The sequence below is a fragment of the Coregonus lavaretus genome (genome assembly GCF_964263955.1).
Source record: "Coregonus lavaretus genome assembly, chromosome: 4".
Taxonomy (NCBI): Eukaryota; Metazoa; Chordata; class Actinopteri; order Salmoniformes; family Salmonidae; genus Coregonus; species Coregonus lavaretus.
Genome location: NC_139991.1, coordinates 32,919,615 through 33,183,526, shown reverse-complemented (window position 1 = coordinate 33,183,526; position 263,912 = coordinate 32,919,615). Strand labels below are relative to the sequence as shown.

General features: G+C 43.1%; 2 protein-coding genes and 1 pseudogene across 11 annotated transcripts; all 3 read right to left on the bottom strand.

Annotated features, from left to right (window-relative positions):
- Positions 1–61,164: 61,164 nt before the first annotated feature.
- Positions 61,165–63,867, bottom strand: LOC311127889 (ribosome biogenesis protein BRX1 homolog; the record flags this gene model as incomplete). The annotated part of the gene is made up of 9 exons (XM_084159787.1): positions 61,165–61,770; positions 62,054–62,182; positions 62,386–62,487; positions 62,602–62,652; positions 62,785–62,858; positions 63,012–63,061; positions 63,177–63,291; positions 63,402–63,513; positions 63,724–63,867. 9 exons carry the CDS (start codon positions 63,865–63,867, stop codon positions 61,528–61,530), a joined length of 1,020 nt encoding a protein of 339 aa, XP_084015913.1. The 3' UTR covers positions 61,165–61,527.
- Positions 63,868–74,640: 10,773 nt separating this feature from the next.
- LOC311127309 (cell cycle checkpoint protein RAD1-like) lies at positions 74,641–103,522 on the bottom strand (annotated as a pseudogene). The gene is made up of 7 exons: positions 103,328–103,522; positions 103,155–103,203; positions 101,729–101,785; positions 101,281–101,498; positions 100,920–100,943; positions 93,223–93,321; positions 74,641–74,818 (listed from the first exon to the last, which is right to left on the bottom strand). The product of its transcript is annotated as a cell cycle checkpoint protein RAD1-like (transcript).
- A 30,497-nt stretch (positions 103,523–134,019) lies between these two features.
- Positions 134,020–263,142, bottom strand: LOC311128500 (semaphorin-4D-like). Of its 9 annotated transcripts, XM_084160678.1 has the most exons (21): positions 178,711–178,781; positions 177,997–178,471; positions 177,807–177,885; positions 161,990–162,126; positions 154,679–154,824; positions 154,534–154,596; positions 154,314–154,412; positions 151,569–151,662; positions 151,285–151,401; positions 150,932–151,083; positions 150,521–150,696; positions 146,876–147,032; positions 146,391–146,613; positions 145,761–145,876; positions 143,946–144,118; positions 143,692–143,738; positions 142,956–143,339; positions 140,191–140,394; positions 137,480–137,698; positions 136,919–137,010; positions 134,020–134,975 (listed from the first exon to the last, which is right to left on the bottom strand). In XM_084160678.1, the coding sequence occupies exons 2-21, from the start codon at positions 178,133–178,135 to the stop codon at positions 134,946–134,948; spliced, it is 2,847 nt and encodes a 948-aa protein (XP_084016804.1). In that variant the 5' UTR covers positions 178,136–178,471; positions 178,711–178,781; the 3' UTR covers positions 134,020–134,945. The 9 variants fall into 9 exon arrangements, with proteins under 9 accessions (XP_084016804.1, XP_084016811.1, XP_084016803.1 ...); XM_084160685.1 differs by lacking the exons at positions 177,807–177,885; positions 177,997–178,471; positions 178,711–178,781 and adding exons at positions 211,118–211,231; positions 263,042–263,142; XM_084160677.1 differs by lacking the exons at positions 134,020–134,975; positions 136,919–137,010; positions 137,480–137,698; positions 140,191–140,394 and having other exon boundaries at positions 140,985–143,339.
- Positions 263,143–263,912: the final 770 nt, after the last annotated feature.

The following is a 263,912-nucleotide window of genomic DNA, read 5'->3' as shown; positions in this document are numbered from 1 at the left end:
ATGTACATGATTAGCAGTGATGATGATAATGCATTTAATTCTAATCATAATGGTGTAAATTAAATTGTATTCTAACTATTACTTATTTCATCTCTGTTCTCTCTATGTAATGCAAATTGCAACTCTACTGATTTCCAAAGGTACTACTGCACATTATTTCCTCAACTGACTTGCGATGTATAATTTTATGTATACAGACATTATGCGGGTTTATTAAAAATGATTCTTGTTGAACAAACACTGGGGAAACCTCTAAACGAATTGAAATGTGTTATTCTGACTTTTATAAATGTGTTTATCTGCAGTCTCAGAGATACTGTACCAGATCTCAGCTGCTGATTAAGTTTCTGTTATATAAAACTATAGTTGTATAAAACTATAAGTACCATTTTGTATTCAAAGAAAATAATGACAAAGAAAAAAAGCACTACAGAAAGAAAGAAAAATCTGGATAGTGGGATGTTTTCATAGAGAGTTTATTTTGGTAAATGTACATACAGAACCTATATTGATTATTTGTTCAATCGATTATATTGATTTGCTTAATCGATTATATTGATGTGTTCAATCAGTGAATAAAAATGCTGCTCATTAAATATGAAATATAAATAAGTAAACCTCTCTTATTCTAGATTATTGCTATGAATATTAAAGTTTAATTGCTAATTTCTATTTTTATCATGATAGTCTTCCACATTTCTTGTGAATTGTAAATATTGCAAAGTGGTCAGACAGCTAGAGATGACTATTCCACTTTGTTAATGATTATTTTATTGGACTCTAGTTATTCCTGTAGACTTCCCCATACCACAAATGTTGCCAAAGTAGTGATTTATACCTACAACAGATATACTGGTTTATATACGGGGATGTAGCTCAGTTGGTAGAGCATGGCGTTTGCAACGCCAGGGTTGTGGGTTCAATAAAAAATAATGTATGCACTAACTGTAAGTCGCTCTGGATAAGAGCGTCTGCTAAATGACTAAAATGTAAATGTAAATGTAATATACTATATATACGATTTATAACTGCAGATAGTGGTTTATATACTGTAATGCTCTCATCTTGTGATACACAAGTATTTTCTGGTTACTTCTGTGTATCTGAAATGGGTTCAGTGCATCAATGTAGATATTTAGTAAATATAAACATAAATAGGTTATTACACAAACTGCCTTATTTCATGTGAGATACAAGTCACAAAACGTACAGTTTCTCTCTCAGACCTTTTGTATGGATAGGCCAAAGATTTTAAGACGAGATAGAACAGAAATTGAAGGGTTTGAAACTGTCTGTGGTTTTATGTGTTGATTTTGTTTACTTACTCCTTTGATAGTTTAAGTAATAATAAATGAATAAAATGTAATGATAATTATCACAGAGTGAGTGATAAGAGGAGGGAATGTGATGGAAAATGTTTGTGCTTTTATAATAACCAATTTCTGTGTTCATGCAAGTCACTGATTGAACGTGCCTGGGAGGAATCCTCACTATCAGTATCTGCAATTTGGCAGTATGCCCAGAACCTTGTTTTAAGAACGAAAGGAATATCTCAGTTTCAAGGTCTCAGCTTGGAGAGAAGAAGCCTTATGAGGTATTGGTCAGTCACATGCATGAACCAAACGTTAATGATGAATTAATTATGAATAATGAATAAGCTAAATCATGCAAATATAACTTGTCTGTGTAAGCAGTATATAAGAGAACTAACGGGACTGCCCGGGTGGAGCTCACTTTAGACTGGTACTTTAGGCATCTAATTTTGACTGTGACCTCTCCAGCTTGCTGTTAATAAACAATGATTAATTTAAGATTGACTTCAGGTGTCCCTGGTGGTAATTTCCATGACAGTGAAAGAAATAGTAACAGTCATTACATAATCATAACATTGCAATGACATAATTGTAAGTAGGGTCTAAATGTAGCCTATTTGTAAGACAATTACATTTCATACAGTTTGATGTTGTAGAAAGCCACGGAATACAATAGAATACAATAGAATATAATAGTATTGTCTTGGGAGCAGAGGGACATGGGAGGATAGCACCGCAGATTGCACCACCAAGGCATGATTGCACCACAAAAACATTTTCGATCTCGGTGTCAGTGACAGTTCCCAATAATTACAGGACGGCGTCTTACCTGCTGTAATAGATAGCATGCATAAGGTTTTCTCCCGATTCAATGGGTTGGAATAAAGATCAAGCTTGGCCAAATTCTATCGTAAGTTCCTTTGATGAAGCCGACTTGTAAACTGTTGTCTGGATGACATAGAATGCAGGCCTATTTTTCTCCTGTTTTTGCTTTTGCAATCCTGTTTGTTTGGTTTTGTAGTTGGCAATATGTTGTTTACTACTGTCAAATAGGTTTGTTTGTAATTTTGTGGACATTATAGAGCTTCACACTCTTGAACTTGCAGAAGAGTAGCACACTTGTTGACAGCCGTGCTCACTGAGTGCAACAATTCCGTTGACTGCTTGGACAACGTCATAATACCCATAAAACCTAGCGGTCAAATACTGAAATGGTTCCAATCATTCATTTTCCCCATAGGGAATAAGAACCATTTCAAACAAGGTATGTGTTTCATGTAGGCTTTCCCTGGCATGGCGTTTTGATAACTGTGTAAATCTCTCTCGGACAAGGTGTCATTTATCAATATATTCGGCTCTATTTACTCTCAGATTCGAACATGCTAATTATCATAAAAGTAGACACCATGCAAGACTACAAAACCCTGCAAGCTCCTGCACGTCATCTCTAGCTTACACCTTTGCTGTCAGGTAGCTAGCTACTAGCTACATTGATCCAAAAATGAAAGAGATATTGAACATTTTCATTTACTGACTGTTCCATATTTTATTTAACTAATATTTGTTGGATTATTTATGCATTTGGACTTGTACATAATGCTGTCCTAGTAGCAGTCAGATATTTGCAATGTGCCATGAATAGTAGGCTATTTTTTTTGCAAGGAAGCTAGCTAGCTACCTACCTAGATGATATTAGCAACATACCCTTTGTCATGAATTCCTCCGAGGCTGCCTCCTCTCCTTGTTCGGGCAGGCTTCGGCGTTCGTCGTCACCGGCCTTCAGGCCACTGCCGCTCCTCATCTCATCATTCCATTTGATTTGTCTTGTTTATTACACAAACCTGGTTCATATCCCTTCATCAGTACCTGTGTTCCCTCTGCACCCTTGTCTTTGTGTGTGATTGTTTATTGTGGAGAGTAGTGAAGCTCGGTGGAGCTCCTTCTATTTTGTATCGCCGCGATATTTCCCAGTGTGCCTTGTATTTTCCAGTGCGCCTGTTTTGCGCACTGGAGTGTTTTGACGTGTTACTGCGTAACTTTGTGGTTGCGGAATAAAGCCTGTTATTCTGTGATTTACCCTCCTGCGCCTGACTCCTTCAACATCACCTCATCACACCCTTATTTTACCAGATCCTCTTTTCCTTCAGCCGGTGGAGGTCTATATTTAATCCCTTATCATTTCTGCCAACTACATGAACGAGGTGAAATCTATTTCAATTCATGGTGTCAGAATGCAATGCTATATATTAAAGCAATTCAGAAGTAACTTGTTGACATGTTCTGTTGCAGATTTAAAGACAGATTAACTCATTGCAGAATGTATCCATAATCATGACTGAATAAGCATATTTATTTGACAAGAATGTACCTAGTCACCCATCAATCACGTCAAACACCTGAACTCCAAGAATTACAGTTTTAAAGAAATCTAAATAGTAAACAATGCTTATATATGCCTTTTATACATACAGTGCCTTCAGAAAGTATTCATACCCCTTGACTTATTCAACATTTTGTTTTGTTACTGTCACACCCTGGCTCTGGGACTCTATATGTTGAGCCAGGGTGTGTTCATTCTATGTGGTTTATTTCTATGTTGGGGGTTCTAGTTTGTCGTTTTCTATGTTTGCCTTAGTGACTCCCAATCAGAGGCAACGAGTGTCAGCTGTTGGCTGGTTGTCTCTGATTGGGAGCCATATTTAACTGTCTGTTTTTCACTTTGTGTTTGTGGGTTTTTGTTCCGTGTTCGGTCATTGTCACCGTGGACTTCACGAGTCGTTTATTGTTTCGTGCTTTAACTAATTAAAGTCATGTTTGTTCATCACGCTGCGCATTGGTCTACTTCTCTCCCTGACGATCGTGACAGAAAAACCCACCATACTAGGACCAAGCAGCGTGTCCAGGAGCAGGCAGACTGGACATGGGAGGATCGCCGGCCATGGAGTGAGACTGACGAGAGGCAACCCCAAAAAATTTTTAGGGGGGGGCACACGGCATGGACGACGGGGCTGACGGAGGCAAAAGAGGGGCGGATTCTGGAGGCCACCAGGTTACGGATACACCGTCCTGTGCGGATGCCTCACACAGAGTGTGTGAGGGTAGGCATTCAGCCAGGACGGGTTGTGGCCGCTCTTCACTCCAGGGCTCCTATCCGTCTCCAGCCCGGTTCGGCCTGTCCCTGCTCCACGCACCAAGCCTACGGTGTGTGTCGCCAGCCCAGTCCGGCCAGTCCCTGCTCCACGCACCAAGCCTACGGTGTGCGTCGCCAGCCCGGTCCGGCCTGTCCCTGCTCCACGCACCAAGCCTACGGTGTGCGTCGCCAGCCCAGTCCGGCCAGTCCCTGCTCCACGCACCAAGCCTACGGTGTGCGTCGACAGCCCAGCCCGGCCTGTCCCTGCTCCACGCACCAAGCCTACGGGGTGCGTCGCCAGCCCGGCCCGGCCTGTCCCTGCTCCACGCACCAAGTCTAAGATGCGCGTCGCCAGCCCGGCACGGCCTGTTCCTGCCACTCGCACCAAGTCTACGGTGCGCGTCGCCAGCCCGGCCCGGCCTGTTCCTGCCACTCGCACCAAGTCTACGGTGCGCGTCGCCAGCCCGGCCCGGCCTGTTCCTGCCACTCGCACCAAGTATACGGTGCGCGTCGCCAGCCCGGCCCGGCCTGTCCCTGCCACTCGCACCAAGTATACGGTGCGCGTCGCCAGCCCGGCCCGGCCTGTTCCTGCCACTCGCACCAAGCCAGGGGTGCGAGTCGTCAGCCTGGTCCAGCCCGTTCCTGCTACTCGCACCAAGCCAGGGGTGCGAGTCGTCAGTCCGGTGAGGCCCGTTCCTGCTACTCGCACCAAGCCAGGGGTGCGAGTCGTCAGTCCGGTGAGGCCCGTTCCGGCTCCACGCACCAAGCCAGGGGTGCGAGTCGTCAGTCCGGTGAGGCCCGTTCCGGCTCCACGCACCAAGCCAGGGGTGCGAGTCGTCAGTCCGGTGAGGCCCGTTCCGGCTCCACGCACCAAGCCAGGGGTGCGAGTCGTCAGTCCGGTGAGGCCCGTTCCGGCTCCACGCACCAAGCCAGGGGTGCGAGTCGTCAGTCCGGTGAAGCCCGTTCCGGCTCCACGCACCAGGCTAGGGGTGCGCATCGTCAGCCCGGTCCGGCCCGTTGCTGCTCCACGCACCAAGCCAGGGGTGCGCATCGTCAGCCCGGTCCGGTCAGTTCCTGCCTCATGCACTAAGCCAGGGGTGCGCGTCGTCAGTCCGGCACAACCCGTGCCTGGGTCATCGGTGCCAAATCAGGTACCGCTCAACTGCTCCACAACGGAGCTGAAGCTAGCCGCTCCTGCTACGTCCAGGTCAGCTCCAGCCAGCGGGGCCAGACCGGACCAGGGGCGCTATGGGGGGTTTATTGGAGGGTGGTGGGCAAGGCCGGAGCCAGAACCGCCGCCGAGGAGGTATGCCCACCCAGCCCTCCCCTGTTTTGCTCTTATTGAGGCGCGGTCGCAGTCCGCGCCTTTAGGGGGGGGTACTGTCACACCCTGGCTCTGGGACTCTATATGTTGAGCCAGGGTGTGTTCATTCTATGTGGTTTATTTCTATGTTGGGGGTTCTAGTTTGTCGTTTTCTATGTTTGCCTTAGTGACTCCCAATCAGAGGCAACGAGTGTCAGCTGTTGGCTGGTAGTCTCTGATTGGGAGCCATATTTAACTGTGTGTTTTTCACTTTGTGTTTGTGGGTTTTTGTTCCGTGTTCGGTCATTGTCACCGTGGACTTCACGAGTCGTTTATTGTTTCGTGCTTTAACTAATTAAAGTCATGTTTGTTCATCACGCTGCGCATTGGTCTACTTCTCTCCCTGACGATCGTGACAGTTACAGCCTGAATTCAAAACGGATTACATTGATTTTTTTAATCACCCATCTACACACAATACCCCATAATGACAAAGTGAAAATATGTTTTTAGAAATTTTTACAAATGTATTTACAATGAAATACAAAAATATTTTCATTTACATCATGTATTCACACTGCTGAGTCAATACTTTGTAGAAGGATCTTTGGCGGTGTTGCAGCTTTGAGTCGTCTTGGGTATGTCTGTATCAGCTTTGCATATCTGGATTAGGGGATTTTCTCTCGTTATTCCTTGCAGATTTTCTCTCTGTTATGTTAGATTGGGAGCGGTGCTGAACAGCAACCTTTAAGTCTTTCCACAGATTTTCAATGCGCTTCAGGTCTGGGCTTTGGCTGAGCCACTCAACGACTTTCATATTCTTTTTCTGAAGCTTCCTTTCCCCCAGCAGTTTCAAAAATAGCTGGCTAGTGAATGGCATTTTTATCAACTTTATCAATCAGATGAATAGCTAGCAAATATATTTATTCACCTATGTGTCCCTTGTAGCAGCTAGCTGACCCATGTTTTGGAGTCATGTCTCCACACGGAAAAGCAAGTAATCTGGAGATGAGTCGTTTGTTAGCAGCGGCCAGCACTGCCAGAACCACCTATGTGAAGCTAGCCACAATAAAGATTAGCCACAACAGTTTTTGCAGTTTGCCTTCAAAATAAAGGTCCTGCATTGAAACTGATACAAATGGTGGGATCATGCCATATTTGGACTAGATGATGCTTAACAACTTTGGAATGTTGTTATATAAATTAAACAAAAGACAATTAGTTAATTTGACAATAAAGAACAATGAAATCGCACTGTGGATGTATTAGACTTCATAATTGCATTGGGGGCATACTTATATTTTACTGTACAGCTTTACCTATGGATGACACCCACAGAACACAACTGTGAAAAGTTTACACACACATTAGCGTCGAAGCTCTTATTGCAGGACTTTGTGGGAAATCCAGCCAGATCACCCATGATACAAGTCAGTATTCGACATCCATCCATGTCTGAGGATGTAGGGAGATTACGTGTAAACCGGCCACTAGGGGCAACAATGAGTGCTGTTACCTTCAAGTAGGTTTTGGTTTTGCTAGGGCGTGGATAGGGATGGTGGATGCATCTACATCTGAGTCCAAAGGTTGAAAGTTCAAATCCAGAAATATAAAGTTATTTTGTTTTAAGTATATCCCAATCCTTAACCCTTACCTTAACCATTCAGAGTTAGTGTCTAACCTTAAGAATTTGGAGTTAATGCCTAAACCAAACCTCAAACATGAAATTTGACGTTTGGAACAACTTCTAAATTTGATGTTTGAGAAACATGGATAAACGTCTAACTGTGACGTGAGACTGTGAGAGCTGGTAGGGGAAATCACCTCACTATTCAGCCTATTGAATAGTGAGGTGATGGCTTCTTGCCATCCAGGACCTCTATACCAGGCGGTGTCAGAGGAAGGCCCTCAAAATTGTCAAAGACTCCAGCCACCCTAGTCATAGACTGTTCTCTCTGCTACCGCACGGCAAGCGGTACCGGAGTGCCAAGTCTAGGTCCAAAAGACTTCTCAACAGCTTCTACCCCCAAGCCATAAGACTCCTGAACAGCTAATCATGGCTACCCGGACTATTTGCACTGCCACCCCACCCCATCCTTTTTACGCTGCTGCTACTCTGTTAATTATTTATGCATAGTCACTTTAACTCTACCCACATGTACATATTACCTCAACTACCTCAACTAGCCGGTGCCCCCGCACATTGACTCTGCAACGGTACCCCCCTGTATATATAGCCTCCCTACTGTTACCTTATTTTACTTCTGCTCTTTTTTTTCCTCAACACTTTTTTTGTTGCTGTTTTATGTTTACTTTTTTTGTTAAAAATAAATGCACTGTTGGTTAAGGGCTGTAAGTAAGCATTTCACTGTAATGTCTGCACCTGTTGTATTCGGCGCATGTGACCAATACAATTTGATTTGATTTGATTTGATTTGATATTGTGCATATTGAACATTCATATTGCAATGTACATGAATGAAATGGGGTATCAGCCTACTTAGTGACACCCAGAGAACACATTGGCTGTACATTGCAATATAAATGTCCAACACGCACAATAGACTGACTGGGGAGGTGATTTCCCACAGTTAATGTCCTGCTAATATTCTTCACAGTTGTGAACATTTCATGGACCCAAGATCCATAGGCAAGGCTGTACAATTCATGCAGTATGCCCCCAATGCAATTCTGAAGTCTAATACATCCACAGTGTGATTTCAACTTATTTGAATGTTTTATTGTCTTTTGTTGAATTTATATAACAACATTCCAAACTTGTTAAGCATTATCTAGTCCAAATATGGCATGATTCCACCATTTGAATCGGTTTGCATCAGTTTAAATGTAGGACTTTTATTTTGAAGGCGAACTGCAAATTCTACTATTGCGGCATAGAGTGTTGTTAATTGTTATTGTGGCTAGCTTCACATAGGAGGTGCAAAAGCAGGCAAAAGCAATCGAGCAAAGCGCCGTGACATTGTTAGAGACCACCCACAGACGTTTGATTGACAACCCCATCATTATCATATTGGAGGAAGAAATACAGAAATTAATTATTGAATAAATATATAAATGAATAAAATGAATTAAAGTTAGAATAATTATATAATACATAGATAAATAATTTAAAAGATACAGATATGTAGAGAAAATGTATTAATTTTTGTCAGTATTTTTGTGTTTCCTTGCTAATTTATTTAATTATGTGTGGATTTATTTATTTATTTATCTATTTATGTATGAATTAATGTATTTATTCATTTAATTATAATTACGGCAGGTTTGGTCCTCCATAAGAAGAAGGATGTGAAATCTGATAGCGCTTGAAGCTGGGATGTCCCTCCTACCATTTAATTCGCTCTTCTGACTGTCCATCAATTCCTGGCTGAACCCTATGTCGCAGCCACTAACAACCAATGCCTGGAATCCTTACATGGTATGCAGATGCAATTTTAGCATGTAAATCTTGGAGGGGCAAAAAATGTATACATTGGGGGATGCATGCCAGCAAAGCCACTACACTACACTACACAACACAACACTAAACAATACATTAATTGCACTATAACGGTGACAAACGGTGCCCACAAACTGTTAGGGCCTACAGTGAGGGAAAAAAGTATTTGATCCCCTGCTGATTTTGTAAGTTTGCCCACTGACAAAGAAATGATCAGTCTATAATTTTAATGGTAGGTTTATTTGAACAGTGAGAGACAGAATAACAACAACAAAATCCAGAAAAACTCATGTTAAAAATATTATAAATTGATTTGCATTTTAGTAAGGGAAATAAGTATTTGACCCCTCTGCAAAACATGACTTAGTACTTGGTGGCAAAACCCTTGTTGGCAATCACAGAGGTCAGACGTTTCTTGTAGTTGGCCACCAGGTTTGCACACGTCTCAGGAGGGATTTTGTCTCACTCCTCTTTGCAGATCTTCTCCAAGTCATTAAGGTATCGAGGCTGATGTTTGGCAACTCGAACCTTCAGCTCCCTCCACAGATTTTCTATGGGATTAATGTCTGGAGACTGGCTAGGCCACTCCAGGACCTTAATGTGCTTCTTCTTGAGCCATTCCTTTGTTGCCTCGGCCGTGTGCTTTTTGTCATTGTCATGCTGGAATGCCCATCCACGACCCATTTTCAATGCCCTGGCTGAGGGAAGGAGGTTCTCACCCAAGATTTGACGGTACATGGCCCCGTCCATCGTCCCTTTGATGCGGTGAAGTTGTCCTGTCCCCTTAGCAGAAAAACACCCCCAAAGCATAATGTTTCCACCTCCATGTTTGACGGTGGGGATGGTGTTCTTGGGGTCATAGGCAGCATTCCTCCTCCTCCAAACACGGCGAGTTGAGTTGATGCCAAAGAGCACGATTTTGGTCTCATCTGACCACAACACTTTCACCCAGTTCTCCTCTGAATCATTCAGATGTTCAATGGCAAACTTCAGACGGGCCTGTATATGTGCTTTCTTGAGCAGGGGGACCTTGCGGGCGCTGCAGGATTTCAGTCCTTCACGGCGTAGTGTGTTACCAATTGTTTTCTTGGTGACTATGGTCCCAGCTGCCTTGAGATCATTGACAAGATCCTCCCATGTAGTTCTGTGCTGATTCCTCACCGTTCTCATGATCATTGCAACTCCACGAGGTGAGATCTTGCATGGAGCCCCAGGCCAAGGGAGATTGACAGTTATTTTGTGTTTCTTCCATTTGCGAATAATCGCACCAACTGTTGTCACCTTCTCACCAAGCTGCTTGGCGATGGTCTTGTAGCCCATTCCAGCCTTGTGTAGGTCTACAATCTTGTCCCTGACATCCTTGGAGATCTCTTTGGTCTTGGCCATGGTGGAGAGTTTGGAATCTGATTGATTGATTGCTTCTGTGGACAGGTGTCTTTTATACAGGTAACAAACTGAGATTAGGAGCACTCCCTTTAAGAGTGTGCTCCTAATCTCATGTCGTTACCTGTATAAAAGACACCTGGGAGCCAGAAATATTTCTTAATGAGAGGGGGTCAAATACTTATTTCCCTCATTAAAATGCAAATCAATTTATATATTTTTTTATATGCGTTTATCTGGATTTTCTTTGATGTTATTCTGTCTCTCACTGTTCAAATAAACCTACCATTAAAAATATAGACTGATAGTTTCTTTGTCAGTGGGCAAACGTACAAAATCAGCAGGGGATCAAATACTTTTTTCCCTCACTGTACATAAAGCTGTCCCAACAGCAGAGTCCCAACACCTTACCACTGCTACACCTGTCTATCAGCAGAGCCCTGTCTGGCAGCGAAACAGTTCATTCAGCCTCATTTACTGCCTTAAAAAAATACCATAGCTCTAGCTGATATGGCTGACATGCTTAAACAAATGTGCTTTCTACAGACAATTGAGATATACAAACTATGGCATTAGGGGATGAACAGCAGATAAGAGGCAATCCATTCGATTAAGACATTAATGAGCGAGCTAGGACGGACGTAGTCAATTTTTATTTATTTATTTATTTAACCTTTATTTAACCAGGTAAGCCAGTTGAGAACAAGTTCTCATTTACAACTGCGACCTGGCCAAGATAAAGCAAAGCAGTGCGATAAAAACAACAACACAGAGTTACATATGGGGTAAAACAAAACATAAATATATACAGTGTGTGCAAATGTAGCAAGTTATGGAGGTAAGGCAATAAATAGGCCATAGTGCAAAATAATTACAATTAGTATTAACACTGGAATGATAGATGTGCAAGAGATGATATGCAAATAGAGATACTGGGGTGCAAATGAGCAAAATAAATAACAATATGGGGATGAGATAGTTGGGTGGGCTAATTTCAGAACGGCTGTGTACAGGTGCAGTGATCGGTAAGGTGCTCTGACAACTGATGCTTAAAGTTTGTGAGGGAGATAAGCGTCTCCAGCTTCAGAGATTTTTGCAGTTCGTTCCAGTCATTGGCAGCAGAGAACTGGAAGGAATGGCGGCCAAAGGAGGTGTTGGCTTTGGGGATGACCAGTGAGATATACCTGCTGGAGCGCATACTACGGGTGGGTGTTGCTATGGTGACCAATGAGCTAAGATAAGGCGGAGATTTGCCTAGCAGTGATTTATAGATGGCCTGGAGCCAGTGGGTTTGGCGACGAATATGTAGTGAGCACCAGCCAACAAGAGTGTACAGGTCACAGTGGTGGGTAGTATATGGGGCTTTGGTGACAAAACGGATGACACTGTGATAGACTACATCCAATTTGCTGAGCAGAGTGTTGGAGGCTATTTTGTAAATTACATCGCCGAAGTCAAGGATCGGTAGGATAGTCAGTTTTACGAGGGCATGTTTGGCAGCATGCTTAATGTGAGTCTGGAAGGAGAGTTTACAGTCTAACCAGACACCTAGGTATTTGTAGTTGTTCACATACTCTAGGTCAGACCCGTCGAGAGTAGTGATTCTAGTCTGGTGGGCGGGTGCCAGCAGTGTTCAATTGAAGAGCATGCATTTAGTTTTACTAGTGTTTAAGAGCAGTTGGAGGCTACGGAAGGAGTGTTGTATGGCATTGAAGCTCGTTTGGAGGTTTGTTATTGAGAGTCATTTGAGAAACCAAGGCTATTTAGTCTGCCAATAAGAATGCGGTGGTTGACAGAGTCGAAAGCCTTGGCCAGGTCGATGACGATGGCTGCACAATACTGTCTATTATCGATCGCGGTTATAATATCGTTTAGGACCTTGAGCGTGGCTGAGGTGCACCCATGACCAGCTCGGAAACCGGATTGCATAGCGGAGAAGGTACGGTGGGATTCGAAATGGTCGGTGATCTGTTTGTTAACTTGGCTTTCAAAAACTTTCGAAAGGCAGGGCAGGATGGATATAGGTCTGTAACAGTTTGGATCTAGAGTGTCACCCCCTTTAAAGAGGGGGATGACCGCGGCAGCATTCCCATCTCTGGGGATCTCAGACGTTACGAAAGACAGGTTGAACAGGCTAGTAATAGGGGTTGCGACAATTTCGGCGGCTATTTTTAGAAAGAAAGGGTCCAGATTGTATATAACTATTTGTTCAGCACTTTTGAAATGTACAGCAACAAAATTCAGAGCATGGGCCGTTCTTTCAGTGCTCTGCCTGTACACCAAGTCAGAACCGTAGGATAAATAAAAAGGGCATATAAGCAGACAATGAAAGCTCTTACAATATTCGATGATTTCTCTAAAACAGGTTATAGGCTACATGTGCACTACCAAGTCAGAACAGTAGGCGAAATTAAGAGGGGAAAAGGGACCAAATTATTAGGGTGAGGAACATGGGCTACAAACAGCTTATTACACAACATACACTTAGCATTACTTTCTTAGCTACAGAATTTGTATTTGTATTTATTATGGATCACCATTCTTACTGGGGTCCAGCAAAATTAAGGCAGATCATACAATTTTTTAAACATTACAATACATTCACAGATTTCACAACACACTGTGTGCCCTCAGGCCCCTACTCTACCACTACCACATATCTACAGTACAAAATCCAGGTGTACGTGTATGTATTAACTGTAAGTCGCTCTGGATAAGAGCGTCTGCTAAATGACTAAAATGTAAATGTAAAAAATGTATAGTGCGTATGTCATCGTGTGTATGTATGCATGTGTCTGTGCCTATGTTTGTGTTGCTTCACAGTCCCCGCTGTTCCATAAGGTTTTTAAAAATCTAATTTTACTACTTGCATCAGTTACTTGATGTGGAATAGAGTTCCATGTAGTCATGGCTCTATGTAGTACTGTGTGCCTCCTATAGTCTGTTCTGGACTTGGGGACTGTGAAGAATGGCATGTCTTGTGGGGTATGTATGGGTGTCCGAGCTGTGCGCCAGTAGTTCAAACAGACAGCTCGGTTCATTCAACATGTCAATACCGCTCATAAAAAGTAGCGATGAAGTCAATCTCTCCTCCACTTTGAGCCAGGAGAGATTGACATGCATATTATTAATATTAGCTCTCTGTGTACATCCAAGGGCCAGCCGTGCTGCCCTGTTCTGAGCCAATTGCACATTTCCTAAGTCCTTTTTTGTGGCAGCTGACCACACGACTGAACAGTAGTCGAGGTGTGAAAAAACTAGGGCCTGTAGGATCTGCCTTGTTGATAGTGCTGTTAAGAAGGTAGAGCAGCGCTTACTTATGGACATACTTCTCCCCATTTTAGCTACTGTTGTATCAATATGTTTTGACCATGACAGTTTACAATCCAGGGTTACTCCAAGCAGTTTAGTCACCTCAACTTGCTCAATTTCCACATTATTTATTACAAGATTTAGTTGAGGTTTAGGGTTTAGTGAATGATTTGTCCCAAATACAATGCTTTTAGTTTTAGAAATATTTAGGACTATCTTATTCCTTGCCACCCACTCTGAAACTAAGTACAACTCTTTGCTAAGTGTTTCAGTCATTTCAGTCGCTGTGGTAGCTGACATGTATAGTGTTGAGTCATCCGCATACATAGACACTCTGGCTTTACTCAAAGCCAGTGGCATGTCATTAGTAAAGATTGAAAAAAAGTAATGGGCCTAGACAGCTGCCCTGGGGAATTCCTGATTCTACCTGGATTATGTTGGAGAGGCTTCCCCCCCCCCAAACAAATTTTGAATAAAAAAACAATACAAACATTTGCTAGAAATGTGGGGCTTAGAACAGGTGCCCTGAATGACGGGTCGCCACTGATCGTATGGCAGCAGGAGAGAATGGTTTGGTCACTGTAGCACATTCAGAGATCGATTTATAGCCAATAATCCAAAATAATCCATAGATTTTAAACAAAAAACACTTTGTTTGTCATAGACGGACAAGATTAATATGAGATGAAAGGCGATTTTAACCTTTCTTGCAGTATGCAGCATTACTAGTCATTGTTTATGGCCCTCTCATGATAAATAGTTACTTTAGGGGATTATGTAGATTACATTTCCAATTGCATTTAGTTACGTTTAAGAGGTTAAAGGTCACCATGGAGATGAAGACGGATGCATTCTTTAAGAGTTGTTTCAGAGACCTTGCCATCACTTATCCTGAAAATGTTACTAGTGAGTCAGAAAAATGTCCCAAATGTAACATAAATATTTATAATAATGGCACTGTGATGGTTCAAGGTTCAGAGGCCAGTCTGGATCAATTTGTCCACTACTTCGACCAAATAAAACCTCTCCACTTTCACTACCTACAACAGCCTCCACTCCCTCTGTGCCCCATTATGTAGACCTCAGTGTCCCTCTACCTCCCTCGCATGTAGTAGACACACTGCTGAGCATGCCTCTTTAACACCTGATACCTGCAGTACCATAGCATCTTATAGAGGAAGAGATCAGCCTGGTGTGTCAGCGTAGGGATGAGATCCGGGAGCTGCAGTGTGCAATGAAAAACATTGAGGAGGACAACCAGGCTCTCAGGATGGAGGTGTGCAGACTTAGAGAGGACCTGTCCAGCACAGTCAACACCAGCCACATGCAGGACCTTTGTAGATGGACCTACATAATAATATGCCATTTAGCAGACGCTTTTATCCAAAGCGACTTACAGTCATGCGTGCATACATTTTTGTGTATGGGTGGTCCCGGGGATCAAACCCACCACCTTGGCGTTACAAGCGCCGTGCTCTACCAGCTGAGCTACAGAGGACCACTACATAAACTAAGGAAGGAATTTCTCAGCCACCACCATCCACTTTACAAAGATTCCCAGAAAAACCCTGGACAAAGCCAACATTTGAATCAGAACCCTACAACCAACCCAACCAACCAATGCACCAACACAGTTTACCCCCTCCATACCCATCTCACAGCCTGTAATTACTCCCATCACTCCTGCCATCCTCCACAGACTTGACGAGAAACCATACATTATATTAATGATGGACTCCAATGAATAAACTTTTCCAAAATGAAAAGGTCGCAAAGTTATCGTGCCCCACGACAGAGAGAGCTATGGAGCTCTTGACTGTGGCCCAGCTTGGCTCCCCCAGCCATATCATCATTCACAGGGACCAATTTCCTGCAAGCCCAACAGGAGAGGGTGGCCACATCACTAAGGGGAGTGATAGAGAGGGCCTCCACCACCTTTCCCCTTGCGAAGATTGTAAGATCTTCCCTGTTCCAGACGAAAGATTTCCACCCTGCTGCCATCCAGAGGGTAAATTGCCAGCCTCTCTCGGGACTGTGTGCTATGGCCCAACGTACACTTGGCCCACCATCCCACCCTCAGCCTGGACTGTCTTTACGACAATGTACACCTGTACAAAGAGACAGTCCCCACCTTCGCCAGGATGTTAAAGGATGTTGCTCTGGGTGGCCAGTCCACCTCACCCCACAGGAGAAGCAGACCAGTCACCAACTTCCTGAGACAAATCAGACGCTCCTTTAGACCTGCATTCGAGACTGGAGAACAGTCAGCAACACTGCCCCCCACACCACCCTCCATTACTTCTCTCCCAGGAACTGCATGCAGATACACTGAGCTATGCCCAAGCCAGAGGCCCCACGCAGAGTTTGGAGCATTGCCGGCCACACTGCCCTCCACACCACCCTTTTCAATTCCCCCTACAACCTCCCCCCCAAGCTACCAGACCAGGCCCACCTTAGCACAGCTCTACTAGACCAGGTCTGCATCAGCACAGCTCTACCAGACCCGGCCCATCACAGCATAGCTCAAGTAGACCCGACCCATTACAGCACAGCTCTACTAGACCCGGCCAGCCTCAGCACAGCTCTACTAGACCCGGCCAGCCTCAGCACAGCTCTACCAGACCTGGTCCATCACAGCGCAGCTCAGCTCTGCACTAACACTGACCACTACCCTAGGGTCTGTCAAAACACTGTTGAGGTTAGTGCACCATATGATGCTTCCCACACCATGTATCATTGACATTATCATCCCTCATATGCTGAGAGTTTGGAGCTTCGCCAGGCACACTGCCCTCCACACCACCCTCCTCAATTCCCCCCACAACCTTCCTCCCAAGCTAGTTTTGGTTACCCTCCCTACCCTCATCCCCAAGACAGGCCTGGGACACTCTTGCCCGTCCTGGCAGCCCCAACCCGGCAACAGGAGCCACACCAAGGCTTCCTGTGTACACCCAAAATGGAGCATTGGCAGCCACTCCAGTTCCCTGCAGCAACTCCAATCCTTAGGAGGGAGCTTCATCCGGGTGGACTGAGCTCTGACAACACTGATCACCCAGTTCCCGCCACAGCATCCAGCGACTTGAGGGAGGTCTGTCGAATGCTCAGTCTGCTCTGCTCTCATGTGGGACCTTGGCAAATTCTCAGCTCACTCGACAAATAGCTGCAGATGACCCTATGCCTGTTAGCTCTTATGGGAATGAGCTGCATCCCTAGTTATAAATGATGTGCTTAACTGTATGGATAAAAGGCAACATTGTGCTGCCTTCTTCATTGACCTGTCAAAGGCTTTTGATACTGCTGATCACTTCTTGCTAATTCAGAGGCTTTCTTCAACTGACCTAGACCAGGCTGCATATAACTGGTTTACACATTTCTTGACAGATAGAACTCTGTGTATCTACTGATGGTGTTAAATCAGGTTTCCTGGATATTATGAAAGGTTTCCCGCAGAACAGCCTCAATTCATCGGGGCATGGACTTTACAAGGTGTCGAAAGCGTTCCACCTGGATGCTGGCCCATATTGACTCCAATGCTTCCCACAGAAGTCCTTTGGGTGGTGGACGATTCTTGATACACACGGTAAACTGTTGAGCGTGAAAACCCAGCAGCGTTGCAGTTCTTGACCAAACCGGGCACCAGGCACCTACTACCATACCCCATTCACAGACACTTACATTTTTTATCTTGCACATTCACCCTCTGAATGGCACACATACACAATCCATGTCTCAATTGTCTCAAGGCTTAAAAATCCTTCTTTAACCTGTCTCCTCCCTTCATCTACACTGATTGAAGTGGATTTAACAAGTGACATCAATAAGGAATCATAGCTTTCACCTGGATTCACCTGGTCAGTCTATGTCATGGAACGAGCAGGTATCCTTAATGTTCTGTATACTAGTGTAGCCTTGTCTGTAAGAAATTGTAATCTGCACTTGAATGCCGATGATACAGTTTGTATGCTATTGCCCCCACGGTTGTCCAGGCTCTATCTGAACTACAGTCTTCCTTCATTGTATTACAGAAAAACGTCATTGACCTGAAATTAGTATTGAATGCAGGTAAAACTAAGTATATGTTGTTCTCTAACTCTGATGATTTAGGCATATGTATTTTGGATGTCCATATCGATGGCGTCCCTGCTGACAAATATCTGGGCATCAGGAAAGCTGTCTTCTAAAAAGCAGATTGATAGGGTTTCCCGAGTGGCGCAGCGATCTAAGGCACTGCACTCTAGCGACTCCTTGTGGCGGGCCGGGTGCTTGCAGGTTGACTTCAGTTGTCAGTTAAAACAGTGTTTCCTCTGACACATTGGTGCTTCCAGGTTAAGCGGGCGGTTGTTAAGGAGCGCGGTTTGGCGGGTCATGTTTCGGAGGACGCATGACTTCACCTTCGCCTCTCTTGAGCCAGTTGGGGAGTTGCAGCGATGAGACAAGATCAAAATTGGGAAGAAACATTGATGAGTTAGTTAAGAAACTTCTTCTATAGAAATAGGTCATGCTTCTCACTAAATAGCTGATTATTCAGTGGTGTCACGCCCTGGCTCTGGGGACTCTTATATGTTGAGCCAGGGTGTGGATTGTCTATGTTGTATTTTCTACGTTTTGTTCTAGTTCTTGTAGATCTATGTTGGCCAGGGTTGTTCCCAATCAGAGGCAGCTGATTCTCGTTGTCTCTGATTGGGAACCATACTTAGGCAGCCTGTTGGCACTAGTTATTTGTGGGATCTTGTTCTGTATAGGTTTGTGTTGGTGAACCTTTAGACTTCACGTATCGTTTTGTTGTTTTGTTATTGTGTAAGTACTCATTAAAAGATGTACGCCTATCACGCTGCGCCTTGGTCCGGTTCCTATAACGATTGTGACAGAAGATCCCACCAAAGGAAGACCAAGCAGCGTGTCCAGGAACAGACAGCCTGGACTTGGGAGGAGATCCTGGACGGGAAGGGATCCTGGACTTGGGACGAGATTCAGGCCGGAATGGATCGCCGTCCCTGGGAGGAGACTGTGGAGGCGCGCTACAGAGAGGAGCAGTGGCAACGCAGAGGGTACCGGCCGAGGAGGAAGCCCGAGAGACAGCCCCAAGGGATTTTTTTGGGGGGGGCTAAAGGGGTGGTTGGCGGAGCCTAGAGGTAGAGCAGAGCCAACTCCCCGTACTCAGGCTAGGAAGCGTGAGTCTGGGCAGGCTCCGTGTTATGCGGAGCCACGTACTGTGCCGCGAGTGTTCCGGCACAGTCCTGTACGTCCTGTGCTAGCACCGGCCCGTTCCTGTTCCACCGGTGCCTGGTCCGGCACCGGTCAGCTGCTCCACACCGGAGCCAAAGCAATCCGCTCCACCGATGTCCAGTCCAGCTCCAGCCAGCGGGGTCAGACCAGACCAGGGGCGCTACGGGGGGGGTAGAGAGAGAGTGGTGGTCACGCCCGGAGCCGGATCCGCCTCCGAGGCGGAATGCCCACCCGGCCCCTACCCTCTTGTGTTTGGTTGGCGCGGTCGCAGTCCGCGCCTTTGGGGGGGGGGGGGGGGTACTGTCACGCCCTGGCTCTGGGGACTCTTATATGTTGAGCCAGGGTGTGGATTGTCTATGTTGTATTTTCTATGTTTTGTTCTAGTTTGTGTAGATCTATGTTGGCCAGGGTGGTTCCCAATCAGAGGCAGCTGATTCTCGTTGTCTCTGATTGGGAACCATACTTAGGCAGCCTGTTGGCACTAGTTATTTGTGGGATCTTGTTCTGTATAGGTTTGTGTTGGTGAACCTTTAGACTTCACGTATCGTTTTGTTATTGTGTAAGTACTCATTAAAAGATGTACGCCCATCACGCTGCGCCTTGGTCCGGTTCCTATAACGATCGTGACAAGTCGACGTTCCTATCAGTCCTAGACTATGGTGACATCATCTATATGAATGCAGCTGCCACTTCATTAAATCTGTTAGATGCAGTTTATCATAGTGTACTGCACTTTATTACGGGCGACAATTTTTGTACTCATGACTGCATTCTCTACCAGAAAGTTGGTTGGCCCTCTTTGATGTCACGTAGGTTGATACATTGCTATGTTTTCATTTATAAAGCCCTTTTGCAAAAAGTCCCACTGTACCTAACATCATTGCTAAACTTTAGACATACGAGTTACCATACCCGGTCTCAGCGATGGCTAACTCTGGAAATTCCTTTGGTCTCTACTGAGTTACGTAAATCAGCTTTTAGTTTTCTTGCACCTTATTTGTGGAACAATCTTCAAAATGTTCTTAAATTTGATGTTTTGGTGCCTTTAGGGCAATTCAGAAAGCTGATTGAGGACCTTATTACTGATGAACGTGCTTGTTTTTTATTACCTTGTTTTTCTTTCTTTCTGCTTGCATTTTGTATTTATATTTTGATGTGTGCATTTTCTGTGATTTCTGTAATTCAGGGCTCATCTGTAAAAGAGACATTGGTCTCAGTATGACTCCCTGATAAAGGTTAGATAAATATATATATATATATATTTTTTTATCACTTATTGTATCGCCTCATCATTGTATTTAAATGAAGTTCCAAAGATTGTCTGTGAACATTTCTAAGCTGTTGCTGTTGTTGTGTCTCTGTAGCAAGGTGACAGTGGCAGTAGAGAAGCAGCCCTGTAAGCTGTGGCACACAACTAACATCTCTGCATGAGTACACTGAGAAACTAGCTGCCATGCTGCCAGACCCAATCAAGGTACCACTCAAGATACTGGGCTGGGTTGGGGTCAAATCATTTCATTTGAGTCAATTCAGGAAGTAAACTGATATTCAAATTTTCCCCATCAACAAGGGCAATTTGAATTAGAATTTCAGTTTGGTTCCTGAATTGAGACTGTGATAGCGTGAGTGGTGTTTCAGCTTACCTCAGGTTACGAAGGTTCTGTAGGTTCGTAGGTTCCGATTACAAAATGGCCAATCCCATGAGCATGAATTGTATGGATTCCTATGGAGAAAAGGGTCTTACAATGTGAATATGCTGTCTTACCTGGTCTCTCCTGCTAGATCGTCTGCCTGACAAACAGTGTCTCTGAGGCTAATGACCTGGCTATGCTTATGGCTAGACTACACACAGGAAACGTTGATATCATCACACTGAGGTAATGAAACCTTGGTATTGTATGTCAAGTCTATTTACTACTGCATGTTTAACTGTGATGAGTACTAATAGGCCTACTGTATGTTATTGTCTCTTTATCTGACCTGTGTAAGGGAGTGATATTACACTTACATGTATTGCACATGCATGTGCGCATCTAGACGAGTGTGTAGTAATAGTATGTTTTACTCTAGTGTTACCTCACAGGAGAGGTTTGACCTGCTTCTCACTGCAGTGTAACATTCCGCTGGCTCAGGAGAACAAAGAGAACATTCAGAGAACGCATTTCTTCATGCGTTGAAGTGGATATTGATGTAGAAAATTGTCCTTATACTTATTAAAAAATCAAAGTACTTCCAGAGTTTTTGTAGAATTAAGATATACTTTATTACACAAGCAATAGAGCCGAGCTGGTCTGCAGAGCAACTAACTTTCCAACACTCAGCTCTCAGTTTATATACAGTTCTATTCCTGCTCATTTTACATACTTTTTAGCTTAATCCCTCCCTGTTTGGTTACTCCACCACTGTTTCCAGTTTTCACCTCTTGACCGCTCAGCCCGCGAAATCAGACTTCTCTTCCTTCTATGTATTCAGTTTCCGGAAACAATAGTGGCGGGACCAAGCCCTGTCATGTAAGAATAACAGAGCCATTTACTGGCTCTGTTCTGACCCTCTAATTGATTCTTAAACATATCAATCGATACTTAAACATGGCTTAAACATGGCAGGTCCATTTTCTGAGCCAAAATCAATTCTCGAACATATACAGTTCCCACACATAGCAGGCAGTTCCCACACATAGCAGGCAGTTCTCACACATAGCAGGCCCATTCTCAGGTCCATTTCCTGGCTCTGTTCTAGGCCTCTTCCTTCTGTACCACTTAGTCTTAACACTTGTTATGTTGTGATTAACTATGTTTAACTTATAGTCTGAAAAGATTGAACTATGTTTAACATATAGTTTAACTTATAGTCTACTGAAAAATCCCCATTAATATTAAATGTTTAGTTGATCATAAACTAAACTGTGGAATAAACTCTGATTGCCTGTTGCAGGGGGTCCTACCATGGTGGAAGTCCACAGACTATGGGCCTCACCTCCAACGCAGCCTATAAGTACCCAATTGCCTCTTGGTTAGCTTGCCAAAGAGCTCAGAGACAGGATTGTGCAGAGGCACAGATCTGGGGAAGGGTACCAAAAAATGTCTGCAGCATTGAAGGTCCCCAAGAACACAGTGGCCTCCATCATTCTTAAATGGAAGAAGTTTGGAACCACCAAGACTCTTCCTTGAGCTGGCCATCCGCCCAAACTGAGCAATCGTGGGAGAAGGGCCTTGGTCAGGGAGGTGACCAAGAACCCAATGGTCACTCTGACAGAGCTCCAGAGTTCCTCTGTGGAGACGGAAAAATCTCGGTAGCACTCCACCAATCAGGCCTTTGTGGTAGAGTGGCCACACAGAAGCCACTCCTCAGTAAAAGGCACATGACAGCCCGCTTGGAGTTTGCCAAAAAGCACCTAAAGGACTCTCAGACCATGAGAAACAAGATTTTCTGGTCTGATGAAACCAAGATTGAAATATTTCACTTGAATGCCAAGCGTCACGTCTGGAGGAAACCTGGCACCATCCCTACGGTGAAGCATCATGCTGTGGGGATGTTTTACAGCGGCAGGGACATTGAGACTAGTCAGGATCAAGGGAAAGATGAACGGAGCAAAGTACAGAGAGATCCTTGATGAAAACCTGCTCCAGAGTGCTCAGGACCTCAGACTGGGGCGATGGTTCACCTTCCAACAGGACAACGACCCTAAGCACACAGCCAAGACAACGCAGGAGAGGCTTCGGGACAAGTCTCTGAATGTCCTTGAGTGGCCCTGCCAGAGCCTGGACTTGAACCCGATTTAACATCTCTGGAGAGACCTGAAAATAGCTGTGCAGCGACGCTCCCCATCCAACCTGACAGAGCTTGAGAGGATCTGCAGAGAAAAATGGGAGAAACTCCCCAAATACAGGTGTGCCAAGCTTGCAGCGTCATACCCATGAAGACTTGAGGCTGTAATCACTGCCAAATGTGCTTCAACAAAGTACTGAGTAAAGGGTCTGAATACTTATGTAAATGTGATATTTCAGTTTTATTTTCTTTATAAATTTGCTAAAATTTCAAATAACCAGTTTTTGCTTTGTCATTATGGGGTATTGTGTGTAGATTGATGAGGGGAAAAAACGATTTAATCAATTTTAGAATAAGGCTGTAAGGTAACAAAATGTGGAAAAAGTCAAGGGGTCTGAATATTTTCTGAATGGACCAGCATACAGTACAATGCAACAGCTCCAGTCTCATCTCTTACATTGGTTCTATCCACATAAAATAAACCCTATCAATCTGGATTTTAACAGATCTGAGATTTATAGTATGTGACACTATGCTGTGCATGAGACCATTAACTGACACTTTATCTAGCCTAATTTGGCTCGTTCTCTCCTCTCTTCACAGACCATCTGTCCTGATGTTTTCGCTGGACCTTGGGGAGGAAGCCACTGCAGAGACTCCCCCATACAGACCGTCAGGGACTGTAGCTGCCTCTAAGGGACAGTACAAAAAATCCCTGAGCACAGTGAGGACAGGGGACATGACCTCCAGACTCGGGCCTCAGCTTAGCTATGGGTAGGGTGAGAAGGGATTTATATCCCTAATGAGCATTTTACATGGGCAATAGACTAGTTGGCTGACAACATCACAAAAATGATGCACGTGCATCGATGAGGCAGAAGGCCGTGTGGTGTTATTATTCTGAACGGTCAGATAATTAGCAACAATGACAAGAAGCTACTGTGAACCATCAGATCCTCCTCTCCACCCTCTCCGAGTTGGGCATCTCCGGCGCGGCTCACTCTTGGATTGCGTCGTACCTGACAGGTCGCTCCTACCAAGTGGCGTGGCGAGAATCTGTCTCCGCACCACGTGCTCTCACCACTGGTGTCCCCCAGGGCTCAGTTCTAGGCCCTTCTCCTATTCTCGCTATACACCAAGTCACTTGGCTCTGTCATATCCTCACATGGCCTCTCCTATCATTGCTACGCAGACGACACACAACTAATCTTCTCCTTTCCCCCTTATGATAACCAGGTGGTGAATCGCATCTCTGCATGTCTGGCAGACATATCAGTGTGGATGATGGATCACCACCTCAAGCTGAACCTCGGCAAGACGGAGCTGCTCTTCCTCCCGGGGAAGGACTGCCCGTTCCATGATCTCGCCATCACGGTTGACAACTCCGTTGTGTCCTCCTCCCAGAGTGCAAAGAGCCTTGGCGTGACCCTGGACAACACCCTGTCGTTCTCCGCTAACATCAAGGCGGTGACCCGATCCTGTAGGTTCATGCTCTACAACGTTCGGAGAGTACGACCCTGCCTTACGCAGGAAGCGGCACAGGTCCTAATCCAGGCACTTGTCATCTCCCGTCTGGATTACTGCAACTCGCTGTTGGCTGGGCTCCCTGCCTATGCCATTAAACCCCTACAACTCATCCAGAATGCCGCAGCCTGTCTGGTGTTCAACCTTCCCAAGTTCTCTCACGTCACCCCGCTCCTCCGCACACTCCACTGGCTTCCAGTTGAAGCTTGCATCTGCTACAAGACCATGGTGCTTGCCTACGGAGCTGTGAGGGGAACAGCACCTCCGTACCTTCAGGCTCTGATCAGTCCTTACACCCAAACGAGGGCATTGCGTTCATCCACCTCTGGCCTGCTGGCTCCCCTACCTCTGCGGAAGCACAGTTCCCGCTCAGCCCAGTCAAAACTGTTCGCTGCTCTGGCACCCCAATGGTGGAACAAGCTCCCTCACGACGCCAGGACAGCGGAGTCACTCACCACCTTCCGGAGACACTTGAAACCCCACCTCTTTAAGGAATACCTGGGATAGGATAAAGTAATCCTTCTACCCCCCCTTACCCCACCCCCCCCCCCCAAAAAAAAAAAAAGTTGTTTTTTTATTTTTTATTGTAAAGTGGTTATCCCACTGGCTATAAGGTGAATGCACCAATTTGTAAGTCGCTCTGGATAAGAGCGTCTGCTAAATGACGTAAATGTAAATGTAATGTGGGGAATCGTAGGTGGCCCGTTTCAGCTCGTTGTTATTGATACCATGTCTTGTTTTGAGGTGTTTTGACTTCGCTACCTAGCTAACCAACAACTGTAACAATCTATTTGAGAGACAACAAGTGCTCATTGTGCAAATGTATTTATGTTTTCATAAAATATTTGGCGAAGAAATATAGTTTACGTGTCAACAATCTAAGCCAACCCAGTCTGTTTGCCCCATAATTGCACAAGTGTTGATTTGGTTGCTAAACAACCAACCCGTCTATAGGGCATTGTAACACTGCTTGAGATTTTGTTCTGGGTGCCAATATTAGTCATTACATAGCATGTTTATAATGCTCCTATAAATGTAGATATAATAATAATATGCCATTTAGCAGACGCTTTTATCCAAAGCGAATTACAGTCATGGGTGGTCCCGGGGATCGAACCCACTACCCTGGCGTTACAAGCGCAATGCTCTACCAATTGAGCTACAGATGACCACGATATGAGTAGTTACTACTGCCCATATCTTGCATTGTAATGCGTTATGCTACCGTGATATTCTACCTTGAAAGCCATATGTATTTTCACACATTGACTGTTAATGCTGTTTTGTGCTAAATCCTATTTTGTCTGTATCTGTGCTTTCGTGTAAACTAGGCAGGTAGAGAGATAATTTTACAGTAATTTCCTATCATACTGTCATTCAATCAAAACATGTATCCGGAAACCGGTTGTTCATGAGTAACACTCCAACAATGTGTTATCTAGCTCAGTGTCACGACTTCCTCCAAAGCTGCCTCCTCTCCTTGTTCGGGCAGGCTTTGGCGTTCGTCGTCACCGGCCTTCTAGCCACTGCCGCTCCATATCTCATCATTCCATTTGTTTTGTCTTGTCTATTACACACACCTGGTTCATATCCCCTCATTAGTACATGTATAAGTGTTCCCTCTGCCCCCCTTGTCCCTGTGGGTGATTGTTTAATGTGAGGAGAGAGTAGCTCGGTTGAGCTACTTGTATTTTGTTTTGCCGGGGTATATTTTCCCCGTGTGCCTGTTTTGTTCCAGTGCGCCTGTTTTGCGCACTAGACTGTTTGACGCTATCCAGCGTAACTCTGTACTACGGAATAAACTCTGTATTCTGTGATTTACCGTCTTGCGCCTGACTCCTTCAAATCACCTATCACAGAATCACCCACCCGGTATGGAGTCAGCGGGAGAGGAGCGCATGCCTGGAGTCGTGGTACGGGTCCACGAGCATTCGACGATGCTAGCCAGCTTGGGAGAAGCGATGGATCGGGTTCTCCAGGTCGTCCAACGCCTGGAGAGGAGAGAACCCGATCTGTCGAGACCAGCTGGGCGACCGGATCCAGCCACCCACACCCCAGCACCCAGAGGGATCCATATATCCCGACCACGGGATTTCGACGGGACAGCTGCTCTCTGCCAGGGATTCCTCCTCCAACTAGAGCTCTATTATTCCAGCATCAGCCCGGCCCCATCGGAGCGGGAGAAGGTGTCCGCCCTCGTCTGCTGCCTCTCGGCAAAGCCCTGGAGTGGGCCAACGCGGTCTGGAATGAAGGAGGAGCTGCGTTGGACAACTACGGGGAGTCTTCGATCATCCGCCCGAGGGTCAAGAGGCGGGCGAGCGGGTGGTCCACCTGAGGCAGGGGATGAGGACTGCGCAGGACTTCGCTCTGGAGTTACGGACTCTAGCAGCTGGGTCCGGGTGGAACGAGTTGGCCCTCATCGACCACTTCCGGTGCCATCTGCTGGAGGATGTCCGAAGGGAGCTAGCCTGCCGGGACACCATGTTGTCTTTCACGCAACTGGTGGACATGGCCATCTGCTTGGACAACCTGCTGGCAGCCAGAGGACATCCTGGAGGGGGTCTGCCCGTTCCAACCCCGCTCGACTCGGATCACGAGCTGATGGAGCTGGGTGGAGCGGCGATCCGAGAGAGCAGAGGACGACAGCACCAGTATCACTCTGGTGGCACGAAGGGACATTACACCGCATGTTGTCGTCAGCGTTCTTTTGGGTCTGGAGGCGGCAGGCAGGGCACTCTCACGTCACCACAGGTATCGAACACCCACACTCGTTCAGAGCCCTCTGCTGCGCACTGTACCCTACCCATCAACTTTCCTGATCACATTGTAGTTCTCCAATGTAAGGCGCTAGTAGAATCAGGCGCAGCTGGGAACTTTATGGACAGGGCATTCTCACACAGTCTAGGCATTTCATTGGTTCCCCTATCTATTCGACTCCCCATCAGAGCACTTGACAGTCGACCATTAGGGTCCGGCCTTGTTAGGGAAGTTACAGCACCAGTCACCATGGTTACCCATCAGCCTCATTGCAACAAGTCACTTTTTTTATTATTGAGTCTCCTGCTTTCCCTGTGGTATTAGGTATTCCTTGGTTAGCACTCCACAACCCCACCTTCTCTTGGCCGCAGAGGTTTCTCACGGGGTGGTCGCGAGAGTGTCAGGGTAGGTGTCTCGGTGTTTCCGTTGGTGCAACCACGGTGGAAAGTCCAGACAGTACCTCCACCGTGCACATTCCCCCCGAATACCTCGATTAGGCGCATGCGTTTTCCAAAATGCAGGCGACCAAGTTACCACCTCATCGGGCTGGGGATTGCGCGATAAACCTCCTAGATACTGTGCCTCCCAGGAGTCATGTGTATCCCCTGTCACAGGCTGAAACGGAGGCTATGGAAACATACGTCACCGAGTCCCTGCGCCAGGGGTTAATACGTCCCTCCACTTCACCCGCCTCCTCTAGTTTCTTTTTTGTGAAGAAGAAAGACGGCGGTCTGCGCCCTTGCATTGATTATCGATCACTGAACAAGGAGATGATACGATTTAGTTATCCTCTCCCCCTCATTCCTTCAGTGATCGAGTCAATGCATGGGGCGCGCTTCTTCACCAAATTAGATCTCCGGAGCGCGTACAACCTGGTGCGTGTCCGAGAGGGGGATGAGTGAAAGACAGCATTCAGCACAACCACGGGGCATTATGAATACCTGGTGATGCCCTATGGTTTGATGAATGCTCTATCCGTCTTCCAGTCCTTTGTGAACAAGGTGTTTCGGGACATGCTTGGTCGCGGTGTAGTGGTCTACATCGATGACATTCTGGTGTATTCCACTACGCGCGCCGAGCATGTGTCCCTGGTTTACAAAGTGCTGGCCCGACTGTTGGAAAATGACCTTTATGCCAAGGCAGAAAAGTGTCTGTTTTTCCAGCAGTCCATCTCCTTCCTCAGATACCGCATTACCACCTCAGGTGTGGAGATGGAGGGCGATTGCATTTCAGCCGTGCGTAATTGGCCAACTCCAACCATGGTTAAGGAGGTGCAGCGCTTTATTAGCTTTGCCAACTACTATTGGAGGTTTATCCGGGGCTTTGGCAAGGTCGCAGCTCCCATTACATCTCTGTTGAAGGGTGGGCCGTCCCGGCTCTGCTGGTCTGCTGAGGCTGACAGGGTCTTCAGTAACCTGAGGGGTCTGTTCACCTCAGCCCAGGTAATGGCCCACCCCGATCCATCACTATCATTCGTAGTGGAGGTGGATGCGTCCGAGGTAGGGATAGGCGCTGTCCTCTCAACGCTCGGGCATGCCACCCAAGCGCCGCCCCTGTGCCTTCTTCTCCAAGAAGCTCAGCCCAGCGGAGCAGAACTACAACGTTGGTGATCGGGGGCTGTTAGCTGTTGTCCGAGCCCTGACCGTGTGGAGGCACTGGCTCGAAGGGGCAAAACACCCTTTCCTCGTCTGGATGGACCACCGTAACCTGGAGTACATCCGGCCAGCGAGGAGGCTGAATCCTCGCCAGGCCAGGTGGGCCCTATTCTTCATCCGGTTTGATTTCACTCTATCATACATCCCGGGTATAAAGAACGTGAAGGCAGACACACTGTCACAGCTGTACTCCTGACCTCCTGCATTGTTGCGCCGGTAGTATGGGCGATGGACGCGGATATAGAGCATGCGTTACGCAGAGATCCATCTCCACCTCAGTGTCCAGCTGGGCTGCAGTATGTACCTGCTCTTGTCCGTGACCGTCTGATCTACTGGGCACACACGTCACCCTCCTCTGGTCACCCAGGTATCGGTCGTACAGTGCGCTGCCTGACCGGAAAGTACTGGTGGCCTACCTTGGCTAAGGACGTGAGGGTGTATGTCTCCTCCTGCCTGGTGTGCGCCCAGAGTAAGGCACCTAGGCACCTCCCAGCGGGTAAGTTACAGCCTTTACCAGTTCCACAACGACCATGGTCTCACCTTGGTATTGATTTCCCTACTGATCTCCCCCTCTCTCAAAGTAACACCACCATTCTGGCCGTTGTGGACCGCTTTTCCAAGGCCTGCAGACTGCGGAAGCCCTGTTTACACACGTCTTCTGGCACTACGGGGTACCAGAGGATTTAGTGTCTGACCGGGGTCCCCAGTTCACATCCAAGGTCTGGAAGGCGTTCATGGAACGTCTGGCGGTCTCGGTCCGCCTGACCTCTGGTTTCCACCCCGAGTCTAATGGGCAGGTGGAATGGGTAAATCAGGATGTGGGTAGGATCCTGCGGTCCTACTGCCAGGACAGGCCGGGGGAGTGGTCGGTGTTCTTGCCATGGGCCGAATATGCCCAGAACACTCTCCGTCACTGCTCCACTAACCTAAAACCATTCAAATGTGTTTTAGGTTACCAACCGGTTCTGGACCGTGGCACCAGAGCCAGACCGAGGCTCCTGCGGTGGATGACTGGTTTCGACACGCGGAGGAGACGTGGGATGCTGCTCACGTCCACCTCCAACGCACCGTGCGTCGTCAGAAGGCCAACGCTGACCGCCACCACAGTGAGTCCCCGGTCTTCGTACCGGGTGATCGGGTCTGGCTGTCGACCCGGAATCTGCCCCTCCGCCTGCCCTGCCGGAAGCTGAGCCTGCGGTTTGTGGGGCCGTTCAAAGTCCTGAGGAGGATCAACAAGGTTACCTATAGGTTATTACTCCCCCATGATTTTCGTATTAACCCCTCGTTTCATGTGTCTCTCCTCAGGCCGGTGGTGGCTGGTCCGCTCCAGGAGTCTGAGGTGCGGGAGGTCCCTCCGCCTCCTCTGGACATCGAGGGGGCCCCGGCGTACTCCGTCCGTTCCATCCTGGAATCGAGGCGTCGGGTGGGGGGCCTTCAGTACCTCGTGGAGTGGGAGGGGTACGGTCCGGAGGAACGGTGCTGGGTCCCGGTGAGTGATATCCCCAATCCTTCCCTGTTGCGGGATTTACACCGTCGCCATCCGGCTCACCCTGCTCCGAGTCCTCCTGGCCGTCCCCGAGGCCGGTGTCGGCGTGCTGCCCGTCAAGGGGGGGTGTACTGTCACGACTTCCTCCGAAGCTGCCTCCTCTCCTTGTTCGGGCAGGCTTCAGCGTGTGTCATCACCGGCCTTCTAGCCACTGCCGCTCCATATCTCATCATTCCATTTGTTTTGTCTTGTCTATTACACACATCTGGTTCATATCCCCTCATTAGTACATGTATAAGTGTTCCCTCTGCCCCCCTTGTCCTTGTGGGTGATTGTTTAATGTGAGGAGAGAGTATCTCGGTTGAGCTACTTGTATTTTGTTTTGCCGGGGTATATTTTCCCCGTGTGACTGTTTTGTTCCAGTGCGCCTGTTTTGCGCACTGGACTGTTTGACGCTATATAGCGTAACTCTGTATTCCGGAATAAACTCTGTATTCTGTGATTTACCCTCCTGCGCCTGACTCCTTCAAATCACCCATCACAAGAGAGAGGTTGTTATCCTGGCACCACACGGCCAGGTCTCTGACCTCCTCCCTATAGGTTGTCTCATCGTTGTCGGTGATCAGGCCTACCACTGTTGTGTCGTCTGCAAAAATTTGCGGGAACTGGAACACGCTGTCATACAAGTCGATCCAGAGCATTAAAAAACATGATTAATGGGTGAGTATGCAGGCCATGGAAGAACTGGGACATTTTCAGCTTCCAGGAATTGTGTACAGATCTTTGCGACATGGGGCCATGCATTATTATGCTGAAACATGAGGTGATGGCGGGGGATGAATGGCACGACAATGGGCCTCAGGATCTTGTCACGGTATCTCTGTGCATTCAAATTTCCATCGATAAAATGCAATTGTGTTCGTTGTCCGTAGCTTATGCCTACCCATACCATAACCCCACTGCCACCATGGGGCACTCTGTTCACAATGTTGACATCAGCCAGTGGTGTAAAGTATTTAAGTAAAAATACTTCAGTTGTTTCTTTAGGTATCTGTACTTTACTTTATTATTAATATTTTTGACAACTTTTAGTTTTACTTCACTAAATTCCTAAAGAAAATTATGTACTTTTTACTTCGTACATTTTCCCTGACACCCAAAAGTACTCGTTACATTTTGAATGCTTAGCAGGACAGGAAAATGGTCCAACATTTACATTTACATCATTTAGCAGACGCTCTTATCCAGAGCGACTTACAAATTGGTCCCAGGTCATCCCTACTACCTGATCTGGCGGCTTCACTAAACACAAGTGCTTCGTTTGTAAATTATGTCTGAGTGTTGGAGTGTGCCCCTGGCTATCCATAAATTTAAAAAACAAGAAAGTGGTGCCGTCTGGTTTGCTTAATATAAGGAATTTGAAATAATTTACACTGTTACTTTTGATACTTAAGTACATTTGATCAATTACATTTACTTTTGATACTTAAGTACAGTTGAAGTCGGAAGTTTACATACACTTAGGTTGGCGTCATTAAAACTTGTTTTTCAACCATTCCACAAATTTCTTGTTAACAAACTATAGTTTTGGCAAGTTGGTTAGGACACCTACTTTGTGCATGACACAAGTAATTTTTTCAACAATTGTTTGCAGACAGATTATTTCACTTTTAATTCGCTGTATCACAATTCCAGTGGGTCAGAAGTTGACATACACTAAGTTTACAGTGCCTTTAAACAGCTTGGAAAATTCCAGAAAATGATGTCATGGCTTCAGAAGCTTCTGATAGGCTAATTGACATCATTTGAGTCAATTGGAGGTGTACCTGTGGATATATTTCAAGGCCTACCTTCAAACTCAGTGCCTCTTTGCTTGACATCATGGGAAACTCAAAATAAATCAGGCAAGACCTCAGAAAAGAAATTGTAGACCTCCACAAGTCTGGTTAATCATTTGGAGCAATTTCCAAACGCCTGAAGGTACCTCGTTCATCTGTACAAACAATACTACGCAAGCATAAACACCATGGGTCTGCTCTTGGCAGCAGATTGAAGGAGTGATAGTCCCGGCCACTCTGCGAAGTTTGGGACATTCACTGCTGTTGAACAGAGAATCAACAAGATCCTGAACATAGAAATTGTTCAGGTAAGACATTTATATTGTCTACTGTTATACTGTAAAATCGTTCAACAATTTGTATTGATGTGTCATCTGATTTGCTTAATTGCATTGGACGTGCATTTCTTTTTTTGTTTGTATCTTAGAGCAATGAGGTGAAGAGTGCCACGTGATGTGAGCTGTAGGGGTTGAAGAGGACTAAGCAGTTCATTGACAATGCTAAGTTGGTGGTTGGAACCCTTATCACTGACCGAAACAGACAGATCGCTAAATGGATCTGGGAGAGCATGCCAGATACAAAGCATTGCTTCGATATTTGGCATTTGGCAAAATGTAAATAATACTAAACTTTTTTGTGTCATATAACTGGGTATGATTATTCTACTAATCTATGTGTACATTTCTATTGCCTGTTTTATACTGTGATTAGCTCTATGCAAAAAATTGACATGCTGGCTCACAAGAGACGGTGTGCTGATGTTGGGCTGTGGCGGAACTCCATTTTCAACCATCTCTACTGGTCATGTGCAATGACTCCTAAAGAAAGCAGGGAAATTATTGTGCCAAAATGGAAAGTTACACTGTACCACATACAGAAGCAACACACCAACCTACCGATGCCACTCATGCCTTCGTGTCCTCATACACCACTGCAAGCAGAGGAACGGACAAAGGAGTGACTGGAACCAACTAAGTGTCCATATCCTACAAGTAGTACATCACCTTTATAATAAGTAGAGTAGAGGCATTTACACATGGGGAACATTTTAGGAGCCTAGGGTCAGGGAAAAATGTGGCCTTTTTATAAATGCATTTCATGCAATTCTACATAATTTTACATGACTGGAGACTTTGGCAGAATCTTTTTTAATACCTCACAAATTATTGAAATGACATGCTACTTTGACACTGAATCTGAGATCAATAAAAACAACCTTGAATCCATCAATAGCATAGGCCTAGGTGTGTGAAGGCTACAATATGAGTAGGAAATTATAGTCCTAAACATGCTTTCCAGTTTCACTGACTCACCCAATGATGCGCAGCTCACTCGCCAATGATGGTCGATGTGTTCGTGCAAAAAGCCTATACCTGTTTTCAGCAGGAGCCATTTGGTTTCCAACCTGTTTTCCCCCGATTGTATTTGAAATATTTTGAAAGGCCTGTTTTGTCTACATGCTGTTCACTGACAGATTTGCCGTGCATTCCGGACTGTAGGCTATGTGTTGTTATTGGGCAACACACAATGCACAGCTAGGCTATAAAAAAAAAAGCTATTGATCCTCCGTGGCTAAATTATCGCCATTTTCATGGTGTAGCAGGTAATTCTTCATTATTTCATTTCTTTCTGAAAAGACAGCAGTTATTTTCTAACTTTGGCAAATGTATTTCAATTTATCAGGGGTACCGCAGCTCCTCCAGAACCCTTTGCGCGGCTATGATTCTATAAAGAAATTGTCACGTCTCCTCCCGTTGCTCCCTTCCGGCACTCTGATTCGCCGGTCTACTGAGCCACCGGTCTGAGCACACCACCTCGGCAACACCGGAATGGAAACCCAACGCACCCTAATCACCTAAAGCGCACCTGCACCTCATCATCTCATCACCACCCCTATTTAGCCCTGGACTGTTCCTTATGATGTTGTGTGTGATTGTTTAGCTTTGTGTCGTGTCCTCTATCTTTGTTATTTCTCTTTGTCATTGTTTAAGTAAACCTTGACCTTGTTAATTCCTGCGTCTGCTTCCTGCCTCTTCGTATACCCAGTACTCATCACAGAATCACACACCAAACGAAAATGGATGCAGCAGGAGTTTCCCAGTGCCTCGACCAGCACCAGCAGCAGCTTGCCCAGTTGAAAGCCGCCATGCAGGAAGTGTTGCAAACTCTGCATATACTGCCCAGCGCTCCGATTCCACCTCAGGGAGCGGCGAGTGCCCCCAATCCACCTGTTCCCGGGCTATCACCCACTTCTGCGGGAACCCTCGCCCTACTGGAGCGCTATGACGGTAAAATTACTAAATGTAGTGGCTTCCTGCTACAGGTTTCACTTTATCTGGTGCATCAGCCTGGGGCATATCCATCTGACCAAGCCAGGATAGCGCTGGTGATTTCGCTACTTAAAGGAAAGGCGCTCGATTGGGCCACGGCAGTCTGGGAAAGAGAGGAGGCAGTGGTACTACCCTACCCCACCTTCCTCACTCGGTTCAGGGCGTTGTTTGATCATCCCACGGAGGGAAAGGACGGGGGTGAGCAACTCCTCCACCTACAACAGAGGGGCCCGCAGCCGAGTACGCTCTGAGCTTTCGCACAGTGGCGGCGGCGTCTTCCGGCTGGAATGAGCGTGCTCTGCGCACGGCCTTCAGAAGAGGCTTACGGGAGGACAACAAGACGGAACTCGCATGTCAGGACGACGAGATGGACCTTGATACCCTCATCACCATGTCCATCCATCTTGACGACATGTTGAGAGATAAACGGCGTTCCCAACACCTCCCGTAGCCTCGACGCTCACCCCATCTGAGCTATGGAAGCCGCCCTGCTTCCGAGTCCTCACCCATGGAGGTAGGCAGCACCCACTACACCACCACGGACCACAGATCTCCTGGTGGCTCCCTATCTAGGTGGTATGACTCCCGTCGCTGCTCCGTGAGTGTTACGTCAGCTCCTATCACAAAACCATTGTTTTTAGTTCCCATAACGGTGTCTGGTTATTCCTTCTCTTCCATTTCTACTGCTATGATAGATTCCGGATCAGCGGGGAACCTTATATATATAGGGAGCTGGTCTCCGAATGGAGTTTGCCCACCGTGCCACTGCCATCTCCGCTACACGTTTGGATCACTGGACAATAAACCCCTTGGATCAGGCACCATTACGCACGTCACTCTCCCCATCACCATCACCATTCCCACACTACCAGAGCACCACGAGGAGCTGTCATTCCACATCATCACATCACCCCTTCACCGGCTCGTATTGGGATTGCCCTCGCTCAGACTTCAAAACCCCACCATCAATTGGAGCACCAAGAAGATCACAGCCTGGTCTACCTCATGCCGGAAGACCTGCCTGCCGGTGGTTTATTGTTCCACATCAGTGGAGAGTCCGGAGTCCGCCCTCCAGCCCAACATTCCAACTGAATACGCAGATCTCTCCGATGTTTTCTCTTCAGTAAAGGCTACGTGTCTCCCTACTCACAGGCCCTGGGACTGCGCCATTGACCTGCTGGAGGGACAACACCCCCTGAAGAGTCGCATTTACCCCCTTTCCATGGCGGAGACTGAGGCCCTGAAACAGGGGTTCATCAGATGCTCTACATTTCCTGACCTCCGCCAGCTTCTTCTTCTGAGACAATGCATTGACTAAAGGGTGCTGAACACATTCACCACCAAGTACCGGTACCCCCTCCCTCTGGTTCCGTCGGCCATCGAGCAGCTATGAGGGGCCCGGTACTTTACCAAGTTGGACCTGAGGAGTGCCTACAACCTGATCCGATTCCGGGAAGGAGACAAGTGGAAGACGGCATTCAACACAACCTCAGGCCACTATGAATACTGCTTCATGCCCTACGGCCTCGCCAGCGCACCTTCTGTGTTCCAGTCCTTCGTCAATGATGTGTTCCGAGACATGCTGAGTAGACAGGTGGTGGTGTACATCGATGATATCCTGATCTACTTGGCTACGTTCAAGGAGCACGTCAGGAACATCCAAGCTGTCCTACTCCACCTCCGGGAACACAGCCTGTTGGTGAAGGGGGAGAAATGCGAATTCCACCAACAGGCCATCTCCTTCCTGGGATACTGGATCAGTCCTCAGGGGGTGTTCATGGAAGGAGTGAAGACAGACGCCGTCAGGTCATGGCCAGTTCCCACCAACATCAAGGGCCTACAGAGCTTCCTGGGCTTTGCTAATTTCTACCGGCGTTTCATCAGGTCCTTCATAGACGCCACGCTCACCTCTCTCCTTAAGGGTGGGCCACAGAAGCTGGCCTGGAACCCTGAGGCTGACGCTGCCTTCAAGAGGCTGAAGGAGAGGTTCACCACAGCGCCCATCCTAAAACACCCAGATCCATCACGTCCTTTCATCCTGGAGGTGGACGCATTGGAGGAGGGCGTGGGTGCGGTCCTCTCCCAGCAGCACGGTAAGCCAGAGAAAATGTATCCCTGTGCCTTTTTCTCTAAAAAGCTTACACCCGCAGAGAGGAACTATGGAGTTGGAGACAGGGAGCTGTTGGCGGTGGTCCTCGCTCTGGAGGAATGGAGACACTGGCTTGAGGGCGCAGTCCATCCATTCCGGATTCTTACTGACCACCGGAATTTGGAGCACATACGGGCAGCGACACCAACTAACTTTCGTCAAGCCAGGTGGGCCCAATTTCTCACTCGCTTCCAATTCATGCTGTCCTACCGAAAAGATCCCAGAAAGTGAAGGCCGATGCACTCTCCAGGATGCACCATACCGGAGAAAGGAAGGATCTGGGGAGTCCTATCCTGCCCTTGTCTCTCATCGTTGCACCTGTCGTTTGGGATGTGGATGAAGACATCCGCCTGGCGGCTCAGGAGGACCCAGCGCCTGCCAACGCCCCTCCGGGGCACGTGTATGTACCCACCAGTGTCCGTGACCTCCTGCTGATCTGGGCGCACACTACCCTTACGGCAGGGCACTCTGGTATTACGCACACCCTGCATTCTCTAGCCCCCAAATACTGGTGGCCCACCTTGGCTTCTGATGTATCCCGCTATGCTAACTCCTGTTCCGTATGTGCCCAAAACGAAGACACCTCTGAATGCCCCGGCAGGCAAACTAGTTCCTCTCCCAGTGCCTCAGCGACCTTGGTCACACCTGTCCATAGACTTTGTCACCGACCTTCCACGTTCTGACGGCTTCACCACAGTCATGGTGGTTGTAGATTGGTTTTCCAAATCATGCCGTTTTTTGCCACTAACTGGTCTTCCTTCTGCTCTCCAGGTCGCTGAGGTCCTGTTCCAACAGGTCTTCCGGCATTATGGACTTCCGGAGGACATCGTCTTGGACCGTGGCCCCCAATTCACCTCCCGAGTGTGGAAGGCTTTCCTGGAGAAGATAGGGGCCACGGCCAGCCTCACTTCCGGGTATAGGCCTCAGTCGAATGGGCAGGTGGAGTGCATGAACCAGGAGCTGGGGAGGTTTCTTCGTTGCCACTGTCAAGACCGGCAGGGTGAGTGGGCGAGGTTTCTTCCCTGGGCAGAATATGCCCAGAACTCCCTTGTTCACTCCACGTGGCTCACTCCCTTCCAGTGTGTCCTGGGGTACCAGCCGGCCCTGGCCCTTTGGACACCCAGCCAGACCGACGCACCCGCTGTCGACGAGTGGTTCCACAGGCCGGTGGTTCCTGGTCCTCTGGCGGATGCCATCTCCCAGGGTACGCCTCCTCCACCCCTGGACATTGACGGGAGTCTGGCGTATGCGGTGAGGGACCTGCTGGACTCCAGGTTGCTTGGGGGATGGCTCCATTACCTGGTGGACTGGGAGGGGTATGGTCCTGAGGAGAGGAGCTGTGTTTCGGCTGTGGACGTTCTGGACCCCAACCTAATTCGGGACTTCCACCGTCGCCGCCCTGACCGGCCCGCTCCTTGTCCTCTGGGTCATCTGCCTGGCCGGCGATGTCCAGCGGCTGGAGCCGCGCATCCGGAGCCGCGCATCCGGGGGGGGTACTGTCACGTCTCCTCCCATTGCTCCCCTCCTGCGCTCTGATTCGCGGGTCTACTGAGCCAATGGTCTGAGCGCACCACCTCGGCAACACCAGAATGGAAACCCAACACACCATAATCACCTAAAGCGCACTAGCACGTCATCATCTCATCACCACCCCTATTTAGCCCTGGACTGTTCCTTATGATGTTGTGTGTGATTGTTTAGCTTCATGTCGTGTACTCTATCTTTGTTATTTCTCTTTGTCATTGTTTAAGTAAACCTTGACCTTGTTAATTCCTGCGTCTGCGTCCTGCCTCTTCGTATACCCAGTACTCGTCACAGAAATAAACTATGAAGTGCAATGCTGGAGAGATGAGCGTTGCAGGATCATGTCTATCGGAGCAGAGAGAGGGAGAGAGATGATAGAAAGTGAATCTCATTCTAGTTCTGTGAGAGGTACAGGCGCGCTACTCACACAGCCATGGCCACGCATTGGTCTCATACAGTTGTGGTCAAAAGTTTTGAGAATGACACAAGTATTGGTCTTCACAAAGTTCGCTGCTTCAGTGTTATGAGATATTTTTGCCAGATGTTATTATGGTATACTGAAGTATAATTACAAGCATTCCATAAGTGTCAAAGGCTTTTATTGACAATTATATTAAGTTTATGCAAAGAGTCAATATTTGCAGTGTTGACCCTTCTTTTTCAAGACCTCTGCAGTCCGCCCTGGCATGCTGTCAATTAACTTCTGGACCACATCCTGACTGATGGCAGCCCATTCTTGCACAATCAATGCTTGGAGTTTGTCAGAATTTGTGGGATTTTGTTTGTCCACCCGCCTCTTGAGGATCGACCACAAGTTCTCAATGGGATTAAGGTCTGGGGAGTTTCCTGGCCATGGACCCAAAATGTTGATGTTTTGTTCCCCGAGCCACTTAGTTATCACTTTTGCCTTATGGCAAGGTGCTCCATCATGCTGGAAAAGGCATTGGTCGTCACTAAACTGTTCTTGGATGGTTGGTAGAAGTTGCTCTCGGAGGATGTGTTGGTACCATTCTTTATTCATGGCTGTGTTCTTAGGCAAAATTGTGAGTGAGCCCACTCCCTTGGCTGAGAAGCAACCTCACACATGAATGGTCTCAGGATGCTTTACTGTTGGCATGACACAGGACTAATGGTAGCGCTCACCTTGTCTTCTCCGGACAAGGTGTTTTCCGGATGCCCCAAACAATCGGAAAGGGGATTCATCAGAGAAAATGACTTTACCCCAGTCCTCAGCAGTCCAATCCCTGTACCTTTTGCAGAATATCAGTCTGTCCCTGATGTTTTTCCTGGAGAGAAGTGGCTTCTTTGCTGCCCTTCTTGACACCAGGCCATCCTCCAAAAGTCTTCGTCTCACTGTGCGTGCAGATGCACTCACACCTGCCTGCTGCCATTCCTGAGCAAGCTCTGCACTGGTGGTGCCCCGATCCCGCAGCTGAATCAGCTTTAGGAGACGGTCCTGGCGCTTGCTGGACTTTCTTGAGTGCCCTGACGCCTTCTTCACAACAATTGAACCTCTCTCCTTGAAGTTCTTGATGATCCGATAAATGGTTGATTTAGGTGCAATCTTACTAGCAGCAATATCCTTGCCTGTGAAGCCTTTTTTTGTGCAAAGAAAAGATGATGGCACATGTTTCCTTGCAGGTAACCATGGTTAACAGAGGAAGAACAATGATTTCAAGCACCACCCTCCTTTTAAAGCTTCCAGTCTTTTATTCTAACTCATTCAGCATGACAGAGTGATCTCCAGCCTTGTCCTCGTCAACACTATCAACTGTGTTAACGAGATAATTACTGATATGATGGCAGCTGGTCCTTTTGTGGCAGGAATGAAATGCAGTGGAAATGTTTTTTGGGGATTAATTGCAATTCATCTGATCACTCTTCATGGTATTCTGGAGTATATGCAAATTGCGATCATCAAAACTGAGGCAGCAGACTTTGTGAAAATTAGTATTTGTGTCATTCTCAAAACGTTTGACTACCAGTTGAAGTTGGAAGTTTACATAGACTTAGGTTGGAGTCATTAAAACTCGTTTTTTCAACCGCTCCACAAATTTCTTGTTAACAAACTATAGTTTAGTAGGACATCTACTTTGTGCATGATACAAGTAATTTTTCCAACAATTGTTTACAGACAGATTATTTCACTTATAATTCACTGTATCACAATTCCAGTGGGTCAGACGTTTACATACACTAAGTTGACTATGCCTTTAAACAGCTTGGAAAATTCCAGAGAATGATGTCATGGCTTTAGAAGCTTCTGATAGGCTAATTGACATCATTTGAGTCAATTGGAGGTGTACATGTATATGTATTTCAAGGCCTACCTTCAAACTCAGTGCCTCTTTGCTTGACATCATGGGAAAATCAAAATAAATCAGCCAAGACCTCAGAAAGAAAATGGTAGACCTCCACAAGTCTGGTACATCCTTGGGAGCAATTTCCAAACGCCTGAAGGTACCACGTTCATCTGTACAAACAATAGTACGCAAGTATAAATACCATGAGACCACGCAGCCGTCATACCGCTCAGGAAGGAGACGCGTTCTGTCTCCTAGAGATGAATGTACTTTGGTGCGGAAAGTTAAAATCAATCCCAGAACAACAGCAAAGGACCTTGTGAATATGCTGGAGGAAACAGGGGACAAAGATCGTATTTTTTGCAGAAATGTCCTCTGGTCTGATGAAACAAAAATAGAACTGTTTGACCATAATGACCATCGTTATGTTTGGAGGAAAAAGGGGGTGGCTTGCAAGCCGAAGAATACCATCCCAACCGTCAAGCACAAGGGTGGCAGCATCATGCTGTGGGGGTGCTTTGCTGCAGGAGGGGCTGGTGCACTTCACAAAATAGATGGCATCATGAGGAAGGACAATTATGTGGATATATTGAAGCTCAAGACATCAGTCAGGAAGTTAGCTTGGTCGCAGATGGGTCTTCCAAATGGACAACGACCCCAAGCATACTTCCAAAGTTGTGGCAAAATGGCTTAAGGACAACAAAGTCAAGGTATTGGAGTGGCCATCACAAAGCCCGGACCTCAATCCTATAGAAAACCTGTGGGCAGAACTGAAAAAGCGTGTGCGAGCAATTAATGAAGAGGCAACTGGAATGAACTTTGATCGCTTTTATTCGAATTTTTACGTTGCAAAAAGTGAGAATTCTTTTTCATGCCACGAGAGGTACCGGATCCGGCCAAATAGGTCCCGGAACGAAACATTCCAAAGCGGAGAGGTGCCGGATCCTGCTCAAATTAAGCACTGACATCTCGCAACTATCCATTGACTACCAGACATCAGGGCTAGAGGCGATCCACTCTCTGATGCTGCACTTCCTGCCGAAGCACACCGCCTTCTCCTACAAGGGAATGCATGCAAGTTTGGTAAAGCCATTTGAAAATAAAAAACATTTTCTAAGTACTGAAATTGCCATTATTACAGTTAAGTGTATCAAAGCCCTTTCTGTTGTTTGTCTCATTTGTCACCAACCCATCAAATATATCCTGTGCTTCTTTTTTTATCCTTTTTACATTTAGATCTTGCATTACAATGAGAACAGTGGACATCCGCAGGTAGTGAGAAAAGACGACCTGCTCAGGTACTCCTTCTCCTTCCCAAAGGCCAAGAAGTGTGGATACAAAATTAGACCAGTGAAGACCAAACCTACCTACGGTGAAATGTATTTATATTCTATCAAGTCAAATTATGTAAATGTTTCTCTTTTTTATTAGTCTGCCAATGTTGTTGAAATACCTGTTTATTATTTGTGATGTTACAGACTACGCTGCCAAAATAGTGAAAGCTGTGGTTTGTCCCCCTCTGGAGGAGGAGTCAGACCCCAGGATCTGGAATCACCTCCACCACTCTGTAGCCCAGGGGTAGGCAACCCTGTTCCTGGAGTGCCGCAGGTACTGCAGGATTTTGTTCCAACTAGTCACCACACCTGACCAACTGAGCTAATTGATCAGTTCAGTGATTGCCTAATTTCAACACACCTGGTCTTCCTGGTTGGTTAAATCTAAAACATGAAGTGGCTGCGGCACTCCAGGACCAGGGTTGCCTATCCCTGCTGTAGCCAGTTTCAATGTACCATGAAGGACCAGGCAGTGAGGGAGTATATATTGTAAGGTGTCATTTTTTAAATATGCGGGTGGCTTTCCTCGTGCCTCAGCTTCTCCGGCCTGCTCTGGAACGGCTTGAGACAGTACTCATGTAGTAAGTATTGTTGTTATCTCATTGGTAATATACTGTGTCATAATATGATTCAGTCGAAATGTTACAATTCGTGAGAACTTGAGTAACTTCCTAATTTATTTTTCTGTCTCCCTCCCTCTTTCTCTAGGAACTTGAATACCACCTCAGTCCAAAATCAGCCTTGTAATGTTATGCTGCCATCAACACCTGCATCCACACCAGTCTTCCCATGCAGTAAGTATTGTTATCATATTGGTAATATGTGGTGTCATAATGATTCAAAGCATAAATGTTTTACAATACGTGAGAACTTCAGTAACATCCTAATTTATAATGATTTATTTCTCCCTCCCTCCCTCCCTCCTCAGTCCAACATCAGTATTCTTATGTCAAACTGCCATCAACAAACTGCCATGTCCTCCTGAGTGGCGCAGTGGTCTAAGGCACTGCATCGCAGTGTTAGCTATGGTTCGATCCTGGTTCGAATCCAGGCTCTGTCGTAGCCGGCCGCGACCGGGAGACTCATGGGGCGGCGCACAATTGGTCCAGGGTAGGGGAGGGAATGGCCGGCAGGGATGTAGAGCATGGCTTTTGCAACGCCAGGGTTGTGGGTTCGATTCCCACGGGGGGCCAGTATGAAAAAAATAAAATAATAATAATAATAATCATGTATGCACTCACTAACTGTAAGTCGCTCTGGATAAGAGCGTCGGCTAAATGACTAAAATGTAAATGTAAACACACCTGCATCCAGTGCTAAGCTGATTTATGTCTGTCTGCTAGGGTAGAGCTGTAACTGTCATTAGGGTTTTGTTACAGAGTTGTTCCCTTGTACCCTCAATAATTCTGGACCTGACTGTATTTGTGTCCATGTGACTCTGTCTGTGCAGTGTTGACACTATCTTGAAAGAGGATGTTTATGCAATTGTAATGAATGCTTTTTGATTATTCTATTGAAATACATTTTAATTCTATAATTACAGGCTCTTGTAATGGCAAATGACAAATACATTGGGCATCTAAAAGAGGTCTTTGCCACCAGTATTCCAAGTCGCATTGCTGCTTTCTTTGCAGAACCTATTATGGTACAGTTTGTTATATGTTACAACAAGGAGGAATAAGCACATAGTTCAACAATACAATAACCCTCTTGTTATTGCAATGTGTGAATAAAAATACTTACAGTAAGAGAAGTGTTGCAGATTGTTATGGGGAACAAATCACAAGTTGAAGCCAACTCTTAAAGTCTTATTAATTATATGTATAGCTACGTAGGCTATATATTTGCTATTGTTTTAGCTCCATATTATCTGTCAAGTACAGACAATTAACAATTGCTGGATTTTAATTTTTACACTATACAGTGGGGAGAACAAGTATTTGATACACTGCCGATTTTGCAGGTTTTCCTACTTACAAAGCATGTAGAGGTCTGTAATTTTGATCATAGGTACACTTCAACTGTGAGAGACGGAATCTAAAACAAAAATCCAGAAAATCACATTGTATGATTTTCAAGTAATTAATTTGCATTTTATTGCATGACATAAGTATTTGATACATCAGAAAAGCATAACTTAATATTTGGTACAGAAACCTTTGTTTGCAATTACAGAGATCATACGTTTCCTGTAGGTCTTGAGCAGGTTTGCACACACTGCAGCAGGGATTTTGGCCCACTCCTCCATACAGACCTTCTCCAGATCCTTCAGCTTTCGGGGCTGTCGCTGGGCAATACGGACATTCAGCTCCCTCCAAAGATTTTCTATTGGGTTCAGGTCTGGAGACTGGCTAGGCCACTCCAGGACCTTGAGATGCTTCTTACGGAGCCACTCCTTAGTTGCCCTGGCTGTGCGTTTCGGGTCGTTGTCATGCTGGAAGACACAGCCACGACCCATCTTCAATGCTCTTACTGAGGGAAGGAGGTTGTTGGCCAAGATCTCGCGATGCATGGCCCCATCCATCCGCCCCTCAATACGGTGCAGTCGTCCTGTCCCCTTTGCAGAAAAGCATCCCCAAAGAATGATGTTTCCACCTCCATGCTTCACGGTTGGGATGGTGTTCTTGGGGTTGTACTCATCCTTCTTCTTCCTCCAAACAAGGCGAGTGGAGTTTAGACCAAAAAGCTCTATTTTTCTCTCATCAGACCACATGACCTTCTCCCATTCCTCCTCTGGATCATCCAGATGGTCATTGGCAAACTTCAGACGGGCCTGGACATGCGCTGGCTTGAGCAGGGGGACCTTGCGTGCGCTGCAGGATTTTAATCCATGACGGCGTAGTGTGTTACTAATGGTTTTCTTTGAGACTGTGGTCCCAGTTCTCTTCAGGTCATTGACCAGGTCCTGCCGTGTAGTTCTGGGCTGATCCCTCACCTTCCTCATGATCATTGATGCCCCACAAGGTGAGATCTTGCATGGAGCCCCAGACCGAGGGTGATTGACCGTCATCTTGAACTTTTTCCATTTTCTAATAATTGCGCCAACAGTTGTTGCCTTCTCACCAAGCTGCTTGCCTATTGTCCTGTAGCCCATTCCAGCCTTGTGCAGGTCTACAATTTTATTCCTGATGTCCTTACACAACTCTCTGGTCTTGGCCATTGTGGAGAGGTTGGAGTCTGTTTGATTGAGTGTGTGGACAGGTGTCTTTTATACAGGTAACAAGTTCAAACAGGTGCAGTTAATAAAGGTAATGAGTGGAGAACAGGAGGGATTCTTAAAGAAAAACTAACAGTCTGTGAGAGCCGGAATTCTTATTGGTTGGTAGGTGATCAAATACTTATGTCATGCAATAAAATGCAAATTAATTATTTAAAAATCATACAATGTGATTTTCTGGATTTTTGTTTTAGGTTCCTTCTCTCACAGTTGAAGTGTACCTATGATAACAATTACAGTCCTCTACATGCTTTGTAAGTAGGAAAACCTGCAAAATCTGCAGTGTATCAAATACTTGTTCTCCCCACTGTATATACACAAGTATGTGGACTCCCCTTCAAATTAGTGGAGTCGGCTATTTCAGCCACACCCGTTGCTGACAGGTGTATAAAATCGAGTACACAGCCATGCAATCTCCATAGACAAACATTGGTAGTAGAATGGACTTACTGAAGAGTTCAGTGACTTTCAACATGGCACAGTCATAGGATGCCACCTTTCCAACAACTCAGTTCCTCAAATGTCTGCCCTGCTAGAGCTGCCCCGGTCAACTGTAAGTGCTATTTTTGTAAAGTGGAAACGTCTAGAAGCAACAACGGCTCAGCCGCGAAGTGATTATCGCGGACCAGGCCCAAATCACCGACATTCGAAGGAGGAGGAGATGGCACTATAGAGGCCGGCGTGCGGGATACCTGACGAGACTACGTTGGAGAGTGGATAAATCGTCTCTACCCTCCATTCTATTAGCGAACTTGCAATCAATGGAGAATAAACTGGAAGAGTTCGAGACACTCCTGTCAACATGATCTGAAGAACTGTAATATCCTATGTTTCTCCGAGTCGTGGCTGAACAAGGACATGATAAATATAAATCTAGCTGTTTTTTCTATATATCGGGAGGACAGAACGGCTGCGTCGGGGAAGCTCAGAGGAGGGTGTGTGTCTCTTCATTAACAACTGGTGCGCAATCTCTAAAATTAAGGAAGTCTTGAGGTTTTAATCGCCTGAGTTAGAATACCTCATGATAAGCTGTAGACCACACTAAGAGAGTTCATCTATATTTTTCGTAGCTGTCTATTTACCACCACAAACCGATGCTGGCACGGAGACCGCACTCAACGAGCTGTATAGGGCCATAAGTAAACAAGAAAAATGCTCACCCTGAGGCGGCGCTCCTACTGGACGGTGACTTTAATGCAGAAAAACTTAAATCTGTTTTCTACCAGCATGTCAAAAATCTACCAGCATGTAAAACAACTCTAGATCACCTTTACTCCACACACAGAGACGCATACAAAACAGTCCCTCGCCCTCCATTTGGCCAATCTGACCATAACTCTATCCTCCTGATTCCTGCATACAAGCAAAAACTCAAACAGGGAGTACCAGTGATCCGCTCAATATGGAGGTGGTCCGATGAAGCGGATGCTAAACTACAGGACTGTTTCGCTGCCACAGACTGGAATAGGGACTGTACGTACATATCCCAACCAGAAGCCATTGATTACAGGCAACATCTGCACTAAGCTAAAGGCTAGAGCTTCCGCTTTCAAGTTGCAGGACACTAATCCAGACGCTTATAAGAAATCCCGCTATGCCCTCCGACAAACCATAAAACAGGCAAAGCATCAATACAGGACCAAGATTGAATCCTACTACACCGGCTCTGACGCTCGTCGGATGTGGCAGGGCTTGCAAACTATCACGGATTACAAAGGGAAACCCAGCTGCGAGCGTTCCAGTGACGCAAGCCTACCAGACGGGCTAAATACCTTCTATGCACGCTTCGAGGCTAGTAACACTGAACTATGCATGAGAGTACCAGCTGTTCCGGACGACTGTGATCACGCTCTCCGTAGCCGATGTGACAGGTTAACATTCACAAGACCGCAGGGCCAGATGGATTACCAGGACACGTAATCAGAGCATTCGCTGACCAGCTGGCAAGTGTCTTCACTGAGAGTTTCAACTTTTCTCTGACCCAGTCTGTAATACCTACATGTTTCAAGCAGACCACCAAAGTCCCTTTGCCCAAGAATGCCAAGGTAACCTGTCTAAATGACTATCGCCCGTAGTACTTGCATCTGTAGCCATGAAATGCATTGAAAGGCTGGTCATCACCCACATAAACACCATCCCTGGACTGACTCTTATTCGCATACCACCCCAACAGATCCACAGATGATGCAATCTCTATTGCACTCCACACTGCCCTTTTCCACCTGGACAAAAGGAACACCTATGGGAGAATGCTGTTCATTGACTACAGCTCAGCGTTCAACACCATTGTACCTTCCAAGCTCATCACTAAGCGAAGGACCCTGGGAAGGTCCCTCTGGAACTGGATCCTGTACTTCCTGACGGGCTGCCCCCAGGTGGTGAGGGTAGGCAACAACACATCCGCCACGCTGATCCTCAACACGGGGGCCCCTCCTGTACTCCCTGTTAACCCACATGACTCCAAGAAGTCATTAAGTTTGCAGACGCACGATGGTGGTAGGCCTGATCACCGACGACGAGACAGCCTACAGGGAGGAGGTCAGAGACCTGGCAGTGTGGTGCCAGGACAACAACCTCTCCCTCAACATCAGCAAGACAAAGGAGCTGATTGTGGACAACAGGAAATGGAGGTACGAGCACGCCCCCATCCACATCGACAGGGCTGTTGTGGAGCAGGTCGAGAGCTTCAAGTTCCACTGTGTCCACATAAATAAAGGACTATTATGGCCCACACGCATCAACACAGTCGTGAAGAGGGCACGACGAAGCCTCTTCCCCCTCAGTAGGCTGAAAAGATTCAGCATGGGCCGTCAGATCCATCAAAAGTTCTACAGCTGCACCATTGAGAGCATCTTGACTGGCTGCATCATACCTTGGTATGGCAACTGTTGGCATCCAACCGCAAGGTGCTACAGAGGGTAGTAAGTACGGCCCAGTACATCACTGGGGCCGAGCTCCCTGCCATCCAGGACCTCTATACCAGGCGGTGTCAGAGGAAGGCCCTAAAAATTGTCAAAGGCTCCAGCCACCCAAGTCATAGACTGTTCTCTCTGGTACCGCACGGCAAGCTGTACCAATGCACCAAGTCTGAAACCAACAGGAACATGAATAACTTCTACCCCCAAGCTAGAAGACCGCTAAATAGTTAGTTAAATAGTTAATCAATAGCTACCTGGAATATCTGCATTGACCCTTTTTGCACTAACTCTTTTGAGTCATCACATACGCTGCTGTTACTGTTTACTATCTATCCCTTTGCCTAGTCACTGTATCCATACCTACACTGCTCAAAAAAATAAAGGGAACACTAAAATAACACATCCTAGATCTGAATGAATGAAATAATCTTATTAAATACTTTTTTCTTTACATAGTTGAATGTGCTGACAACAAAATCACACAAAAATTATCAATGGAAATCAAATGTATCAACCCATGGAGGTCTGGATTTGAAGTCACCCTCAAAACTAAAGTGGAAAACCACACTACAGGCTGATCCAACTTTGATGTAATGTCCTTAAAAAAAGTCAAAATGAGGCTCAGTAGTGTGTGTGGCCTCCACGTGCCTGTATGACCTCCCTACAATGCCTGGGCATGCTCCTGATGAGGTGGCGGATGGTCTCCTGAGGGATCTCCTCCCAGACCTGGACTAAAGCATCCGCCAACTCCTGGACAGTCTGTGGTGCAACGTGGCGTTGGTGGATGGAGTGAGATATGATGTTCCAAATGTGCTCAATTGGATTCAGGTCTGGGAAACGGGCGGGCCAGTCCATAGCATCAATGCCTTCCTCTTGCAGGAACTGCTGACACACTCCAGCCACATGAGGTCTAGCATTGTCTTGCATTAGGAGGAACCCAGGGCCAACCGCACCAGCATATGGTCTCACAAGGGGTCTGAGGATCTCATCTCGGTACCTAATGGCAGTCAGGCTACCTCTGGCGAGCACATGGAGGGCTGTGCGGCCCCCAAAAGAAATGCCACCCCACACCATGACTGACCCACCGCCAAACCGGTCATGCTGGAGGATGTTGCAGGCAGCAGAACGTTGTCCACGGCATCTCCAGACTCTGTCACGTCTGTCACGTGCTCAGTGTGAACCTGCTTTCATCTGTGAAGAGCACAGGGCGCCAGTGGCGAATTTGCCAATCTTGGTGTTCTCTGGCAAATGCCAAACGTCCTGCACGGTGTTGGGCTGTAAGCACAACCCCCACCTGTGGACGTCAGGCCCTCATACCACCCTCATTGAGTCTGTTTCTGACCGTTTGAGCAGACACATGCACATTTGTGGCCTGCTGGAGGTCATTTTGCAGGGCTCTGGCAGTGCTCCTCCTGCTCCTCCTTGCACAAAGGCAGAGGTAGCAGTCCTGCTGCTGGTTGTTGCCCTCCTGCGGCCTCCTCCACGTCTCCTGATGTACTGGCCTGTCTCCTGGTAGCGCCTCCATGCTCTGGACACTACGCTGACAGACAAAGCAAACCTTCTTGCCACAGCTCGCATTGATGTGCCATCCTGGATGAGCTGCACTACCTGAGCCACTTGTGTGGGTTGTAGACTCCGTCTCATGCTACCACTAGAGTGAAAGCACCGCCAGCATTCAAAAGTGACCAAAACATCAGCCAGGAAGCATAGGAACTGAGAAGTGGTCTGTGGTCACCACCTGCAAAACCAGTCCTTTATTGGGGGTGTCTTGCTAATTGCCTATAATTTCCACCTGTTGTCTATTCCATTTGCACAACAGCATGTGAAATGTATTGTCAATCAGTGTTGCTTCCTAAGTGGACAGTTTGATTTCACAGAAGTGTGATTGACTTGGAGTTACATTGTGTTGTTTAAGTGTTCCCTTTATTTTTTTGAGCAGTGTATATGTACATATCTACCTCAATTACCTCGACTCAGTACTGGTACCCTGTGTATATAGCTAAGTTATCGTTACTCATTGTGTATTTATTCCTTTTGTTATTATTTTTCTACCATTTCTCTTTTTTTCTGCATTGTTGAAAAGGGCCCATAAGTAAACATTTCACTGTTAGTCTACACCTGTTGTTTACGAAGCATGTGACAATGTTCTTCTGGCAGGTTCTCCCATCTCAGCCAAGGAACTCTGTAGTTCTGTCAGTGGTCATTGGCCTTCTTGCCCGGTTGCTCAGTTTGGTCGGATGGCCAGCTCTAGGCAGAGTCTGGATAGTTCCATATTTTTTATATTTCCCAAAGATTACCCATTTTGCATACCTCAACCTACCATGAGACATCCATGCACACCCATGTGTGCTTGTGTATGTCTGTGGTATGTGTCTACACACGTGTGCTTGTGAGAGGGAGAATGCTGTAGCATACCTCACTCTCCATTGACTTTTATTGGATTTGCTTATACTGTGTAATACACTCTAGGTGTGTGTGTGTGTGTGTGTATTTGTTTAGATATTGTTTTTAATATACAGTGCCTTCAGAAATGGTAAGTCAGAAATGACTTATTCCACATTTTGTTGTGTAACAGCCTGAAATCAAAATGAATTAAATATTTTAAAAAATCTTTACCCATCTCCACACAATACCGCATACTGACAAAGTGAAAACATGTTTTTGTTAATGTTTGCAAATGTATGGAAAATTAAATACAGAAATATCTCATTTACATAAACATTCACACCCCTGAATCAATGCATGTTAGAATCACCTTTGGCAGCGATTCCAGCCGAGTCTTTCTGGGTAAGTCTCTAAGAGCTTTGCACACCTGGATTGTACAATATTTGCACATTATTATTATTTTTTAAATATTCAACCTCTGTCAAGTTGGTTGTTGATCATTGCTAGAAAGCCATTTTCAGGTCTTGCCATAGATTTTCAAGTAGATTTAAGTCAAAACTGTAACTATGTCACTCAGGAACATTCAATGTCGTCTTGGTAAGCAACTCAAGTGTATATTTGGCCTTGTGTTTTAGGTTATTGTCCTGCTGAAAGGTGAATTTGTCTCCCACTGTACAGTGAGGGAAAAAAGTATTTGATCCCCTCTCAATCAGAAAGATTTCTGGCTCCCAGGTGTCTTTTATACAGGTAACGAGCTGAGATTAGGAGCACACTCTTAAAGGGAGTGCTCCAAATCTCAGTTTGTTACCTGTATAAAAGACACCTGTCCACAGAAGCAATCAAACAATCAGATTCCAAACTCTCCACCATGGCCAAGACCAAAGAGCTCTCCAAGGATGTCAGGGACAAGATTGTAGACCTACACAAGGCTGGAATGGGCTACAAGACCATCGCCAAGCAGCTTGGTGAGAAGGTGACAACAGTTGGTGCGATTATTCGCAAATGGAAGAAACACAAAATAACTGTCAATCTCCCTTGGCCTGGGGCTCCATGCAAGATCTCACCTCGTGGAGTTGCAATGATCATGAGAACGGTGAGGAATCAGCCTAGAACTACACGGGAGGATCTTGTCAATGATCTCAAGGCAGCTGGGACCATAGTCACCAAGAAAACAATTGGTAACACACTACGCCGTGAAGGACTGAAATCCTGCAGTGCCCGCAAGGTCCCCCTGCTCAAGAAAGCACATATAAAGGCCCGTCTGAAGTTTGCCAATGAACATCTGAATGATTCAGAGGAGAACTGGGTGAAAGTGTTGTGGTCAGATAAGACCAAAATCGAGCTCTTTGGAATCAACTCAACTCGCCGCGTTTGGAGGAGGAGGAATGCAGCTTATGACCCCAAGAACACCATCCCCACCGTCAAACATGGAGGTGGAAACATTATGCTTTGGGGGTGTTTTTCTGCTAAGGGGACAGGACAACTTCACTGCATCAAAGGGACGATGGACGGGCCATGTACCGTCAAATCTTGGGTGAGAACCTCCTTCCCTCAGCCAGGGCATTGAAAATGGGTCGTGGATGGGTATTCCAGCATGACAATGACCCAAAACACACGGCCAAGGCAACAAAGGAGTGGCTCAAGAAGAAGCATATTAAGGTCCTGGAGTGGCCTAGCCAGCCTCCAGACCTTAATCCCATAGAAAATCTGTGGAGGGAGCTGAAGGTTCGAGTTGCCAAACGTCAGCCTCGATACCTTAATGACTTGGAGAAGATCTGCAAAGAGGAGTGGGACAAAATCCCTCCTGAGATGTGTGCAAACCTGGTGGCCAACTACAAGAAATGTCTGACCTCTGTGATTGCCAACAAGGGATTTGCCACCAAGTGCTAAGTCATGTTTTGCAGAGGGGTCAAATACTTATTTCCCTCATTAAAATGCAAATAAATTTATAACATTTTTGACATGCGTTTTTCTGGATTTCTTTGTTGTGATTCTGTCTCTCACTGTTCAAATAAACCTACCATTAAAATTATAGACTGATCATGTCTTTGTCAGTGGGCAAACGTACGAAATCAGCAGGGGATCAAATACTTTTTTCCCTCACTGTATGTTGCAAAGCAGACTGAACCAGGTTTTCCTCTAGGATTTTGCATGTGCTTAGCTCTATTCCGTTTATATTTATCCTAAAACAACTCCCGAGTCCTTTCCGATGACAAGCACACCCATAACATGATGCAGCAACCACCATGCTTGAAAATATGAAGAATGGTACTCAGTGATGTGTTGTATTTGCCACAATCATAACGCTTTGTATTCAGGACATAAAGTTCATTTCTTTGGCACCTTTTTTGCAGTTTTACTTTAGTGCTTTATTGCAAACAGGATGCATGTTTTGGAATATTTTTATTCTGTACAGGCTTCCTATTAACTCTGTAATTTAGGTTAGCATTGTGGATTAACTACAATGTTGTTGATCCATCCTCAGTTTTCTCCTATCACAGCCATTAAACTCGTAACTGTTTTAAAGTCACCATTGGGCAACTGAGTTAGGAAGGACACCTGTATCTTTGTAGTGACTGGGTGTATTGATATACATTGTTTGCTTTTTTTCATTTTTACCCATCTACCAATTGGTGCCCTTCTTCGCGAAGCATTGGAAATCCTCCCTGGTCTTTATGGTTGAATCTTTGTTTGAAATTCACTGCTCGAATAAGGGCCTTTACAGATCATTGTATGTTTGGGGTACAGAGATGAGGTAGTCATTCAAAGATCATGTTAAACACTATTATTGCACACAGAGTGAGTCCATGCAACATATTATGTGACTTGTTAAGCCAATACTTTCTCCTTTAGTTATTTAAGCTTGCCATAACAAAGGGGTTGAATAATTATTTACTCAATACATTTCGAAAAACCCAATTCCGCTTTGACATTATGAGGTATTGAGTGTAGGCTAGTGACAAAAAAATCTCAATTTTATCAATTTTAAATTCAGGCTGTAACACAACAAAATGTGGAAAAAGTCAAGGGGTGTGAATACTTTCTGATTGGAACATATTCTGCAAAAGAGAGACAACACTATAAAATGACTCACTCTCCAATCTCCACTGAATTTGCTTATACTGCATATTAGAGATGCAATAATCCAAATGTAGCATGCGTTGGTCAGAACCGCCCGTGCTCATTTTATAACTCTAGTCTTTTGTGACAAGTGATGTGTCCTCTCCTTCAGTGTCAAACTAAGCATGTAACTGTGTTGACAGACTGTAACCACGTTTCCATCCAGCTTTTATGCGCATAGTCATACTGTATAAAAAATAACAATAATGACAGCTGTGATGGAAACAGGAAGTTTCGGTACAATTTTATAAATGCCGACAGATTATTTGTTCGTTCGACATGGTGGAATCTTTTTGTGTCTGTTAAATGTATAATGCGAGAAATGGTGGTGGAAACGCCTTTATGCGCAAATATTGATATGTTAACCATCATATCTAAGTCAGGTGATGATATGGTGTGTGGTCTCCCCATTAAGAGTCACAGTTTATTAGGCTACAAATTAATAAATTATGAACTTCACAGGGTGGTGAAAGTGCACAGTGATCTTGATGTGCCTTTCCAATAAATACAGAGGGTCTTATTCTGGTGACATGATGATCGACGCTTCACTGCCATTTGACAAATAAAAAGATTCTTGCTCTTATCCATAATAATGTCATCATGTAGATTAGCCTACCCGCACAGTATCTGCGAGCTGTTGGCTAGAGTGCATGTGCCAAGACCAGAGTAGGCACATTTGCTATTTAACGCAACAGTAGAATATTCGCATTGAAAATCTGTCGCAAAATTGAATGGAAACATAGCTTGTGATCAACAACTCAATTTACATGCTGAACAACCCCAGGCAATATCAGTAGCCTTGTCAAACTGTGCGCTGCTTCGCTAGCTGAACAACGCGCTTCAACATTTAAATGTTTGTAAAATAGCTTGCGCAATATTAGCCTTAAGTAGTTGAGTGACAAGCAATTTAATTTGCTAGATTATTGTTATCAAATGCGCTGTTGAAAATTGTGTTTTACTGGAATAAAGTAGCCTAAACTACTAAATGTAGGACCCGAGTACATGTCTGATATGTTTGAAGAATATAAACCGAGCAGGGCTCTTAGATCCATGAACACAGGTCAGCTAGTAGAGCCCAGAGCCCAAACTAAACATGGAGAAGCTGCATTTAGCACTTATGCTGTACACAACTGGAATAAACTACCAGAAGATCTTAGATGTGCCCCAAACGTATCCATTTTGAAATCCAGGTTAAAAACACTTCTCTTTTCACGTGCCTACGACTGAGCACTTAAACTTAACCACACGGTTTAGCCTTATAGCTTCCTATGTTTTTATCCCATTTTTAATTTTGTATCTTTATATGTTTTTTATTTTATTGTATTTTTATTATTATGATGTTTTCATTATTTTTGATAAACATCTTTGTAAAGCACATTGAATTGCTTCGATGTATGAATTGTGCTATATACAGTGGGGAAAAAAAGTATTTAGTCAGCCACCAATTGTGCAAGTTCTCCCACTTAAAAAGATGAGAGAGGCCTGTAATTTTCATCATAGGTACACGTCAACTATTATAGACAAAATGAGAAAAAAAAATCCAGAAAATCACATTGTAGGATTTTTAATGAATTTATTTGCAAATGATGGTGGAAAATAAGTATTTGGTCACCTACAAACAAGCAAGATTTCTGGCTCTCACAGACCTGTAACTTCTTCTTTAAGAGGCTCCTCTGTCCTCCACTCGTTACCTGTATTAATGGCACCTGTTTGAACTTGTTATCAGTATAAAAGACACCTGTCCACAACCTCAAACAGTCACACTCCAAACTCCACTATGGCCAAGACCAAAGAGCTGTCAAAGGACACCAGAAACAAAATTGTAGACCTGCACCAGGCTGGGAAGACTGAATCTGCAATAGGTAAGCAGCTTGGTTTGAAGAAATCAACTGTGGGAGCAATTATTAGGAAATGGAAGACATACAAGACCACTGATAATCTCCCTCGATCTGGGGCTCCACGCAAGATCTCAACCCGTGGGGTCAAAATGATCAAAAGAACAGTGAGCAAAAATCCCAGAACCACACGGGGGGACCTAGTGAATGACCTGCAGAGAGCTGGGACCAAAGTAACAAAGCCTACCATCAGTAACACACTACGCCGCCAGTGACTCAAATCCTGCAGTGCCAGACGTGTCCCCCTGCTTAAGCCAGTACATGTCCAGGCCCGTCTGAAGTTTGCTAGAGTGCATTTGGATGATCCAGAAGAGGATTGGGAGAATGTCATATGGTCAGATGAAACCAAAATATAACTTTTTGGTAAAAACTCAACTCGTCGTGTTTGGAGGACAAAGAATGCTGAGTTGCATCCAAAGAACACCATACCTACTGTGAAGCATGGGGGTGGAAACATCATGCTTTGGGGCTGTTTTTCTGCAAAGGGACCAGGACGACTGATCCGTGTAAAGGAAAGAATGAATGGGGCCATGTATCATGAGATTTTGAGTGAAAACCTCCTTCCATCAGCAAGGGCATTGAAGATGAAACGTGGCTGGGTCTTTCAGCATGACAATGATCCCAAACACACCGCCCGGGCAACGAAGGAGTGGCTTCGTAAGAAGCATTTCAAGGTCCTGGAGTGGCCTAGCCAGTCTCCAGATCTCAACCCCATAGAAAATCTTTGGAGGGAGTTGAAAGTCCGTGTTGCCCAGCGACAGCCCCAAAACCTCACTGCTCTAGAGGAGAACTGCATGGATGGATGGGCCAAAATACCAGCAACAGTGTGTGAAAACCTTGTGAAGACTTACAGAAAACGTTTGACCTGTGTCATTGCCAACAAATGGTATATAACAAAGTATTGAGAAACTTTTGTTGTTGACCAAATACTTATTTTCCACCATAATTTGCAAATAAATTCATAAAAAATCCTACAATGTGATTTTCTGGAATATTTTTTCTCATTTTGTCTGTCATAGTTGATGTGTACCTATGATGAAAATTACAGGCCTCTCTCATCTTTTTAAGTGGGAGAACTTGCACAATTGGTGACTGACTAAATACTTTTTTCCCCCACTGTAAATAAACTTGCTTGCTAAACTACTGCCGGAGACACGACTCATCTGGCTATACTGACCGGGGCTTACTGCCAAGATCCTTTTAACGCCCTTTTAACACGGAAATTCGGATAGCCAAGCTTGTGTCGCCCTCATGTTGATGCTAGCAACTAGCAAGCAGGCTAGGTAGTGCTAGGAGCTTCGATTGGTTAATAACTACGCGATGTCGCAGAGTATTTGCATAAAGTTCAGCTTTCCCCAATTTTGGTCCCGCCCTATTCACGCTCCCTCACCCATGCTCGTGTTGTCCAACGGTCCCCCTATGGAGCGAGATAGCTGCCAAAAGGTTGAACATAGGAATCGTTAGGATCATAAGAAAATCCATTCATAAATTGTGAGGATCATAAGAAAAGCCGTGTGAAATATGAAACATAAATGTTAAACTAGATCTGTAAACATACAAACCCTATGTTACAACTATGAATGAACATTTACATGTTCAATTCTTACTTTACGTCTCCATTTACTCCGTTACAGATCTTTTTTTATACGTACATTTTTTTGGCAGTAATGTGGCATCTGCAAAGGGCATGAACCGAATGTAGCTAGTCGAAGTTAGCTAGTCAATCAAGCAACTCTATCCCAGAAGATAGAGTTGCTTTGCAGCTTCCGGTTTCATTTCCAAAAGTCTAGAGCTTGTTTTGGAACTGCATTCAATAACGATATTATAACAGTAGAGGGCGTAGTATAGGCTTGGGCCTTCAGCAAATGACTTGTGTGAGCATGATAAAGACACAGAATAGCCTTGTCTAGTATAACCGCCCAAGCTGCAAAATAGAAAGTATATGATTTGGGCTAGGACTATTCCGCTATCTAAATATGCCATGCTGTTGTGTTATTTAATGGCCATATAATTACATAATTTATTTTTATAGGGCTACTGTGGTGATCATGTAACCTAATGAATCACACTTTTTCCAGTATTTGGGAGCACGGACAGTAGGCCTTATATTAGACATTTTGACTGTTGTATTAGTAAAATCTACTCTGTATGTAGGCTTGTTATAGCCATTTGCGTTGCACAACCCCATCACGCAGAGGCTATATCCATATCAATAAATGAGACAAAACAAAATATTGATTAAGTCTTGGCTATAACCTGTCTTGAGCGAAATAGCCAATGGGTCCCAAATGGTTAAGACTATCTATAGCCTATTCTTATTGCCAGATCTGTTTTCCCTATCAGCCACTGCACGTGCTTCAACTATTTTGTAATTTTTTTTATTTAGAGGCTATATTTATAGACCTGTGAGCTAGGGTCTCTTTTTAAGGAGATCCGTATAATAAAAACAGTTATAAAACACAAATAGAGTTCTAAAATGATTCCACAAGACACCAGTACCCAAAATGATAGCCTAAATTGCAATGCCTACAAGTTGAAGGCCTATTTTTTATTTGGATAGGCCTAAATTAAACATTGGATTATTAAATTGATAGGCTAAAGAACTTTGGAGAATTTTGAATACACACATTGATTTCAATAAACAAATGGATGACTGTTCTATTCTCTTTGATTTAGTTCCTATTGCAACTCAGACAAATGACAATGGATGGCATACTGACTGACTGAACGGAATGAAGGATTAATTAAATGTTCAAATATGTTGGAATGACAAGTTGCACACATTATGCATGCTCTGCACTTTATTTGGCTAGTAGGCAAATAGCCTACAATAGGGTATAATTACTCTATGGCTGCATGTCTCCTGTAGTACATCTTCTGAGGCTGAGGGGTGCTTTTCCAAAGGCGCATGGTGTTGTGGTGCCGCATGGAAATCACAAGCTCTTCAACTGGGCAGCAGTGTCGTGATGGAGGGAATAGCCTATACGGAGACTTCCTAAGATCACTGCAACAGAGTTATTGTAAAGTGTGGGAATAAGTTTATGCCAGACTTAGCCTATGTTTAACCTCTCCCTTGTTCATTTCAAAATGCATAGGTTCATGAACCGATTCATATAAATCATGTCAAATTATTTTAAATTCATATTAACCCCTCCTACAGAATATGCTTTGTCAAGATTTTGAGTGATTAAATAAATATCAAAATATTCCAGTGGTCATACATAATTCATAGATACATTACATTTACATTTATGTCATTTAGAAGATGCTCTTATCCAGAGCGACTTACAGTTAGTGAGTGCATACATTTTCATACTGGCCCCCCGTGGGAATCAAACCCACAACCCTGGCGTTGCAAACACTCTACCAACTGAGCTACACAGGACCAGATACACCAAACATCTATTATTATTCTATGTTTTATTATTCCTGGTAGATACTACTGGTTATGATTGCAGACAGAGCCCAGAGAATGGGATGTTGCAATATTGAATTAGTCATATTTTGATACGGTGCGTGTATGGGGATGTCCACGTCACCCAGAGATATGCCCATGCTGTAGAGATACACCTAGTGGACTGAAACTTCACTGTTGTATGCATTATACAGCTAGTGCTATCTAGATTTGCGCTGGCAAACAAATCCATTGCATTAGCTACCTAAATGTGAAGTAAACTCAACTGAGGAGTAAAAGAGAATACCTCTTTCCGGTTTCCCTAACTTACTCGCGTAGCACTCCTCACAGGCCGTTCGGTGTACGTTTTTTTGGGGTTGTTGAGATTAAACTGCCAAAACTCTGAAAGGTATTATTGTACGTCAGAATTGCAACACAATATTTGTTCAAGCCCAAAATGTTAGTCCATAATCGTGACATGGTGTTTGTATGTTAACAGATTAGATTTTACATTTACTTTTCACGCATGGCTTTTCTTACAATCCTAACGATAAGTACGTTCAACCTTTTGGCAGGTGTCTCACTCCATATCCCCCGCCCACTTCGATTCCCTTCATTGAAATTGTAGTTGTTGACACAAACCGGTGCACCTGGCACCTACTACCATTCCCCATTCAAATGCACTTAAATACTTTGTCTTGCCCATTCACCCTCTGAATGGCACACATACACAATCCATGTGCCGTGTAGCTCAGTTGGTAGAGCATGGCGTTTGCAACGCCAGGGTTGTGGGTTTGATTCCCACGGGGGGCCAGTATGAAAATGTATGCACTAACTGTAAGTTGCTCTGGATAAGAGCGTCTGCTAAATGACTAAAATGCAATGTCTCAAGGCTTAAAAATCCTTCTTTAATCCTTCATCTACACTGATTGAAGTGGATTCAACAAGTGACATCAATAAGGGATCATGGCTTTCACCTGGTCAGCCTTATGGAAAGAGCAGGTGTTCTTCATGTTTTGTATAAGCAGTGTATATGGTCATTTTTAGATATACAGGGTAAAGTTGATAATTTCAAAACACGTAAAATACCCTGAGACTTCAAATCAAATTGAATTAGTCACATGCTTCGTAACAATGCAGAGAAGGAAAATAGAGATAATAGAAAAGTAAAATAAAAGTAACATATACACAATGAGTAACGATGACTTGGCTATATACATGGGGTACCAGTACTGAGTCGATGTGCAGGGGTACATATAACTGAATAAAGTGGCAGTAGCAGCAGTATAAGTGATAAGTGCAAAAACTGTAAATGCAGATAGTTAAAAAGTTAACCAAAGAGCTACCTGAACTAACTATTTAGCAGTCTTATGGTTTGGGATAGAAGCTGTTCGGGGTCCTGTTGGTTCCAGAATTAGTGCATCGGTACCTCTTGCCATGCGGTAGTAGTGAGCAGTCGAAGATTGGGTGGCTTGAGTCTTTGACCATTTTTCGGGGCCTTCCTCTGACGCCGCCTGTTATAGAGGTCCTGAATGGCAGGGAGCTCTGCCCCAGTGATGTACTGGGCCGCACGCACTACCCTCTGTACTGCCTTGTGTACTGTACTGCCTTGAGGCCATACCAAGCTGTAACGCAGCCAGTCAAGATGCTCTCAATGATGCGGCTGTATAACTTTTTATTAACGTCTACTGTACCTGGATGCCATCTCAAGGCTAGTTTCCGATAGGCCTTAAAATCAGTTGCGTCCCTTTTGACACAACACCTCGTAATTCTGAGTTCAAGCTGGTTCTGCTAGCTGAAATCCAGACTACTTGCCCTGTTGCTAATGTTGTTAGCTAAATTAGCTGGCTAGCTAAAAGGCTAAGCTAACAGTTCTCCACAAGTCCTCAAAACCAGAAAATCTGATTACAACCGTAACCTAATTTTAAGAATTAATATGGGCAGATTTAATAAAATTAATAGATTGTCCTCAGCTTGAACACCACCGCACATCGTGGACTCGTGTTATAACCACCGCACAATTATAGGTTAAAATTGCTGCCGATGCCTACACGCTCTAATATGACGTAATTTATTCTGGATTTATATGTACTTGCAATCCGGGTTCCTTGGGACGTCCCAACTCTGACATTACCAGGTTGAGGCTCAAAATATAAAAAGCCCACGGTTTAGGGTATGGACGTCCCAACGATTCCGAATAGAACTAAGCAAAGAAATGCTGTCGCTTAAATTCTGTTAATTGTGAATATCAATTAGGTGCCATCAACTTGTCCAGATAATTCTCAACATTTTAAATCCCATTTTGCTGTCGCCGGTACAACAATCTTGCTTGTTCATTGCTGAAGTTGTAAACAATACTAAGTCAAGACTAATTTAATACCAAGGTCCAATTAGGGTTTTTTCTTAACCGTGAGGAAAGGGTAGCTGGCGCATGTTATATAAATCACAAAGCTGTTTTATTTTTTGGCAGCTGAAACATTATAAAAAATTGAACCACATTGACATATTCCGAGACAGTCCTTCGAAGGTTGCTGGGGTAAACGGTCAATTAAACTCTGGGCAATCCTCCCACTTCACGGCCACAAACAAATTGTAAGGCTCTTTCCCAAATGGTCTTTACTCGCCTCCCTCTCAAAACATATTGGAGAAGAGCTAAGGTCTCTCCCCTTGGAACTCCAATGCGTTTTGAGAAATAAGCAACAAGAGAGGACAAGGAAAAGAGGATTTGAGGAAAGAAGAAATGAGAAAGCGCCTATGTAATCACTTCTCAGATGCGTTCTTCCAGAAGACCAAACAGTCTAGTCTAACGCTTCTGATTTCTCTGTCGTTTGAAAGCTTTGTGTTTGTTCTTCTTCACTACTTTCGCTGCGGGGGCCTCTAGCTCTATGTGGACTGGTCTCTCCTCGGCTGGCGTGGCGAACACGTCGTCCGTCACGTCCCTAGTCACCACCTCCTTGTTCTCCGTCCTCTTCAGTTTCTGGAGCTCCTTGACCATCTGTTTCTCTCTCAGCTTGGAGGCCGTGGCCATGCGGATCAGACGTCGATGCTGTGGGGAGGAGACAAATTATAAACCAGCACACAGTATATTGTTGCTCCCCAGTGCTTTATACATGCACCATGATAATATATAACATTGCGACATTGGGGGGGAATCAGAATTGGGTTGCCTTTGTAAACTCAGCCAAAATGTATCAACACAAAATGATCCGTTTCTTATTTTGTAATTGGACTATGGGTTCATTATGTCAGACCGCAATGATCTACTCAACTCCTGGTTTCACCAATCCAAATCTTATCGAGTTCCACTGGGGGTAAATTGAAAATATTACCGTGTTTGGAGACTCAAAGTGTGGGTTCTCGAAGAGTGTGGGGCCACCAAAGCTCCCCTGGAATATTTTGATGAGGTTCAAGACAAAGCGAGGTCCAATTTCTACCATTGACGCATCTTCCTCAATGATCTGTGGGACACAGAAATTAGTCGAAATGTATGATAAGTAACTTTGCATGTAGCCATTCAAGAACAGTAGCTACCTTTAAAACAATCAGATTATGTGTTTTATAAAAGTGCATTTAAAAATTATCTGAATATTCTCTTCCCAATGGAGTCACTCATGTTGGCCACATATGATCAAGATGGAGGGAACAAGCAAGTGAAACTCACCTGATAGTTTCTGAACCATATCCTGTTGTCTGTTACAGTGAACGTGAAGACGTGGTCCACAAAGGGTTGGCTTCTGGGGTGGTATTGAGGAGTTGAAAATGTCTACAAAAACAACAACGGAAGTGTCACTTCTGAACTGATCACATCACACGAGAAGCAAAACAAATAATTTCCCCTTTGAACAAATAATTACGCAGTAATGATAACGAAGCTAACCTGGATAAAGAGCTCCTTCAGCAGTGCATAATGGGGCTCCTTGTCAAATTGCTGTTGGAAAGAAAAGAAGCATGAACATAAAACTAAATTCATGAAATCGTGATGTGAGGCCCATATGAAGTAAGTTTCAAGTGGTTTGTAACACTAGAACATTTTGCCCATGACTGAATCTTCAGTACTCACAGGATCAAATGACAGCAGCGGTCTGGATCCTTTCAGGCAGTTCCCTGTCATTTTGAGTTCGGCGAGTGTGTGGACTACATAAAACAAAGGGGTAAAAAATTATTGCTTCGATTAAGAGCTTCATAGTAGCATTTCATTATTTTTCTGCCACTAGCTGTGGTGTCACAGTTGGTTGATGAGACAAATACCAATAATAAATATTGTCATGTCAAGGTGATGACACCCACCATTCTGAACCAAGAACTTTGCAGATGGTCCATGGGGAACATTTGCAACCCTAAAAGAAAATACAGACTCAATTCAAATCGTAAGGTTTTAAGAGACATGTCACTTTACAAAGAGATGGTTTAAAATGTTAGTGACACCTTTACTGATGTAAACCTAATGCTCACCACATGTAGAGGTCCTGCTTCTTCTTTGCTTCAAAGAATATGCATTTGTTGCAGTTCTTGATTTCACACACCTCGTTTATGACAAAGAGTTTGTCCTTTCTGTCCATTTTTGTGTCTGCAAGAGTAAAATCGTTTTTCCAGGGTTATAGCTAATAACTACATGAATTGAACAATATCACCAAACCACTCAAATAAGAAAACACAAATATGTAAATGGTAACAAACCTGCTTTAGTGTGTGGCATCATCGTCCTCAGGTCCTGCATCAAGTGTCGTGTTCTGAAGTTGATGCCTCTCGAAGAGAACACAAGAACTCGTTCTTTGTTTCTCCACTTGCCCTGGAAGACAAATCAATTTAATCAAAACATTGTTTCATAGCTGATAACTACTGTCCACTACAGTACATGTTGTTGGGTCGCTGTTTATATTACAACATAACTAGCTAGACAAATCAGCAACTTTTTCTAGACGGCAGTTAGCTAGCTACCAGTTAGCGTAGCCAGGCTTGCAGTGTTTTGCTAGCTATTTCATGTTTGACATGCACTTACCATTGACACGGGTGCTGGGACGCTGATTTCATTGTTTTGTTCAGTCTCTGTAATTTGAGGTTTCATTCCATTTTGTACAAATTTAACTTTCTTTGCTTTCACACCCGGCCCCTGTCCTCCACGTTTTCTCTTAAGCACCGACATTTTTGAGATTTGTGACGCGCAGGCGCACGACAGTGAACTAGGAAAAACGTGGGAGAAAAGCAAAATGGAAAACAGGCGCCATCTAGTGTAGCGGAGTTGTATTGAGAGAGCATTAGGGGCCTTCAGAAATAATTCACACCCCTTGACTTTTTCCAAATGTTGTTGTGTTACAGCCTGAATTTAAAATTGATTAATTTAGATTTTGTGTCACTGGCCTACACACAATACCCCATAATGTTGCAGATGATTGTTGACACATCAACCAGGATTAAGGGACAGGGTAATTTGTAACTTGTTTTGGTAACTTGTTTTGGTAATATTGGCTGTATTGGAGGGGGAGTGGTTTCACCTCTTTTTGGAGTGTTTAGAACCAGATTCTCAGGCTGAAGACTTGGCTCGACCATTGCTGCATGGAACGTGAGAGGTGGGTCAGTCACGAAAGAAGATGGCGTACACGGAAAAAAAGAAGAAAGCGGAACATATTATGAATAAATATGGAGGGGGGATTGCACACGCCTTCTAGAAGATCTGGTGAAGGAGAAGATGGCGGATAAGGAAAAAATGAGAAAAGTGGAAGATGTTTTGAGGGAATATTAAATGGAAGATCGCACAGAACTTTTGGAAGAGCTAGAGAAGGAAAGTGAACGTGACGAGAGTGAGGGTGAATTAATTGTGGTGGCAGGTTCAGTGATGACCGCCAAGAAGGAGCTGAGTGTAGAGGGAAGTGGTGTGTCTGTGACGCCCGCCGTTTGGTGCCATGCAGATCCAGTGTAGAATGTGGGGAAAAGTAGAAGACATTGTCTGTCCTGCTGAGTTTTGAGGTAGAGTCTTTGCCCGACAAGGTCAAGTTAGGAAATGTAAGTTATCCCATGAGAGCTTTTGTTCCGGAAATACTACGGTGGTTTATGGGCATGTTGCAGTAGTGTGCAGGAGGGAGATTTCAAGATGTGAGAAGTGTGCAGGAAGGCATGAGACGAAGGAATGGGTAGTATCGGTGGAGAAAGTTGTCTGTGTTAGCTGTGGGGGTGCCCATGGGGCTGGAGATCGGAGGTGTCTGGTGAGAGAAAGGTAGGTTGAGGTTGCCAGGGTTAGAGTAGTACAGAGTGTCTTATGCCGAAGCAGTGAAGAGAGTGGTAGAGGAGGATGGGTAGTTGAGTGGTAGTGTTCTATCCTCTCAGACCGTTGGTCTGGAGTAGGATTAGATAGGGTTAAATAGTGGAATGGGGTGGTGAGTTTTTTAAGGAGGGCTAATAGCTGGCAGGGCAATTTACATTTTCCCAATTTTGTATTACCATATCAAGAATTGAATGTAGGTAGGCCATGCATGGCCTCACACACCAGTACAGTAAAGATTTGGCATGGGTCCTCAGATCCTCAAAAAATTCTACAGCTGCACCATCGAGAGCATCCTGACTGGTTGCATCACCGCCTGGTATGGCAACTGCTTGGCCTCCGACCGCAAGGCACTACAGAGGGTAGTGCGTACGGCCCAGTACATCACTGGGGCCAAGCTTCCTGCCATCCAGGACCTCTATACCAGGCGGTGTCAGAGGAAGGCCCTCAAAATTGTCAAAGACTCCAGCCACCCTAGTCATAGACTATTCTCTCTGCTACCGCACGGCAAGCGGTACCGGAGTGCCAAGTCTAGGTCCAAAAGACTTCTCAACAGCTTCAACCCCCAAGCCATAAGACTCCTGAACAGCTAATCATTGCTACCCGGACTATTTGCACTGCCCCCCTCCCCCCCACCCCATCCTTTTTACGCTGCTGCTACTCTGTTAATTATTTATGCATAGTCACTTTAACTCTACCCACATGTACATATTACCTCAACTACCTCAACTAGCCGGTGCCCCCGCACATTGACTCTGCAACGGTACCCCCCTGTATATATAGCCTCCCGACTGTCACTTTATTTTACTTCTGCTCTTTTTTCTCTCAACACTTTTTTTGGTGTTGTTTTATTTTTACTTTTTTTGTAAAAAATAAATGCACTGTTGGTTAAGGGCTGTAAGTAAGCATTTCACTGTAATGTCTGCACCTGTTGTATTCGGCGCATGTGACCAATACAATTTGATTTGATTTGATTTGAGTAGGTGGCGGTGTATGCACCTAAAACTTGGATGCAATCCGCCAACCAAATCCTGAAGAAGAAGAAGAAGAAGAAGAAGAAGACGAGGACTTGGAGCACAATTAGCAGGAGAGCAATGGCGGAAGCCCTTCTTGATTCTATTGGCGCAAGTGAAGATAAAGGAAATGAGTGGAATACTGTAACATCTAAGAATTGAGCTAAAGTTCTAAATCAAGATAAGCCTCGGTATGATAATGCCTCATTCCTTGTTGAAGTGCGATTCATGAGCAAGGATGTTTTTTTGGGAAACCCGTTTGCGGTCACAAAGATGGTGAAGGATGCATTGGGAGAAGTGGAGTCAGTCAGAGTGACCAGGATGTTGATTTCATGTGTGTCAAAAGAAAAAGGGATGTACGCATGAAGTGGAATGCTAGGATTATCAGAGTAGGGCACCGATAAAAGGTGTGATATCTGGCATCTCAATGGATATTGAGGCATCATGGTTTAAGATGAACATGCCAGGAATAGTTGATTCCCGTCGCTTAACTCACACTCTAAATGGAAAGAAGGAGGATTTGTGACTTGTTTTGGTAATCAGTGTCTGTATGGGAGGGAGAGTGGTTTCTCATCTCCTAGGCAATCAGCAATTAGTACAGGGAGGCGTGCTCATGGCACAACGCCTCTCCCCTATTTGACCTAGATATTTTGTGTTTATGTATTGATATGTAGGCTATGTGTGCCATTTTTAAATTGATGTAGTTCTGTCCTTGAGCTGTTCTTGACTATTAATGTTCTGTAATATGTCATGTTTTGTGTGGACCCCAGGAAGAGTACCTGCTGCTTTCGCAACAGCTAATGGGGATTACCAAATACCTCTGCTTGGCAATTAGCAATTAGTGTTAGTACTTCAGTCTCCCCTGGTTTCTCAGCAGCAGCTGTAAGCGTCGATCATGTTGGCAAAACTAAGACCGCCGCCTAAACGAAGACGGTTCTGCCGAGTTGTTCTGCGCAGTTCTTCGAGGAAGGAAAGAGAGGAAGGCTCCACACCACTCTCTCACTTGAGTATCTTACCTACTTATTTTCTGATTATCTAATTTTGCTCTTTTTTGGCTTTGGCAACTATGTGTATTTTCTATAGCTGTTCGCTCCTCTCCCTGTAGGCTTTAGATGCTCCCCACCCCTTGACTGCAACCCTTCTAATTTAGTGTACCCTGCACGCACAACCCATGTGGAATTCCGGGTCTCTGGCAGCATTTGGAACTGCCGATCTGCGGTCAAGAACGTTCATCTCAGTCTACAGTATGCTGCCCTTTAGCCCTGACGGAAACATGGATCACCCCAGCTGCTCTCTTTTCATCGGACTACGTTTTCTCTCATAGTCCAAGAGCATCTGGTCGACAGGGTGGTGGCACAGGGCTATTCATTTCTCCTAACTGGAGATTTTCTCTTTTCTCCCTCTCTCACCTGTCTATCTCCTCATTTGAATTCCATGCTGTCACTGTCACTTGTCCACTCAAGCTTAACATTGTTGTCATCTACCACCCACCAGGTGCTCTTGGAGAGTTCCTCAGTGAGCTTGATACCTTGATAAGCTCATTTCCTGACGATAGCTCACCACTCTTCGTACTTTGCGATTTCAACCTCCCAACATTGGTCTTCGATTCATTTCTTTCCAACTCTCTTTCCCCTCCTTGCATCTTTTGACCTCACCCTTTCCCAATCCCCTCCAACTCACAAGGCAGGCAATATGCTTGACCTCCTCTTTACAAGAGGCTGTTTGCCTACTAATCTCGCTGCAACCCCCCTCCAGGTCTCTGATCACGACTTTGTTTCCTTTTCTGTCTCCCTTTCCTCCAACCCTAGCCACTTAGCCCCTACCCAGATGGTCATGCGCCATCGCAATCCTCTCTCACTACTCTCTCCTCTTCTATAATCTCTCCCTTCTGCTAAAACCTTTTCTATCCTGTCTCCTGATTCTGCCTCTTTCACCCTACTCTCCTCCCTGTTCGCATCCTATGACTTGCACTGTCCCCTTTCCTCCCGGCCGGCTCTCCCCTCCTGCTCCGTGGCTGAGTGACTCATTGCGAGCTTACAGAACAGGGCTGCGGGCAGCTGAGCAAAAATGGAGGAAAACTGAACTTCCGGAGGACCTATCATCCTTTCACTCCCTCCTTTCTATCTTCTCTTCCTCTGTATCCACTGCTAAAGCCACTTTCTATCACTCTACATTTCAAGCTTCCGCCTCTAACCCTAGGAATCTATTTTCCCCCTGCTTAATCCTCCACCCTCTCCTCCTCCCTCTCTGCGAATGACTTTGTCAACCACTTTCGCTCCTCATTCACAGCCTATTGAGTCCACTGGTCCCACTCACACAGAACTACCCTACGCCTTGACGTCTTTCTCCCCTCTCTACAGAATAAATCATGCGACTAGTGAGGTCTGGCCGCCCGACAACCTGCCCGCTCGACCCCATCTCCTCCGCCCTTCTCCAGACCATCTCTGAAGACCTTCTCACTTCCCTCATCAACTCATCCCTGAACACTGGTTGCGTCCCGTCTGACTTCAAAATGTCCCGAGTGGCTCACCTCCTCAAGAAACCAACACTCGACTCATCTGATGTCAAAAACGATAGACCTGTATCCCTTCTTTATTTTCTTTACAAAACACTTGAGCATGCTGTCTCTGATCAACTCTATCTTTATCTCTCTCAGAACAATCTTCTTGACCCTAACCAGTCAGCCTTCAAGATGGGTCACTCAACCGAGACTGCTCTTCTCTGTGTCACGGAGGCTCTCCGCACTGCCAAAGATGACTCTCTCTCCTCTGTTCTCATCCTCCTAGATCTATCCACTGCTTTCGACATCGTGAACCATCAGATCCTCCTCTCCACCCTCTCAGGGCTGGGCGTCTCAGCCTCTGCACACTCTTGGATTGCACCCTACCTGGCAGGCCGCTCCTACCATGTGATGTGGAGAGGATCTGTGTCTGCACCACGTACTTTCACTATTCTCACGAGCTCTGGTGTCCCCCAGGGCTCATTTCTAGGCCCTCTCCTCTTCTCTCTATCCACAAAGTCACTCGGCTCTGTCAGCTGTTCTCTCCTATCATTGCTATTCGGAAGACACTCAACTACTTTTCTCCTTCCCCCCTTCTGACACCCAGGTGGTGACACGCATCTCTGTGTGCTTGGCAGATATCTCAGCTTGGATGTCGGCCCAGCACCTCAAACTCAACAAGACGGAGCTGCTCTTCCTCCCGGAGAAGGCCTGCCCGCTCCATGACCTCTCCATCACGGTTGACAACTCCAGTGTCGGCCTCCCAGAGTGCAAAGAACCAGGACTGGTGCCAACATTTGATCTCCATAGGGGGGCAAGTTATTTTTTTTCATGGGACCTCCTATGTGGATACAGAAATTAATTGTTCAATAAATTGTATTCGTGAAGTGCCTTCGTTACAACTATGAAACAAAGTATTGGTGTTGGAACCCGATACAAGCTTCTTTTTATAACAACAAAATAATAATAAATATACCAAACACCAAGATGCACAGTCAAATGACAAAAACGTCAATAGCCTAAACATCATTACAAGCGCCAAGTGTGCTTGATAATAGTGAAACTCATCATAAAAGCAATAATGGCATTGTAAATATAAGTGTTGATATGACAGCAGTCTAAAAGTCAATTATCAGTTGGTGCATGTCACAAAGCCTAAACAACGAAAGCTGTTGTGCGTTGCTGATTTTATTTCTTGCTTGAGCGGTAGGGCCTGCTCCCTCAGTGATGACATTTTGTGCTGTTAATAGCCCATAGAATTCTCACCGGCTTATTCTATTCTAAACAGTGCCGTCCTCTCTCCTGTCGCACCGTTTCATTTGGTGGTGGCCTGGGCACCTGCTCAGTGCAAAGTTATGGCTTTTTGCGCTTAGGCCTCGGAGGTTTAGGTTCATGTTGAGGCTCAGAATCAGAAGGATACTCATCAGAGATGTCATCATAATTCATTTCTTCCCCACCATCGGAGTCGTTTTCATGCAGAGTTTGTAGCAACACTAACGAGTGCATCCATTAGACTTGTTCTTCTTGCCATTGTAAATTATTCACACTCTCACTGTGTACTCCAAGTACACCAGAGTAGACTGAGTACATAACATTTTGAGATTATAATTAGGATCGATCAATACAATAGAATGGCCCGCCCTGTTCTTCATTCACAGTTGGCGATTACATAATTATGCATCGTTCGCTTCCCCTCGCTCTCAACTCAACCATTCTCCCCCATCATACTTCATTTATTTCATCTCCTATTATTATATCGCACAGTAGTCCAAAATAGCATCCGATCTACTGAAACAGCACCTTTCTGTTTTACAATATGTAGCCCTATGTATCTGATGTGGTCTGGCAAAAAAAAGAATGTCAACATACAGTGGGGAGAACAAGTATTTGATACACTGCCGATTTTGCAGGTTTTCCTACTTACAAAGCATGTAGAGGTCTGTCATTTTTATCATATGTGCACTTCAACTGTGAGAGACGGAATCTAAAATCCAGAAAATCACATTGTATGATTTTTATGTAATTAATTTGCATTTTATTGCATGACATAAGTATTTGATCACCTACCAACCAGTAAGAATTCCGGTTCTCACAGACCTGTTAGTTTTTCTTTAAGAAGCCTTCCTGTTCTCCGCTCACTACCTGTATTAACTGCACCTGTTTGAACTCGTTACCTGTATAAAAGACACCTGTCCACACACTCAATCAAACAGACTCCAACCTCTCAACAATGGCCAAGACCAGAAAGCTGTGTAAGGACATCAGGGATAAAATTGTAGACCTGCACAAGGCTGGGATGGGCTACAGGACAATAGGCAAGCAGCTTGGTGAGAAGGCAACAACTGTTGGCGCAATTATTTGAAAATGGAAGAAGTTCAAGATGACGGTCAATCACCCTCGGTCTGGGGCTCCATGGAAGATCTCACCTTGTGGGGCATTAATAATCATGTGGAAGGTGAGGGATCAGTCCAGAACTACACGGCAGGACCTGGTCAATGACCTGAAGAGAGCTGGGACCACAGTCTCAAAGAAAACCATTAGTAACACATTACGCCGTCATGGATTAAAATCCTGCAGCGCACGCAAGGTCCCTCTGCTCAAGCCAGTGCATGTCCAGGCCCGTCTGAAGTTTGCCAATGACCATCTGGATGATCCAGAGGAGGAATGGGAGAAGGTCATGTGGTCTGATGAGACAAAAATAGAGCTTTTTGGTCTAAACTCCACTCGCCGTGTTTGGAGGAAGAAGAAGGATGAGTACAACCCCAAGAACACCATCCCAACCGTGAAGCATGGAGGTGGAAACATCATTCTTTGGGGATGCTTTTCTGCAAAGGGGACAAGACGACTGCACCGTATTGAGGGGAGGATGGATGGGGCCATGTATCGCGAGATCTTGGCCAACAACCTCCTTCCCTCAGTAAGAGCATTGAAGATGGGTCGTGGCTGGGTCTTCCACCATGACAACGACCCGAAACACACAGCCAGGGCAACTAAGGAGTGGCTCCGTAAGAAGCATCTCAAAGTCCTAGAGTGGCCTAGCCAGTCTCCAGACCTGAACCCAATAGAACATCTTTGGAGGGAGCTGAAAGTCCGTATTGTCCAGCGACAGCCCCGAAACCTGAAGGATCTGGAGAAGGTCTGTATGGAGGAGTGGGCCAAAATCTCTGCTGCAGTGTGTGCAAACCTGGTCAAGACCTACAGGAAACGTATGATCTCTGTAATTGCAAACAAAGGTTTCTGTACCAAATATTAAGTAATGCTTTTCTGGTGTATCAAATACTTATGTCATGCAATAAAATGCAAATTAATTACTTAAAAATCATACAATGTGATTTTCTGGATTTTTGTTTTAGATTCCGTCTCTCACAGTTGAAGTGTACCTATGATAAAAATGACAGACCTCTACATGCTTTGTAAGTAGGAAAACCTGCAAAATCGGCAGTGTATCAAATACTTGTTCTCCCCACTGTATGTCCAGACAGCATCAGATACATCGACTACACATACTGAGACACAGAGGTGCTGTTTCGCTTGCTTGGATCGTTCTGTCGGCATGCATCTCGGTCAAATAAATTATCAATATTTAAATATTTTATTTTGAAGGGCAAGAAGGTACGGTATGGCCCATAACTCCAGCCTGATCCTGGACATCAAAGCAGTGACTCGCTCCTGCAGGTTCATGCTCTACAACATCCGTAGAGTGCGACCCTACCTCACACAGGAAGTGGTGCAGGTCCTAATCCAGGCATTTATCATCTCCCGTCTGGACTACTGTTACTCGCTGTTGGCTGAGGTCCCCACTTGTGCCATCAAACCCCTGCAACTTATCCAGAACGCTGCAGCCTGCCTGGTTTTCAACCTTCCCAAGTTCTCCCATGTCACCCCGCTCCTCCGCATACTCCACTGACTTCCAGTCGAAGCTCGCATCCACTACAAGACCATGATGCTTGGCATCCACTACAAGACCATGATGCCCCCCCCCCCCCCCCCAAACCCGAGTACTCCGTTCTGCCACATCTGGTCTCTTGGCCCTCCCACCCCTACGGGAGGGTAGCTCCCGCTCAGCCTAGTCCAACCTCTTGTCTGTCCTGGCACCCCAATGGTGGAACCAGCTTCCCCCTGAAGCTAGGATAGCAGAGTCTATGCCCATCTTCCGAAGGCACCTGAAACCCTACCTCTCCAAAGAGTATCTTAAATAATCCCCCTCCTCACCAAAAAAAGACACTTGCACTTGAAAGAACGACCCCCCCCCCCCTTCTAGCTCTGACTTTGCTGATAACTACTTTATTGAGGAAAAGTGTACTTACTATGCCTGTGATACTGTATGTGGCTGTCCCACCTAGCTATCTTAAGATGAATGCACTAAGTCGCTCTGGATAAGAGCATCTGCTAAATGACTAAAATGTAAATGTCAAAGTGGAATTATGTTTGTAGAAATCTTTACAAATTAATTAAATGAAAAGCTGAAATGTCTTGAGTCAATAAGTATTCAACCCCTTTGTTATGGCAAGCCTAAATAAGTTCAGGAATAGAAATGTGCTTAACAAGTTCCATGGACTCACTCTGTGTGCTATAATAGTGTCTAACATGGTTTTTTAATGGCTACCTCATTTCTGTACCCCACACATACAATTATATGTAAGGTCCCTCAGTCGAGCAGTGAATTTCAAACACAGATTCAACCACAAAGACCAGGGTGGTTTTCCAGTGCTTCACAAAGAAGGGCACCTATTGGTAGATGGGTAAAGAAAAAAAGACATTGAATATCCCTTTGAGCATGGTGAAGTTATTAATTACACTTTGGATGGTGTATCAATACACCCAGTCACTACAAAGATACAGGCGTCCTTCCTATCTCAGTTGCCAGAGAGGACGGAAACCGCTCAGGGATTTCACCATGAGCCCAATGGTGACTTTAAAACAGTTACAGAGTTTGTTGGCTGTGATCGGAGAAAACTGAGGATGGATCAGCAACATTGTAGTTACTCGACAATACTAACCTAATTGACAGAGTGAAAAGAAGGAAGCCTGTACAGATTAAAAATATTCTAAAACATGCATCCTGTTTGCAATAAGGCACTAAAGTAATACTGATAAAAATGTGGCAAAGCAATTCACTTTTTGTCCTGAATACAAAATATTATGTTTGGGGCAAATCCAATACAACACATTACTGAGCACCACTCTCCATATTTTCAAGCATAGTGGTGGCTGCATCATGTTATTGGTATGCTTGTAATCGTCAAGGACTGGGGAGTTTTTCAGGATAAAAAAGAAACGGAATGGAGCTAAGCACAGGCAAAATCTTAGAGGAAAACCTTGTTCAGTCTGCTTTCTTCCAGACACTGGGAGATTAATTCATCTTTCAGCAGGGCAATAACCTAAAACACAAGGCCAAATCTATACTGGAGTTGCTTACCTAGAAGGCAGTGAATGTTCCCGAGTCACCAAGTTACAGTTTTTACCTAAATCTACTTGTAAATCTATGGCAAGACCTGCAAAAATTGCAAAAATTGCAAAAAACAAATTTGACAGAGCTTGAAGAATTTTGAAAAGAATAATGGGAAAATATTGCACAATCCAGCTGTGGAAAGCTCTTAGAGACTTACCCAGAAAGACTCACAGCTGTAATCGCTGCCAAAGGTGTTTCTACAAAGTATTGACTAAGGTGTGAATACTTATGTAAGTGAGATATTTCTGTATTTCATTTTTAATACATTTGCTACAATTTCTAAAAACATGTTTTCACTTTGTCATTATGGGGTATTGTGTGAAGATGGGTGAGGAACAAAAATCTATTTTAGCCATTTTGAATTCAGGCTGTAAAACAACAACGTGGAATAAATCAAGGGGTATGAATACTTTCTGAAAGCACTGTAGAAGAGGCCACTACTAACTATTACAGAAAGTCCATTTACAATTTTGAACAAAAATCTAAGAATACTTTCACAAGGTTTTGGGAGAGCACAGAGCAGCATTGATTCAGATAAATTAACATAAACAATCATGTACACAGCCAACACTATTTACAAATAACACAGTCGAGAAATGCAGCCCAAATAACATGGCCAAGTGAGAAAGAAAGTATTTATTGAGTATAATGATAAATATTTGAATCGTTTTTTCAGATTGTACAAGGAATTCCTGCTACTCTTCTTCAACCTCCTCATTCGAACAGCAGTACTATTCCACAAAGCAGATCTGTCCGTCATCGTTCCTGACCAGGTACTGTAGAGACAGGAACCCTCGGCTGTCTGTCCTCACTGAGACCTTACTGGACAGTTCCAGGGCCTTGGTGGAATACTTCAGCAGGGACATCTTGTACCTGGCAGAGGGACAGCTGGAGAGGACAGCAGCAAAGTGACTATCCAGTTAGCATGTACACTACATGACCAAAAGTATGTGGACACCTGTTCGTCGAACATCTCATTCCAAAATGATGGGTATTAATATGGAGTTGGTCTATCCTTTGCTGCTATAACAGCCCCCACTCTTCTGGGAAGGCTTTCCGCTAGATGTCGGAACATTGCTTGACGGTGTAGGCCGTCATTGTAAATAAGAATTTGTTCTTAACTGACTTGCCTAGTTAAATAAAGGTAAAATAAATAAAATAAAATAAATTGCTGCAGGGACTTCCATCCATTCTGCCACAAGAGCACTAGTGAGGTCGGGCACTGATGTTGGGGGCGATTACGCCTGGCTCGCAGTCGGCGTTCCAATTCATCCCAAATGTGGTCGATGGGGTTGAGGTCAGGGTTCTGTGCAGGCCAGTCAAGTTCTGCCACACCGATCAACAAAAAACATTTCTGTATTGACCTCGCTTTGTGCACGGGGGCATTCTCATGCTGAAACAGGAAAGGGCCTTCCCCAAACTGTTGCCGCAAAGTTGGAAGCACAGAATCGTCTAGAATGTCATTTTATGCTGAAGCGTTAACATTTCCCTTCACTGGAACTAAGGGGCCGAGCCCAAACCATGAAAAACAGCCCCAGGCCATTATTCCTCCTCCACCAAACTTTACAGTTGGCACTATGCATTGGGGCAGGTAGCGTTCTCCTGCCATCCGCCAAACCCAGATTCGTCCATCGGACTGCCAGATGGTAAAGCGTGATTCATCATTACGGAGAACGTGTTTCCACTGCTTCAGAGTCCAATGGCGGCGGGATTTATACCACTCCAGCTGAAGCTTGGCATTGCGCATGGTGATCTTAGGCTTGAATGCGGCTACTCGGCCATGGAAACCCATTTCATGAAGCTCCCGACGAACAGTTATTGTGCTGACGTTGCTTCCAGAGGCAGTTTGGAACTCGGTAGTGAGTGTTGCAACCGAGGACAGATGATTTTTACGCGCCACACGTTTCAGCACTCGTTTGTCCCGTTCTGTGAGCTTTTGTATATAGAGTGCATTCGGAAATTATTCAGACCCCTTCACTTTTTCCACATTTTGTTACGTTACAGCCTTATTCTAAAATGGATACAATTGTTTTTTCCCCTCATCAATCTACACACAATACCCCGTAATGACAAAGCAAAAACAGGTTTGCAAATGTATTTCTTTTTAAATACAGAAATATCACATTTACATAAGTATTCAGACCCTTTACTCAGTACTTTGTTGAAGCACCTTTGGCAGAGATTACAGCCTCAAGTCTTCTTGGATATGACACTACAAGCTTGGCACACCTGTATTTGGGGAGTTTCTCCCATTCTTCTCTGCAGATCCTCTCAAGTTCAAGGGGAGTGTCGCTGCACAGCTATTTTCAGGTCTCGAGATGTTCAATTTCACTGGCTAGGCAACTCAAGGACATTCAGAGACTTGTCCCAAAGCCACTCCTGCGTTGTCTTGGCTGTGTGCTTAGGGTCGTTGTCCTCTTGTAAGGTAAACCTTCGCCCCAGTCTGAGGTCCTGGGCGCTCTGGAATAGGTTTTCATCAAGGCTCTCTTTGTACTTTGCTCCGTTCATCTTTCCCTTGATCCTGACTAGTTTCCCAGTCCCTGCTGCTGAAAAACATCCCCACAGCATGATGCTGCCACCACCAAGCTTCACCGTAGGGATGGTGCCAGATTTCCTCCAGACGTGACACTTGGCATTCAGGCCAAAGAGTTAAATCTTGGTTTCATCACACTAGAGAATCTTGTTTCTCATGGTCTGAGAGTCCTTTAGGGGCCTTTTGGCAAACTCCAAGAGGGCTGTCATGTGCCTTTTACTGAGGAGTGGGTTCGTTCTGGCCACTCTACCATACAGGCCTGATTGGTGGAGTGCTGCAGAGATGGTTGTCCTTCTGGAAGGTTATCCCATCTCCACAGAGGAACTTTGGAGCTCTGTCAGAGTGACCATCGGGTTCTTGGTCAACTAAATGACCAAGGCCCTTCTCCCCCGATTGCTCACTTTGGTCAGGCGGCCAGCTCTAGGAAGATTCTTCCCCAGATCTGTGCCTCGACACAATCCTGTCTCGGAGCTCTACGGACAATTCCTTCGACCTCATGGCTTGGTTTTTGCACTGTCAGCTGTGGGACCTAGACAGGTGTGTGCTCAATTTCGTGTCTCATAGCAAAGGGTCTGAATACTTATGTAAATAAGGTATTTCTGTTTTACATCTTTTAAAAATTTGCAAACATTTATAAAAACCTGCTTTCGCTTTGTCATTATGGGGTATTGTGATGAGGACTATTTTTTATTTCATCCATTTTAGAATAAGGCTGTAATGTAACAAAATGTGGAAAAAGTCAAGGTGTCTGAATACTTTCCAAATGCACTGTGTAGTGTACTTCAAAACCATAATTACCCCCAGTGAAAGCTATACCCTCCAAGAGTGGGCAACCAGCAAAAATATACATAATTGAGTAAATGCATCTCATGCCATCTTCAAATGCACATTTCTTGATTACTTTCTTTTGTAAGATTTTATTTTATTTTTCAAACAATATGAACATATACAGACAAAAGACATCAAATAACATTTTATTGGTCACATACACATATTTATCAGATGTTAGTGCGGGTGTAGTGAAATGCTTGTGTTCCTAGCTCCAACAGTACAGTAAGATCTAACAATTCACAACAATACACACCAATCTAAAAGTAAAATAATGGAATTAAGAAATATATAAATATTAGGTCGAGCAATGTCGGAGTGGCATTGACTAAAATACAGTAGAATACATATATGTAGGGGGGGAGGGGAGGGGGGGGGGGGGGTACACACCTTCAATATGTACCCATTGTTCCTCTTTAGTTAATTTTACAATACAGTGGGGGGAAAAAGTATTTAGTCAGACACCAATTGTGCAAGTTCTCCCACTTAAAAAGATGAGAGAGGCCTGCAATTTTCATCATAGGTACACGTCAATTATGACAGACAAAATGAGAAAAAAAAATCCAGAAAATCACATTGTAGGATTTTTAATGAATTTATTTGCCAATTATGGTGGAAAATAAGTATTTGGTCAATAACAAAAGTTTCTCAATACTTTGTTATATACCCTTTGTTGGCAATGACACAGGTCAAACGTTTTCTGTAAGTCTTCACAAGGTTTTCACACACTGTTGCTGGTATTTTGGCCCATTCCTCCATGCAGATCTCCTCTAGAGCAGTGATGTTTTGGGGCTGTCGCTGGGCAACACAGACTTTCAACTCCCTCCAAAGATTTTCTATGGGGTTGAGATCTGGAGACTGGCTAGGCCACTCCAGGACCTTGAAATGCTTCTTACGAAGCCACTCCTTCGTTGCCCGGGCGGTGTGTTTGGGATCATTGTCATGCTGAAAGACCCAGCCACGTTTCATCTTCAATGCCCTTGCTGATGGAAGGAGGTTTTCACTCAAAATCTCACGATACATGGCCCCATTCATTCTTTCCTTTACAAAGATCAGTCGTCCTGGTCCCTTTGCAGAAAAACAGCCCCAAAGCATGATGTTTCCACCCCCATGCTTCACAGTAGGTATGGTGTTCTCTGGATGCAACTCGGCATTCTTTGTCCTCCAAACACGACGAGTTGAGTTTTTACCAAAAAGTTATATTTTGGTTTCATCTGACCATATGACATTCTCCCAATCCTCTTCTGGATCATCCAAATGCACTCTAGCAAACTTCAGATGGGCCTGGACATGTACTGGCTTAAGAAGGGGGACACGTCTGGCACTGCAGGATTTGAGTCCCTGGCGGTGTAGTGTGTTACTGATGGTAGGCTTTGTTACTTTGGTCCCAGCTCTCTGCAGGTCATTCACTAGGTCCCCCCGTGTGGTTCTGGGATTTTTGTTCACCGTTCTTGAGATCATTTTGACCCCACGGGGTGAGATCTTGCGTGGAGCCCCAGATCGAGGGAGATTATCAGTGGTCTTGTATGTCTTCCATTTCCTAATAATTGCTCCCACAGTTGATTTCTTCAAACCAAGCTGCTTACCTATTGCAGATTCAGTCTTCCCAGCCTGGTGCAGGTCTACAATTTTGTTTCTGGTGTCCTTTGACAGCTCTTTGGTCTTGGCCATAGTGGAGTTTGGAGTGTGACTGTTTGAGGTTGTGGACAGGTGTCTTTTATAATGATAATAAGTTCAAACAGGTGCCATTAATACAGGTAATGAGTGGAGGACAGAGGAGCCTCTTAAAGAAGAAGTTACAGGTCTGTGAGAGCCAGAAATCTTGTTTGTTTGTAGATGACCAAATACTTATTTTCCACCATAATTTGCAAATAAATTCATAAAAAATCCTACAATGTGATTTTCTGGATATTTTTTCTCAATTTGTCTGTCATAGTTGACGTGTACTTATGATGAAAATTACAGGCCTCTCTCATCTTTTTAAGTGGGAGAACTTGCACAATTGGTGGCTGACTAAATACTTTTTTTCCCCACTGTATGTTGCAAGTAAAAGCCTTGGGTAAAAAGTAAAAGGCAAGTAAAAGCCTTGGGTGGCGAGGTGATACAATTCCAGGTCTGGAAGGTTAAAACCACCGTCAGACTTAGGGAGATGTAAAACTTTCCTTTATATTCTGAGATGTATTTAACCATATAAAGTCTTATGGCAGAGTATACTTTTTTAAAGAATGTCTTCGGTGGGGTAATTGGTATTACCGAAAATAAATATAGAAACATTGGGAGCCATGCCATTCTAAAGATGTTTATTCTACCTGTAAGATTTATGGGAAGATTCCATTTTAATTAGATCTGTGTAGTGTCTGAACAATTTATGACTTTGCTGACGGTTGCAAATGGTCTTAGAGGATGTTGACTCAGCTTGAGAAAGCATCTGGAGAGTATTTCTATAGGGGCATCCTAAAACAGAGGAAGTCTGTTAGGTGGAGTCCTGGGATTGGTCTGTAGGGGAAAACACCCATATGAGGTTACATAGGATATATATACTATGGTTTGGGACAAAGGAGGGGAGAATAACATATTAGAGATTGGGACCGGTTATTCTCCAGATGTCTGCAGACGTCTGTAAATTGACGCTGAACTCTTTTGATATAATAAACCTTTATAATCAAAGTACAGTGTCCGCGGATTCCTTGTTCTCACAGCATCTCAGCATCGTTTTCTCGACACTACATTAATGGCGACGAGGTATTTGGGTCGTGTTGCGTCTTTTCTCAGCGTTCCATTCAGGGACGCCGAGCTGACTCTCGCTCCAGAGTCCGGCAGATAAGGGTGAGTTTTCTCACCACTTTGGGCACTGGTCAGTTCGTGTGTCTGCGTGTGTGTGCGTTGAATGAATGCACCGTTAAGAACTTGCGTGTTTGCTTTGCTGTTATTTGCTGTGGGATAAGAGTCTGTTCTAAATTTCTAAATTTGTTTGCGTTGAAAGCAACACAAACAGGGGGGAGTGTCTATAGGATTGATAATACTGGACACAGGGATATTTTGCTTGAATAAAATTCAAAAAGAATAGAATGAAGGAAGGAAAGGCCAGGAACTAAGGAAAAATGTATACAAATTATGACATCGCAAATCTATGGCAAGCCCTCAAACGAGGCGATCATTAGGATGGGCCGAAAATCCTGAAATCTCACTGGGTTGGTTTTAGGTCAGTTCAGGGAACTGGAGATTGTGGTAGATACATTCGGTTGCAAGTTACCGCTGGACTTATAGTTGACGAGGTATATGTTCGATGTAACCGCTCATTGAATATCCGCGAACTCGAGGTAGCAGAAATGTAGGAACAAGGAAAAAACGGCGCGATGGTAGTAGCATGCTTTAGAGGTCCGTAGCAATGGACATAAGCCTCTTAAACTGTGTGTGTGTGTGTGTGTGTGTGTGTGTGTGGAAGAGAGTAGGATTTGTGTTCTATGTTTTGTGTTGGTTTGTGAGTTCTGTTAAGTTTTACTGTTTGTCTGTGTTGGGGAAATAACGGAGGGATAGCTGGTCTGTCTACTTTCTGTTGTTTAGCTTGGAGAGAGCTGCTTGGGAGCTCTTCTCACTCTGAAATCGCATTGGTGAATGAACTACGCATGCGTGTGATTTTCTGAGTTTAGAGTTACGTAGAGCAAATATGCCACTCCCCTGCCTGCACTGAGCTGCTGGGAGACGCAGACTCAGAGCAGACAGAGAAGGAGGGGGAGACTTACACACGAATAAAGTGTTCTGTTTGTTAAATCGGCTGTTGTTTAACGATGAAACTATTTGATTGAGATCTATTGAATTGATAAATTAGAGATATGTTGACGGATTAAAAATAAATAAAATAAAATGTTATTGAGCTATTTATACTATTCCTGAAATCGCATTGGTGAATGAACTACGCATGCGTGTGATTTTATGAGTTTAGAGTTACGTAGAGCAAATATGCCACTCCCCTGCCTGCACTGAGCTGCTGGGAGACGCAGACTCAGAGCAGACAGAGAAGGAGGGGGAGACTTACACACGAATAAAGTGTTCTGTTTGTTAAATCGGCTGTTGTTTAACGATGAAACTATTTGATTGAGATCTATTGAATTGATAAATTAGAGATATGTTGACGGATTAAAAATAAATAAAATAAAATGTTATTGAGCTATTTATACTATTCCTGAGTTAAGCTGTTTGCTTATTTTTTAGAAAGAATGTGAACAGAGGAGTATTGCATGGTTGAAATAACCCAGTGAGTGCATAAAATACTAAATTCTTGTCTGTTCTTTGTTCTTCTGTGATATGAGAGACGATGAGGAGGAGACAGAGAGAGAGAGGAGGTGCTGACAAGTGCATAACGCGACAGGGTGTGCTGCAACGGATCAAGTCAAATCAAGGCTAGTACTGTTCTATTCACAAAACTTACCTTCCCATAGAGGATATTTTGGGTGCCTAGCATATGTCATGTTGTGACAATTTGACAGGGACTTGGCAACAGACTGATCAATTGATGTAATTAAGAATTGCATTTTGGAGTTTTTTGTGCATGAGTTGGTTTGATTAGAGTTGTGTGGGAAATCGAGCACTGACATTATTCTGTAAAATTAAGGTAATTGAGTGCTTATTAAGCAATTGGTTTGTGAGTGCTGTAGTGTTGCTGGATTAGAGGTCTTTCTTTTTTGGATTGCTCTGAAGTTGACTACTTTCCTTTACCTTTCCTGATCGGATGTGGTAAGATTGCCACTAATCAATATTTTGGTAAAATAAAATAAAAATGAATAAATTGATGAATAAATTGATTAATTAGTTAAATAAATAAAAATTTGGGGGGGGAGAAAAAAAAAGTGAGGGAAACATAAGCTACATAGTCTAAAATAATAAAATAATTCACAATAAAGGAATATAGATGAGTTGTTACAATGGGGGAAAAAGGACATCAAAACGATGAAAGTAATTACTCCTGTTGATGTAGTAGAAAATAGTAATCCTCTAGTTAATGGTATTGCAAGGTTATCTGGAAAGTGGAATAAACGTTGGCCTGACATTGAACAACCATGGCCAGTGGAAGGGATTCTTAACCCAGACGTCATCAACATAATGAAAGTGCTTGAATAATAGAGAGAGGAAAAGCAGAAACGACCATAAAGATGAATCCAAACTCCAAAAGTAAGAAGAAAGCGATGAAGATTTGGAGATTAAAGGTGCTTTATGTTCGGGAGGATTTTATCCTACAATGACTAGCACAGAAGAAATAGAAAGAGATATAGACCGATGCGTATCATGCCTGGATAAAGCGAATAATTTAGAAGAAGTAAGAGAACTGGAAGAACAACTCAAGAAGCTGAAGATACAGAAGAAAAAACTGCTGAGAAAAGGATCCCAAGAATTGGAGAAGAAGTATACATTGAGCCAAGGAAAGAGAGCACAAGTAAGAAGATGATGCTAGTGATATTTCGAAGACAGAACCTAGAATATAAGCCTTTGAAGAATACCGATATGTCAGATATACTTGAGAAGTTGCCTACTCTTCAAGATGGAGCATATCCTTGGATTTCAAAATTGGAAGAAATTATGGTGGGAACACAGTCTGCCATAGGAGACATTAAGAGACTTTTGCTAATCTCCTTGGGATTCCAGAAATGGAAGACATTTTTTAGAGAGCTGGACTTAATAGATATGTGGGGACTGCGGTGAATTACCCTGAATTGTTGGCTGCAATTAGAAATCGGCTGTGGAGAGCACTGAAAGATATGTTTCCAACAAATGTGCATCCTGACAACATTCTGATTGACCCACTAGGACAACAAGAAAATCAGAGAGCCTATGTGGCAAGAGTTCATCAAGTGTGGAGAAATATTACCGGAAATGATCCAGATGTGAGTCAAATTGAGCAGTCAATTTTGAGAGCTAAACTGCAGATGAGACTGCCCTCACCAGTAAGGAGCAAACTGGCAGAGGTGGTTGGACTTGGAAGCATGACAAAAGGTGTCTATAGAGATCATATAGCCCATCAAGTGGATCTGTAGAGGAAAAAGGAACACAACCTGAAATAACCGGACCAAGAAACTCTCAGAAAACTCAATGAAATACAACTGGGGGAGAATAAGAAGGAGAAGAAACAAGCTTTGGTTATGAAGAATCAGTGTGCACCAAATCAACAATCACTGCCACAGCTTCAACTGGACCAGTTCCAACCGCAATTGTACCAGCCACCAATAGCGGTACCAGTTGTTTCATATCCATAGCCAGTCTCTGGACAGACGCAGAATTGGAGAGGAAGAGGACGAGAAGGCTTAGGATGAGGAGGAAGATTTAAGCCATACTTCCAACAATCTTCAGAAGTGTGTTATGATTGTGGACAGGTTGGTGACTTTGCTGTGAGTGTAATGGGCCAGAAGGAAACACAAGAGGGAATTTCAGAGGAAGATACAGGGGCAAGTCAAGATCATCTGGAGGACAGGTGAACCCTTATAGGGGCCAGGAGCAAGGATTCTAGGGGTGCCCAGAAGATCCGAAAGGGGGGTGTCAGCTGGTAGCACCAGTTAGGGGAAAAAGATCCAACAATTGAGGTGAAAATAAACAACCGACCATTGGAAGTGATGGTGGATAGCGGAACTGCTTTTCTCTGTGTTCAGCCTGAAGAGGTTACACATCTTACTATGTCCAATCAACTAATTAGGACAGGGATTTGAGGGAGTGAAACGGTTGATTACTCTTATGGAATCAATTGAGCTCTGCTATGAAAAATTAGAAAATTACAATACCCATACTTGTATCAGAACATACACCTATTGCATTGTTGGGAAGAGATGCATTGTGTAAGTTGAACTGTAAAATAAGATGTACACCAGACGGCTGTCTGGTAGAAGTGCCAAAGGAAAAGTTTTACCAATTGTTGATGATGACATAGATGGATTAGTCTTTAGTATTCTGGATTGGAAATCTCAGTGAGGATTTTTTGAAGCAGGCTAAGAAATTGAAGAAATTTAAGGGGAAAATATGCCAGATGCGAGGCTTCTGGAATATCCATTTCAACTCAGCTCAAGTATTTCAAGAATGCTGCCAATTGAACTCAGAGGAATGGTTGAGTAATCAACTAAAGAAAGTTCAACTCAGCTTATGTTGCATAATTTTAGGACCACAAGGAGCAGATATGAAGATAAACACAGATGATTATCTGGATAAAGAATTTGAGATTGAGAAGAGTGTGCCACATGTGACCTAGTTGGTTTCTGAAGGCTATGAGTAGAAGCAAATAGAAGAAATGATGACAGAAGCAGAGAAGGCTGTTTTTGTACTGATGAAAGAGAACTTGGGGGATTTGGAGGAGTGAAGATCAGCGATTTCTCAAAATAATGATTTTGGCTCAAGGACAAGGAGAGCCACAAGCTGTACGGATGACACATTAATCTATTTGCAGTGTGAAGATGGATTAAGAATCTATTAAAGAGGAGATGTTGCAAAAAGTTCAAGAATGTTTGTGGTATCAAAGTAGTGCCGATATTGGACTTGTGAAATCAGCCCAATTGAGGTGAAAGTTGAACTTCAACCAGGAGGCAGACCTCCTTGGAAGAATCAGTATCCATTGAAAGATGAAGCATTCCAAGGGATTGAACCATAAATTGAAGGACTTTCAAAAGCAGGTGTTTTGAAGACAATGAAAAATCCTTAGAGTAGCAATCAATTGTTGTTTTTGGAGAAGCCATGAGGGTTTGATAGTAGCGCCTCTAGACCTAATAGGTCTGATGATTTAGGAAGCTATGGGTTAGCTAATGTTGCAAGGGGGGAGGTTAGGAGAAAGATCACAAAGGATTTGGTTTTTGGGAACCATATTTGCTTGAACAGATTGACTATGTCATAGGAAGGTGCACAATCTGTCTGAAAAATAATGTTCGCAGGGGTGTGACTGTTATTCTTGGTTACATTCCTACACCAAGAAGTGCATAAGATGTCAAACTAAGCTAAAAGATGCTCAATCGTTTGCCAAGTTTTTGTGTAAAGAAGTCATAAGCAGGTGGGGACTTCCCGATCAAATATCCTCAAATTAGAGGGAAAGGAATTTGTGGATAAATCAGTGAAATGGTTTTTGAAAAAAATAGTGGGAATGAATTTGTGGATAAATCAGTGTAATGGTTTTTGAAAAAATTGGGGAAAAAGTAAGACTAAAAACGTTATGAAAACTAGGGTTGAAGGAACTCTAGGATAGTCAGCTCAGCTTCAATGTTAGTACGAGAGAGAGAACAGTGGTGAAGGGAAATTTAGAGTTCAGTGGAGAGATAATTATGGAGAAGAAGTGTTGTTATTAGGACCAGAAGTAGAAGCTGTTTCACCTAGTCAAAGGAAGTATATTTTGTATAACGATATGAAGTGGAAGAGGGTTATGAGTGATTGCTCACTTATTTTGAGTAATGTTAGAGGGGAAGATCAGGGAGAATACTATCATGGAGGTACAGGATGAGTTCTTTGATTTTGATTGAAGACAAGAAGATATATCTGATCAATACTGCTCGTTAGGGAAGAGAGAAACAAAATGGAAGGCATATGGATTTGATTATTCTGTTTTGCAAATTAAAGATGGATGGGCAGGTAGGAATCTTTGGTAAAGCAGTTACCTCATTCTGTAAGATCAGTGAGGAATCTTGAGGGTCCATGTCTGTTGAGAATTCCAGCACCAGGAACATGGGGTTGAATCTTAGAGAATGTAGCTCAACCTCTATCAAGTATGTGTAAATCTTATGCTTTATCATGGCTGTTGTATCAGCAACAATCATTAACAGATATAATAATGTCGTTGTTGAAGCATTTGTTTAGGCCTAGGTTTAAGTGTTATTGGTTAAATGAATTACCCTATGTGAATTTGTTAGATAGGAAGGAAAATCAGTTAACAGCGCTTCATGAAGCATTGGAGGTGAAACCCGTGAGGGCTAAAAGCTGTTTTTGTTCAAATAAAACATATGATGGAAAGGGTATGTTTAGGGCAATATCAGATTGTGATGATTATATGATGACTTTGGGTAAGCATGAACATAAGGTTAGTAATGAGAAATATAATGTAACTTTTTATGTTGAAGTTAGTAAGAAGAGAAGGACTTTGATGGTGAAAGATACGTTTTTGCATGGAAATGTGACTATTGGGAATTTTAGAAACATCTGGGGTTTGTGGTGAGAAAGAATAGATTCTTACCCTATGGATGGACAGGATGTTGTTATATGTCGACGTTGAAGCTTCCATATGAGGTTTTTACCATTAAAAGAGGGGAAGCACTGGAAACAGATAAATCTGATTCTAGGTTTGGAAATAGGGTGAAAAGGGTAATGAAGAAATGTCATAGTCTGGAAGCCTACCATTGGAGGATAAGTCTAGGAGAGAAGTGGGGACTTGGACTTTTTCCATGTTATGGTGCAGATCACATAGATAATATTACCTATACTTTGAAGGGTTTTGCAAATGAAACGATAAGAGGGTTTAACCTTTTGTCAAATACTCAAAGGAGTATTGATGGATAGATACCAATTTTGAGTATCCGATCATTTTTCACGTTTTGACATATTATTGTGATATTTAGTATTTTGTGATGAATCAAAGGGGGGAAATGGAATGTGATTCATTTTATATATCATTTTTAATTATTGTTGATATTGATGTTTTAATTTGCATGTGTTGTTTTGCAAAAGATACTGTTTGGTCTTTTCTTTTCTTCCAGAAGCATATGGGGGAATGTGTAGAGGGGATTCAAATACTCAAACATGGACAATAGGAATGGACAATATGAATGGACTGGAGGAAGTGGAACAAGGAAGGTGTGGAAATGTTCAGATTCCATCATCGACGTTGCATTGAAAGTCGACACTGCTGAAGAGATGAAGTGTAGTGGACTACATTCCAGTGTCTGCAATGATATATAGACATATTTGCATGTGTAATACATAATTTGTGTCATATTTTTTCTGTATTAATTTTTGAAGAATGATATTTGCTGTAGTTGGGTACATGTGGGGATCTCAGATGTTTTTGTTTATTTCGTGGATGCTTAGGGATATTGGGTCTAAGCAGGGACAGAGAGAATCCACAGGAGGGTCCGATGGGTCGACCAGCCTGAATGTGGACAAATTTGATTGTATTTTGTTTGCTGGGACTTTCATGTGTATTCAATTGCATCGTAGTTTAAAATGCATTGATAGGTAAGCTTAGTGGGTAAGAGCGTTGTGCCAGTAACCGAAAGGTCGCTGGTTCTAATCCCCGAGCCGACTAGGTGAAAAATCTGTCGATGTGCCCTTAAGCAAGGCACTTAACCCTAATTGCTCATGTAAGTCGCTCTGGATAAGAGCATCTGCTAAATGACTAAAATGTAAATGTAAATGTAATAAAGATGTTTGAATTGATCTGGAGTACTTAGGTGGTTGCCTGGGGCAGAGGGGCCGTGAGAGAATTTTACTGTCTTGATTGATTGATGGATATTTGGAAAGAAAGCTGCCAAACAGGTTTTTCGCTCTCACACTCCATAAAGATTTGTTCATATTTCATAGAAATTTATTTACACTCCATAGAAAAATGTGTTTTTGGTTTATTGTTAAAGTTACTCAATAAGAGAGAAATTGTTATTTGTCATATTCCTATTCTTTTTGTTTTCAAGACTTAATTAGTCTCGAAGGGGGGAAATATGTAGTGTCTGACGGTTGCAAATGGTCTTAGAGGATGTTGACTCAGCTTGAGAAAGCATCTGGAGAGTATTTCTATAGGGGCACCCTAAAACAGAGGAAGTCTGTTAGTCCTGGGATTGGTCTGTAGGGGAAAACACCCATATCAGGTTACATAGGATATATATACAGTGGGGAAAAAAGGTATTTAGTCAGCCACCAATTGTGCAAGTTCTCCCACTTAAAAAGATGAGAGAGGCCTGTAATTTTCATCATAGGTACACGTCAACTATGACAGACAAATTGAGAAAGAAAAATCCAGAAAATCACATTGTAGGATTTTTAATGAATTTATTTGCAAATTATGGTGGAAAATAAGTATTTGGTCACCTACAAACAAGCAAGATTTCTGGCTCTCACAGACCTGTAACTTCTTCTTTAAGAGGCTCCTCTGTCCTCCACTCGTTACCTGTATTAATGGCACCTGTTTGAACTTGTTATCAGTAGTAGTTGACGTGTACGTGTGGTCCTCTGTAGCTCAACTGGTAGAGCATGGCGCTTGTAACGCCAAGGTAGTGGATTCGATCCCCGGGACCACCCATACACAAAAATGTATGCACACATGACTGTAAGTCGCTTTGGATAAAAGCGTCTGCTAAATGGCATATTATTATTATTAGTATAAAAGACACCTGTCCACAACCTCAAACAGTCACACTCCAAACTCCACTATGGCCAAGACCAAAGAGCTGTCAAAGGACACCAGAAACAAAATTGTAGACCTGCACCAGGCTGGGAAGACTGAATATGCAATAGGTAAGCAGCTTGGTTTGAAGAAATCAACTGTGGGAGCAATTATTAGAAAATGGAAGACATACAAGACCACTGATAATCTCCCTCGATGTGGGGCTCCACACAAGATCTCACCCCGTGGGGTCAAAATGATCACAAGAACGGTGAGCAAAAATCCCAGAACCACACGGGAGGACCTAGTGAATGACCTGCAGAGAGCTGGGACCAAAGTAATAAAGCCTACCATCAGTAACACACTACGCCGCCAGGGACTCAAATCCTGCAGTGCCAGACGTGTCCCCTGCTTAAGCCAGTACATGTCCAGGCCCGTCTGAAGTTTGCTAGAGTGCATTTGGATGATCCAGAAGAGGATTGGGAGAATGTCATATGGTCAGATGAAACCAAAATATAACTTTTTGGTAAAAACTTAACTCGTCATGTTTGGAGGACAAAGAATGCTGAGTTGCATCCAAAGAACACCATACCTACTGTGAAGCATGGGGGTGGAAACATCATGCTTTGGGGCTGTTTTTCTGCAAAGGGACCAGGATGACTGATCTGTGTAAAGGAAAGAATGAATGGGGCCATGTATCGTGAGATTTTGAGTGAAAACCTCCTTCCATCAGCAAGGGCATTGAAGATGAAACGTGGCTGGGTCTTTCAGCATGACAATGATCCCAAACACACCGCCCGGGCAACGAAGGAGTGGCTTCGTAAGAAGCATTTCAAGGTCCTGGAGTGGCCTAGCCAGTCTCTAGATCTCAACCCCATAGAAAATCTTTGGAGGGAATTGAAAGTCCTTGTTGCCCAGCGACAGCGCCAAAACATCACTGCTCTAGAGGAGATCTGCATGGAGGAATGGGCCAAAATACCAGCAACAGTGTGTGAAAACCTTGTGAAGACTTACAGAAAACGTTTGACCTGTGTCATTGCCAACAAAGGGTATATAACAAAGTATTGAGAAACTTTTGTTATTGACCAAATACTTATTTTCCACCATAATTTGCAAATAAATTCATTAAAAATCCTACAATGTGATTTTCTGGATTTTCTTTTCTCAATTTGTTTGTCATAGTTGACGTGTACCTATGATGAAAATTACAGGCCTCTCTCATCTTTTTAAGTGGGAGAACTTGCACAATTGGTGGCTGACTAAATACTTTTTTCCCCACTGTACTATGGTTTGGGACAAAGGAGGGGAGAATAACATATTAGATATTGGGACCGGTTATTCTCCAGATGTCTGCAGATGTCTGTAAATTGACGCTGAACTCTTTTGATATAATAAACCTTTATAATCAAAGTACAGTGTCAGCGGATTCCTTGTTCTCACAGCATCTCAGCATCGTTTTCTCGACACTACATCTGCTTTCATGTTGTTGTAATTGTCTTTATATATTTGTTGTTTGTTGTCACTTATTAATAATCTGTCACGCCCTGACCTATAGAACTCTAGTTTGTTGAGTCAGGGTGTGGAAATCTATGTTAGATATTCTATGTTTAAGTTCTAGTTTTCTATTTCTATGTCTGGCCGGGTATGATTCCCAATCAGAGGCATCTGTCGCTCGTTGTCTCTGATTGGGGATCATACTTAGGTAGCCTATTGCCTACTGTGTATTGTGGGATCTTGTTCCTGTTAGGCTGGTATGTGTATAGCCTTTTGGACATGTTACGTTGTGTCTTGTTTTGTTGAAAGTTTATTGAGTAAATAAACATTTACGCTTTTCACGCTGCACCTTGGTCCGACCCATCCTGACAGAATCCTAGGTATTTCATATTTTTTTGTGGTCCACAGATTATTTATAATGTTTTATTATATTCGTTTTTTCCACGTTAATTTTAAAGTATATCCTGAGATTTGAGAGTATTCTGAAAATATTTTTAACAAGGGGGCATTGAGTTTTCAATATTAGTCAGGTATAACAGGAGATCGTCTGCAAAATAATGTAGTTTATATTCCTGTTTACCAATACTGATATCTGTTACGTTTGGGACCTGTCTAATTCTTTCTGCAAGCGGTTCAATTGCCAGTGCAAACAGGAGAGGGGAGAGAGGACATCCCTATCTTGTGCCCCTTTCTGAAAACCTTTTCGGCATCAACAGCCGTTATTTATAAATCTATATCTTGTTTTTTAGCGTATTGTATTATACTGTAACATGTTCTTGTATTTGTTTGTACAGTGAGTGTCAATTTTTAATAAACCCTGTTTTATTTATATGTATCAAGTCTGGTAAGACTTTTGCCATTCTGTTGCTAATGAGTTTTTGTTATTATTTTATTGTCACAATTGATCAAGCTTGCAAGGGATGTAAGGGATAAATGCCAATGTTCTGTACATTACCTTGGAAATAATGGACAACGCAGCGGGATAAGGTGGAGCCGAAAAGGTAATGTACAGAACGGAGGCATTTATCCCGCTTATACCACAGTTGCCAAAGAAAACAATACTAAAGCACACATTTACCGTTAGAAATAATAAAAAACAAATTGTATTTAAATTTTTACAAGAGAATTCATACTTTCTCATCAATCATTCAATCAAATGTATCTATGAAGCCCTTTTTACATCAGCAGATGTTACAAAGTGCTATACAGAAACCCAGGCTAAAACCCCAAACGGCAAGCAATGCATATGCAGAAGCACGGTTGCTTGGAAAAACTCCCTAGAAAGGCAGGAACCTACGAAGAAACCTAGAGAGGAACCAGGCTCTGAGGGGTGGGCAGTCCTCTTCTGGCTGTGCCGGGTGGTGATAATAAGAGTACATGGTCATGTAAGGCCAGATTGTTCTTCAAGATGTTCAAACGTTCATAGATGACCAGCAGGGTCAAATAATAATAAGTGGTTGTAGAGGGTTCAACAGGTCAGCACCTCAGGAGTACATTTTCATAGCCGAGCATGCAGAGGTCGATGCAGTAGAGAGAGAGAGAGTCGAAAAGCGCAGGTCTGGGACAAGGTAACACGTCCAGTGAACAGGTCAGGGTTCCCTAGCCGCAGGCAGAACAGTTAAAACTGGAGCAGCAGCACGACCAGGTGGACTGGGAACAGCTAGGAGTCATCAGGCCAGGTAGTCCTGAGGCATGATCCTAAGGCTCAGGTCCTATGGGAGGGGAGGGAGAGACGGAGAGAGAGAATTAGAGGGAGCATACTTAAATTCACACAGGATACCAGACAAGACAGGGGAATTACACCAGATATAACAGACTGACACCTAGCCTCCCGGCACATGGACTATCGCAGGATCGATACTGAGACAGGGGTGGGTCGGGGGGCACTGTGGCCCCTTTGCTAGAGATGCGACCCAGTCGTTCAATCGATTAGTTCGATGATTATGGACGCGACCCAGTTGTTCATTCTAGATCTTCCATTGCCATGCTCGCTGGCAACATTCTTCTCTCTTGCATTCTAGCTAGCTTTCTGTAACTTTGTAGCGAGTACGGTCTGCATGTGTAGATGCATATAGCGTGATGATTGCAAGGTGTCCCAATATCTTTTCCAACTGTCCCGATATCTTTTCCAACTGTCCTGTTATCTGGTTTTAATGTCCATTCTAGAATGCCCTTCTAGCCTATCAGAAATGAGTATTCAACCATGCTGTGGTATAAGGGTATGTAATCTGCATGGGACTCTCCACATTTTCCTGGTTTTAAAACAACTGAAATAACTGTTACATGGAACTCGGAAGCACTGAATTGAGTGACGTGTGTTGTCATTTGATTTGAGTAAATAGGGTCTCTACTTTGTCCCAGAATGTCAAATCAAATTACATGGGAAAGCCATTCATACCTGGTGCTTTCTCTGCGCGAACGCTTTAACAGTGTCCAATATTTATATATTTTGTGATTATTTTTTGTGCTGATAGTCGCTTCAGGGTTATTGAGTCTAAGAAGGCTGTAGGAGCTACTCACACCCCATGCATCCTATGCGTACACGCATGCGCCTCTGCTACCACAAACCTATTTCTTGATTTCAATAGACGGGTTGGCTGACATCACGGAAATGATGGGGGCATCGATGTGGCTGGAAGCCGTGCTTTGTTATGATTCTGAACGGTCAGATAGCTAGCAACAATGACAAGAAGCTGCCATGTGGGGAATCATAGGTGGCTCGTTTCAGCTAGTTTCATCTTGTTCTTGATAGCATGTTTTGTTTTGAGGTGTTTTCACTGATTTCATGTCAATGCTAATATGGCTAAAATTCACTAGCTAGCTAACCAACAACTGTAATCATGTATTTGAGACAACAATTGCACATTGTGCAAATGTATTTCAATAAATGTTATCAATAAACATTTGGAGACTAAATATAGTTTACATGTTGTCAACAATCTAAGGCAACCCCGTCTGTTTTGTCCCATTGTTGTGGATACGTCGGTTTTGTTGCTAAACAACCAACCCTACTATGATATACAGGAATTTGTAGTGCCACACTGAGTGCATATTCAAATACACTATGATAATACAGTATAAAGAAGATGAATTTACATGTTAGTCTGTTTCTTTGCGCACAGAAAAAGCTCCATCATGTCCAAGTCCTTGGGGTAATCACAATGGGCATTTCCTGAATTCCCAAACGTAGACAACCTAAATATAAAAACAGATCAAGTGAAGAAAGGTTAATGTTGGCATGATACACCCTGGAACCAACCATAGTAGTGAACTTAGTACAACACCCAGCAAACTTGTCAAGAGGTTCCAGCCTCTTGGTTTAATGGCTAAGGTCTTGGACGGACAACTGCAGACGGAGTATAGTCCTGAGTCCTGATCGGGCTAACCCCTGAATTCGCTACAATACAATACAATACCATTTTGAGATTTCCTAATTTAAACACACACACACTTTTTTATATTTTATATTTTTATAACAAGTCCCATGTATGGTTTACTTGGAGACATAAGCTGTGTTCGAATACATTTACATTTACATTTTAGTCATTTAGCAGACGCTCTTATCCAGAGCGACTTACAGGAGCAATTAGGGTTAAGTGCCTTGCTCAAGGGCACATACTCATAGTACAGTTTGATTTCACAGAAGTGTGATTGACTTGGAGTTACATTGTGTTGTTTAAGTGTTCCCTTAATTTTTTTGAGCAGTGTATATACTCAATTTACCATACTATTTGTGACGTAAATTGAGTATATACACTGCTCAAAAAAATTAAGGGAACACTTAAACAACACAATGTAACTCCAAGTCAATCACACTTCTGTGAAATCAAACTGTCCACTTAGGAAGCAACACTGATTGACAATACATTTCACATGCTGTTGTGCAAATGGGTTAGACAACAGGTGGAAATTATAGGCAATTAGCAAGACACCCCCAATAAAGGACTGGTTTTGCAGGTGGTGACCACAGACCACTTCTCAGTTCCTATGCTTCCTGGCTGATGTTTTGGTCACTTTTGAATGCTGGCGGTGCTTTCACTCTAGTGGTAGCATGAGACGGAGTCTACAACCCACACAAGTGGCTCAGGTAGTGCAGCTCATCCAGGATGGCACATCAATGCGAGCTGTGGCAAGAAGGTTTGCTGTGTCTGTCAGCGTAGTGTCCAGAGCATGGAGGCGCTACCAGGAGACAGGCCAGTACATCAGGAGACGTGGAGGAGGCCGTAGGAGGGCAACAACCCAGCAGCAGGACTGCTACCTCCGCCTTTGTGCAAGGGGGAGCAGGAGGAGCACTGCCAGAGCCCTGCAAAATGACCTCCAGCAGGCCACAAATGTGCATGTGTCTGCTCAAACGGTCAGAAACAGACTCCATGAGGGTGGTATGAGGGCCCGACGTCCACAGGTGGGGGTTGTGCTTACAGCCCAACACCGTGCAGGACGTTTGGCATTTGCCAGAGAACACCAAGATTGGCAAATTCGCCACTGGCGCCCTGTGCTCTTCACAGATGAAAGCAGGTTCACACTGAGCACATGTGACAGACGTGACAGAGTCTGGAGATGCCGTGGAGAACGTTCTGCTGCCTGCAACATCCTCCAGCATGACCGGTTTGGCGGTGGGTCAGTCATGGTGTGGGGTGGCATTTCTTTGGGGGGCCGCACAGCCCTCCATGTGCTCGCCAGAGGTAACCTGACTGCCATTAGGTACCGAGATGAGATCCTCAGACCCCTTGTGAGACCATATGCTGGTGCGGTTGGCCCTGGGTTCCTCCTAATGCAAGACAATGCTAGACCTCATGTGGCTGGAGTGTGTCAGCAGTTCCTGCAAGAGGAAGGCATTGATGCTATGGACCGCCCGTTCCCCAGACCTGAATCCAATTGAGCACATCTAGGGAGGTCATACAGGCACGTGGAGGCCACACACACTACTGAGCCTCATTTTGACTTGTTTTAAGGACATTACATCAAAGTTGGATCAGCCTGTAGTGTGGTTTTCCACTTAAATTTTGAGGGTGACTCCAAATCCAGACCTCCATGGGTTGATCAATTTGATTTACATTGATAATTTTTGTGTGATTTTGCTGTCAGCACATTCAACTATGTAAAGAAAAAAGTATTTAATAAGATTATTTCATTCATTCAGATCTAGGATGTGTTATTTTAGTGTTCCCTTTATTTTTTTGAGCAGTGTAGTTTGCTTATTGGTCATAGTATGGATATAGTTAGTATGCCAAAAGTTCCCAGATGTCATACTACATTTGCCAAAATACAAAATATACATGCAGTGGACACTATTTCTTTGCTTTTAGGGCCCATAATGAAATTCTTCAGAAAATGGGCGTGGCTTCACATCGTTTTCAGATTTGAAGAAAATGGCGGACAATATGCAGCTGAAGTCCAACAAGAGTGGATACAAATTCATTGCTTTAACTAATTATGACAAATGTTAAGAAAAGGTTGAGCAATGTAATAAAGTAATGACTTTTCAAATAAGTTACCTTACACGTTATGTTGGCTGACAATTTGTTAGTTACGCTATCCTTACGAACCACATAGCATATCATTACAGCAGTATGTACCAGTATGTTAGCTAGCTACTGTACCTAACGTTAGTTGGCTACTACAGTCGTGGTCAAAAGTTTTGAGAATGACACAAGTATTGGTCTTTACAAAGTTTGCTGCTTCAGTGTTATGAGATATTTTTGTCAGATGTTACTATGGTATACTGAAGTATAATTACAAGCATTCCATAAGTGTCAAAGGCTTTTATTGACAATTACATTAAGTTTATGCAAAGAGTGTTGACTCTTCTTTTTCAAGACCTCTGCAATCCACCCTGGCATGCTGTCAATTAACTTCTGAGCCACATCCTGACTGATGGCAGCCCATTCTTGCATAATCAATGCTTGGAGTTTGTCATAATTTGTGGGTTTTTGTTTGTCCACCCGCCTCTTGAGGATCGACCACAAGTTCTCAATGGGATTAAGGTCTGGGGAGTTTCCTGGCCATGGACCCAAAATTTTGATGTTTTGTTCCACAAGCCACTTAGTTATCACTTTTGCCTTATGGCAAGGTGCTCCATCATGCTGGAAAAGGCATTGGTCGTCACCAAACTGTTCTTGGATGGTTGGGAGAAGTTGCTCTCGGAGGATGTGTTGGTACCATTCTTTATTCATGGCTGTGTTCTTAGGCAAAATTGTGAGTGAGCCCACTCCCTTGGCTGAGAAGCAACCCCACACATGAATGGTCTCAGGATGTTTTACTGTTGGCATGACACAGGACTGATGGTAGCGCTCACCTTGTCTTCTCCGGACAAGGTGTTTTCCGGATGCCCCAAACAATTGGAAAGGGGATTCATCAGAGCAAATGACTTTACCCCAGTCCGCAGCAGTCCAATCCCTGTACATTTTGCAGAATATCAGTCTGTCCCTGATGTTTTTCCTGGAGAGAAGTGTTTTCTTTGCTGCTTTTCTTGACACCAGGACATCCTCAAAGTCTTCACCTCACTGTGCGTGCAGATGCACTCACACTTGCCTGCTGCCATTCCTGAGCAAGCTCTGCACTGGTGGTGCTCCGATCCCGCAGCTGAATCAACTTTAGCAGACGGTCCTGGCGCTTGCTGGAGTTTCTTGGGCGCCCTGACACCTTCTTCACAACAATCATTGTTTGATTTAGGTGCAATCTTACTAGCAGCAATATCCTTGCCTGTGAAGCCCTTTTTATGCAAAGCAATGATGACGGCACGTGTTTCCTTGCAGGTAACCATGGTTAACAGAGGAAGAACAATGATTTCAAGCATCACCCTCCTTTTAAAGCTTCCAGTCTGTTATTCTAACTCAATCAGCATGACAGAGTGATCTCCAGCCTTGTCCTCGTCAACACTCTCACCTGTGTTAATGAGAGAATCACTTACATGATATCAGCTGGTCCTTTTGTGGCAGGGCTGAAATGCAGTGGAAATGTTTTTTGGGGATTAAGTTCATTTTCATGGCAAAGAGGGACTTTGCAATTAATTGCAATTCATCTGATAAATCTTCATGACATTCTGGAGTATATGCAAATTGCCATCATCAAAACTGAGACAGCAGACTTTGTGAAAATTAGTATTTGTGTCTTGTCAAAACTTTTGACCATGACTTTTGACCATCAAACTTGCCAGTATATTAACTATATGCTATCTAACTAACTTTCCAACGTTTATTGACTTGATTATTCCTATCATTCTTAGCTTAGCTAAGTGGTATAGTCGTTGTGCGTTCTCAATGGACATTCGGGTGCTTTCTTAAATTAGTTCTGGCTATCTACTCCGATTTCAGAGCACTCTCTTCAGTGTACCAGAGCGCTCAACACCATTTGAATATGGCCGTTGTCAGTAAACGTCTGCTAAAAAGCGTAATTAAATGTTTGCCAGCAGCACAGTTACAGTCGCCAACGCTCTGGATAACATGAAAACTGCCTAACCAGCTCTGCTAGTGCGAGTAAAATGGTCAGAGTGAGGTGTTCTCTCATTTGTGTCTGGAAGTAGCTAGCAAGCTAGCCAATGTTAGCCAGTTAGCTTGGGTGCTTGACTGCCGTTGTGAGGCCAGAACACTCGGGTAAACCCTACTCCTCAGCCAGAGTGTCCAGTGTGCGCTCTGAATGCTCCGAGAGCAAAACGCTCTGAATTTACTAACGCCGAGAGCGCACTCTGAGCGCACTCTGGCACTCCAGATTGAATTTAAGAACACACCCGAAGTCGTAAGATGTCTAGCTAGTAATTTGTTATGCTAACAAGCTAGCAAGAGCATCAACCTCCGGTAGACAGGTGAAGCTCTAGTATGCTCAACTGAACGGATACCTTTGTTTACAGTATACTAAAATGAACTAATAGTATATAGTATGTAGTATATTCTCATTAATCTTGTTGTCACGCCCTGACCTTGAAAGCCTGTTATTCTTTAGTTAGGTTGGTCAGGGTGTGAATGCTAGAGGTTTTCATGTGAATATCTAGGTATCTATGTGTAGATCTAGATTGTATATATTTCTATGTTGGCCGAGTGTGGTTCCCAATCAGAGGCAGCTGTCGATCGTTGTCTCTGATTGGGGATCATACTTAGGTAGCCATTTTGCCTACCTATGTGGTGGGATCTTGACCCTTGTTTGGCTTGTTTTGTGTGTAGCCATTGTGAGCTTCACGTTACGTTGCTTTTGTTGTTTTGTCATGTGTTAACTTAGTGAATAAACATGTATGCATTCCACGCTGCACCTTGGTCCAATCCTGTATTCAACGAACGTGACAGAAGATCCCACCACCAACGGACCAAGCAGCGTGCCCAGGAGGAGCAAACACCCTGGACACAGGTGGGGAAGATGTGGTCTTGGGAGGAGATATTTGCTGGGAAAGGACCTTGGGCGAAGGTAGAAGCCCAGGTAGGAGAGGATCGACGGTGACTCCAAAATACGAAACGACGAAGGAGACCCGAGAGGCAACCCCAATAAAAAAAATGGGGGGGGGGGGGGCACACGGGGTGGTCGACGAAGCAGCAGGAGGCCGTGAAAGGGCTGACTGTGGAGGAGGAGGCCGCTATTGTAGAGGTCCTCCAAGACCTACGGATCAGCATTATGAGAGAGGCCACCACATTACGGGGGCTGTTAGAGAAGAGGAAGCAGGAGCTCTCACTTCAGAAGGAGGCGCTGCAGGAGGCCCAAAGGGAGAAGGAATTAGTGGATGCACAGAGAGAGGAGCTGGCCAGGCAACAGGAGGAGCTGAGAGAGGAGTTAACCCTCCAGCAGCAGGGAGCTCGGGCCTTAGAGCTGGCGGAGCCAGGTTTAGCAGAGCCAACTCCCCGCACTCGCTTTGAGGAGAGTGTGTCCGTGCAGACATCAGGCTATGTGCCGGCTTTACGCACTGTGCCGCCAATGCGCCTTCATAGACCAGTACGGCCCGTGCCTGCTCCTCGCACCAAACCAGTGGTGCGTGTATCCAGTCCAGTACGGCCCGTACCTGCTCCCCGCACCAAACCAGTAGTGCGTGTCGCCAGCCCGGTACACCCCGTACCTGCTCCTCGCACCAAACCAGTGGTGCGTGTCGCCAGCCTGGTACGCCCCGTACCTGCTCCTCGCACCAAACCAGTGGTGCGTGTCTCCAGCCTGGTAAGGCCTGTACCTGCTCCCCACACCACACCAGTGGTGCGTGTATCCAGTCCAGTACGGTCCGTACCTGCTCCCCGCACCAAACCAGTGGTGCATGTCGCCAGCACGGTACGCCCCATACCTGCTCCTCGCACCAAACCAGTGGTGCGTGTCGCCAGCTCAGTACGCCCCGTACCTTTTCCCTGCACCAAACCAGTGGTGCGTGTATCCAGTCCGGTGCGGCCCATACCTTCTCCCCGAACCAAACCAGTGGTGCGTGTCGCCAGCCCGGTACGCCCCGTACCTGCTCCCTGCACCAAACCAGTGGTGCGTGTCTCCAGCCCGGTACGCCCCGTACCTGCTCCCCGCACCAAACCAGTGGTGCGTGTATCCAGTCCGGTACGGCCCATACCTTTTCCCCACACCACATCAGTGGTGCGTGTCTCCAGCCCGGTACGCCCCATACCTGCTCCCTGCACCAAACTAGTGGTGCGTGTATCCAGTCCGGTACGGCCTGTACCTGCTCCTCGCACCAAACCAGTGGTGCGTGTCTCCAGTCCGGCACAGCCCATGCCTGCTCCTCGCACCAGACCAGTGGTGCGTGTTCCAAGCCCGGTGCGACCCATGCCTGTTCCTCGCACCAGACCAGTGGTGCGTGTCCCCAGCCCGGTACGGCTGGTGCCAGAGCAGTCCGCTCCACCGGTGTCCAGTCCAGCTCCGGTCAGCTGCTCCACTCCAGTGCCAGAGCAGTCCGCTCCACCGGTGCCCAGTCCAGCTCCGGTCAGCTGCTCCACTCCAGTGCCAGAGCAGTCCGCTCCACCGGTGCCCAGTCCAGCTCTGGTCAGCTGCTCCAGTCCAGAGCCAGAGCAGTCCGCTCCACCGGGGTCCAGTTCAGCTCCGGTCAGCGGCTCCACTCCAGAACCAGACGTCAACCCCTCTCCAGGATCGGGGCCTCCCACACCAGGGTCCAGACAGGGCTTGGTGCATCGCGGGGGGACTGAGAGGGGAAGTATCGCGCCGAGGTCCAGACCGGACCAGGGGTGCAACGGGGAGGCAGAAAGGGGGAGGACGTCACGCCCGGAGACGGAGCCGCCACCGAGGCTGAATGCCCACCAGGACCCTCCCCTAATGAGTCAGGTTGGTGCGGCCAGAGTCCGCACATTTGGGGGGAGGGGGGGGGGGGGTTGGGGGTACTGTCACGCCCTGACCTTGAAAGCCTGTTATTCTTTAGTTAGGTTTGTCAGGGTGTGAATGCTAGAGGTTTTCATGTGAATATCTAGGTATCTATGTGTAGATCTAGATTGTATATTTCTATGTTGGCCGGGTGTGGTTCCCAATCAGAGGCAGCTGTCGATCGTTGTCTCTGATTGGGGATCATACTTAGGTAGACATTTTGCCTACTTATGTGGTGGGATCTTGACTCTTGTTTGGCTTGTTTGTGTGTAGCCATTGTGAGCTTCACATTACGTTGCTTTTGTTGTTTTGTCGTGTATTAACTTGGTGAATAAACATGTATGCATTCCACGCTGCACCTTGGTCCAATCCTGTATTCAACGAACGTGACACATGTAGTATACAGTGTGTTAGTATGGGTATTTGAATCCAGCTATGTTGATTTTCAGGACCTCACAACAACAGCAGCAACAACAACACCACCAACAACAACAACAAAACATGTTTTTCACCTGAAGTAGGGCTGACTTGGAGACAATGAGTAAGGTTACATGCACACAATAATGCGATTATTGAGGATAGTCGGATTAATATAATAGTTTGAATAAAATGTTTACATGCTTTGCAAGAAGAACGATTTCCCTAATAATCCTGTTTACATGGACACTTCTGAAATCAGGCTACCTGATTGACTGACTGGTCCATTGTGACAAAGCTCTTAAAAGGAAATGAGAAAAAAAAACGAGAATGGACTTTACCTACATGTGTATTTATCCTACTGTATTTACCAAACAATCTTTTTTTATTATTGCATAATCTGCCTACTGCCATAATCAGTTTAATATTGAATTATTACTGTGCATGTAAACGTACTCAGTGATTTGCAGGACCTCACTGGTCATGTCCAGCTCAGACTCTCTGACTGCAGGAGGACTTTATTGGTCACATTGGTGCTTCAGAACTCAAAGTGGATGGGCTCCTCTGGCTCCTGGGTGTTGATCTTACACTCCGTCACCATGACACCCTCCTCCAGAAACAGGTTCGGGGGTAGCCGTAGCCATCGTAGCACATCCGTAAGGCAGTGGTCACTCCTTCAACACAAAATAGACATGTTAGTTACTTCCAGTAGCTTTTATAGTTTTTTTGTCTGATATTTTAGAAAGCTGTGACTGTGACTCTCTCCTACAATAAAAAGCTGATGATTGTATTATTCTTCAGCTTAAAAGTATGGCGTTTCGGTCGACAAAGTCTTCATCCGATTGGTTTTTAATCACTCAGTAGAAATCTGAAAGGATATCAAGAAGACAGTCTTCTTCATTATCTGGTACCGTGCTTCCCCCAAAGATGGTGAGACAGGTTAGGTTGACCTGGAACCCCACTGAGTCCTCTCCAGTGCTTAATTTGAACTGGATCCTGCAGGAACAGGATCCAGCACCTCTCTGTTTTGGACTGTTTTGTTCCGGAGCCTGTTTGGCAAGATCCGGTAACTCTCATGGCATGAAAAATAATGTTCATTTGAGTTGCCTCTTTGTTAATTCTCCTGCCCCCACAAAAAAACATAATGGGAAAAAGTAGATTTTCAGCCTGGGCCTAATATTCTAAGAGTTGATTCGGGTTGGGCCGGCCCGGGTTTATGGTTTGCGCAACATTGTAACCTACTGTATGTGTGAGACCAACGGGTGTCCGTGGCTGTGTGAGAAGAGTGCCTGTATCTCTCACATAACTAGAATGAGATTCACTTTATATGATCTCTCTCCCTCCCTGCTCTGATATGCATGAGCCTGCAAATCTCATCTCTCCAGTGTTGCACTTCATCATTTATTTCCTTACAGAATCAAAGCCGCACAAAAGGATTCTGAAGGAACTGCAGCACCCCTGATCAATTGAAATATATTTGCCAAAGTTATAGAATTACTGCTGTCTGTTCAGAAATACATTAAATCATTCAGAACAGCCTACTACACCATGAGAAGGCCTATAGTTTAGCCACAGAAGATCAATAGCTTATTATATTTTTAAATAGTCTAGCTGTGGATTGTAGCCCAATAACAAGGAATAGCCTACATTTGTGAATGCGCTGCAAATCTGTCAGTGAACAAACAGCATGCAGACAAAACAGGCCATACGCAATATTTCAAATAAAATCTAGGGAAAACACAGGTTGGAAAGCAAATGGCTACTGCTGAAAATAGAAGACTATGCTGTAGGCTACCAAAATATTTGATCAACTTCCAAATATTGTTTTACAAAGTAAAACAAGAGAGATAGGTTTTTCACCAGTGAGTGAGCTGTGCATCATTGGGAGTGTCAGTGAAACTGGAAAGTATTTTTAGGACTATAATTTCCTCCTCATATTGTAGCCTACAATATGTGTCTCCACACACCTAGGCCTAGGCTGTTGATGAATTCAAGACGAGGTCGTCTTTATTGATCTCAGATTTTCAGTTTGTCAGTGTCAAAGTAGCCTGCCAAAGTCTCCAGTCATGTAAAATGACATAGAATTGCATGAAATGCGTTTATAAAAGGACACATTTTTCCCAGACCCTAGGCTACTAAAAATGTTCCCCATGTGTGCAACTTCTGTAAGTACCTCTACTCTACTGCTCTATGCACTATGCAAATGCAGTGATATGAATGCAGTCAATGCTTTATTATCAAGGTGATTTATTTTCTCATGCGTTCCGGTACCTCAGAACTCCCCCACCCCCTCACATGCTCACTTTTTGTTCTAGTAACTCCTGATTTACAAATTAAGCACTGGTCCTCTCTCATAGTAAAATCCTGGAAGATCTCATCCTGGAAAAGAATTCAACATAAATCAGACATGATAACACACGTCATCCAAAAGTTTATGACTGGTTCTCTGCCTGTGTTTGTGTGGTGTGTGTGTGTGTGTGTGTGTTGATATCCCTGCACTAACCTGAATGAATGCATTGGCTTGCAGACATTTGGAGTCCTCCACTGTTACTTTCAAGCCACTTGGTGTGGCATTGAAGATGGCATGATCTTTGAAGGTGATGGCTTTCAAGATGTTGGACAAATTCCTGACATTATCCAGACTGGCTACAAGGACATAGTTGTCATATCCCGTCTAAGACTGGGTAGACAAGGGCATTTTTTATCTGAAATTTACAAAGTCAACAACAATCAAAGGAGGAAAGCAAACAAGATAGGTAGATTATGAGTGATGTCAACATTAGCTAACGTTAGCTAGCTGGCCATTCTAGCAGTCAGACCAATTCAGCCGGCTAAAGTTTAGATACAGTGCCTTCGGAAAGTATTCAGACTCCTTGACTTTTTCCACATTTTGTTACATTACAGCCTTATTCTAAAAATAATTAAATATGATTTTTTTCTCAGCACAATTTTGCTAATTTATTAAAAATACAAAACTGAAATACCTTATTTACATAAGTATTCAAACCATTTGATATGAAACTTGAAATTGAGCTCAGGTGCTTCCTGTTTCACTTGGTCATCCTTGAGATGTTTCTACAACTTGATTGGAGTCCACCTGTGGTTAATTCAATTGATTGGACATGATTTGGAAAGGCACACACCTGTCTATATAAGATCCCACAGTTGACAGTGCATGTCAGAGCAAAAACCAAGCCATGAGGTTGAAGGAATTGTCTGTAGCGCGACGAGACAGAATTGTGTCGAGGCACAGATCTGGGGAAGGGTACCAAAAAGATTCTGCAGCATTGAAGGTCCCAAATAACACAGTGGCCTCCATCATTCTTAAATTGAAGAAGTTTGGAACTACCAAGACTCTTCCTAGAGCTGTCCGTCCGCCCAAACTGAGCAATCAGGGGAGAAGGGTCTTGGTCAGGGAGGTGACCAAGAACCCGATGGTCACTCTGACAGAGCTCCAGAGTTCCTCTGTGGAGATGGGAGAACCTTCCAGAAGGACAACCATCTCTGCAGCACTCCACCAATCAGGCCTTTATGGTATAGTGGCCAGACGGATGCCACTCCTCAGTAAAGGCACATGACAGCCCGCTTGTAGTTTGTCAAAAGGCTAACTACAAGTAGTAGAAAAATTAATGTAAAATAAAAACCTACTTTAAAAGGTCTAATGCAGTCGTTTTTATCTCAATGAGTACATTTACAAGCACACTAATAATTTGATATTAAACTGGCAGTAGGCCGAGTATGGCATTAGTCATGTAAACACCTTACTCTGCTTATCTTAATCGGCGTTAGGTCATAATTGAAATAAGCATACGCCGATTAAAACACCTGGTTTTCTGTGCAATCTTTCAAATGATTAGGACATGTAAACAGCTTAATCGGCGTTCCAGCAGTGCATTTGATCTTCACATGTGCCAGCACCAGGTAGCGCAAGCCTCCATCTTATGCGCAAGTAAAGTTAGTTGGGAAAAACTTAAAGTTGTTCTAAATAGTTTTCACATACAAACTTTATATGTCCGAACTCAGAATCAAAAAGTCTTTGCAAAAATAACATGGTCCCTGTGGTAAACGTTTATTTTGATTGCCGATTTTATGCATTCATGAAAAGTCCCATCAGTAGCCTGATTTCAGATTTGTCTATGTAAACAAGATTATTAGGGAAATCGTTCTTGCAAAGCATGTAAACTTTTTAAACGAACTATTATTTTAACCTTTTATTGTGTGCATGTAACCATGTTCAGTATCAAATCATTTCTGGGTAACAATTAAGTACCTGACTGTGATTGTTTTCAATTAAAATTGTCAAAAACAACCAAAAATGGCTTCTTAGCAAAGTGCAATTTCTCAAGCAATAATTGTATTAGGACTGTCTGGGACTGATCTAAATGGGGAAAGAAAAACTGACAATTTGCTGTTATTGGCAGAGAGGTTTGGAACTCTCTTTCTCGTTGGTCTATTGACTAATTTACCGCCTGGTGCAAAACGCCATCCCACCAAACAGGCTGACATTTCAGGTGGTCTCTTACACTAAAAGTGCATTATCATAATTTTCACAGTATTATAGTGTGGAAATATATAGAAATCACAGGAAAATCAAGTTTTTGACTGCACTTGGCCTTTAAGCTATTTGACCACAGTAAGGGCGCTAGTCAATCCGTATTGCAGAAGTTTCAGGGTTACAGCATGATTGAAATTTAAAGGCAATGATCCCACATAAGTGGAGACTGCATTCACGGTAAACGCTGCATATGCCATAGCTTTTTGTTCAAACTAATCTGTTTTGTACAGATAATTGTGTACGGTGCAATATGCAGTATGTTCAATACGAAAAAAGTACTGCATTGAAGCTGATTGTCCATTCTGTAAGGGCCACAAAATGACCAGCAACACTCCTTGGGGTGTAAACTCTGTGGATTTGGAGAAGTGGTCCTGAGTAGAATGCCGCCCCCCCCCTTTACTGTGACACAACGTACAGGCAATTATGTAAGGTGCAATATGTACTGTATGTCCAATATGAAAAACATACTGAACATCATGCAATATGAATGGGCTAAATAACAATGGGATTTAAATGTATTTTATAAAGATTATTATAATAATTATTATATGAATATTATTTTGGAAATTGTTCTTACAATTATTATTATTATTATTATTATTATTATTATTATTATTATTATTATTATTATTATTATTATACATTAAAAAAATACATTAAAAACATTTTAATGACCTTAGCGGCCTATAGTCCTACTATATTATTATTAACAGTAGCATTATAAATAATGTTTTGTTATTTGCAAACAAACTGTACTCCTTCCTGCCATTTACCATGCGATTAATTCTACAGTGAGGGAAAAAAGTATTTGATCCCCTGCTGATTTTGTACATTTGCCCACTGACAAAGAAATGATCAGTCTATAATTTTAATGGTAGGTTTATTTGAACAGTGAGAGACAGAATAACAACAACAAAAAATTCAGAAAAACGCATGTCAAAAATGTTATAAATTGATTTGCATTTTAATGAGTGAAATAAGTATTTGACCCCCTCTCAATCAGAAAGATTTCTGGCTCCCAGGTGTCTTTTATACAGGTAACAAGCTGAGATTAGGAGCACACTCTTAAAGGGAGTGCTCCTAATCTCAGCTTGTTACCTGTATAAAAGACACCTGTCCACAGAAGCAATCAATCAATCAGATTCCAAACTCTCCACCATGGCCAAGACCAAAGAGCTCTCCAAGGATTTTCAGGGACAAGATTGTAGACCTACACAAGGCTGGAATGGGCTACAAGACCATCGCCAATCAGCTTGGTGAGAAGGTGACAACAGTTGGTGCGATTATTCGCAAATGGAAGAAACACAAAATAACTGTCAATCTCCCTCTGCCTGGGGCTCCATGCAAGATCTCACCTCGTGGAGTTGCAATGATCATGAAAACGGTGAGGAATCACCCCAGAACTACACGGGAGGATCTTGTCAATGATCTCAAGGCAGCTGGGACCATAGTTACCAAGAAAACAATTGGTAACACACTATGCCGTGAAGGACTGAAATCCTGCAGCGCCCGCAAGGTCCCCATGCTCAAGAAAGCACATATACAGGCCTGTCTGAAGTTTGCCAATGAACATCTGAATGATTCAGAGGAGAACTGGGTGAAAGTGTTGTGGTCAGATGAGACCAAAATCGAGCTCTTTGGCATCAACTCAACTCGCCGTGTTTGGAGGAGGAGGAATGCTGCCTATGACCCCAAGAACACCATCCCCACCGTCAAACATGGAGGTGGAAACATTATGCTTTGGGGGTTTTTTTCTGCTAAGGGGACAGGACAACTTCACCGCATCAAAGGGACGATGGACGGGGCCATGTACCGTCAAATCTTGGGTGAGAACCTCCTTACCTCAGCCAGGGCATTGAAAATGGGTTGTGGATGGGTATTCCAGCATGACAATGACCCAAAACACACGGCCAAGGCAACAAAGGAGTGGCTCAAGAAGAAGCACATTAAGGTCCTGGAGTGGCCTAGCCAGTCTCCAGACCTTAATCCCATAGAAAATCTGTGGAGGGAGCTGAAGGTTCGAGTTGCCAAACGTCAGCCTCGAAACCTTAATGACTTGGAGAAGATCTGAAAAGAGGAGTGGGACAAAATCCCTCCTGAGATGTGTGCAAACCTGGTGGCCAACAACAAGAAACGTCTGACCTAGGTGATTGCCAACAAGGGTTTTGCCACCAAGTACTAAGTCATGTTTTGCAGAGGGGTCAAATACTTATATCCCTCATTAAAATGCAAATCAATTTATAACATTTTTGTCATGCGTTTTTCTGGATTTTTTTGTTGTTATTCTGTCATTCACTGTTCAAATAAACCTACCATTAAAATTATAGACTGATCATGTCTTTGTCAGTGGGCAAACGTACAAAATCAGCAAGGGATCAAACACTTTTTTTCCCTCACTGTATGTGCATTGACCACTCCATGAATCTACTTCAGTAAAGCAATGTCAAATTCTTCTGCTACTCCAGAAGTTACTCCTTTGACAGGTGCCCTACCTTCGTAGATCAAAGCACGACACATCATATCCATCAGTTTGCGTGAGATCCAACACAAGTTTCTTCTGATCAAAAGATACACCAGATATCAAAACAAGTCCACTTCTCGTGATTTTCACAGATTTAACTTTACCTCTTGCTTTCTCCACCTGTTCTGATATTTCAAACGGATCCACTAAATTGGGCATAACTTGTTCACCTAAAAAAATAACATTCCTACTAGATACGATGGGGTATCTGCAGCAGCAGATGTATTTTCCACAACTATTTTGCTCCTTTTTCCATTCTTTTGGACAAAAGTCCATTCATCCTGATTTCCACCGCCATCAGATTCAAGCTCCATCTTCGCTTCCGCCATCATCTGTATGCCCTGTCTCAAAGCCGTTTGCAGTATGAACTAGATGGTAATTTTCTATGAAGAAAAATTATGGGACTTGGTTTAACTCTTTAAAAGTATTTTTGTGGTAGTGGAAGAAGTTTAAAACCTTTTACTTAAGCGAAGCAGTTAAATATAGTCAAAGTTAAATTTAGTAAAATAATTGGTCTGATTACTTTGATAGACTACTCTGTCAACCTTAATACTTTGGATTGTGAGGCAGTAAGATCACACATTTCATCAGAATTAACTACACTCAGACTACTACACTTTTATACACTCTCCTGCCAGAACACCACCGTATATGAAACTGTAATAATAGACTCCAAAAGACAAGGCGTCATTGGTGAAGTTTTAAATAAATAAATCAACTTTATTTTATCACAATGGTTTGGATGACAGCAGGATGTTCTTGTAGTCCTCTATGGGCTGCAGAGGGATCAGTGGGATGAGGGACCCACTGGCAGGAGAGGGGCACCCCTTCCCTCTGAGCACCTCTGCCCCCAGGGGGACACACAAGTCAACTCAAGTCAAGAGTTTAATTTAAATATACTTGAAGTTATAAACAAAGCAATTTTATAGAATTTGCTGGAAATATTCATGACAAGGTTATAATAGTAAACGAAAACCAAAAATGAAAATAAAACTTACATTGGGAATAAACATTTAGTAAACTGAAGTATAATAATTACGAAAAATATTTGAAAAACAAACTATACTGAAACTATTATCTTTGACTGCAAAACATTTATATCATTTTTTTCTTATTTTTTCTTTGGGCAACAACCAAACTTTTTTTTCTAATGGGGTTTTCATGCTTCTGAATCTAGCAGGCAAATGCTGCCAGTAGATGGCAATATTTCAAATAGGCCTAGCTTGTGAATCACCAGAACTAGCTATCCGTAGCTAACAGGGAAGACATCTGAGGGCGAGTGCAGAGCTTGAGTGTGAACCACAAATTACCCAAATGACTGATGATTGCCTCCAGGGTGGCGCAGCGGTCTAAGGCACTGCATTGGCAGTGCTTGAGGCGTCACTACATACCCGAGTTCGATCCCAGGCTGTGTTGCAGCCGGCCGCGACCGGGAGGCACACAATTGGTCCGGGTTTGGCCGGCCGGGATGTCCTTGTCCTATCGCACTCTAGCGACTCCTTGTGGCGGGCAGGGCGCATGCACGCTGACAGTGTTTCCTCCGACACATTGGTGTGGTTGGCCTTTGGGTTAAGCGAGCAGTGTGTCAAGAAGCAGTGCGGCTTGGTAAGGTCATGTTTTGGAGGACGCATGGCTCTCGACCTTCGCCTCTCCCGAGTCCATACGGGAGTTGCAGCTATGGGACAAGACTGTAACTACAAAATAATTCAATGACTGATGATTGGCTGAAATAAATCGATAGTAAGATTGTGAGAGCTGTTTTGTTAGACTTCAGTGCAGCTTTTGATGTCATTGATCATAACCAATTGCTGAAAAAACGTAGGTGTTATGGATTTGCATCCTCTGCTTTATTATGGATTGAGAGGTACTTATCTAATAGAACATAGAGGGAATTTGCCTCTCATGCAAATTCAGTTGAGTGTGGTGTACCGCAGGGCAGCTGGTTATGGTCTTTATTGTTTTCTGTTTTTACAAATGACCTTCCACTGACCTTGAATAAAGTCTGTGTGTATGTACGCTGACGACTCAATCAATCAATCAATCAATCAATTTTATTTTATATAGCCCTTCTTACATCAGCTAATATCTCGAAGTGCTGTACAGAAACCCAGCCTAAAACCCCAAACAGCTAGTAATGCAGGTGTAGAAGCACGGTGGCTAGGAAAAACTCCCTAGAAAGGCGAAAACCTAGGAAGAAACCTAGAGAGGAACCAGGCTATGAGGGGTGGCCAGTCCTCTTCTGGCTGTGCCGGGTGGAGATTATAACAGAACCATGCCAAGATGTTCAAAAATGTTCATAAGTGACAAGCATGGTCAAATAATAATCAGGAATAAATCTCAGTTGGCTTTTCATAGCCGATCATTAAGAGTTTGAAAACAGCAGGTCTGGGACAGGTAGGGGTTCCATAACCGCAGGCAGAACAGTTTAAACTGGAATAGCAGCAAGGCCAGGCGGACTGGGGACAGCAAGGAGTCACCACGGCCGGTAGTCCCGACGTATGGTCCTAGGGCTCAGGTCTCTCAGTTGGCTTTTCATAGCCGATCATTAAGAGTTGAAAACAGCAGGTCTGGGACAGGTAGGGGTTTCGTAGCCGCAGGCAGAACAGTTGAAACTGGAATAGCAGCAAGGCCAGGCGGACTGGGGACAGCAAGGTGTCATCATGCCCGGTAGTCCTGACGTATGGTCCTAGGGCTCAGGTTCTCAGAGAGAAAGAGAGAACGAGAGAATTAGAGAGAGCATACTTAAATTCACACAGGACACTGGATAAGACAGGAGAAGTACTCCAGGTATAACCAACTAACCCCAGCCCCCCGACACATAAACTACTGCAGCATAAATACTGGAGGCTGAGACAGGAGTGGTCCGGAGACACTGTGGCCCCATCCGAAGAAACCCCCGGACAGGGCCAAACAGGAAGGATATAACCCCACCCACTCCGCCAAACAGTATACACATCGGCTGCAACAGTAACATAAATAACTGAGACACTTAACAGTTTTAGAATGGGTAACTAGCAGTAAGCTGCTGCTAAATATCTCAAAAACGAAAAGCATAATTTTAGGGACAAATCACTCACTCAATACTAAACCTCATTTATTGAGCAAGTTGAGGAGACTAAACTGCTTGGTGTAACCCTAGATAGCAAGCTGTCATGGTCAAAACATATAGACTCAATGGTTGCAAAAATGGGAAGAGGTCTGTCCATGATAGGGCGTTGCTCTGCCTTCTTGACATCTCAGTTGACCAGACAGGTCCTACAGGACTACTGGGACTACTACCCAGCTGTGTGGTCATGTGCGGCAAAGAAGGACATAGGTAAATTGTAGTTGGTCCAGAACAAAGCAGCACGTATTGCACTTAGATGTAGGGAAAGTGTCAGTAACATGCATGTCAGTTTCTCCTGTCTCAAAGTTGAGGAGAGATTGACTGCATCACTATTGGTCTTTGTGCAAGGTAATGATGTGTTGAAGGTATCGAACTGTCTGTTCAAGCAGTTGGCAAACAGTTCGGACACTCATCGGTACAACACAAGACCCCAGGTCCAGAACAGAGGCTGGGAAACACACAGTATTAAATAGAGCCATGACTACATGGAACTCTCTGCCACCCCAGGTAACTCAAGCTAGCAATAAAACCAGTTTTAAAAAACAGATAAAAGAACACCTTACTGCACAAAGGGGACTGTGAAGAGACACAGCCATTTTATATATGTTGTATTGTAATTTGCACTGTACTATGTAATAGACCTAGATATTGTGTGTATGCACAATATGCGCAACCATTGAGTCTATATGTGTGATGTTTTAAATGTATGTATTTCAGTCCTTGACTAATAATGTTCTGTACTATGTATTATGTCATGTTTCATGTGGACCCCAGGAAGAGTAGCTGATGCTTTTGCAGTGGCTAATGGGGATCCTAATAAATACTAAATACCAAATACCAAACCATAGGCGTGAACAATGGCGGCAGCAAAAGGTAAAGCCCTGTATGGTATTGTTTTGAGTACATTGCTGGAAAGGACAAAAACAAATGTATTTTAGTGTCAGCAGCGTGTGTGGAACAGAGATAAAAGGGAAAATCCAACCAACGTCATAGTTCATCTGAACAGCGCCCACAAAGAATCATACAACTCATTTCCGGATAAAGACAAGGTGAGACAGCCACAAGCCACGTCAATGTTAGGACATCCAACTTTAGCAGTTTGCATTAAAAGAGCAGAAACATGGCAACTTAATTCAAATGAGTAAAAAAAAAAGAGAAGAAGGCCTCCCGAGTGGCGCAGAGTCTAACATGCTGACTAGACCGGGTACGCGTGTGTCATTGTGCGCCATCACACGCATGAATGGCGTGGGAGAAGATGGCTGCTGTTTTACAGCCCTCTAACCAATTGCACTATTATGTGTGTTTTCTGGCATTATTTGTAATTTATTCTGTACATAATGTTTCTGCCACCGTCTCTTATGACCCAAAAAAACTTCTGGATATCAGGACAGCGATTACTCACCTCGTATTGGACAAAGATTTTTTCTTTAACGAGTCGGACGCAAAGGATATCCTACAGACACTCGACAAGGCCCAAATCCCTGTCATTCGCATGAGAAAGAGACGGATACATCGTGGACATAGGTCGGGGTGCCTTGTAAGGATCCGACGGCGAGTGAGTAAACTGCCTCTTCCATCAATCCTATTAGCCAATGTTCAGTCATTTGAAAATAAATTGGACAACCTAAGATTAAGGTTATCCTACCAACGGGATATTAAAATGTTTTACCAAGTCGTGGCTGAACGACGACATGGACAACATACATCTGGCAGGATATACGCTACATCGGCAGGATAGAACGTCTGACTCCGGTAAGACAAGGGGTGGCGGTCTGTGTATATTTGTAAACAACAGCTGGTGCATAAAATCTAATACTAAGGAAGTCTCGAGGTTTTGCTCGCCTGAGGTGGACTATCTCATGATAAGCTGTAGACCACACTATTTACCAAGAGAGTTTTCATCTATATTTTCCGTACCTGTCTATTTACCACCACAAACCGATGCTGGCCCTAAGATTGCACTCAATGAGCATGGACATTTAGCTAGATAGCTTGCTGTTGCTAGCTAATTTGTCCTGGGATATAAACTTTGGGTTGTTATTTTAGTTGAATGCACTAATTTGTAAGTCGCTCTGGATAAGAGCGTCTGCTAAATTATGTAAATGAAAATGTTACAGTGGGGAAAAAAAGTATTTAGTCAGCCACCAATTGTGCAAGTTCTCCCACTTAAAAAGATGAGAGAGGCCTGTAATTTTCATCATAGGTACACGTCAACTATGACAGACAAAATGAGAAAAAAAAATCCAGAAAATCACATTGTAGGATTTTTAATGAATTTATTTGCAAATTATGGTGGAAAATAAGTATTTGGTCAATAACAAAAGTTACTCAATACTTTGTTATATACCCTTTGTTGGCAATGACACAGGTCAAACGTTTTCTGTAAGTCTTCACAAGGTTTTCACACACTGTTGCTGGTTTGGCCCATTCCTCCATGCAGATCTCCTCTAGAGCAGTGATGTTTTGGGGCTGTCGCTGGGCAACACAGACTTTCAACTCCCTCCAAAGATTTTCTATGGGGATGAGATCTGGAGAATGGCTAGGCCACTCCAGGACCTTGAAATGCTTCTTACGAAGCCACTCCTTCGTTGCCCGGGCGGTGTGTTTGGGATCATTGTCATGTTGAAAGACCCAGCCAAGTTTCATCTTCAATGCCCTTGCTGATGGAAGGAGGTTTTCACTCAAAATCTCACGATACATGGCCCCATTCATTCTTTCCTTTACACGGATCAGTCGTCCTGGTTCCTTTGCAGAAAAACAGCCCCAAAGCATGATGTTTCCACCCCCATGCTTCACAGTAGGTATGGTGTTCTTTGGATGCAACTCAGCATTCTTTGTCCTCCAAACACGACGAGTTGAGTTTTTACCAAAAAGTTCTATTTTGGTTTCATCTGACCATATGACATTCTCCCAATCCTCTTCTGGATCATCCAAATGCACTCTAGCAATCTTCAGACGGGCCTGGACATGTACTGGCTTAAGCAGGGGGACACATCTGTCACTGCAGGATTTGAGTCGCTGGCGGCGTAGTGTGTTACTGATGGTAGGCTTTGTTACTTTGGTCCCAGCTCTCTGCAGGTCATTCACTAGGTCCCCCCGTGTGGTTCTGGGATTTTTGCTCATCGTTCTTGTGATCATTTTGACCCCACGGGGTGAGATCTTGCGTGGAGCCCCAGATCGAGGGAGATTATCAGTGGTCTTGTATGTCTTCCATTTCCTAATAATTGCTCCCACAGTTGATTTCTTCAAACCAAGCTGCTTACCTATTGCAGATTCAGTCTTCCCAGCCTGGTGCAGGTCTACAATTTTGTTTCTGGTGTCCTTTGACAGCTCTTTGGTCTTGGCCATAGTGGAGTTTGGAGTGTGACTGTTTGAGGTTGTGGACAGGTGTCTTTTATACTGATAACAAGTTCAAACAGGTGCCATTAATACAGGTAACGAGTGGAGGACAGAGGAGCCTCTTAAAGAAGAAGTTACAGGTCTGTGAGAGCCAGAAATCTTGCTTGTTTGTAGGTGACCAAATACTTATTTTCCACCATAATTTGCAAATGAATTCATAAAAAATCCTACAATGTGATTTTCTGGATTTTTTTCCCTCAATTTGTCTGTCATAGTTGACGTGTACCTATGATGAAAATTACAGGCCTCTCTCATATTTTTAAGTGGGAGAACTTGCACAATTGGTGGCTGACTAAATACTTTTTTTCCCCACTGTATGTTTTCTGGATCTTTGTAGAATTTTGACCCATTTTGAGTCACACAAAACCATGTGTTCTCTACTCCGACAATTAATCCACAGATAAAAGGGAAACCTAGTTATTTTCTAGTAATCTCTTCTTCTTCTTCTTCTTCTGTGGACTTTATATGGCAGATGGCAACCAACTTTAAGGTGCATTACCAACACCAACTGGACTGGAGTGTGGACCTCAGTTCATCTTTCAATCACCCACATTGGTATATTTTGCTAAAGATCAATGAGGAAATGGGAGAGGCGGGACATGCAGCGCGTCACTCGTCAAAAATAGAACCTTTATTTTAGAACCAAGTTCTATTTTAGCACCTGGCTATGGAGATGCTCTTTGACAGGTGTGAGCAGTTTGGATGAAACTATTGAATAACATGTATGTGTACATTTATTTTGCAACGCTCGTGCACGCAACGCGGGCGGTGTGGTCAGCATGTAAGGCACTCCATCGCAGTGCTGAGGCATCACTACAGCCTGGGGTTCGATCCCAGGCTGTGTCACAGCCGGCCGTGACTGGGAGCCCCATAAGGCGGCACACAATTGGCCCAGCGTCGTCCAGGTTAGGGGAGGATTTGGCCGAGGGGCTTTCCTTGACTCATCGTGCTCTAGCGACTCCTTGTGGCGGGCCGGGCGCCTGCAAGCTGACTTCAGTCGTCAGTTGAACGGTGCTTCCTCTGACACATTGGTGCGGCTGGCTTTCGGGTTAAGCGAGCAGGTGTTAAGAAGCAGCACGGCTTGGCGGGTCATGTTTCGGAGGACGCATGACTCAACCTTCGCCTCTCCCGAGCCCGTTGGGGAGTTGCAGTGATGAGACAAGATCGTAACTACCAATTGGATATCACGAAATTGGGGAGAAAAAGGGGGTAAAATTACAACTAAATTAAAAAATTATAAATTAAAAAAAGAGAAGAAGCACTGGTTAATTTATTCATCCAGTCTGGCAAGTCCATGACACCGTGCAATGAGCCAGCCTTCCGAAAATTTCATCAAACACTTGATCCCAAATTTAAAACTTCTGGTGCTGCTAGAGTAAACGGGTTGACTGCTTTGCAAATGGATACAGCTACCAGGAAATTAAGAAGATTCTGAAAGAGGTATGATAAATATCCTTGTGTGTAGAAAGATGGCACAAGAAAGGACTGACTGCTTAGTTTATGGGCATATCAGCCTGCTTCTATCACCCCTCCTCCAACAAGGCACAGCATGCGTTTCTCAACCTCCATCGATTTAGCATTAACATACCGGAGAGGTAATTGGACGCATGGGACATACCAGAGGAGAAGATCCTACTCGTCGTAACTGATAACGGGACGAACATAGTCAAGGCTATCGAACTATTACAGAACAGGCAAGAGAATACCTGTGACCAACAACAACCAGAGCCGGCCATAGCTTTCAACGGCGTGGCAGAAATGTCTGAATCTGAGTCGGACACCGACGATAATCCTTTTAAATTCAAATCACATTAAGATTGATTTGTAATTTAAACATAACCAATCCTATGACCAGACTCATAACCTTATGTATTACTGCCCCCCAGTGGCAAGAAGTGACATCCCCAAGAAACACAAACTATAGGCCTACAACATATAAATGGCTCCTAGCCTCCCACAGGATACTTTCTGGCACTAAAAACTAAAACTGAAACGAAAGAATATAAAAACGAAATAGAAATAAAAGAAAAACTAGTATATCAAGTCTGAAAACTGACAGAAACTAAACCGAATTTCAAATAGAAATCTAAAAATCTAAATAAAAATAAATAGAAAAATCACAAAACTACACTGAACAAAAATATAAACGCAAAATGTAAAGTGTTAGTCCCATGTTTTATGAGCTGAAATAAAATATCCCCGAAATGTTCCATATGAACAAAAACGTATTTCTCTCAACGTTTGTGCACAAAAAGTGTTTACATCCATGTTAGTGAGCATTTCTCCTTTGCCAAGATAATCCATCCACCTGACAGGTGTAGCATATCAAGAAGCTGATTAAACAGAATGATCATTACACAGGTGCACCTTGTGCTAGGGACAATAAAAGGCCACTTTAAAGTGTGCAGTTTTGTCACACGACACAATGTCACAGATGTCTCAAGTTTTGATGGAGCATGCAATTGGCAGAATGTCAACCAGAGCTGTTGTCAGATAATTGAATGTTAATTTCTCTACCAACGTCGTTTTAGGGAATTTGGCAGTACGTCCTACCGGCCTCAAAATCGCAGACCGCATGTAACCAAGCCAGCCCAGGACCTCCACATCCGGCTTCTTCACCTGCTGGATCGTCTGAGACCAGCCACCCGGTCAGCGGATAAAACTGTGGGTTTGCACAACCAAAGAATTTCTGCACAAACTGTCAGAAACCGACCCAGTGAAGCTCATCGGCGTGCCTGTCGTCCTCACCAGGGTCTTGACCTGACTGCAGTTCGGCGTTGTAACCAACTTCAGTGGGCAAATGCTCACCTTCGATGGCCACTGGCACTCTGGTGAAGTGTGCGCTTTACGGATGAATCCCGGTTTCAACTGTACCGGGCAGGTGGCAGAAAGCGTGTATGGCATTGTGTGGGCGAGCGGTTTGCTGATGTCAACGTTGTGAACAGAGTGCCCCATCGTGGCGTTGGGGTTTTGGTATGGACAGGCATAAGCTACGGACAACGAACACAATTGCATTTTATCAATGACTATTTGAATGCACAGAGATACTGTGACGAGAGCCTGAGGATTGTTGTGCCATTCATCCGCCGCCATCACCTCATGTTTCAGCATTAATAATGCACGGCCCCATGTCACAAGGATCTGTACACAATTCCTGGAAGCTGAACATTTCCGAGTTCTTCCATGGCCTGCATTCTCACCCGACATGTCACCCAATTGAGCATGTATGGGATGCTCTGGATCGACGTGTACTACAGCGTGTTCCAGCTCCCGCCAATATCCAGCAACTTCGCACAGTCATTGAAGAGAAGTAGGACAACATTCCACAGGCCACAATCAACAGCCTGATCAACTCTTTGCGACTGAGATGTGTCGCACTGCATGAGGCAAATGGTGCTCACACCAGATACTGACTGATTTTCTGATCCACGCCCCTACCTTTTCTTTAAGGTATCTGTGACCAACAGATTCATACAGTGCCTTGCAAAAGTATTCATCCTCCTCAGCGTTTTTCCTATTTTGTTGCATTACAACCTGTAATGTAAATTGATTTTTATTTGGATTTCATGTAATGGACATACACAAAATATTCCAAATTGGTGAAGTGAAATGAAAAAAATAACTAAATAAGATCTGGTGCATCCAATTACCTTCAGAAGTCACATAATTAGTTATATAAAGTCCACATGTGTGCAATCTAAGTGTCACATGATCTCAGTATATATACACCTTGTTCTGAAAGGCCTGCAACACCACTAAGCAAGGGACACCACCAAGCAAGCGGCACCATGAAGACCAAGGAGCTCTCCAAACAGGTCAGGAACAAAGTTGTGGAGAAGTACAGATCAGGGTTGGGTTATAAAAAAATATCAGAAACTTTGAACATCCCACGGAGCACCATTAAATCCATTATTAAAAAAATGGAAAGAATATGGCACCACAACAAACCTGCCAAGAGAGGGCCGCCCACCAAAACTCACGGACCAGGCAAGGAGGGCATTAATCAGAGAGGCAACAAAGAGACCAAAGATAACCCTGAAGGAGCTGCAAATCTCCACAGCGGAGATTGTAATATCTGTCAATAGGACCGCTTTAAGCCGTACACTCCACAGAGCTGGGCTCTACTGAAGAGTGGCCAGAAAAAAGCCATTGCTTAAAGAAAAAAATAAGCAATCATGTTTGGTGTTCACCAAAAGACATGTGAGAGACTCGCCAAACATATGGAAGAAGGAACTCTGGTCAGATTAGACTAAAATTGAGCTTTTTGGTCATCTTAAACACCAGTCTCAACATCAACAGTGAAGAGGCGACTCCGGGATGCTGACCTTCTACGCAGAGTTGCAAAGAAGTCCAGTGTGTGTTCTTTTGCCCATCTCAATCTTTTATTTTTATTGGCCAGTCTGAGATATGGCTTTTTCTTTGCAACTCTGCCTAGAAGGTCAGCATCCCAGAGTCGACTCTTCACTGTTGACGTTGAGACTGGTTTTGCGGGTACTATTTAATGAAGCTGCCAGTTTAGGACCTGTGAGGCATCTGTTTCTCAAACAGACAACTCCCACTCCTCTTTCTATTCTGGTTAGAGCCAGTTAGCTCTGTTTTGTGAAGGGAGTAGTATACAGCGTTGTACGAGATCTTCAGTTTCTTGGCAATTTCTCGCATGGAAAAGCCTTCATTTCTCAGAACAAGAATAGACTGACGAGTTTCAGAAGAAAGGTCTTTGTTTCTGGCCATTTTCAGCATGTAATCGAACCCACAATTGCAGATGCTCCAGATACTCAACTAGTCTCAAGAAGGCCAGTTTTATTGCTTCTTTAATCAGCACAACCGTTTTCAGCTGTGCTAACATATTTGCAAAAGGGTTTTCTAATGATCGATTAGCCTTTTAAAATGATAAACTTAGATTAGCAAACACAACGTGCCATTGGAACACAGGACTAACGGTTGCTGATAATTAAACTCTTTACACCTATGTAGATATTCCATTAAAAATCAGCCGTTTCCAGCTACAATAGCCATTTACAACATTAACAATGTCTACACTGTATTTCTGATCAATTTGATGTTATATTAATGGACAAAAAATGTGCTTTTCTTTTGAAAACGGTAGTGTACCTCCTGCGAGTCCTGTCCACCACTATGTGTGTCACTCTACCAAAGATGGTGGATACTCTGTGAAGATAGTCAACTCAGGGTGTTTACCATTTAAATAATTGGTGTACTTAAGAGGGTTGCTCTCCCATAGACACCAATGCAATAGCAGCTGGGTCTGGTCTACTTAGTTATTTTTCATTGACTTCCATTGAAACAGAAAAAATGAAGTGGGGGGCGTACTCTTTGCTGGTCCAGTCAGTGTGCCCCCTCAGCGAAATACAGTTGACAGATCTTTTTATAAACAGTTGATAAAATTTGGCCTTCAAAATAAAGTTTAATAACTAATTTAACATCTCAATAAAAATAAATACCGTAGTATATATACATAGTTGTCTAGGTCTGTCCCACGCTGTCTGCACTGCCCCATGTGCTCCTCTGCGTGTGTGTATCCTTAGCAATGGCTCTGTTTGGACAACCCAATTACGTGACATGAGAGTGCTGTCAGCTGACTTTAGCTAGCCATTTTTCGTCACTCTAAACTCCGACAAAAAGTTAAAATTTTTGATTGGTAGAAGATAATTTTGTTCTGAATCCAGATTTGAATAGCGGAGAAGTAGACCAAGATGTCGTGTCATACCCTCTAACCTTTTGTCTAAAGTGCTGGGAAAGTGATAAATATTTCAGTTGTTTGTAAAAGTTGAGACGAAAAGTAGTTAATGCGTCTATTAAAACCGCTGTATCGTTAGATTGGTAGAATATATTTTGTTCCGATGTCAGATTTGAATAGCAGAGAAGTAGAGGAAGATTTCACACACTCTAACTATTTGTCGAACATTTTGGGAAAAGTGGTCAAAATGTCTGTTGTTTATAAAATGTTAAAGGAAATGTCGCTGACGCGGTTAGTAGAACAGCTGTATCGTTTGATTAGTATAATATATTTTTGCTCTGATTTCAGATTTAAATAGCAGGGAAGTAGACCAAGATGTCATTCCCTCTAACGTTTTGTCTAACTTGTTGGGAAAGTGGTCAAAGTAGCTGATTTGTGTCAAAATAAAGAAAATACTTTGCAGGGCCGGCTACAATGGTCTTCCTATACAAGTGGAAGAAAGGGTGATTTGGGGGTACGGGGGTAGCACGCACAGCAGGAACAACATTATTAGCATGAGCCTGACCAATTTGTGGGCAGATAATAGTAGGCTTTCCCCCCCATAAACATACATACTGTAGTTCCACTTACTGAGGAAGTAGGTTATTGAGTTTATAACGTATTCCCAATGACTGTTAGGGTGGAATGTTCCATTTCTCAACAGTAAGAGCAGGGTAAGTTTATTGTGGACAGAAAGATTATACTTACAATGACTTTCCCCCAACTGGGGACCTGTTCCATTTGCTATATAACACAAATAACCTGGGGGAGAGTAGGCCAGGGTGATGGTTTGCTTGGGCAGAGAGGTGAGATTATTAAAATCAAATCTTCTCATATAAAACACCTTATCCTCCACCCAATCAAGCTCTCGGTCTGTACGGTTACCTGCTTTGATCCACATCAATATTTCATAAGCATTAAGGGTTATAGCTAGCAATGATATAGTCTCAGCACTGTCTGGTAACAATCCGCAAACCCAACAATCTGACACATTCTGTAGTACAGAGACATTACCAGCTAATTGTAAGAAAGTGTTTGACCTGGGAAAAACCCCATAATGTTCATGTCCTGTTTTTCTTCTCTTCAGGTCCGCGGGGTCATCAGAGTCCAGGTTCAGGTCGGCGGGGTCATCAGAGACCAGGTTCAGGTCTGCGGGGTCATCTACTTCTGGGCTTCCCCCTGTGGAAGACGGGCCTCGTTGGAGCGGAGAGGTGGGGGAGAGGTTACTAGCACGTTCACCCGCCTCTGGCTCGAAGTCTGATACCACTCAGAGGATGCCCACAGCCACAATGGCTGCGAGTCCCAGGGTAAGCAGAGATCTTCTTTCAGCTCTGCTACTTGCTTACAGTGGGAGGCGTGGATCCAGGTGTCTTTCCCTAAGCACTTCACCGCCGTTGGGGTGGTGAGGGCGATCTGATGTGGTCCCTTCCACCTGGGTTTTTAAAGGTTCTTTACCTCTGTCGTGCCTCCTGACCATTAACCAATCTCCGGGCTGGAGATCGTGATGGAGATGGTCATCCGGGGGAGTTTGGGCAGCAAAGACCTTTGAGTGAACAGCTCGAATACAGTTAGTCAGAGCTATACAGTACTTTATAGTGTCATCCAACAGATGCAGATCTGGGACTGCAGCTGGTGGTGATGCGGGGGTCCTCATGGGAGGGGCCATCAGTACCTCATGTGGACTGAGGCCAGTTTTCCTGACTGGGGTGGAACACATTGAAAACAAGGCTATGGGTAGCGCATCCACCCAGGTTAGTCCTGTTTGAGCACATATTTTTACCAGTTTATATTTCAGAACGCCAGTATAGCGTTCTACAAGTGCAGAACTTTCTGGGTTAAATGGTACATGCAAATTTCTCTTAAATTGCATCATGTCACACAGTTCTTTCATTATCTTTGAGTTGAAATGTGTCCCCCTATCCCTATCTAAACTTTGTGGTACACCAAATCATGGAACAATATCGTGGAACAGGCATTTAGCCACAGTCTTTACTTCCTCATTAGATGTGGGGAAGGCTTCAATCCATTTGGAGCAGCTGTAACCATTACCAACATTTATTTTCTTTCTTTATTCATTTATTCAATTATTCATTTATAATTTATTTATTCATTCATTTTTTATTTTACATGCAGGCATGTGAACAACATCAATTTGCATATCTACAAAAGGGTGCCAGGGGACTGGTAGGCTTGACAAAGAGGTCGGTACTTGCTTTCCTTTGTTGAGTTCTTGACAAATTAGAGATTGGGCACAGATTTGTGCAGCAATAGTAGGACATTTGGGTGCATTCCATTCCTTTCTACAAGCCCTTACCATTCCCCCTTTGGACACATCACTCACACCGTGAATCTTGCGTCCAAATAAAACAACACTGCCGGTTAAATAAAAATTAACTAATCAGAATAACAAAGAAATGTAGAATTACAACCCTTGATAACTCCATAAGGAAATACAGTGGGGAAAAAAAGTATTTAGTCAGCCACCAATTGTGCATGTTCTCCCACTTAAAAAGATGAGAGAGGCCTGTAATTTTCATCAAAGGTACACATCAACTATGACAGACAAAATGAGAATTTTTTTCTCCAGAAAATCACATTGTAGGATTTTTAATGAATTTATTTGCAAATTATGGTGGAAAATAAGTATTTGGTCAATAACAAAAGTTTCTCAATACTTTGTTATATACCCTTTGTTGGCAATGACACAGGTCAAACGTTTTCTGTAAGTCTTCACAAGGTTTTCACACACTGTTGCTGGCCCAATTTTGGCCCATTCCTCCATGCAGATCTCCTCTAGAGCAGTGATGTTTTGGGGCTGTCGCTGGGCAACACGGACTTTCAACTCCCTCCAAAGATTTTCTATGGGGTTGAGATCTGGAGACTGGCTAGGCCACTCCAGGACCTTGAAATGCTTCTTACGAAGCCACTCCTTCGTTGCCCAGGCGGTGTGTTTGGGATCATTGTCATGCTGAAAGACCCAGCCACGTTTCATCTTCAATGCCCTTGCTGATGGAAGGAGGTTTTCACTCAAAATCTCATGATACATGGCCCCATTCATTCTTTCCTTTACACGGATCAGTCGTCCTGGTCCCTTTGCAGAAAAACAGCCCCAAAGCATGATGTTTCCACCCCCATGCTTCACAGTAGGTATGGTGTTCTTTGGATGCAACTCAGCATTCTTTGTCCTCCAAACACGACGAGTTGAGTTTTTACCAAAAAGTTATATTTTGGTTTCATCTGACCATATGACATTCTCCCAATCCTCTTCTGGATCATCCAAATGCACTCTAGCACACTTCAGACGGGCCTGGACATGTACTGGCTTAAGCAGGGGGACACGTCTGGCGCAGCAGGATTTGAGTCCCTGGCGGCGTAGTGTGTTACTGATGGTAGGCTTTGTTACTTTGGTCCCAGCTCTCTGCAGGTCATTCACTAGGTCCCCCCGTGTGGTTCTGGGATTTTTGCTCACCGTTCTTGTGATCATTTTGACCCCACGGGGTGAGATCTTGCGTGGAGCCTCAGATCGAGGGAGATTATCAGTGGTCTTGTATGTCTTCCATTTCCTAATAATTGCTCCCACAGTTGATTTATTCAAACCAAGCTGCTTACCTATTGCAGATTCAGTCTTCCCAGCCTATTGCAGGTCTACAATTTTGTTTCTGGTGTCCTTTGACAGCTCTTTGGTCTTGGCCATAGTGGAGTTTCGAGTGTGACTGTTTGAGGTTGTGGACAGGTGTCTTTTATACTGATAACAAGTTCAAACAGGTGCCATTAATACAGGTAACGAGTGGAGGACAGAGGAGCCTCTTAAAGAAGAAGTTACAGGTCTGTGAGAGCCAGAAATCTTGCTTGTTTGTAGGTGACCAAATACTTATTTTCCACCATAATTTGCAAATAAATTCATAAAAAATCCTACAATGTGATTTTCTGGATTTTGTTTTCTAAATTTGTCTGTCATAGTTGACATGTACCTATGATGAAATTTACAGGCCTCTCTCATCTTTTTAAGTGGGAGAACTTGCACAATTGGTGGCTGACTAAATACTTTTTTCCCCCACTGTAATTGTATCACAATAAGGGAATTCAAGTAAGAGTCTCTCTCCTTCTCGCCTTTCCGAATCAGAATCAGAACCAAAACCATTGAGATCTGGTGAGATTTGTATCAACAACAATACACTTCTTCATAGTTATCAGCGTTTACATATTATATTTACATTTCAACCAATGTCACTGATCTTTCTAGCAAGGGTGATCAGACCTCACCAGAAAGTCAGAACAGATGAAATTGAAAACCAGGGTCGCAACTTTGGTTTTAGAAGTGGGAGGGACATAATATATATATATATATATATATATATATATATATATATATATATATATATATATATATATATATATTATATCCAGTTGGATAAACACTCCAAACAGCCTACACGACCGCTCTGAGGCATCCGCATGGTCCTAAAGCACACCGTTAGCTCATTTTGTATCACATTCCAATGATAAATCTGGGGGGGACAAAAATGCAATTTCATTATGTGTGGGGGGACATGTTCCCCCCGTCCCCAGTGAAAGTTGCGCCCCTGTTCAAAACCATTAAGTGAGTCTGTTCTTTCCCTTTTCTTTCACTGTACTTCAGACTCGTTGTTTTAAAACATTTAAAGCATTCTCTATACAGGTTTACATTGGGTTTTTCGGTTCATTTCTTATCAGGAGAACTTACATGTGTTCAACCTAAATTCAGACAATAGACACTTTAGAAAATGTAATGTGTGCCCTTTAAGATGCATCCTTTCTAACTGTGAAGAACCTACTAAACCCAAATAGAAAAACCCCACACAATAAATCAGACACAGGATTAACACCACTAACAAATATTCATGAGTATAGACGGGTGGGTTGTGTGTGTATGCAGGTGTGTGTGTGGTAAAACGTAGCGCAAAAACAAACAAATGGCCACGCCTTACTTCATTTGGGAGCTCCCTTAACAGCCGGATCGGGTAGCTTTATACTTTATAGTCCTGCAGAGTATCACTAACTGCTCTCCCAAGGCACCTGCCTCAGGAAGCATTTCAAAGGGAGAGATACAGAATTATTGTTAAACTCATCAGAAAACTTGGTAGTGGACATTCCATCAGTCCTGGAAGAAAAAATAAACGTACTTACACTATCTACACAAAAGTATGTGGACACCCCTTCAAATTAGTGGATTTGGCTATTTCAACCACACCTGTTGCTGACAGGTGTATAAAATCGAGCACGCAGCCATGCAATCTCCATAGACAAACATTGGCAGTAGAATGGCCTTCCTGAAGAGCTCAGTGACTTTCAACGTGGCACCGTCATAGGATGCCACCTTTCCAACAAATCAGTTCATTAACTGTCTGCTCTGCTAGAGCTGCCCCGGTCAACTGTAAGTGCTGTTATTGTGAGGTGGAAACGTCTAGAAGCAACAACGGCTCAGCCGCGAAGTGGTAGGACACACAAGCTCACAGAACGGGACCGTCAAGTGCTGAAGCGCGTAGAGCGTAATAATCGTCTGTCCTCAGTTGCAACAGTCACTACCGAGTTCCAAACTGCTTCTGGAAGCAACGTCAGCACAATAACTGTTCGTTGGGAGCTTCATGAAATGGGTTTCTATGGATGAGCAGCCGCACACAAGCATAAGATCAACATGCGCAATGCCAAGCGTCGGCTGGAGTGGTGTAAAGCTCGCCGCCATTGGACTCTGAAGCAGTGGAAACTCGTTCCCTGGAGTGATGAATCACGCTTCACCATCTGGCAGTTTGACCAAGGAATCTGGGTTTGGCGGATGCCAGGAGAACGCTCCCTGCCCCAATGCATAGTGCCAACTATAAGGTTTGGTGGAGGAGGAATAATGGTCTGGGACTGTTTTTCATGGTTCGGGCTAGGCCCTTAGTTCCAGTGATAGGACATCTTAACACTACAGCATACAATGACATTCTAGACGATTCTGTGCTTCCAACTTTGTGGCAACAGTTTGGGAAGGCCCTTTACTGTTTCAGCATGACAATGCTTCCTTGCACAAAGTGAGGTCCATAGAGAAATTGTTTGTCGAAATCGGCGTGGAAGAACTTGACTGGCCTGCACAGAGCCCTGACCTCAACCCCATAGAACATCTTTGGGATGAATTGGAATTCCGACTACGAGCCAGGCCTAATCACCCAACTTCAATGCCCAACCTCACTAATGCTCTTGTGGCTGAATGGAAGCAAGTCCCCGCAGCAATGTTCCAACATCTAGTGGAAAGCCTTCCCAGAAGAGTGGAGGCTGTTATAGCAGCAAAGGGGTGACCAACTCCATATTAAGGCCCATGATTGTATCCACATACTTTTGGTCATGTAGTGTAGTTTCCACTATGCTTAAATCAGTCCTAAGAATGCAATATTCTGTACTACTAGGCCTATGTACCACCCTCCCTTTTTCAATCGAGCTTACTACATTTTGGGCGGGAAGCCTTGATAAATCCATGCATATACATAATCATACTGGAGACACATCAGATGATACACGGTCCCATTAAGCGGAATAGGCACCTTCTAAAGTAAACAATCCTAGAGCCCCCTTCTTGTAATCTTGTCATCTAGACCTGTTGCATTGACGTATGGCTTGTTGGAGTGGCGCAGTGGTCTAAGGCACTGCATCGCAGTGCTAGCTGTGCCACTAGAGATCCTGGTTCGAATCCAGGCTCTGTCGTAGCCGGCCGCGACCGGGAGACCCATGGGGCGGCGCACAATTGGCCCAGCGTCGTCCAGGGTAGGGAAGGGAATAGCCGGCAGGGATGTAGCTCAGTTGGTAGAGCATGGCGTTTGCAACGCCATGGTTGTGGGTTCGATTCCCACGGGGGGCCAGTATGAAAAATAAATAATGTATGCACTCACTTAACTGTAAATCGCTCTGGATAAGAGCGTCTACTAAAATGTAAATGTAAAATGCTTGTGGTCTGTACTTTCTGTCCCTGGGACATCAACTAGTCAAAATATGAAACCTGTTGTTTAATAAATCTGCTAGGGCCTTCAAAAAGTTGGTGCTGGCTTATCAGCTCCTTCCTCCCCCCCCCCCAGCCCTGGTACTAAAAACATTTATTTGGATCTACTCACTTCAATTTTGGACAGTGTTCCACATAATGGATACAGATTATTGTTTATAGATGACATTACCTTCTTACTTAAATCAAATGTGTTATTAAACCTCTATCGAATTGAGAAATAATAATAGGAAATTGTCAGGTCAGAATAACTAGAACGTCTCCTAATCCATTATTCATACCTCTGTTCCAAATTTTCCCACTGTGTTCCTTACAGCCTGTTTGAGATCAGTGAGTACCACTCGCTGTCACTGGCAGATTATCTAGGGGTCCACAGGAAGCTTATCATTAACCCAAACACCAGATGGCGGGCTCTAATTTAATAGAAGTCCTAAGGCTCAATCCCTCTTTTCGCTTAGGAACATAATAAAACCAAACAATGGCAACCAAATGCTTTTCACACTTGTATTGATCATGTGACCTTGTATTGAAACCTTAGCTTCTTCAAATTACTAAGATATTGCATTATTAGAGTGCTATCTGAAAGCTACTAATAACATATTACCATTCACCATACTGTGAACACTCATTAAAGTTCATCTCAATGGATAGACCATGAGTACCATGAATCTTTCCATGTTACTTTCTTTATCACTGTCTTGGTTACTTTCACTAGTCTCCATATCTGTTTCCTATAACTAGGACCCCTTTCTATTCTTCCCAATAAGAAAGCCCTCTCAATCACTACTGCTAATGCACACGGATCACTCTCAATGTTCTGCTTTTACCCCTATTGCACCTAGAGCTACAAACAAAAAGGTTTAAAAGCAAATAAAACAAACATGATAACTTCTGTTCACCGGGATGCCATTGTCTCCTTTTACTTTTTCCTTATTGGAAGGCATTGTTTGAATTTGTGTCTACCCTAACAATGTTACTGTATATATTTATTACCAATTTCAGTTGAATATTCACTTTCTGCTTCACACTCACTAAATGTCAATTATTTTGAGATTAATATGTAGTGCTTTTTAAGGTAGCTCTCGAGACCAGGGGCAAGGATGGAATAGTCAGGAATCCACTGACGACAGTAACCTGCCATTCCCAAAAATGCTCTCATCTGGCGGGTTGTAGTTGGTGAGGGAGCGCTGACCATGGGAAAGGTGATGACCCAAATAGAAAACCCGAGATTGAGACAGCTGTAATTTATTTTTGGATGCCTTGTGGCCTTTGTGTGCTAATGTTTGTAATATCGTAGTGGCATCCTTAATGTGTGTTTCTCTGCTCCTAGATGCCACAAAGATGTCACCCATATAATGCCAGCAGGTACTGACTATCCTTGTGCACTGGAACAGAGAAAAACACACTACAGAGATCTATTACAGTAAACCATTCTGCCTCCGGGTGAACTGATGACAGGATGGTAACTAGGTTGGGTACCACATCATTTACAGCTCTCAGGTCCTGAACCAGGCGCCACTCATCTCTCCCAGGTTTCGTAACCGGAAAAATGGATGTGTTGCGTTGTAACTATTTTTTGTTACAAACAGTTTACCCTGTGCCAGCAGTGATTGAATAATCACTAAATTGTAGCATTAAGTTTAGTTAACAAGTCTCTACCTAGCATGTTATATGGTTGTGTGGGTGAATACAGAACATCTTCAGTGGTACACGTAGAGCGTTCATCACCCTCTCATGTGTTCAAACCGGTTAAATATTATTATAATACTTATTTAATTGTGGGCTATCCACTCCTACTTGTAGGCTATCCAATTCCTATTTGCAGGCTATCCAATTCCTGCTCTAGGCTATTAAATTCCTGCTGTAAGGCTATCCAAATCCTACATACAGGCTATCGAATTCTTGCTGTAGGCTATCCAATTCCTACTTGCAGACTATCCAATTCCTGCTGTAGGCTATCCAATTCCTACTTGCAGGCTATCAAATTCCTGCTAATATACTGGTCCAACAGTATATTTCACGTGATTATAGGTAAACCAATCCCTACTATTGGAGACACTGTGAACTGGCCAGAGGCATTATTATAGGGAAATAGTTCTGCCAAATTGAACCCCAAAATGTTGTGGATGAGGAGGACAAGAGATCTTTCACCATTAAGGCTAGGCTGGAAAACAGACAGTCCCTCACAGAGCTTTTTGAATAAGGTCTCTCACCTTTTTTGAGGGTTGTGGCCAGAGGTCTGTCTGGGCCCAAGCCGAGCGATACAGATCAAAAAGTCAAGTCGCTCTCAACTGGGTCACGGCACCAAACGTTGTAGAAAATTAGATTAAAAGATTAGGCAGACTAATTTAATGGTATAATAGTGAATATTTTAATACATACGAGCAGCTGCAAGGTAGATCCGTCTCTGATTGCAGTCAGGCAAGGAGCTCTCCGAGTAAATGGTTACATGTCCCTTATATAGTGAGAGGTGATAATACAGTCATATTGTTTACACAACAGTTATTTTACACAAGCAACAGTTCCAGAACACAATGGCCTTGTGTTAGGGTGCAGACATAACAGGAGTCTATGAAATGCATAACATCACAGTCCAACACAGAACAATAACTTAACCCTTGAGAAGTTACAACAGCTCACCCCAATTCTGCCACAACAGCATGGTGAAGTTATTAATTACACTTTGGATGGTGTATGAATACACCCAGTCATTACAAAGTCCATCATAACTCAATTGTCGGAGAGGAAGGTAACCGCTCAGGGATTTCACCATGAGGCCAATGGTGACTTTAAAACAGTTACAGAGTTTAATGGCTGTGAAAGGAGAAAACTGAGGATGGATCTACAGCATTGTAGTTACTTCACAATATTAACCTAAATGACAGAGTGAAAAGAAGGAAGCCTGTACAGAATACAAATATTCCAAAACATGCATCCTGTTTACAATAAGGCAGTAAAGTAATACTGCAAAACATTTGGCAAAGAAATTAACTTTATGTCCTGAATACAAAGCGTTATGTTTGTGGCAAATCCAACACAATACATCACTTAGTAGGGTTTAATATTTTCCTGGTATTTTACAAATGTTCCATCCCGAGAATAAATCACTTTTCTCCTGGGTAACCCGGTATTTCCCATCAAAACCGGAAGTGTCATTCAAAAGCATTATAAAGCATATAAATATGTCTGCGTTTGATTTGATCAGCATGAAAATTCAAATCTGATGCTACATGAGCCTGATAAGCATTACATTAAATACATTTTATGAGCCCTATATTAACGACATTTAATGAGCCCAAGCCCAAAAAAGACCAAATGATTGTGCCGTTATCCAATACATAAAATATATGATATAGGCTACTGCACATTACGCACGGCAGAAAAACATAAAAGCCCATAGATGTAGCTAGCTATATGCTCTCTTGGGTAAATAAATGAAACTAGCTCCAGTAGGCTAATCTTTTTTAGTGTGGACTGTATTACTGTACTGTATTGTATTATACTGTATTATACGGACTGGAATTAGGCACATCGTTCAAACCATGATTAAAGCAGAAGTGAACATGCGATTCTGGTGCAGCACATGCGGCCTACAAAGTTACAAGTATAGGCTAGCGAATTTGATTTTAATTTTGAAACATAATAGGGCCTATTTGTATAATCAGTAGGTTGACGCATTTATACCTTTCATAATATTTTCCCTAATGTTATTAGCCTACCTCCTCTTTCGCCCTCTATTGTTGCTTCAATCCTTCCTGGCTTTCAACAATTAAATGAAATAAGTTTCATTGTCCTTATCCTCATAATTCCAATGACATCCTTGAATAATTTAGGACTAGAAATAGATGCAGAAGGCTTTCACTTCTCTTCACAAAGACTGAATGGTTATGGGTCTAAATAAATAACTGCTATTGCATTAACGCGTTCGCTCTTCTTTCAAACTACCCATGAGTTCTATTGGCTGCTGAATTTAACATTCAGCAAAAAAATATATTCCGTCCCTCTTCGAATAGTCTACTGGTATAAGAAATGCAAACAAAATAATGTCCAGCAAGCTATTACAGTCTAGCTTTTCCTGCATGGGACTCCAAGAGCTAAGGAGCGTTTTTTTACGGAGAGGCCAACGGAGCACAGGTGCTTGCGCATTGCGCAAAAGACAGAGGCTATAAGTTAGAAGCTTATTATGCGTAACCCATCATTAATTAGCTAAATATAAGGCTAATACTGCATTGAATGTATTACCTGTACATAGGGCTATATATCAATCTAGAACAGGATGATCTATTTTGGATGCAATTTGAATGGAGATAAAGACAGAGAGTGCTCGTGCTTGCACTGATTTGTAGCAATTACATTCGAGTGATAGGATGTTTTAAAACTCTGCAGCTGCAAAAAAAAAGTAAAACATATTTACAATTAAAAAACAAGTTGACCCCTGAAAGCCAGATGGAGATGGCACATTCAGTCTTTATAATACTGTAGCATAGGCTATGCTGCAGAAAATGCAGGCCTACCTGTCACAAGAAAAAACGTTACCATGATAAGATGATACTGTAGGTCTACATACATTGTGAACTGCACTCCATACTGAGAAGGGCTGTCTATCCCCACCCTGAGCATTGATCCATCATGCAGAGGCCATAGAGAAGCCAGATTTAGACATTGCATATAATTTAACAGTTCCATTTCACGCCATGCTGTTCATATAAATAATTTATTATAATTGACTGGTTTCTTGCAGTTATTTATCCTGAGAAAAGGGAGTGGTTTTGGGTGGTAAATCACGGTAAATCTCGATAATCGGGTTCCCACCATTCAACCCTATCACTGAGCACACAAATTCACCTTTCAGCAGGACAATAACCTAAAACACAAGGCCAAATATACACTGGAGTTGCTTACCAAGATGACATTGAATGTTCCTGAGTGGCCTAGTTACAGCTTTGACTTAAATCGGCTTGAAAATCTATGGCATGGCTTGAAAATGGCTGTCTAGCAATTATCAACAACCAACTTGACAGAACTTGAAGAATTGTAAAAAGTAAAGTGCAAATATTGTACAATCCAGGTGTGCAAAGCTCTTAGAGACTTACCCAGAAAGACTCACAGCTAATAAATCACTGCCAAAGGTGATTCTAACATGTATTGACTCAGGGGTGTGAATACTTATGTAAATTTGATTTTTCTGTATTTAATTTCCAAAAATGTGCAAAAATGTCTAAAAACATGTTTTCACTTCGTCATTACGGGGTATTGTGTGTAGAAAAAAGTTATATATTTAATCCATTATTAATCCATGTGGAACATTTCAAGGGGTACGAATACTTTCTGAAGGCACTATATATTGTTATAGTTGATAAAGGTTTGGAGCATCGTAAGTTTAAGACCATGCTTAGCCATTGTTCTCTCACTTTCATCTGGTCTTAACAAGAGATGGTCATGGTTGTTTTATACGAGTATCCTTGATTTATTTGGCGTGGGCTACGGCCAAACAGTAGCCTGTGTTGAGTTTGGTTAATTAACCGGGAATTCGTAAACTCAAACCTCTGTCTGGACAATTGCTCATTTATGTTCTAGCCAGATCATTACAATATTGAGTCATTGCAAGTGAAACAGTGCATCCCGAATGGCTGGAGGAAGCAAACAATGTACCAGGCCAGCTGTGATTTACAACCTGATATAAATTTTTGTTGGACTACCAACAAATGTATTAGTGAATTATATTAATCATGCATTGAACTGCATCCATCTATTCTGCCAACAATGTCTTAGTGTACGTCATGGAATTTCTAGTCAAATAGAACCTATTTTTAAAACCTCTTATAAAGTTGGTTTTGTAGCATAAAATGGGAATTAGATATTGTTGACTGCTATTATGATTGTCTGTTTGTTTCATATCTGCCAAGTATTTAAAACGCTGTCAGTTCCACTTTAAAGTGTGGCTGCTTTTGCATAATTCTTACAATCATTTAAAGTGTGCGCAAGCCACATTAATAAAAAGTCAGAAATAACTGGTACATTATTTAAAGTGTGGCTGCTTTCTCAAGCTACACTAATAAGTCAGAGGTATGTTGAAGATTTAAAGTGGGGACTCTTTTACTTCGCAAGGCTATTAATTAGCGCCCCCTTCTCTTTTGGGGGTGTTTTAGCATCACCCCCCCCCCCCCCCCCCCCAATATTGATGTGTGTAGGCCTACACACAAATAAACAAACAGTATATAGAAACAAAGTAGCATTTTGCATTACACAAGATACGCCACTTTGAAGTTTGAGAGTCGTTATAGGGTTGTCTCTAGATATTCAGATAATTTGCCACTAGATGGCCAAGTGTTACTGCTGATGGATACTTTGGAGTGTTTCTGCTCTCTTGCCAATTCCTTATGGCATGACAATACGGAGTTGGCTAGAGGGAAAAAACAGACTGGCACTTGGCTATCAATAATCTCACCTAAAGGGTAGCCTATCATGTTACTATACTTCTGTCATATTGTCTTTGCCATATCACTGTAGATGCCAGGCTGTAAGCCACCGTGGAGGCTGACCTATGAATCAGACCAATATATGGGAGGCCTAGCCCACCTGTAGGTGCTACTTAATAATTAAACCAAAGAATCTGGTCCTGTGGAGAAGTGCTGCTTTGATGTCATCATGGTAGAACGTATTTGGATGCTAAATTGATGTGTGGGCACTGCTCTGTCCTTCATAGCCGAAATGTCACAAAGGCCTGACACTGATACAGTACCACTGACATATCTGAATTGCATTCAAATATCAAATATCTGAACTGCACTTCACTGCCGTCAAACGTGGCCATTACATGAAGAACACAGTATGATGGGCAATTAATAAGGCAACATCAAGTTCCACCATCAAGTTACATTTAATTGTATTATTTTCACACATTTTGTCATACGAACCACACATGGAATTAAACATTACAGTGACAAGAGTTAGGAGCTTAACAGACCACATACAGTGACAAGAGTTAGGAACTTAACTGACCACATAATGGCATGTAGAAAACATATTTGTAATCTGTAGGCAAAAATAAAGTAATCTGAAATCACTAATTGGCTACAACACTGCATTTATTCAGCAATCTGAAACTATTGAAATTCTCTATGGAGTGGAGACCTTTTCTGTTTTGTGGTTACATTTATGTCTGTGCACTCTTTGATGTGTGTGCATTTATTGACAGTTTAATAGTAAACTCTTTGGTTAATCCGGTAAAGTACTGGTATTGATATTATGTTGCACTGTAATGCCAAAACAAAGAGATCAACTCTCCTTTTGATTTAGAAATCAAGGGGGATATATTCTAGACATACCGGTAACATAGTAATCTCAATAAAACAAAACAAACCTTATATTCACATACTTTAAAATATATTAATCTTAACAAAACATCTCAATCTCATCTGTAACAGCTGACCACTATGAAAGACAGATTAACACAGCTACTACAGTAAAGAAATAAAGTGTGAACATCAAAGTCAACCAATCTGCCCAGTCACCATTTAGTCAGTCAGGGGGAAGAAACATACACTACCAAAGCCTGTATCAAGGGCCTGTAACATTATAGAATATATTTGATGCTACCGCCACAACATGTGAACACTGCAGAACAGAAGCCTGATGTTGAAGCCTTGCTTCAGGTGTCCAACGGCGAGAAACTTGCCATGTAACGTCATGATGTGACATCTTTGGACCAAGATCAGGTAGGGTCACCTTGGCTGAAGCCTGGATATTGAGCAGTATTGACCGTAGATATTTACAGTAAAGCTCAGGCACACCTCAGAGAGCTCCTTGTCCATCACAGTTTTCCTATAAGAAATACACACAGGAGAGAATCCAGATCATAAAGCACTCACTATTTCATTTAAGCTCACAGTTTGCACTCCCTCTAAAGCAAGCTACAACAGTTGAAATGGGGCTGGTGAGGAATGCTGAAGGTGTACTATCGGTCAATGGAAACACTAGCCAGCTGGTCAAATGTAAACATTGTTTTGAACGCGACCCTTAGACAGGTTGAACTCATTTATGTGCCGTGACAAATAGTTTACAATAGAGCCCCACAGTGGAGGTGTCGAAATACCCATAAAACCTAGCGGTCAAACAGGGAAATTGTTCCAATCGTTTTTTGCCACCATTCTTTTTTCCCATAGGGAATTTTAGAAACAATTAAAATAAGGTCTGTGTTTCGTGTAGGCTTACCCTGGCATGACGTTTTGATAACCATGTACAGTGCCTTCAGAAAGTATTCAGACCCCTTGACTTTTTCCACATTTTGTTACGTTACAACCTTATTCTAAAATGGATGAAAAAATAAATAATCCTCAGCAATCTACACACAATACCCCATAATGAGAAAGCAAAAACAGGTTTTTAGAAAGGTTAGCAAATTTATTACAAATAAATAACAGATACCTTATTTACATAAGTATTCAGACCTTTTGCTATGAGACTCAAAATTGAGCTCAGGTGCATCCTGTTTCCATTGATCATCCTTGAGATGTTTCTACAACTTGATTTGAGTCCACCTGTGGTAAATTCAATTGATTGGACATGATTTGGAAAGGCACACACCTGTCTCTATAAGGTCCCACAGTTGACAATGCATGTCAGAGCAAAAACCAAGCCATGAGCTCGAAGGAATTGTCCGTAGAGCTCCAAGACAGGATTGTGTCGAGGCACAGATCTGAGGAAGGGTACCAAAAAATGTCTGCATCATTGAAGGTCCCCAAGAACACAGTGGCCTCCATCATTCTTAAATGGAAGAAGTTTGGAACCACCAAGACTCCTCCTAGAGCTGGCCGCCCGGCCAAACTGAGCAATCGGGGGAGAAGGGTCTTGGTCAGGGACATGCAAGACTACAAATCCCTGCAAGCTCCTGCACGTCATCTCTAGCTGACACCTTTGCTAACAGGTATTGTGTCAATTTAAAACTTGCACAAGACAGTTCACAGAATTGTCAATTTAAAGAAATGTAGCCAATTTATTCAATACAAATTCTTACCTTTGCCTCGAGTCGGCAGTCTCATCCAGACCATCATGGCATTTGTAGTTCTTTATGATAGCCACATTAGCAGCTAATTAGCGTTTCATTTTTGGGGGGTAAATACAGGCGAAAATATTGAAAAAGTCCCCTTGTCCTAGAGAGATTTACACTTATCAAAACGTCAAGCCAGGGTAAGCCTACACAAAACACAGCCCTTATTTTAAGTCTTTCTAAAATCCCCTATGGGGAAAAAGTAATGGTGGAAAAATGATTGGAACCATTTCCTTGTTTGACCGCTAGGTTTTATGGGTATTATGACTCATACTGTGGTACTCTATTGTTGAACTGTGTAGAAGTATGTGATTTTTACTTCCTGATTCACTGGCATTCATTGGTAAAATATAGACATTGCACCTCTGTAGTGCTCTGAGCTATTAAAAAACAGAGCACAATGTTCAAACGACTTACCCCCGGCCCTAACCATCAAAAGTTGGCATGAAAAGTTAGGGTGGTTCAGGATGGCTTCTAAATCATGTGTATTATGTAATCTGTCATGCACACACCCAGGCAGAGTTAAGAAGCTTTTATCAAATGTACTTTTCAACATTATTCTAGATTTTTTAAAATTCAAATATCTTTAGTTGCACTGCAGTTTCGTGGTATTATTTGAATAAGATGTAAATCAAAGATTAAAGTTGTGACACACACAAAACACCCTAATCTAAATTCACTTTCAGAACTATTTGGTGCTTAGTGAATATAAACCTACCCAAGTTCTTTTCCACCTCTTTAGCAGTTTTTCATGTTCTGAGAGGGCACCCCTCCATTGGCTCATGTCTCTGGATGGAATACGGTCTTCCTCTGTTTATCAACAAAAAACTTAGTTGACACTTGACTGTAAAATCAGTTCAGAGTATTTGGTTGTGTTCATTAGTCGGAAAACGGACTGAAACGGGGAAGGACTACCATCTGGACTTGCAAAAAAATTTATGTTGTGTGCCATAACGAACACAACCCTGGTAATGTGTGTTTGGCTGTCCTTGTTAATAATAAGTGTTGGCATGGATTTTCTGGAATTTACTGCATCATTTGACATCAGGCTATACGAGGACTCATTCAGGACTCTTTCAGTCATGCAGGCAGGAGTTTATGGGGGTGGTTTCCTGGACACAGATTAAGCCTAGTCCTGGACTAAAAAGCATGGTCAATTAATAATCTTAATTATTAGTCCAGGACTAAGATTAATCTGTGCCCAGGAAACAGCCCCACAGATTTAAGGCAATAGATAGATAGGACAAAGTTAAGATGTAGCTGTCCCAGCAAGCCCTACCGCTACTGATGAGGTTGAGGTCGACTTTAGACGCGTCATTTCCTACGCTGGACGCAGCAACACACTGGTAGCTGGAGTCCTTGACCAGGGCACCCTCTCTCACCCAGCTGCTCACCAGCACCTCAGGGCCCTGGCCCCTCAGGGAGTGGCGGTACTCTGTGACGGGTGTCTCCAGGCGGGCACCGTTCACCTGCCAGTGAATGTGGAGATCACTGGGACCTGAGGGACATAATGGGACTTCATATGTACCTCGGATGGAGAATCTTCATTGAACATGCTTTTTAGTCCAGGACTAGGCTTCATCTTTGTCCAGGAAACCAGCCTTATGTTTCTCCAGCTAATCTCCTTAGCCACTTACTATCGTAGTGATGCTATACTGTTCTGGTTTCAGCCTAAACTGGTTTACTGTCAGTTATCATGACATGAAGCAGATAGATAAGAAAGAGAGAGAAATGAAAGTCTGCGGTTTATTGAAGGTTTCATTTCCGTAGATCATGTGTGTGCTTTTTCACCTTAACTGCTGTGGAGGCACACCAATTTCAAGCTATAACCTCAAATGACCTGGGTCAGCTATAATAGCTATAATAGAAATACCTGACATAGATATGGATCAAACTAAAGAAAACAACCACAGCACAGAAAGGAATCTTCATCAGGCATCCCTTAAGGCTCGCACACATCGCACCGAATGTGGATCTATATTAGCATTAGTCTGCTGATGGTTCAGCGCGACTGCCGACATTTTCAAATTATGGCCTGCACTCTGTTCCTGTGTTTTATATACTCAGTGGCCAGTTTATTAGGTACACAACCCCGTTCACGAAAATGATTCGCTCCTACAGACCGTGAGTAATGTGGCCTTCTATATAAAGCAGGCAGACAGGCATCCAGTTACTGTTCGATTGAACATTAGAATGGGCAAAATGAGTGACCTAAGCGACTTTGAGCGTGGTATGATCACCGGTGCCAGGCACGCCGGTTCCAGTATCTCAGAAACAGCTAGCATCCTGGGCTTTTCACCCAAGACTGTATCTAGGATTTACCGAGAATGGCGAAAAAACAGCTTGTTGATGAGATGTCAAAGGAGAATGGCAAGAATCATGCAAGCTAGCAGGCGGGCCACAAACAGGCAAATAACGACACAGTACAACAGAAGTGTGCAGAACAACGTCTCAGAACACACAATTCATCGGTCCTAGTCATGAATGGGCTATTGCAGCAGACGACCACACTGGGTTTCACTCCTATCAGCTAAAAACAAGAAGAGGCTCCAGTGGGCACGCGATCACCAACACTGGACAATTGAGGAGTTGAAAAACATTGCCTAGTCCGACAAATCCCGGTTCCTGTTGCGTCATGCTGATGGCAGAGTCAGGATTTGGCGTAAGCAGCATGAGTCCATGGCCCTTTCCTGCTTGGTGTCAACGGTACAGGCTAGATGGGTGTAGCCAATAAACTGGCCCCAGTGTATATTTCCACACCATGATGTTGGGATAATACTTTGAAATTTAGAAAATAAATGCCCTTTTAGTGTAAGAGCTGTTTGAAAAGCCACCTGAACGTTTTTGCCTGTTTTGGTGGGACGGAGTTTTGGCCTGCCTGGAAACATCACCAGGCGGTATAAGTAAATGGACCAATACTAAAGAGAGTGAAACTGCTCTGTCAATAAACAGCTAGTTCAGGTTAAGTATCCCTCCCATTTGGCTCCAATTAGCCTCACACAGACCACTCCCAAACAGTTCTAGCAAAATTCTTGCTTGAGAAATTACTCTTTGCTAAGAAGCTATTTTTGTTTCTTTTTGACCAATTTAATTGAAAATAATCAATCACAGTAAGGTACTTAATTGTTACTCAGAAATTATTTAATATCGAGATAAAAATGGCTGCATTGGACCTAAAAAAGTATCTAATTTGTTTGTTTTTCAGTGTCAAAAAATCTTTCAAAATGACAGACTAAATTTACATCATAGTAATCAGTAGGCTACGTACATCTCACATTCGTGTGTATAATGTAACCTTGAACCAGTTAGCCTACTTGTTTGTTTATTAATGTTAAAGCCAAGCTATGTTCAAAACATTTGAAATCAGTATTTATTAAATCTCCCTACCAACAGTAGCCCCAGAATGTATGGGTGGATTATGTACATCTTCAAAAAGTTCCAGTATAAGAAAGTTTTGAAACTCAGTAATTGACACATTGAGCTTAAAAAGTTATATATTTTTAAATCCTTTGTTCTTATAAAGAGACATCATTCTCATGTGAAATTAGTTGAACACTTGGGCTCTCCTTGCCTCATTTCCAATTAAATATATGACAAGTCTCAGCTCAGATTTGCCAATAACAAAATATAAAAACATTTGCAAAATGTTTACAAAAAAGAAAAGAATGGAACCGAAACCTTTTGAGACAAGTTCATCAAATACAGAGTTCAGTGACCTGATCTCTACTGTACCTTTTTATCAAAACAAAAACATCTGTCTATCTGTTCTAAACCAAAAGTCATCACATTATTGTTCAGTTTTGTCCCGTCATCCTATTGGATTTAAAGAGGACCAGAAGTACACACTTGTTTTGAGGATCTGAACACATTCCAGGTTAGGGTAGGTAGATAGGTAGGTAGGGGTTTGTTGATGTGTTTCTGAGGGAGGCCACATGCAAGGTGCGAAGTGAGACAGACAGAAACACATGGGTCACAACAGGCACCACTCACCCAAGGCCACACAGAAGAGCAGGAAGGCCTCCTGGGCCTGAACCCCCCAAGCCTGGTCCGGGAGGGAGGGGGGCAGCAGCCGTACCCCTACCCCCTCGGAGGAGGTGGTAGTGGAGGAAGGAGGGAGAGAGGGCCTACTTCCTGAGGTGGACAGGGATGATGAGGTGTCAACAGGAGAGAGAAGAGGAACAGTGGAGGAAGAGGCTGTGAAGGAGAGAGGGAAGAGGTGGGGAGAGGGAGGGAGGGAGTGATGGAGGAGAGAAAGAGTTCTCTAAGGACAACAGCCAGGCAGGAAAAGAAATGTGTGAAACAGACAGAGACACAGGAGGGGAGGCTATAGGTCTAACTATTTAAAGAAGCTTTGTGAACCTATAAATCCAGTGAAATGAAAAACATAACATTACTAAGCTAAAGATAAAATAATCATCATCTTTAAATACGCAATCTTAAGCTTCATTAAATAAACATCTGATTGCTTCCAGGGCCCATTTTTAAAGGACAATGAAAACAGAAATGCTTAAATTATTTCACTGGTTTCTTTCTACACAGCATCTAGCATTAGCGAAGCATAATCTCATACTTTACATATTTATGTGCATTTCACCAGTGGGGAAAACAAACCAACAAAGGTTAATATGGAGAAAGATCATGTCTAGTAAATATGACCCCAGATTTCACGTCTTCGTACCATTGGAATTGTGGATTCACAGTAGATTAAGAGAAACAGAGTTGGAATTGAGCAGTGTAGCTCTGGAGAGGTCTGTGCGCTTCAGACAGCAGTGAGTCACAATCACTCATTTCATCATTTTGATTTATTCCATCGTAGCATAATACAGCCTCTGTTTTCATATTGTCCTTGTCAAACATGTAAGGAAAGAGACTAGTTGTCTTTCTATAGATCTCGTGCCACAGTCGTGCCACGCCTCTTTACACTCACATTCAGTCGCTTGCCACCGTTGGTTTTGTCTCTTTAGCTACGTACCTTTTACCGTATTGTGTGAGAATGCACAACATTTAGTTCAATGAAGCTATACATTGAGTGAACAAAACATTAGGAACGTGTTCTTTCCACGACGGACTGACCAAGCGAATCCAGGTGAAATCTATGATCCCTTAAATCCACTTCAAGTTTAGATGAGGATTTGACAAGTTAAAGAAGGATTTTAAAGCCAGAGACATGGATTGTGTACGTGTGCCATTCAGAGGGTGAGTGGGCAAGACAAAAAATGTAAGTGCCTTTGAATGGGGTATGGTAGTAGGTGCCAGGCACACCGGTTTGAGCGTGTCAAGAACTGCAACGCAGCTGGGTTTTTCACACTCAACAGTTTCCCGTGTGTATCAAGAATGGTCCACCAACCAAAGGACATCCAGCCATCTTGACACAACTGAGGGAAACATTGGAATCAAAATGAGCCAGCATCCCTATGGAATGCTTGACACCTTGTAGAGTCCATGCCCCAACGAATTGAGGCTGTTCTGAGAGCAAACGGGCGTGCCACTCAATATTAGGAAGGTGTTCCTAATGTTTTGTACACTCAGTGTAGGTATACTGAAGGAACAAACTAACTGTCCCTGAGAATTTACAGATCGTACTATAGGTTAAGATAGAAAGCAGCTCCTACACATCAAATAGCCTTATTCATTGAAAACGCAGAAAATGCAACAAATGAGCATAAAATGCAACAAATGAGCATTATACCAAAAATAACAAGTAATAGGCTCCAATTTGGAAAACATCAAGTTAACTTACCAATTTGGTAAACAATGTTTCCAATTTGGAATTTAAAAAAAAAAAGTATCTACTTTTCTAGCTAGAGACTAAGCTACGATTTCAATATTGAGTTAGTCATTCCTTTTATTGTGGGGCAGAGTAAGAGAATCTCTGAAAACAAGAGGGGATGTGCAACTTACCTTGACCCCCTAATAACTTAAGTCATCAGCCTCTGTCTGTCTGTACTTTCAAAGAGGTGGAGAGAGCGTACATTCATGTATAACACACAGGTGTATATACTGTATATACTCTATGTAGAGAAAGACAATGAGGGAGAGGACCCCTATAAATAACAAGCCTTAACTTAATAGTTATTGTGCTAATAGAAATTAGAAAGCTGAGATGTCTAGGTATCATTACGGTGATGCGTCTAGATCTGCGTCTGCATATTCAATAGGCTGCGAGTCACAGTCCACGTCAAAGGGCATCTCTTTAGAAGCACTTCCGTCCCCCGCGTAGCTGTGAGAGGGGATCCTGCCATTGTCACACTCTGGCTCTGTCTCGTAGCCAGTTTCCCTCAGCGCTCGGGGCTGTGCCCCGTTCTGATTCAGGTGTATCTGGTCCATTAGGTCCAGCTTCTCTGCTGTGACAGGCTCCATGAGGCCGGTCTCGCATGCTATGTACTCAGGCTGGGGCTTCTTGTGGCTTCCCAGCAGAGCCGCACGCAGACGGAGACATGGCCCAGGCAGATACTGCATGTAGCAGTTGTAGGCCAGGGCTGCCAGGAAGAGCAGGAAGAAGAGGAGGAAGAGGAAGAGCAGAGTGCTGCTGTTGTCGTGTTGGAGGTACTCTGTCGCCGGGTCCGGGGTCTCTGGGAGTGGGGCGCCGCTAGAGCTGGGGGGGAGGAGCTTGGGCTGGAGCCTGACAGTGCTGCTGCTCGGGGGCATGGTTAGTGATGACGAGGCACTGTGGGGGGGTGGTGGTGAGGTGAGGGCGGTGGAGCTGGGAGGGGCTGAAGTTAGTGGGAAGGATCTCCCGGTGTTACCGTTATTACCTTCAGTGGTGGCGGTGGACTGGTGGTTGGGGTGGGCGGAGCTAAGGGTGATGGCGGACTGAGGGAGGTGGCCTCTGGGTGACGGCCTCCTGGGGACATCCAGATCAAGGGCATATCCAGCCAGGAGGCTACTGAAGTTCTTTCCTGCCACGGGGGCCCACTCCAGGGACCAGCACTCGTACAGGCCCTGGTCCTCTGGGGCCACGCTGTAGATGAGCAGACCCGTCTCCCCTATCAGGTAGAACTTGGAGGCCTCGGTCAGGGTTTTGCCGTTCACCTTCCAGACCACCATGGCCAGATTGGACTGAATGAGGCACGGCAGCTTTGCTGAGCTCCCTGGTTTAACAGTCACACGCTGGTAGCCCTCCACAGCAAGGCCAGGCACTGTGAGGAGGAGAGAAGAGAATAAGAGTTTACTTTCTGAAGAGGGGTGGTATTAATACATCTGCCCTGAACTTGCTTGCTATTTTATAAAATCAGAGCTCTGAGTATTTCTTACAAATGGCAAACACATTTTAACCTAATCTAAAGTAATATGAAGACCTTCCTAAATGAGTGTATTTTTTCACTACTGGCACTGCAGCTTCTTCTATTCCTGCAAACAGCTAGTTGCCATGCTTCCCTGAGACTTTGGTCAACCCTGAGGGTTGCTTCAGAAGGTGCTTCAGACATGTTAAAATGACATTCAACAGAAAGAAGCTCCCACACCTGTTAAGATGCATAGCTAGTTACATACCTGAGGGACACTTGTCTGCATCACCGTTAAGGCTCTGGATCAAGTTCCTGAAAAACAAACAGAAAATACATTAAGTAGACATACTGTGAATCACGAAGGAGACAGGCATTGACTTTAGTCACACAAAAAAATAAACGTTCAGGCTTGTAGACAGAAGAAACAGGATGGACTGGATTACATTGAGTGGCAGTAAAAACACATTATGGTTTTGCATTGTGCTAATAATCATCATGCCATAATGAAATGAGTGTTACCGGTGTGTGAGGCCCTGGGTGTGGAAGATGTTGACACAGGCGGAGGTGTCTGGGTCCCAGGCACAGTAAGGGTCCCGGGTCAAGATGCAGTCTGAACAGGCAAGGTACTTGTCACAGAACGCAGTAGGAGACTGCACCACCCCCGAGTCAGAGCCAGCATACAGGGATCTCGTCTGTGAAAGAACACACACACACGGACACGCACCAGGGATTCCATTAGGAAAATGTGGTGCCGGACAATGTGACTGAGAAGATTTTAATTTAGCGTCCATTTGAGAAATGTACCAGACCCATTTGCATTGGGTATATAACCCATTAGGGCGTCCACCCACGGTGTTCAGAATGAATGAAATACTTTCGATTATGGTAATGCATCTTAACAGAACATGCAACTCATGTAATGAAGCAGCCAATAAAACGTAATTTTCAAACATTTGACAAAATGCAGTTCGCAGGAAAACACCATTCTAAACAGCGCACCTGTTAAACTTAGAAAGAGAGGGAATCTAACGATTAAACAACTATGATGGGTTGCTATGACTAAGATTGTGCCTTTGGCTTCTGGACAACGAAAGAAAGTTGATGTGAAAACCAATAGAACAGGAGAGAAATGGCATAGTGGTGGGTCCAATAGTAAATGGACATACATTTGTCAATAATACAATTACTCCTGTCTATACATAAATAAAATATTTCACCAGAAAGCATGACTTGGCCACAGAGGACTTGAGGATCATTAGCTTATTTTAAAGAACAACTGTGGAATGTTTCAAATCACAAGCTCGTAGGCCTTTGCCTATTTGACAAGCCCTCAATTTGAGCAGCGCGCGTGGCAACATGCCTCGCTGATTTATTGAGTTGCGGATGTCAGTGAAAAGCATAAAAAATATGTGTGACGATAATGTGTCTTGAGAACAATAAAAAAGGTTGAGACTAGAAGGGGAGGGGTGTGTGGCAAAGATATAGGCGTATCTCTCCAGAATGGCTCAGCTGTCTCCCGCCAATTCTTGCGCATTCATTGTTTCGTTATGTGAATAGTTTGCCCTTTTAAAACTATAGTCCCTCACAGAAAGCAATTTAAAAAAAATCTTTCCAACAATCTCCCCCTCGATAATCACCAATCCTCATTGTGAAAGAGGAATGGAAGTTGCAGGCCTACTGCTGCATTGGCCTATTGGCTATGAGTTCCATGCGCTAATTTCTTTAGCTGCCAATAGATCACAGTGTATCAATGTGTCCATATGGCAGAGGCTGGTGTTCTCGCATTAGTTGACTTTTAACTTTGAGATTTTTTATATTTTAATTCAGATTTTCATGATTAACCACGTTACAAGGATTTTGGGCCAAAAGCAGGCAATTGCCGGCTAACGGAAACCCTGACACGCACACACTAAAGGTTAACATACACCTTCAAAGTCGACACATACGACGAGGAACAGCATTTTCTAGGCTAGTGTCTGCAAAAATGGTTAGAAATTGCAGAACTGGAATCTGGCATGCAACCAGAGCATAGAGGAAACAATGCTAAGACTAATCATGATTAATTCACTGAAATGAAGAAGTTGTGGTTTTAACTTCAGAGCAGACCTGCTGTCTCTTTGGCCGGAAAACGTCCCCCTTTCTACTGTCGAGTTGAACAACAGCTTTACATAGACATGAAAGTAAGTGGTTAGGTTCTCTGACATTGCAAGAAACCTTGAAAAAGACAGCTTAGCTTGTCTTGTCTATTTTATATCCAGGATGTGTTATCGTCACAGCAGATGATAACTGGCTTTCCGTGTAAAACAGAGGAATTATCTTCCATATTTCACCTACCCCTTGTGATGACAGAAGCAAGGTCTTGATAGGCTCAGAGTTGTGGAGTAGCTGGATCTCTTCCACTGTATGGACCTCTCCTTCATACAACACTGATTTGTGCAGGACTCCTTTATCTAGAGAGGGTAAAACAGATGAAGTGCTGTTAACACCATATCTATCCACAGACACTAAATAGAGGTCAAGAACTGAAACACTACCTTTCTGTTATAAGCAGGACCTGAGACTAGCCTGGTCCCAGATCTGTTTGTGTTGTATAGCCAACTCCTATGGCCAAACAACAACAACCATAGGATTTGGCAATACAGCACACAAAGATCTGGGACCTGAGACCACATGAGTTGATCATAGTATCACCAACACAGAAGCAGGTCACACTTTATTTGGATAGTCCCATATAGATGATCTACAGATAGTCATCCTATCAACAAACTACCTTGCTAAGGTTACGGTTATGTTTAGGATAAGGGTTAGTGGATAGTTAGTTGAAATGTTGACAGTTATTAAACATCTACAGAACATCTACAAACAATCTACTTGGGCCTATCCAAATAAAGTGTAACCCAGAGGCACTTTACACAACACTATCACCCTCTAACAGTCAGCCAGCTGCCAGAGCCTTGTTCCTACCTGTCCCAGTGAATATGACATCATACACATTGTTGTCCAGGGCCTGTACCCTCTCCACGGCGATCTGGGTGTAGTTGACATCCTTGGTGATGAGTTTGGGCCTGTTGCCGATGGGGAGGACCGGGTCCTCCAGTAGAGGATGGTCCTTTACAAACTGTAGTGTCTTATCAGGCAGGTGGAGAGAGTTGTTGATGTTCTGGAGACGGTTATGGTTGTTGATGCACTAGAGGTGGATGGGAGGGAGAAGGATGATGCTATGAATGACACAATGGTCTGAATACAACTCAACGCAGTTGAACTAGAAGACACAATCTGATTCAAATAAAATTAGGGTAAATGGAAACAAAACATACAATAAAAAATAAAAAAAGTGGGACAGTCTATATTTCAAAGAAAAGCTTTGGATTTTATATGTGGTTTGTGTTTTATAGATTGGAGGTAAAAAAAGTAATATTTAGAAAGTAATTTCAGCAGGTGACACTTACAGCTCCTGGGCGAGGGGTGGGGGTGATACCGTTGTACCTCACCCACTTGGTGTGTGACTGTTCCACTGTGGCTTTCTGCATGTACTTCCCCTTAGAGAAGACCTCATCTACTGATGACATGTTATAGGCACACACCGCAGACAGGCCTACATTACCCCTGAAGAGGAGAGGGACAGAGCCAATGTCACAAAAACATAAGGTTACTTGCATAACGCCGGTTCTCTGATATGAGTAAAATACACGACCAAAAGTATGTGGACACCTGCTCGTCGAACATCTCATTCCAAAATGATGGGCATTAATATGGAGTTGGTCCCCCTTTTGCTGCTATAACAGCCTCCACTCCTCTGGGAAGGCTTTCCACTAGATGTTGGAACATTGCTGCGGGGACTTGCTTCCATTCAGCCACAAGAGGATTAGTGAGGTCGGGCACTGATGTTGGGCGATTAAGCCTCGCTCGCAGTCAGCATTCCAATTCATCCCAAAGCTGTTCGATGGGGTTGAGGTCAGGGCTCTGTGCAGGCCAGTCATGTTCTTCCACACCAATCTCGACAAACAATTTCTGTATGGACCTCGCTTTGTGCACGGGGGCATTGTCATGCTGAAACAGGAAAGGGCCGTCCCCAAACTGTTGCCACAAAGTTGGAAGCACAAAATCATCTAGAATGTCATTGTATGCTGTAGCGTTAATTTCCCTTCACTGGAACTAAGGGACCTAGCCGAACCATGAAAAACAGCCCCAGACCATTATTCCTCCTCCACCAAACTTTACCGTTGGCACTATACATTGGGGCAGGTAGTGTTCTCCTGGCATCTGCCAAACCCAGATTCACCAGATGGTGAAGTGTGATTAATCAATCCAGAGAACGCATTTCCACTGCTCCAGAGTCCAATGGTTGTGAGCTTTACACCACTCCAGCCAACGCTTGGCGCATGGTGATCTTAGGCTTGTGTGAGGCTGCTCGGCCATGGAAACCCATTTCATGAAGCTCCCGACGAACAGTTATTGTGCTGACGTTGCTTCAAGAGGCAGTTTGGAACTCGGTAGTGAGTACGAGCTAATTGCTCAGCTTCAAAATGTTAGTGATCAAGTGTTATTGTCGAAGTCTATTTGAGCGGCTAGATAGACTTCAACAGTGGAGAAAGCCTTCCCTCTCCCCAAAAGATCCTGCAGAAAGCATAAAACCCGGGATACAGAGCAAGGAATTGTGTTTTTTTGGTCACACCACTTCTCAAAAACCAACGACTTGTTTCCGTACATTGAGCATGTAGAAGGATCCCAAGCACTCTGGATAGTCTCAATGACACAGAGAGGCAGGTCTGTCACATCCAGATATAATCTCTCATGGGCCGGCCCAGAGGGCCATGGTGTCCGGGTGAGGGTGGAACATCTCTATGTTCCTTCAGGTCAGCAGATCCCTGCGTAACAGGAGTTGCTAGAGTAGGGACTATGTGGCTGAGGGGATGAAAAGCGTAAAGCAATACCCTCAGCCAAGGGTGTGCTAGCGCATCCACCCCCAGTGGTGCGAAGAACAACGAGCAGTGCACATTTTCTTGTGATGCGAAGAGATCTACAGATGCTTGGCCGTATCTCTCCCAGATCGGTTTTGCCACTTGGGGATGGAGTCTACATTCCCTTTGATGGGGATTCCCTAAGGACAATAAGTCCGCTCCTACGTTCATTACACCTGGGACATGAGTTGCGTTGACTGATAAGAGGGAGAACAGTCATTTTGTCCTTTCTGATCTAGACGTGACAAATCCGAAGGGAGGGTCGAAAGTGTCTCAGAGCAAGAAACACTGTCAGCAATTCAAGGTAATTTATATGAGCAATGCAGAGTTTATTGTATTCCCGTGAGTGACGTGTCTATCGTCACTACTTTCCTCGTTGCCACTAGCCTTAGGGGAGTGCCAAGAACGAAGATCAAGTGGCTCTTCCAGTGATGCAGAGCCGATAGACATGTGAAGGTCACCTCTATCTGACAATTGACGTGACGCCTTGTACACAGCGCTGTGCAAACATCCAGTGCCGGAAGTCTCTCATCCTCAGTAGGCCAAGAGGTACTACTGAGATGGTGGACGCCATCAACCCCAGCACTCTGAGGCACATCGTATACGTGGCCAAGCACCCCATGGAACAGGGAGACACTGTCAGAATGACGCGATGCGGTCGCCTGAGAGTGCTGCCTGATAAAAGATAGAGTACCTAGGCGTAATGCTGGATTCTATTCTCTGTGTTGGCACCAAACAGCTCTTTCTGATTGATATTGAACCCTAGCTCGGAGAGGTGGGTTACAAGGGAAGTTGTGTCTCGTACCACTTGCTCCCGGCGATGGTGAGCAAAGCAGGTAATCGTCTATGTAGGCAGAGACTCTCAGTCCCTTGCTTCTCAGGGGTGTGAGGGCTGCCTCTACACACTTGCTGAAAGTTCGGGGAGCTAACGCTAGCCCGAATGGGACAGCAAGGTATTCGTAGGCTGTGCCTTGAAAAGTAGGATAATCCCTACAATGGACACATAACTGGGGGTCATCAAACGTTGCTAGTTCGAGACTCAAGCTGACGACACACAGCAGGTGCGTGTCCTTGCCTGATATGGTTGCCCCGCATGTACTCTGATATGCTGGTGCTGGGGCAGGGGCCAGGGCCTGGCTCGGTACGCCTTGGGCTGAGCTAGCAAGCTCCGTGGCTCCAAAAAACAGCTAATTCGATAAAGTGAAACGTAACTAGCATTCGCCATGTGGGCTAATAGCCTAGGTAGTTAGCACAGTGCTAGCTGAAGAAGCTAATCTTTTAACAATGTGAACCTAGCTAGTGTTCACCTCATGGGCTAGTAGCCTAGCTAGTTAGTACGTTAGCCAAAGGAAGCTACCACTATGTTGGTCTTGCGATACGCAGTGAATACAGGACAGTCGGTCTAGTCAACGCAACACGCAGTGGGTTGAGCTAAACAAGAGAGCAAACTAGTAATTTCACCCTTCCAGGTAGAAAAACTAGTTAACATGGCTAGCTCGCTGCAAGGCTAGCTATCCTGCTATCTAAGCCTTGCAGCTAAGTTAGCCAAGTCTCAGTAGCTAGCCGTGTGATGCTAGCCACCACAGGAGACAAAAGGAAGAAAAGCGGAATAGCTGATTCTTACTGGAAGCGGAAACTTTCCTTCCGGTAAAGTCACCCAATACAAAAGACGAGAGCTGAAAAACCTGCACTCGGCGGCGTAACCTCGCAGCACACCTGTGAATAGTTGAACAGGAAAACAGATCAAGTCATGCTGATGAGAGCTAGAGTAGAACTCTTCTGTGAGGGAGAGAGGTGAGAATGATCAGTGGGCGGACGAGTGGCTCTACAGTAGCTCTTTAGTGGCTCTCCGACAGACGTGTGTGATTGGTTCATCGAGCTGCTTAGAGATTCTGTGAATCCCACTAAGATAACGAAACTAATCATTGAAAGAGAACCTATCCACAGGTGGGCGTTATTCATTGCCATGATGAGATCCGGTAGCACTTTGCATTGTAATTTCTCTAGTAACGCCACTGTAAACATATGGTTTGGGTTATTACTAAATTACTATGGAACAACTTTATTAATAGAAAAGGTGTTACAAGCATTATTACAGTGTTACCAAGATCCCACTAAGGCTAACTAACTCACCACTGGGATGTGAAGACGCCATAGATGACTGTCTCTCTCCAGTCAGGAGCCTTCAGTATGAACACGTCATGGACCACATTGAAGACAAAGTTTAGTTCTGGCATGGAACACACCAGTTTGGCCTTCAGGAAACTGGTCCATTTCTTCTGTAGCGTCCGCTGGCCACCTAGATCACCCTGTAGAGAGAGGAGGCAGTTTGATATATAATATATGCCAATTAGCAGATGCATTCATCCAAAGCATGTTTAGTTAAAACAGGACACATTGACCAGTGAACTAATATTGACACACAGCGAGAGAGCGAGGACGAGAGAGCGAGGACGAGCGAGAGAGAGCGAGAGAGAGAGAGAGAGAGAGCATGGTGGTGGTGCCAGTTGCAGATGGTTAGCCACTCCGCTGACGTGTCCTGACCTTACAGACACGTGCTATCCTGGGGATGAGAAGCTTGCCAAAGAACTCGTACTCCACAGACACCTCGGTAAAGAAGTAGTAGATCTTATCGTCCTCGCCATCTGCACTGTTCTTCCCCTCTCGGATGACATCAGCAAAAACAAAACTGGGCTCTGTGGGGTGGAGGGAGAGATATGAGTGGTCAGTAAAATATATATATGTACTGAACGGAGGAAAACGTGAAGGGTGATCAACTGTTACTTTTTAGAGGATCTTTGATGCCACTTATGAAGTGTAGTAACTGTGTAACACTGTTACAGCGTCGTAACAATGAAATACGATTTTTTGAGGACCAGGTGTCACATCATCCTTACCATTGAGCCAAGATGTTGAATACTCTGTTCGTAACAGACTTTGTGAAAGAGAATATCTGGAGATGATCGGTTCACTTCCTAGGAAGTTATATGATGTTCCAGAGTAAAGTTCTCCATCTGCAAGAAAAATAAAACTGAAATTAAGACATAAGATTCATTAAGTATTTTTCTCTAAACCAGGTTTGTTTGACGGCTAAACGCTTCAGAAAATATAATAATTAGGATTATTGTGCGTTTTAGGCTGTGTACCAAAAAAGCAGTTTATAAAATGGTGGTCAACTCACCAACCATGACCGTAGTGAAACTCTGAGATGGGTCAAAAGAACACTTCCCTCTCCCGTCCTCCGATGGACCCTCCAGACTGAAATCCTTTAGGGACTGAGAGCACATATTAGGATTAATGATGAATGATTATGATGCAGTTATTATTACTACTCACACTGTGTAGCGTCCGGCACAACAAAGTTTAGTCTATTATTTTTTATTTTATTTCACCTTTATTTAACCAGGTAAGCCAGTTGAGAACAAGTTCTCATTTACGACTGCGACCTGGCCAAGACAAAGCAAAGCAGTGCGATTTAAAAACAACAACACAGAGTTACATATGGGGTAAAAAAACAAAGTCAAAAAATACAACAGAAATAAATATATATACAGTGTGTGCAAATGTAGCAAGTTATGGAGGTAAGGCAATAAATAGGCTATAGTGCAAAATAATTACAATTAGTATTAACACTGGAATGCTAGATGTGCAAGAGATTATGTGCAAATAGAGATACTGGGGTGCAAAAGAGCAAAATAAATAACAATATAGGGATGAGGTAGTTGGGTGGGCTAATTTCAGATGGGCTGTGTACAGGTGCAGTGATCGGTAAGGTGCTCTGACAACTGATGCTTAAAGTTAGTGAGGGAGATAAGAGTCTCTAGCTTCAGAGATTTTTGCAATTCGTTCCAGTCATTGGCAGCAGAGAACTGGAAGGAATGGCGGCCAAAGGAGGTGTTGGCTTTGGGAATGACCAGTGAGATATACCTGCTGGAGCGCAGACTACGGGTGGGTGCTGCTATGGTGACCAATGAGCTAAGATAAGGCGGGGATTTGCCTAGCAGTGATTTATAGATGACTTGGAGCCAGTGGGTTTGGCGACGAATATGTAGTGAGGGCCAGCCAACGAGAGCGTACAGGTCACAATGGTGGGTAGTATATGGGGCTTTGATGACACAACGGATGGCACTGTGATAGACTACATCCAATTTGCTGAGTAGTGTTGGAAGCTATTTTGTAAATGATATCGCCAAAGTCAAGGATAGGTAGGATAGTCCGTTTTACGAGGGCATGTTTGGCAGCATGAGTGAAAGAGGCTTTGTTGTGAAATAGGAGGCCTAGATTTAACTTTTAATTGGAGATGCTTAATGTGAGTCTGGAAGGAGAGTTTATGGTCTAACCAGACACCTAGGCATTTGTAGTTGTCCACATATTCTAAGTCAGACCCGCCGAGAGTAGTGAATCTAGTCGGGCGGGTGGGTGCAAGCAGCATTCGATTGAAGAGCATGCATTTAGTTTTACTAGCGTTTAAGAGCAGTTGAAGGCTACGGAAGGAGTGTAGTATGGCATTGAAGCTCATTGCTAATGCAGTACGCCACAGGATGTTTTTGTGCTGGTCAAGGGCAGTTAAGTCAGGGGTGAACCAAGCTATATCTGTTCTTAGTTCTGAATTTTTTGAATGGGGCATGCTTATTTACGATGGAGAGGAAAGCACTTTTAAAGAACAACGGTAAAAGCCTTGGTTTCTTGCATGTTAACATCAGAAGCCTCCTCCCTAAGTTTGAGTTATTCACTGCGTTAGCACACTCCACCAACCCTGATGTTCTAGCAGTGTCTGAATTCTGGCTTAGGAAGGCCACCAAAAATTCAGAAATGTCCATCCCCAACTACAGCATTTTCCGTCTAGATAGAACTGCCAAAGGGGGCGGAGTTGGAATCTACTGTAGAGAGCTCTATCATACTATCCAGGTCTGTGCCCAAACAGTTTGAGCTTCTACTTCTAAAAATCCACCTTTCCAGAAATAAGTCTCTCACTGTTGCCACTTGCTACAGACCCCCCTCAGCCCCCAGTTGTGCCCTGGACACCATATGTGAATTGCTTGCCCCCCATCTATCCTCAGAGTTCGTACTGCTTGGTGACCTAAACTGGGATATGCTTAACACCCCGGCCGTCCTACAATCTAAACTAGATGCCCTCAATCTCACACAAATTATCAAGAAACCTACCAGGTACAACCCTAAATCCGTAAACATGGGCACCCTCATAGATATCATCCTGACTAATTTACCCTCTAAATACACCTCCGCTGTCTTCAACCAGGATCTCAGCGATCACTGCCTCATTGCCTGCGTCCGTAATGGGTCCGCTGTCAAACCCCTCATCACTGTCAAACGCTCCCTAAAATACTTTAGCGAGCAGGCCTTTCTAATTGACCTGGCCTGGGTATCCTGGATGGATTTTGACCTCATTCCACAGAAGTCAACAAATGATAGCGCCTGGGGAGTAGGAGTGATACTGGGGGCTACAGGGCCTGGGTTAACCTCTACATCACCAGAGGAACAGAGGAGGAATAGAATAAGGATATGGCTAAAGGCTTTAAGAACTGCTCTTCTAGTGTGTTGGGTACAGAGAATAAAAGGGGCAGATTTCCGGGCGTTGTAGAATAGATTCAGGGCATTATGTACAGACAAGGATATGGAAGGATATGAGTACAGTGGAGGTAAACCTAAGCGTTGGTTAACAATGAAAGAGATAGCATCACTGGAGGCACCGATTGAGCCGGTCTCTGTGTGTATGGGGGGTGGGACAAAGGAGCTATCTGAGGCAGGTTGAGCAGGACTGGGAGCTCTACAGTGAAATAGTATAATAAGAACTAACCAAAACAGCAATAGGCAAGGCATATTGACATATTTTTTTTCTACCCTTGACTTGAAATACATTTAAGAAGAAATTGAATTGAAAATTCCTAATAGCTAAGACACTTACCAGGTAGTGACAGACCGGCTGAAAAGCATGTGTCCCACAGACATACAGTCTGTTGTCATCCAACACTTGTAACACCCGGATGTAGTTTAGACAGTCAGTCTGTAAAACACAACACAAAGACACAATTAAACTTGGCTGCCAGAGATAACAGTATGACAAATCATGCCAGCTTTCACAGTGATAAAAAGTCAGTCATACTTTGATGGAATAGCAGGCGTACCTCTTTAGATTTTCCTTTTAAGATGCACATCGTCATATGGGTTTCTGGGACCTTCCATTGAACCTGCAGAGGCATTAAAATATTATTAAAATGTTCAAAGACAACCTTTCAAGTTAAGACCTTTTAAAATGATACATGTTTATACCTTGTTGTTCTTGATTGACACATTGGTCATGCTGAGTTCAAAGATGGCCTCCCTCGAGCCAACGTAGAGCACATCCTTATCCTCACTCAGCAACAGAGTGGAATAGTTGAAGATTCCCGGCTCAGAAAATTCCACAAATTTGAGCTCTGTTGATAAAAAAAAAAAACACATTATAAACATCATCCAATGCCAATACCCATGATTGAGTTGGGTAACAAGTAATGCCAAGCAATTTCACATAGTTACTGAATATAATCAACTCATGATTTCCCTATTGCCAATAACAGCTAGTTTTCCCTTCCCCACTCAAACCACTCCCAGACAGTCCTAGAAAAATTATTGATTGAGAAATGGCCCTTTGCTAAGAAGCAATTTTTGCGTCTTTTGACCATTTTAATTTAAAACAATCACAATAAGGTACTTAATTGTTACCCAGAAATTATTTGATATTGATAAGAACAGCTGCATTGGACCTTTAAATGTTGATATTTGGTTGTGTTGTCAACCAAACACGATTCAATATTACTTTTGTAATATAGCAAATAGCAAAACGTTAAGGCTATCTTACAAACTAATGTAACATTCAACCTTAAAATGAGTAACGCATGGCCACATTTTGAAATTATTGTAACTATAAATGGCTTATGCAATCATAAAGCGTGCATGTTCAAGATAGCATGCATATGTATGTCGCAGGTCTGTGGAGACATTCACAATTGCTGTAATAATCTGTGCAGACTCTGGAACGGCATTGGTCACTTGCACCATGTACTTTTAATTGAATCTCAACTGCAATCCAGGGGGGGGGGGGGTGTCAATGTAAATAGTCCGGGTGGCCATTTGATTAATTGTTCAGCAGTCTTATGGTTTGGGGGTAGAAGCTGTTAAGGAGCCTTTTGGTTCTAGACTTGGCGCTCCGGTACCGCTTGCCGTGCGGTAGCAGAGAGAACAGTCTATGACTTGGGTGACTGGAGTCTTTGACAATTCTTTGGGCCTTCCTTTGACACCGCCTAGTATATAGGTTCTGGATGTCAGGAAGCTTGGCCCCAGTGTTGTACTGGGCCGTACGCACTACCCTCTGTAGTGCCTCACGGTCAGACGCCGAGCAGTTGCCATACCAGGGGTGATGCAACCGGTCAGAATGCTCTTGATGGTGCAGCTGTAGAACTCTTTGAGGATCTTGGGACCAGTGCCAAATCTTTTCAGTCTCCTGAGGGGGAAAAGGTGTTGTTGTGCCCTCTTCACGACTGTCTTGGTGTGTTTGGACCATGATAGTTTTTTGGTGATGTGGACGCCAAGGAACTTGAAAGTTACAAACTATGCGAAAAAACAAACAAAATAGCACAGTTGGTTGGGAGCCCGTAAAACAGCAGCTATCCCCTCCAGCACCATTATAATCTGGTTCTGCTATTACATTAAGCACAGTGATAAGTAACAATCTGTTGTATACAGTGGGGGAAAAAAGTATTTAGTCAGCCACCAATTGTGCAAGTTCAAAATGAGAAAAAAAAATCCAGAAAATCACATTGTAGGATTTTTAATGAATTTATTTGCAAATTATGGATCATCCAAATGCACTCTAGCAAACTTCAGACGGGCCTGGACATGTACTGGCTTAAGCAGGGGGACACGTCTGGCACTGCAGGATTTGAGTCCCTGGCGGCGTAGCCCGTCTGGTGTTCAACCTTCCCAAGTTCTCTCACGTCACCCCCCTCCTCCGCACACTCCACTGGCTTCCAGTTGAAGCTCGCATCCGTTACAAGACCATGGTGCTTGCCTATGGAGCAGTGAGGGGAACGCCACCTCCGTACCTTCAGGCTCTGATCAATCCCTACACCCAAACGAGGGCATTGCGTTCATCCACCTCTGGCCTGCTGGCTCCCCTTCCTCTGCGGAAGCATAGTTCCCGCTCAGCCCAGTCAAAACTGTTCGCTGCTCTGGCACCCCAATGGTGGAACAAGCTCCCTCACGACGCCAGGACAGCGGAGTCACTCACCACCTTCCGGAGACATTTGAAACCCCACCTCTTTAAGGAATACCTCGGATAGGATAAAGTAATCCTTCTACCCCCCCCCAAAAAAAAAAAAAAAAAAAAAAAAAAAAGGTTTTTTTTTTTTTTTTTTTTTTTAAATATAAAAATTTTCTTTGAGGAATTTAAAAAATTTGGAAAGTGGTTATCCCACTGGCTATAGGGTGAATGCACCAATTTGTAAGTCGCTCTGGATAAGAGCGTCTGCTAAATGACGTAAATGTGCCCTTGAGCAAGGCACTTAACCCTAATTGCTCCTGTAAGTCGCTCTGGATAAGAGCGTCTGCTAAATGACTAAAATGTCAAATGTAATGTGTGTTACTGATGGTAGGCTTTGTTACTTTGGTCCCAGCTCTCTGCAGGTCATTCACTAGGTCCCCCTGTGTGGTTCTGGGATTTTTGCTCACCGTTCTTGTGATCATTTTGACCCCACGGGGTGAGATCTTGCGTGGAGCCCCAGATCGAGAGAGATTATCAGTGGTCTTGTATGTCTTCCATTTCCTAATAATTGCTCCCACAGTTGATTTCTTCAAACCAAGCTGCTTACCTATTGCAGATTCAGTCTTCCCAGCCTGGTGCAGGTCTACAATTTTGTTTCTGGTGTCCTTTGACAGCTCTTTGGTCTTGGCCATAGTGGAGTTTGGAGTGTGACTGTTTGAGGTTGTGGACAGGTGTCTTTTATACTGATAATAAGTTCAAACAGGTGCCATTAATACAGGTAACGAGTGGAGGACAGAGGAGCCTCTTAAAGAAGAAGTTACAGGTCTGTGAGAGCCAGAAATCTTGCTTGTTTGTAGGTGACCAAATACTTATTTTCCACCATAATTTGCAAATAAATTCATTAAAAATCCTACAATGTGATTTTCTGGATTTATTTTTCTCAATTTGTCTGTCATAGTTGACGTGTACCTATGATGAAAGTTACAGGCCTCTCATCTTTTTAAGTGGGAGAACTTGCACAATTGGGGGCTGACTAAATCATTTTTTTCCCCACTGTAAGTATTCAGATCCTTTACTCAGTACTTTGTTGAAGCACCTTTGGCAGTGATTAGAGCCTCGAGTCTTCTTGGGTATGACGCTGCAAGCTTGGCACACCTGTATTTGGGGAGTTTCTCCAATTCTTCTCCGCAGATCCTCTCATGCTCTGTCAGGTTGGATGGGGAGTGTTAGATCAGGTTCAAGTCCGAGCTCTGGCTGGGCCACTCAAGGACATTCAAAGATTTGTCCCGAAGCCACTTCTGCATTGTCTTCGCTGTGTGCTTAGGGTTGTTGTCCTGTTTCATCAATGATCTCTCTGTACTTTGCTCCGTTCATCTTTCCCTCGATCCTGACTAGTCTCCCTGTCCCTGCCCACAGCATGATGCTACCACCACCATGCTTCACAGTAGGGAAGGTGCCAGGTTTCCTCCCGACGTGACGCTTTGCATTCAGGCCAAAGAGATCAATCTTGGTTTCATCAGACCAGAGAATCTTGTTTCTCATGGTTTGAGAGTCCTTTACTTGCCTTTTGGCAAACTCCAAGCGGGCTGTCATGTGCCTTTTACTGAGGAGTGGCTTCTGTCTGGCCACTCTACCATAAAGGCCTGATTGGTGGAGGGCTGCAGAGATGTTGTCCTTCTGGAAGTTTCTCATCACCACAGAGGAACTCTGGAGCTCTGTCAGTGACCATCGGGTTCTTGGTCACCTCCCTGACCAAGGCCCTTCTCCCCGATTATTTGGCTGGCCGGCCAGCTCTAGGAAGAGTCTTGGTGGTTCCAAACTTCTTCCATTTAAGAATGATGGAGGCCACTGTGTTCTTGTGGACCTTCAATGCTGCAGTCATTTTTTGGTACCCTTCCCCAGATCTGTGCCTCGACACAATCCTGTCTCGGAGCTCTACGGTCAAATCCTTCGACCTCGTGGCTTGGTTTTTGCTCTGACATGCACGGTAAACTGTGGGACCTTATATAGACAGTTGTGTGCCTTTTCAAATCATGTCCAATCAATTGAATTTACCACAGGTGGACTCTAATCAAGTTGTAGAAACATCAAGGATGATCAATGGAAACAGGATGCACCTGAGCTCAATTTCGAGTCTCATAGCAAAGGGTCTGAATACTTATGTAAATAAGGTATGTGTTTTTTCATACATGTGCAAACATTTCCAAAAACCTGTTTTTGCTTTTTTATTATGGGGTATTGTGTGTAGAATGAGGATTTTTATTTATTTAATCAATTTTAGAATAAGGCTAACGTAACAAAATGTGGAAAAAGGGAAGGGTTTGAATACTTTCCAAATGCACTGCATTTAATCTGAAATGAAGCAAAAACTATTTGAAAGAACAGTGCAGTGCTCTCCCAAAAATCAGCCTAATGCTCGATGAGGCTACTAGTATGAATAAAAAGAGTGCCTTGATTGTATACATCAGACTTCAGCTGGCAGATACGGACGTAACAGCAAACATATTTGTTGATCTTGTGGAACTGGAGGATTTATCTGCTGGGGGAATTGTCCGTAATCTGTTATCTGCATTAGAGGGTGTAAAGTTTACTGAGGACTTTCTCTCCAAAACCCTCATTGGAATAACGTGTGATGGTGCATCTGTCATGCTGGGATGCAAGAGCGGAGTAGCAACAAGGCTCCAGGCCCTCTTCCCTAATATAACTGTTTGGCACTGCTCGGCACACAGGCTTGAGCTCGCAGTAGGCAATGTGGTAAAAGAGATGGGAGCTATCAATCATTTTAAAAGACTTATGGACAAGCTATATGCGCTTTATAGCGTATTCACCAAAAACCAAAAGGAGCTGAGGGAGTGCACAGAGAGTGCAAAATCGGCAGGATCTTGGACACTAGATGGGTGGCATCAAGTTTTAGAACTGTAGAGTGTGTGGAAAAATTACCTGGCTCTTCACAAACATTTCACCATAGCAGCTGAGGATGCCTCCCGCGACGGCGTGACCCGTCAGAGCTATAGTGGCCTTGCCATGTGCATATCCTTGCATGACTTTGTTAACAATCTAGGCCTTGTGTGATGCACTTCAAGAACTATCTGAATTGTCACTTGAGCTCCAAAAGAGAGACTGCACAATTATTACTGCACACAGGGCAGTCACCACGGAAGTGAGGTTGTTCAGTGCCATGGCAGAGCAGCCAGGCCGACACTGTCACGAACGTTGAGAGACGGGTCAGACCAAGGTGCAGCGTGAAAAGCGTACATGTTTATTAAACTCAATAAACATAAACAAAACAAGAAACAACGTAACGTGAAGTCCTCAGGCTAAACACATACAAGCCTAACACGGAACAAGATCCCACAACTAAGGTAGGCAAACAGGCTACTTAAGTATGAACCCCAATCAGAGACAACGAGCAACAGCTGTCTCTGATTGGGAATCACACCCGGCCAAACAGACAGACAACCTAGAACTGAAACATAGAAATAGACTAACTAGAACGTAAACATAGAATATATAACATAGAAACTCACACCCTGACCAAACCAACTAAAGACAGGAGAACTCTTTCCAAGGCGTCAAACTGAATGGTGGAAGAGCCAGCGACAGAGTCCTTAATCAGAGGGAGTTTTTTGAGAGCTTGGCGGGGAACATGGAGGCTAGAATGTTCTCTCAAGGAGGATGGGCGGTGGACAATAGAGGATACAGCCAGTTCATAGAGGAGCTGAAGGTGCTTTCCGCACAATACTGGCCGGAGGACGCAGGAGCACTGTATGGAGAAACAGAGATAGAACCAGCGGTTTGGCATTGACAGCCCACGTATGATCATACTTAAACGGGCCTACAGGCAGTACAGGGACACTAATGGTAATGATAAAGGAGACATATACTCAGCTGTGACTTACAAGACTCAAATATACTTTATGACATCAATGTAGCAGTAGAGCAAACATATCATGCCATGGCCAGCGAAGAGCCCGGATCTCAATCCCATTGAGCACGTCTGGGACTTGTTGGATCGGAGGGTGAGGGCTAGGGCCATTCCCCCCAGAAATGTCTGGGAACTTGCAGGTGCCTTGGTGGAAGAGTGGGGTAACATCTCACAGCAAGAACTGGCAAATCTGGTAAAGTCCATGAGGAGGAGATGCACTGCAGTACTTAATGCAGCTGGTGGCCACACCAGATACCGACTATTACTTTTGATTTTGACCCCCCCTTTGTTCAGGGAAACATTATTCTATTTCTGTTAGTCACGTGGGTGGAACTTGTTCAGTTTATGTCTCAGTTGTTGAATCTTGTTATGTTCATACAAATATTTACACATGTTAAGTTAGCTGAAAATAAACACAGTTGACAGTGAGAGGATGTTTCTTTTTTTGCTGAGTTTAGAATGAGATTCACTTTCAATGATCTCTCTCCCTCTCTGCTCCAATAGACATGAGCCTGAACTCTCATTTCTCAAGCATTGCACTTAATCATTTATTTATACTCTATGCTGTTGGCCACCAAAATATTTGATCAACTTCCAAATATTGTTTTACAAAAGAGAGAGAAAGATAGGCTTTTGGCACGAGTGCATCGGCCATCACCAGTGAGTGAGCTGCGGATCATTGGGTGAGTCAGTGAAACTGGAAAGCATTTTTAGGACTATCATTTCCTCCTCATATTGTAGCCTACAATGTGTCTCCACACACCTAGGCCTAGGCTATTGATGGATTCAAGATGCGGTCGTTTTTAATGATCTGATCCTCAGTTTGTCAGTGTCAAAGTAGCCTGTTATTTCGATAATTTGTGAGGTATTATCAAAGATTCTGCCAAAGTCTCCAGTCATGTAAAATGACGTAGAATTGCATGAAATGCGTTTATAAATGGCCAACATTTCCCCGGACATTATGCTACTAAAAATGTACCCCATGTGTGCAACTTCTGTAAGTGCCTCTACTCTACTGCTCTATGCCACTACGCAAATGCGATAATATTAATGCAATGCTATATTAAAGGATTAATTTTTTTATGCAATCCGGTACTTCAGAACTCCCCAGGTCACCCCACCTCTCGTGCTCACTGTTTGTTCCGGCACCTCCCGATTTACAAATTAAGCACTGGGTGGGTGCCTACCACCATCTCTCCAGTTAATAATTTCTCGAGTTGGGTTTTAAAAACGCTAGTCTTAGGATTTCCTGCACCGATTGTTTTGCAATCTTTTTAGGACTGTTCCATGGGTTCTATTGTACCGCCCAAGCTAAGCGTACCGTCCTCAAGTATTTTTGAATACTTGACAGGTATTTGATCCAGGTCTGCTGCAGTGAGAATGTATTTGAGGGAAAACGCTTTTCATACCACCGTACCTTCATGTTTCCAGGAGGTCCCGGGCACGCTGTGGGGTCCATGTGTAGAGACCTCGAGTAGTAGACCCAGGAACACACCTAGAACTCCAAATGCCATGTTGGATTCTGGGAGCAGCTTCGGAACCGTGAAGTTTCCTCTGTGATGACAACAAAACACAAGAATGTTGTATCGGTCAGGAAACACACCTCCAAGACTGAAATCTCATTTTTCCTAATGAGCCACAGAAAAACACACGTGCCAATCGGCGTGTGTTCAGTGGCGCTATAACTAGACACATGCAACACATGCACAGAAAAAGAAAACAGAAAAATGCAAAACAAGCACTTGCTGTTGAGCTGATAGACCACGTTAGAAAAAAAGTTATAACATGAAAACCTTGTAGTTTGGCTCTGTTACTGAAACAGTCAGGGCTCAGTGTCAGTGGAGAGCTACATAAACGGACATTCTGAGAGTTCTGAGATATGGTTAAGCATTTACACATTTTCCATATGACAGAGGAAAATATTCCTTTCCTTTATACTAATGACTCAAAATCACAACCCAGTTTAGAGATGGAACCGAGGTGTGTGACTGTCACAAGATCCAACTAGAAAAGGAATAACATTTGATTCAGATAATGTCAGTCATTCCAATGCAGCCAGTTTACATGAATGTGTCCTTTTCCTATGCCTCAAGTAACTCCTCTCAAATCCCACATTCAAACTATTTCACATTGGCAACCAAATACATTTCACAACAACTCAACAACTATGTGAAGGACATGCCTCTTCAACTTGACGTTTAGCTCTAGGTCTACAGACCTACTATCAATGATTACCTGCTAATGAACCTTGCATTTCCAAACAGCTGTGTAGCCTGTGTTTGTGTAATACACTAACTGGACTCCGGGCACTGAGTTCAGGTTGGGTAAGACGCAGATAGAGGGAGAGCAGAGAGCACGTGATGACAGGGCCCTGAACTAACATGATGGCAGTCACTCCATCTGACAGAGAAACCATGTGCTCTTCAATTACCATGCTGCACTCCCCCTCTCATAGCAGAGAGAGAGAAAACACAATATGCTCTGCTGTTGCTCTCAGGCTGGGTCATGTTCATTAGGGCACAACGCAGCAAAAGTTTTGAAAATGAAAATGAACGTTACTTATTGGAGAAGTTGATGTAGTCCCTTCCCTGTTTGAGTCCCTGTTTTTCCCGTTTGAGCATAATGAACATGAACCTGATACTAGATAAGCCTATTTGGGAAATTCCACAAAGGGCTTTAGATTACAACCTTCCCAGCACAACAGCATTACAGATTATACAAAACATGTAATCCGATTTTACTATCCTTTTCTATGTCCTAATTCACAGAGCATTATGTTACTATGTTATTGATGGACCTTTCCTGACACATCCACTCTGTTGGATCTGATAAAGAACCAATTACAAAGATTTTTGTCCGTTGACAAAGATAGTATAGGATCGTACAACAACCCAGACGTATGACCTAGGAAGGCCTACCTATTTACCCAACTACCCCTGGGGCAGAGAAAGGAAGAACGCCCTGAATCATGCATCTGGTGAACGCCTCTGACAGTCAGGGGTCTCTGCATATTGTCCATATGGTAAACTGGATTGGTTTAGAACACCCATAAATAACCCAGAGGGATCATTAATTAGGTCATGTCAGGAACCCCCCCCCCGCATGAAAATGCCAAACTAACTTGAGAGTTGCCTGTTACATTATATGAAACATCTCTGTCTGATACAGGACATGTTTAACTTGTCGCATCCTATGACTCTCACTGTCCTCTTTCCTTCTGGCCATCTCAGCCCTCCTCTCCTGCTCCGGGACTGTGGGCAGCAGAGTGAAAAAGGAAGAAAACAAAACTTCCAGAGGACCCATCATCCTTTCACTCCCTCCTCTCTACCTTCTCTTCCTCTGTAACCAATGCTAAAGCCACTTTCTATCAAGCTTATTCTGCCTCTAACCCTAAGAAAATCTTTGCCACCTTCTCCTCCTTCAATCATCCACCTCCTACCCCTCCCTTCTCCCTCTCTGCGGACAACTTTGTCAACCACTTTGAAAAGAAGGACGACATCAGCTCTTCATTCACTCAGCCTATTGAGCCCACTGATCCCATTCACACAGAACTCCCCTACGCCTTGACCGCTTTCTCCCCTCTCTCGCCAGATGTAATCCTGTGACTAGTGATGTCCGGCCGCCCGATAACCTGCCCGCTCGACCCCATCCCCGCCTCCCTTCTCCAGACCATCTCTGGAGACCTTCTCTCATTCCTCATCAAATCATCCCTGACCACTGGCTGCGTCCCCTCGGACTTCAAAATGACTTCCCCTCCTCAAGAAACCAACACTCAACCCCTCTGACGTCAAAAACTACATACCGGTATCCCTTCCTTCTTTTCGTTCCAAAACACTTGAGTGTGCAGTCTCTGACCAACACTCTCGTTATCTCTCTCAGAACAATCTTCTTGACACTAACCATTCAGGCTTCAAGACGGGTCACCCAACCGGTTCTCCGCACTGCCAAAGCTGACTCCCTCTCATGTGTTTTCATCCTCTTAGATCTATCCTCTGACTTCGACAACATGAACCATCAGATCCTCCTTTCCACCCTCTCAGGGCTGGGCGTCTCAGGCTCTGCACACTCTTGGATTGCGTCCTACTGGCAGGTCGCTCCTTCCAGGTGATGTGGAGAGGATCATTGTCTGCACCACATGCTCTCACTACTGGTGTCCCCCAGGTCTCGGTTATAGGCCCTCTCCTCTTCTCTCTATACACCAAGTCACTCGGCTCCGTCCTATCCTCTCCTATCATTGCTATGCGGATTACACTCAACTACTATTCTCCTTCCCCCCTTCTGACACCCAGGTGGAGACACATATCTCTGCGTGCCTGGCAGATGTCTCTGCTTGGATGTCAGCCCATCACCTCAAGCTCAACAACACAGAGCTGCTCTTCCTCCCGGGGAAGGCCTGCCCGCTCCAAGACCTCTCCATCACGGTTGACAATTCCATGGTGTCCCCTTCCCAGAGTGCAAAGAACCTTGGCGTGACCCTGGACAACACCCTGTCGTTCTCTGCAAACATCAAAGCAGTGACTCGCTCCTGCAGGTTCATGCTCTACAACATCCGTAGAGTACGACCCTACCTCACTGAGGAAGCGGCGCAGGTCCTAATCCAGGCACTTGTCATCTCCCGTCTGGACTACTGCAACTCACCATTGGCTGGGCTCCCTGCTTTTGCCATCAAACCCCTGCAACTTATCCAGAACGCCACAGTCCGCCTAGTGTTCAACCTTCCCAAGTTCTCCCATCTCTCCCTGCTCCTCCGCACACTCCACTGGCTTCCAGTCAAAGCTTGCAACCACTCAAACAACACCATGGTATTTGCCTACGGAGCAGCAAGAGGAACTTCCACTCACTACCTTCAGGCTATGCTCAAACCCTACACCAACCCGAGTACTCTGTTCTGCCACCTCTGGTCTCTTGGCCCTCCCACCCCTCTTCTCTGTCCTGGCACCCCAATGGTGAAACCAGCTTCCCCCTGAAGCTAGAACAGCAGTCCTTTGCCCATCTTCCGAAAACGTCTGAAACCCTACCTCTTCAAAGAGTATCTAAATAATCCCCCCCCAAAAATACAAAAATCTTTCTACTTGCACTGACTTTGCTGATAGCTACTTTGAGGAAAATGTACTTTCTATGACTGAGATGTGGTTGTCCCAGCTAGCTATCTTAAGATTAATGCACTTACTGTAAATCGTAAATCGCTCTGAATTAGAGTGTCTGCTACATGACTAAAATGTAAATGTCGATGCTCTTAAATTCTATAATTTTACATAAGCGTAGGCCTATGTGTTTTTAGGTCAAACTGGGTCAGCTCAGACCAGATAAAGCTGATAAACCTGTGGAATATATGAGCCCTTAAAGTTTAACTGAAATATGAAAATAAATCAAAATCTGCTTATTCTTCAATCTTATAAGACATTGTATCACATTCTGCAACACACACACAATATACGAGGCAGCAACATACTGTAATAGGACATGACAGAATAAAAAATATTATTCCTAATGTGGCTGCATTGAAGATTAACCGGTTGCTTGTAGCTTGTTGTCACGCCCTGGCTCTGGGGACGCTTGTATGTTGAGCCAGGGTGTGAGTTATCTTTGTTTGTTCTAGTTTTGTATTTCTATGTTGGCCAGGGTGGCTCCCAATCGGAGACGGCTGTAGCTCGTTGTCTCTGATTGGGAGCCATACTTAGGTAGCCGTTTGGTATTGTTTTATGTGGGATCTTGTTCCAGTGTAGGTTTGTGTTTGAACCGAGGACGTCACGTATCGATTTGTTGTTTTGTTCGGGTGATTATTCTAATAAATAAAAGTATGTTCGCCTTCCACGCAGCGCCTTGGTCCTCTGTATCCGACGATCGTGACACTTGTAAATGTTATTCAGATTTAAAACGCATTAGTCAGGAAGCAATTAACCACAATAATTCAATTCAAAAGCTCAACTGATTTCTCCCTATTCGTTACAGCCAGTGGTGTAAAGTACTTAAGTAAAAATACTCTTAAGTCCTACTTAAGTAGTTTTTTGGGGTATCTGTCCTTTACTATTGATATTTTTGACAACTTTTACTTCACTACATTCCTAAAGAAAATAATGTAGTTAAAATAATGTAGTTACTTTTTAGCCCATACATTTCCCTGACACCCAAAAGCACTCATTACATTTTGAATGCTTAGCAGGAAAGGAAAATGGTCCAATTCACGCACTTAACAATTGAACATCCCTGGTCATCTCTACTGCCTCTGATCTGGCGGACTCACTAAACACAAATGCTTCGTATGTAAATAATGTGTGCACCTGGCTATCCGTAAAAAAAATTAAAAACGAAAATTGTGCCGTCTGGTTTGCTTAATATAAGGAATATATTAAGTCAATTGTAGCAATTACATTTACTTTCGATACTTAAGTATATTTGAAACCAAATACTATTAAACTTTTACTCAAGTAGTATTTTACTGGGTGACTTTCACTTTTACTTGAGTCATTTTCTATTAAGGTATCTTTACTTTTACTCAAGTATGATATTTGGTTACTTTTTCCACCACTGGTTACAGCGAGGTGCCCTAGTAGCCCTGGCCTACACAACAGGACACAATGCCTGATCTGTACTGTGCCATGGTCAGGTCCTCAAGTCACTCTCCAGGTATTGTCTAACGTCCACTTGAACGGCAACAGATATGGCGTGACCCTCTCATGAACAAACTACTAACGGCAGATAAGTATAGTAGTATCTAATTTGAGTAGAGAGAGTGAGTATCCTACCCTATGTGCAGTCAGGATGTGTAATTTAAGCACTAAGCTGTGCACCACTGGCTGTAGTTAAGTAATAAGCACTGGCTCACTGGGCAGATGGGAATAGCACTAATAGCCGTGCTATTCAAGCCTTTCTCTGAAAAAGGAAAAGTGACACCAGCACAGAAGCAGGGTAATTCTGGTTTCCTAGCCAGGGCAGGTCATAAGAAATGCTTTGATATAATTGCAGGCCATACTTTGACGCAAGGAGAGGGAGAAGATATCAGAAGGCACAATGAAGTAGTATAGCTTTTGCTTTTTGTGTTTAGAGCGAAACAGACTCATCCGACAACTCATTTTATTAGAAAATAATACTTTCCCCAGTTTTACAAAACCTATAAAATGAATAGCATTAATAAATATTTGTGGAAATATATCCAGGTAAAAATAAAAATAGTTATTTGTTTAGATAGAGTCAATGATATGTTTTGTTTAATTCTACAAAGTCTTAGTGAAAAATGTAGGCCTAAAGCCAAGTTGACACTTCCAGCCAATGACACATCAACAGTCTAATAAATACATTTCATATATGCTATTGGAATAATAATAAATTGGTTGTTGTATAAAGGTCTTAGGTAACATTAGAAAACTAAAAAACTATTATTTCAAAGAACAGAATAGCATTAATTAGTTTATGTTCCTCTAGGCATTAAGAAAAACAGAAAACCACTAGTTCAAGTCCATCACAAAGAAGTCCATTATAATTTCGTTTTGACAGGCCTAAAGAAACATTGTGGAAATAAGAAAATATATTTAAAAGAAGAAATGAGCTATAAATAAATTGTTTATTACGTTACTAGTCTGCTTAGTAGCCAGATAAATGCTGCCACGCGAGTGGTCATGTGCTGAACACATGGACAGCTTAGATATTCTTGGAAAAAGTGAAATTTGGAAATAGAGCTGCACCTCTTCAATTTTGAGTTATTTGACAAAGGTAAGTGTCATAGAAACTGCCGAATATGCTCTCTGACACTGAAACATTTTACCTGCATGTGATTCTGAAGGATGATTTGATAAAGTGATGTTCCTTTCCCTGCATCTGTCAATTACAAGATGCGACAATCTCTTCATGTACAATTTGACAACTGATAATACTGTCACTCAGACTATTGTCAATGTAATATTGTCTAACTCCTATTATGTGTGAAATTAGTTTCAGTATAGTTTAGGTGTAGTTTTGATGGGCCGGCTGTAGTTTTGATGCAGGCTGATTGGCAGTCTGTTTCCCCTAGCTCATCAACTTGGTCAAGGATATGTTTTGCATTTTTCTAAAGGCCTACTGCAACACATAGCATGTTTTCGTTTCCCGTACAGTAAATGTGATTTAGTAATAGCGTTATAGTAAATAAAACAGTCCGTAACAGCTTATTTTTTACAAAGTAAAGTGTAAAAGAGAATGGTATCAACCCGCAAGGCGCGCAGTCAAATTATTAACGTGAGTCATCATTACACTATTGTTGTTCTAAATTAAAATCAACCTCTTCACCCTCATTATCATTCCGTTAGGCCTAATTTAAATTAGATTGTGAAGTAATGTGCACAATTATCGCCCATTCATCCATTTGTCATTCATTCAGTGAGGAGAGAGAGAGACACATTAGCACCTGGCTGGTTTCAAACGTCCTACAGCACATCGTCTATGGCGGTTCTGGTGTTAAGAGGTGAGCCAAACCAGTAAACCCAACGCAACTAAAGATGATCAACAGAGGGAAGGAGATTTAAAACATCAAACAGTCGTAGTTCAGTACCACATTGAAAATCTATCTATTACAGTACAAGAAGAGAGGCACAAGTTGGCACCGCATCAGCCAGCCACAAAGATAGAGATTTAAAATTGTAGCCATAGGCCTACTGGCATGCCTCTATAAAACTGTAGCCATGCTGGCATGTCTCTTTGAGCCCTATTTCTATCCTACCCTCAGCTTCTTTGGACACAATGAGTTTGTGTTTGTGCTCTGGTGCTATGCTTGCGGGTCATAGCTAACTGGCAGGCTACCTAATGGGCAGGAGGGGAGGGGAGGGGAGGGGGGGGCGGGGGGGGGGTGTCCATGTATCTGCCTGCCTAAGCCTGGACATTTAGCGCCTGCCAATGCCTCCCAGCCATCCAGGCCCTTCACCCACGGCCCTCTCTCCCCGCAGTTCCTAGGCCTGTTGGCACTTGCTGTGATAACTCAATGATCCTGGTCCTCCCAGCGCCTTCCTGCCAAAACCTGCTACCCTTCCCTTCCTGTGTTCAGTTCCCATTGACAGCACTAACAAACCCTTTCTCTCGCTCTCCTACTGGATCTAAAATGCTCCTCTTCTGGAGTGGTTCAGTGTGCTCTCTTTTCTCTTCCAGGATGAGTCATCCAATTTATGTGTCGCTGTCACCTCAGATCAAGTTTGGTTTGGGGTGAGGATGTCCTGAGAGTTATAGACTAGAACACCTTGCAGATTGTCCCAGCCAAAACATGTTTTGCGTCGACCCCAGGAAGAGTAGCAGCTGCTTTCGCAACAGCTAATGGGGATCCTAATAATAAAAATAAACAGGACATGTCAGTTCCACTGTTTATTTTGTACACAGCACAACACGATCTATCAATAGACTCACTTCTATTCTATTCATAATTCAGTTCGTTCCAAAACAGACTAACGTGCCTTCCAGATCCATGGCCTTTACAAAATTGCCCAGGAAGATGAATTAGACATTCTCTACAGATACCATTACACTCAAGGAGAACACCAGATGTATGTAGTTCTGTCCCCCTCTCATGTTCTGTGTGGACCCCAGGAAGAGTAGCTGCGGCTTTCACAACAGCTAATTGAGATCCTAATAAAATACAAATAATAATAGATCTATATTTCCAACATAGCCACAGCAGCATCTGCATTTTGATTCTGTAAAAGCAGTGACGATCGTCTCTGTGACATGTGGTATTTGGTAGCATGTGTCATCATGCAGGCTTTGTTGTAACACAATACTGAGACCGCAGAAGCAGCCACTTTCTGTGATGCTGCCTGACAGATGTCTGATGTCTACTCCACTATAAATAATGGGACAAGCGGAGCTTCGGTTTGGCTACAGATGTGACAGTAGCGTGACATGACATCATACTTAAGACTGTTGCGTGGGTGTGGAATCCCTCTAAGGAGCACCAACACAAAAGTAACCTTAACCGGTCCAGTCCAAAATACTAACTATTCTTCCTCCAGACATAGGATGTTGTTTGAGTAGGGGGTGCAGACCAAAAAAATTAATAACCATTAATAACATTTATAATAAAGCATTGCATGCATCTATGCAGATTAACAAATACAAATCCTAATGTGATGAGTAGCCTAAGCATAGTACAAAATTCAGTAATAGTATCACTGCAGCCTAAGTTAATTTAACTGGTTGTTTGCAAAAAAGCCTGTTGTGAACAGCACGCACATTTCTTCGTACTGTATAATTACAACACGTTTGTGTGTGTGTGAGAGAGAGAGCGAGAGAAATGAGAGGGGTGTTGTAACTAAATTAGTAAACACAAGATTGTGGCAAATAAAACTGAGCACAAAAATAAAATGGTTTTGGGACCAAGAACAGCTATGCGAGCCATCACAGAGAAAAGCTCTCACCTACGTGTATGACATGGCCCGGAGTAGGCCTGCGAGCCGATGGTGAGAGTACCATGTTCCTTATTTGATATTGTTCCCTTTCCCTGCCGCACTCCCAGCACCTCTACTTCCTGCGGCTATGCCTCCAGATGGACTCTCTTAAGGACTAGAATCTAGAACTCTTTAACTAGTTCTAGAAGCGTTAGAAGCTTCAGTTTAGGAAGCAACGTCCATGTTTACATAGAGCGACAGATCCATTATAATGTCTGACAGTGGCAGCTTATATTATGCAAAACCTGTTATGCAACATGTTATGAGGTTTCCTTTTCATAAAGGACAACATACTGCAAGTGAACATGAAACCTACTATGAGAATCTACATGAAAATCATGACAACCTAGGCTTATAAGAAAAAACCTTGAGGACATTTAAATATGGCTAGCGTTGATTGTTTTAATGAAAATAAAAATGCTGAGAAACTGCAGCCGATATAATAATAATAATACTAAGCCATTTAGCAGACGCTTTTATCCAAAGCGACTTACAGTCATGTGTGCATAAATGTTTACGTATGGATGGTCCCGGGGATCGAACCCACTACCCTGGCGTTACAAGCGCCATGCTCTACCAATTGAGCTACAGAACACAAAATTCACTTAACAGTCACTCCCTGAGCGGAGCTAGAGACAGAAAGAACACTATGCTCCCTCCGATATACACTGAACAAAAATATAAACGCAACATGTAAAGTGTTGGTCCCATGTTTCATGAGCTGAAATAATAGATCCCCGACATTTTCCATATGCACAAAAAACGTATTTCTCTCAAATGTTGTGCACAAATTTGTTTACATCCCTGTTTGTAAGCATTTCTTCTTTGCCAAGATAATCCATCCACCTGACAGGTGTGGCATATCAAGAAGTTGATTAAACGGCATGATCATTACACAGGTGCACCTGGTGCTGGGGACAATAAAAGGCCACTATAAAATGTGCAGTTTTGTCACACAACACAATGCCACAGATGTCTCAAGTTTTGAGGGAACGTACAATTGGCATGCTAACTGCAGGAATGTCCACCAGAGCTGTTACCATAGAATTGAATGTTAATTTCTCTACCATAAGCCACATCCAACATCGTTTTAGAGAATTTCGCAGTACGTCCAACCAGCCTCACAACTACAGACCATGTGTATGGCGTCATGTGGGCGAGTGGTTTGCTGTTGTCAACGTTGTGAACAGAGTGCCCCATGGTGGCGGTGGGGTTATGGTATGGGCAGGCATAAGCTAGGACAACGAACACAATTGCTTTTTATCGATGGCAATTTAAATGCACAGAGATACTGTGACGAGATCCTGAGGCCCATTGTGAGGCCCCTTTTTTTTTAGGGCATCTGTGACCAACAGATACATATCTGTATTACAAGTCATCCATAGATTAGGGCCTAATTTATTTATTTAAATTGACTGATTTCCTTATGTGAACTGTAACTCAGTGAAATCTTTGAAATTGTTGCGTTTATATTTTTGTTCAGTATAATTACTGGGTTCAGGATCCGTGCTGAGCCTGCAAGTCAACCTAAAGTGACCACAGTAAAGGGAAATTAAGGGTCAGCCCTAGTAAAAGGGTATATTTAGACAGTGATGGAGTACTTTTTCAAAACAACACACCCTTTACCAGGTCACATGGGCAAAGAAAAAAGTATCCTGGTATCCCTAGTAGCGGTGTGTGTTTGCGCAGAAGAATTAGCTCCTGCTAGTTGGGTTGAGCGTTGGCTCCCTGTCAAGAGAAAAACTCACTTCTGTAGGAAGCTAAATTGTAAAACATAATTACCATGTACACTTTCTCTTTAAAGTTGAAAAGAACAAACTTTATATCACCATCTGCTACTGCTAAATTAGAAAGAGTTGGTTAGTGGCCAACGTCGGTCACCTAGAAAAGGAACAACTAGAGGGGGTAACTATACCGCATCCCATATTAATGGATCTAGTGGACATTCTATAGAGACAGATGTAGCTGCAATTGTCATTGACACACACATATAGGCTACACACAGAATTAGAAGGCTTGTGTGACCATGGTCGGTCACCTAGAAAAGAAACCGAGAGTGTAGCTAACTATTCTGCTTATGGATCTAGAGGCATTCTATAGCGAAACTGATGTGGCTGCCATTGTCGTTCACACATATAGTACAGTTCACACACAGCATGCCCTCCTGCTGCCATTCAGGGCATTCTCCCACCACTTTTACTGTAACACTAATGACTGGTCTGTCCTTCACAAGGTGCTTTAAAAGGTACCATTGACAAACTCAGAGCAGAGGTACCAGTAAGAACAGAGTGGTAGCTAGTGCATGATTCTAGAATCGAGTGGTATTCTACAATAAGAACATCAGAGGTGATACAAAGTTTTCCACTCAGCTAGTTATAATCTTACTTCCTGTGCTATACAGCCTGGTAACTCACCACAGCTAAAGCAATAAGGGCTTTAAATGGTACCTCAGAAAAGTGCCTAAACAGTACCACTAATGCAGAGCCTCTTACTGAACTGACAGCGGCGAGCGATTCAAAGTGATTCAAAGAGAGGATAAATCCTAAAAGGCATAAACAGTAATAGTACTCCAGTTTGCAGTCGAGTAAGTGTCGGTAGGTCACTAGCTAGCATTCGTGGAATACCCCACTGGCAGTAATAGCACTTTCGATGGGTCTATTTTCTTAAAGGCAATTGTGATAGGTTACTCAGAGCTCAGGGCGTACTCCGCCCAGGGCCAGGGACTATTTTGGGAGCTGTGAAAGAGCAGAGGCAGCCCTGAGGCCTTGTGGTGCTCTTGGTTGTGTTAGCCAAGGGCAGGTGCCCATAAAGTGTGGCCCACAGCATGGGCTGAGCTGGGGCCAGGGAAGGAGGGAGAGATTGAGGGAGAGGGGAAAAGGAGAGAGGAGAGGGAGACTGATAGCGGAAGAGGGAGGAAGGAGAGCGGGAGAGGTAGTGAGGAAGAGAAGGAAAGGGAGAGCGGGGATCTGTGGTAAACTTGTTGGGCAGGATCGCTTTCACATCCCAGGCAGACTTAGGCACCGTCCTCCCTCCCACACCTGCTTCAGATATGTGTAAGTGTGTGTGTGCGTGCATGTGTGTTTTGGAGATTCCCTGGCTGGTTCATAGATAGCTACACCCAGCAGTGTGTGATGATCAAATATCAAGAGGTTGAGGCACGTAAACAGCCAGTCATTGAATAGTTCCACGTCTGACTGTTTCTCTACTGCGAGAATGCAGAAATGCCCACGTACTATAGGCATATATACAAAAATAGATCACACCCGATTTAGAACAATACTGGCTGTAAAATTCTTATTGACTCCTATCATGAAATGTACAGTATACTCTGTTCACTGTATACCTGTGGATGCCCAAGCAGGCCCAGAAGGCTTTCTAAAGCATCTTCATCTTTGTTACAGTTTTCCCCACCAGACAAATTAACATTTCATGTGTCTCTGAAACACCCCTAGTAAAAACCCTAGGAAGGCCTAGTGTCTCTCAGAGAGCTGCACCACTCACTGGTCCCAGACTGTTTAAGAGAAGACCTCTTTTCCCTTTCCCCTTTTTACGGTCTTTTCTCTTTTCCTTTTCTCTGTAAGCCATCTTTAGCAGGGCCACCGATTTCATGGTCTGATTTAGTTTCCCAGTGACAAAACTCTTTAGGAGTCCTCCACTGTGAAAAGTCCCATCACCCACTGGCTCTTCAAACACTTCCAGCCTGCCGACCTGGTAGCGACGACCCTGCCGTTTCTACCAAGCGTGTGCAAAGCTGTCATCAAGGCAAAGGGTGGCTACTTTGAAGAATCTCAAATGTAAAATATATTTTGATTTGTTTAACACTTTTTTGGTTACTACATGATTCCATGTGTTATTTCATAGTCTTTATGTCTTCACTATTATTCTACAATGTAAAAATAAAGAAAAACCCTTGAATGAGTAGGTGGGTCCAAACTTTTGACTGGTACTGTATATACTGAACAAAAATATAAACGCAACAATTTCAAGATTTTATTGAGTTACAGTGCATATAAGGAAATCAGTCAATTGAGCAGGCCGAGCAGTTGCCATACCAGGCAGTGATGCAACCAGTCATGAGGCTCTTGATGGTGCAGCTGTAGAACCTTTTGAGGATCTGAAGACCCATGCCAAATCTTTTCAGTCTCCTGAGGGGGAATAGGCATTTTCGTGCCCTCTTCACGACTGTCTTGGTGTGTTTGGACCACAATAGTTTGTTGGTGATGTGGACACCAAGGAACTTGAAGCTCTCAACCTGCTCCACTACAGCCCGTCATTGAGAATGGGGGCGTGCTCAGCCCTCCTTTTCCTGTAGTCCACAATCATCTCCTTTGTCTTGATCACGTTGAGGGAGAGGTTGTTGTCCTGGCACCACACTTCCAGGTCTCTGACCTCCTCCCTATAGGCTGTCTCATCGTTGTCAGTGATCAGGCCTACCACCGCTGTGTCGTCGGCAAACTTAATGATGGTGTTGGAGTCGTGCTTGGCCACGCAGTCATGGGTGAACAGTGAGTACAGGAGGGGACTAAGCATGCACAAATGAGAGGCCCTCGTGTTGAGGATCAGCGTGGCAGATGTGTTGTTGCCTACCCTTACCATCTGGGGGTGGCCCATCAGGAAGTCCAGGATCCAGTTGCAGAGGGAGGTGTTTAGTCGCAGGGTCCTTAGCTTAGTGATGAGCTTTGAGGGCACTATGGTGTTGAACGCTGAGCTGTAGTCAATGAACAGCATTCTCACGTAGGTGTTCCTTTTGTCCAGGTGGGAAAGGGCAGTGTTGAGTGCAATCAAGATTTTGTAATCTTTGGATCTGTTGGGGCGGTATGCAAATTGGAGTGGGTCTATGGTTTCTGGGATGATGGTGTTGATGTGAGTCATGACCAGCCTTTCAAAGCACTTCATGGCTACAGACGTGAGTGCTACGGGTCAGTAGTCATTTAGACAAGTTACCTTGGTGTTCTTGGGCACAGGGACTATGGTGGTCTACTTGAAACATGTAGGTATTAAAAGCTCGGCCAGGGACAGGTTGAAAATATCAGTGAAGACACTTGCCAATTGGTCAGCGCACGCTCAAAGTACATGTCCTGGTAATCCATCTGGCCCTGCGGCCTTATAAATATAGACCTGTTTAAAAGGTCTTGCTCACATCGGCTATGGCGAGCGTGATCACACAGTCATCCGGAACAGCTGGTGCTCTCATGCATGCTTCTGTGTTGCTTGCCTCGAAGCATGCATAGAAGTAATTTAGCTCGTCTGGTAGGCTTGTCACTGGGCAGCTCGCGGCTGGGCTTGCCTTCGTAGTCCATAATAGTTTGCAAGCCCTGCCACATCCAACGAGCATCGGAGCCGGTGTAGTAGGATTCAATCTTAGTCCTGTATTTACGCTTTGCCTGTTTGATGGTTCGTCTGAGGGCATAGCGGAATATCTTATAAGCGTCCGGGTTAGAGTCCCGCTCCTTGAAAGCGTTAGCTCTACCCTTTAGCTCAGTGCGGATGTCACCTGTAATCCATGGCATCTGGTTGGGGTATGTACGTACGGTCACTGTGGGGAAAATGTCATCGATGCACTTATTGCCATCGGATGAGTCCCGGAACATATTCCAGTCTGTGCTAGCAAAACCATCCTGAAGCTTAGCATCTGCGTCATCTGACCACTTCCGTATTAAGCAAGTTACTGTTACTTCCTGCTTTAGTTTTTGCTTGTAATCAGGAGGATAGAATTATGGTCAGATTTGCCAAATGGAGGGCAAGGGAGAGCTTTGTACGCGTCTCTGTGTGTGGAGTACAGGCTATTTCCTGCCACTTTTCCACAGTGTCTGTGCACTGAAAAATAGAAGAGAAAACACAATGTATTTTAGAGGGTGGTAGCCCAGAGTTATTACATCAACCCACAGGATCCAGAGATCATGTCAAACATGAATGAACTCGTCACACTGCTTACAGTACAAATGGTAGACACATCCGGTGATGGCAGATCAAAATAGACAAGGTAAACAAATGTCTGACCAACCTCAAAGCAAATCACTCAAGTCAATAGAACACACACCAATTCACATGATGACCATATGTCCAGATTAACATTTACACACGAAAACATACCTTTAGGTATTTGTCTTTCAAAACCTGGTAGATTGCTCTGCAGGTGTCTGGGACAATACCTCAAATTGAAGACACTCCCACACAAAACAGGTAGGCCAGGCTCCAGTAGCTTTTCTATGTGAATACTGATTAGCTACACAACTAAACAAAACCAAGATTCAACATTTTCATATGTTATAACCAACCAACATTGTTTGACAATAGCTAGCTAGCCAAGTGTGTTGTACAAGGACACTGAGTGTACAAAACATTAGGAACACCTGCTCTTTCTATGACAGACTCACCAGGTGAATACTATGTCCGTTATTGATGTCACCTGTTAAATCCACTTCAAATCAGTGGAGATGAAGGGGAGGCGACAGGTTAAAGAAGGCTTTTAAGCATTGAGACATGGATTGTGTGTGTGTGTGTGCGCCATTCAGAGGGTGAATGGGCAAGACAAAATATTTAAGTGCCTTTGAACAGGGTATGGTACAAGGTCCCAGGCACCTGGGTTTGAGTGTGTCAAGAACTGCAACGCTGCGGGTTTTTTCACGCTCAACAGTTTCCCGTGTGTATCAAGAATGGTCCACCACCCAAAGGACATCCAGCCAACGGCAGGCCTGCGGTAAAAAACGGGTCATTGATGAAGGAGGACAAAGAATTCTGCAGAGCAACAGACGGGCTAGTTAGTTAACTGACAGTCCAGTACAACATTGGTGCCCAAAGACCTATAAAAGAATGCACAACTCGTCGTACCTTGACACGAATGGGGTAAGGCAGCCGACGACCTTACAGAGTTCCACTTCTTTCAGCAAAAAACTGTGATTGCAGTAGCCTAAGAAACAAAAACATGACACTGGAGAATTGGAAAAACATGAATCCCGGTTCCTGCTGTTTCACGCTGATGGAAGGACTAGGGTATGGAGAAAACCACATGAGTACATACATCCATTATGCTGCGTGTCAACATTGCAGGCTGGTGGTGGTGGTGGTGTGATGATGTGGGGTGTGTTTTCATGCCACACATTGGGCCCCTTGATAAAAGTGGAGCAATGTTTGAAAGCCACAGGATATCTGAACATCATTGCCAATCAGGTGCGTCGCTTCATGGCAACAGTGTATCCATCTGCGAATATATTTTTTCCAGCAGGATAATGCCCCATGCCACAAGGCTAGGATTGTCCAGGAATGGTTCCACAAACATGACAGTGAATTCAGCTTAATGCAGTGGCCTGCCCAGTCACCAGATCTCAATCTAATTGCATATCTGTGGTATCAGATGGAACGAGCTATTCAGAGTAGAGATCCACTACGAGCCAACTTGACAACTGTGGGAAGCATTGGAGTCGACATGGGCCAGCATATCTGTAGAACACTTTCGACGCCTTGTAGAGTCCATACCCCAACAAATTGAGGCTGTTCTGAGGGCAAAAGTGGGAAGGTCAATTAGGAAAGTGTTCCTAGTGTTTTGTACACTCAGTGTATATGCAATCTTTGGTATAGCTACAACATTAGCTACATTAAGCTATCTATTTACCCTGGCTGAAAATGTTGCGCTGCTCAAGTTACTTCACCAGCTTACGTTACTAGCTAGCTATTATTATTATTATTATTATATCTAAAAGTTTGTGGTATCTTTCAAAAAACTTTATTAGCTTACCCGCTGCCAAGAAGCGCATCGTTATCATGAGACGTTCCCCACTGAGATGCAATCCCTGTAGTTTGTATTCTGCCTCTGGATGTGTGGAGTGACCCACTCTTTGTGGAACTGCTCAGGAAAGAGTTGGACAAAATTCTTGAAAATCAGACATTTCATGTGATTCCAGCTCACAGCAAAGGTTTGGATATGCACCTTGAGTCAGTCGCTGCAGTATCAATGACAACTCATTTTCTGCACTTGACAAATCTTTCGTCTTAGTCTTTTCTTTTCCTCCTCAATCAACGAAAGGCCTAATAAAGCTGATAAAGCTTTTCTTCACTCCCCCCTGGCATTGCAACATCTGATCGTCCGGTTCCCCTTTTGGGAGTAAGAAAGGAAAGCGTCTGCCACCTACTGGTCTGGAGTATACGTACGAACTTCGGCCGGACTCTGTTCAGAGGTGCTAAATACTCTGCTGGTGAACGGTAGACAATCCTATTTAATTTTTTTATTTAACCTTTATTTAACCAGGTAAGCCAGTTGAGAACAAGTTCTCATTTACAACTGCGACCTGGCAAGTCGATGTGTAAGTCTGACCCTTTAACCTCCTGGGGCTGGGAGCCAATTTACATCTTAAGAAAAATGTCAGGTTTAGAGTTACTTTGAGGTGCTTTACAAACGCTATTTGGGTCATGGTAACAAGGATCCTTTCCCCATTGTTTTCCGCTCAACAACGATAATGCTAAGCTCTAGCTAAGTAAACAACAACATATTGGGTCTCTGACACTGGTTACATCAACTTATTTCTAGGTAGGCTCATGAGGTCAGGTTACAATTGAGCATAATACATTAACAACATGAAATACGCTAAAGAAAATACAACATTGCAGAGACGTCATCAATCAATCAATCAAATGTATTAATAAAGCCCTTTTTACATCAGCAGACGTCACAAAGTGCTATACAGAAACCCAGCCTAAAACCCCAAACAGCAAGCAATGCAGATGTAGAAGCACGGTGGCTAGGAAAAACTCCCTAGAAAGGCAGATCCTAGGAAGAAACCTAGAGTGGAACCAGGCTCTGTGGGGTGGCCAGTCCCCTTCTGGCTGTGCCAGGTGGAGATTATAACAGTACATGGCCATTAAGGCCAGATTTTTCTCCAAGATGTTCAAACGTTCATAGATGACCAGCAGGGTCAAATAATAATCACAGTGGTTGTAGAGGTTGCAACAGCTCAGTACATCAGGAGTAAATGTCACTTGGCTTTGCATAGCTAGGCATTTAGAGGTTGAAATAGCAGGTGCGATAGAGAGAGAGTTGAAAACAGCAGGTCTGAGACAAGGTAGCACGTCCGGTGAACAGGTCAGGGTTCCATAGCCGCAGGCAGAGGAGTGAAAACTGGAGCAGCAGCACAATCAGGTGGACTGGGGACAGCAAAGAGTCATCAGGCCAGGTAGTCCTGAGGCATGGTCCTAGGGCTCAGGTCCTCCGGGAGGGGAGGGAGAGAGGGAGAGAGAGAATTAGAGGGAGCATACTTAAATTCACACAGGACACCGGATAAGACAGGAGAATAACACCAGATATAACAGACTGACCCTAGCCCCCCGGCACATAGACTATTGCAGCATAAACACTGGAGGCTGAGACAACTGTGGCCCTGTCCGACGATACCCTCGGACAGGGCCAACCAGGCAGGATATAACCCCACCCACTTTGCCAAAGCACAGCCCCCACACCACCAGAGGTGGTCATACATGCAAAGTATTGAAATTAGGGTTGGGCGGTATCCAGATTTTCATATCGTCATACCATCCTTATTTCATCCCGGGATTTACGGTATTACCGGCTTAATAGACCAGGGGGGCACCAAAAAAATACCATTGGGCATCTCTTACCACAATACTAACAAAATTAGCACAAGTAATAGCGAACTTCCATGGAATGTCATTTTTGGTGAGTTTGGACATTTACAAGCGAATGTGAATGAGAGACACTGTGCAAATGAACAAAGTTTTGACGCATGCTTGGCTTTAGGAAGAACGGTACTGGCTTTGAAGCAGCATGTGTACACGCTGTGTCTCTGTGGCGTCGCTAGGGCAATGGGCCTGCCTGATCTGCTCGGAGAAGATGGGGGAGGAGCAGAAGGGCCGAGAACAGAGAGGAGAAAAAACATAAGGAACTCAAAAGATAACAGTGGCAGCTGTACAGATAACTCATCCAAAGGGCTTTGACTTCTCAAACACGGCAGAAAGTTTACACAATATGATGCCCCATCACCTTATTAATTCAGTAACTTACAGTACTTAGATAACTAGCAGATTAAATTTATGGGTCACGTTAACTCAAAATGATTCATTTTTCACACAGGAAAACAAGATTACGCATAAGAAATCTCTTGCTGCGTTTTGTAAACGTAGAACAAATATTATTCTTATTGTCATTTCTGCTTGGCAACAGACTCATATTGTTTTAGTTGCACTTCTCCACTTGGATGAAAACTGGCATTCTATCAGCAGACAGCGGTCTGACTGATGTGTAGCTACTTTTCTCTGGTACTTTTCTCGGTGTAGCCAGCCTACTTTTCTCTGGTAAAATGCAAGACTAACTTTAAGCAAAACATTAGGAAATGTAACTGGCTAGGGTTAGATAAGAAATATGGATGGCCATTAGAAACATGATGACAATGCATTGTTTTTGTAAAAAATACATTGCTTTTTCATTGTGAGCGGATTTACTTGTGTGGCTTTCAATACACAGCTGGACTCACCTGCTCCCGCTTTCTCCCGTTGTGCTATTTACAAAACACACGTGACTGGCTCAACTGTTCTGGGGAACTATGGTAAGCTTCATAATCTAATAAAAAGCATGAGCTGGCACACACCCAGAGAACATCACTTAGTGTAGAGGTGCTATAAGCTATAAAAACAAATAAAGAGAGACGCACACTCTGTATAAACTCCCAGTAATTTATTGGGTAAGAAACCCAATAAGGTGGTTTCTTACCCAATAAATTACTGGGAGTTTATACAGAGTGTGCGTCTCTCTTTATTTGTTTTTATAGTTTCATAATCTAAAATAATGTGACAGGTGAAATTAACGCGATCTGCTTCATCTCCTAAGGTATTGCACAAGTTGACTGCAGGTATTTACTTAAAAAGTAGCTACAAATATTAATATTTTTTGAAAAACTTCAAAGAAATAGTTAAAAAAGGTATTGAAAAACCCTCACGTGGCTATGGCTAATTCCAAATACCCTAGTATACATGGTATACAGCCCAAGCGTAATTGAAATCAAGAGAAAACAAGTCTTAAAAATCCACAGGTGTAACATGTCATTCCACAGAAGAGTGGACAAATCCATTTCAAGCAACACAGAGAGGCCCATGGAAACTCCCAAAGCAGATGGGACAAAGCTTTAGAGGCAGTTTGGGGGAAAATCACATCTTAAATCAACTCATTGGACAAAAGAAAAGGGAGAAAAAAAAATCACTTAATTATGACATCAATTTAGAACAGATTTTTTACGTCACAAATGCTAATCCTAAGTAAAATGGTAGTTATATAAAATCACCCAAGTGTTGTTCAGATCATGCAGAACAGAATTTAAGAGAGAAACAAGTTGTGCAGTGCTAGGAGGATATAGAAGCATGCAGCGTTCGCGTTGCAGCGTGCAAGCCCACCGGGTGGGCGGGAATGGGGATGGGGGGTGTTGTCCTGACCTGTGGCTCTTCAACGAGTCGATGAGAGGCCTTACTAGACAAGAGGCTCCTTCTTTGGGCGAGAATTACACAATTCTCAAGCTATAGGAGAGAGGCAGAAGATTAGAGATGACAGATAGGATGATGCAGTACTGTAGATAGATATGTGTGATGTATAGGAACCTGTCAGGATAGAAGGGATGGGCAGAACTGATGAACACTGTATATTACATCAGCTGTCACCCCAGCACATGTAGCGTAATACATACAATAATAGACAGCCAGAAGATGCAAAAATATCAGCCATAGCACAACCCACTGCCCATGACTCGAGGCTAGTTTAATTATGAACTTACACTGCACCAGTGGTAGGCTGTAATAACATTGAGAGGATTTAGGGGAACATTTAATCATTCAGTGAAATCATTAGTTTGGTGACAGCTGTCTGTGTTTTTAGATGTAGTGACAACCTTTTTATAACTAAAGGACAATCATATAGCCTGGTCCCAGAACTCTATCCAACCCCATGAGAGCATCTGTAATGGTATAATGGCTACAGCCCTTATGGCTACATATTTGGGAATGTTAGAGAACCAGTTACAGTGCGTTTGGAAAGTATTCAGACCCCTTCAAGGCTGTAATCACTGCCAAAAGGTGCTTCAACAAAGTACTGGTCCAAACACACCAAGACAGCACAAACCCTATTCCCCCTCAGGAGCCTGAAAATATTTTTCATGGATCCTCAGATCCTCAAAAAGTTCTACAGCTGCACCATCGAGAGCATCCTGACTAGTTGCGTCACTGCCTGGTATGGCAACTGCTCGGCCTCCGACCACAAGGCACTACAGAGGATAGTGCGTACGGCCCAGTACATCACTGGGGCCAAGCTTCCTTCCATCCAGGACCTCTCTACCAGGCGGTGTCAGTGGAAGGCCATCAAAATTGTCAAGGACTCAAGCCATCCTAGTCAGACTGTTCTCTATGCTACAGCACAGCAAGCGGTACCGGAGCGCCAAGTCTAGGTCCAAAAGGCTTCTTTACAGCTTCTACCCCCAAGCTAATCATGGCTACCCGGACTATTTGCATTGTCCCCCCACCCCCTCTTTTACGCTGCTGTTACTGTTTATTAACTATGCATAGTCACTTTAACTCTACCCACATGTACATATTACCTCAATTACCTGCCAGTATGAAAAAATATTTTTTTTTAAATGTATGCATTCACTAACTGTAAGTCGGTCTGGATAAGAGCATCTGCTAAATGACTAAAAATGTAATTATTTGTTATTTTAATTTTTTACTTATCTATTTTTTACTTAACACTTACTTTTCTTAAAACTGCATTGTTGGTTAAGGGCTTGTAAGTAAGCATTTCACTGTAAGGTCTACACCTGTTTTATTCGGCGCATGTGGCAAATCAACTTTAATTTGAGTAAAGGGTCTGAATATTTATGTAAATGTGATATTTCCGTTTTTTATTTTAATACATTTGCAAACATTTCTAAAAACCTCTTTTTGCTTTGTCACTATGGTGTAGTGTGTGTAGATTGTGAGGGAAATAAATGTAATCCATTTTAGAATAAGGCTGTAACGTAACAAAATGTGAAAAAAGTATTGGTCTGAATACTTTCAGAATGAACTGTATATAATGTAGAAGTCATAGAACTGCTAGGCCTAAGGCAAAATAACCTGTTGCTACAGAATGTTAAACCATATTCTGGGAAAGTTCTATGTTAACATAATATAGCCATGTGTTGTCGTTTTTTGTTCAGCTGTCAGACGTGAGATTATTCCCATGGCCCAATATCATTTTGAAACAAACATAATATTCCAAATGTGTTCCACAAAAGGAAACAGATTTTCTGAAATAGTCAGTAAATGAGTGTCCAACAAACAAATAATAAATCATAAAAAAAAATTTTTCCTCGCATATATACATACAGTGAGGGAAAAAAGTATTTGATCCCCTGCTGATTTTGTACGTTTGCCCACTGACAAAGAAATTATCAGTCTATAATTTTAATGGTAGGTTTATTTGAACAGTGAGAGACAGAATAACAACAAAAAAAAATCAAAAATGTTATAAATTGATTTGCATTTTAATGAGGGAAATAAGTATTTGACCCCCTCTCAATCAGAAAGATTTCTGCCTCCCAGGTGTCTTTTATACAGGTAACGAGCTGAGATTAGGAGCACACTCTTAAAAGGAGTGCTCCTAATCTCAGCTTGTTACCTGTATAAAAAACACCTGTCCACCGAAGCAATCAATCAGATTCCAAACTCTCCACCATGGCCAAGACCAAAGAGCTCTCCAAGGATGTCAGGGACAAGATTGTAGACCTAAACAAGGCTGGAATGGGCTACAAGACCATCGCCAAGCAGCTTGGTGAGAAGGTGACAACAGTTGGTGCGATTATTCGCAAATGTAAGAAACACAAAAGAACTGTCAATCTCCCTCGGCCTGGGGCTCCATGCAATGGAGTTGCAATGATCATGAGAACGGTGAGGAATCAGCCTAGAACTACACGGGAGGATCTTGTCAATGATCTCAAGGCAGCTGGGACCATAGTCACCAAGAAAACAATTGGTAACACACTACGTCGTGAAGGACTGAAATCCTGCAGCGCCCGCAAGGTCCCCCTGCTCAAGAAAGCACATATACAGGGCCGTCTGAAGTTTGCCAATGAACATCTGAATGATTCAGAGGAGAACTGGGTGAAAGTGTTGTGGTCAGATGAGACCAAAATGGAGCTCTTTGGCATCAACTCAACTCGCCGTGTTTGGAGGAGGAGGAATGCTGCCTATGACCCCAAGAAAACCATCCCCACTGTCAAACATGGAGGTGGAAACATTATGCTTTGGGGGTGTTTTTCTGCTAAGGGGACAGGACAACTTCACCGCATCAACGGGACAATGGACGGGGCCATGTACCGTCAAATCTTGCGTGAGAACCTCCTTCCCTCAGCCAGGGCATTGAAAATGGGTCGTGGATGGGTATTCCAGCATGACAATGACCCAAAACACACGGCCAAGGCAACAAAGGAGTGGCTCAAGAAGAAGCACATTAAGGTCCTGGAGAGGCCTAGCCAGTCTCCAGACCTTAATCCCATAGACAATCTGTGGAGGGAGCTGAAGGTTCGAGTTGCTAAACGTCAGCCTCGAAACCTTAATGACTTGGAGAAGATCTGCAAAGAGAAGTGGAACAAAATCCCTCCTGAGATGTGTGCAAACCTGGTGGCCAACTACAAGAAACGTCTGTGATTGCCAACAAGGGTTTTAACCACCAAGTACTAAATCATGTTTTGCAGAGGGGCCAAATACTTATTTCCCTCATTAAAATGCTAATCAATTTATAACATTTTTGACATGCGTTTTTCTGGATTATTTTGTTGTGATTCTGTCTCTCACTGTTCAAATAAACCTACCATTAAAATTACAGGCTGATCATGTCTTTGTCAGTGGGCAAACGTACAAAATCAACAGGGCATCAAATACTTTTTCCCCTCACTGTACATACATACATACATACATACATACATACATACACAAACACACACACACATATTTACATATATCCTTTTTATAAATATATTCCCCTTTATTACTTTCCAACCCCACCACCCCTCCCCTAATTGGAGTAAACTAGTGAACAACAACGCTTAGGCCTCTACTTCTAGCTTATATATACTATATACATTTTATGGACACAGTCAATTTTATAATAATTCTATTTTGTTTGTTTTTACTCCTGAACTTCCTCCACCCTCAACCTCGTCAATCATTTTCATGATGTCCATCCGGTTTGCTTCTATATGCCATATTGTTATTTTTATTTTTTATTTTTAGGGGGTAGATCAGCTTTAATATTTCTGATAGATTGTAACTTCCATCAATGTAATTGTCTGCATCACTTCCAATCCTCCATATGTTTTTTTTTCCCCTTGCAAATAAATAAATAAATAAATATATACAGTGGGGAGAACAAGTATTTGATACACTGCCGATTTTGCAGGTTTTCCTACTTACAAAGCATGTAGAGGTCTGTACTTTTTATCATAGGTACACTTCAACTGTGAGAGACGGAATCTAAAACAAAAATCCAGAAAATCACATTGTATGATTTCTAAGTAATTAATTTGCATTTTATTGCATGACATAAGTATTTGATCACCTACCAACCAGTAACAATTCCGGCTCTCACAGACCTGTTAGCTTTTCTTTAAGAAGCCCTCCTGTTCTCCACTCATTACCTGTATTAACTGCACCTGTTTGAACTCGTTACCTGTATAAAAGACACCTGTCCACACACTCAATCAAACAGACTCCAACCTCTCCACAATGGCCAAGACCAGAGAGCTGTGTAAGGACATTAGGGATACAATTGTAGACCTGCACAAGGCTGGGATGGGCTACAGGACAATAGGCAAGCAGCTTGGTGAGAAGGCAACAACTGTTGGCGCAATTATTAGAAAATGGAAGAAGTTCAAGATGACGGTCAATCACCCTCGGTCTGGGGTTCCATGCAAGTTCTCACCTTGTGGGGCATCAAGGATCATGAGGAAGGTGAGGGATCAGCCCAGAACTACAGGGCAGGACCTGGTCAATGACCTGAAGAGAGCTGAGACCACAGTCTCAAAGTTAACCATTAGTAACACACTACGCCGTCATGGATTAAAATCCTGCAGCACACGCAAGGTCCCCCTGCTCAAGCCAGCGCATGTCCAGGCCCGTCTGAAGTTTGCCAATGACCATCTGGATGATCCATAGGAGGAATGGGAGAAGGTCATGTGGTCTGATGAGACAAAAATAGAGCTTTTTGGTCTAAACTCCACTCGCCGTGTTTGGAGGAAGAAGAAGGATGAGTACAACCCCAAGAACACCATCCCAACCGTGAAGCATGGAGGTGGAAACATCATTCTTTGGGGATGCTTTTCTCCAAAGGGAACAGGACGACTGCTCTGTATTGAGGGGAGGATGGATGGGGCCATGTATCGCGAGATCTTGGCCAACAACCTCCTTCCCTCAGTAAGAGCATTGAAGATGGGTCGTGGTTGGGTCTTCCAGCATGACAACGACCCGAAACACACAGCCAGGGCAACAAAGGAGTGGCTCCGTAAGAAGCATCTCAAGGTCCTGTAGTGGCCTAGCCAGTCTCCAGACCTGAACCCAATAGAACATCTTTGGAGGGAGCTGAAAGTCCGTATTGCCCAGCGACAGCTCCGAAACCTGAAGGATCTGGAGAAGGTCTGTATGGAGGAGTGGGCCAAAATCCCTGCTGCAGTGTGTGCAAACCTGGTGAAGACCTACAGGAAACGTATGATCTCTGTAATTGCAAACAAAGGTTTCTGTACCAAATATTAAGTTCTGCTTTTCTGATGTATCAAATACTTATGTCATGCAATAAAATGCAAATTAATTACTTAAAAATCATACAATGTGATTTTCTGGATTTTTTAGATTCCGTCTCTCACAGTGAAAAACATTACAGACCTCTACATGCTTTGTAAGTAGGAAAACCTGCAAAATCGGCAGTGTATCAAATACTTGTTCTCCCCACTGTGTGTGTGTATATATATATATATATATATATATATATATATATATATATATATATATATATATATATATATATATATATATACATATATACACACACACACACATATATATATATATACACACACACACACACACATACACATCCATGCACACACACACAAACACTCTTTTAAATTATATTTCCCTTCATTACTTTCCAACCCCACCACCCCTTCCCCAATTGGAGTAAACAACAACGCTTAGGCCTCTACTTCCAGCCCATACATACTATATACATTTAATGGACACAGTCAAATTCTACAATAATTATATTTTGTTTGTTTTGACTGCTGAACTTCCTCCGATAATTTTCATGATGTCCATCTGGTTTGCTTCTAATATGCCATATTTTTCTAACTGTGCTCTTTCACAAAAGCTCTCAACCTATAACCTATATACTTATTATGGACACAGTATGCTTTACATTAGTTATCTTGTTGTAATTAGTTGTTGTTAGTTGTTATTAGTCCCATCCTTCAGCTTCATTCAAGACCTCCCATCTATCTCTTAACACCATCCAACTATTCCACCCCCCCAAAAGTCAATACTTTGTAGAGCCACCTTTTATAGCAATTACAGCTGCAAGTCTCTTGGGGCATGTCTCTATAAGCTTGGCACATCTAGCCACTGGGATGTTTGCCCATTCTTCAAGGCAAAACTGCTCCAACTCCTTCAAGTTGAATGGGTTCTGCTGGTGTACAGCAATTTTTAAGTCATACCACAGATTCTCAATTGGATTGAGGTCTGGTCTTTGACTAGGCCATTCCAAGAATGTTTCCCCTTAAACCACTCGAGAATTGCTTTAGCAGTATGCTTAGGGTCATTGTCCGGCTGGAAGGTGAAACTCCGTCCCAGTCTCAAATCTCTGGAAGACTGAAACAGGTTTCCCTCAAGAATTTCCCTGTATTTAGCGCCATCCATCATTCCTTCAATTCTGACCAGTTTTCCAGTCCCTGCCGATGAAAAACATTACCACAGCATGATGCTGCCACCACCATGCTTCACTGTGTGGATGGTGTTCTCGGGGTGATGAGAGGTGTTGGGTTTGCGCCAGACATAGCATTTTCCTTGATGGCAAAAAAGCTCAATTTTAGTCTCATCTGACTATAGTACCTGCTTCCATATCTTTGGGGAGTCTCCCACATGCCTTTTGGCAAACACCAAACGTGTTTGCTCATTTCTTTCTTTAAGCAATGGCTTTTATCTTGTCACTCCTCCGTAAAGCCCAGCTCTGTGGAGTGTACGGCTTAAAGTGGTCCTATGGACAGATACTCCAATCTCCGCTGTGGAGCTTTGCAGCTTTTCAGGGATGTCTTTGGTCTCTTTGTTGCCTCTCTGATTAATGCCCTCCTTGCCTGGTCCGTGAGTTTTGGTGGGCGGCCCTCTCTTGGCAGGTTTGTTGTGGTGCCATATTCTTTACATTTTTTTTATAATGGATTTTAAAATGGTGCTCCGTGGGATGTTCAAAGTTTCAGATTTTTTTTTATAACCCAACCCTGACCTGTTTGGAGAGCTCCTTGGTCTTCATGGTGCCGCTTGCTTGGTGGTGCCCCTTGCTTAGTAGTGTTGCAGACTCGTGGGCCTTTCAGAACAGGTGTATATACACTGAGATCATGTGACAGATCATGTGACCCTTAGATTGCACACAGGTGGACTTTATTTATTATGTGACTTCTGAAGGTAATTGGTTGCACCAGATCTTATTTAGGGGCTTCATAGAAAGGGGGTGAATACATATGCACGCACCACTTTTCCGTTATTAATTTTTTTACATTTTTTGAAAGAGGTTATTTTTTCATTTCACTTCACCAATTTGGACTATTTTGTGTATGTCCATTACATGAAATCCAAATAAAAATGTTGTGTACAGTCATGGTCAAAAGTTTTGAGAATGACAAGTATTGGTCTTCACAAAGTTTGCTGCTTCAGTGTTTTTAGATATTTTTGTCAGATGTTACTATGGTATACTGAAGTATAATTACAAGCATTCTATAAGTGTCAAAGGCTTTTATTGAAAATTACATTCAGTTTATGCAAAGAGTCAATATTTGCAGTGTTCAACCTTTTTTTTCAAGACCTCTGCAAACCGCCCTAGCATGCTGTCAATTAACTTCTGGGCCACATCCTGACTGATGGCAGCCCATTCTTGCATAATCAATGCTTGGAGTTTGTCAGAATTTGTGGGTTTTTGTTTGTCCACCTGCCTCTTGAGGATTGACCACAAGTTCTCAATGGGATTAAGGTCTGGGGAGTTTCCTGGCCATGGACCCAAAATGTCGATGTTTTGTTCACCGAGCCACTTAGTTATCACTTTTGCCTTATGGCAAGGTGCTCCATCATGCTGGAAAATGCATTGGTCGTCACCAAACTGTTCTTGGATGGTAGGGAAAAGTTTCTCTCGGAGGATGTGTTGGTACCGTTCTTTATTCATGGCTGTGTTCTTAGGCAAAATTGTGAGTGAGCCCACTCCCTTGGCTGAGAAGCAACCCAACACATGAATGGTCTCAGAACGCTTTACTGTTGGCAGGACACAGGACTGATGGTAGCGCTCACCTTGTCTTCTCCGGACAAGGTTTTTTCCGAATGCCCCAAACAATCGGAAGGGGATTCAGAGAAAATGACTTTACCCCAGTCCTCAGCAGTCCAATCCCTGTACCTTTTGCAGAATATCAGTCTGTCCCTGATGTTTTTCCTGGAGAGAAATGGTTTCCTCATTGCCCTTCTTGACACCAGGCCATCCTCCAAAATTGTTTGCCTCACTGTGCGTGCAAATGCACTCACACCTGCCTGCTGCCATTCCTGAGCAAGCTCTGCACTGGTGGTGCCCCGATCCCGCAGCTGAATCAACTTTAGGAGACGGTCCTGGCGCTTGCTGGACTTTCTTTGTCGCCCTGAAGCCTTCTTCACAACAATTGAACCTCTTTCCTTTAAGTTCTTGATGATCCGATAAATGGTTGATTTAGGTGCAATCTTACTAGCACCAATATCCTTGCCTGTGAAGCCCTTTTTGTGCAAAGCAATGATGACGGCATGTGTTTCCTTGCAGGTAACCATGGTTAACAGAGGATGAACAGTGATTTCAAGCACCACCCTCCTTTTAAAGCTTCCAGTCTGTTATTCTAACTCAATCAGCATGACAGAGTGATCTCCAGCCTTGTCCTCGTCAACACTCTCACCTGTGTTAACGAGAGAATCACTGACATGATGTCAGCTGGTCCTTTTGTGGCAGGGCTGAAATGCAGTGGAAATGTTTTTTGGGGATTTAGTTCATTTTCATGGCAAAGAGGGACTTTGCAATTAATTGCAATTCATCTGATCACTCTTCATAACATTCTGGAGTATATGCAAATTGCCATCATCATAAACTGAGGCAGCAGACTTCTCAAAACTTTTGACCACGACTGTATGCCCATTACATGAAATCCAAATAAAAAATCCATTCAAAATTACAGGTTGTAATGCAACAAAATAGGAAAAACACCAAGGGGGATGAATAATTTTGCAAGGCACTGTATCTGCAGGGTTAGCTCCAGGTAAATATTGCAATCCTTCAGCCATTCCTGGACCTGTGACCAAAAACAAGCTACAAATGGACAGTACCAAAACAAATGATCTAATGATTCTGTCTCTTCGCAGCAGAATCTGCAGAGCTGGGAAGATTGTATCCCCCATATAAATAACATTCTATTGGTAGCAAGAATTTTATATAATAATTTAAATTGAATAATTGTAAGTTTTGAATCAGGCGTTTTGCATATCAGTTCATACACACTATGCCATGGAATCGGTACGTCAAAAATCTCTTCCCAACTATTTGGAACGGCTGTCAATCCTTTGGTCCTTAATGAAAGTGGTATACTTTTTTATTTATCACAATTTTCTTTAACCAATTATGGTCTTTTATGTAGGGCCGACAGACAAGTTCCTTACTTTTTCCCCCTTCCACTTTCCTCTTCCATTTTTGCGGTAATGCTGCATCCATTTTGTCTTTCATATTTATTGCAGGAATAGAAGTGGAATTAATTGGTTGTTATCTAAATGTCACAACAAGGTGCAGAGCGTTCGATTTCCCTGCTGGGGAGCAGAGACCCCCAGCTCCGCTAAAACCATTGACAACTCGTGCCGTTTTCAAGAGACTGTAAAATTGCCAAATTATTTGGTTGGAATATCATCATCTCTTGAAGAGCATAGAACTACACATTTCTGATTATTCCATGCAAAAACAGTTGTACACATTTAGCTCTATCATCAGAGATATACAGTAACTGCATGATTTTCATGATCAGTAAACATCAATTGTAATTTCAGATACGTGAGAGTATTGCCTCACAATCTTCCTCAATATTGGCCCCCATTAATTGGATATTTGAGTGATATAAAACAAAAGTGAACTACAGCTGACAAGTATGTAGGTTAATTCCGGATCCTTTATGGGAACTGCTTGTCAAGCAGCAGAAGGGCGCATTTGCCGATGAAGGCTACCGTTAGCTGAATGTTTACTTTGCAAGCTACTGGTAGAAACTTTGTACAGTTGGCTAAACAGTGGTAAGTAGACCTAATGTACTTTTTTTCTCCAACCAACGTAGGCCTACTTAGCGAATTTAACTAACATTAACCACTTTTCAACATTGTTTTTAAGAGCGTTTAATCACGATTGCTGCTGACAGGCATGATAGGCTACAATGATTGATGGAACACGTCAAGTTGGCTAACAATAGATCATGTCAATATGGTTAATTAACAAGCTAACTCTCAGGGGATAAAATAGATGGCTATATACAAATATTGTTTGATTTGCTTGCTATCTATAGTGGTGATGACAGAAGCCCGACTGACAAGTTTACCAGGATGAGGATTTGCCGATGTCAAGCTCTTTCCAAAAGTTATTTTCAGTATAACTGAGGATAGAGGTAAATGTGGAATAATCACAAATGTGTGGTTCTGACTATGCTCTTCAAGAGGTGATGATTTGAAAACCAAATAGTTATAATATATATTTAACAATCCCTTGAAAACGGCACATAGTTGTCAATAGTTTTAGCGGAGCTGGGGGTCTCCTTGCCCCCCAGCAGCCAAATCGAGCATTCTGCACCGTATTGTGATGTTTTATTGATAACGACCTATAGAAGACAGGAAAAAACAGAACAGAGTTCTACTGACAGATGGCCAACCCTCCTCCATTCACAACACTTTCCCTTTCCCCTGAACAAGCCTCCCATTTCCTCCCTAAGCAACATTAAAGTGCGTCAAAAGAGTGAATGCATTTTCCCCTTCAAGAGAAGAGGGGCTAATCAAGATAACAGGGGATAAAGCCTTGCCCTCCTGCACTCAACTCAAAATATATAATTAAAACTGGTGTCAAAAAAACATATGGGCTCACCTTCTCTGTTCACCATTGATGGTTAGGATTCAAAAGCACAATATAACCAGGTTTAAACATGAACTAAGATGGATACACCAACATTAGCTAAGCTAACCACAAACTCAATTTATGAAAACATTCCTTTTTTTTACAAGGAAACCAGCTTGCATCACCATTTGAAAGGTTTCTCTTGAAATAGACATTCAATAGACATTCTTAACCTCAATGGATATCCTGGTTAAATAAAGGCTAAATGAAAAAAAGATGATTAGATGAAACCCAAAGAAGAAGGGTCCCATTGTACTGGACTTCAGCCCCTGGCAATGCAGCAGAGATCATTATCCCATTATAAGATACAATCTTCCAGACAATTGAATTCAGGTCACAAAATGAACACAAACATTGAATTAATTAGCATTTTTGGGGTGAGTTCGTGTGCTAAACAAAGGACAATCATATCAAGTCATGCAGAAATATTGGTGCACAAAAACAATAGACTAAAATGAAAAAATAAAACAGTACACAACGTTTTTAAAAGGCATGCCATTTTGTTTAAATTGTAAGCTCTTCGGATCTTTCTTTTTCAAATATCTGTCAAATAATAATTGCAGAGATATTGGGAATCCTTTTGTGATTCGGAATCCAGTAAATATTCAAATTGCGCATCAGCGTATGCATCATTTAACTTTGACAATGTTTTCAAATCTAAACTCATGTATCAGCAATCATCATTACTTAACATTCTTAGTTTCAAGCGACATGGTGACTTATTTGGGATATTTAGATCAAGATATTGAGGGTTATCCTTCCGCTGGAGCCTGTGTCCTTAGACAGACACAACAAAGATGGCAACCCCCAAATAAAGGTAACGCCCTTTATTCGCCACCCTCACATCGCCAAAATCCCATCTCGACCGTGGTTCCTCCTGCCTCAACGCTGACAGCGCACCAAATTGATGAGCTATAGGTTAGGGGTCACATCCCCCTCTACGTACTGAGGAAACAGTTTGACTCGGCATCACTTGACTTCCAAAAAACGCGACAACGGCTCCAGACACGTCTCAATTGAGCCCTGGCTGACGGGCAGCGTAGACCCCTGCCCCGCCCTGGTGACACGGCAGACAGACCAGAGGAAGTCAAGGTGTCACAGGGTCTTAATCTCTAATTGATGAGGGGATGCTGAATAAGAGGCACCCTTTCACTTCTAACAAATGACCTACTTCACAACAAATGCGCACTTCAATGAGAAAATAAAGTTCAGATCAGTCTATCAATGCCTTGATGGATTGATAATGCAGCCTGCCCTATAAGAGAGAGGAAGTAGGTGGAACACATGGTCATAGGAACTACTAGTCACACTCAGAGCATCCACTCTCAGCCCCTCAGACTGCAACAGGCTGGTCCCCGAATCCTGAGCCTTGGCCTCATGGTATATATGTAGCTGTGGTCCCCCTGAGGCTGACATGAACACTCTTCATACGCATGGTAGACTGACAGACTGGCTGAGAAACGCCACTCATACCGAGGCCATGTGGCCTTTCCAGTAAAGACACCCCACCTAACTGGCCTGCTCCACTCCACATTCTAATCTGTGCCGTCACACTTTGGCTCAATCCCAAATGGCACCCTATTCCTTATATAGTGTACCACTTTTGACCAGAGCCTTATAGGGCCTTACTCAAAAGTAGTGCACTACATAGGGAATAGGATGCCATTTGGGACAATACCTACCATCTATTAACATCCACACTCCACTGACAGCCCTGTCAGCATGCTGACGAGTGGGGGAGGGGAGAGAGAAAAGAAGGAGGGGCAGGTACGAGCCAGAGAGAGAGAGGAAGCAGAGAGTGCCGGTTGACAGAGAAGAGGGGAAAGGGGAGATAAATTATATAGAGAGAGGTGGTGGTTTAGTATTGACTGAGTTCCCACTCTCCTCCCATTTGATGCCTCTGCTGTTAGCAGCTTGGAAGAGCTGGACAGCCTTGCTTTCAGATAAATTGAAAAGGCTTTGTCCAAATCCAATACAGACTAGTTTAGGAGTTCAACTTTGGCTCAGCAGATGTTTGTTATTTGTGTGTTATCTGACTGTTTGGTCACTAAGCCTAGCCGGGTGGAGGACTGGTCCATCAGGGTTTAAAATATGTCTATTCGCATGCAAACAGCCAATGCTAGCTGTGTAAACTACATTTGGCGAAATCTACGTAAACATGTCTGTCCTAGAGTCTGTCCCCATCGGTGCAATGCAACGCCGCCAGCCATTGCCACAGTAAAACATTTAGTTATACAGAACAAAAAAAAGAACTGGGTGAAATTCCAGTGTTCACAATCACCACAGAGAGGTGTACGCAGAGGACTGTTGGTTTCTGATCTGCACTGTGCACTGGGGTGGATTACAAAGGCTTGGGTTTCAACAGAAATAATCCCTGTCTACAAGTATTAAAGCCCAAATCTGGCTTTAGAAACATCACAAAAAGAGGGAGTTCTGTACAATAGCAGGGCTGTATTTACAAATCTGGGAATACTTGAAGCAGATCATTTTCAAACCGCTTCCACAACCAGTTTAAGAATTCGACTCTAATCTCTTGACAAACTCTACTGCAATGTGCACTTGGAATGTTTCCAAATGGGGAAGGTTGTTTACTTGGACATCAAGGTTTGTGTAATACTGTGGTAGATCCAAATATTTATACAATATACATTTTTGATTAAAACACTTAAAATGTCTGACATGCTAGATGTCATAGAATTGTATTTTCCTCAAGACAAACTAGAACCCTTCCATTGGATTAAACACCACATTTACTGGCATATCTGCTGATATCTTGTGTGTAAATGTTTGCTGCTGGTGAGCATGCCAGATAAAAACAAAATGAGCTGAGATGAGGGGTGAGACTGGGATGTGATGGGGGATGTGCAGCAGTAGCAGGGCTGATCAGAGATGCATGAATCTTAAGTAGTCCCATATTGAGGGGTCTTTGTTCCCGAGCCACTCACGGGGGGGCATCACCCCCAATGCTAGTTGCTAAAAGTGTTGTCACAATACCAGATTTTTTACTTCGATACCGATACCAGGTTTAGTATCATAATACTCTATACCGAAACGATACCACAGCAACAAAAAACAAAACAATACATTAGATCAAGTCAGAATAACTACAGAATAACCACTGGGCTATATTTTTATTTTTTTACATTGAGCAATATGTTGATAACTGGTAGAACAAATTAAAATAAATTATATTCAATTTCCTACAAAAAATATAACACCATATTAAATAACATAAGAATACCTTCAAATTTCCTTATGCAAAACCATATTGGAGAATCAGAGCAGACAAAATAATTGTACAATTGCATTTTTTTTTTAAAGGGTTAATTTGCTCATCTATGGCCATATTGGGTCAAATTACATTCACGTGACCTATAATTCATTACAGCTAAATAATGTAATATATTAAATCAGTGGTCACCGACCTTTGAGTCAAGATCACTGAGTCAAAATGCAAGCAGAGATCTACTGCTCAGATAAAGAAAAATGATATAACCAATTAAAAACAGTTGTGTAGGAATGAGGTTTGTGCAGTAGGCTATAGGCCCAATACATGATCACTGCACATTGGCTGTGTTTGAATTGCCCTGTCCATGTTGTTCAGGCTGCCTCTCACCCGACTCACCGTACATCCTCTCACCCTCCCTCCTCTCACCCTCCCTCCACTGAGAAAAAGGAACAGTCTTCCAGCTGATGGCGCACTACATTACTCAAGTCGCAAAACATTATTTCTGCCTCATGCACCAATTCATGTTGTTACTCCCATGACCAGAGAAAGCAAAATATTCCTCTATATTAAAAAAAGACAATATTCCTCTATATTAATAACAACGCAAACTTATCGGAACACTTTGCTATACTCATTCATTGCAGCTGCAGTGCTGATTGTAGTGTTAGTGGAAGTAGGGAGAAAGTGCATGTTATGGCTTATAAAAAGGTGTTGAACAAAGTGTTGACAGTGCTGAATATCAAACATGAACTTACTCATAAAAACAGCAGCTCTTTGCTGTATTCGTAACGTTACAATGCAAATGTCATGTGTAAAATATTTATGTTGTTTTGGAACCAACGTTAAACCTCCCTTGCACTGCACTGCACTGCTTCGTAACAACTTTTGCTTAGTTGTTTTAGTGGGCTGGGCCTCATCTGCTCTGTAATCAAAGTATTCCCATAGTTCGCTTCTGCAGCCAGTTTTGTCAACAAGCTGCGGGCGTGGAGGTATGATTTCATTTGAAAAGCCATGCTGTCGGCATTTTCTCTCTTCTTGCTTGCTTCTCAAAAGTGGCTTGCGCTGTGTCAGTTGCAAGCGCAAGCGCAGCCTGGCTAGCTATTGCCTCCTTGAGAAGATTCAGACAAATTACTAGACGGACATGATCCTCTCAATCCGTATATGACGTGTGACACATTTGGCAGAAGTACAGAAAGTAACTAATTCTAGCACCGAAAGTTTTTTCATGTTCTAGTATCGAAAAAGTAACACCGTTTTGGTATACCGTGGAACACTAGTTGCTAAGATACCTTTGATCCGCCGGACAGCTTGTCAACAAGCTCATCACTTTACAAATCAAAAACACCATGACAAAAATAAATACATACAGACTTCCATTGTAAAAGAACATCTGCTGGTAAAGGCTTAGCTGGTTGAAAAGGATCTCTCTGTACCAAAACAATCTTTGTCAGTTTTCAGCAATATTTTCTATGTTCCTACTTGTTTTAAAACTTTTGAACACAAACTAAACTGTGTATTGTAGGCCTACCACTGATGCAGTAACAAAGGAGTGTTATCATTCTGGGGCCTGTGGATGTTACCAGTCCAGCTCCACGTTCCCTTGCCTTGCAGGGGCTAACTTCTCTCTGTCAGGGTGCTGAACAGGTGCAGCCCAATGTGTGTGTGTGTGTGTGTGTGTGTGTGTGTGTTGGACAGTGCTGACAGGACTGATCACAGCTGTAACCATTGAGAAAGGCATCGCTGTCAGCCTTGCACACGCGGTCAGCCTCCCACTTACTGTAGGGATACATACTGTATATCCCAACCAAGAGATGTCAAATGTTAGACAGGTGAAATAGTATCAAAAGGAGTGTGCAATCTAGCTGCAGTATGATTAGGTAAGAGGCAGATGTTTGCAACAGGCTAGTTAGTTACAACTCTAGAGGGAACAATTAGTGTTAGATCCTGGAGTGAAACAACTGACCACTAGAAGCTAGAAACGTGACTAGCTAGCATTATATTGCCTCCTTTTCAAGATAGTGTATGACATAGGCTACAGAGCAACTCCAGCAGAGAGGGTTAGAGAGAGAGGGACAGAGGCAGAGCGAGAAAGGCAGCGAGAGAGAGGGGCAGAGAGAGAGAGAGAAAATGTGTACTTCACTCAGAGTTGTAGCCTAAGCGCCACTCTATTTAACATATACTGTATATAAATGATTTGGCTAAACTATTAGAAAAGTCCACAGCACCTGGTCTCACCCTGCATGAAACAGAAGTTAAATTTCTGCTGTACACAGACGAGCTATACTGAACAGAAATATAAGCGCAACATGTAAAGTTTTGGTCCCATGTTTCATGAGCTGAAATAAAAGATCCCAGAATTTTTCCATGTGCACAAAAAGCGTATTTCTCTCAGATTGAGCAGAAATTTGTTTACATCCCTGTTAGTGAGAATTTCTCCTTTACCAAGCATATCAAGAAGCTGATTAAACAGCATGATCACTACACAGGTGCACCTTGTGCTGGGGAAAATAAAAGGCCACTAAAATGTGCAGTTGTCACACAACACAATGCCACAGATGTCTTATGTCCACCAGAGCTGTTGCCAGATAATTTTATGTTTATTTCTCTAGCAACGTCGTTTCAGAGAATTTGGCAGTAAGTCCAACTGGCCTCACAACCGCAGACCATGTGTAACCACGCCAGCCCAGGACCTCCACTTCCAGCTTCTTCACCTGCGGGATTGTCTGAGACCAACCACCCGGACAGCTGATGAAACTGAAGAGTATTTGTCTGTAATAAAGCCGTTTTGTGGGGAAAAACGTATAGTCTGGGCCTGGCTCCCCAGTCGGTGGGCCTATGCCCTCCTAGGCCCACCCATGGCTTCATCCCTGCCCAGTCATGTGAAATCCATAAATTAAGGTCTAATGAATTTATTTCAATTGACTGGGGCGGCAGGTAGCTTAGTGGTTAAGAGCGTTGTGCAAGTAACCGAAAGGTCGCTGGTTCTTCCGACTAGGTGAAAAATCTGTCGATGTGCCCTTGAGCAAGGCACTTAACCCTAATTGCTCCTGTAAGTCGCTCTGGATAAGAGCGCCTGCTAAATGACTAAAATGTAAATGTAAATTATTTCTTTATATGAACTGTAATTCAGTAAAATCTTTGAAATTCTTGCATGTTTTTGTTCAGTATGCAGTTCATTCATAAAGTATTCAGACCACTTCACTTTTTCCACTTTCTTACATTACAGCCTTATTCTAAAATTGATTAAATAGCCCCCCCCCCCTCAATCTACACAGAATACCCCATAATGACAAAGCAAAAACAGGTTTGTAGAATATTTTTGCTAATTTATAAAAATAAAAAAACTGAAATATAGCTTTGTCATTATGGGGCATTGTGTGTAGATTGATTAGGGAAAAAAAGTATAATTTGTTTTATTTAGAATAAGGCTGTAACGTAGCAAAATGTGGAAAAAGTGAAGGGGTCTGAATACTTTACGAACACACTGTAGTTCGGTTGTCACCCACAAAAGAGGGTCTACAATATATAATCTAAATATCCTACATCAGTTCAGTAAGACATGGTCCCTGACAGTAAACTTCAAGACAAAAACCATGATTTTCCAAAAAATATCAAAATCCCAAGAGAATTTCACAGTAGGAATGAAAGACAGAACACAAAGTCTATTAATATCTTGGCATAAAAATAAGCTGTATGGGTCATTTCTGCTTGGCTGTCAATGAACTGAAAGAGATAGCAAGAAGGGATTTTTACGCTATCAAAAGACAAATTCAAATTGACATACCAATTAGAACCTGTCTCAAATTATTAAAATCTACAGTTGAAATAATTACTGTATGGAAGTAAAGTGTGGGGTCCTCTAACCAATCAAGATTTTCTTTAAATGGGAGACAAACATCCAAATAAAATCCTGCAAAAACATTCTTAGTGGACAGAGAAAAGCCCCAAATAATGCACAAAGTGCAGAATTAGGCCAATATCCATTACTTATTAATATCCAAAATAAGCAATCAAATTCTATAACCACCTTAAAACAAGCGACCCCCACTCCTACCACTATAAAGCCCTGAAATGCCAAGAGATGAAGATAGAGAAAGGTCCCCTCATCCAGCTAGTCCTGAGGCTAAGTTCACAAACCACTACCAACCCAACAAAGCCTCACGACAGCACTAAGACAATCTGGTCCAAACAAATTATAATGAAACAAAAATAGAATTATATTACCCATTGGGAAAGCGTTACAAAATCTCGAATGCTATTAATGTTATTTGGTCCAAAACCGACAGTACATGGTTGCAGACTATCTGACCACTGTGAATGATAGATATACAGTGGGGAGAACAAGTATTTGATACACTGCCGATTTTGCAGGTTTTCCTACTTACAAAGCATGTAGAGGTCTGTAATTTTTATCATAGGTACACTTCAACTGTGAGACGGAAACTAAAACAAAAATCCAGAAAATCACATTGTATGATTTTTAAGTAATTAATTTCCATTTTATTGCATGACATAAGTATTTGATCACCTACCAACCAGTAAGAATTCCGTCTCTCACAGACCTGTTTGTTTTTCTTTAAGAAGCCCTCCTGTTCTCCACTCATTACCTGTATTAACTGCACCTGTTTGAACTCGTTACCTGTATAAAAGACACCTGTCCACACACTCAATCAAACAGACTCCAACCTCTCCACAATGGCCAAGACCAGAGAGCTGTGTAAGGACATCAGGGATAAAATTGTAGACCTGCACAAGGCTGGGATGGGCAAAATGACAATAGGCAAGCAGCTTGGTGAGAAGGCAACAACTGGTGGCGCAATTATTAGAAAATGGAAGAAGTTCAAGATAACGGTCAATCACCCTCGGTCTGGGGCTTCATGCAAGATCTCACCTCGTGGGGCATCAATGATCATGAGGAAGGTGAGGGATCAGCCCAGAACTACAGGGCAGGACCTGGTCAATGACCTGAAGAGAGCTGGGACCACAGTCTCAAAGAAAACCATTAGTAACACACTACGCCGTCATGGATTAAAATCCTGCAGCGCACGCAAGGTCCCCCTGCTCAAGCCAGCGCATGTCCAGGCCCATCTGAAGTTTGCCAATGACCATCTGGATGATCCAGAGGAGGAATGGGAGAAGGTCATGTGGTCTGATGAGACAAAAATATAGCTTTTTGGTCTAAACTCCACTAGCCGTGTTTGGAGGAAGAAGAAGGATGAGTACAACCCCAAGAACACCATCCCAACCGTGAAGCATGGAGGTGGAAACATCATTCTTTGGGGATGTTTTTCTGCAAAGGGGACAGGATGACTGCACCGTATTGAGGGGAGGATGGATGGGGCCATGTATCGCGAGATCTTGGCCAACAACCTCCTTCCCTCAGTAAGAGCATTGAAGATGGGTCGTGGCTCGGTCTTCCAGCATGACAACGACCCGAAACACACAGCCAGGGCAACTAAGGAGTGGCTCCGTAAGAAGCATCTCAAGGTCCTGGAGTGGCCTAGCCAGTCTCCAGACCTGAACCCAATAGAAAATCTTTGGAGGGAGCTGAAAGTCCGTATTGCCCAGCGACAGCCCCGAAACCTGAAGGATCTGGAGAAGGTCTGTATGGAGGAGTGGGCCAAAATCCCTGCTGCAGTGTTTGCAAACCTACAGGAAACGTATGATTTCTGTAATTGCAAACAAAGGTTTCTGTACCAAATATTAAGTTCTGCTTTTCTGATGTATCAAATACAATAAAATGCAAATTACTTAAAAATCATACAATGTGATTTTCTGGATTTTTGTTTTAGATTCCATCTCTCACAGTTGAAGTGTACATATGATAAAAATTACAGACCTCTACATTCTTTGTAAGTAGGAAAACCTGCAAAATCGGCAGTGTATCAAATACTTGTTCTCCCCACTGTATATATATTTTTTACAATGTACAGACTCAGTGAGCGTAGCCTTGCTATTGAGAGGCCGCCAGAGAAGACAGGCTGTGTCCACTGCCCACAAAATTAGATGGAAACTGATCTGCACTTCCTCACCTCCTGACAAATGTACGATGATATAAGAGACACAGATTTACCTCAGATTACAAGGACCCCAAAATAATTTGAAAACAAATCAAACAATGACAAGCTCCCGTATATGTTAGGTGAAATACTGCGGTGTGCAATCATCGCAGAAAAATGTGTGACCTGTTGTGATAAGAAAAAAGTAACCAGTGGAGAACAATCACCAAAGTATACTGAACAAAAACATAAATTGCAACATGGAACAATTTTAAAGATTTTACTGAGTTACAGTTCATTATAAGGAAATCAGTCAATTGAAATAAATTAGGCCCTAATCTATGGATTTCACATGACTGGGAATACAGATATGCATTTGTTGGTCACAGATAGCTTTTTTAAAAAGGCAGGGAGGTGGATCAGAAAACCAGTCAGTATCTGGTGTGTGTGACCACCATTTGCCTCATGCAGCACGACATCTCATTTGCATAGAGTTGATCAGGCTGTTGATTGTGGCCCGTGGAATGTTGTCCCACTCCTCTGCAATAGCTGTGCAAAGTTGCTGGATATTGTTGGGAACTGGAACACGCTGTAGTACACGTAGATCCAGAGCAGGGTCTAAAATGAACTCCAGCCATCTGCCAAATGCGTGTAGATATTGCATTGGCGGGTAAGATGTCCATTTCACCAGCCAAGTTGGTGGGTGGTCAGGGCTCCACAGTGCGAGTATTTCACTCGCATCTGTGAATAGAAATAGTCACGTATAATCACATTAGTTGTTTTCAAAGTATTTCTGCTGTTTTGTTTCATAGCTGGTAAATTAATCGCACAAAGTCAAAGAACTACGAATCGTATATCCTATCCCACCTTGCTCTGCAACACTGCCTGGCTGGGGGCTGTGCACAGGCATAAACTTTGGCTAATTTACTTGAAACTAAAGTCTACTGAAGTGAGACTGTCGTTGTGTTTCTTGGCTATTTACATTGTTTTGTTCAACATGGCTACTAGTAAGGTTCTCTCAATCTCACAGGCACAAACATGACTGGAGTCACATTATCACAGTAACCATTTTTGTTTCATCTGTGATATTTTGGTTAAAAAGACTCTGGTCACAAAAAATGAAATTAAACAATATACCACATTACTTGTAATACATTTGTTTTAGAAACATTAAAGCCTGCTCATCTGTTTTTGTATTTTGTTGGAGTAATTATAGCATACATTTTTTTTTGAGTGGCTGGTAGTATGAACACTTAGGATACATTAGAAACTTTGTTCCAATGTAAACACCAGCGCACCACTTAGAATGCATGGCCAACACATTGCTTCAATCTGAATGGTGTATGGGTGTGCATATTAGAACACATCTCTCTTAGTGATAGGTAGCGTTAGTTAGCCTGAGTGCCATTCTGGTTCTGCTCTCTTGACAACTGCCTCTCTTGCACGACAATGGGCCTCAGGATCTCGTCATTGTACAGTGGGGAAAACAAGTATTTAGTCAGCCACCAATTGTGCAAGTTCTCCCACTTAAAAAGATGAGAGAGGCCTGTAATTTTCATCATAGGTACACGTCAACTATGACAGACAAAATGAGAAGAAAACAAATCCTGAAAATCACATTGTAGGATTTTTAATGAATTTATTTGCAAATTATGGAAGAAAATAAGTATTTGGTCAATAACAAAAGTTTCTCAATACTTTCTTATATACCCTTTGTTGGCAATGACACAGGTCAAACGTTTTCTGTAAGTCTTCACAAGGTTTTCACACACACTGTTGCTGGTATTTTGGCCCATTCCTCCATGCAGATCTCCTCTAGAGCAGTGATGTTTTGGGGCTGTCGCTGGGCAACACGGACTTTCAACTCCGTCCAAAGATTTTCTATGGTGTTGAGATCTGGAGACTGGCTAGGCCACTTCAGGATCTTGAAATGCTTCTTACGAAGCCACTCCTTCGTTGCCCAGGCGGTGTGTTTGGGATCATTGTCATGCTGAAAGACCAAGCCACGTTTCATCTTCAATGCCCTTGCTGATGGAAGGAGGTTTTCACTCAAAATCTCACGATACATGGCCCCATTCATTCTTTCCTTTACACGGATCAGTCGTTCTGGTCCCTTTGCAGAAAAACAGCCCCAAAGCATGATGTTTCCACCCCCATGCTTCACAGTAGGTATGGTGTTCTTTGGATGCAACTCAGCATTCTTTGTCCTCCAAACACGACGAGTTGAGTTTTTACCAAAAAGGTCTATTTTGGTTTCATCTGACCATATGACATTCTCCCAATCCTCTTCTGGATCATCCAAATGCACTCTAGCAAACTTCAGACGGGCCTGGACATGTACTGGCTTAAGCAGGGGGACACGTCTGGCACTGCAGGATTTGAGTCCCTGGCGGTGTAGTGTGTTACTGATGGTAGGCTTTGTTACTTTGGTCCCAGCTCTCTGCAGGTCATTCACTAGGTCCCCCCGTGTGGTTCTGGGATTTTTGCTCACCGTTCTTGTGATCATTTTGACCCCACGGGGTGAGATTTTGCGTGGAGCCCCAGATCGAGGGAGATTATCAGTGGTCTTGTATGTCTTCCATTTCCTAATAATTGCTCCCACAGTTGATTTCTTCAAACCAAGCTGCTTACCTATTGCAGATTCAGTCTTCCCAGCCTGGTGCAGGTCTACAATTTTGTTTCTGGTGTCCTTTGACAGCTCTTTGGTCTTGGCCATAGTGGAGTTTGGAGTGTGACTGTTTGAGGTTGTGGACAGGTGTCTTTTATACTGAAAACAAGTTCAAACAGGTGCCATTAATACAGGTAACGAGTGGAGGACAGAGGAGCCTCAAAGAAGAAATTACAGGTCTGTGAGAGCCAGAAATCTTGCTTGTTTGTAGGTGACCAAATACTTATTTTCCACCATAATTTGCAAATAAATTCATTAAAAATCCTACAAATATGATTTTCTGGATTTTTTTTCCTCAATTTGTCTGTCATAGTTGACGTGTACCTATGATGACAATTACAGGCCTCTCTCATCTTTTTAAGTGGGAGAACTTGCACAATTGGTGGCTGACTAAATACTTTTTTTCCCCACTGTATCTCTATGCATTCAAATCGCCATGGATAAAATGCAATTTTGTTCATTGTCCATAGCTTATGCCTGCCTACCCATACCATAACCCCACCGTCACCATGGGGCACTCTGTCTACAATGTTGACATCAGCAACAAAAGACCAAATCCATATTATGGCAAGAACAGCTCAAATAAGCAAAGACAAACGACAGTCCATCATTACTTTAAGACATGAAGGTCAGTCAATCCGGAACATTGCAAGAACTTTGAACGTTTCTTCAAGTGCAGTCGCAAAAAACATCAAGCGCTATGATGAAACTGGCTCCTATGAGGACTGCCACAGGAAAGGAAGACCCAGAGTTACCTGCTGCAGAGGATAAGTTCATTAGAGAGTTAACTGCACCTCAGATTGCAGCCGAAATAAATGCTTCACAGAGTTCAAGTAACAGACACATCAACATCAACTGTTCAGAGGAGACTGCGTGAATCAGCCATTCATGGACAAATTGCTGCAAAGAAACCAATACTAAAGGACACCAATAAGAAGAAGAGACCTGCTTGGGCCAAGAAACACGCGCAATGGACAAGAGACCGATGGAAATTTGGAGATTTTTGGTTCAAACCGCCGTGTCTTTGTGAGACGCGGTGTGGGTGAACGGATGATCTCTGCATGTTTAGTTCCCACCGTAAAGCATGGAGGTGGTGGTGCTATGGTGTGGGGGTGCTTTGCTGGTGACACTGTCTGTGATTTATTTAGAATTCAAGGCACACACTTATCCAGCATGGCTACCACAGCATTCTGCAGCGATACGCCATCCCATCTGGTATGGGCTTAGTGGGACTATCATTTGTTTTTCAACAGGGCAATGACCCAACACACCTCCAGGCTGTGTAAGGACTATTTTACCAAGGAGAGTGATTGCTGCATCAGATGACCTGGCCTCCACAATCCCCCAACCTCAACCCAATTGAGAGGGTTTGGGATGATTTGGGCAGAGTGAAGGAAAAGCAGCCAACAAGTGCTCAGCATATGTGGGAACTCCTTCAAGACTGTTGGAAAAGCATTCCAGGTGAAGCTGGTTGAGAAAATGCCAAGAGTGTGCAAAGCTGTCATCAAGGCAAAGGGTGGCTATTTGAAGAATCTCAAATATAAAATATATTTTGATTTGTTTAACACGTTTTTGGTTACTACATGATTCCATATGTGTTATTTCATAGTTTATGTCTTCACTATTATTCTACAATGTTAAATAATAGTACAAATAAAGAAAAACCCTTGAATGAGTATGTGTCCAAACTTTTGACTGGTCCTGTACGTATGTACGTGTGTATGTAGTGTGTCCTCAAGACTAATCCTGATGCTGCTTAAGGCCTTGACACCAGCTTTAGTAGTACAGATTCTGTACACCCATTGGATGAAAGCTTTCAGCCGGGAACAAGCTCAAAATAATCTGACTCGGAAGAGGAAAAGACTGCATGGGGCTGGCAAGAACCAAAGTGTATAGTCTACGAGTCCAAGGTCATGAAGTTCTGCCAGACGAGCTGCCATTGCCCAACACAAGATGAGGTTCAGCAGCTGAAGAACATTCAGGACCCTGCCTGGAACTTTCAGCCAACACAACATCCATATTCAGTTAGACTGATGATGTAGTATAATATAGCATGCCTAGTATGCTCACAACTGAATTGTGGTATAGATATGGCTAGCTCGTGTACATAAAGTATGAACAGTATATAATGGCATTAGATTTTTTTTTTTTTATCTGTGTGCTGTGTGCTGACAAGTGACTAAATGATTACAGATGCATCAGAAAAAAAAACAGGGTTGACATCAACTTCTGGATCAAGTCATTGTGATATTCATGAAAGGTATTTGGAAGTAACTAGCTGCAATCTTACTGCTAAAACAAATAATGCAGAGACTTGGTGTATCATTGAAACTTTTATTTGTTGGCAAGTAAACGTTTCAATAAAACAGTACATTAGTCTGTCAATGTAGCAAATACGTAGACATGGCTTGCATTCATGACAAAGTTTCTTTGCACTGGAGACTGAAGTGAGTTTACACAGCAGTATGCAGGAACAGTTATGGCAATGTATTACATATACAGTAGAAGAAAAATATACTACTAACGCCTATAATAAATACTACAGTTCTACAAAGGGAATACTTGCATATGGTGTATTTGGGGGGGTGCAGTGAGGTGTTTGGAGTCACGTTGATACAAGGGAAGATTGTTATGGGACCTTTCACATTTCCGAGTCATAATTTTCTTTGTATCCAACATACTGTCCATCACGTGAGGGATAAATTGCTCGAATGGCCCCAACAACACAGGCAGGTAAGCGGATAATCTGTGCCACCAAGCGGTATTGTTTGTAAGACAATGACAAAAGCGCTATTAGACTTTCATGGGAAATCGTGTACTGTCTGTATTCCTACTGTAGCAGCACGATGCAGAATATTACACATATCATAGACACATGGTAGTTAGCTAGCTACAACACACAGGTATAGTTACTCAAAGACTAATATGAGTCAAAGCCAAAGTCTTCCTTTACTCTTAGTCATCCATTTTATTCTGCAGTTTTGCTCCTAGTGAGATGCGCTAAGGCAAGCTAGCTAACATTAGCTATATAGCTAGCTATAGTGTTAGGCTACAGTACATTTTGGATATAGCAAACAAAGCTAGCTACAATATATATATACAAAAGTATGTGGACGCCACTTCAAATTAGTGGATTGGGCTATTATTTCAGCCACACCCGTTGCTGACAATGGTATAAAATCGAGCACACAGCCATGCAATCTCCATAGACAAACATTGGCAGTAGAATGGCCTTTATGAAGAGCTCAGTGACTTTCTATGTGGCATCATCATGGGATGCCACCTTTCCAACAAGTCAGTTCTTCAAATTTCTGCCCTGCTAGAGCTGCCCCGGTCAACTGTAAGTGCTGTTATTGTGAAGTGGAAACGTCTAGGAGCAACAACGGCTCAGCCGCGAAGTGGTAGGCCACACAAGCTCACAGAACAGGACCGCCAAGTGCTGAAGCGCGTAGCGCGTAAAAATCGTCTGTCCTCAGTTACAACACTCACTACTGAGTTCCAAACTGCGTCAGCACAAGAACTGTTCTTCGGGAAATGGGTTTCCATGGCCAAGCAGCCACACAAAAGCCTAAGATCCCCATGCGCAATGCCAAGCGTCGGCTGGAGTGGTGTAAAGCTCGCCGCCATTGGACTCTGGAGCAGTGGAAACGAGTTCTCTGGAGTGATTAATCACACTTCACCATTTAGCAGTCCAGTGGACGAATCTGGGTTTGGTGGATGCCAGAGAACGCTACCTGCCCGAATGTATAGTGCCAACTGTAAAGTTTGGTGGAAGAGGAATAATGGTCTGGGACTGTTTTTCATGGTTCGGGCTAGGCCCCTTAGTTCCAGTGAAGGGAAATCTTAACGCTACAGCAAACAATGACATTCTAGACGATTCTGTGCTTCCAACTTTGTGGCAACAGTTTGTGTAAGGCCCTTTCCTGTTTCAGCATGACAACGCCCCCGTGCACAAAGAGAGGTCCATAGAGAAATGGTTTGTCGAGATCGGTGTGGAAGAATTTGACTGGCCTGCACATAGCCCTGACCCTCAACCCCATCGAACACCTTTGGAATGAATTGGAACACCGACTACGAGCCAGGCCTAATCGCCCAACATCAGTGCCTGACCTCACTAATGCTCGTGGCTGAATGGATGCATGTCCCAGCAGCATTGTTCCAACATCAAGCGAAAAGCCTTCCCAGAAGAGTGGAGGCTTTTATAGCAGCAATGGGGGGACCAACTCCATATTAATGCCCATGATTTTGGAATGAGATGTTCGACGCGCAGGTGTCCACATACTTTTGGTCACGTAGTGTAGCTCAACTTGGCTTGCTTGGCTTGTAGTGGTACTAGCAAGCCCCGTTATGGCCGAATCGATCATTAAATTATACTGTACTGAACACTGCCTCGTGTAAAAAGAGGGCTTATATTGCTAGCTAGCTACTGACAGCAAAACAACTTACTCGTTTGTCATTTGCTCTCCTGGTCCAGCTGGTGTAGCCTGCCGCCACCAGTTGATCTTGGAGGTTCTGAAGAACATTTCAAGCACCCCTCTATCTATATGTGCGTTGAAACTTCAATGGTGTGTCACACACATGATCCATGGGGTCTGCAGTGACCCTCTCCAGTAAGAAATGTACGCGATCGAATTCGTTGCAGCACAGACATTCCTCTTCTGTCGGCATGGCTGGACAGCACCAGCGTAGGCACCACCAGTCAGAGTCTGACCATGGGTCCCCATCGTCGCTTGCTGGTCTCACAATTATTGTTCTCACCGTCTCAAATCCTATTCAGTGTGTTCCGGCTCAAATGAATAGGACTGTTTGTCCTTATGTAAAAGAACATCCCAAAAATGTTTGTGGTCCAGTTCTTCTTGGAAAGAGGAATCATCAGAAGCAGACATTGTAATTATTTAGCAATTTCGGATAGAAAGTTCAGGGTTCCCGTGAACCTGTAGAAACTAGTACCGCCCCCGTAGTGAAAAGCACCTCTCATCACTCATTATGTAGGGAGACTGGAAAAACACCCCAAATAGTAGCAGTGAAGTTTCCCTTTAGTAATGAAACATTTCAAACCTCTTTCTCTTTTGAAACGTTTGTGTGTTTGTTAACTATTCATTTGTGATTGCCAAAGCAAGTGACATAAACAATGTTAACGTATGTTTCCCATGCCAATAAAGCCCCTTTGAATTGAGAGAGCGCGCTGGTGGCATGTGTTCAAATCCTTCCAACTGAATGGTTCTCGCCTGGAAAACAAAAGGTGAGCCAGCAGCAATAGTAAACATACCAGAGCAAATGAGGATGCAAATGAGGGCCCATGCAAATCGCATACGTCTTCTGGGAGAAAAGAAAGGGCATTTATACCAGGCTGGGTTAGTGCTAGGTGGTCCTCTGTAGCTCAATTGATGGCGCTTGTAACGCCAGGGTAGTGGGTTCGATCCCCGGGACCACCCATACGTAAAAATGTATGCACACATGACTAAGTCGCTTTGGATAAAAGCGTCTGCTAAATGGCATATTATTATATATCACACAGGGTGGAGGTACGCTATGGAAAACAAAAGTCACCTGATTGGTTTTCAATTTGAGTAAATGTATTTTTTTGCAGCATGAAAACCAAATCGGTTGACAACTAATTTCCTCCGTACTTCCACCCCAGCTGTTCTAGCACTAAACTTATACCACCCCACTCTCTTTGTTCTCTTTCTGCCTCTTGTACAGCATTGCACGGGCGGGGAAACCATAAACAAGGCACACTAACATGAAGACATCGTCTTACTTCACGCAAGAAAGCAAAAACAGGCAGACAATGCAGTCTTTCTAGGGATGGGAACTAGAACTTACTTGTCCGTCATGGCTTCAACTAGCGAATATTGATCCATGAAAAACCCGTATGTTCTGCACAGTAGCTTGAAACAGGGGAGTGATGCCAAGGATGGGATGGTTCACAGCACAGATCTGTGAAGGGAGAGGAGAGGAACATTTGAGTTTATATGAAACAATAAAACATCAAAGTCTTTACATTACTGATGTCATCATAAAACTAATAAGATGCTTCTTGATTATTAGATGGAACTCAACAAAACCTACTTTTATGTGTAAACCAACATAGGTCTATATACTAAAGAACCAAAAATTCCAAATGCCCCACGTCTCTAGGCTTTTTCTTTCTTGTTACGGACACCAAGCTACTCCGGGACCACTAATTTAAAACAGGACACAACACCCTGTGTTTGACAGAAAATAATAAATTTGAACAGGCTGGGGATAACTTGCAGCCATGCCCGACTTCGCCTTAGCCAGGCAAGGATTGGTCTTCACCAACTTAGTGAGGTATACCGTTGCCATGGCTAAAGGAGGAGCCGAAGCCGCCGAGCATGAAATGTTTCCCTACCACCGAGAAACCCACCAGGCAACCAGACGGTGGAAAGACTGCTCTAGTATATATTTCAGAGCATAATTGCCAAAACGTTTCACTAAATAAAATTGCCTAAACAAATGTGATTACCTGCTGAAAATCTAGTGTACATGTTGCTGTTATGGTTGCATCAATGTGTTCAGTCATCACATGGTGCAGTGTATGTACACAAGGGTTAGGAAAGGCACTTGACTACAGCAGAAAACCTGTGTTTATGTACACCATTGTTGAATATGTGTTTCTAAATAAAGAAACCCATATAGTTATTTGAAATACGTTTTTATATTGCATTACTGCAGTTCTAGCATAAGTCGCCACAAAAGATGAATACATCATTATGTAGAGCACATTCTCTAATCCTGTAATATAGAGCCTATCCTGCAATAGAGCTCTGATATTACAATGTAATGAGAACCCTCTCAATTTCGGATTTTTATTAGGATGTTGGTGGACACATAATTTGGAATATTTCAGTCACCAATGCACTTAACACTAGAACTGCCAAGAAGGTAAATCTGACCATTTTCAATTTTATAATTTCAATTACTATGTTTCAATAAAAACTTTGAACCCACTTGTCCCGGACATTTCCTAAATGTGAATTTTACACTCTAACAGTACTTTCAGAAAAATATCAAAAAAGACTAAAACTTTAAAAGCATTTCATCCTCAAAGCGCCATTGATCTTATGCATATTTAACAGCAGCATAGCCAGGCCCCGAGGAGTACCAATGGCCACCACTATTATAAATCCAATTAACTAGAAAAGCCTGGCCTTATTGGACCCCCCTTCATGCCAATGTCATTTGGTTGTGTTTATGAAGGTGTTAGGCAATATTAGAATACAACATTTAAATATTTGAAAGAACATACAATTTTCATGAGTTTGTTACAGCAGGCTGTACATTATCGGTCAAAGGTTTGGACACCTACTCATTCCAGGGATTTTCTATATTTTGACTATTTCCTACACTGTAGAATAATAGTGAAGACATCAAAACAATGAAATAACACATATGGAATGATGTAGTAACCAAAAAAATAGTTAAATCAAAATATATTTTATATTTGAGATTCTTCAAAGTAGCCACCCTTTGCCTTGATGACAGCTTTGCACACTTTTGACATTCTCTCAACCAGCACCATGAGGTAGCCACCTGGAATGTGTTTCAATTAACAGGTGTGCCTTGTTAAAAGTTAATTTGTGGAATTTCTTTCCTTCTTAATGCGTTTGAGCCAATCAGTTGTGTTGTGACAAGGTAGGGGTGGTATACAGAAGATAGCCCTATTTGGTAAAAGACCAAGTCCATATTATGGCAAGAACAGCTCAAATAAGCAAAGAGAAACGACAGTCCATCATTACTTTAAGACATGAAGGTCAGTCATTACGAAAAATTTCAAGAACTTTGAAAGTTTATTCAAGTGCAGTCGCAAAAACCATCAAGCGCTATGATGAAATTGGCTCACATGAGGACCGCCACAGGAAAGGAAGACCCAGAGTTACCTGCTGCAGAGGATAAGTTCATTAGAGAGTTAACTGCACCTCAGATTGCAGCCCAAATAAATGCTTCACAGAGTTCAAGTAACAGACACATCTCAACATCAACTGTTCAGAGGAGACTGTGTGAATCAGGCCCTCATGGTCAAATTGCTGCAAAGAAACCACTACTAAAGGACATCAATAAGAAGAAGAGACTTGCTTGGGCCAAGAAACACGAGCAATGGACATTAGACTGGTGGAAATCTGTTCTTTGGTCTGATGAGTCCAAATTTGAGATTTTTGGTTCCAACCGCCGTGTCTTTGTGAGACGCAGAGTAGGTGAATGGAATATCTCTCCGTGAAGCACGGAGGACGTGTGATGTGTGGGGGTGCTTTGCTGGTGACACTGTCAGTGATTTATTTTGAATTCAAGACACACTTAACCAGCATAGCTACCACAGCATTCTGAAGCGATACGCCATCCCATCTGGTTTGTGCTTAGTGGGACTATCATTTGTTTTTCAAAAGGACAATGACCCAAAACACACCTCCCGGCTGTGTAAGGGCTATTTGACCAAGGAGAGCGATGGAGTGCTGCATCAGATGACCTGGCCTCCATAATCACCCAACCTCAACCCAATTGAGATGGTTTGGGATGGGTTGGACCGCAGAGTGAAGGAAAAGCAGCCAACAAGTGCTCAGCATATGTGGGAACTCCTTCAAAACTGTTCCAAAATGTTTGTTTAACAGTTTTTAGGTTACTACATGATTCCATGTGTTATTTCATAGTTTCGATGTCTTCACTATTATTCTACAATGTAGAAAATAGTAAAAAATTAAGAAAACCCCTTGAAAGAGTAGGTGTGTCCAATCTTTTGACTGGTACTGTATGTAAAAACTAAAAACACAGAATTTCAGGTGTAAAATCAATTTAATTTGTGGAGTGCCTTTGCTACAACTATAAAACAAGAAGCATGTTCATTAAAACATAGTAAAAGCTTATCCTTAAAGACAAAATAAAAAATAAAAAAATACCCAAACCGCAAGACATGAAGAAAATATCACTAGCCTAAACAGTGTCCTTGTGAATACTGAAAATCAGCACAAAAGCAATAATGGCTTTATAATGAATATACAGTTGAAGTCAGAAGTTTACATACACTTTAGCCAAACACATTTAAACTCAGTTTCACAATTCCTGACATTATTATTATTTAATCCTTGTAAAAATTCCGTCTTAGGTCAGTTAGTTTATTTTAAGAATGTGAAATGTCAGAATAATAGTAGAGAAAATGACTTATTTCATATTTTATTTATTTCATCACATACCCAGTGGGTCAGAAGTTTACATACACTCAATTTGTATTTGGTAGCATTGCCTTTAAATTGTTTAACTTGGGTCAAACGTTTTGGGTAGCCTTCCACAAGCTTCCCACAATAAGTTGAGTGAATTTTGGCCCATTCCTCCTGACAGAGCTGGTGTAACCGAGTCAGGTTTGTAGGCCTCCTTGCTCGCACACGCTTTTCAGTTCTGCCCACAAATGTTCTAAAGGATTGAGGTCATGGCTTTGTGATGGCCACTCCAATACCTTGACTTTGTTGTCCTTAAGCCATTTTGCCACATCTTTGGAAGTATGCTTGGGGTCATTGTCCATTTGGAAGACCAATTTGTGACCAAGCTTTAACTTCCTGACTGATGTCTTGAGATGTTGCTTCAATATATCCACATAATTTTCCTTCCTCATGATGCCATCTATTTTGTGAAGTGCACCAGTCCCTCCTGCAGCAAAGCACCCCCACAGCATGATGCTGCCACCCCTGTGCTTCACGGTTGAGATAGTCTTCTTCGGCTTGCAAGCTACCCCTTTTTCCTCCAAACATAACGATGGTCATTACGGCCAAACAGTTCTATTTTTGTTTCATCAGACCAGTGGATAATTCTAAAAAAAGTACGATCTTTGTCCCCATGTGCAGTTGAAAACCGTAGTCTGGCTTTTTTATGGCGGTTTTGGAGCAGTGGCTTCTTCCTTGCTGCGCGGCCTTTCAGGTTATGTCGATATAGGACTCGTTTTACTGTGGATATAGATACTTTTGTACCTGTTTCCTCCAGCATCTTCACAAGGTCCATTGCTGTTGTTCTGGGATTGATTTGCACTTTTCGCACCAAAGTACGTGCATCTCTAGGAGACAGAACGCGTCTCCTTCCTGAGTTGTATGACGGCTGCGTGGTCCCATGGTGTTTATACTTGTGACTATTGTTTGTACAGATGAACGTGGTACCTTCAGGCGTTTGGAAATTGCTGGCTGATTTCTTTTGATTTTCCCATGATGTCAAGCAAAGAGGCACTGAGTTTGAAGGTAGGCCTTGAAATACATCCACAGGTACACCTCCAATTGACTCAAATGATGTCAATTAGCCTATCAGAAGTTTCTAAAGCCATTATATAATTTTCGGGAATTTCCCAAGCTCTTTAAAGGCACAGTCAACTTAGTGTATTGTAAACTGGAATTGTGATACAGTGAATTATAAGTTTACTGTCTGTAAACAATTGTTTGAAAAATTACTTGTGTCATGTACAAAGTAGATGTCCTAACAGACTTGCCAAAACTATAGTTTGTTAACAAGACGTTTGTGGAGTGGTTGAAAAACGAGTTTTAATGACTCCAACCTAAGCGTATGTAAACTTCTGACTTCAACCGTAAGTGTTGATATGACAGCAGTCAAAAATAGTATATTATTGTCACTTATTGGACACATTATTTGTGGCCTCGCTCGTGCTTACAGTATGGAGTGAGTCTTCATGCAACAGTTGAATCTCATTTAGCTGTTATCCCTTGTCCTAACAGTCACCACAAATCTTTGGCACATTCACTTGATTGCAGCACTTTCCACAAACAAGTCGCTTGCAGCTGTCGTGGGTTCTGTTCCGAATGCATCTGCTCACCTTGCAGTTTCTCCTCCCCGGGAGCTGTGCACAATTTGGCTCGCGTGTAATCTTTGCTGCTGCCTTGGCCCTCATATGTCTCTCACATAGCCCGTGTGCCAGACTCATGATGAAGTCTATCCTGCTCATGGGATGTTCATGCACTGCTTGAACAACAAATGTGCATTGATAGCAGCTAAGTCAAGCATGTTGTAGAGCATATCAACAGGCCAACGGTGAGTTCCTCCTTTCACCTAATACAGCTGTGCCATCTGATCTGAAACATTATCCAACACTCGCACAACTGCTGCCCGATTTGGAAAGCCGTTCAGCATTAATCAGAACAATAATCAGAGATGTCATGATCCATTTCTTCCCCTCCAGCTAACGCAGCATGTGCATCCATTCGTCACGTTCTTGTAAATTCCGCATGCTCTCACTGTGTAGCCTACTCCAAGTAGGCCTAAAGTAGAAAAATAAGACTGCTTGGATTTGGTGGACTGATATAGGGTACATCGTTTTAAGATTCTAATTAGAATAGATTAATACAATAGAATGGCCTGCCCTGTTATTCATTCACAATTGGTAATTACATAATTATGCATCGTTCGCTTCCACTCACCCATTCTCCCCCATCATACTATACTTCATTTATTTAATCTGTTGTCACATGTGTGAAATTAGTTTTGGTGTAGTTGAGACAATTATCAGATTATCAACACTGGGCATGGCACATTTAACTATCAGAGAAGGAGAGGAGCAGACCGGGGAAAACGATTTTAAAAAATAACATGCCTTCCTAATACTGGTTATTCAGTGCATTCGGAAAGTATTCAGACCCCTTCCTTTTTTTCCACATTGTTACGTTACAACCTTATTCTAAAATTGATTAAATTAATACAAATCCTCAATCTAAACACAATGCCCTATAATGACAAAGCGAAAACAGGTTTGACATTTTTGCTAATTTATCACAAATAAAAAACATAAATATCTTATTTACATAATTATTCAGACCCGTTGCTATGAAATTGAGCTCAGGTGCATCCTGTTTCCATTGATCATCCTTGAGATGTTTCTACAACTTGATTGGAGTCCACCTGTGGTAAATTCAGTTGATTGGGCATGATTTAGAAATATAGACAGGTCTGTGCCTAAGGTCACACAGTTGACAGTGCATATCAGAGCAAAAACCAAGCCATGAGGTCAAAGGAATTGTCCGTAGAACTCCGAGACAGGATTGTGTCGAGGCACAGATCTGGTGAAGAGTACCAAAAAATGTCTGCAGCACTGAAGGTCCCCAAGAACACGGTGGCCTCCATCATACTTAAATGGAAGAAGTTTGGAAGCACCAAGACACTTCCTAGAGCTGGCCGCCCGGCCAAACTGAGCAATCGGGGGAGAAGGGCCTTGGTCAGGGAGGTGACCAAGAACACGATGGTCACTCTGACAGAGCTCCAGATTTCCTCTGTGGAGATGGCAGTACCTTCCAGAAGGACAACCATCTCTGCAGCACTCCACCAATCAGGCCTTTATGTTATTTCTCGCATGGAATAGCCTTCATTTCTCAGAACAAGAATAGACTGACGAGTTTCAGAAGAAAGTTCTTTGTTTCTGGCCATTTTGAGCCTGTAATCGAACCCACAATTGCTGATGCTCCAGATACTCAACTAGTCTCAAGAAGGCCAGTTTTATTGCTTCTTTAATCAGCACAACAGTTTTCAGCTGTGCTAACATAATTGCAAAAGGGTTTTCTAATGATCAATTAGCCTTTTAAAATGATAAACTTGGATTAGCAAACACAACGTGCCATTGGAACACAGGACTGATGGTTGCTGATAAATGGGCCTCTGTACGCCTATGTATTCCATTAAAAATCTGCCGTTTCCAGCTACAATCGGCATTTACAACATTAACAATGTCCACACTGTATTTCTGATCAATTTGATTTGATTTTAATGGACAATTTTTTTTGCTTTTCTTTCAAAAACAAGGAAATTTGACCCCAAACGTTTGTGTATACACACAAACACACACACACACACACACACACACACACACACTTTAAAAAATATATATTTCCCTTTATTACTTTCCAACCCCACCACCCCTCCCCTAATTGGAGTAAACTAGTGAACAACAACGCTTAGGCCTCTACTTCCAGCTCATACATACTACATACATTTTATGGACACAGTCAAGGGTGAACCATTCTTGATACACACTCAAACCGGTGTGCCTGGCACCTACTAGCATACCCGTTCAAAAGTACTTACATTTTTTGTCTTTCCCTTTCACCCTCTGAATGGCACATATACACAATACATGTCTCAATTGTCTCAAGGCTTAACATTCTTTAACCTGTCTCCTCCCATTCACCTACACTGATTGAAGCGGATTTAACAAGTGACATCAATAAGGGATCAAAGCTGTCACCTGGATTCACATGGTCAGTCTATGTCATGGAAAGAGCAGGACATGTTTGGAACAATCAGTGTATTTTACAGTAAGAATATAATGGAATATCCAAATGGCTATTGTGGATTGTCACCAGTAAACGTACTCACGTGAGGAATGCATGGAGCCATGGTTATTCTAGGAAAAAGTCATATTTTGAAACAGAGATCATCCGCGTAGGTTGTACAGTTATTAGGCAGAAAATAAGTTCATTAGAAACCTTGGAATCTGCTCTTTCTGTTGGTGTATAGCAAATCAAAACGTCTGGCCTGCATGGACCTCTGTAGCATGATATGGAAGAAGTGCTATTTGGTAAGCTTCTTGCTTCTTTGTCAATGTACGCTGCACAGGTCTTCAGGCTTTTCATTCTCTATTTGACAATATTGGTCACCCATCAGACTATTGTCAATTTAATCTCATCTTTAGGCCACATCTTTTTTTTAAATTATTATTATTATTATTATTATTATGTGAAATTAGTTTTAATATAGTTTAGGTGTGGTTTGGAGGGGCCAGCTGGGCAGGCAACTGTTGTCTTACAGTCTTATAATCTTATTTTAGTATTTACAGTCTATGCACTTCTGGATCAATAAATACATATTCTGACTGTAAGGCAACAGTTGCAATACATTTGCATCTGTTGACCTGAGGTTTCTTATGACTTATTTTAACATAAATGCATTCATTTAGCAATTTATTATTGAACTTTTATACAATAGAAATATCAACGGTCAAAATGACCGTCATGGCCATTCTAGTAGTTATGGAATTCCGGCGCTCTGAGTGTTAAGCCTATCTGTAGATCTCTAGCCTGTCATTTGTGTCCAGTAATGCATCAGCAGAATAAGACATGAGTCTATCAGCTTTTCGTTCCATCAAAAAGATTAAAATAGCAACACATCATTAGCTAAATAGATTATACCCATCCGCATGTCAACACATAGGGTATAAAATCCCACGCCTATCCAGCACGGGAGAGGAGAACTGACAGCCTAGATACATCAGCTAGATGGGTTTTCTCTGCTCTTTTAGCCTACAAATAGGGCCTGGCTATTGCGGTTTCAGCAAGTAGGCAATTCTACACTAGGCTTTTGATGATTACACTGCTCCCTGCCGCTGACATTACTCAGCAATCACCCATGACATGTAGGTCAAGTTAAACTTCACCACCTAATCCAAAAACTATTTGTTAAAAGGCTGTAATGGGTTTAGGTCTGCTGTTGCTTATACCATAACAGAGAGGCTCCAGGAGAGAAGTGTTATTGGGGTTCCCAGACTTGGGCTGTTGCAGTGACTGTATTACCACCAAACTGGCAGTCATGACCGCAGTAAAATTCCACATGACCGTTGAGTCACGGTAATCTCCTCTTATGCACTCTGGACATGTGTTTGTAGTACCCAACTTGCTAACAACCATCAGGTCCTAATGGCCTTGTACTCAGGGCTCTCCTGTCCCTCTAAGCACTCTGACATCAATGCTAACGCAATCTAATAATAACATCAAACACTTATCAAAACAGTATTGTGCTTAAAAAAAATAAAAACTCACCTCACTGTGATGATCAATTTGAAGAAAGAAGTTTAACAGCAGGTTGAAACTGAGTAAAACATGGTCGTTTTGGATGTTGTTTCAAAGCCTAACACAACAGAAAGCGCTTTCTAAGGTGATGATATATTCAAGCTTATGCACACACATACCCTGAATTAAAATATGATTGTGCTGTTATACAATACATAGTCTACAGCATATTAAGCATGGCAGAAAAACATAAAACAAAACTGATTTAAGAAGTCTTTGGTACATAATTGGTCTAGCCTATCTTCCAAAATTAAACAAATTAGAGTAATTGCCTTTGAGTGTGGACTGTATTATTATGCATACTGGATGGACTGGTTACCTTATGCTACGCTCCAAAATGTCTGGGAGAGAATGTGTAGCCCTAGGCATTGCTGTTGGTTTATTGATTGTGCAGGGCGGCTTTAAGTTAGCCTACAATTATAGTGAATTTCTATTTGATTTTTGTATATTTTCATAATTAGAGAATCTCACCACCATGCATGTCCATCTACTCCTCCCTCTCTCCTTTATTGCTTTCTCGAGTGCGCAGAGGGGCTGTCAACAGTTTAATGAAATATGTTTTGTTGCGAAAACATGTTACTATCGATGTTCCCGAACCAATTTCACTTGGTTTCCCAAATTAAGCACCTGGTAGCTGCATGAACATGGTTGGAGAGCCCATGGCATACAGAGTTTGGGCAGAATATCACCTGTCACGCAGCGAGAGTATGCTCCTCAAACAGTGGTTGATGCAGGGAGTGAAATAAGTGTTCTTATATTTCTCAGCTGCTCAGCTTTAAAACCGAAGTAGCCTACCCAGCATCATTGAAAAACTGACCAGAGGGAAGGTGCTATTCAAGTGCATAGGGACTTATTTCGTCCCCTGCCCCTGTTCCTGCCCATTTGCCCATTAGTAAAGACAAGATTAAATTGACAATAGTCTGATGGGTGAAAATACACCGCTCAAAAAAATAAAGGGAACACTTAAACAACACAATGTAACTCCAAGTCAATCACACTTCTGTGAAATCAAACTGTCCACTTAGGAAGCAACACTGATTGACAATACATTTCACATGCTGTTGTGCAAATGGAATAGACAACAGGTGGAAATTATAGGCAATTAGCAAGACACCCCCAATAAAGGACTGGTTTTGCAGGTGGTGACCACAGACCACTTCTCAGTTCCTATGCTTCCTGGCTGATGTTTTGGTCACTTTTGAATGCTGGCGGTGCTTTCACTCTAGTGGTAGCATGAGACGGAGTCTACAACCCACACAAGTGGCTCAGGTAGTGCAGCTCATCCAGGATGGCACATCAATGCGAGCTGTGGCAAGAAGGTTTGCTGTGTCTGTCAGCGTAATGTCCAGAGCATGGAGGCGCTACCAGGAGACAGGCCAGTACATCAGGAGACGTGGAGGAGGCCGTAGGAGGGCAACAACCCAGCAGCAGGACCGCTACCTCCGCCTTTGTGCAAGGAGGAGCAGGAGGAGCACTGCCAGAGCCCTGCAAAATGACCTCCAGCAGGCCACAAATGTGCATGTGTCTCCTCAAACGGTCAGAAACAGACTCCATGAGGGTGGTATGAGGGCCCGACGTCCACAGGTGGGGGGTTGTGCTTACAGCCCAACACCGTGCAGGACGTTTGGCATTTGCCAGAGAACACCAAAATTGGCAAATTCGCCACTGGCGCCCTGTGCTCTTCACAGATGAAAGCAGGTTCACACTGAGCACATGTGACAGACGTGACAGAGTCTGGAGACGCCGTGGAGAACGTTCTGCTGCCTGCAACATCCTCCAGCATGACCGGTTTGGCGGTGGGTCAGTCATGGTGTGGGGTGGCATTTCTTTGGGGGGCCGCACAGCCCTCCATGTGCTCGCCAGAGGTAGCCTGACTGCCATTAGGTACCGAGATGAGATCCTCAGACCCCTTGTGAGACCATATGCTGGTGCGGTTGGCCCTGGGTTCCTCCTAATGCAAGACAATGCTAGACCTGATGTGGCTGGAGTGTGTCAGCAGTTCCTGCAAGAGGAAGGCATTGATGCTATGGACTGGCCCGCCCGTTCCCCAGACCTGAATCCAATTGAGCACATCATGTCTTGCTCCATCCACCACAGACTGTCCAGGAGTTGGCGGATGCTTTAATCCAGGTCTGGGAGGAGATCCCTCAGGACACCATCCGCCACCTCATCAGGAGCATGCCCAGGCGTTGTAGGGAGGTCATACAGGCACGTGGAGGCCACACACACTACTGAGCCTCATTTTGACTTGTTTTAAGGACATTACATCAAAGTTGGATCAGCCTGTAGCATGGTTTTCCACTTTAATTTTGAGGGTGACTCCAAATCCAGACCTCCATGGGTTGATACATTTGATTTCCATTGATAATTTTTGTGTGATTGTTGTCAGCATATTCAACTATGTAAAGAAAAAAAGTATTTAATAAGATTATTTCATTCATTCAGATCTAGGATGTGTTATTTTAGTGTTCCCTTTATTTTTTTGAGCAGTGTATGATCACTTGATGAGAGAACAGCTGTGCAGCCCAGGGCAAGGAACAGAGTGCAAGCTTTTTTTTACAACTTTCTCAAATCTTCAATAGCCTGTAGTTGCATCATGCAGCCCATATATGTTTGATTTCTAAGACATTCTAAGGTTTGTATCATTCACAACTAAATTAGCCAAATAACTAAATCTAGAGTATAGGACCCTTTTCAAAATGATCACTTTTACGCTGAACATAGCCACTTCATATGCGCACTCAGTCCGGAATGGGAAAAAATATCCTTTCCATTTTATTCAGCTAATTTCAAATTATATTTTTCTTACTATAAAATCATTATATAAAATAATGGCACAGGTCTTATAAGCATATCTTGTCTAAACGAACAAGCCTACAGCCTATGGCATGGCACTTAGCCAGATAAAATACAGTAGGCCAACTCATTATGTTCTTCTGAAATACATTTTCTTCATATCATGTTTCTTTAGACCTGACTAAAATAAATAATGGATTTATTGTGATGGTGTATATTAAACTGATTAAGACTATTTTTTTTTTTTATGTATATGTTCCAAAGGCGCACATCAGCAGCTTGAATGCGTGGAGGCGCGAAACGTGTTTATGTTAATAAGCGGTCAAATTACCATGACACCGGCAGACTTTTGCATGACAATAACCGGCTGACAAAATGTCATGACCGCTACAGCCCTAACCCAGTCCAGTGCTGATCTAGGATCAGGTCTTCCCTGTCCATAATAATCTAATTATGATCTAAAATACAAAACTGATCCTATATCAGCACTCCTACTATGAGAGGCTTGATAAATACGAGTCCAGACTAGACAGCCTCTAGCTTTGGATCCTGGAGCCAGTGGCAGTGACTTCCTGGGTACTCTGGGGGAAACCCTCCTGGCTGGCTGTCGTCTAGTGTTCCTGTATGCCTCCTCCTACTTGAAAAGACCGCCTGGAATTTCAGCCTGTTGGGCAGTAAATTAGTTAAACGCCCAGTGCAGTCAAAAACATGCTTTTCCTGCATTGTATTTATATTTCCACACTGAGGTTGGAATAATACTGTGAAAATGATGATAATGCCCTTTTAGTGTAAGACCTGTTTGAAAAGACCGCCTGAATTTTCAGCCTGTTTTGGTGGGATTAGTTACATTTACATTTTAGTCATTTAGCAGACGCTCTTATCCAGAGCGAGTGCATACATTTTTTTTTGCTTCATACTGGTCCCCCGTGGGAATCGAACCCACAACACTGGTGCTGCAAGCACCATGCTCTACCAACTGAGCTACACGGGACAGTGTAGACCAATAAGAAAGAGAGGTACTTTGCTCCATTCATCTTTCCCTCGATCCTGACTAGTCTACTTGATGCTGAAAAACATCCCCACAGCATGATGCTGCCACCACCATGCTTCACTGTAGGGATGGTGCCACGTTTCCTCCAGACGTGACACTTGGCATTCAGGCCAAAGAGTTCAATCTTGGTTTCATCAGACCAGAGAATGTTGTTTCTCATGGTCAGAGTCCTTTATGTGCCTTTTGGCAAACTCGAAGCGGGCGGTCATGTGCCTTTTACTGAGGAGCGGCTTCCGTCTGGCCACTCTCCCATAAAGGCCTGATTGGTGGAGTGTTGCAGAGATGGTTGTCCTTCTGGAAGTTTCTCCCATCTCCACAGAGGAACTCTGGAGCTCTGTCAGTGACCATCGGGTTGGTCACCTCCCTGACCAAGGCCCTTTTCCCCCGATTGCTCAGTTTGGCCGGGCGGCCAGCTCCAGGAAGAGTCTTGGTGGTTCCAAACTTCTTCCATTTAAGAATGATGGAGGCCACTGTGTTCTTTGGGACCTTCAATGTTGCAAAAAAAATTTGGTACCCTTTCCCAGATCTGTGCCTCAACACAATCCTGTCTCGGAGCTCTACGGACAATTCCTTCGACCTCATGGCTTGGTTTTTGTTCTGATATGCACTGTCAACTTTGGGACCTTATATAGACAGTTGTGTGCCTTTCCAAATCAATTTAATTTACCACAGGTTGACTCCAATAAAGTTGTAGAAACAAAGGATGATCAATGGAAACAGGATGCACCGGAGCTCAATTCCGAGTCTCATAGCAAAATGTCTGAATACTTATGTAAATGTGATATGTTTTTTAAAACATTTGCAAAAATGTCTAAAAACCTATTTTTGCTTTGTCATTATAGGGTATTGTGTGTAGATTGATGAGGGAAAACATTTTTTAAAATCAATTTTAGAATAAGGCTGTAACGTAACAAACTGTGGAAAAAGTCAAGGGGTCTGAATACTTTCCAAATGCACTGTATGTGGACACCCCTTCAAATGAGTTGATTTGGCTATTTCAGCCACACCCGTTGCCGACAGGTGTATAAAATTTAGCACACAGCCATGCAATCTCCATAGACAAACATTGGCAGTATAAAGGCCTTACTGAAGAGCTCAGTGACTTTCAACGTGGCACCGTCATAGGATGCCACCTTTCCAACAAGTCAGTTTGTCATATTTCTGCCCTGCTATAGCTGCCCCGGTCAACTGTAAGTGCTGTTATTGTGAAGTGGAAAGATCTAGGAGCAACAACGGTTCAGCCGCAAAGTGGTAGGCCACACAAACTCACAGAACGGGACTGCTGAGTGCTGAAGCGCAAAAGTGCGTAAAAACAGTTCCAAACTCCATCTGGAGGCAATTTCAGGAGCATCATAAAATGGGTTTCGATGGCCGGGCAGCCGCACACAAGCCTAAGAGCACCATGCGCAATGCCAAGCACCGGCTGGAGTGGTGTAAAGCTCGCCACATTTGGACTCTGGAGCAGTGGAAACGAATTCCCTGGAGTGATTAAATACGCTTCACCATCTGGCAGTCTGGCGGACTAATCTGGATTTTGCAGATGCCAGGAGAACGCTACCTGCCCCAATGCATAGTGCCAACTGTAAAGTTTGGAGGAATAATGGTCTGGGGAGGAATAATGGTCTAGGACTGTTTTTCATGGTTCGGGCTAGGCCCCTTAATTCCAGTGAAGGGAAATCTTAACGCTACAACATACAATTACATTCTAGATGAATCTGTGCTTCCAACTTTGTGGCAACAGTTTGGGGAAGGTTTCAGCATGACAATGCCCCCCCCCCCCCCCCCCCCCCGTGCACAAAGTAAGACCCATACAGAAATGGTTTGTCAAGATCGGTGTGGAAGAATTTTACTGACCTCAACCCCATGAGCCCGGACCTTAACCTTTTGGATTAATTGGAATACCTACAGCGAGCCAGGCCTAATTGCCCAACATCAGTGCCCGATCTCACTAATGCTTGTGGCTGAATGGAAGCAAGTCCCTGCAGCAATGTTCCAACATCTAGTGGAAAGCCTTCCCAGAAGGGTGGAGGCTGTTAAAGCAGCAAAGGGGGGGGGATCAACTCCATATTAATGCCCATGATTTTGGAATGAGATGTTCAACGAGCAGATGTCCACATACTTTGTGTCATGTAGTGTATACATAAAACACAGGACAAATCACGTTTTTGACTGCATGGCAATTCCACGATAACGGAATTGTGCTGAGACTCAGATTTCTTTACTTAAAATGTATGCCAAACAAAAACAATTGATTTTACAAACCATACAACTCTATGCACAAGGACTACTTTTAACAATACACTTAACATTTTACAAAAACACATTTACTGGAAGAACTGTGCAAATGACAAGTTTGGTAACAGAATTTTGGTATAATCTCCTTCAGTTTGTGTCCACGTTTTCCAAAATCTCAAATATCTGCTCCAAATTAAGATTGAACTTTGTCTGCAGAAAGCATGGGGTGTCAGCTATGACATGACACTGACTTAAACATCTCTTTTGGTTATTGAACTACAGTAAGTGAAGTGGATTTGCACCCGGTAACGGAATTTCATCATGGGTCCCTGATCTGTACTACACAGAAATACATAATTATGGATATGAATGTCATTCTCTTCATGGAGATTTATCCTAAATAGGTACACAAAAGGTAGAAATATGCAATATCCTCCTTTGCATATTTGGGTATTATTCTACACACATTTTTGAGAGCTCTGCCCCCAAACACACCCTACATTTTAATAAAATCAACTATACGTAATGAACTTGTCTGATTAAATAATTAAGACAAATGACTCGAGGGAGCCAGAGATTTGTTTACTTAATTGTGAGTTAAGACAATATGAAATACTAAATTAGACATCCCCAAACAGACACATTTATATGCCTACATTTGCCCGCAGGCCAGGTAGCCTGGAGGCCTACTTCTATCCGTAATCAGGTGCGCGTCCTTACTCAACTTTGACAGGAGCGTTTCAAACAAAAGACGATGAATAAATTGACAAAACTAGTGAATGGAATGAACCAAAACTTTTTCCTAACAAGTGTGGCATAGGTTGTGACATCTGCAAACAACGTCTCCACAATGATAATAGTAAACAACTGTAATAATACAGTGCCTTCGGAAAGTATTCAGACCCCTTAACTTTTTCCACATTGTTACGTTACAGCCTTATTCTAAAATTGATTTCTTTTTTCAACAATCCTCAACAATCTGCACACAATACCCCATAATGACTAAGTGAAAACAGGTGCACATTAATTACAAATAAAAACAGAAATACCTTATTTACAGAAGTATTCAGACCCTTTGCTATCAGACTCGAAATTGAGCTCAGGTGCATCCTGTTTCCATTGATCATACTTGAGATGTTTCTACAACTTGATTGGAGTCCACCTGTGGTAAATTCAATTGATTGGACATGATTTGGAAAGGTACACACCGGTCTGTCAGGTTTCACAGTTGACAGTGCATGTCAGAGTACCAAGCCATGAGGTCGAAGGAATTGTCCGTAGAGATCTGAGACAGGATTGTGTCGAGGCACAGATCTGCGGAAGGGTACCAAAAATGTCTGCAGCATTGAAGGTCTCCAAGAACACAGTGGCCTCCATCATTCTTAAATGGAAGAAGTTCGAAACCACCAAGACTCTTCCTAGAGCTGGCCGCCTGGCCAAACTGAGCAATCGGGGGAGAAAGGCCTTGGTCAGTGAGGTGACCAAGAACCCGATGGTCACTCTGACCGAGTTCGAGAGTTCATCTGTGGAGCTGGGAGAAGGACAACCATCTCTGCAGCATTCCACCAATCAGGCCTTTATGGTAGAGTGGCCAGACGGAAGCCACTCCTCAGTAAAAGGCACGACTTCCCACTTGGAGTTTGCCAAAAGGCACCTAAAGGATTCTGACCATGAGAAACAAGATTCTCTGGTCTGATGAAAACAAGATTGAACTCTTTGGCCTGAATGCCAAGCGTCACATCTGGAGGAAACCTGGCACCATCCCTACGGTGAAGCGTGGTGGCAGCACCATGCTGTGGGGATGTTTTTCAGCGGCAGGGACTGAGAGACTAGTCAGGATCGAGGGAAAGATGAACGGAGCAAGAGAGATCCTTGTGCTCAGACTGGGACGAAGGCTCACCTTCCAACAGGACAACGACCCTAAGCACACAGCCAAGACAACGCAGGAGTGGCTTCGGGACAAGTCTCTGAATGTCCTTGAGGGGCACAACCAGAGTTCGGACTTGAACCTGATCGAACGTCTCTGGAGAGCCCTGAAAAAAGCTGTGCAGCGACGCTCCCCATCCAACCTGAAAGAGCTTGAGAGGATCTGTAGAGAAGAATGGGAGAAACTCTCCAAATACAGGTGTGCCAATCTTGTAGCGTCATATCCAAGAAGACTCAAGGCTGTAATCGCTGCAAAAGTGCTTCAACAAAGTACTGAGTAAAGGGTCTGAATAGTTATGTAAATGATACATTTCTGTGTGTGTGTGTGTGTGTGTGTGTGTGTGTGTGTGTGTGTGTGTGTGTGTGTGTGTGTGTGTGTGTGTGTGTGTGTGTATATATATAAATAATATTGTTTTTGCAAACATTTCTAAAAACCAGTTTTTGCTTTTGTCATTATGGGGTATTGTGTGTAGATTGTGGGGGGGGGGGGGGGGGCAATTTAATACAGTTTAGAATAAGGCTGTAACGTAACAAAGTGGAAAAAGTCAAGGGGTCTGAATACTTTACGAATGCACTGTATATACATTTTTCAACAGTTTTCCATCCCAAAAAAATTTAATAATCTAAGGCTTTGATTTCTAGTCGGAGACGGAGAAGGGATCTTAGAAAACATCTACTAGAATACGTCTTAATGTATAACAAATGCATCAAAACACAATGTTGAAGTAAAGACCTCTGCCAACTAATATGAACACATATTTCGTTTTGGAGAAATTGTCTTGTGCCTTGAAATTCTGTTATCAAAATCCCACATCCCCAATTTCTCTCCCTCATGAGGGAGGATAATGACAGTTCACAGAATTAAGGTAGACTTATCAATTAGTTAGTCTTTTTACTGATCTCAATATTGTTTATGAATTATTAATTGATTAAAACTCAATTCCATTACCAAATCGGTAACGGAATTTCAAAAAAAAGTGGTCACGGAATTTCTGCAATTTAATTGGCCACAATGGGAAATAATAGTAGTCACAAACCACAGTTGGGTTCACAAGTTTGAGTACAGTAAAGAAAAGTAGCGTATAGTACAGTAAACAGTAGAGCACACTAGAGTTGAGTACACAATAATTCACTGTAGGGCTGACCCCATTTAGTCATTTTAGTCGACTAGTAAATTGTTTGATTGATAGGCTGTTGGTTGACCGAGATTTCTTTAGTCAATAGATACTTTTTATTTTTTACATGGCACACGAGAAACCCATCTGATTTGCGCCTGTCTCAGTGGACTAATCCATTGAGGAGGCTGCGGGGATGGTTTGGGATGAGTCGGACCGCAGAGTGAAGGAAAAGCAGCCAAGAAGTGCTCACCACCCTGACCAAGGCCCTTCTCCCCCGATTGCGCAGTTTGGCCAGGCGGCCAGCTCTAGGAAGAGTCTTGGTGGTTCCAAACTCCTTCCATTTAAGAATAATGGAGGCCACTGCGTTCTTGAGAACCTTCAATGCTGCAGACATTTTTGGTACTCTTTCCCATTTCTGTGCCTCGACACAATCCTGTCTCGGAGCTCTACAGACAATTCCTTCGATCTCATGGCTTGGTTTTTGCTCTGACATGCACTGTCAACTGTGGGACCTTATAGAGACAGGTGTGTGCCTTTCCAAATCATGTCCTATCAATTGAATTTAACGCAGGTAGACTCCAATCAAGTTGTAGAAACATCAAGGATGATCAATGGAAACAGGATGCACCTGGGCTCAATTTCGAGTCTCATGGCAAAGGGTCTGAATACTTATGTAAATATGGTATCCGTTGTAATTCTTTATAAATTTGCTAAAATAAATAAAAACCTGTTTTCGCTTTGTCATTATGGGGTATTGTGTATATTGATGAGAATATATATATTTTTAATCCATTTTAGAATAAGGCTGTAACGTAACAAAATGTGGAAAAGGTCAAGGGTTCTGAATACTTTCTGAATGCACTGTATGCCTTAATTTATTTTAAAAAAAACAGACTCTTAGCGTTCATTTGACACCCAATTTGACATGCTCCAATGAACTTCACATGTTGTTGCTCATGGGTCCTTTTACATGAAAATTACCTGCACTGAGCTTTTAAATAGACATTTCAAAAATGTTCAACTTATTAATCATCTCCAGCACCACCCCAACATATGTGAAAATTGCACATCGGTGTACATAGTGTCATTTTAACCAATTATGAGTAGGCATTGCCTACTAATCGTCTAATTTGTTGACGTCATTGGAAACATTTACCTTCCTCTCTTTTTTACTACAATACATTGGAACATGCAATTTTCACAATTGTTGGGGTGGTGCTGAAGATGATGAATATGATGTTGAAATTTTTTGAAATGTCCATTTAAGTATGCCCAAGGGGGAAAATAACTGATGAAGGGTAGGCCTGCGGAATTCAAAGCATAACTTGACACGTGCATAGCAGAACGCATAAATGAGTTTAAGGTATTTGAAATCCGAGGGTAATGCAGCAGACTTGGAAGTCAATACAGTTTTCCTTTACCTTGGTTCAACCATGATGGAAGTGATGGAAAACACACTCTTTTACAATGACCTGGCAAATAGAACTCTTAGTCTTCCATCACGAAATGTAAATATCACTACCACAGCAGGAACTCATAAAACCAAAGGGGACTTAACCTACTTCTCTGATGAGCACAGACACACAACTCATTTTAGAAAACATCATGCTTGCCTTTTCCACTAAGTACATGTAGGATTAAATAGAAAATAATGAGGTGGTGTCAAACAACGTGCCACACATCACTTGAGCCTTGTGGTGTTTAAAAATGGCACATTAATGACAAAAGGCTGCATGGCTATCCATTATGTGTGCTACTGCTAGTTTGGGGAATTGAGAGCTCCAAGGAATGAGCCTAGAGTCTTTGAAGTGTAGCGATAGCACTTGAAAAGACATGTTAACTGGCTTTGATCTTGCGAAGGGAGGCAACACTGACTGGGCTGCGGGAGAGTAGCCTATACCAGGAGGTTTCTGAAAGAACTGTTAAGCTCACAAGCAAATGAAAAGTGTCCCCATGCCCAATAATGGAGGTGGAAAACAAGCATCTCTACAGGGAGAGACCGCAAATACAAGCTTCCTCACGGAGACGGTTCAGTGGACTGAAGGCAGTACTTTGTCAGGGTAGATTTGATACACACCGAATAGCTTTGAGGGTGCAACTTTTTCCATGTCCTGCTGTAACAAAACCTCCAAAAGGAAGACATCACTTTAGCAAATCATTTAATCTATAGCCTAGTAGAGGAAGGAAATTAATTAGGCTATTTCCTTTTAGAGCATGTAAAAATTCACCCCTTGCAGATCTAACTACCGGTAAATAAATTATCAATAGGCAAATTTAAAAGGCAGACCGTGTAAACAAAGGGTATAAGATGCTCCTAAAGGCACCGTTGGAGTGAGGTGGAATATCTCGCCACAGATGATGCAGTAGTGCTACACAGTTACACTCACAGGCAGGCACCAGGAGATTTCACTATCCAAGAAAACACTGAATAATTAAAACGTCCAGACAGAGAAAATGTAAAAATAGCAAATCCATGTACTTAAGCTTACTTTAAAAATGTGGAGAGTACTAAGTTAGTCCACTTCCAAATAAATAAACTGATCATGACATGTCTCCCAAGATTTAAAAAAAATAGTGTATCCTGCTCCAGCATGCTCTCTGATGTCCCATGCAAGTCCTGGTAGTATTTAGGATAAGGACTCTTACCAAGCTCTGTAGCCCATTCAGAAGCTCCTCCTAGGGAGAGTAGGAGGTGGCGGCTCCACTCTTCACAACCTCCATAACCCCCTAACAAGGTGGTATCATGACCAGAGACAACACTGCTGACCATGACAAAATAAAAATAAAATAGACCCATCCGGAGGTAGTAGTCTGTAGTCACCTCTTTAAATCCCTCCCTCCCTCTCGCGCTCTTCAGCAACAAATTAAACCCAGTCTGTCCAAAAATGCCACAGAAAGAAGGGGATGGAACACACATTACATCACAGCACCACCATCCACTGCACGATGAGCAGAGCAGCCTTGCCTCTTTGGCAGCCTGTTCAGACAAAAGGAGCTACTGGACCTGCCTGCCTTCTCCCTGTTAAGGTGGTCAAGCGGTGCTTGCTAGGAAGCGATAACACTGAAATCTCTTCCCTCTGGGAAAAATAAATCAATGCACACAATTTCAGAGGAGGAGAAGGGAAAGCGGGAGGGAGGAGGAGGGGTTTGCGGTTCCTCTAAGTGAGCGTATTGTTTAAAGGGTCATTTTGCGCTCCTTAGCAGGGTGAATAGAGATCAGTATTCCAGCTGCCCTATTTCAGCAGTAAATCTTGTTGTAGCCCAAAGTGCTCTGGTGCTGCCACAGTGAGAGACAGGAGGACTGGAGACAGTTTCTGTCCTCAGGGCAATGTGTTGTTTGGGAACTAGGGGGGGTTATACTGGACCACACCACGCAAACGCTATGGGCGATTCCAGCGTTATGGACATAACATTTGCACGGAAAATCTAAAATGTAATGTTTCACAGAATGGACAAACAAAATATAAATAAAAGCTTTGATGTGTGTGTCTATAGTACTCCTTGTGAAGGGTGTATACCCAAAAAAGAGGACTTCTAAATATTGTCATGGAGAAACACAGCCAATAAAAAGTGTTATGTTGTTACATGAAATGGACAAGCTTTTTGGGGAGACCGCAAGTCGGAGTCAAAACATGGATAGCCATTTCGATCATTATGAAAAGATTGTCATTTCCATTATTACTTTAGAGACCAATAATGAATGTTACAACATAATTATGGATGTTACAGCCTCTAAAATAGACGTTCAAATCTGAAAGATTTTTAAATAAAAATCTATCATTACACATGTCATCATTTGGAATGTTTTTAAAATGTCAGCAGAAGGCATACTACCTTAGAAATGCATAATTACAGGTAGCTTAAATAGCATACAAGGCCTAAAATGGCATACACCCTCAAAGGTTATTTAAAAAATATATTTATATGTATCAAAATGAACCTTTACCAGTTGAATGTAGACAAATATACAATGTTTTTTCTATTTAACATTTTATGAAACATTTTAACAAAATATGTAAATGGTTCAATATACAGTGGGGAAAAAAGTATTTAGTCAGCCACCAATTGTGCAAGTTCTCCCACTTAAAAAGATGAGAGGCCTGTAATTTTCATCATAGGTACACGTCAACTATGACAGACAAATTGAGAAAAATAAATCCAGAAAATCACATTGTAGGATTTTTTATGAATTTATTTGCAAATTATGGTGGAATATAAGTATTTGGTCAATAACAAACATTTCTCAATACTTTGTTATATACCCTTTATTGGCAATGACACAGGTCAAACGTTTTCTGTAAGTCTTCACAAGGGTTTCACACACTGTTGCTGGTATTTTGGCCCATTCCTCCATGCAGATCTCCTCTAGAGCAGTGATGTTTTGGGGCTGTCGCTGGGCAACACGGACTTTCAACTTCCTCCAAAGATTTTCTATGGGGTTGAGATCTGGAGACTGGCTAGGCCACTCCAGGACCTTGAAATACTTCTTACGAAGCCACTCCTTCGTTGCCCGGGCGGTGTGTTTGGGATCATTGTCATGCTGAAAGACCCAGCCACGTTTCATCTTCAATGCCCTTGCTGATGGAAGCAGGTTTTCACTCAAAATCTCACGATACATGGCCCCATTCATTCTTTCCTTTACACGGATCAGTCGTCCTGGTACCTTTGCAGAAAAACAGCCCCAAAGCATGATGTTTCCACCCCCATGCTTCACAGTAGGTATGGTGTTCTTTGGATGCAACTCAGCATTCTTTGTCCTCCAAACACGACGAGTTGAGTTTTTACCAAAAAGTTATATTTTGGTTTCATCTGACCATATGACATTCTCCCAATCCTCTTCTGGATCATCCAAATGCACTCTAGCAAACTTCAGACGGGCCTGGACATGTACTGGCTTAAGCAGGGGGACACGTCTGGCACTGCAGGATTTGAGTCCCTGGCGGCGTAGTGTGTTACTGATGGTAGGCTTTGTTACTTTGGTCCCAGCTCTCTGCAGGTCATTCACTAGGTCCCCCCGTGTGGTTCTGGGATTTTTGCTCACCGTTCTTGTGATCATTTTGACCCCACGGGGTGTGATCTTGCGTGGAGCCCCAGATCGAGGGAGATTATCAGTGGTCTTGTATGTCTTCCATTTCCTAATAATTGCTCCCACAGTTGATTTCTTCAAACCAAGCTGCTTACCTATTGCAGATTCAGTCTTCCCAGCCTGGTGCAGGTCTACAATTTTGTTTCTGGTGTCCTTTGACAGCTCTTTGGTCTTGGCCATAGTGGAGTTTGGAGTGTGACTGTTTGAGGTTGTGGACAGGTGTCTTTTATACTGATAACAAGTTCAAGCAGATGCCATTAATACAGGTAACGAGTGGAGGACAGAGGAGCCTCTTAAAGAAGAAGTTACAGGTCTGTGAGAGCCAGAAATCTTGCTTGTTTGTAGGTGACCAAATACTTATTTTCCACCATAATTTGCAAATAAATTCATAAAAAATCCTACAATGTGATTTTCTGGATTTTTTTTCCTCAATTTGTCTGTCATAGTTGACGTGTACCTATGATGAAAATTACAGGCCTCTCTCATCTTTTTAAGTGGGAGAACTTGCACAATTGGTGGCTGACTAAATACTTTTTTCCCCACTGTACATGCGCCTATACTGCCAATTCACTTTTCTGGACACTGGATGAAGTCAGTATATATTGGCGTCCTTTCATGTGGAAAAGAAACACACCAGGACTATTCAAAGATTATTGTTAACACTTCTCATTATATCTAAAAAAAAAAAAAAATGTACTGCCATGTATAAGAAATACATTTCAGCACATTTTCCAAGATCATCTTTTTTTTAGCTCTTAGCTAGAACATATGATTTTCAACATAAACAATTGCTCCAGTAAAAGTCTGAAGAATACATCTAAGAACAGGCACAAAATGTGGTGAATGCACAAGCTTCTGAAGCTAAGATAACATACATCAATATCCATCACATCCACAACAGTTATTGATGTTACGGATATCAGAATGCTGAAAAAGGATATCGACAATGAAAAGAGATAAATCAATTATAGACCATATAAAACATTGATGAAAGTTAGCTTTACAGAAAAAGTTTCAAGATGATCCGATTTTACAAAAACATTCCCCACATTTTTTTATGGATTGCCTGTCCCAGTCATGGTTGTTACATATTAGCATTTTTGCGCATCATATCCAAATCATTCGAAAGTATGTAAAATTGATGTGAAGCTCAACAAAGTCACGTATACAGTGCCTTGCAAAACGATTCATCCCCCTTGGCATTTTTCCTATTTTGTTGCATTACATCCTGTAATTTAAATGGATTTTTATTTGGATTGCATGAAATGGACAGACACAAAATAGTCCAAATTGGTGAAGTGAAAAATATAACTTGTTTCAGAAAATTATAAAAAGTGAATAACGGAAAAGCGGTGCGTGCATATGTATTCACCCCCTTTGCTATGAATCAAATCAAATGTTATTTGTCACATACACGTGTTTAGCAGATGTTATTGCGGTTGTAGCAAAATGCTTGTGCTTCTACGGGGGACCAGTATGAAAAAAAAAATATATATATATATATATATATATATATATATATATATATATATATATATACAGTGGGGAAAAAAAGTATTTAGTCAGCCACCAATTGTGCAAGTTCTCCCACTTAAAAAGATGAAAGAGGCCTGTAATTTTCATCATAGGTACAAGTCAACTAGGACAGACAAAGTGAGGAACAAAATCCAGAAAATCACATTGTAGGATTTTTTATGAATTTATTTGCAAATTATGGTGGAAAATAAGTATTTGGTCAATAACAAAAGTTTCTCAATACTTTGTTATATACCCTTTGTTGGCAATGACACAGGTCAAACGTTTTCTGTAAGTCTTCACAAGGTTGTCACACACTGTTGCTGGTATTTTGGCCCATTCCTCCATGCAGATCTCCTGTAGAGCAGTGATGTTTTGGGGCTGTCGCTGGGCAACACAGACTTTCAACTCCCTCCAAAGATGTTCTATGGGGTTGAGATCTGGAGACTGGCTAGGCCACTCCAGGACCTTGAAATGCTTCGTACGAAGCCACTCCTTCGTTGCCCGGGCGGTGTGTTTGGGATCATTGTCATGCTGAAAGACCCAGCCATGTTTCATCTTCTATGCCCTTGCTGATGGAAGGAGGTTTTCACTCAAAATCTCACGATACATGGCCCCATTCATTCTTTCCTTTACACGGATCAGTCGTCCTGGTCCCTTTGCAGAAAAACAGCCCCAAAGCATGATGTTTCCACCCCCATGCTTCACAGTAGGTATGGTGTTCTTTGGATGCAACTCAGCATTCTTTGTCCTCCAAACACGACGAGTTGAGTTTTTACCAAAAAGTTATATTTTGGTTTCATATGACATTCTCCCAATCCTCTTCTGGATCATCCAAATGCACTCTAGCAAACTTCAGACGGGCCTGGACATGTACTGGCTTAAGCAGGGGGACACGTCTTGCACTGCAGGATTTGAGGTTACTGATGGTAGGCTTTGTTACTTTGGTCCCAGCTCTCTGCAGGTCATTCACTAGGTCCCCCCGTGTGGTTCTGGGATTTTTGCTCACCGTTCTTGTGATCATTTTGACCCCACGGGGTGAGATCTTGCGTGGAGCCCCAGATCGAGGGAGATTATCAGTGGTCTTGTATGTCTTCCATTTCCTAATAATTGCTCCCACAGTTGATTTCTTCAAACCAAGCTGCTTACCTATTGCAGATTCAGTCTTCCCAGCCTGTTGCAGGTCTACAATTTTGTTTCTGGTGTCCTTTGACAGCTCTTTGGTCTTCGCCATAGTGGAGTTTGGAGTGTGACTGTTTGAGGTTGTGAACAGGTGTCTTTTATACTGATAACAAGTTCAAACAGGTGCCATTAATACAGGTAACAAGTGGAGGACAGAGGAGCCTCTTAAAGAAGAAGTTACAGGTCTGTGAGAGCCAGAAATCTTGCTTGTTTGTAGGTGACCAAATACTTATTTTCCACCATAATTTGCAAATAAATTCATAAAAAATCCTACAATGTGATTTTCTGGATTTTTTTTCCTCAATTTGTCTGTCATAGTTGACGTGTACCTATGATGAAAATTACAGGCCTCTCTCATCTTTTTAAGTGGGAGAACTTGCACATTTGGTGGCTGACTAAATACTTTTTTTCCCCACTGTGTGTGTGTGTATATATATATATATATATATATATATATATATATATATATATATATATATATATATATATATATATATATATATATATATATATATTCACTAACTGTAAGTCGCTCTGGATAAGAGCGTCTGCTAAATGACTAAAATGTAAATGTAAAATGTAGCTCCGACAGTGCAGTAATATCTAACAAGCAATTTCTAACAATTTCACAACATGTACCCAATACACAAATCTAAGTAAGGAATGGAATTAATATCTACAGTACCAGTCAAAAATGTGTACACTCCTACTCATTCCATGTTTTTTCTTTATTTTTACTATTTTCTACATTGTGGAATAATAGTGAAGACATGAAAACTATGAAAACACACATATCGAATCATGTAGTAACCAAAAACAAGTTACATTAAAATATATTTTATATTTGAGATTCTTCAAAGTAGCCACCATTTGCCTTGATGACAGTTTTGCACACTCTTGGCATTCTCTCAACCAGCTTCATGAGGTAGTCACCTGGAATGCATTTCAATAACAGGTGTGCCTAATTTGTGGAATTTCTTTCCTTCTTAATGTGTTTGAGGCAAATCAGTTGTGTTGTGACAAGGTAGGTGGGTATACAGAAGATAGCCCTATTTGGTAAAAGACCAAGTCCATATTATGTCAAGAACAGCTCAAATAAAGAGAAACGACAGTCCATCATTACTTTAAGAAATGAAACTCAGTCAATCCGTAAAATTTCTAGAACTTTGAAAGTTTCTTCAAGTGCAGTCGCAAAAACCATCAAGCGCTATGATGAAACTGGCTCTCATGAGGACCGCCACAGGAAAGGAAGACCCAGAGTTACCTCTGCTGCAGAGGATAAGTTCATTAGAGTTACCAGCCTCAGAAATTGCAGCCTAAATAAATGCTTCACAGAGTTCAAGTAACAGACACATCAACATCAACTGTTCAAAGGAGACTGCATGAATCAGGCCTTCATAGTCAAATTGCTGCAAAGAAACCACTACTAAAGGAAACCAATAAGAAGAAAATACTTGCTTGGGCCAAGAAACACGAGCAATGGACATTAGACCGGTGGAAATCTGTCCTTTAGTCTGATGAGTCCAAATTCAAGATTTTTGGTTCCAACTGCCATGTCTTCGTGAGACGCAGAGTAGATGAACGGATGAGTGATTTATTTAGAATTCAAGGCACACTTAACCAGCATGGCTACCACAGCATTCTGCAGCAGTATGCCATCCCATCTGGTTTGCGCTTAGTGGGACTATCATTTGTTTTTCAACAGGGCAATGACCCAACACACCTCCAGGCTGTGTAAGGGCTATTTGACCAAGGAGAGAGATGGAGTGCTGCATCAGATGACCTGGCCTCCACAATCACCCGACCTCAACCCAATTGAGATGGTTTGGGATGAGTTGGACCGCAGAGTGAAGGAAAAGCAGCCAACAAGTGCTCAGCATGTGGGAACTCCTTCAAGACTGTTGGAAAAGCATTCCTCATGAAGCTGGTTGAGAGAATGCCAAGAGTGTGCAAAGCTCTCATCAAGGCAAAGGGTGGCTACTTTGAATAATCTCAAATATATTTTGATTTGTTTAACACTTTTTTGGTTACTACATGATTCCATATGTGTTATTTCATAGTTTTGATGACTTCAATATTATTCTACAATGTAGAAAATAGTAAAAATTAAGAAAAACCCTTGAATGAGTAGGTGCATCCAAACTTTTGACTGGTACTGTACATATATGGACAAGCAATGACAGAGCAGCATGGACTAAGATACAGTAGGATATTATAGAATACAGTATATACACATATGAGATGAGTAATGCAAGATATGTAAACATTATTAAAGTGACTAGTATTCCATTTCGTAAAGTGGCCAGTAATTTCTAGTCTATTTCTATAGGCAGCAGCCTCTAATGTGCTAGTGAAGGCTATTCAACAGACTGATAGCACTGCGCTTCCTGTTTCTCTTCTTTACCCTCAATGATATCCATCCTCTTTGCTTGAGCTGTTGCATCAAGCAGTTGCATCAAGCAGTTTCACATTGATGTAGACTACCTTAAATTAGAGCCCTGCGGAACCAGACAGAAGTGTGCAGCGCGGTCGGAATAGTTCATGCTGCGGGCGGGCAGTCAGACAACTTAAACCACCCTAATGTTGTGATGCTCCATGGATCCTGGACAATTCAGGTTACATGCATTGACGCCATGCATTGAGGAGCAATATGTATTATATTTTTTCTGAAGTTGTAAGACATGGCATTCACGTTGACAAGTGAATTTGAGCCTGGATGAGAATTGGGAGTTGCAGTGCTGAAATGATCTACCCTCACTCCATGTAAGTTTGCAGTTTTTAAAGAAGCAACTGAATAGAGGAACTAAAACCAGTTTTATACCCTTTACAGACAGAGTTTACGGTATGTTGCCTGTACAAAACAGAAAAAAAAAAAAAAAGGCAGTGTTTTTTTTAGAGCCCAATTCATTCAGCCCCATTTTTACCACATTCCTGGAAAGTTTAGGAGTGGGAATAGAAGGGGGCCGATGTGGGTGGACATCTATTTTAATAAATCCATTGAATATACACCATCAAAGAAATCCATTATTAATTTGTTTTAGGCAGGTCCTAAGAAACAAGCCTAATCAAATGTATTTTCAGTGATATTTTGAAACAGAGCCCATGGCAAGCCCATGCTTTTTTGATCCGTGTTTTATCTTTCCTACTCTCACTCCACTTTGTTAGGGAGCCTTACATTGAGAGTATCTTCATTATGATACCGATAGAAAATAAACATCTTTATTTTCAAAAGCATGCGAGTCTCGTGTTCATATTTCACAACCGCCGCGGGCTTTTGGAGTTGATCGAGCAAAATAATAAGCCTACACTTGATTTAGGCTACATTATTGCATGCATCATTTCATATTAAGCCATAGGCAGAACTTAACCGCAATCATGTCTAGGTCGGCTGGCGGAAATACAAGTAGAGGCTTTGTTGCTAGGCAATACCATTCATATACAAAAGAAAAGTCTGCAAGAAGTTGGCGGGAAGCTAAAGTAGGCGGAAAAACGTCTTGGTTTGAAAGGTGTATTATATACACACACACAACCACACACACATCATACTGTACGTCAATATGAGAGCTGCATGCCAATAGAAACGAGCAATATATTTAAAATGGTGAAGAAAGCAGCTGTGCAGGAAAAAGAGCTCAGTCTTCAATATGTAGTAGCTCCATATCATATGATATGAAATCATATCTACTAAATAAGACAAATATAAAATATTGAAGGACATCTCTGGAATGCGATGCAACACATTCCCTGAAGGCTCCTACAATGTTGTCATTGTGTCAGTTGCTAGGAGCAGATGCTGCTCATGTTTTTGTGCCAATAGGAAATTCAAGCCTGATTATGTAGGGGTGTGGGTGTGGAAAGGTTGAGGGGGTTGGCGCCAGACGAAGTGTAAACTACCATCACAATCGGAAAGCAACATATTACCCCAAAACAGCTACAGTAGGTCCTCATGTTGCTCAGATCGTAGAAGGCCCTAGGGATTCGAGGTAATTAAAATGTTCATAGCCGTAAAGAACAGGATTATGGATGAGATGACTGAGTTCACAGCACCGTTTACAGCGGACTCCTTTGTATTGTTGTCACGATACCAGAATTTTGACTTCGACACCAGGTTTAGTATCACGATACTCAATACCAAAATTATATCACGGTAAAAACAGAAAGCGGGGAAAAGGACTGTGAGAAGGTTGAGAATAGATTTGGGCGGTATACCCTATTTATACCACAGCATTGTTGAATACTAATTTCTGATTGGCTATAACGGCATTCTGGAATGGACATTAAAAACAGACAGTTGGAAAATATAAAATCAGGACACCTTGCAATCATGAAGCATTATGCGCCTACACATGCAGACCATACTTGCTACAAAGTTATAGAAAACTAAACCAACAACCACACAAACCGAAATTGGATACATTGTAAACGCAGGCCCAATGAGGAAAAACTTCACTAGCTAGCATTGATATGTTTTTGCAGAGACATTTTTTTGGACCATCCGATGACCTAGCGTGGTGACTGATGAACATGAATTTCTCTGGTCCCTACTGTTGTAGTCATGACGCAAGTGGCCCTATGCTGTCAAATCCTCCCACGTTTCTAGTTTGACCAGGTATTTTCAGCAACTGGTACTTTTGAATTAGGTTGTCATATTGGCAGCAACAATCTATACTGAACAAAAATATAAATGCAAAAAGTTGGTCCCATGATTCATGAGCTGAAATAAAAGATTGCAGAATTTTTCCATAGGCACAAAAAGCTTATTTCTCTCAAATTGTGTGCATCCCTGTTAGTGAGCATTTATCCTTTGCCAAGATAATCCATCCACCTGACAGGTGTGGCATGTCAAGAAGTTGATTAAACAGAATGATCATTAAATAATAATAATAATAAGCCATTTAGCAGACGCTTTTATCCAAAGCGACTTACAGTCATGCGTGCATACATTTTATTTATTTATGGGTGGTCCCGGGGATCGAACCCACTACCTTGGCGTTACAAGCGCCGTTACAAGCGCCGTGCTCTACCAGCTGAGCTACAGAGGACCACATTACACAGGTGCACCTTGTGCTGGGGACAGTAAAAGGCCACTCTAAAATGTGCAGTTGTGTCACACAACACAATGCCACAGATGTCTCAAGTTGAGGGAGTGTGCAATTGGCATGCTGACTGCAGGAATGTCCACCAGAGCGGTTGCCAGATAATTTAATGTTAGTTTCTCTACCATAAGCCGCCTCCAATGTCGTATTAGAGAATTTTGGCATTACGTCCAACCAGTCTCAATCGGGCATCAGCTCATTGTTATGGATGTCAACAGAAAACAACTTAAACAAACAACTGCAGCTACTTTCTGTTATTCTGGCTGCAGAGGTCGTGACTGTGTTCACCATAGCTAGCTAGCAAGCAAGCAAGGGGACAATATCATTGCCATGGAACATATAGAACGAATGATTGGGTCGCGTCTCTAGCAACCAAAAGATGAGCAAGTATGAATTATCATAATTAATATATACAGTGAGGGAAAAAAGTATTTGATCCCCTGCTGATTTTGTACGTTTGCCCACTGACAAAGACATGATCAGTCTATAATTTTAATGGTAGGTTTATTTGAACAGTGAGAAACAGAATAACAACAAAAAGATCCAGAAAAACGCATGTCAAAAATGTTATAAATTGATTTGCATTTTAATGATGGAAATAAGTATTTGACCCTTCTGCAAAACATGACTTAGTACTTGGTGGCAAAACTCTTGTTGGCAATCACAGAGGTCAGACGTTTCTTGTAGTTGGCCACCAGGTTTGCACACATCTCAGGAGGGATTTTGTCCCGCTCCTCTTTGCAGATCTTCTCCAAGTCATTAAGGTTTCGAGCCTGATGTTTGGCAACTCGAACTTTCAGCTCCCTATACATATTTTCTATGGGATTAAGGTCTGGAGACTGGCTAGGCCACTCCAGGACCTTAATGTGCTTCTTCTTGAGCCACTCCTTTGTTGCCTTGGCCGTGTGTTTTGGGTCATTGTCATGCTGGAATACCCATCCACAACCCATTTTCAATGCCCTGGCTGAGGGAAGGAGGTTCTCACCCAAGATTTGACGGTACATGGCCCCGTCCATCGTCCCTTTGATGCGGTGAAGTTATCCTGTCCCAGAAAAACACCCCCAAAGCATAATGTTTCCACCTCCATGTTTGACAGTGGGGATGGTTTTCTTGGGGTCATAGGCAGCATTCCTCCTCCTCCAAACACGGCGAGTTGAGTTGATGCCAAAGAGCTCGCTTTTGGTCTCATCTGACCACAACACTTTCACCCAGTTCTCCTCTGAATCATTCAGATGTTCATTGGCAAACTTCAGACGGCCCTGTATATGTGCTTTCTTGAGCAGGGGGACCTTGCGGGCGCTGCAGGATTTCAGTCCTTCACGGCGTAGTGTGTTACCAATTGTTTTCTTGGTGACTATGGTCCCAGCTGCCTTGAGATCATTGACAAGATCCTCCTGTGTAGTTCTGGGCTGATTCCTCACCGTTCTCATAATCATTGCAACTCCACGAGGTGAGATCTTGCATGGAGCCCCAGGCCGAGGGAGATTGACAGTTATTTTGTGTTTCTTCCATTTGCGAATAATCGCACCAACTGTTGTCACCTTCTTACCAAGCTGCTTGGCGATGGTCTTGTAGCCCATTCCAGCCTTGTGTAGGTCTACAATCTTGTCGCTGACATCCTTGGAGAGCTCTTTGGTCTTGGCCATGGTGGAGAGTTTGGAATCTGATTGATTGATTGCTTCTGTGGACAGGTGTCTTTTATACAGGTAACAAGCTGAGATTAGGAGCACTCCCTTTAAGAGTGTGCTCCTAATCTCAGCTCGTTACCCGTATAAAAAGACACCTGGGAGCCAGAAGTCTTTCTGATTGAGAGGGGGTCAAATACTTATTTCCCCTCATTAAAATGCTAATCAATTCATAACATTTTCGACATGCTTTTTCTGGATTTTTTTGTTGTTATTCTGTCTCTCACTGTTCAAATAAACCTACCATTAAAATTATAGACTGATCATTTCTTTGTCAGTGGGCAAACGTACAAAATCAGCAGGGGATCAAATACTTTTTTCCCCCTCACTGTATTTTTACCGGTAAATGTTTGCTTTAGTATTGTTTTCTTTAGCAATTGTGGTATAAGTGGGATAAAACACTTCAGTTCTGTACATTACCTTGGAAAAATGTACTCCCACTGCGTCATCCAGCTATGCATTTGGTTTGCTAACTTGCTAGCTAAGTGGCTAGCTTGCAAGATCAAGCGTTTTGGTTAGAGTAGAGACCATCAATCCCCTCCTGGATCAAGATCCCTGCTGCCTAAATAAGTTTTGTGCGTTTAATGTTTTTAAAGAAATAGCGCCCCTTGGGTGCACTTCCGGTAATACCATATACCTCGGTATGGAGTGGTCGTCTGCTAAATGGCATATTATTATTATTATTATTATTATTATTATTATTATTATTATTATTATGGTACAGGAATGGTATGAAGGTATGAACATCTGGATCCCGCCCAAGCGTAGTTGAGAAAGGACTGAGAATTGTAGGACCCATTTATCGGGTTTTCAAAAAAACTGATAAAATACCTTTTTAACAGCAAAACAACAAAATTGGATGATCTACTAAGCTAACATATGGAATTGATTTAAGATGGTCATACCATGGATAATTTAGCTATTTGATTTTTAGGAACCTGTAGGTCTCAATTTATTAATATATTTTTATAAAACATTGAATTTGGCCTTTACTACTATAGTTCATAGAAACACATTGAATAACAAATTCATGAACGGCAAAAAAGACACAAAAAAAAAAAAAAAATGATTCAGGTTTTGAAGTGGTTGTCCTATTTCTAGGCGATATAGAAAAGCTCAGGAAAGGTGTGTTTTTTGGACCTTCTTTCTTTGGCACAAAACTACCGCAACAGTTCCATTCAGTTTTAAAACCTGTACCGGGTTACCTTCAGACGACTCCCATGACACTTGTGGGGGTCGTAGAGCAAAACGAACGCTACAGACATTTGTGAGATTTTTCAGTGAAGAAACATCAGGACACCAAAATGTAAATTGTAATCAGTCAGAAAATGTATTGATTGATCCAGAAGAGCATACACTGTAAATACTAAATAAGATGAGTTTCTTTTCTGAATGTAAAACAGTTGCTTGTCCAGCTAATGGCCCATCCAAACTACACCAAAACTACACTGCTCAAAAATATTAAGGGAACACTTAAACAACACAATGTAACTCCAAGTCAATCACACTTCTGTGAAATCAAACTGTCCACTTAGGAAGCAACACTGATTGACAATACATTTCACATGCTGTTGTGCAAATGGAATAGACAACAGGTGGAAATTATAGGCAATTAGCATGACACCCCCAATAAAGGACTGGTTTTGCAGGTGGTGACCACAGACCACTTCTCAGTTCCTATGCTTCCTGGCTGATGTTTTGGTCACTTTTGAATGCTGGCGGTGCTTCCACTCTAGTGGTAACATGAGACGGAGTCTACAACCCACACAAGTGGCTCAGGTAGTGCAGCTCATCCAGGATGGCACATCAATGCGAGCTGTGGCAAGAAGGTTTGCGGTGTCTGTCAGCGTAGTGTCCAGAGCATGGAGGCGCTACCAGGAGACAGGCCAGTACATCAGGAGACGTGGAGGAGGCCGTAGGAGGGCAACAACCCAGCAGCAGGACTGCTACCTCCGCCTTTGTGCAAGGAGGAGCACTGCCAGAGCCCTGCAAAATGACCTCCAGCAGGCCACAAATGTGCATGTGTCTGCTCAAACGGTCAGAAAGAGACTCCATGAGGGTGGTATGAGGGTCTGACGTCCACAGGTGGGGGTTGTGCTTACAGCCCAACACCGTGCAGGATGTTTGGCATTTGCCAGAGAACACCAAGATTGGCAAATTTGCCACTCTTCACAGATGAAAGCAGGTTCACACTGAGCACATGTGACAGACGTGACAGAGTCTGGAGACGCCGTGGAGAACGTTCTGCTGCCTGCAACATCCTCCAGCATGACCGGTTTGGCGGTGGGTCAGTCATGGTGTGGGGTGGCATTTCTTTGGGGGGCCGCATAGCCCTCCATGTGCTCGCCAGAGGTAGCCTGACTGCCATTAGGTACCGAGATGAGATCCTCAGACCCCTTGTGAGACCATATGCTGGTGCGGTTGGCCCTGGGTTCCTCCTAATGGAAGACAATGCTAGACCTCATGTGGCTGGAGTGTGTCAGCAGTTCCTGCAAGAGGAAGGCATTGATGCAATGGACTGGCCTGCCCGTTCCCCAGACCTGAATCCAATTGAGCACATCTGGGACATCATGTCTCGCTCCATCCACCAACGCCACGTTGCACCACAGACTGTCCAGGAGTTGGCGGATGCTTTAGTCCAGGTCTGGGAGGAGATCCCTCAGGAGACCATCCGCCACCTCATCAGGAGCATGCCCAGGCGTTGTAGGGAGGTCATACAGGCACGTGGAGGCCACACACACACTACTGAGCCTCATTTTGACTTGTTTTACATCAAAGTTGGAGCCTGTAGCGTGGTTTTCCACTTTAATTTTGAGGGTGACTCCAAATCCAGACCTCCATGGGTTGATAAATGTAATTTCCATTGATAATTTTTGTGTGATTTTGTTGTCAGCACATTCAACTATGTAAAGAAAAAAGTATTTAATAAGATTATTTCATTCATTCAGATCTAGGATGTGTTATTTTAGTGTTCCCTTTATTTTTTTGAGCAGTGTATATTGAAACTAATTTCACACATATAATAGATGTGGCATAAAGACAAGATGACATTGAAAATTGTCTTTTGGGTGACAATATTATCAACTGTCAAATTGAGAATAAAGTGCCGGATGACAAGCGCAGCGTGCATTGACAAAGAAGGGAACGGCGCGTACCAAAAAGCACATTTTAAAATGAACCTTCAGGAGGTCCATGTAGGCTACCCGTTTTGATTACTATACCCTATCGGAAAGAGCAGATTCTAAGGTTTCTAATTAACCTAGTTTTGCCAAACAGCTCTCAAAATCGCACAGATTGGCTCCTTTTCAAAATAGAACTTCAAAAATCAGCAATAGCCAGTCCATCCAGGATTCCGTGATTCTGAGAACGCACAATTGTGTAAAATCAACAATTTCTCGCATATTATGCGAGGGCTTGCATATTTGACCAATCAAAGCATTATTTCTGCATAAAACAGTCAAATCGCAATATCGCATAAAACTGACCCATCCCCGCAGTACAAAAAAAAACAAAAAACATCGCAATTTCAACCAATCACAGCACATTTACCACTATGGTTAAATCAGCCAAACACCAAAAACGTTTACCCTCAAAATCGCATATTGCCATGCAAAATGAAATATAGATTATCCCTTTGAGCATGGTGAAGTCATTAATTACACGTTGGATGGTGTAGCAATACACTCAGTCGCTACAAAGGTACAGGAGTACTTCCTAACTCAGTTGCCGGAGAGGAAGGAAACAGCTCAGGGATTTCACCATGAAGCCAATGGCGACTTTAAAAAACAGTTCTCAACAACATTGTAGTTACTCCACAATACTAACCTAATTGACAGAGTGAAAAGAAGAAAGCCTGTACAAATACAAATATTCAAAAACATGCATCCTGTTTGCAACAAGGCACTAAAGTAATACTGAAAAAAAAAAAAGGCAAAGCATTTACTTTTTGTCCTGAATAAAGAGTTATGTTTGGGGCAAATCCAATAAAACACATTACTGACTACCACTCACTATATTTTCAAGCATAGTGCTGGCTGCATCATGTTATGGGTATGCTTGTAATCGTTAGGACTGGGGAGTTTCAGGATACAAAATCAAATGGAATGCCTCCCGAGTGGTGCAGCGGTCTAAGGCACTGCATCGCAATGTTAGAGGTGTCACTACAGACCTGGGTTCGATCCCAGGCTGTATCACAACCGGACGTGATCGGGAGTCCCACAGGGCAGCGCACATTTGGCTCAGCGTTGTCCGGGTTAGGGGAGGGTTTGGCTCATCGCGCTCTAGCGACTCCTTGTGGTGGGCCGGGCGCCTGCAGGCTGACCTCGATCGTCGGTTGAACAGTGTTTCCTCCGACACATTGGTGCGGCTGGCTTCCGGGTTAAGCGGGCAGGTATTAAGAAGAACGGTTTGGCGGGTCATGTTTTGGAGGACGCATGACTCGACCTTCGCCTCCCGAGCCCATTGGGGAGTTGCAGCGATGAGACAAGATCGAAATTGGGGAGAAAAAGACATTCACTGTCTTCTTGGTAAGCAACTCTAGTGTAGATTTGGCTTTGTGTTTTAGGTTATTGTCCTGCTGAAGGGTGAATTCATCTCCCAGTGTCTTGTGGAAAGCAAACTGAAGCAGGTTTTCCACTAGGATTTTGCCTGTGCTTAGCTCCATTCCAAATATATATAATATATTGACTTAAAATCTGCTTGAAAATCTATGGCAAGACCTGAAAATGGTTGTCCAGCAATGATCAACAACCAATTTGACAGAGCTTGAAGCATTCTGAAAAGAATGGGAAAATGTTGCACAATCCAGGGGTGGAAAGCTCTTAAAGACTTACCCTAAAAGACAGCTGTAATCACTGCCAAAGGTGATTCTAACATGTATTCACTCAGGGGATTGAATACTTATCTAATCAAGATATGCGTTTTATTTTTCATAAATTCTTTACAAATAATTTGCGTAAATCGTTGACAAAAAAATACATTTTAATCCCACTGTCACACAACAAAATGTGGAAAAAGTCAAGGGGTGTGAGTACTTTCTGAAGGCATCCATTGTTTTTTGTCAAAATTGCTCAAGTTCAGTACATTTGGTTGGGAATCATTGATGGACAGCAATATTCAAACCCTCTGATTTTCAAGCAGTTTTAAATCAGAACTGAGAATGGACCCCTAAGGAAGAAACAAAACCTCTTGGAAAGCCATTATGGTGTGTCTTTGGCATTAAAATATGTGTAGTTGTCCCACCAAAAAAAACTATCCCAGGGTTAGGTATTCATAAGACTGAGGCAGGTTTTCCTCAAACTTTTTCCCATAGAGCAAAACGGAGAATACCATTGTGAGTCTCCTCTTTCCATAGAGGAGTGATATTAGAGTGTAGCCCAAACAGTTTGGATGCTACATACAGAAGTTGGCACATCGGCGGTACCGACTTCAGATGAGTCCTGTGACGCTTGCGGGGGACATACAGCAAAATGGAGAACACCATCATGTTTGTGAGTCATCTTTCCATAGAGGGGTCATATTAGTTTGTAGCCCAAACCATTTGGACACTACAGATGTTTCGTCTCCTGGTCTGACAAACAGAGCTGTAGCTCTGCCAGCTTCCACCACAGACGTGGAAGGCCGACATCGGCGGATGCGGTCGATTGAGACGCAGTCCATGCAAAACAGATAGCTAGCTTAAACCCCAAAGAGTCTAGGTAACATAATAAAACATCCCCATCAAAATCCGACAGTTTAAGCTAGAGATACCCGTTTTTTTTGCATTGGATGCATCTCAATCCACTGCATCCGCCTATGTCGAACTTCCGCATCTGCGGTGAAAGGTGGCAGAGCTAGAGCAGTGTTTGTCAGACCATGAGACATACCGAAAACGTCTGTAGCGTCCGAACGGTTTGACCTAGAAACTATTACGACCACTATATGGAAAGGGGAGATTCTCACAAACACGATTGTGCGACCCCCACAAGTGTCACAGGACTTGTCTGAAGGTAACCGGTACAAAAATATATATAATTAATGGAAGTATGAAGGTTCCATTCAAAAGTTTGGGGTCACTTAGACATTTCCTAGTTTTTGAAAGAAAACGCAATTTTTTTGTCTATTAAAATAACATAAAATGTATCAGAAATACCGTGTAGACTTTGTTAATGTTGTAAAAAAATAGATATTTTATTTTACCTTTATTTAACTAGGCAAGTCAGTTAAGAACAAATTCTTATTTACAATTACGGCCTACACCGGCCAAACTCGGACGACACTGAGCCAATTGTGCACCGCCCTATGGGACTCCAATCACGGCCGGTTGTGATACAGCCTGGAATCGAACCAGGGGTTCTGTAGTGACGCCGCGAGCACTGAGATGCAGTGCCTTAGACCGCTGCGCCAAATGGCTATTGTAGCTGGAAACTGCAGATTTTTTATGGAATATCTACATAGGCGTACAGAGGCCCATTAATCAGCAACCATCAGTCCTGTGTTCCAATGGCACATTGTTTTTGCTAATCCAAGTTTATCATTTTAAAAGGCTAACTGATCATTAGAAAACCCTTTTGCAATCATGTTAGCATAGCTGAAAACTGTTGTGCTGATTAAAGAAGCAATAAAACTGGCCTTCTTGAGACTAGTTGAGTATCTGGAGCATCAGCAATTGTGGGTTCGATTACATGCTCAAAATGGCCAGAAACAAATAACTTTCTTCTGAAACTCATCAGTCTATTCTTGTTCTGAGAAATGAAGGCTATTCCATGCGAGAAATTGCCAAGAAACTGAAGATCTCGTACAACGCTGTATACTACTCCCTTCACAGAACATGCAAACTGGCTCTATTCAGAATAGAAAGAGGAGTGGGAGGCCCCGGTGCACAACTGAGCAAGAGGACAAATACATTAGATTGTCTAGTTTGAGAAACAGACGCCTCACAGGTCCTCAACTGGCAGCTTCATTAAATAGTACTCGCAAAACACCAGTCTCAACGTAAACAGTGAAGAGGCGACTCCGGGATGCTGACCTTCTAGGCAGAGTTGCAAAGAAAAAGCCATTCTCAGACTGGCCAATAAAAATGAAAGGATTAATATGGACAAAAGAACACAGACACTAGACAGAGGAAGATTGGAAAAAAGTGTTATGGACAGACGAATCGAAGATTGAGGTGTTCGGATCACAAAGAAGAACATTTGTGAGACGCAGACCAAATTAAAAGATGCTGGAGGAGTGCTTGATACCATCTGTCAAGCATGGTGGAGGCAATGTGATGGTCTGGGGGTGCTTTGGTGGTGGTAAAGTGGGAGAGTTGTACAGGGTAAAAGTGATCTTGAAGAAGGAAGGCTATCACTCCATTTTGCAACGCCATGCCATACCCTGTGGACGGCGCTTGATTGGAGCCAATTTCCTCCTACAACAGGACAATGACCCAAAGCACAGCTCCAAACTATGCAAGAACTATTTAGGGAAGAAGCAGTCAGCTGGTTTCCGTCTATAATGGAGTGGCCAGCACAGTCACCGGATCTCAACCCTATTGAGCTGTTGTGGGAGCAGCTTGACCGTATGTTACGTAAGAAATGCCCATCAAGCCAATCAAACATGTGGGAGGTTCTTCAGGAAGCGTGTGGTGAAATCTCTTCAGATTACCTCAACAAATTGACAACTAGAATGCCAAAGGTCTGCAAGGCTGTAATTGCTGCAAATGGAGGATTATTTGACGACAGCAAAAGTTCGAAGGACACAATTATTATTTCTATTAAAAATCATTAATTTCTAACCTTGTCAATGACTACATTTCCTATGCATTTTGCTATATTTCCTATTCAAACTCATTTCATGTATGTTTTCATGGAAAACAAGGACATTTCTAAGTAACACCAAACCTTTGAACGGTAGTATGTATGTATGTATGTATGTATGTATGTATGTATGTATGTATGTATGTATGTATGTATGTATATATATATATATATATATATATATATATATATACACACACATATACATACACACACACACACACACACAGCTTCTTATATCTCCTAGACAGATATAGGCCAGACACTTCAAAACCTTGTTTCTTATGATTTATTTTTTGACTGTCTTTTTGCAATTAATGAATGTGTTATTCAATGCGTTTCTCTGGGCTATAGTAGTAAAGGCCAAATTCAATATTTTATCAAATAATCAATTAAAGAAGAAAAGTCGCTAAAGTCTGGGTCGCGTGCTTCAATAGGTTATCTGTCACAAGCAAGAGTTTTCTATGTAATTCAAACTCATGTTTGTGAGTCCTGTGCTTCCAATTAAGTTGTACACAGCCTGAAACTTTATGTCAAAGCACAAATAACTGAGTATATTCAATCAATGACAGAATCGCAAGAGCTCAAAATCATTAGCATTCTTGAATTAAGGAGTCACTCTGAATAAACCAAAACAATCTACCGCAATGAAGACCCAGAATAACAAGACCTTAGGCAAGGAACATAATCTTACAATTCAAGAAGTAAACAAAATACCAAAGCAAATTCAAAACAACTTATTTATATGGATCAATGCTCCTGCATCATTTATTCACTATTGTAAGTAAGCATTTAAGCTTATTTTAAGTAAGCATTTCACTGTTAGTCCACACCTGTTGTTTACGACAAATAAAATGTCATTTGATTTTGAATTGCCAATGAAATAGCCTAAATCTGTTTATTGAGTCATGACAACTATGCTTCTGTTGCTTTGAAGTAGCCTCTAGATAATTTCCTACCATACATTTCAATGTTAAAGCTATATCAGCCTCTTCTCCTGCTGGGAGGTTAAACGGCAGCACTGTTTTCTGATGGAGGCATGGGGACATAGACTAGAGACACTCATCTCTTCTTCCCTGGAGTACCTGCTGCTCTATTGTTGAGCTCTGAAAGCACTTGGCAGGAGCCAACACAGCTCTTTTGTTCTTTCTTTGTAGTCTGAAGACAGACAGGGTCACACATTGTTTAGTTGGGTTTATTGGGTGGGTTGTTGAGAATCATACTGTAAGTCATCATTATTATTCAAGATATTTGAGTAGACAGATGACATGATCTTCAACAGTTTAATTAACCTGATTCTGACCAAAGTTACCAACTGACAGTCTGTTATTCAATGACTTGGAATTGTCTCATCAGAAGTCAGTTTCATGCACATACAGTTGAAGTCAGAAGTTTACATCTTAGCCAAATACATTTAAACTCAGTTTTTAACAATTCCTGACATTTAATTTAAACATTCCCTGTCTTAGGTCAGTTAGGATCACCACTTTATTTTAAGAATGTGAAATATCAGAATAATAGTAAAGAGAATGATTTATTACAGCTTTTATTTATTTCATCACATACCCAGTGGGTCTTACATACACTCAATTAGTATTTGGTAGCATTGCATTTAAATTGTTTAACTTGGGTCAAACGTTTTGGGTAGCCTTCCACAATAAGTTGGGTGAATTTTGGCCCATTCCTCCTGACAGAGCTGGTGTAACTGAGTCAGGTTTGTAGGCCTCCTTGCTCGCACACGCTTTTTCAGTTCTGCCCACAAATGTTCTATAGGATTGAGGTCAGGGCTTTGTGATGGCCACTCCAATACCTTGACTTTGTTGTCCTTAAGCCATTTTGCCACATCTTTGGAAGTATGCTTGGGGTCATTGTCCATTTGGAAAACCTATTTGCGACCAAGCTTTAACTTCCTGACTGATGTCTTGAGATGTTCCTTCAATATATCCACATCATTTTCCTTCCTCATGATGCCATCTATTTTGTGAAGTGCACCAGTCCCTCCTGCAGCAAAGCACCCCCACAGCATGATGCTGCCACCCCCGTGCTTCACGGTTGGGATGGTGTTCTTCGGCTTGCAAGCATTCCCCTTTTTCCTCCAAACATAACGATGGTCATTATGGCCAAACAGTTATATTTTTGTTTCATCAGACCAGAGGACATTTATCCAAAAAGTACGATCTTTGTCCCCATGTGCAAACCGTAGTCTAGCTATTTTATGGTGGTTTTGGAGCAGTGTCTTTTTCCTTGCTGAGCGGCCTTTCAGGTTGTCGAATATAGGACTCATTTTACTGTGGATATAGATACTTTTTGTACCCGTTTCCTCCAGCATCTTCACAAGGTCCTTTGCTGTTGTTCTGGGATTGATTTACACTTTTCGCACCAAAGTACGTTCATCTCTAGGAGACAGAACACGTCTCCTTCCTGAGCGGTATGACGGCTGCGTGGTCCCATGTTGTTTATACAGTGAGGGAAAAAAGTATTTGATCCCCTGCTGATTTTGTATGTTTGCCCACTGACAAAGACATGATCAGCCTATAATTTTAATGGTAGGTTTATTTGAACAGTGAGAGACAGAATAACAACAAAAAAATCCAGAAAAACGCATTTCAAAAATGTTATAAATTGATTTGCATTTTAATGAGGGAAATAAGTATTTGACCCCCTCTCAAATCAGAAAGATCTCTGGCTTCCAGGTGTTTTTTAAAACAGGTAATGAGCTGAGATTAGGAGCACACTCTTAAAGGGAGTGCTCCTAATCTCAGTTTGTTACCTGTATAAAAAGACACCTGTCCACAGAAGCAATCAATCAGATTCCAAACTCTCCACCATGGCCAAGACCAAAGAGCTCTCCAAGGATGTCAGGGACAAGATTGTAGACCTACACAAGGCTGGAATGGGCTACAAGACCGTCGCCAAGCAGCTTGGTAAGAAGATGACAACAGTTGGTGCGATTATTCGCAACTGGAAGAAACACAAAAGAACTGCCTGGGGCTCCATGCAAGATCTCACCTCGTGGAGCTGCCTATGACCCCAAGAACACCATCCCCACCGTCAAACATGGAGGTGGAAACATTATGCTTTGAGGGTGATTTTCTGCTAAGGGGACAGGACAACTTCACCGCATCAAAGGGACGATGGACGGGGCCATGTACCGTCAAATCTTGGGTGAGAACCTCCTTCCCTCAGCCAGGGCATTGAAAATGGGTTGTGGATGGGAATTCCAGCATGACAATGACCCAAAACACACGGCCAAGGCAACAAAGGAGTGCCTCAAGAAGAAATACATTAAGGTCCTGGAGTGGCCTAGCCAGTCTCCAGACCTTAATCCCATAGAAAATCTGTGGAGGGAGTTGAAGGTTTGAGTTGCCAAACGTTAGCTTCGAAACCTTAATGACTTGGAGAAGATCTGCAAAGAGGAGTGGGACAAAATCCCTCCTGAGATGTGTGCAAACCTGGTGGCCAACTACAAGAAACATCTGACCTCTGTGATTGCCAACAAGAGTTTTGCCACCAAGTACTAAGTCATGTTTTGCAGAGGGGTCAAATACTTATTTCTGTCATTAAAATGCAAATCAATTTATAACATTTTTGACATGCATTTTTCTGGATTTTTTTGTTTTTATTCTGTCTCTCACTGTTCAAATAAACCTACCATTAAAATTATAGACTTATCATTTCTTTGTCAGTGGGCAAACGTATAATATCAGCAGGGGATCAAATACTTTTTTCCCCCTCACTGTACTTGTGTACTATTGTTTGTACAGATGAACGTGGTACCTTCAGGCATTTGGAAATTGCTCCCAAGGATGAACCAGACTTGTGGAGGTCTACCATTTTTTTCTGCGGTCTTGGCTGATATCTTTTGATTTTCCCATGATGTCAAGCAGAGGCACTGAGTTTGAAGGTAGGCCTTGAAATACATCCACAGGTACACATCCAATTGGTTAAAATGATGTCAATTAGCATATCAGAAGCTTCTAAAGCCATGACATAATTTTCTGGAATTTTCCAAGCTGTTTAAAGGCACAGTCAACTTAGTGTATGTAAACTTCTGACCCACTGGAATTGTGATACAGTGAATTATAAGTGAAATAATCTGTCTGTAAACAACTGTTGGAAAAATTACTTGTGTCATGCACAAAGTAGATGTACTAACCGACTTGCCAAAACTTGTTTATTAACAAGACATTTGTGGAGTGGTTGAAAAATTAGTTTTAATGATTCCAACCTAAGTGTATGTAAACTTCCGACTTCAACTGTATACAGTTTATGAACAGCTTCATACACAGCTTTCATGAAGATGAAAATACATTACTACTGCCTCAGCCACTGTTTAATGATTGTCAGCTGCAGTGCTGCTGGTAAAATTTAACAGCAATATCCTGTCCTCCTCTGACCGGTTGCATCACCACCTGGTATGGCAACTGCTCTGCATCTGACCGTAAGGTGCTACAGAGGGTAGTGTGTACGGCCCAGTACATCACTGAGACAAAGCTTCCTGCCATCCAGGACTTATGTACTAGGCGGTGTCAGAGGAAAGCCCAAAAAATGGTCAAAGACTTCAGTCACCCAAGTCATAGACTGCTCTCTCTGCTACCGCACAGCAAGCGGTACCGGAGCGCCATGTCTAGGACCAAAAGGCTCCTTAACAGGTTCTACCCCCAAGCCATAAGACTGCTGAACAATTAATCAAATGGGCACCTGGACTATTTACATTGACACCCCCTCCATTTGGTGGGGGATTCCCCCACCCAAAAAATATCTATATATACACAGATAAAACATTTGTTTTAAAGGAACTCAGTCCAACTTTAAACTCTAATTGTAGAATGCACAAATTCGAAATTGGGTAGTGCATCATCAGTTCCTCTTTAAGCATGTTAAACCCCGCAAGGCTGCCGGCCCAGACGGCATCCCTAGCCGCGTCCTCAGAGCATGCGCAGACCAGCTGGCTGGTGTGTTTACGGACATATTCAATATCTCCCTATCCCAGTCTGCTGTCCCCACATGCTTCAAGATGGCCACCATTGTTCCTGTACCCAAGAAAGCAAAGGTAACTGAGCTAAATGACTATCGTGCCGTAGCACTTACCTCTGCTAAATGACTAAAATGTAAATGTAATGATGACAGACGCTCTTATCCAGAGAGACTTACAGTTAGTGAGTGCCTACATTATGTTTTTCATACTGGCCCCCCATGGGAATCGAACCCACAACCCTGGCGTTGCAAACGCCATGCTCTATCAACTGAGCTACATCCCTGCCGGCCATTCCCTCCAATACCCTGTACACATCACTGACTAACTGAAATGGTCCACCCACACAGACAGTGTGGTGAAGAAGGCGCAACAGAGCCTCTTCAACCTCAGGAGGCAGAAGAAATTTGGCTTGGCACCCAAAACCCTCACAAACTTTTAGAGATGCACAATTGAGAGCATCCTGTCGGGCTGTATCACCGCCTGGTACGGCAACTGCACCGCCCACAACCGCAGGGCTCTCCAGAGGGTGGTGCGGTCTGCCGAACGCATTACCGGGGGCAAACTACCCTCCCTACAGGACATCAACCAACCGAGCCACTGCCTGTTCACCCCGCTATCATCCAGAAGGCGAGGTCAGTACAGGTGCATCAAAGCTGGGACCGAGAGAATGAATAACAGCTTCTATCTCAAGGCCATCAGACTGTTAAATAGCCATCACTAGCACATTAGAGGCTGCTGCTGCCTATTGAAATCGCTGGCCACTTTAAGAAATGGAACATTAGTCACTTTAATAATGTTTACATATCTTGCACTACTCGTCTCATAAGCATATACTGTATCCTATAATATTCTACTGTATCTTAGTCCATGCCGCTCTGTCATTGCTTGTCCATATATGTATATATTTTTAAATTCCATTCCTTACTTAGATTTGTGTGTATTGGGTATATGTTGTGAAATTGTTAGATATTACTTGTTAGATATTACTGCACTGTCAGAGCTAGAAGCACAAGCATTTCACTACACCCGCAATAACATCTGCTAAACATGTGTATGTGACAAATAAAATGTGATTTGATTTGTCATGTTAGTCATTGCATACCTTAGAGAGCTATTTATAACTTGTCCAGATCAACTAATCCATGTCAGCTAACGTTTTTTATTTCTTTTTATTTTGTCCATAAATATTGTTGTAATTTATTTGTCGCTCTAATATCACATGAAAACACATTGGACATTTAGGGCTGTCCTCGACCAAAAAAACGAATCGATTGATCGACATTTTATATATATATATATATATATATATATATATATATATATATATATAGACACACCCTGTGTTTTAATAAAATCAACTATATGTATTGAGCTTGTCTGATGCTTAAAGCTTACGGTTTGATTAAATAAGGCAAATGCCTCAAGAGGGCGCCAGAGTTTTAGATAACCAGAATTTAAAAAAACAACCTGACCCAACTTTTCTCCTCCCACTCCTGCTGGCTTTTGCAGATTCTGCCATTACTCTCCTGAAGTTGACGGTTCTAGGCTATACGAGGAGTCGGCAACCATTCTCATGTGGAATGCCAATTTATCTTACCATTTCGACCGATCTGCATGCCAGTTATGGTTTTCATATGCACATTTTTGTGAAACAGCTTCATTTAATTCATAATAACGTCTTCATATCTCAAAATCATTGTCATGTGGTTAATAAAAATGATATCCAAATCTAAATGAAAATGATAAACCTAAAAAGTGACTGTTGCCATTGCCAACTATGTAAAAATAGCCTACATATAAAGCCAACAAATAAAAACATTGCAGCCTGCAGGTAGAAAATATCCTGATGAAAATAAATATCCTATTAATCACATTGGCTACACATGGCCGGTCTGCAACGAACTTGAAACATTGTATCAACTATTAACTTGGGCCCGGCCCAAAGCTTGTGCTAGCAAACTTGCAACATTGTATAAAATATTATGGACCCTCAGAGTTTCCCGCATCAGTGAGCTTGGCACAGGTGTAGACTATTTGCGCAAAGGATGAGGCGCAGTGCTTGACTTGGGCAGGCGCTCATCGGAGCTGAGTACCGGCACTTTGACGTTTCCACTGGATCAGGGCATGACATTTTTCCCTTTCACGCTGAGTGGTTATCAAAAGGGAGTGAGCTGGAGAGATTTTTCAAATACATTGAGGAACTATTGTAATTCTCAATGGATGTAAAAACAGACTTTGTTTGCTTGCTGTTTGAGGTGAAGAAAACATTATTTGAGAAGCTTCACAGGTCATTAGTAGGGGTGCGATAAGCCAATCAGAAATACCATCAGAACCCCAAATGGGCACATTTATATGCCCACATTTGCACGCAGGCCGGGTAGCCTATAGGCCTACTTCTATGCGTAATCAGGTGTGTGTCCTTACTCAACATTGACAGGAGCGCTCCAAACAAAAGACAATGACTAAATTGACAAAACTCGTAAATGGAATTAAATAAACCAAAACGTATTTCTCACTCTGCAAACAATGTGTCCACTCCGACAATGAGAACAGGAAGACTGGAATAATATTGAATTCATTCAAATAAATTTCCGTAACCACAGTAACAAACATCGTAGATTAGAAATTATAGGAATTAATGTTAAATGTACTACAGTTGATCTATGTAATGGGGAATTGATATACACTAACAATCAAATGCAAACAATTCACACAATTAAGTTATAAAACAATTAATGTGCACAAATTGGTGGGAGAGAGCGCATTCTGGAGAGAGAAGTGCATTGTGCATCTGGGCACATGGTAAATCTGACATTTGCATTGGCCATGCAGCATTTACAGTGATATAAGCCTCAGCAGAAGTCAGGGCATTCATACTTCTTGCGCGTCAAGAAGCAGTGCCAAGCTGTTGTCAAGGAAGTGAGTTTGTGTTTATACAGGATGTACCACCCCCACCTACCTTCAACCAATCATGTTAATTTGGGAGGCGCATAGCGATGCGGTACGGAGCTCGATTTGGCCTCTTCATGACTCTGGAGGTTTCGTAATTGCGTCACACCCTACATAGGGAGCCTCCGACAACATTTTCCGATCAAGCATAAAATGGCTTTTAGTCTAGGCCTCCGCAATGGATTAGTTCACTGAGATGGGCGCAAATATATATTTAATATTTGTTACTGCTCAAGTAAAACAATCTCGGTCGACCAACAGCCTAACATCCAAACAATCGACTATTTGGGGTCAGCCCTAATAGAATTGCAAGAAAATTAGCTTTAAAACTGCAACATTTTCTTTGGACCCAATGAAAACGTGTGGAATTGTAGGAAATAAGCTTTAAACCTGCACAATTCTCTCCACCAACAAGAGGAGTGTGAACAGTTTGTGTCATGAACAGTGCTTGTGCCCATAGAAATAGACGTGGCGCAGGGGATGTTCCCCAATGCCGGAAGGGGGGCCCCGAATTAAAAAGGTTTGGGAACCCCTGGTGTAGAGAATAATTGTACAATCTAAACCACTGTGAAATGTATTTTCCAGAACCCAAAATATTGTATTTTCAGCTGTTTGAAGCTGGTGTACCAAACCGAAAGTAAAAGACGCAAAAACGAAACTTAACGGGAAACATAGAAATAGCGCACATAGAACATATCTATCGCTTCTTAGACTTGCGTTCAATGAGAATGACAGACCTATAACACACATTTATATATGAAAAAGTTACATATTGCAGCTTTAATATTCTGAATGGAGTTGTCATTTGTAACTGCAGGATGAGAAACCGCATGCACTGCAGTCTCAATTAGCCTAGCTAGCTAACGTTAGCTAGCTTAATTAGCTTCTCCCCGTTTGATGCATTTAAGACAGGTACTACGTAATCATAATTGATGATAAATAACCTAGCTATGGCAGCTATTAGTCTACTATAGTGCGAGTCGGCTTGGTTGCAGTCTCTCCTTCCCTGCTCCCAGTATCACTCGCTCGGCACCTCTCTCCCTCTTCTCGCGCTTTATCAGCTCCAGTTTATAAAGTAGGTTAAAAAAGTACTTTTCTGCTGCTTCCCTCACTCAGATCGAACCGGTTCTGGATCTGACCAGGTCTATACGGACCGGGCCTAGTTGTCCTCGGGTCCATTCAGAACTGGTCTCTATATTTTAAAAAATGTTTTACGCTTATCGGGTCTGGGTGGGAAAGCCCCAGGGCCAACTTTTAGACCCGTTAAGACCTCTACCCCAGAGTGATCTGTTATTGTAATTTGTAGTCTATGATATTTCAAATTTAAATATGATAATTTATCACAAAGTAGTTTGGATGTAGTGAGCTACCTTTTCAAAGTAACTTTAGTTAAGTAAACTATATTTTTCTTAAGGGTAGCTTTTGTGTAGCTTAACTTCTTCCAGTGTGAAGTAATTTGTAGCTTAGTAAACTATATTTTCAGACTAGCTTCCCCAACACTGCTATTTTGCATTTGCAGACCGTGCCCAATACTATCTACTATCAATATCTCCACAGGCTTCACATTTTGACTTAACAGTAACAGAGTCACAACCTCCACATTTCCCTATACTTGCTGACAGGCTTCTGGACACGCACAGCTAAGGGACATGACTTTTCACACACTTTTCACACACCTCAACTGGATTTGTTTCTCTCTTTATGCTAAGCTTTCCTTCATATCATCCAAGATACCTGACTATGATTATGAAATATATGATTGGTGTGTGTGTCAGCAGGAGCAATGATCAAGCATAGACAGGCAGGACTCACCCATAGACGCAAAATATAAGTTAACAACTTAGGCCTTCTACATTGTGAAATTACTACGGTAAACAACCTGTAACGCAGTCCATGTAGTCTGCTCTGCTTCAGGCATTCCAACTTTAAAACATGCATGCTCTTTGGTTCAACCAACCCATGTAACCTCAAACTGTGGTTAGTTACGTGGATATTCTTAATTGATTATATTTACATGCGCACAGTATCTCTATAGTAGCTCATATCCCGCTTAAGGTCTTATTTCGGGACAAGCCGTTTACATGCACCTTTGATATTAAAGTGGTCCTATGAACAGATACTCCAATCTCTGCTGTGGAGCTTTGCAGCTCTTTCAGGTTTATCTTTGGTGTCTTTGTTGCCTCTCTGATTAATGCCCTCCTTGCCTGGTCTGTGAGTTGTGGTGGGCGGCCCTCTCTTGGCAGGTTTGTTGTGGTGCCATATTATTTCCATTTTTTAATAATGGATTTAATGGTGCTCCGTGGGATGTTCAAAGTTTCTGATATTTTTGTATAACCCAACCCTGATCTGTACTTCTCCACAACTTTGTCCCTGACCTGTTTGGAGAGCTCCTTGGTCTTCATGGTGCCGCTTGCTTGGTGGTGCCGCTTGCTTAGTGGTGTTGCAGAGGGCCTTTCAGAACAGGTGTATATATACACACTGAGATCATGTGACACTTAAAGTATGCACACACCACTTCTCCGTTATTTATTTTTTAGAATTTTTTTAAACAAGTTATTTTTTTCATTTCACTTCACCAATATGTCTATTACATGAAATCCAAATAAAAATCAATTTAAATTACAGGTTGTAATGCAACAAAATAGGAAAAACGGCAAGGGGGATGAATACTTTTGCAAGGCACTTTGTTTGCGTGCATGGCTAGCAAGCCCAGAATGACCCTTGGGAACCAGACTGGCATTAAAACATGGCGTTGGAATTTAATCTTTAAAAGTCTGTCGGCTAAACAATAATATCACTACTCACCCCTTACGAAAAAAGATTGCAGTATAACTGCAGTACACTGCAATATAACTGCAGTATGCTGCACATATGGCGTCCAAAATACGTTTTTTTAATGCAGTAGTTTTGCAGTATAACTGCAGTTCAACTGCAGTATTTCTGGAATTACTGAGTCCAAAATACCACCGTCGATTGTAGTTACTGCACGTTTACTGTAGTTTCAAAACTGCAATTATTTTTTGTAAGGGACGGAAACAATTTTACGGTTTTAGAAGAGGCAAGACGCTGCAGTGGCTACATCCTTTTTATATATATTTTAAGCATAAAAGGTCAAATCAGCCTTCCTGCGAAATTAGGTTGTTTAACCTGCACACGAAATGTAGGCTGATAAAGGCTAGTCAACCAACTTACACTTTTTACAAGAAAATCGATCTTTCAAGAATAATTAATTCCGTTAAAATGTAAAGTACATCGCAACTTCAAAGAAACATGGTAAAACTGCAGGAAACTCGGCACAGAAGAAACCCGTTGTAAACAATCACGATGTAACAAGTGCAGGACGAACTCGAAGATCCAATTTACGTGGAGAGCATGTATGACTGCAAGCCCAGAGACCAAACAGATAAGTCATACAACAACCCGCAACAGATCAAGTTTAAACAATTGCTCGATACAACAACTCAGCAGCATTATTTAAATTGTGCATTGATCTAAACAATTAATCTTTAACTTACTTCGTAAAAAGGTATCCTCTTTGTCTGGATCGTTAAAAGAGTTGAGCGTTGTTGCAGGAGTGTGACAAGTTTGTCGCTCTGGCTCGCAGCATGGCGGCTGTGTGCTGATGCCCGAGTTTCGAATAAAAAAATAATTTCTCGACGGCGGTATCAATCGAGATACTGAGGGGGTGGGACAGGGAAGAGAGCAGTATGCAAACAAGCCAGATAGAGTCCCCAGAGGGCGCTGATGCTGACTACAGCTAAAAGTGTGTGATCGTACAGCTGGAGGGAGACGAAAGGCACAGAGCCTTTTTATACAGTCTATGGTTGTTACAAATAATATTATCTCTGAAAGTTATTCTGATACATAGCTGAGCAGTTTAACTTTTTTCAAGACAATTGATGACAGACAACATACAAGAAGACAGAGGAATGTAAATGTTTTAGCACATTTAATGAATAATATAATGGAATAGAATATAACCTCCAAATGTGTGCCTGGACTCATTCAATGTGCAATACCCTAGACTTTGCCCTTGACCAAAACTTTTTTGGGGAAGTCTTTGACTCACAGTCACAGACGTGTATATGGAATGGTTGGAAAGGTCATTGTTATGGGTCAAAGGTTATGCAACATTTCCTCTAGTGAAGTAGCAAATCAGAAACACAGTAGTAAGGACAGACAAACCATCCCTTGTCTTATTGTGTAGCAGAAGGGGGTGGAGAGGGCAGAGTGCCGGGGGGTTCCACAGCAGACTTCTTTAAGTGGTGGATATGGCTAAATACAATCACATCTTTCAACCATGAAGCCTCTCTACTCTTGGTAAAATGTTGTTGTGGACAAAGTACTGTTAAATACATCCAGTATTACAATATCCTATCTAAATGC

What these genes read in the sequence shown, in the direction of transcription:
- LOC311128500 (XM_084160677.1), bottom strand. Translation starts at nt 178,135, where the DNA reads ATGATGTTCAGATATCCTGTGGCTTTCAAACATTGCTCCACTTTTATC. An exon ending in GGATAGCACGTGTCTGTAAG is followed by an intron (nt 150,697 to 150,931) that starts GTCAGGACACGT and finishes CTCTCTCTACAG; the next exon opens with GGTGATCTAGGTGGCCAGCG. An exon ending in TGCTTCTGTCATCACAAGGG is followed by an intron (nt 144,119 to 145,760) that starts GTAGGTGAAATA and finishes GTTCTTTCACAG; the next exon opens with ACGAGATCCCTGTATGCTGG.